The 288,358-nt window shown below is 45.6% G+C and overlaps 1 protein-coding gene, 2 long non-coding RNA genes and 1 other non-coding gene across 4 annotated transcripts; 2 read left to right on the plus strand and 2 right to left on the minus strand.

Moving 5' to 3' along the window:
• Positions 1–6,455: 6,455 nt before the first annotated feature.
• LOC147995991 (uncharacterized) lies at positions 6,456–13,444 on the minus strand. Its single transcript, XR_015673765.1, has 2 exons — positions 13,180–13,444; positions 6,456–7,593 (listed from the first exon to the last, which is right to left on the minus strand). It is a non-coding gene; the product is annotated as an uncharacterized LOC147995991 (long non-coding RNA).
• A 1,130-nt stretch (positions 13,445–14,574) lies between these two features.
• On the plus strand, positions 14,575–173,031 carry Arsb (arylsulfatase B). The gene is given in 8 exon segments (NM_033443.1): positions 14,575–14,966; positions 29,103–29,289; positions 32,859–33,049; positions 39,791–39,998; positions 87,785–88,028; positions 113,311–113,381; positions 171,417–171,539; positions 172,586–173,031. Coding segments are annotated over 8 exon segments (1,587 nt in total). The 5' UTR covers positions 14,575–14,669; the 3' UTR covers positions 172,852–173,031.
• Positions 110,573–110,701, plus strand: LOC120101241 (small nucleolar RNA SNORA24). Its single transcript, XR_015679295.1, has one exon. It is a non-coding gene; the product is annotated as a small nucleolar RNA SNORA24 (small nucleolar RNA).
• On the minus strand, positions 125,422–148,473 carry LOC120100667 (uncharacterized). Its single transcript, XR_015673764.1, has 3 exons — positions 148,339–148,473; positions 127,050–127,253; positions 125,422–126,190 (listed from the first exon to the last, which is right to left on the minus strand). It is a non-coding gene; the product is annotated as an uncharacterized LOC120100667 (long non-coding RNA).
• Positions 173,032–288,358: the final 115,327 nt, after the last annotated feature.

Consider the following 288,358-nt stretch of genomic DNA (forward strand, 5'->3'; position numbering starts at 1 on the left):
GTCTTCCCAAGGAAGCCAGACTTGTAAGTCGCCAGAAATGAAGCTGAAGACTAAATAGATTATGCCAGCACAAACACAGTTTGAATACTGAGTGGCTCCCCTTGAGAAGGAACTAATGGACGCTGACATCACATGGTGCCCTTCTGAAGAGCTTTTCACAAAGCATTTGACAACACAGGTCAAACAGAGGCTTAAGAGCTGACAGCGCTGTGCGAGGCGAGGAAAAAGAAAAAAGGAAAAAGTTGGGAAATAGTCCTTTGATATACTTCTTAAAATCATTAGGGTTTAGTTGACTGAATAAATCAAAAAGGGTCTTAAAGGTAGTTTATCATTTATGATTAATTTGCACATCTTTGCTTCATGGTTTTGAACATTTTCTAGGTGTTAAAGAAAGCTGGACTTGAAGCTTTGTGAGGCTCTAAAGTGAGTCCTTACCCTGTAGGTTTTAAAACAACAGTAATTTTATATTTCATCGGAGTAATCATATATTAAGGTCATCCCTCACCATTTGCTCCTTGGGTGTGTCCCCTTACACAAAGAGGAAATCCTTGGTTACAAATGCTTTCTAATTATCAGGAATATTATGGGGTTTGAGCCCTTGCGTGGGAACTGGAAGGCTGGCTTCCCGTCCTGTCTGTTCCCGATGGCCTCCGGAGACTCACCCTCTGTTCATATCAAGTGGGCTCACATTCCTCTTACTCTGAGGAAGAAGCAATGTTGAAAGCACAATCTTGAGAGCTAGGCACAGTGGCTCATGCCTGTCATGCTAGCCCTCAGAAGGCAAAAGCAGGAGGATTACTTCAAGTTCTAGGCCAGTCAGGGCTACAGAACGAGACTTTGTTTAAAAATAAAAAAAAATCTTCAAACAAAACCAGCAAGACCAATCAACCAAAACCCTTTTCAACAGTGAAGTGCATACACATTAGACTTCAAAAGACATCCTCTTTACAGCATCACGTTGTGGGATCCACATAGGTCCACCACAACTCAAACACCAGCTCAATGCAGGTAACGAAAACGTATTGCAATCAAATCGCAACTGATGGGTCAGGACCATAGAACAGACTCAGGAGCTGAACTGTGACCCCAAGCTGGTGTTTGGCAGAATAAACCTGCAAACCACAAACACCTGTGCCAAGTTATAGTTACATTTTTCCACCAACCAGGATTTAGGGATAAGGGCTTCCGTTATGTGGTTGATCTATGTCAACTGATACCTCAGAATGTAGGTCTTATAGTCCAGCCAATCAAGTCCATTTGTTCTTTTGTAGTTAGGAACAATCATTATGTTTTGGAGAACAAAGGGTCAATGGGAGCTGTGGTTAGCAACAGTCATTATTCCTGGAACAGATGGCGAATAACAGAAGCTGTTTGGCTACTGGGGAGCCCCCAGCTCCTCTAGGGCCTGGGACCTTGAACTTAGTTTCTTCCTGTGATTAAACAAAATGGCAGAACTTAGGACAAGATTCTTTTGATTGTTCCCAGCAGGGTGAGTCCACATCTTGACTTGCCTAGGAACTTCCCCGGGTTTCCTTTTTTTTTTTGTTCGTGTTGTGCTGTTAGAAGCTAGGTCACCCTTGTGCTTCTATCCCCACCAGGTATGGCTCCTGGTATCCACCAGGCATCGTGCTCTAAGCGGCCTATTGCTATAAACAGCCCAGCTTAGCCTTAGAAAGGTGAGTCAAGCAGATTTCTCCCCACGAGGCCACGAGCTGTGGCTCACAGAGAGCAAGCTGGTTAACACGCAGAGTCAAAGCTTTAAAGATAACATAGAAAAAGAAGCCATGGGGCCTTCAGAGGATGCAAGCTCAAGAAGGGAGCCTCTAGAGAAACAGGGAAGGACTGCCAGGTTACTAAGCACTCGGATGGCATGTCAGCCAGCTCTTAGATGAGTACTGTGACCCAAAAGAGCCCACATGAAGTCAGGCCTGGTCGCTCAGGCCCACAATTATCTGGAAGCCTGAGGCAGGAGACTTCCAAGTTCAAAACCAGCTTGGACAACTTAGTGAGAACTTGTCTCAAAAATCAGAATTAAAATAGGTCAGGGCTATAACATAGTGGTAGAGTATTTTCCAACCACCCATGGGGCCCTAGGTTTGAGCCTCAGGACTAGGGGTCAGGGTGAGGATTGGAGGGGAGAGCCCAAGTGTAGTAACCACTTCCAGAAAGTGGGTCATACGCCGTGAGATCCCAGAGAACTGGAGCTAGTGTTGATGTGAGCTCTGAATAGCAAACAGCCAACATTCTTGAAAACACCAGAGTGGGCTGGCAAGGTAGTTCAGCCCATGGAGATCCTGGCAGCCAAGCCTGACCACCTGAGTTCATTCCCTGGGACCTACACAGCACAAGCAAGGAGAGAGCCAACTCCCACGTGCCATCCCCTGACCTCTCTGCCTGCACTCACCGTGGCACAACATGGCCCACCCGCCCAACACATAAATGAACAAGTGAATAAGTGTAATAAACATTTGAAAGTATTAGAGAGGTGTGTGTAAGAGTCATCCAGGAGACTCCCTCTAAAGAACTTACCATGGCTGCACCTGGTGGCGTACATCTACAGTACCAGCACTTTGGGGCTGAGGCAGGAGGATGGGGAGGTCATCCTAGGCTACCAGAGACCTGGGTACAGGGAAGCCATTTATGGGTGTTATGTCGTGGAATGACCGTTCTAAGGTCTCTCTCTCTCTCTCTCTCTCTCTCTCTCTCTCTCTCTCTCTCTCTCTCTCTCCTGTTTTTACTGATAAGGGAGAATGATAGGAGAAAAACGATTTTAAACTTTTTGTGGTACATTGTGGAGGATATTGAGCAGATGGACTACATTCTGGGCTTTTTTCCCCCACCCTCACCCCCTTGTGCATGTTTAAATTGAACCACAGGCAAGCTGAGAAGGATGAGCAAAGTGCTAACTCTAGTTGCTGGGGATCTAATGCCCTCTCTGATGGTCCACATATGTACACGCAGGCAAAATACTCATAACATATAAAATAAACCAAGTAAATCTTTCTAAAACTTCACGTATAAGTCACCATTCCAGATTTACCTCTGCCTTTAATGAGTCATGAAGATAGTTCACAGGTTACAGAAGGTCGGTGAGGAATGGTAAGGGGCCCGCACACCCTCAGTCAATCACCAATATGGGCACGGAGAGACTTTGGAAGAGTTTTGAAGGCCATGAAGCATGGAGCTGTGGATAGTGTGGAGCTTCTGGACTGAGAGACTCTAGACCTGCTCCCAAAGCCTGCCACCAATGAGACACAGCTCACGGTTCCCTCCGCTGAGGCCACGCCCATGTTTCAAATGTGTAATTGACAGCTTAGAGAATGGTGTTGGTTGGTACAGACCAGACCTGGAAAAGCAGATAAGCCCCACCCACCCACCCCATTCCAGAGACTGGTGGGCATTGGGGATGGGTCCCTTTCTCCAGATAGGCTTCAGATCCCACCTCTTTCCTAAAAGGAGTTCCCTCCCCAGAATCTAAATTACAGTATAAAGAGGCGGAGCCCGTCGGTTTTTCCAAGTTCTAACTTTGCCTTTTCCTCCCTTCGGAGAATGGCCAAAAGCCTGCGCATGCGTTCCCTGGACCTCTGTGCTTTCTCACTCTTTGTCTGAAGGCCTCCCACCCCCCCACCCCCTTGCGGGTACTTGCTGACCTCAATTGCAAACGGCACAGCTTTTTCTCTTCCTCTTCTCTATCTCTCTTTCTTCCTGGCGGTGGCCAAGATTTACAGCTTGTCCGCCCTGTTGATTTTCAATCAGACACTAATAAAATCGTTCTTAGGCCCCTTTTTGAGTCCGTTTTTTGTTGTTGTTGTTTTTTGTTTTGTTTTTGTTTTGTTTTTTTTTTAACTTTCTTTCTTAGAGAGAATAAGAGGTTTTCCTGGTAACACTGCTTTCCAGGGCTGTCCAGGTTACAGAAGCCTCGGGCAGGCATTTAGGAAAAGAACAATAACTCTTCAGTTAAAAATGAGGGTGTCGCGGGGTTGGGGATTTAGCTCAGTCCTAGCAAGCGCAAGGCCCTGGGTTCAGTCCCCAGCTCCAAAAAATAAAAAAAAAAATTAAAAAAAAAAAAGAGGGTGTCATGAATGTCAAAGGGACAAAACATTTTGAGAAAGGAGAGGCAGAACATGAAGCGCTGTCAAATAAGAATAAAAGCTGAAAAGTACTCCTTGGGTCTTTGGTGCCGTTAGCACAAACAGTAGTTTTAGGGGTCCAGTAAGGAGAAAAGGCGGACTGCATCACTAAATGAACGAGAGGCAAAGACTTGGAGAATTGGCGCATACTATTAATTTACTCTGGGGAAGGTGACTTTTGAATAAGGTTATTTTTATAAAGAGTGTCAGAAGCAAGCTTAATAGAAGCGAAGGCAATTATCTTGTTAAATCATTTAAGAAGTTTGGCAGGTGTGAGAACATCTGAAGTACTTAGTTCTCTTTTCTTGCTCTGAAAAGTTCCAACTGTACACATCTATACAATTCGTATCAGAAGGAAAGGAGACCTCAAGTAAGCTTAAAGGCTGAAAAATTCCCCTTGTGTTAAGCAGAGTGCTTTTGTCTGTTTGTGTGGTTTTGTTTTGTTTGGTTTGGTTTGGGTTTTGGTTTTTCAAAATTGGGTTTCTCTGTGTAGCCCTCACTATCCTGATACTTTCTATGTAAACCAGGCTGCCTCTGCTTCCTGAGCTGGGATTTAAAAAGGCATGTACCACCACTGCCTGGTCATGCATGACTTTTATGTGAGTGCTGGGACCTATGCTTGTAAGTTTACAACTGACCATCTCCCCAGTCCCCCTGATGTATTTTTGAGACCTGATCTCATTTTATAGCCCACAGTGGTTTTGGCCCATTTCCCAGCATCACAAGTGCTAGAATGACAGGTCTTTACCAGTATGACAAACTCTCTTACATCTTTATGAACAGTGCACTGTTTATGGAGGTGGTTTGGAGAGGTACGGTTTTCTCATGGGTCCCTGATATTCGCAGCTCCACGAAATTAATTTTTAGAGTGAGTTTTTGCTGCCGAACCACTCAAATTTACTCGGGCTGAGTCTATGTCTTCAAACCCTTATCGATCTAGCCGTACTATGTTTAAAGACCAAATTGGAAATATCAGTAACCACAGAGGGTTATAAATACAAAGAGACCGAAGGTGAGCTTTTTTTTTTTTTTTTTTTTTTTGATTCTGTTGTTCTGAAGTTATGTGTACCGTAAAACAGTAGGCAGACTTCAGTGTGTTCAGTAAGAGAAAATGGTAGGGTCAAATGAGAAACATCTCACTGATTTTGAATATATATTTCAAACTCAGTCTCTTTTTCGAATTGTTAAAGATTAATTTATCTTTGTTTACGCGCATGCGTGTGTCTGTGGGAGTGTATAGCACCTGTGTGCAGGTGCCTCTGGAGCCAGAAGAGGGCGCTGGATCACAGGCAAGTGGAGTTACAGGCAGTTGTGAGTCACCGGACGTGGGTGCTGGGAACTGAACTGCTATCCTCTAAAACAGGCTGAGCCCCAGGCTTCCTCTTTGCAGATTTGGAACTGTGTGAAGATCAAAGAGGCCCATGATGAATTTTCTGATGAACGGGGACATTTTCAAGTAACCCAGAATTGTTCCCAAAGAAACAAAGACACAGACTATGGTAGTATGGTTGTGAAAGCAGAGTCACAAAACTTATCATTAGATTCGAGTTTTTCTACTAATTGCCTGTGTGCCTGTTGCTCATATAAAAGAAACGGTGAAACCAAAAACTTAAAAATAAATGGTTTCTCCAGGGCTGGAGAGATGGCTCAGTGGTTAAGAGCACCGACTGCTCCTCTAGAGGTCCTGAGTTCAATTCCCAGCACCCACATGGTGGCTCACAGCCATCTGTGATGGGATCTGATGCACTCTTCTGGTATGTCTGAAGAGAGCGACACATAAATACATCTAAACAAAATAAACCTTTAAAAAACGGTTTTTCAGTAAACGGAAAAATGAAGCCATTGACATGCCTGTAAACCTTGAGGCTTAAAGACAGAAAGGCTGTGGGGCTGGGGGAGATTGCTCAGTGATTAAGAGCTTCTGCGGAGGACCAGGGCTCCATTCCCAGACCCACAGGGCGACTTCTGTAACTCCAGCTCCAGGGAATCTGACGCCCTCTCCTGGCCTCTGTGGGCACTGCATGCATGTGCTGAACATACATAGACACAGGCAGGCAAACACTCACGTGCGTGGAGTTTTAAAAGTAAATAAGTAGGGTTGGGGATTTAGCTCAGTGGTAGAGCGCTTGCCTAGGAAGCACAAGGCCCTGGGTTCAGTCCCCAGCTCCGGGGGAAAAACAAAAAAAACAAAAAATAAAAAAATAAAAATAAAAAAAAGTAAATAAGTAAATTACACACACGGCAAAGCAGCTTATTGCAAAAGTAATCAATATTAATATTGTCCTTTTTCAAAACTGTATTTTAGGAATATCACCTTCTTGCTCCTTTTTGTGGTATAATATTTATTTCATTTTATTTTTATTATTTGTTACTGATATATATGTATATCAACAGAAAACTTTCAATCTTTATATATTTCTCTTCTGGTCACTGTTTCTTATTTTATTTCATGCTAATACTAAAAAATAACTGAGTCATATACAAGAGGTAAGGTTTTAAAAATGAATCTTATCATGTGTTCATCCAAATTTGTCTTCTTTGTCCAGTATTGGGGATTGAACCTAGGGCCTAGCACATGGCAAACAAGCATCCTACGCCTGAACTATTCTCCTTAGAACTTTCAGGACAGAGTCAAAGTTGCTCAGGCTGGTCTTGAACTTCAAACCTCTTCCTCAGCCACCTGAGTGGGGGGCCTCACCAAGGAGGCTTGAACTGCTGGAGCGAACAGGACAGCCATCCCCATGTGGCCTCTCCATGGGCTTAACTTGACAAACAGTTCGAATGCTCAACCTAACAGGCAGAATAAGGACACTCTGGAGGAGCCAGCAAACAGTCCGAGGACCACGTGGACATACAGGAGCAGCTGCTCGAACCATCGAAAAGACACAGCCCCCACTGCCACCACTGTGTCCAAAGAGGCTTCCTTACTTTCCCGTTCCAGACCTGACCAGGGTCACTCATCGACTCAGTCAAGCTGGATGTCGAGGAGGTGAAGAGACCTGGCTCTTGTGGAAGGGTTGGCTCCTTGTGACATAGAGCACCGAAGAGGAAGACTGCGGGGCACAGGCAGTGGTTACCGGTAGGACGGTGAGACATCTGTTGATCCATGGTCAAGGGGAGCAAGTGTGCCTGGGCAGGAGTTAGTTCTGGGAAAGGTAATGCTTCGAAAAGTACTCCCATTATGGCTGCACTAATTACTTTATTGCTATGACCAACTGACTAGAAGCATCTAGAAGGACTGGTTTGGGGGTCATGGTTTGAGGAAACAGTTCATCGTTCGGGGGAAGGCTCGGTGGTGAAATTGGCTTGAGACTGTGGTGACAGGAGGGTCAGGCTGTTTGCTCACACCTCTGGGGTGGGGACAGGAAGCAGGGCTGGGCAATAAACTTCGGGCTCATCCCTGACCCAGGGCCCGTTTCCACCGACTAGGATATCCTTCAGTGTCCTCAGACAGCAGCTTTACCTAGGAACAAAATTTTCAAAGCATAAACCAGCTAAGAACGTTTTACATTTTAACCATAAATTAAATGTTTTTTTTTCCTTTCTCCATGACAAAATGCAATATGCTACTGCCTAGGCTCAGATAGGAAGACATGTGTATGTAAATGTAGACACGATTTCTGAAATGTGGTATTTCTTACTAGAAACTCTAGAAAGGGTTGAAAGGCATAGTGTACATTGTGTGACTTTTTGGACTACTTAATTTAACACAACTATATGCATCTGCTTTTTAAAGACTCTCCATAGACCAGCACATATATTTCACTTTCTTCTCTAGTACTGGGATTGCTTTTCCTAAACGCATGTATTCACATTTGTTTGGGTACTTAGACATGGTTGGAAAAAGTTGTTGTGTAGCTCCCTCATCTCTCTCTCTCTCCCTCCCTCCCTCCCTCCCTCCCTCCCTTCCTCCCTCCTTCCCTTTCTTTTCCTGAGAATCCACTGTCTTAGGCAGACTACCATGCTAGGCTTGCTTTATCAGAGCAGAAGCAGGGTCTCTGAGACTGGAGATGACAAACAGTGGTCAGGATGAAGGGGTCAAGGAAGTTCTGTTCCAAACCAGCTTCAGCCCTTGTTCAAACTTACCAATTTCTAAATTTAGAGGATCTTGGAGCTAAAGGGGATTATTTTTCTTTCTCTTTTCCTCTTACCTTTTTCCTCCCTACACACACACACAGACACACACACACACAGACACACACACAGACACACACCACACACACATGCACACTAAGACACACGCACACACACACACACACACACACACACACACACACACACACACACACACAGACACAGAACAAAACCAACAGGAAGCTGAAGGTTGCTGCTTATGAAGAATTACCCCTGTACTATGCTGTATGGAGGCTCAAGGGTTCCTCCTGCTTCAGTAGTACCAGAGAATGTAACGTGTGCGTGTAAGCCCTAACACATGGAAGGCGTGACCTCAGGACACCCTTGGACACCTGTGTTAGGACTTTATTGGCCTGGAGATCCTTTCCTTAGTTGAAGATGCCTCCCACGTCAATTTCCACAGCTAAGTGCATCGTGAAAACAGTTTAGTATGTGGCATCTAAACAAATAGACTTCAATCCTCTTTGTGGTACTCAAGAAACAAACTGTGCCAGCCAAGAACAGAGCAATATCTCCAGTCCAGCCACAGCTTAACACACGGGTGTGCGGGTGTGCGGGTGTGCGTTCAGTCATCTCGATGAAGAAAGCTCTCCTACCGGTCTTATCTCCAAACTGTGTGGCTTCTTCATCCACACCAACCGTTAGTTGCACTTTCACACAGTAGGTGTTAAGGCTGCTTGGCCTTTGTGGCCAGAACTTAGCATATTTAAAGGTGTTGAAACAAACAGCCGTTGGGGAGAGGCACTGAAACACAGGCCTGTTTCTCAGCTTCTCTGAGCTTCTTCCGAGCTTAGTTTGCTGGTCTGCAGCACAAGCCAACAGCAGCAAGAGGCAAGTGGATGTGAGTGGCTGCGTGTGATTCCTTAGTGCAGGGTGAAGAATCGTGTTCATGGCGTTTTGCAAATTGGGTCGTTACATATAATAATGTCGTCACTAAAGATAACATTAATAGGAACAGGACAAGAAGAATTAGCTGCTCAGATGAAGACATTATTCAAAATTGAAGGTACAGAAGCATATGTGGTAAAATAGTAAGTATGCTCCCATCCCTTTGCCTGATAAACTAGTGACAGCCAGTCTCTCTCTCTCTCTCTCTCTCTCTCTCTCTCTCTCTCTCTCTCTCTCTCTCTCTCTCCGCCCCCCCCCCCACTCCACACTCCCCACACTGGTCTTATATACACCCATACTTTAAGAAAATAAAAGCCTGCTACCCAGCACATAACTTTCTCTAACTTCAAGAAAAGGTGTGTTGGACACCGCTTGACTAAAATTTCAAGGCACATAACTAACAGCGATTTGAAAGATAAAATGATACCGACAACTCCATTTCAGTGGCATCGGACACGATGAAATACTTAGGAATTAATTTAATAAGAAAGACGTAAAAGTGTAGGAGGAAAATCTTAGTGTACTCCTAAAGGTTACCAAAGAGAGGTACCTCTTAGTCTCTGATGTAACTGAGTGTCACAGTCTCTGCAAAGTAACTTAGAAACGTAGTTCCGTTCCCAGAAAGCACCAGCAAACATTGCCCTCTTTCGAAACAGAGTCTTGCTACACTGGCCCTGACCTTATCATCTGTTTGTCTCAGCCTCCTGAACATGGGTAAATGAGGCTGGTGGAAGAGGACATTACATCTAGCCATGGCCCCCAAGTGTCTGTGGAAGTAAAGTATATGGTAATGGTGGTACCTACATCTTCAAGGCACAAATGGGCTTCTTCTACATGGCTGAGTAATGGCTCGTCCTTTGGAAGCATCACAGTGTAGCACCTTGCTTTTTGAGACGGTCTCATTCATAGCCCAGTTAGCCTGGCCCCAGACTCATGTTTCTCCCACAAGAGCCTGTCAAGTTTTGAGATTACAGTTTGTGCTTACACTCCTGGCTGTCGTTGACCTAGGGATGAAGGAGTTTGACATCCAGCAGTCTTTGTTAGAGACAGTCTCCCATCTTCTTGGTTTGCTGTCTTTCCAAAACAATCCTTATTCTTGCTTCAATAATGTGTCCATGAATAACTGGCCTTTTCAGATGGCCCACAATCGAGCCTGCTTGGTAACACTCTGAGCATGCGTGCAGAGTTTTATGTGGACCTACATTTTTAACTCCTTTGGAGTTGGCACTGTTGGCAAGAGTATGGTTAGTTCTGTGAGAATAGGCCTTTAGCATAGCACTTATTAGTTGGTGGCAATAAGGAAACTGTTAAAAACCCACATATGGATGGGGAAGAGAATAGATCTGGTGGTGTTGACAATGAACCCATGGCTTCATACAGACACATGCAGACAAAGGATGTGGGTGTGTATAAGAAGACTATGTATGTGTTGGATGTACATCATGGCTCTCACTCTAAAGTGAATAGAAGCTAGTTTATTCAGAGCCAAGTAGCAATTGTCCATGGCTCAGGAACACAGATTCTATATGTACCACTATAGAAGAGGTCACAGGATGAAGGAAAACCATAAGCCAAGGTGTTTGCCGATTAGATCAGAGGGGACATCAGGTAGGTGGACTACAGTCGGTAGGTTTCACATGTAGCCTCATAGCTTAGGTTAGGGTTGGTAGAAGGTAGTGGTCTGCAAAGTGAATAGGTTTTAGATCCAGAGGTTGGTAATACATGGTTATTACAGCAGCTGAGGTTAGCCCAAGATGATTTTAGAAACACTGCTTCTCTCTATAACTACAAAGTTCTGATCAATTAGTTGCAAGAGCTTCACCAGGAATGTGGTTTCTTCAGAGAACTTCAGTGCAGTGTGTCTGTACATGTCCAGTTGCTATTGACAGTCTACTGAGCACCAAGGGGCAAAGAGTACACAGAGCAGGAAACACAGCTCGGCACCTGCCTTGGTTTCTGAAGGCCGTCTTCCACCCAGACAGGTCAGAATTCCTCAGAGAAATGTGCAGTTCCAAAGCAGAGGAAAGGAAATACTCAGTGGGCCTAGGACACTCATTGTGCCAAAAGTAAAGAAATGACGGCATGAGAAATGAAAAAGGAGAAGCCAAAAGGACAAAGAACCAGACCACGGAGGCTTCTGTGGGCAAGTCGGAGAAAATTCAGGCACAGGAATAACTTCGACTCCTAACTTATGATGTTCTGGATCTTTGCCGTGTGCCTTCCTTGGAGAACACGTAGCTTCTCTACCAAGTCCCAACTTATTTGAGATGGGATCGAAAGACACAGGACTAGATGGAGACAACTGCAAGCCTCCTGCCACATGTGGACCTCAGATTCCCTCCACTCTGGCTTCCCACCCCATCCCCACCCCAGCCTCCCCATCACTCCTTTCCTCTTTATTTCCTAATCTTTTGTGTTCACCTTGTCTTTTAAATGTCTTATTTACTGAACATCTCCCTGTAACCAAACAAAAGGTTCCATGTAAGCCCTCCCAATGGCTCTCACCATGCAATAGCTTCCAGAGCAACAGTGATAGGGGTACAACACAGCCAACTGACCAGTTAGATCAAGGAAGACCTGCCCTCCCTCAAGGAAGCATAGTCACTCTACAAAGCCAAACAGATCCCTTCCTGCAGGGTCCTCCAAACCACAGATGACTAGACTTGATGACCCCTGGAAAGGGAGGCATGGAGGCCTTACTAAGGGAAGGAAGATTCACGCAAACCAATCAGGCCTAGAACAGGAAAATACCAAACAATTATTAGAATTAAAACCGGAGAAAGAGCAGACAATACCTTCTAGAAGTATACCTGACTGCTTGAGGGCTGTGGATCAACCCCTTGGCAGGCCCAATGATCATATTAACCCTAGATCCTTATGATCGCGTGAACCCTACTCTTTGGTCCTTTCCTTTCAGCTGTCTCACCAAATCTCTCCAGCAAAGACTTACAACTTTCACATCCCGCAAAGTGATGGAATTCTTCACTGCAAAAAACTGCCAGTTTTTATCCCAACTGGAAGTTACCTCAACATGCCCCTCCCAGTATTGAGACTACATCCTCCTTTCATCAGGAAGCAACCTCCCTGAAACTACAGTGCTTCCCCTCTTTTTCTTTTCTTACCCTTCTAGGGTTGGGATATGTTGGTGTCATGACAAATTGGACCAGGCTGTACTGGGCAATAGTTCCAAGTCATACAGGGTGGCTTAGCCCCACCTGACCATTCCAGAGCCACCTGCAGAAACGATATGCTGAGATGCTGAAAACAACCCACTCTGCTCCCAATCAAACCACAAAAATTAGCTATAACTTCCTGGTTGTGCTGCGTGTGTGCGTGTGCGTGTGCGTGTGCATGTGCATGTGTGTGTGGATGTATATCTCCCAGCCCCAGTAAATGCACTCAACTTTCATCCCTTTGAAAAGCTAGGGCCACCTCCTTGTTCCAATAAAGCAGTATCACTCAGCATGTTGTGTGTGTGTGTGTGTGTGTGTGTGTGTGTGTGTGTGAGTGTGGTGTGTATGTGTGCATGGTGAGTGTGTGTGTGTGGTGTGAGTATGTGTGTGTGTGTGTCTGTGTGTTTGGGGGTATAATTATGCTAAAAGCTTATGACATGTTGATCAAAATAAGGATCCAAGAGTCCACAATGAACTAAATACCTCAGAAACTCATAGGAAGGAAACTAAAGTCACTATTAGTAGTCATCTTAATTATAATCTTAGTCACGCAAGAAATAAAAGCCAGTAAGCAAAAGTTTGAGGCCTACGTAGTAATTACAAGGGGGAAAATGGTAACTTTGTAGTGGAGACCCAATGCTAGTGACACAGGGATCCCACAGGAGAGCAAATCGACACTGGGCCCCTTTGTCTGAGGTACCAGGGAGCACTCACATCACTCTCCTCTACCCTTGTACGAAGCTGTTGCCTGAGTCAAATCTGAGAGAAACATCAAGCGAACACCAGTGGATAGATTTAAAAAAAAAAAACCAAAACTATGCACAGTATGTATGCCATAGGTGTTCAGTACATACATGAAAATCAGATTCTTTCATCCTCAGGTTTCCAGGGATCCACAAGCAAACACACTCAGTTGAAAATGTCGGGCATGGGGAGTCTTGGTGTGTGTTTAGTTCTAGGAGCAGTAATTACAGGAGGCTGTTCAACGTTTATCAACTGCAGGGAAAGCCTAGGGAAGTTGCAGATGACTGGAATCCCAGCTCCTCTCAGCGGTAGATGAAGAGGCAGGAGGACAGAGAGCTGGAGGAGGCTAGCCTGGGCTACATAGTAAGCACCTGGCTTAGAAACAAAAAGGACAGGGATATAGAAACAATTATGGGGTAGAAGAACATGCAGAGATCACAGCGGGCATTTCTGTCCCCCCCTGTACTATCCTCAACACAATGGGAAACAAACAGCTCTTCTAAGATATTGTCTTTGGGTTTTAAAACACCAAAATTAAAAAAAAATTGGCCATATTTTACTAAAGATAAGTAATTATCTACTTCAAAGAAAACCTTCAAGTATGTTAAGAGAGAAACATATTCGAGGATTTTATTTTAAAAAGGAAAACATTTTTTATGCTCTGCACAAATGCAGAAATGAATCCATCATGAGATTTCATCTAACTTATTAACGAAGAAGCCGATAAGAAATTGAAACCTGTAAGGTACAATACCACAAACGCCCATCAGCCACTGCATGGAAGTCAGTTGAGTACGTCAGCAATAATTACTTCTCAAGGCTATCATCCGTCTGGAGCTTCGAAAGTGGTAAAGTAACTCCCGCGGACTTGGCCTCAGCCAGAGAGGGTGTGTTCTCCTAGCACTGCCGAATTTTTTCCTCCACCTAACAGTTATCACTCAAGCTCTAGACATTGAGTAAGCAGACCGTCTTAGGTGGACATATCCCGAACCTCTTGAAATGAAACTTCACCATTTCATTTCAATTTCTGTGCAGACGGAATGTGTTTGGCTCACTGACGATGGGAAGGAAGTGGCTTCATGGGTACACACTTCATAAATCAATCTGAAACACCAGTTGCACGCCTCGCCTCTATTTTCTCATCTGCCTCAAGAGACGGCCTTGAACTAGACATATCAGACAGACAGACAGACAGACAGAGACACACAGAGAGACAAAGACACAGAGGCAGAGAGAGACTGTGGGGTCAGCAGTCCAGCCTTCTGGGGATGAAGGGGGCGCTAATTATTGGGCTTAGCTGTCAAGGTTGCGGCTAGATTTAATCAGACAAAGATTGTGAAACCGCTTTGGAACTAGTGGCTCTCAAGTTCATGGCTAAGGAAAATAACAGGCCTCTGGGCCTCGGAAGCAGCCGCTGAGTTTGCCCGCGCGCTCAGTGCGGCTCCTCCCCCGGCCCCTCCGGGAGGCGGAGGCCGTGCACGCCGGCCCTCCCCAGCCCGCGGCCCGCCTAGGTGAATGTAGTCTTGCAGGGGGTGCCCGGGCGCTCAGTTCCCGATTCTGCCGGGGGCGCGGGCAGCTCAGGCTCCTCAGGCTGCTAAGGATGGGCGAGCTGAGCGGATGCACCGGCGGGAGCCGAGCTGGAGGTCCGGGGCCGCGGCTGCCACTGTTGCTGCTGCTGCTGCTGTGGCCCGCCCGGGCCTCCGACGCCGCCCCGCCGCCCCATGTGGTCTTCGTGCTGGCGGACGACCTGGGCTGGAACGACTTGGGTTTCCACGGCTCGGTCATCCGCACGCCGCACCTGGATGCGCTGGCGGCCGGCGGCGTGGTCCTGGACAACTACTACGTGCAGCCGCTGTGCACGCCCTCGCGGAGCCAGCTGCTCACCGGCCGCTATCAGGTACCAGGCGGCCTCCCGCCCCGCGTGACCCCGCGAGCCCGCGAGTTGGCACCCGCGGGCTTAGTCGGACAGCGCTCGCCACCCAGGGCTTCCACAGGCGCTGCCTAAGGCAGCCACTGCGCATGCCCGGCTTCCTCCTGGTGGCCGAACGCTGTAGTGGCTTTCATTTTCTCAAGGTCGGAGGAGAGGGGGTTTCTGGGAACTCGAGGTGCTGTGTCTGCGAAGCCCCAAGGAGAAGGCTAGGAGAGGTTCTGAAGAGGAAGGATGGAGAAGAAAAAGGAGGCCCAAAGAGCTCCAGAGGGGCATTAAAGTGAGAGCCCGCACTGGGACGGGCCCCGAGGACTGACATGTGTCATAGGTCCAGAGAATAGGAAGCCGTGTAGATGGGAGGTTTAGAGATTAGTTTAGAAACACTAAAAAGACTTGGGATTGTTGACAAGGGGACCGTCACCAGAAAGCCTTCATTCAGTGAATGAGCCTGGGAGATGTGTGGTGAAAGGTCTTCACCTTTCTCTCAATTCCTGCCGTGCCTGGGAGCCAGGCCACAGGTGAGACAAGGTGCACCCCAGGCTCCCGTATCTCCTTTAATAAGTTACTCCCTTGCCTATAACTACACATATGTCAACAACGTGGAAACTCCAGCACCTGCCCTCCAGATCCTCCGCTGTGCACAGCCAACAGTGGAAGCCATTTCTAGGTTCTCCGTACCCCTATGATGAAAATAGGTGTGCTGCTATTCCTTCCCCATTTGAGGGTGAATCAGGTCCACACGAGTGTCTTCGCTGTCCCTTTCGAAAAGTATCTGCAACTAATGTATTTACCTACAGAGTATGTGTATGTTAAATGACTGGGGACCGTAAGAACATATTTTGTAGTGTTTTTATTGTATTAAAACTTTAAAAAAAAACCCACCCTATGAGGTAGTTATCTTGAATGCCTTTTACAGGTGAGGGGATAGCTTGCCTAAATTGGATGTCAGTGGAGGAGTTGCACAGCTATAAATAAATTCTTAGTTTCCTGCATCCAGACCTATGATTAGACTTCCACCATTCCAAGATTGATAGGTTTTAAAAATCCTGATGTGATTATGACCAAATTAAATTTAATAATTTTTAGTGGTTACTATTGGGTACTGGTATTCTTTCTCTGTGTCATCTATCATCTATCTATCTGTCTATCTATCATCTATCTATCTATCTATCTATCTATCTATCTATCTAATGTCTATCTACACAGACACACACACACATACACACACACAATCTTCTGCCCTTTTTTCATGCAAAGATTTAGACAGCTGGTGTTAGTACGCTTGAGTACAAGTCAGCCAAAGATGTCAGAAAGCAGATGCTCGAGGAAACATGAGTTAGCAGTAAGCGTGAGTGTGATGTCATCCACTGTGTAACGGATTATAAGCACACTGTTCATTCAGTAAACATGTTGAACCTACTGCCTTCCTACATGTGTGTTCACCTAACCTCTCCGGTCAAACCATGTTCTAAGACTGAGATAAAGATTCCAATAGTGGTTCAAAGACTGAAAAGGGAAGATAACACTTTTTCGAGGGACTCAGAACTATCAATAGCCATAGGTTACTATGGGGTTAAATCATGGCTGCTTTCCTGTCAGCAGTAGGGCGTTCCAGGCCTTGCTGCTTAGTTTAGTCAGAAATCCCCAGACCAGAGCAACTATCTCCCAGCACACTGCTCTCCAGAAGTAGTGTGAGGTGGTTCTGCATCTGCTCTGAAGATCAAGAACTGAACTCATGTTGCAAAATAATGGAGGGGCTGTTCCCTTGTGCAACACCTTCCTAACAGACATGGAGAAAAAAGCCAATGTTGCACTTCAAGCCTCACTTACAGGATCGACTGCTTCTACTGATGTGCTACACCCACTGAGTGCTTGAAAATACTTGAGTATTGGGAGAAAACCTGTGGTTAATAAGTAAAGAAAAGGGAGAGGTTGTGTTCTTCAAAACCATCTGAGTCGTCTCAGAGGAGCTGACGCAAACATAATCTGTCACAGACTTCATGAGATCCTGCTAAAGATTAACTGAAGATAAACTTTGGTTTAGTGATAGCCTTTCACTGGAGTCTAAGAGTAATCGTTGCTTTCAAACGCTACATGTTGGTACATGCTCACTATCTCTCTCATATGCTTCAAAAGCTAGTTAAAACAGAATTGTTTTTATACTTAAATAGTTTAAAACTGATGACATTTTTTTCATGTTTAGAATCATTGTAAGAGCTAAAAGAAAAATATTTGGGCCAGGCAGTGGTAGCACTCGGGAGGCAGAGGCAGGTGGATCTCTGTGAGGCCAGTCTGGTCTACAGAGTTCCAAGACAGCCAGGGCTCCACAGAGAAACTCTGTCTTGAAAAATCAAATATACCATATTCTATATCTCCCAAATAATCAATTATTTTCTCACACAGCAACTTCTTTATATTTCTTGGAGTCATAGTGACTTAGTAATAGAGATAGTTCTGAAACATCCAAATATTTTTCTCTGTAATATCAGTGTTGCTCTTTGAAACGGGCTTCTAGGTTTTTTGGTTTTTTTTTAAAGAATTATTTATTTTTTGTATATGAGTACACTGTCACTGTCTTCAGACACACCAAAAGAGGGCATCAGATCCCATTACAGATGGTTGTGAGCCACCATGTGGTTGCTGGGAATTGAACTCAGGACCTCTGGAAGAGCAGTCAGTGCTCTTAACTGCAGAGCCATCTCCCCAGCCCCTGACTTCTGGTTCTCCTGTTATGATGTTTTGTTTATACTACAGAGCAGTGGTCTTTACAGTTTTAAAAGCTATGTTGTATTAGCATTGTTTTATAACAAGGGCTTGTGAGCCAAGGCTGGAAGAAGGTAAGATATGTTGGGGAGAAATAAATTAGGTAGCAAAGGGGGTTGGGGATTTAGCTCAGTGGTAGACCGCTTGCCTAGCAAGCGCAAGGCCCTGGGTTCGGTCCCCAGCTCCGAAGAAAAGAAAAGGAAAAAAAAATAGGTGGCAAAGTACTTGCTCCACCAGCCTGACGACCTCACTTCAGATCCCTAGAACCTACAGTGAAGGTCAGGCTGGTACCACGAGTCTTTAATCACAGCACTGGCTAAATAGGAGGTGGGTCCTTGGAAGCTCATTAGCCAGCTAGACTGCTTTCTCTATGTGGCAGGGTTTCAGACCAATGGGAGACACAGTCTCAAAATTGAAAAAGTGAAAGGTGTCCGAGGGCTGACACCTTAGGTTGTCCTCTGGCCTCCACAATGGGTGCTGTACATGTACACACCTGCACCCACATTTACACACACACACACACACACACACACACACACACACACACACACACACACACGGGAGAAATGTGCCCAAGGCCATAGGACTAAGAAATGGTGGACTTGCTATGAACCAGGCAGTGTGCTCAGAGTCAGTATTTGTAACAACTATATCCTGTTTCCTCCTTAGAGTTCTTAAGAACACCAGCAGTGCTCGTTCATGCTTAACAATATCATCATTTTTAACATCCAAGTTACTCTTAAATATCTCTACCTGAAAAGTGAATCTATCATTTTTTTTTGTCAAAAATTCAAGACTCCTATCTGTGGCCTTGGCAATTGTGGCAGTTGGTTCTCATTGTCAACTTGACACAGTCTGGGAAGACAGTCTCAATGAGAGACAGCCTGTATTAGATTGGCACAGTCTCTTGGAAGACGGTCAGTGGGAGACAGCCTATATTAGATTGGCCTGTGGGCGCTGTCCCGACTGACTGAGCTGAATTGTGTGCATGCATTTATTTCTTTCAGCAATCGATAGATTGCTTATCGTAAGCCTTGACTTCCCTCTTATGATGGGCTATAACTTGGAACTTCAACCTAAAGCGACCCTTTCTCCTCTAAGTTACTTCTTTAAATCAGAGCATTTGTCACCAGGGCAATAGAATTAAAACTAGGATGTCAGTCACACTAATGTAGCTTAGTTGCCTGAAGTAACGTTGTCTCCAAAGCTTACCGTCTGCAATCTCATCTGGGTCTGAAATGTTTTCGGCCTCTCAGAGTTACTGCTGAAAAAGCTCACCCTTTCTTGTTCTTTCTGGATGCCTGATTCAACTCAGTTGTTCTGGTTCAAAGCTCCTGTACACACTGACTTCAACCTGGCTTCCCTCAGCTTCTCCTGAAATGCTCTGCTGGAGCTCAAACTAACTCTAGCCATGTTTTCTAATCTTCTGGCTCCTTCTCCTTCTCTGGCTCATTCTGTCTGTACCGTTTAGCTCGTTCTCCTTTCAATCTCTATATAACAGTCCCTGTAAAACTGCCTCCTTCCCAAGAGATTGTTTATTTTATGTATACGAGTACACCGTAGCTGTCTTCAGACACACCAGAAGTTGCCAGATCTCATTACATATGATTGTAAGCCACCATGTAGTTGCTGGGAATTGAACTCAGGACCTCTGGGAAAGCAGTCAGTGTTCTTAACCTCTGAACCATCTCTCCAGCCCACGTGCAGCTCTCTCTTAAGTAGCTTCCCTTTCCTCTCTCTTCTCGTGAGAGTGGGGCATATCCTATTCTGTCAAATTTTTCTCTGATTCGTCACTTTGTCTGCCACTCAACCAGACATCACTTTCAAACATGGGTGCTTCCTTCCACAAACTGACTTTACCTTTGTTGTTTGGGATTAAAGATGTGTACTAAGTGTGTGCCTGTACTCCAGCTAGAGGGATTAAAGGTGTGTACTAAGTGTGTGCTTGTACTCCAGCTAGAGGGATTAAAGGTGTGTGTTAAGGGCTGAGCCACAACTAGAAACAGTGTTTTTGCAGTAAACAAGACAATCCCAGGATTCACAGTGTGTTCAAATACCCGGAAACAAATCTCTTCCCATTTGAAAAACAATAAAAACCTTAGACTAACTGAACTTTGCTCTTTTGAGCTTTTGCTTTGTTTGTTTCTTTGTTTTGCCTTGTTTTTCTTTTCTTTTCTTTTTTTTTTTTTTAAGATTTATATATTTACTTTATGTATGTGAGTACACTGTCACTGTCTTTAGACAACCAGAAGAGGGCTTTGGATCCCATTACAGATGGTTGTGAGCCACCACGTGGTTGCTGGGAATTGAACTCAGGACCTCTGGAAGAGCAACCATTGCTCTTAACCACTGAGCCGTCTCTCCAGCCCTTGTTTTTCTTTTGAAAGGGATAAGTAAACAGGAATATGAGAGAGAGGTTTCAGTCTTGACTGTGCCAAATTCTGACCTTGCTGGACCCAGTTTCTCACAGATACAGGACCTGGGCTAAACTCTGTGATGCTCTGTCTAGCTTTAATTCTCTTTGACTAGAGTGCTTTTGTATTCTTAGGGAAACCACACATTATTATACCCACTGTCTTAGGGTTTTATTGCTGTGACCAGACACCATGACCCAGACAACTCTTATAAGGACAGCATTTCATCGGGGATGACTTACAGGTTCAGAGGTTCAGTCCATTATCAAGTTGGGAGCATGGCAGCATCCAGGCAGGCATGGTGCAGGATGAACTGGGAGTTCTACATCTTAATCTGAAGGCTGCTAGCAGAATACTGACTTCCAGGCAGCTAAGATGAGGGTCTTAAAGCCCACACCCCCAATGCCACACCTATTCCAACAAGACCACATCTCCTAATAGTGCCACTTCCTGGGCCAACCATATTTAAACCATGACACCCACCAATCCATCTTTGGTAAGAAGACACGACCCTTGCCTAGCTCTGCCTTGCACACTGCACAGACTGTTCTGCTGTTGAGACTTAAATGGAAACATGAACTCAAGTTTTTATATTATTTCATTATTAACCAATTCTTTCATATGAACCTTTCAACCCTCATGTTTTGGTGGAAAATCTGTAGAACCTGAAGCAGGTGGAGGGTGAGTGAGAGACTGGGTAGCAAGTGCTTAATGCAGATGGGGAAGTGCTTATGCAGATGGAGGAGGTGCTTAATGCAGATGGGGAGGTGCTTATGCAGATGGGGGAGGTGCTTAATGTAGATGGGGAGGTGCTTAATGCAGATGGGGGAGGTGCTTAATGCAGATGGGGAGGTGCTTAATGCAGATGGGGAGGTGCTTAATGCAGATGGGGGAGGTGCTTAATGCAGATGGGGGAGGTGCTTAATGCAGATGGGGAGGTGCTTAATGCAGATGGGGGAGGTAGTTAATGATAAATACAAGAATTAGATAGAATTCAGTCTCACTGAGTTCTAGTTTCTCCCTGTGACCTTTATTTATTACCTTTAAAATCCGTCTATAATTTTATTTTTAAGTAGAAAACACATATGGTGTAAAAACCTAAATCTGGTAGGGGGTGTGTTTATTTTCTTCCATAGTGTAGTCCCTGATAAATTTCTCCCTGTTGCAGTAAAATCTTCCCACCCTTCCTTCAGGTAAGAAACTCTCCCCCCCCCCCCCCCCCGGACCTGAGGACCGAACCCAGGGCCTTGCACTTACTAGGCAAGCGCTCTCAGCCGTTCACACACAAAAGGAAGTCAATAGCCAGGAGGGGAACTGGCTGAGAAGGGGTACAGTGGGAGACAGGGTGGTGGGATGGTGAGGCTTGAAAACAGTTAAAACCTGTTCTTTAAATATATGGAACTGTCAAATAAAAAGGTAAAACCTTCAAAGCTTACAAAGGGGCTTACATGGGGGACTCCAGCCCCTCACCCACATGTCTAAGGCATCCACAGAGACGTGTTGAGGCTGGGTTCAGCTTGTCCTGAGACTGAGGAGAAGGTGGTGCTGGGTGGGAACTGAGGGGGAGGAAGGGTCAGGAGCATGCCAGGGGCTAAGTCTCCCTGGCCCAATGCTTCCTGTGCAAGATAAAAACGTTAAATCTTCAACTCTGGTTGTTGATATTTCCATGGTAATGTTACACTTAAGGTATTATATCCTAAAGAATGTATCCAGTTTAACACTGTTTTACACAAGTGTATTCCAAGGAGCTATAATCAGCTTTCCTGTGGCGCCCTTTGTCTCTCTGTGTAGCCTTGGCTGGCCTGGAACTCAGAGATCTGGGGCCTCTGTGTCCAGAGTGCTGGGATCAAAGGCTGTACTGCCATACACAGCTCGGTCGCTGTTCTTATTTTTGAAACTGTGTCTAGGAAGTACATCCAGAAGTTTCCAATGTAAAGACTGTTTTTCCTGTCCCTCCCGTCTTCCGCTAAGCAGCCCCTCTTCATTAGTTTCTTAGTGATGCCCGCAAGGATTATCACTTTGTATTCACTCGTCCTTAGCTCACACTTTTTATTTCTCTTAATAGAATTTCTATACTGTTTTAATCCAAACAAATAACTTGAAAATACTAGATTTTCAAATTCTAACAAGTTGATTTGATCCACTGTGCAATAGTCATTACATATGTCTGCATCCCCAGTAAATTTTCTCAATTTAAATTTAAATTTTATTTTTTTACATGTATGGGAGTTTTGCCTGCAAATATGTTATGTGCCATGTTTATGCCTGGTGCCCGTGGAGGCAGAAGAGGGCTCACATCCCCTGGAACTGTAGTGGCAGACGGTTGTGAGCTGCGGTGTGGATACTGGGAACTGAACCTGGACTCTTTGGATAAACAACTAATGCTCTTAACCACTGAGCCACTCCTCCAGGCTCCAATAAAAAGTTGATTTATCTTATTTTATATGTACAAATGATTTACCTGGGTGTGAGGACACTGCCACTAACTCCAGCTCTTGAGAGGCTGAGGCAGAAGGACCATGAGTTTGAGGCCAGATTCAGGTTCATAGAGAGAACAAGGCCAGCCTGGCCACAAAGCAAGGCTTGTCACATGCAAGCAAGCAAACAAACAAACTAGGACTTGAGATGTAACTCAGTGGTAGAGTAATTGCTTGTTCTTTAATGAAATTTTTGAAAAGGCTGGGTGTGATGGTGCATACCTTTAATCTTTGCAAGTTTGAAGCCGGCCTAGACTACAGTTAGGTCTACATAGGGAGACCATATTTCTCACATACCTTTGCGCACGTGCACGCATGTGTACACACACACACACACACACACACACATACAAAGGACAGAAGAAAGAAGAAAGATGAAAGGGTAATAAAAATGGTAGGTCTTTGTGAAAACTCTCTTTTTAGTCCTCAACTTGCTTGTCCTACGGGGACTGAGGCGGTCACTCCACACCAGAATTCTATAAACCTTGGCAGAGAAGACAGATGATGAAAGATGACACTGGGTTTCTTTCCTTAGGGACCTCAGCCACATTTTTCTTAATCATATTGATAAATAGAACAGACACTTTCAGGGCCTTTCACTCACCCCTGAGGCAGAACCTTGAGCAGAAAATATGGGGAAGAAGCTGGGAAGTTCCGGACAGGGTATTCTTGACTTGTGCTTCAAGTTTACCTCCAGACTGTCAGGAGACATATGCAGAGGAAGAGGGCCTGTGGGCATGCCACTTCTAAATGTGGACTCGCTACCTGCCATTCCTGCTTGTCCTCAGGGTTTGGCCTGGTTCCCATCAGCCTTGGTGGGTTCCAGTCATTGAACTGAGGTAAACAGAGGAGGAGCTGGGAGAAAGTGGGAGAAGAGCTTTGAGTGAGTTGGGTCTTCTCTGTCAGGAGGCAGAGATCAGGGCAGCATGCAGTCAGGAGGCCATCCTGTATTGCCTGTGCTACATCACTGTGCTCACTTAAGGTGGGGACACAGGATGCATCAGGCTGAGAAGAGCAGCAGGAGAGCCAGCAGTCAAGCATGTGTCTCCAATGCAAGGCGCCCAGGGCGACTTGCTCTGATGGTGGAGGTTAATTTACCTCCTGGGAGACGGGAAACAAGAAAAATAAGGAAGTAAGTTTGGAGTTGAATGGATGTGATCGGTTAGCTTGTGCCATTTCTGTGGTTGGTTGACTCATGTGGTTGGTTTTTGGGAATAATCTCTTCGAGGACGGGGAAATGGTTTAGAGGAGCCACCAAGGCTGCTGAGCAGTCCTAAGACTCCACATGGTGGGAGGAGAACACCAACTTCTGCAAGGTATCCTCTGATCTCCACATGTGTGAAATGCACACACGTCCACACACGAACACATGCATACACATACATATACATACATACACTATACATACACACACATAAATAAATAAATACATAAATGATTTCTAATTGAAAAAAATCTGTGCATACATTGTTGCTTTCTGATCATTTTCATCATCATTAATATGAGTCTTTAATCATAATCACTTTACTAAAAATTCTGTTTTCAGATTTCTTTCTATTTTTTTCCTTAATCTCTGTTGGATTCAGAATTTGAATAGAGGAAGAGATGGGAACCATTTCTGCCTTGTTTACTCTTTTTACAGACAGCATCGCTTTGTGGGGTTAGTCAGAGACCCGCACTCTTTACTAATCAACACCAAAATAAATAGGCCCTTAAAACTGTCAGTGGTGTGGGCCAGTTGTGAAGCCCGAACATGGAGGCCAAGCCAGATGGCCAGGCCAGGCTCCTAGGACACAATGTGTGTTCTGTAGCTCTTGGCCGCAGCACCCTGGGCAGCTGAGTGCTTGTCAGAAAGCTTCATGGGGGAGGGGGCAGATTTTCCACTCTCCATTTGTTCTGTGGGCATCTCCAGGAATACACCGTCGGACAGTACAAGGGTTTTCTGACCCTGACTGGAACCCACTGGAGACTGGCAGAAACACAGGCTGGGAGTTCTGAACCCCTGGCTGGTCACGGTCACATCCTGTGACTGTGTTCTATTCTGGAATCTCCCTTTCAGGCTCTGGCGTGTAAGGTCCAGCCGGGTCTGTTCCCTTTTCTGAATTTGCCTGGGCTGTAGCAGATGCTGTGTCACAAACATGGGTTCATGCTGCATGGAGGTTGTGTGTTTACCTTGCATAGGGCTGGTAGACCAGATGGAGTTTCCCTCCTGCTCCACCAGGTGTTATCCCACCACTGCTGAGGGTGGGAGAGAAATGGCATCTGCTGCCAAGTAGGATAGGGTGGTTCACGGAGCCCCTGGTAGAGCCTCTAATGAGAGTGGCTGGAGTGTGGAATCCTGAGCTCATGAGATACTGTCTTAGTCACTGTGATGCGACATCACGACCAAAAGGCAAGATGGGGAGGAAGGGGTTTATTTGGCTTATACCGCCGCATCATAGTCCATCGTTGAAGGGAGTCAGGAAAGGAATTCAAATAGGGCAGGAACCTGGAAGCAGGGGCTGATGCAGAGGTCATGGAGGGGTGCCACTTGCTGACTTGCTCATCATGGCTGCTCAGCCTGCTTTCTTATAGAACCCAGGACCACCAGCCCAGGGATGGTACCACTCACAGTGGGCTGGGCCCTTCCCCCATCGATCACTAATTAAGAAAGCACCTTAAAGGCTTGTCCACAGCCTCATCTTGGGAAGGCATTTTCTCAGTTGAGGCTCCCCCTTCTCAGATTACTTTAGCTTGTGCCAAGTTGACCTAAAACCAGCACAGACACATAGTGACAGCATGCTGCGTGGGCCTGACCTAAGAGCCATCGTCTTCCCCATCACAGGAGGAGGTGGTTGGATTTGGTTTTCTTTTTCCCTTTTAAACTAATGAGACTGTATTGCAACCATCTTCTAGGTCTTTGAAGGAAAGACTAGGGGTTTCTCAGTCACTCATCTCATTGAAGGCAAGACTCTCCCTGGGGTTTGAAGACCTTAGCCATCAGAGGAGCAAATCCTCAGTGGTCAACTGCAAACTTTGAAGGGGGGTGGGCTGTTTTTGCAAGAGGATTTGTTTGAATGAAGAAGAGACAGCCGCACAAACAGATGGAGGGGTAGCCCCAATGGACTTTCATATATCACAGCTATGCCTTTTCTATCTATACCTTCTCTCTGGGTGTTGACGATGAGCTTTGGATGCACTTGTAGATTTTCTTGTGATTAGATGGCTGCCCTTCCTTCATTGATTCTCATTTGTACCCCATGATGGCCCACCCCACACATTGTGGGGTGACCCCAGAGTCCGTGCTGGAGTGGAACAAGCTTGGCACTTGCCTGTTTACTGTGTCTGAACACATTACAGCTTCCTGGCTCCAAATAGTGTTTGAACAGACCAAAAACACATTTTTGGCCGTCATCCAGAGTTTGGCTTCTGCTTCCCAATAAATGCCATAAAAACGTTCTATCAAATAAATTCCCAGGAACTAAAAAAGAACAAATCCCCTGTTTTGTATGATTGCAGAGAATAGAGACAGGTTTCAGCTGACCCCCTGGCTTGCTGCCCGTGGCACAGGAAAACCAAATTGCACAGTATCTCTTGGCAGTGCCTTCTAGCGATCAGAGATAATTCTCTGCACGTGATAGATGAGCTTTCTACATGAGCTTTGTGTGTTTATATCCACTGGTGCCTTTGGGCTTCCATGAAATATTACTTTTATATCCTCAGTTATATATTAGTGCACGTTATGAAGTGTTTGAGCCTTGGCTCAATTTTCTGTTTAGTAAGCTTGGTAGCAATGGAAAGAATTCTTCTCTGTGTGTATGAACATGCTGGTATACAGGTGCCTATGTGTCTATGCATGTGTGTATATGCGAGTGCAGAGGGACAACTACCTTTCCCTAGAAATGATAAAATCCCTACCATTCAGGGGTGTGTCCGGAAAGCGATGGTATATTCAAATTAGAGTACATTAGGGAGGGTTTATTTACCAAAGTGACTATACTTTAGAAGACCTGAATGTGAGCGGGGCAGAAAGCCTAGTGGAGAGGGACAGCAGAGCTCTTACCACCCCTAGACCAGTAGGGAGGGACGGAGGGATGAGATGACAGAAGGCAGAGGCACATGGGATACAGCCTTCAGGGTGGCCATCAGTACAGAGACAGAGGTGGCCAGGCTGAAGCAGCTTCATCCCAGGGTCCCTCGCTCTCTCCTGTCTCTCTTCTCTCTGGCGAGTGATTCCCCGTTGACAGAGCTCAATTCAAGCCAGAGTCAGAGGGTCAACGGGCCCTTTATTGGCTTCCAGAGGCTGAATATGAACTGAGAGGAAGGCACCTAGAAGGCTTCTGGAACATTCCCACTGTGTGTGCCCAGAGAGAGGAATCTCTACGGAAATGGACTTTTATTTTAAGCACCTTCCTTGACATGTTTAACATGGAGTAAACTGCACAGGCTTTAAGCCTGCAACTTGCTACACTCTGATGTTTAAGTCTACCTGTGAAACCACGATAGTGAGTTAATCATGCTTTAACATTTAAGGCAGTCCATGATGTAGTCATCGCATCATGGCCACACACCCCGTGTAGGTATGGTTTAAAAGTAATGAAAATTAAACAAAATTGAACCAAATGCAGGTCTGTGAACCTATATGGTTTGCGTAGTCAGGAATTTAAGTTTGAGAAAAGTCAGTGCTGGCTGTGTAGAGTGGAACTGCAGATTTGAAGTCCCAGTGTGCACTGTATTTGACAGTCGTATGCAAAACACACGCCAGGGAGTGGCTCAAGAGTGTGAGAGATCCCTGTAAAGCTGTGTAGCCTTCGAGGAAGCAGAGCACTGGGAGGTGTGATGGTTGAGCATGGTGGCTGGCTTGGCGTACTGGAGGAGAGGGAACTTCAGTCGACTGATTGCCTCCATTGGCCTGCGGGCATGTCTGAGGAGCTCTTCCAGATTGCTAATTGATGCAGCATTGGCTGTGCTACACGTGGGCAGTGCGGTCCTTAGGCAGGCGGCCCTAGACTCGGTCAGAAGGTAGCTGAACAAGCCTGAGGAAGCAGTGGTGATCGTCTGTGGCCTCCAGCTTCTGCCTCAGCGCCACTCTGTGACAGACTACAGCCAGTCTGTGAGCAAAACAAACTCTCTCTCCAGCATGTTGGTTTGTTGGTGCTTTACCACGTCATCAGAGAAGCACACTGGCGCAGGAGGGGAGTCGTGTTATGGATAGCTGCTCATGGCTGTTACCGGGCGCGTTGTTGAATATTTAATATGTATTTGGCATTCTTTACCGCCTCACTAATCCTGGACAAACCAGAGGAAGGTAACACAGATGAAGAAAACCTTAGAAATAGCGAGACAAAGTAACTCGCGGAAGCTGCCATCTTGGTGTCTAAAGGTCACAAAGCTTGTAGCGGATACAGCCACCGTGGAGTTGGATTCCCGTGTTTATTGTGCAGCACATTTAAGGAATTATCAGCAGTAAGTTGTTTGATCCCTGCCCTCAGTGGACCAGGGTGCTGGAGTCCTTGCTGGGTTGAGAACTGGCACCCACAGCCTTCACTGTTCTCAGAGTCCTGTGTCTCCAAGGCAGTGAGCAGGTCTTGACCTGTGGGTGGTGACCCCTTTGCGTATCAGATATTCTGCATATCAGATATTTACATTATGTTTCATAACAGGAGGAAATTACAGTTATGGAGTAGCAAGAAAAACAGTTGTATGATTGTGGTCACCACACCATGAACTGTACTAAGGGGGTTCCAGCGTGAGGACGGTTGAGGACCAGTGATCTAAGGAAATCAGAATCTCCTATGGCAGGGGAAGAGTGCTTCACAAAATGGGTTTGGTAACATTTTAAAGTTTATCATAATTTCAGTTTGCGGAGGGATTTGTTAGGAGTATATTCCCATTAAAATTCAAGGAACTTGTAAAATTATAGAAACGTTTCACTATTCTAAAACTCACCAAGCCTTTGTCTCCTAATGCCAGACGCATATGGACCCTGTGCCCTAGAAATACTTTTGTGAACCAATCCCAAGCACTAGTCAGGGGAATGCTTTGTAGAAAGATCAGTGTCTTTGCAGATTGTGGTTTATGTGAAGTTGAATGAGAAACTTGAGCCATTAGTTTCATCCTACTGTCAAATAAGTTTTTTTCCAGAAAACTATCAAGTCCTCAAAGAATAGAGATGTTCCTTCTAATCAGACTTCAACTTCTCACATGCAGTGGGTTTGGAATCTTTTCCCTTGGTAGAATAAGTTACAGCTCCTGATGCAATGTTTTGATAATATTTGTTGAAAAATCTTATTTATTGAAATGGTTTTATTCATACATTCAAACCCTATTTGTGTCCCGAGGAATCTGTCTTCCAGAACAAGCCTGAGCGTCTAGACCCACGGATGTGTCCTGTGAGTCAGGCGGTGGCCGTATCTACTCCGTCATGGTGCTTCACCGGCACTAACCCCTAGTTGTGTTTTTATCTCTTTAAGATCCATATGGGCTTACAGCATTACCTCATCATGACCTGTCAGCCCAACTGTGTTCCGCTAGACGAAAAACTCCTGCCCCAGCTTTTAAAGGACGCAGGCTATGCTACGCATATGGTCGGAAAATGGCACCTGGGAATGTACCGGAAGGAATGCCTGCCAACCCGCAGAGGATTCGATACGTACTTCGGTAACGGAAACGCACACGTTTAACAACACAGACATACTGCAGCCAGCTCATAAAATACACCCAAGTATCATGAAGCAAAACGACCGGAAACCTGAACACAGAGTAAATCAGGCAGCACCATAGTGGGGCTGCTTTCTGTGCTTATCCCCATAAGGCGGCTCTGTGCTGAGCGTGCTCTGGGGCGCACCTACAGCAAGGCAGGGGCCTTAGCCGGAGCACTACGGAAGAGCGTTAGGGACATTTATGTCAGAGGCCACTGTACGCTCTAGAATCTTCTTACCTGAAGATGATGGGCAGAGCTATAACTAGAGCCAGATTTTGTATTTAAGAATGGTTCCTTCATTGAAGTTCATATATTTCCCTCTATGGACTGTTTTCTCCAGAAGGAGGAGAACGACTCACCTTTCCTGGGCATCTTCTCCAGCCTGTGAGAATTGCTTCTGAAACTACTAGGTTAGAGAAGATTGATTTAAAAATTAATAAGAATGAAATAAAAATAGTACAAGGAACTAATCAAACAATAACTAGAAACCAGACAGCCCTCTGCAATAAATGTGAAACCCAGAGTTTGTTTTAAAACAAGACACCTTAAGCCCGTTGTAAACTCTGTCTTAGTTAATAACTGTTTGCCACTGTGTATCTTTCTGTCAGGGTCTTTTCTATTGAGCTGTCCTTCCGTCCAGCTGGTTAGTAACCTCCCTCCTTCCTTCTGGCTCTGCCAAACTGAATGCACACTTAACATAAAGCGTCTAAGTAGAATAGGAAATTGGAGGGACCAGTAAGACAAGTTAAAATTTAAATGCACCAAATTGCAAAATAGTGAATGAAAAGGAGATAGGAGACGTAGGAGCACTCCACATCTAAGCTGGGAGACTTCCGATGTCGGAAGGGAGGAGGAAGAGACTGCAGGATGTGTACCCCAAGGGCACAGTGGGTATCGGGAAGAGTGGAGCTTCTTCCGCCTCTCAGCAGTCAGAGAAATTCCCCCTGGGAGAAGGTAAAGTGGGGAACTTCACTCTAATTAAAAAGGTGATGGAGGGGTTGGGGATTTAGCTCAGTGGTAGAGCCCTTGCCTAGGAAGCGCAAGGCCCTGGGTTCGGTCCCCAGCTCCGGAAGAAAAAAAAAAGTGATGGCTTTCTGGTAGATTGATTTTAGGAATCTGCTCCCAAGCAAGGTAAGGCCAAAGCACAAACTCAGCGAAAGGGACCTGCATCTACCTGAACCCACTCGGCCAAGCACTTGGCCCTAAAGCTGGGCTCGAGATGCAAAGATGTCAGACAGGAGAGCACTCGTGTCCCTCTCCCCCAATGGCACTGGGTCACCGCCAGCCAGCCATGACGTTCTTTCCGGCTGAGTCTAAATAACTCTTCAGCGCCCTTGCGTGGCTGTTAGAACTCAGCCTTCAGTGATTGACGCCTTTGAAGTTCTAGTGCCTCGGGGATTTTCTTTTGCCATACAGGATGAGTTGATGTCTGTCCTTGGACAGACTGGATGTTTAGAACCTTTATTAAAACCCGAGTTGTATCTCTAACATCCTAGGGAGTTGGACAGTGGGGAGAGAGTGAAGTGTTTGCATCAGTGAGTTTGATTTGATCCCTAGAACCTGAGGGGGAGGAGGGGGATGCTGGGTGTCATCTAAGCTTTTAGTCCGGGCTCAAGGACTGTGGAGATGGGTGGATCCCTGGGCTCACTGTCCAGGCAGCCTAGCCTAATTGCCAAACCAGGAGAGAACGTGTCTCAAAAACCAGGGGATAGCTCCTGGCATTGACACACTTACACACACACACACACACACACACAGAGAGAGAGAGAGAGAGAGAGAGAGAGAGAGAGAGAGAGAGAGAGAGAGAGAATGATTTCTGCCCTTTATGTGGAGTTTTTAGTGGGGGGGGGGGAAGAGCGGGGGAGAGCTATCGTATGTGGAGGTCAGAGGACAGCTTGTAGGAGTCAGTTTCCTTCTTCGACTGCATGGATCTCAGGGATCAAACCAAGATTTGTGAGGTTTGGCGGTAAGTACCTTTCCTCGCTGAGCCATCTTACCAGCCCTGAAGTCTTTTTGTGTGTGAATACAATTTTTTTCTATTCCACATTAAGTAATAAATATGTTGGATTTATTTCCTATAAATACAGATAAAAATCACAGAGTAAGTTATGTTGAGGTCATATACTAATCATAGTCAGGACCTTGAACTTATTCAATCATGAAAAATAGTTAATCTAAAATGAATTGAACTATTACCTAGGCCGTACAAGGCTCTTAATTGCCACTGTAGACAAAATTCATGAAAAGGAAAAGAGCTAGGCCCATTTTTTCATCATTTTAGGACTAAAAGGGAATATATTTAAGATTATAGCTAAGGGCTCAGCAAAGTTTATTTCTTTTTAATAGCTTTATTAGGGTATAATTCATATACTATACAGTTTATCCAGTTAACATACTGAATTTAGTGATTTTTTAACAATTTGAGGAATTGTGCTGTTATCAACATAATTCAATTGTATGAATACACACACACACACATATATATCACACGTATATATATATATCACACATATATATGTCACACACACACATATATATCACACATATATATATGTCTCACACACACACACACACACACACACACACAAACACACACACAAACAAATCCCATGAGTAGTCATCCCCAGCCTCGACGTTGCCCCAGGCCTGGGCCGTCACTAGCTGCTTGCTGCTGTGTGTTCGATTGACTATTCTGAGCGAGTCTGTAAATGCAATCATAGTGCAGCACAGCTTATTTTCACACTTTCCAAGCGGGAGAACTTGCAGGACGGTGATTATTGGTGATTAGTTGGGTAATTTCCTTTTCTCCTAGGCTTCAGTCTCTGTTGTGGGAGAGGGATCTGGACTACAGAAGCAGGGGCACCGACAGGCCACTCAGCTCAGTAAGCAGTGAGCCTCTCAGCAGCAGGGGTGCTGTATGTACACAGTCGAGACAGAATGCCGTCCTTTGATCTTTGGGGCTGCTCAGCTGTGATGGAGAGCTTGTATTCGGAAAGATGTGTACCTTTCCACCAGTGGGTGTCAGCATTTGACTGAGTATGACTCCTGCAAATGCCTGGTACTTAAATAATGACAGAGCCCCGTCTCCCAGCCTCAGTAGCGACAGGAGCATGATCTGAACCCCGTTTTTAGTGTTTTACAAGTAAAACCCCGTAGCACATTACTGCTGTGTTGTCTTTTTCTATAGACAGTTTCAAAGGATAACATCTGGTTACCTCCCGAACTCAAACTCTGATTTCTAAACACCTATTTCCACGGACCAACCATTTATAAAGCGTTGACAACATAGAACAGGTGCTCTAAAAGACTCAAGTGAGAAAGGGACTTGGGTGTCCACGCAGTAACATTCCAAGGGTGTCTACTAACAAATATAGAGACGTTAAGAGACGGACCCCTGATTATCCCTGTCATTTGATTAGCCCCGTCATGGGCAATCAGTTGCATTACGGAATTAAATGCTGGAACGTTCGTTTGCTTAACAAGCTTGATGCCATGCTGACTGTTCCGTCTCCCGTCCTTCTTGTAGGATACCTCCTAGGCAGTGAAGACTACTACACCCACGAGGCCTGTGCACCGATTGAGTGTCTGAACGGTACCCGCTGTGCGCTTGATCTCCGAGATGGCGAAGAACCTGCAAAAGAGTATACAGATATTTACTCAACAAACATATTTACCAAAAGGGCTACAACCCTCATAGCTAACCACCCCCCCGAGAAAGTAAGGCTTCCTCCTTTAATGTTATCAAAATCTTGTTGCTTCCAAGGGAATATATATATATATATATGTATATATATATACATATATATATATATGTGTGTGTGTGTGTGCATGTCTGTGTCTGTGTCTATGCATGCATATATATATATATACATATATATATATATGTGTGTGCGCATGTCTGTGTCTGTGTCTATGCATGCATATATATACATATATATACATATATATACATATATATATATATATATATATAATTTTAGAGCATATTCCAGTTAGCCAGAAAGGTAAGGTTGTTAAAAGTGAAGAATCTGGATCTGCCCCCTAAAGATTTGATGGGTCAGATCTGGGAGAAAGCCATACAGTATCGAGGAACCGCCAAGAAATGATTCTCACAGGAAGGGACCCTGGGCTGCAGGGGGAGGAATGCGGTCTGTCCTTCAGCGTTTCGGTGGAAACCCTACTCACTCCTGTGATGCTTTATGTGTGTGCATCGTAAGCGCTTAGCAACACCAGGCTCCAGGCTTCCAGGATTCCAAACATGTGTCTGTGTGCGAGGCAGGGCTCCATCGTGGAGACCTGTTGGGATCTCAGGGGTTAGAGAAAAGTCCTCCCATTCCGTATTTTTTCTCTTCGGGATTATTTTAGTTAGTCTTCATCTTTCACATCCCCATGTTAATTTTAGAATCGGTCGACTGATTTTTTACCAAGGAAACAAAAGATAGCGGCTCGGTTCGGTATTCATTGACCAACTTGACGGAAATGGACATCTTTAGTACTACTGGTTTTTTTACAGTTGATGTGCACGGTATACAGGTTTTCACGGACACCGTAAGGGAGCTATCAGGTGTGCCATGGGCAGACTTAGCTGCAGGTAGAAAGAGGAAAAGGTTGTCTGGATTCAGCACATTAGGTGCTTTGGAAACAGACATTTGTGTTGTGAGGCACTAGGCTCAAAGTGTCCTGACGAAGAAGCGTATTAACACACTCACAAAAATTGTCCTTCAGCAGAAGCCCACCTGGCGTGGAGAATTTGAGAAAGTCTATAGCCCCTTCCAGGTCTCTGCACTTTGTCTCTTTGACAGCGCTTGGACCTTCATTAGACAGAGTTCTGGCCTTTGTACCTGTTCAGCCTTAGCGACACACTAATGACTCTGTCTGGTATGGAATCTTCCGAGCTCTGTCTTCGCTACTGTTACTCAGTCTGAGGGATCCCTGGTGACTGGTCTCAGTTTTGCCATCCTTTCGATATTTAAGAGCTGACATAGTTACCTGACATCTCTAGATAACCATGACTTCCATGAAGTGTGGAGAAAGGGGAAACATTCAAGTGTTTAGAAACCTGCCCATTTTAAGTCTAGATTGGAACCAAGATGGTCGGTGAGCTGGGTAAGTGGTTCCACATAACACTAAATGGATAAGAAGATGCAGCTGGGGTAAAATGGCTCTGTAGGTGAATGTTCTAAGCTGGGGGCTGAGGGGAAGACTTGAAACTAAGGAGACCAGGGGACCCAAGAGCCCATAGTGTTAGCCACGGTGTCCCTCCGTGGCTGTATTGTAGCTCTTAATTGTGAGGCGTTTTACAGACATGGCCTAATACCAAGAAAACCAGAGTAAGGTTTTCAGGGAACTGTTCATTATCCTTTAAAGGCCGCACACCGTTTGTTTAAGCAAACAGGCTTGGCATAGTGAAGTGACTTGTTCAAAGCTGTTGAAGGTCAGAGTCAGAATGTGATCTCTCACTTCCGACTCCAGAGCCCCTGCTTTCATTCACCATCTACAGTCACAGCTAGTGTCCAAGCACAGAGATTTTTCCTGACCCAGTTCATATTCAGCCCCACAGTCCCGGTCTTGACATCATGTTAGAACCTCCTGGGAAATTTGCAGGAAGCACTGATGTGTCAGATATCGTGAGGTATTGGTCACAGGTAGGACTGAGGCATTAGTATTCCATCAACTCATCTCGGCGGTTCTGCATGCCGCCATGTGGAGATCCTGTGCGCTTAGGACAGTTCTGTGAGCGTTAGTTTGACTGACGTGCTTACAAGCGCAGAGGCAATGCACATGCCAACTTCCGATTGCAGGCTCGCAGTCTGATCTCGTCACGCGACTGTATTTAGCAGAGATAATCTGGCTACAGTAAAGAGTCATTCTTACTGCCTGGAAGTGCTCAGCACAAGTCTTGATGAGAGTTCTGGCTTGTCTATCTTTTGAGACTGCTAATGACTCCTTGACTGGCGTAGAACTTTTCAGGCACCATCTTTGCTACTTCTACTCAGTATGAAGGATCTTCCCCAGTGATTGTTCTCATCTCCCCTGGTGACTGACTGGTCTCAGCTTTGCCACACGTTGGATTTTTAAGGGCATAATGCTGACATCTCTAGGCAACTATATCTGCAATGAAATGTGAAGAACAATTTCTCAGATATTTAGAAATGTGTACAAAACAGTATTGTCTCCCAGTGCCCTTCAGCACCAAGCAGCTAAGAGGAAGCAGCTGTGGAGAAGTGGTTCCTTGTGGGTGGGCAGCTAAACCGGGCTGGTGGAGAAGGCACCGGAACTGAGGACAGTAACTGGCCTTAAGAGCTCACATCCCGTGGGAGGGGCAGTGTTAACATGACACTACCCGTATGTAGCATTACAAAATCACCAGACGGATGCTTCCTGCCTATGGCTGGGATGCTCTGAAAAAAACTGTTCATCATTCCCGGAGTCCCCACGCACAGACATAAGTGAAAGAAGGAATAGTCAAGTAGCAGCCCAGCCATTTTCACAAGGCAGCTCCTGCACACAGATGCTCCCAGTTTCAGTTCCCGAGGCAGTGGTGTGAGTCCCTGGTTTCAGAAGCTGCATCTGTGCAGCATCTTTCCCCAGGATTTAACGTAATTCTGTGCCAGGCTATCAGGTGCCGGGTATAGACTAACGTGGCCTTTGTTCTAAGATGGAAATCATTGAAGGAATTCACATGAAGTGTTCACAAGCCAACTGAAGATGTCCTTGCTTTTAAGGGGCAGTTGAAGGAGAAAACCGCCAGAGCTGTCCTGTAACAGTTGAGTTACTGATTCTGTGTGTGGGGACGCTGCTAATGGCTTTACATGTGTCAGGAAGGGACATCCTTCCTCTTTGATGTCAGGGTGACTCACATAATAGTAGCACTATAAAAAGAAAGTAATATATTCATATCCATAACACGGCTTTCTGTTAAAAAATAGCACACCAGTACTTTGAATAACTTTAAAAAAAATAATCTCTACATCTAATCTACTAGAAGCTTCCTAAGGAAAACAAACACTAACGCCTAGTGGAAACTTTCTTTGTGTGAGTACAAGCTGGGAAGAAATGTCTTAATTCGGATGTCAGAGATAGAAAAGCAGTTTCAAAGTGTGTTCATGTTTTTCCCATTTATACTTTGAATTAGGAAAAGCTATGAAGACATAAAAATAAGGTTTTCCTCCTTAGTGATATGTGACTTCTTTCCATAGCGAGGGTTTAGAGTTCAGATCTTAGGAGCCATGGGGCATAATAGGAAAGGGGAAAGATCTGTTAGCATCTTCAATATGAGTATGCAGATAATCAAGTCTGGGTTTCAAGTGATACTTAAATGTCTAGTCATGCCTTCCCGACCAGGATTCCAGTTTATAGTCTTAGGATGGTCGATGGCGTCACAGTTAGGGTTGGGGTAAAGTTGGCAGCTCTGACTAAGCTGATCAGTGTAAGAGTTTGGAACCAAGAAAATACCAAAGAAACAGGAACTGGCAGGGGTTAATATGGGGCAGGACTTCAGTGTGAGTCAGGAGTCGGTGAGGTGAGAAGGGGCCTCTCTCCAAGGCTAAGACCTCATGTCCATAGATGCTCACACAATCCCCAGATGTAAGCTATTTGCTCTGGGCAGTGAACTGGGGTTCCACCTGACAGGTGGGGAGAGACTGAAGACAGCTTTCCTCTAGGAGGACCCCAAGAGCTAGTGGCTGCAGGCAAGGTACTGGTGGTGGTTGGAGAACCTTCAAGCCTTAGATAATTGTCCTTTTCATCAGGCTACCAAGAAGTACAAAGGCTACCATTCTCCCCTCCCTCCATAATTTAAAATTAGCACAGTGGGACTGGAGACATGGCTGAATGGTTAAGAACACTGGCTGCTCTTACAGAGGATCTGGTTCAGTTCCCAGTGCCCATAGGGTGGCTCACAACTCCAGTTCCAGGGGAGCTGATGCCCTCTTTTGGCCTCTGTGGGTATTGCATGCACATGGTGCACAGACATATTTGCAGACAAAACACCCATATACATAAAGAACATTAAAAATACTATAGTAAATCTTCCACTTGGCGAAGTTGGAAAGTGGGTTGTCCATGAATAAAGTTCATCTTCTGGGTGCTGAAAACTTGATTTATAGTGGCAATATAAATATGCAAAAAATTTATATACACACTTTTAACCCAAGCACTGGGAAGGCAGAGGTAGGTGGATCTCTCTGAGTTTGGGGCTAGCCTGGTCTACATAGCGAGTTCTAGGCCAGCCAGGCTACATAGAGAGACCCTGTCTCCAACAATAAGACAAAGTGGGCGCGGGGAGTATATAAAGTGTGTTTCATTGGTCCTCTAACCTGGTGAAATGGGCTGTACACAGCTCCTGGTGACCCAGAGCTATAAAAATGTGTGGAGTTGTTCGCCCCACAGCAGACTGCCCTGAACTGCTCAGGATGAGGAAGGAAAGACAGCAGACACCTGACTGGCCAGCTTCACCTCTGTCCAGAGGGACCCCCGAGTGTCAGCATGACCTATCTGGGTGGAGTAGAAAGTGTGTGTGTGGAGGAGAGGCACAGTCAGAGCAAAACGGTGTCAGGAGTGTTGGTGTAGACGTTAAGAGTAGGAATTTGAAATATTTTTTCATGGAAAAAGTGTACATTTAATTTTAACATTTAATTCAAAATATCTGAACTCCAAATAAACGTCAGGGTGTCTGTGGAAGCTCCCAGTAAGGCTAGTCCTCCTTCTCACATGTCTCCACCCCTCACTGATTGGCGCACACTGTGTAATTTACAATGAAAAGTAAAGTGAGTTTCTCCCATCTGCCTTTTCGCCTCCTTCATTCAAAAATGTGCTTATTCTTGGATCAAAGCTACTTATTACTGTCTCTTTGAGGGTTTTAAACATGTTGAAAAGTTCTGTAAAGCACGGTGTGGGAGATATCTGCAGAGAGGCCCCCTAAGGAAAAAGGCTGACTTGGAATACCTCAGATGCTGAGGGTTCCGAGTTGGTGTAGAGAAAAAAACAGAACCTGTGGATCACATTTCTAATTTCCAGTAATTACATTGGCCTTACATTTATTTGGTTCAATCTAACAATCAAAATCTAACAAGACACTGTTTCCTCAAAAATGTGTTAAACAAAACCCTGTAAAGTTCTCTTTATTTTTTAGCTGATTTATCCGTTGGTGCATGGCAACATTGTAACACTGAGGTGACAGGTGGCACCTGGGCATACTGTCTAACCTTTTGGAGCCTCGATTACCTCATCTGTGAAATGGATATAACAGGATGGCTTTGAGTGTTAAATGAGATACAGTAGCCAGATTATTACCTGTGTTTTCTGTATGAAGCATTCATATGTGGTGTGTTGTTGAGATTGTTGTTGATTTGGGTCAGAGCCTTCTGCCCCATTCTAGGACTTTGACCTTCAAAATTTATTCTGGGTCTTGTCATCTTTTGAACCAATTTACTGAGGCATAATTTGCATATGGTAAAATTCACTCACTTAAAAGTATACAATTAGCTAGGAAGCCTAAGAGGCGTTTGATCATCACCATGGTCTAGTTTTAAAACCTCTTATCACTCTCCATAGAAACTTCTACCCCTAGTAGTCCCTCGTCATCCCTCTCCCCAGAATTCCCCATAGCCACAGACATGCACTTTCTGTCTCCACAGACTTGCCTCTTCAGAATATTTAAATCAATGCAATACAAGGCGAGGTCTCTTTTCTCTCCGTGTTTTCAAAGCCCAAATGTATCATCACCGATGGTTTATTGGTATACACTGTGATCAAAGATGTTCTGAATTCTGTTTCCGCACCCTCGGTCTGTGAGCATTGAGTCCCCCGAACGCTTGGCCACTGTGAACAGTGCTGCAGTGAGCGTCCATGCCCAGCTCACATGGCCATGGGCTTCCGTGGGTTTACCGGGATAGCAGGACCACGTGGCTCCGCAGCTTTGTGTGATGCTAAGGAACTTCGTGCTGCCTTTTCAGTGTCTGCGTGCTGTGCCTTGCATTCCTGCTGGCTCCTTTCTCCACAGCAACTTTTTTGCCTTCTATTTTGAAAAGTCCAAGCATCCTAATGGGTATGACGCAGTGGTGTTTTACTGTAGTTTATTAAAGATTACCGTACTGTATTTAAAATAAAGTTCAGAATATTTTTTAATCACAGCTTACACAACTAAACCATCAGTGGTGACACATCTAGGCTTCGAAAACACAGAGTCCCTGGCTCTGGACGTTTGTTTCGTCGTCTTTGGAGAAATGCCCATTTACATTCTCTGTACTTAAGTAAATTATCTTTTATTGCTGAACTGCTTATATACTCTGGGTGTGAGTTCTTATCACACATGCGATTCACAGACGTTTTGGTGTACACTCTGTAGCTTGTCTTAAAATTATTCCTATGAACTGAGAAATCTTGACTGTCTTGTGTTTCGTATTTAAAGCCTCCATTCCTTTTAACTGATGTGCGCTTTACAACTTCTCTCCGCAGCCACTGTTCCTCTACCTTGCTTTCCAGTCTGTCCACGATCCCCTGCAGGTCCCCGAGGAGTACATGGAGCCATATGACTTCATCCAAGACAAGCACAGACGTATTTATGCAGGGATGGTGTCCCTCCTGGACGAAGCAGTGGGGAATGTCACCAAAGCCTTGAAAAGCCGAGGGCTCTGGAACAACACGGTCCTCATCTTCTCCACAGGTCAGTCCCCTTCTCGGGTGTGTCTTTCAGTAGATAGGATGGAGAAAGACCCGAGACATTATTTAGCATTTCCATAGGAAAAGCAATGCCAAGTGCTGTAGTGGAGCCTTGGTCGCAATGTGAACAAGAGAATTGCAAACCTTCCCTCCTTTCGTTTGTATTTTTAACGGGTATTTGGAGATCAGCTCTCACTCGCTAAGGGAATTAGCAGGCACCGTGTGCGGGCCAGGGCACCAAGTGTAGTTACCAAGGCATTTTCTGGCCTCAAGGATGGTAATCTGTTGTTTATTTGAGGTAGGATCTGATTACCCTAGGGCAAGCTGGTCTGAATTCTCTGTCCTCCTGCCTCAGCCTTTGCATCACGTGCCTGGTGAGAGGGTGTTTGAGTTTTCATCTAACTCCTGACACCCCAGGGCTGTGTCCATAGTGGGCTGCAGTGGTGAGCTACTGAGGCTCCAGGCCGGGTGTGTTAGTGGTGTCTCCATGAACAGCCCGTGTCGTTGCCTTAGTGCCATCTAAACACTATAATTCTCTAAGTGTCTCCTGTATTGATAAGGCTCGAATATGAGATAATTGTTTTTACCAAAAAAAAAAAAAAATCCCAAACAAACAAAAAAATAGGACATCTTAGATTAACTCCATACAGAGTCTCATAATTTTGGAGTCAGCCTCAGTTTAATTCCAAAAAAACAAAACAAAACAAAACAAAAAACTAAAAACAAAACAACAATAACCCTTCTATAGTGTTTCTGACCAGTGTTGCCGTTAAAGGCCTATGGGGTCTCTATGAACAATGAGTAAAATAGAGGCCAGGATTCTCAATACCAATTTAGCCGTTATTCCTGATGATGCCCTCATAACTGCAAAAACCAAAAACTTTAAAATTAAAAACCCAAGCCTCTGTCGTAGACATGCTGCTTTCACAGTTTCTGGGCAGTGGCTTCCTGAGTGTGGATTAACGTTTCTCAGGAACTAAAAAGGGCTCATAGTGAAGATATTCACTCTGGAAACCGTTAAGTATCTCACAGTGATTCTCGCAGGAGTAGAGGCGTCAGTGTCAAGAACATCCAGGAAGAGATGGGATAATTTTTTTTTCATGATATGTGAGAATGAAAAAATATTTGAAGGCCGATGTTTCTTTTGTTTCATGATCTCAGATTCATGTGCACATTTCTAAACAGAGCTTAATCACTTTATAAACACCTGTAACACTTTATTCAATTTGGCAAAAATAACATTTGAGGCTTCTCACTGAAAGCCCGGACTGTCATACGTCCTGATACTGCGACGTCGTAGCAGATGCATTAGTCTTAGGTCGCCTTTCTTTGCCGGACTATGACGATGTGCTGTATAATGCCCCTCATCTGACTTAGTGGAGTTTTTGTTAGGACTTTTACACCAGCTCACAAGTGAGAGCGGAGCTGGTTTCCTTTATCACCGGCAGGTTCTGTCGTCTTGGTTAAATTCATGTGGTAAAGTAATTAGGATGGTGTTCCCACCTCGTTCCGTGATTTGAGTCGGTAGGCGGTCCTTAGAACCTTCTTTGGGGGAATTTTAAAAGTTATCTCTCCATGGTTTAAGTCCCCTCCTTACTTGAGTAAGAAAGAGCAGTGATATGCTCGCAATGAAACAGGGAATGTTTGCAAATAGTTGCATTAATATATTAATTAATTAACCAATTAATTAATATGTGTGTGTGTGTATATGTATTTGCTAGAAACCAACCAAGCATAGGGCTCGTCTTCTCCCGGGCAGCTCTCAGTTGAATTACAAATAAGGGCTGGAGGGACGGGTGCGTGGTAAGAGCCTCCTCTTCCAGAGGACTGGGGTTCTGTTCTTATCACCCAGAGGCAGCTCCCAGCCTTCGGCAACTCCAGTTCCGAAGGCTCCGACGCCCCCTTGTGGTTTCCGTTGTCACTGTGCTCACGTGATGTAGACACGCATGTAGGCAAAAGCCCAAACACGTAAGATAAAAGTAAACACACCTTCTCTTAGAAAGAAAAAGTATCCTAGGTTTGTCATCAAAGCTAAGGAGACAAGCGTGAATTTCATCATTCTGTTCCTCACACCCCCACTGATATAAATTACCATTGATCGGTTAACATCATCCCAACATGGATTTAGTTTGTTTCTTTGTTTTCCTGTGCGAGGGTTCAAATCTGGAGTTTTAGACACCATGCAGGCAACTTACCGCTTGGCTACAGCCCCACCTTATCCATTTTTTTTCCTGCAATATGGGATGGATTTTACTGTAGTCAGACATTGCTGGCCTCATGATGAAACGATGAAAAGACCGTTGTGGTTTTTGGTAGCCTGTGGTCAGAGTTTGAGTCGTGCTTTCCCTCTAGTGAGCTTTGTGGATTCTGGCTCAGTTTCACGGTCTGTTAAATGGCCATTTGTTGGCTTACAGTCTGTCTGACACTGGGGAGATGATAGCAGGTGTTCAGCAGGATCGTGTCTTTCCGTTAGCTCGGCGTGTGTGCGAGCACACGAAGTACAGGGCTTCTAGGAGGCTCTAACAGTAAAGCAGCATGAAGAGATGGAGCTTCCAGAAGAGACTTAGGAAACAGGAGAAATTGGGTTGAGAAGCCCTGCTCCAAGCATTCTTATTCCCAGGGATACGGAGAGCCTGCTAACCTGTGGTCTGCAGTGCTCGGGCAATCCTAACAGAGACTGGGGTGCATCTGCAGAGAGCTGCAAAGGGTGCAGATGTGACCAGAGCACACATGTAATCTGTGAGGCAGTAGGTCCACAGGCCGTGGACTCACTGTGGACATGGGTTGTAGACCTGAGGAATTTGGAACGTGTGGGTGACTCTGCAGTTGCCATTCACTGATTGGGCTCTGAGGCTCTCAGACCAGTGCTACACAGTGGAGAAGGGTTTTATCCATGATGTCAGTGATACCTTAAGAGCACCAGAGGGGTTGGGGATTTAGCTCAGTGGTAGAGCGCTTGCCTAGCAGGCACAAGGCCCTGGGTTCGGTCCCCAGCTCCGAAAAAAAGAAAAAAAAAAAAAGAGCACCAGAGCCTGGTCAGCAGCAGACTTATGCTTAGGTGGAGGAAGTAATTGTAGAACATGAAGGTTTAACACTTATCACTTGAGCACCCACAAAATTATGCATAACTGATTATTTCCAGCAGAATTCAGAGGAATTGTATCTAATGCCTCTATTTCCGAAGTTCCCGTCCATCTTTCTGCGGGATTCCCTTCAGAATGGGTAGCTGCTGGCGATAGAACAGAGTCCTGCTCCATAGCTTTAAGTCCGAGGTGCAGTTAGCAGGCTTATGAATTAGCATAGAACTCTGTGCTAGTAACAAGGTGTCTGACTGCCAGCTAGCTCTAGACCTGTAAGTGAATGTCTCACGAAGCTGAGAGCCGTTAACTGAATAAACCAGGTCACAGTGCACACCACTGCTCACCTCTCTCTGGGATCTGCGTCTGACACGTGTCTGTCAAGGAGAGAATCAGCAAGTGGGTTGAACCCATGAGATTGGAGTGACCGGTCTTTGAGCCAGCTATTAACCCATGCTATGTCTTGAGACGTTTCGTGTAAGTGTCCGCACAAAGAACATGTTGGGTCACTTGAAATTTTTACTCATAAGGGGTGTTTAGCTTACTGCTCACTTCACTGAGGGAACATGATAACTGAGGTACTTCAGGGCTCTAGACCAGTCTTGCTTTTAGTGTCTCTGTGACAGCCCACTGAATGCTCTGTCCCTGTCTAAGGAAAGCACGCCTCTCAACTCTAACGTTTATAGATTGTCGGTGTTTTATTATATTACTTGATGCAAGAGTGTCACATTCTTGATATTTTGAGTTTTCAACTTCTGTAACATGAAGTCATGAATATTCTCATGCTTCTGTGGGCAGATAGCACCGTGGCCTTTTCTCTGAGTTCATTATTAATGGAAGAGCAGATTGAACTGTGCGTGTTTATTGACTAAAACTGCAGGAAGCTTTCTAATTGTTTAGAGCCATTTTCTCCTTTCCACGTGTGTTCCATTTTAAAGGTCGTGTCTGTGGTGGCTCCGTTTCTTACAAGCCTCAGGACTTCCCAGAGCTCAGGCTCCCTCTGAGGCAAGAGGGCCGTTTGGTTGCACAAGCTTCATGGGAGGTTGAGTGGGGATGAAGGTAGATTAGAGAGAGAGAATGGAGCACCTAGAAAGCACAGGTATAAGGAAGTAAAGCCACCGCCCATGAGCCCCGCCCTGCCCGTTCGCGGTGTCCGTTCCTATCTGCTGTGCCCTCTGGCAGCAGCCTCAGCGTTTCCAGAGACCACTCCTGTCAACGGGCTAAGCATTAACATACACTTGTCAACTCCGAAAAGCAGTGTTCTTGAATGGGTTGCTTGGACAAGGTAACCTTGTCCTAACATGACTGCAGGACTGTGCCCATGTCAGGATTGTACTTCGGAGGAAACAAATAAAATTAGGAACTGGTTCAAGAAGGTTCTGGTGAACCCCAGTTCCAAGGAACCCTTGGGATGAGTAAGAGCAGCAGCTGCTGTGAAGTGCGCCTTCCTCTCTCTGCCGGTGTGGGACCCAGCCCATGGGTGGTGGTGCCTCTGCTCAGAGTGTCCTCCCTCTCAGCTACCAGAAGGACACTGCTCGATGCTACCCAGAGGTGTGATTCTGAATCCCGTCAGGTGGAGAATGGAAACATCACAACTGTGTCCCTCGTCAGCTCAATCGATCATGTCCCTTTAAATTACAACACAGAAAGAAAGTCACGTGCTAACCTCTGATGTACACATAGAAAAGTTCCGAGTTCTGTCTTCAAGAGCTTAAGACTAGCCATCCACCCAGCCTTCGAGTAGTGCATGACGTCTTAATTTAACGAAGTTCTTTTCTGTGTGTGGCTCTTTTGCCTGCCCGGGTGTCTTGCACCAGGCCTGGAACCTTCAGAGCCAGAATGGAGCATCTGACCTCCTGGAACTGGAATTATAGACACTTATGAGTGTTGTGTGTGTGCTGGGAACCAAACCAGGGTTCTATGGGAATGGAGCCAGTGTTCTTTCTTACACCCCTGTAGTGTAAGACACTGTCCAACCAAGCTCTAAGATGTATGACATTGACGTGTTAGTGTGTACTCTAGAAACCTTTTCCTTTTAAGCAGAGAAGGGAAAATACAAGTTGGACTGGGTTGGGGGTCAACTCTCAGAACAGTGGGGACTGGCTCGGCCTAGTTTTGAAAGTGAGAGGGAGAGGAAAGGGTCTGCTCTGGAGGTCTCATAGAGACAGCAAGGGTGACAAGAGTCATCAGCAGTACTTGGTGACCTCACCCTAACATCACAGACTTTACATGCACCCCCTATCCAGTAGGTGCTGCCAGCATTCCTTTCTAAACTGCAGAGTCATGCTCAGCTCTAAGTGAGGCGAACTCCAGGGCAAGTCTGTTCCACAGCCTCCGTGTCAGTGAGCTGTGAATCGAAGGAGCGCATAGGTCAGCCTCGTGCATAGGAACTACGCAAGGGATGTCTGGACGAATGGAGATCTAGAAAGAGAGGGCTGGATCTAGAAAGAGAGGGTTTAGAGGCATTCCAGTTCACGCTGGTCATTGTAAAAGGGAAACCGACCTAAACAGGCTGAGCGATCGGTGTTGACGTGGACACTGGGCTTTATCTTTGCTCCCAACCCTAGGCTCTGGCTTCCCTGCACGGCAGTTGGTCCATGTGATAATGATGAAGAGAAATTAGTGTTGATCCATGGGTACAGGAGTGCAGCTTCAGACCCGGGGAAATGGATCCACTCTGAGAATGGACCCTGCTGAACTCCAGCTTAAACAGGAGCCGTGGGCTGGCCATTCAGCTTCTGTCTTCGTAATCTGTACGTAGCCACCTTTCTGAAGTGGGTGAGGATCGGTATAGAAAAAAATGTGCATTTACCGTTGGGCTGAAAACAGCAAATTCTTATTATGTATACTTCCGAGGCCTTTGTTCTCTCTGCCAATCGGAGGTGAAACTGAAGAGCTGAGTGTTCTCTCCTCCTTCGCCTCTCTCCCCAATGCCAGTTGTCACCTCCTGATAGAGATGCACAAGAGGAGTCTAGAGGCTGGGGTAGGCAGCCAAAGGAAGAAAGGGATAGAGACAGTAGTTTATTAGTCAGCAGGAAGTGGATGGATGGGTCCAAGGTGCCACAGGTCTGGAGTCTTTAAACAGAGGCATTAATAGTAGGTAAAGGAAACACATTTAAGTCTCAAGGGGGCAGCAAACTGGCATTCAAATGACAAAAGCCTTCATATTACCCACCTTCATCCTTTCCACAGTTTGGAAATGGAGATCTGTTTACTCTATAGTTCTGTGGTGTTTCTTTTTAAAAGGAGAAAACTGAGAGCGACTAAAGCTACTGAAACCTTCAAACGGCTATGTCCTTCCCCATGTGGCTCTGGACGTGCTGGATTCTCCTCGAAGGCAGTGGTCGGGGCTGTATATGTGTGTGTCCTAAAGCATTTGCTCCTAAGACAAGAGAGTTCCAGGGCTAGCTCACGGCGACTGGGTCCCAGACACCTGTCCTCTGTGGGCTTCACAGAGGCCACTGTGGCTGTCCAATAGGCTTTGAGCCTGCTGAGGAAAGTCCACAGTCCCCTCTCTCCCCCAGATCATCAGCCAGCTCTTCCCTATGAGGACCTGGGTGGGAGCCAGTGCTGAGGCTGGGGCATGCCCTGCTGTGTTTTGTTTTTTTTTCCTATTCATTCTCTGCTTTCAGAAGCATCAGATCCCCCCCTCCAAGACTAAAACAACAAGGAATGTATTTGTAAGGATCCCCAGTTGCTTTTCTTGCTGACTTTGGCCGCTGGGTACCTGCAGCAACAAAACTCTGGACACAAAAATGCTGCCTTCTAGGCTTTGCTCCCCCCTACAGAGCAACCCTAACCTCGCAGGGCTCTCGCCTCGAGTTTTCTTGATGAGGAAATCGTTTCGGGATTCTTGGAGCTGCAGGTTTATTTTTTTCTGGTGGTTTTCGCCCTTAATCAGCTTCGGTCTCTGTGATCCTGTTTGTTGTCTTGCTCCAGTATGGCCACATCTACCCAAACAACTCAAGAGTGCGTTGTGGGGAGAGATGACTCAGCAGGTAATGGCTGCTCTCCCCGAGGACCCAGGTTCAGTTCTCAGCACCTGCAAAATGGCTCATCCATTAACTCTGGTTCCAAGAGAGCCAGCGTTTTCCTCTGAGAAGTGTCTCAGAACACCAGGCATGCATGTGACGCACATGCTTGCACACGGGCAAACACTCAGGCAAATAAAGTCAGTCAACCTAAAACAACTTTAAAATTAAAATATTTAAAAGCACAACTTCCTCCCTTTCCTCCCTCCATCCCTCCCGTCGTCCCCCCACCACTTCCTTCCTATCTGTGAAACATTTTCTACCTTTTTTTTTTTTTTCTCGGAGCTGGGGACCGAACCCAGGGCCTTAAGCTTGCTAGGCAAGCGCTCTACCACTGAGCTAAATCCCCAACCCCACTTTCTACCTTCTTTGTGTAAGGTTTTTTTGTTTGTTTGTTGAAAGAATTGTTTTCAAAAGTTAGCAAAGCTTAAAAGTACCATCAGCGCTGTGGAAACTGTTGTCAAACACCTGCGTGCACTGTTGTCTGTTCAGCCTGTGACCTAATGGCAAAGTCAGACGTGAATTTGTCAAATCGTGAATAAGGTGGGGCTGAGGAGAACGGAGTACCGTGTCTGAGAATGGAGGCCACAAGGTGTCACCTAAACGATTTATGTTAAGAGGTCCTCCCTAAGTCCAGAGGTAATGAAGCAGGCTGGATGGTGGCTGGGTGCTCTGTGCACACTGTATTTAAACTCTAATCTCTGTGTCCTTGAAAGGCACGGCCTGACTGGCTTCTGTGGAGGTTGTCATTGGGCTTTTTACCCAAACACCCATCCTGTTCTTTGTTGGTAATAAGAATGTGCAGTTAGCAGGCATGGCTCTGTAATTTTAATTAATACAAGAAACCCGTTCCCTAATCTGTCATTAAATGAGATGGAGTCTCTTTGCCTGTAGAACACCTAGAACAGTGCTGGCCAAGGGATGAGCATCACATCCCTGTCCACAGGAATCTTTCCCCAGGTCGGAGGCCATGGATTCTCTCCAAAAAAAGATCTCAGGGGGTGTGAATGGGAAAGAAGGGACAAAACCATGTTGGCCCCCTTTGCCAGCCTGGTGCTTCCTGAAGAACTCAGGAACGTTAGGCAGGGTATATAGTGTACATATTTGAAATTTAACTTCATAAGTACACGGAACCAATTCCGGGACAAGAGGGAGTTGAGAATGAAGAAGTTTGGGGAAAAGGTTGGCAACGGCCTGGATTAAGGAAAGAAGGTGGGGTCTAAATTAAGCCGCGCTCACAGTCACTAAGATGGGAGGAGACAAATGAAAAAGAGGGCAGGACGTCTGGGGCATGGACGTGTGCATACACAAGGTCACAGGAGGAGGGATGCCAAGTGTTTCTGGGCATGGTGACTGGGACAAGCCAGGCTCCCAGCAGCACACAACTCCACAGTGTAGACAAGACACACCTTCCAGGGTTATTCATCCTGTTTGAATACATAAGAGGGAAAGTAGATGCGTTAACTGTTTAGTACTATCGAACATTTTTAATGTTAAAACAAGGGTAAGTCGTGAAAGAGAAAGCCATTTCATAGATCTCAGATTTCCGTTCTTCCTTTCTTCTCCCTCCCCTCCTCCTCCCTTTCCTCCTTCTCCTCTTCCTCTTCCTCCTTTCTCTCCCCTTTCCCCTCCCTCCTTCGAGGCAACATCTTACAATGCAGCTTTGGCAGGCCTTGAGCATAAGTAGACCATGGTGACCCTGAACCCCTGGAGATCCCCCTCTGCCTCCTGAGTACTGGGATTAAAGGTGCACTACCATGGCAGGCTCCTCCCTCTTCTTTTGCTCTCTTGGTGTAACAGTTTAAAGTTCTTTAAAAGTGATCAATTCCATTCTTTTAAAGTCATCAGGGGAGGGTAGGGGAGCTGGAGAGATGGCTCAGCGGTTAAGGGCACTGACTGTTCTTCCAGAGGGCCTGAGTTCAATTCCCAGTACCCATACATGGTGGCTTGCAGCTGTCTGTAATTCCAAGATCTGACACCCTCACACCAACACACATGCAGGCAAAACACCAAATACACATTTAAATCAAAACAAATGCTTTTAAAGCCCTCAGGGATTAGAATTGCCCAGTCGGCTAGAACTGATCCTTCTGTCGGCTAAGGAGCCATACCTGCGCCTGGTGGATCTGCTTAGGTGTTAGACAGCCCTAGAGTGTGAGAAAGAGGCAGGCTCTTGGGAGCCCCAATGGTGGCAGATCTTCATAGCAGTTAGTGTGTTCCGCAGTGCATTGACTCGTTTCACACAGCAGCTGTGAGTCACCTCTGTCACAGGCCAGGGGTCGTTCTGTACTTTTTTCAATAAAGCAGAGGAAACTGGTGTGGTCACCCAGGATAATGATTTTTGGGGTCCTCAGAGGACTTCTCATTTCTTTCCCACTGGCCCTAAGCATGGCATTCCCTTTACAGTTCCCTCTGGTCAGTCAGGAATTTGTCCCAGCATTAGGTACCTCTGAGAATGCTCTTTTTCTTATCTGCTGCTTTGAAGACAGGAGAAGAAAGGCTGGTATGCAAATGACCTCTGAAGGCAAATGCACAAACAGTTCTGTGCATTGAGAATATCACTCAACAGGTCTCACTGTCCAGCACCCGCTGTTCAATACAGCTCATTTGTTTGCACACATCTCTCTCCAGTTGCAATGTTAAGAAGCCCCAGCTGTAGCTGGCTTTGCACTTGAGTCCACACACACCTCCAGAGAGGATCAGGTGTGAAGATGCCTTTGACTGGGAAACATGCTTGTGCCTACTGTTTGTTTGTTTGTTTTTGAGATTGGGTCTCACTATGCATCCTTGGCTGGCCTGGAACTCTCCACACCAGGCTGGTCTGGTAATCACTGACACCTTGCCTGCCTATGCCTGCCTAGGGCATGCATTAAAGGTCTTCATGGCCAATTTCCTACTGTTATTTAAGCAACGCAGAATGAGAAGTGATGCAGAGGAGGGAAAACTTTCTGCAACTTGTGGAAGGGAAGTAGGAATGGAGGGATGGAGGGAGGAGAAAAGGAGGGCTCTGATCTTGAGAGCACTTCCTCACTATATTGGTGCTAATGATTAGAATGGCAAAGCACATTGTGTGTGTGTGGGCATTGAAGAGCATTGGTTTAGTATTCTGTATTTGTACCATATTAGTTCACTTGCCATAGATTAACTCACAGTATCTGGAAGAACAAAGTAATGGGGGAGATTTGGGGGGTCAGTTTCAGAGTTGCAGTGAATTGTGGTGGGGAAGGCACAGAGGAGTAGTTCATGGAGACAGAAGCACGTGGCTATGCCTTAGTAGTCTAGGAAGCAAAGATCAAGACAAGGATCAGGGATGGGTACCACCTTCAGAGGCCCACCCCCATCTGCAAACTTAGGCCACCCAGGTCCCACCACCTAAATCTGCCACAGCTCCCCAGTAATACTACCAGCTGCAGACCAAGTATCCAAGTATGATTCAATAGCATGCACCTATTATATATTTCAGCATTTTCTTCTCTGGGGTATATTAAGAATAACTATCTCTTCTGTAATTAAAAGTAAAAATTGTGGTGAGGTTATTAAAACCCCCAAGGGTTTTGATAGTCTGAAATTTTAAGCAGCTTCTAGTCTAGCTATTACATATTTGGTTGTCTTAATTCAGGTTTCCATTGGTGTGGTAAAACTCTATGACCAAAACACCTTATAAAAGAAAGTGTTTAATTAGGTTTATGGGTTAGACTCCATGATGGTGGAGCAAAGGCATGGTGGTAGGAACAGCTGAGAGCTCATATCTGGGCCTGCAAACAGAAGTTAGGAGGTAGAGGGAGAAAGAGACAGAGATACAGAGAGACAGAAAAAGAATGAATATATAGATATAGATATAGATATAGATATAGATATAGAGATAGAGATAGAGATAGAGATAGAGATAGAGATAGAGATAGAGATAGAGATATATAGATATAGATATAGATATAGATATAGATATAGATATAGATATAGATATAGATATAGATATAGATATACTGGGACTAGTATGAGTCCTTTGAAACCTTCAACCCTGCCTCTGTCATGGTTTGAATATGCTTGGCCTAGGAACTGGCACTATTAGGAGGTGTGGCCTTGTTGGAGTAGGTGTGTCACTGTGGGCGTCGGCTTAAGACTCTCACCCTAGCTGCCTGGAAACCAGTCTCCTCATAGCAACCTTCAGATGAAGATGTAGAACTCTCAGTTCTGTACCATGTGTACAATGCTGCCATGCTCTCACCTTGATGATCTGGACTGAACTTCTGAACCTGTAAGCCAGTCCCAAATATAGGTTGTTTTTACAAGAGTTGGTCATGGTGTCTGTTCACAGCAGTAAAACCCTAACTAAGGCAGCCTCCAACGTGGCTGCACCTCCTAATCCCTCCCAAATAGTTCCACCAACAGGATCCAAGTATTCAAACATAGGGACCTATGGCGACCGTTTTTATTCAGTCCCACAGGAGTCTGGTGTGCGTTTCCATTTCTCCTGGATAGCCGTCCCTTTGTTGATATTTTAGCAAGGCTTGGAACGTTAATTGGTTGTAAGGCTTCTGCAAGATCACTTGCTACACCTGATGCAGAAACCGTGTTCCCGTGGGTCGGCGCGCAAGCCGCGCGACCATCGGCTGGAGATGGTGGAGAGAGCTATAAATGAGAAGCCAGCATGCATGGGTCATGCTAACCAGTAGTTCCATGGCTGCAGATCCAGGGAGGGGCCGACATAAACAGCCTCTTCTGTACAGACATGCAGCCGGTCTGCCAAGGTGTTTCCTTAAGTGCATAGGACTGAAAACTGGATGGAGCCTGGAGAGGATAATTTACCACATGCAAACTAACCGCCATGGTGAATGCAGCACGTGAGGATAAGAACACTGGAGAAGGGCAGTCATTTTACATACTGGCATTGAGGACAGCGTTTTGCTTTTAGAGCCCCATGGTGTTATCTACCTCAGCCAGGTTCAGTCTTATTCTCTGAAGCCAATCCCTGTGTACCCCCCACCCCGCCCCCTTTTTCTATTCTTGACATTGTATACATTGCTCTTCATGGAGAACATTGTACTAAACCCAGACTTTGTCCTAACACAAGGAAATTCTGTTACATCTTAATCCAAGAAGATGGCCAAAGCCAAATAAATGGTGGAACAATCTAATGTACATGAAAGATTCCAGGCCCAGTCGTATAACGTTCTCTGGAAAATCTTGTTAACAGTAGACTCAATTCCTTGGCATGCTGGGGAGAGAGAGTGGGTGGGCAGCCAGGTCCTAATTAAGTCTGGACACGGGGCTGAGAGACAGTATAGTATGGGGACTGGGGGCAGGAGACAACAGGGATTCCGAACGCAGAGAGACATGAGCTCAAATTCTCATCCTATACCTGCCAGTCGGTGTCTCTGTAGCTGTTCCTTTTCTCTGCATGAGTCTTTTCAAAGCGGAACTCAGACGTACCAGGACTACTGTAAGAATCTAATGAAAGGATTCGTCTAAAACACCGGGAAGAGAACCTGGCCGGTAGGGATTTCACAGGTGTAGCTGGGACTCTGTAGCAGTCGCCTCTGGGTGGGGCATCTTGGTGCGGAACGCTGTGTGTGCACTCTGAAGGTCCAGGTCGAGGGACTCTAGCTGTCCCATGGACAGAGACCAGCAGCCCCTGGGGGAAGTGGTTGATAAGGGCTTCAGAACCTCATTTTCAGGTCAGTGAACAGCTTACTAGAATCAAACGTCGCACCGCGGTAGGGTGAAGGCTTTTCTGTAAGAGAGACAGGAGGGAGGATTTTAGCGTCCACGAGAGTGCTTGTGATTCTCAGAGCCGAGCCTCTGCGTGCGCTGAAGGCCTCAGACTCGGCAGCGGTGCGTGGCTTGGACAGACTGGAGAAGGCCTGATTACCAGCATTATTTTAAAACATTACAGAGACTCCTAAAACTAGTCAATGCTAGCTTTCTGGCTTTAATCCTTCCTCAGAACGTTAAGTCATAGTTCTCCATTTCTCACAGGGAAAAGAAACAGTGGCCTTGGGAGATGGCAACGCCCAACCATAAGCACACCCCACATTTCTCTGTGGTCAAAGAGCAAACTCACACCCAGGACATTCAATTTCCCATTGCCTTTTGAGTATCAAGAAACCTGGTGTTACTGTGCCTCCACAGCCAGACATTGTTATCACTGACTCTTCCGGGTGGTACGGTGGCACCCAGCAGCCCCGGGCTTTCATTTGTAGCTCTGAGTACCAACCACGGAGGCACCAACACTGCAGGTGCCCCTAGGTGTTCGAGTTCCCCTCTTGCTCCAGCTGCTTCTGCCTGCTTCCCCTTGGGCATCCGGGACCTTGCCCCGAGTCCACATGTCCTTGGAGGACATACATGCATCACCTAGACAAGCAGGGACCCAGTCTCCTTAGAGCCACCCTTAACCTATTGGCAACCAGCTGGTTTGTGCTTCTTTCATTGAGAGTTCGGAAAGCTGGTCAGTGGTCTAAAGGTCATGGTAAGACTGCACATCGGTCATCTGTGACAGTGGCCAACTAGGATGACATCACCTCCGTGTGCTGCTTTTTCCTTTTCCTCTGTTTGTCCCCAGCTGCTCACGCCTACTCTCTGGGCTCACTTCCAAAATAAACTACCTGCCTGCCCACTTTCAGCCCAAGCAAAACCATTTACCCAGAGCCATGTTCACACTAACACCCTTCACCTTCGCCAGCCTGAGGAACTTAAGAGGTTAACAGCTTCATTTTACAGATGGAGAAATCGAGCCCCAGAGAGGTTAAGTTACTCTCCAGGTTCCTACAACTTGCTGGAGACAGATGCGAGAGCAAAATTCCACTCTGGCGTTTTGGCTGATTGTCTTCCGAACACACCGATTACTCTTCCACTTCCTGGTCACATGCTGGTTGGCAAGCTGGGCTGTCAGTACCCAGAGAATCAATGACGACAAAATTTGTCCTAAGACATGCTAACGATCCGTGCTTCCCGCTTACCTCAATACGCACGGGAAGCAGAATCGACTGAGGCCGTCGCTCTGCAGAATGAGAGGAATGAAGCAAGGTCATACCCAGAAGATGTGGAGATGGTCGGCTCGGGAACGTGAGCTGGGAAGAAACTGGTGAGGGTCACTAACGTATAGTGAAGAGCTGGTGTGATTGAAGGATTGAATCCCCGCCCAAGGTAGCTGAAGACTTATTAAGATGAAGTCCTGAACCCTTACGGTCTAGTAGAAATGCAATTCAAATCATTAACATGAGCCACAGATGCAATCTTACGTAGCCAAGTTAAAAACAGAGAGCCAGGTGGAATTAAGCTTAGCGATATATTTTTTATTCAGTATATATAAAAAAAAAAAACAAACAAACACCACTCCAACATGAAATCAGCATCAGAAGCTATCGAGAAGAGTTTTTTAAAAGCGTACATTTTATACAGACAGCAGCATACTTCAGTTAAAACTTACATTTCAAGTATACAATAGCCACACACAGTGGCCACTGTTTTGTTCAATTCTGCAGGGAGGGAGCTGGAAAGCTGGTTGGCAGTCATCGGAGAATGTGTTGTAGGGGAAGTTCAGAATTAACTGGCGTGGATTGTTGTGGCAGGGTAGAAGATGAGCTCACCCAAGGAGAAGCCAAGCTCTTTGCAAGATCATCTTCGGACAGATGAGATGCATTGACATTGAACTGAATGATTGGGGTTGGGGGCTGGCAGGATGGATCCAGGTGCTTGCCACCAAACCTGACGATCTGAGTTCAATCCCTGAAACCGCAGGTACTGTGCGTGCACGCTCACACACGTAGCTGTAATGTTTCCTTTTTTTAAGGATCATGACTGGAGTGGCAGTGGAGAAATTCATGGGGTGCCAAGTGTTAAAACTCTATAGCTGAGCAAAACCTCAACAATCAAGTTGCCTAGTCAGCCAGGTGCCATTGCTTCAACCACAGAGGGCCAGGCTGATGAGAAGTGATGAGGTAGGAAAAGGTAAGGATGTGCAGAGATGAGCATCGGAACATGGGAACGCTGAGGGTCCTGGGGGCAAGGACTGCTGCAGTGCGGTGTGTGAGGGGACACAGAGGAGGGATGTGGAAGCAGGGCGGGGGCCAGTGCTTGTGGTCCCACCGCCAGTGTGCAGGGAAGAAGGGCTGAGGGAATTTACCTCCTCAGCCTCATGGGTCTGTGCCTTCTCAGTGTTCTCACAGCCCCACCCAGGCCCTGCCCATAGCTCTGAGACCTGAATTCCCTCTGCCCATGATTCTACCTGTCACTTCCATCTTGCCCAGTTTCTTAACCCAGAGTAATTGACTGCTACCTGCTTCCAGTATTCATCTGGAGAGATGGCATCTATGCCCTCCTCTCCCCTTCTGCCCCATAAGAGTTGGGGAGTGACAGAGCATCTAAGCACTGAGCTTACCAGTAGGCACTCAACAGCCTGAATCAGCCAGCTCTCTGAATGAAGATGCAGGTAGGCTTTGTGTTCATCTTGTTGGAAAAAAAAAAAAAACAAACCTTGATTTCTGGGCTCCAACAGATACACAGAACTCTTTCAGGGGTAAGGGAACTCTTCATGCCTTCCACTAGGACACAATCCGGTTTGACGCCTGCAGAGCATTGAGGCTGTATGTACATTCTGAAGCACCGTCCACCCTGCCTATTATCTGTGGCAGTCTGGCCATGTCCGGGACCAGTGCAAATCACTGACACTGGGACTGGGCAGGCATCTAGTGGGATAAGGACTGTGAGGTCCTACAGCTTGACCTGTCACGAACCCCCTTCCAGTCAGGGATGGCGCAAGGTTACTGGCCCATAGTGGGTGTTGATGGCGTCACACTGACCTGCTGTATAAAATTGCGGTAGACATTCCTGTGAGGGTATTCTGAGGTCTGCCCTCTCTGCCTCACCCCCATCTCTTTCTCCCAGACCAGAGCACAGGGTTTGTTGGTTCTGTCCCAGATGGGTCCTACACCAACTGAAGGAGATCTCACCTATGTGGAGAATCCTGAAACCTGCTTGACTCCGCTCTTTTTCCTCCCTACCTCTGCGGAAGCAAACCAGCTCCTATTGGTGCTATCACGGGAAAGAGAAGGAGTGATTAGCATAACCGCCATCCGGGGACTGAAGCACAACCCCCCCCACCCCCCCACCCCCCCACCCCCCCACCCCCCCACCCCCCCCACCCCCCCCACCCCCCCACCCCCGCTTAAGCGCTTCACACTTCTGTGAAAACCCAATTAGCACTCTTTTACGGTTGTAATTTTTAATTACTGTTTAAGTTGAGAGAAATGTATTCCCTAATTAGATAATTAGTGGGTAGTGACCTTTTGGTTTAAAAAATTGCTTTGAGTCTAAAGTTGTCTCAAGAAGAATTGTTTAATTTAATAAATCACCACTGCTTTGATGTCATGGAAAAATCTAACACTTAGAAAGGTCTGGAATCGCCTGTTAAATTTCCAGAGACCTAACTCACAACCACACGGAACCCCAGCTTCCGGCGCCCTCCTCTGGCCTCTGAGGGAACCCGCACACGTATAGCTCGTGGTTTTGGTTTTTTCTCCCCCCCCCCCAAACACACAAATAAAGGTAAAAAATAAATCTTCATAAAAGCAAAGGCCTTGAGGAGTTTGCTTATAATGCCAGCACTCAGGAGGAAGGAGGCTGCAGTGGGAGGATTGGGTGGGTACACTGGGCCAACCTTTGTTAAGAGGAAGTCTGTTTCAAAAATAAGGTGTGTGTGTGTGTGTGTGTGTGTGTGAGAGAGAGAGAGAGAGAGAGAGAGAGAGAGAGAGAGAGAGAGAGAGACATAGGAAAAGAAAAGGATAGAAGAAAAGGAAGGAGTGGGGATGTGAGTCTATCCGTACGATGTTTGGTTAGCATGCATGATCCCCAACATTGCATATGGCGGCCTATCCCAGCAAATAGGAGGTAAAGAGAGAAGGATCAGAAGTTCAAGGTCAGCCTTGGATTTGTAGCAAGTTTGAGGGTAGCCTGGGCTACATAAGACAGGGTCTCCAAAAAGAAAAAAATAAAATAAAAAGAAAGATTTTCTCCCCTGTGGTTAAAGTTAGTCTACTATACTATAATTTTGTACTATGAGGAGCAGCCTCCAGATACTCAGGCTTTCCCTTGTTCTTTGCTGTAGCTTCCTTACACCCTTGTGTAGTTTTTAGGACTTGACAAATGATATAGATTTATGGGGAACTCCTGGCTTGAGATTTCTTCATACGAAACGTTTATATGTGGTGAATATGTATGTGTGCGCGCGTGTGTGTAATGAAGTTAAGAGGCTTTCCTCTTTAAAGAAAAGACTACAGGACTGATCAATAACATATAGAATGTTTGGTTGCGACATAGAATGTATTAATTCTACTTACTAATAACTCCAGTTTCTCCACTTGACCTTTGAGTCTATTCTACTCAGGGTTAAGAGGCTGTGTCTCAGTGCTGCCGGGCCAGCGTGAGAAAGTGTGGGAAGAGTTTGAGTTGTGTCTTTTGGCTTATGTCCTTGTAGTTTGATTTAAGACTGTCCAGTTTTGACTTTCCTTATCTTTTTTTTTCTTTTTTCTTTTTTTCGGAGCTGGGGACTGAACCCAGGGCCTTGCGCTTGCTAGGGACTTTCCTTATCTTGATGGTTTAATATGCCACCTGTATTTCCAAGGACTTCAGGGGCGTGTCCTAGCACATAAATAAGCACATTCCAGTGAGATCAGGCAAATCGATGGTATACAAATGGAAGGGAAGAATGGCCACCACCGTCTGACCCACGCTGTCCCTGTCCTTTACCATGAGGTGCCATTTAGCTTGAGTTAGAGGTGAGTTATGGGTTTTTTGGTTTTGGTTTTTCGTTTGTTTGTTTTTGTTTTATTCTTTGACAACGGAAAATAATTAGAAGTATAGTTAATACAGTTTTCAAATTAAAAGAAACTTCAGTATAATCCATGTACTATCTGATGCCACCACCTTGAACTCCTTCCTGTCCTCCTGTGCCAAGACTGAATGCTTATTATATGGTGTGTCCCCTCCCTGTCCTGCACGTCTACCACACTACTGTGTTAGGTTTCTATCTCGCACCCAGCACGGGAAGTGGGCCTGACGATTCACGTCCTCCTCTCCTTGTTCAACACCGATTTCTCGCAGCAGAATTAAGCTCGTTGGAAGAGGGACCTTGCCTGTCTTGGTCTCCAAGACATTGTTTAATGACATGGCTCTGAAAGCACGATTTTTCCCATTCTCTTAAAAAAAAAAAGTACTCAATTCTCTCTTCATTATAAATCAATATTAATGAGCAACAGATACTTTCCAATTTTCAAATCACCAGGTTAGGCTTTTTAATAAACCCAATTTATTTTATACTTTTAGATTTATTTTATTACTTGATGTGTCTGAGGTTTTTGCCTGCATGTATACATGTATGCTACAAATGTGTTTGGTGCTCTTGGAGGTTGGAAGATGTCGTTGAGTCCCCTGCGAACGAAGTTACAGATCGTTGTAAACTGCAGTGTGGGTACTGGGGATTGAATCTTGTGTCTCCTGCAAAAGTAACAAGTGCTCTTAATCACCGAGCCAGCTCTCCAGCCTCATTCATTTTAGATTTAATGTCTGCTATCAAAAGAAATCCTATCTCTTAATTAACTTCATTTAAAAGCCATCCCAATAATCTCTCTTGAAAGGATAAAGAGGAAAATATAAATTATGAATTGTGTGTTATTCCTGAGAAGAACGTTTAAACTCGTGAAGAAATTTCCTTCTGACAATTATAGTTCTTTAAAAACAACAGTTTTGGTCTGAGATGTGGCATGGGAGTAGAGTACCGGCTTGGCCATGGGTTCTAGGCCAAGATTAAAAAGAAATAGAAAAGGCCCAGTGGGATGGCAAGGTGGGCCAACCTGCCATGCCACCTCTCCAGAGCCCACGTTGTGGGAGGAGGGACCCGACTCCCCCAAGTTGTCTTCCGACCTCCCCGTTTACATAGGTGATGCCCCTCCCCCAATTTTTAAAAATGTAACACAAGAAAACATCACATTTTAACAATGGCATTTATTTTAATAATCCAAGATTTGGGTGAATCTTTGTTTGTTAAAATGAGAGTTTTTGTTTGTTATTTGCTAAAATCTCAGCTACCTAAATATGACACTTTGGCACAAACAGGTAGTGCGGGAGTAATTGTGATGGATCTGTGCTGTGAGGTCTGTGGAATTCAGTCCTAAAAACATTTGTACTTATTCCGAAATGTGAAGCAAGAGGTCCTGACTCACTGTTGCAGAAATAAACTCACAGAAAGCACACATTTGTGTTTGGCCGTGCTAGGAGAAGCTTGAGAACCAAATGAGGTCATAGCTTGCATTATACAACAGGACAGAAAGCACGGAGCCTACATTTGTTGGCAACTCACCCTTACTGTGAAGCTCATTGCGAATTAAATGCATTTTATATGTGCAGTGAGAAGGCTCAGCAGGTGACAGCATTGGCCTCCAAGCCTGAGTCCCTGAGCTCTATCTCCAGGACCCATGGTAGACGGAGGGAACTGACTCCCGCAAGTTGTCTTTTATCCTTCAGAAGCATGCTGTGCCACACATTTGCCTCACCAGTGATGGAATAAATCAGTACACATCAAAGTTGTCTAAAAGTCCAAAATTTCATTCAAACAAACCTCATTCCCATTGTAGCCTACGGCTGGCTAGGAAAGTATCCGAGAAGGTGACATCACTCTAGTTGACCGGGGGTAGTCAGCAGCTTCTTTTCTTCTTCTTCTTCTTCTTCTTCTTCTTCTTCTTCTTCTTCTTCTTCTTCTTCTTCTTCTTCTTCTTCTTCTTCTTCTTCTTCTTCTTCTTCTTCTTCTTCTTTTCTTCTTCTCCATCTCCTTCTCCTTCTCCTCCTCCTTCTCCTCCTCCTTCTCCTCCTTTTCTCCTCCTCCTCTTCTCCTCCTTCTCCTTCTCCTCCTCCTCTCCTCCTTCTCTTCCTTCTCCTCCTCCTCTTCTTCTTCTGTCTCTGTCTCTCTGTGTGTGTGTGTGTGTGTGTGTGTATGTGTGTCCTGTGAATGCATGTTCACGTGCCCATCCATCTGTTTATGTGATTATTATGCATTTCTTCTTTTTTTAAATTAAAAACTATATTACATGCATGGCTATTTGCCTAAGTGTGTACATATATGCATCACATGTGTTCTGGTGCCCAAGGCTCCTGGAGGAAGCTATCAGGTCCCCTGGCACTGGATTACAGGTGCTTGTGAGCTACCATGTGGGTGCTAAGGATCCAGCTCAAGACATCTGTGAGAGCAGCAAGAACTCTTAACTGCTAAGGCACCTCTCCCACCCCATTCATCTTTTTAATACCTAAAGTTATTTCTTCAGCAATCTGCTTTAAAAATAATTTCTGCAGGTAGGGAGATGGCCCAGTGGATAAAGAACTTGCTGTTTAAGTGTGAGAACTAAGTTTGGATTCTAGCGTGGTACTATGCCCTTTCTGTAATCCCAGCGCTCAGAGGCAGAGACAAACGGATCCCCCGGAGCACACTAGCAATCTAGACCACCCAAATCTGTGAGTTCCAGACTCAATGAGAGAACCCACCTCGGTAAATAAAGTGATTAAAGAAGACACCCAAAGTCAACTGCTGGCCTCTATATGCACTGCACACACATACACACACGCACCCAAACACATACACATGTGTGCACACACAGCATGCACATGAACACATGCAAAAGTAATTTCCGATTGTGTGTTTGTTTCCTGGCCAGCAGATAGAAATGGACAGTATTGTTACAAATTCACGCCAAGAGAAAAGTTTCTGTGCCTCAGTGAACTGGCTCAAGGTCTCCCAGATGTGCTCTACTCCGTCCTGAGAGCTCAGAGCAGCCCTCCTCACTAGCTATATACTGTGTTTGTCCAGCTGCATGAACTCTCACCTTTCCCCTACTTTAGTGTGTGTTGTACTTTTTGACCCACCCGCTGTGCTGGTAAACCTGAAACCAGTGCAGCAAAAACCGCTTATTTGATCTTCCCTGAAATATACTGTCTCTTTTTACCTCCTGTAGAAAAAACCAACAGGTCCTTTTCCTGCTAGCCAAAACCTCTAACGAGAACCAGGTGGAAGATACAGCTTTAAAATGTAGTTTTAATTTGCACTGAGTTTCACATAGTCTGGAAGAAACTATGGGCCTCCCCTGATGACTCCATGGCCGCGCTTTTCCCCTGGCAAGCCCCTGTTAGAGTGGTGTGTGTCACTGCAGGGACACACACAGCCTGCTGGAGAGGGAGCTAGCTGTGGACCTCTAAGGCTGCCAGAAACGCCACTCTCAGTCCTCTTCCTGTTTTCTTCACAGTCACGGTCTCTGGGTACCGTGGTCATGCAGGTCACCACTCACCAGACCCAGATTGTGAAGACCTGGGGACATTGGAGACTTGGTTTTAGAATTAATAGAAAGTACAATGACTCCTTGGGTTCTTAAAATGGATACTTCAAAGGAAACCTCTGGGGTCTCCAAAATGGTAATTGACCTTACTGCTGTGTGCTGAGATTTCTGTTTTAGAACTTCCTCAAATACCCTTTTTTTTTTTTTCATTTTACTGTGACTGTAATTACAGTTAAATATTATGATAGAGATTTGGATGGGCTTCAGGAACCTCACTCTAATTGTGGCTTTGCTGCTAACAGCTGTATAGCTTCTCTTATGCCTTTTAACCAGGCCTTATCATCTTTGTGTTGATCTCTTTGATAATGTTTGTGATTCTGTGGTCCAGGGTTAAGAATTCAAAACTCTATGCTCCCCCACCCAGAGCTGTCTATCCAGGAACCAGAACTTCCTCTTTTCTGCAAGGCAGAGCTCTGTCTAGGCAAGATTACTCTTTAAAATCCTGTGGAAAACCCATCCCAAGAGTCTAACTGCCCACACGAGTCTGCAGTGTAAGCCAGAATGAAAACTGAAGCAGTTCTATGTTAATCTGTTCTAAACTCCCCAGCGGGTGCATGAGCACCACTCACTACCTCACTATTCCTCTCTATGTTTTGAATTTAGAGTGAAAGACACACACACACACACACACACACACACGCACACTCGCACGCACACACACACACACACACACACACACACACACACACACACACGCAGCCTTATTTTTAATATGTCCTAAGCAGCTCGACAGCTGGGCCATTCCCAAACTTCTATATTGATGCCTCCCCTCTGATATTCCTGAATTATTACTTACTGAAATCTATATTTCACCTCTGCTACCCAAGACCCGGTTGGGGAGTAACCTCTGGGGGTGCTGGTCTCCAGCTCTTACATGGCGCTGGTTCTCTGTCTTCTGCAGCTCCCATGCTTGCTTCCTATTCCTTTCCTCACATGGTGATTCTCCCCTCCCCCTTGTTCCTTGCCCAGGAACCTCAAAGTCCTGCGGGTCTCCCTGTCTAGCCATTGGCCACTGGAGACTTTATTTACCAATTAGAACCAGCTGGGGCGGGGACTGTCAGCATCTCACATGCAGATGTGTGAATTCTCATCTAATTTGGGAACAAAACATAAGCAATAAACCAAATCGACAGCATCTCACCCTTCTTATTCATTAGAAAGACCTTTCATCTCAGATATACATTGAACATAGTTATCACAGTTATGTAAACTATAAGGTATGATATACACTAATAACGTCCGGTCCATCAATTTTGTCAGTTTAGGTACATTACTCTAACATCTATCCTAACTTAAAGAGTTTAAAATTCTATACCTGAATTATGTTCTGATTGTAACTTGCATTACCCTCTGAAAAACCATCCTTTCAAATCTACATCACCTTCCTTAGTGCTAGACAACTTCAGTTTGGTTCTGAGGCCGTAACTAGTCTTCAACCCTGTCAGAGATCTGAGAAGAATTACATATTACCTGAATATATAGGAAACACAAAAACATAGCTACCAAAACTTAACCAATTTGCAGAGACAGCTGACTACCTAGATAGTCCCCCATTCCTTGAAACGTTAGAGCATCTGTCTTCAGCCTTCTGGCCCAGAACCACCTGACAAACCGTAAGTGAAGCAGGAATTATTAAGGACTAGCTTACCCTGTCTTGGCAGGGCTAAGCTGTCAACTATCACGCATCTTATGTCCTTTCCTGGACAGTATTTTTTTAGGGGGGGGAGTTCTGGGGATGAATTAGGGCAATTCTTGCCCAGTGGATACCTTGCCACAACGGGAGCAACTCTATATGGAGGTTATGGTGCTCAATATCTTCTTTGAACCATGAAGGGGGAACTGTCAGGAGCTGACAGGCCTCTTAGTAAAAAAATCTACTAATAATAATGAAATGATTATAAACTGACGACTATATAAAATATATCTGAACTGTTAAACCTTGAATACTCCTAGCTATTTCTATTTGAATACTATTGGAAACACTTTATTATAATTAAATCAGAATCTGATGTAACCATAAATGTACTATCTGGCCCTTAAATTGCATTACTTAATCATCTTAAAGAGTTTGTAATAGCAGCTATAGAAGGACTAGGACTAAGCCCTGTAATCTTAAATGAGTCATATAGGCACAATACCTATCTTACAATATTAATTTCCAATTTTGTATCAATATACAAAGATTTATACCAATGAAAACTTTTAGGTCTGTATCAATACATAAATTCTATACCAATGTAAGAAATTATAACTTCAATTCTGCATCAATTATAAAGATTTCTATCAATATAAGATTATGGCTATACAGTGCTTTATTCAAGAATAAATTTAGTAGGGGTTGGGGATTTAGCTCAGTGGTAGAGCGCTTGCCTAGGAAGCGCAAGGCCCTGGGTTCGGTCCCCAGCTCCAAAAAAAAGAACCAAAAAAAAAAAAAAGAATAAATTTAGTAATCCATCCCATCTATTTCCCCCCTGTTCAAAATTATGACTGTTTCCAAATTATCCCTTAAGATGACAACCTGTGTATAATTTATAAAATGACCACAACAAGACACCCAAACCCAAGGGATCAGGATGACAACTCTCCACAACTTCTTTCTGCTGAACAGGGGTGATGAAAAAAATTTTAACGGGGTAAGAAAATTAGAAAAATTGGTTAGACTCTAGAAAGCTAGCTCTAGCATCCGTTATCCAGTCTCTGTATGCTTAGAAGGCTCAGGGCTTGACTGAAGTTCCGACTGGCTCTGTCTGAGGGCTGGATGAACTGAGTCCATCGGGAACCAGCAGCTCCTCCTGACACTGTTTTGGGAGACAGGTAGCTGGAGCACCAGGTCATTTCAGAGTCCTTGTGAGTGAATCTTATCAGAGCTGTACATTCTGTAATACACGAATCTTACAACCAAAATTTCAGATCTATTAAGATATTTGTATGGTGGCTTATGCAAGGTGCACAGATAAGGATGAAATTTTGCTCCTAGTTTGAGTAGGTGAAAGACACCTCTCTATGAGCTAATGTGATCAATAATCAATTGTAGTAGATCTTCAATCATGCCATGTGAAGGATGGCAGCATGATGAATCTTAAGGATTCCACAACCAACAAGAGTTATTGTCTAATTTTAGCTGAAGTTTTAGTAAGAGACATTTTTACGTCTCAGCCAGTTACAGGGCTGTTCCCATGTGTAGGACTCAGCAAATCAAGTTACCTGTCCTGTTTGATTTTTTTCAAATGTTTCTTTCCTGTAGCCAAGATCTTCAGGGGGTCTTCCCCTGATCCATATCACTCTGGAAGAGGTCCAAAGCCTTTTTTTCCCCTATTAACACAAATGCAGAGCCCCTCTCCCACAATAGCATGTCCTTCGTCTAGTAGCCCAAAATCATCAAAGGTTTAGTGATTCAAATTAGCAGCCTCCTTCAGTCCTGCCCTATTTTGACCTCTCTCCCAGAGGACTTTTAATATCATAGCTATCAAACTTATAACCACATGCATTTTAACAATTAAAGCAATTCAAGGCAATTAAAGTAATCTAAGCAAATGTTATTATCTGTTGAAACAGTGCTCCCCCCCCCAGTATCTTCTTGTTCTTATATGATTTTAATAGATCAAGGCCTAAATTTATTAATTCATCTATCTATATTAATTCTCCCTTCTATGGAAATTAATATCTCTGTGATATATACATATACACATGTATATATATATCCCTTTTCTCTTTATATAACTTAAATTAGCATTCTTTCCTATGCATTTACCTTTAATTAAATTCCCTTCTATATTTCTGTATGAGCCTATTTTAGGCTATTTATTTGTCATACCAGGCTAAGCAGTCCAAGAAATTCCATGCAGACCATGTTCGAAAGATCCTGAGTGCTGCCTGGCATAGGCTTTTTCAAATTTCTTGTAATGTGTTTTCCTCATTCATTCCTTTTATCTTCCTGCCTTTGTTTCCTCCATTTGAGATCAAAGGCCTGGATTTCTTTGTTCCATGTGTACGTAAAAACACTTAAACAATTATCATTACACTCCCTTCTGTCCTTAAAAACAATTCATCAAATCTCACTCATCTCCATCCTGTATCTATCTGATCATCTATCAATCAGCCTCCACAGTTGCCTCTCTCTGCCTGAGTAGCCTTTCTGTTTGCACAGCAGGGGGCTCCCAGCTCCTCTGAGTCCAAACTCTCTAAGGCAGTCGGAAGCCTTTGAGAATGTTAATCCCTGCCACCCAGCTTTGTCTGGGTTGACTTGGGGTACTTTGCTGTGTCCCAGAACATGCCATGAGCCACAGAATTATGCACACATTTTGTTGTAGTTCCAAACCTGTGCAGCTTGGGAAGGAGCCACATGCGAGGCTAGGCTGGGCTGAGAAACCAATCCTATCCACCTCGTAATCTCACATCGAGGCACGTGTCTTCCATTTTGTGATCGCTAATTAATTTTTAAAATTGAGTACAAACCTGACACGTTGAGCGCCATCCGAATCAGAGTATGTCAGTCAGCTCCAGACTCCCTAGTGGGTGCACACGGGAGGGGTCCTTGCTACCCACCCAAATGTTTTGGATTCAGAATGAAAGACATTTTTAATATGCCCTCAGCAGCTCAACAGCTGGGCCACTCCCAGACTTCCGTGTTGCTAATGCCTCCCCTCTGATATTCCTGAATTATTACTTACTAAAATCTATATTTCACCTCTGCTACCCCAGACCCGGTTGCAGAGGGGCCCCTGGGGCTGCTGGTCTCCAGCTCTTACATGGCTGGTTCTCTGTCTTCTGCAGCTCCCATGCTTGCTTCCTATTTCTTTCCTCGCGTGGGATTCTCCCCTCCCTCGTGTTCCTTGCCCCGGAACCTCGAAGTCCTGCGGGTCTCCCTGTCTAACCATTGGCCACTGGAGACTTTATTTACCAATTAGAACCAGCTGGGGCGGGGACCGTCAGCGTCTCACACACAGACGTGTGAATTCCCATCTCATTTGGGAACCCAATAAACATAAGCAATAAACCAAATCGACAGCATGTCCCCTGAGGGTCTAGATTCCAGGGACTCACTGCTATTAAATCTTCCCTGTGCCTTACCCTTTTGTTCTTAAGTCGGGACCACTTCATTCTTCAGGAGATGACATGCGTGCGTGCATGCGTGTGTTGACCATCAACTCAGAAACGCAGTAACAAAGGTACGGAGAGCATAAGTGGTAAATGTATTGTGTCGGTTTGGTCTCTCTGAAGTGCTGAGTCTCCAAAGCACAGCCCAGGGGCAGCAACAGCGCCACCTCCTGGAGCTTGTGAGAAACACAATACCCTCAGTTTCTTCCCTGGACCCTAAACTTCCAAAGCTTTCTCCATAATTCTGTATGCTATTGTTTGAGCGTTTTCCTAGAAAAATTTGGGTTTTCAGACAGTTGGGTTTTATTTTTCTTTTTGGCGTGATGACATTATTTTTGAAATAGTCGTTGAACTGATGTGGTTAGGAGGGATCCTACCCCCCTCTCTCTATCTCTCTGTCTCTCTCTCTCTGTCTTGTTCTTTCCTGTAGTCTAGGCTGGCCTCACACTCATTATGTAGTGTAAGATTGCCTTTAAACATATGCTTTTCCTGCTTCCACTTCCCAAGAACTCAGATTGCAGGCTTGTACCATCAGGCTTAGCTGGACACTGCACATCTTTAAAATATGTATTTTAATTATGTGTATGTGTGTATACCGGTTAGGATTCTTATTGCTGTGATAAAGCACAATGACCAAAAGCCAATTGGCTTATACTTCTTCCACATCACTGTTCATCATCGAAGGAAGTCAGGACAGGAACTCACACAGGGGAGGACCTTGGGGTAGGAGCTGATGCAGAGGCCATGGAGGCTTGCTTTCTCACTGGCTTGCTTCTCATGGCTTGCTCCGCCTGCTTTCTTATAGACCCCAGGACCACCAGCCCAGGGATGGCACCACCCACAATGCACTGCCCTCCTCCTCCCCCCAACCCCTCCCTGCTTCCCCCATCAATCACTAAGAAACGCCTTACAGTTGGATCTTAAGAGGCTTTTTAAAAATCGAGGTTCCCTCCTTTCAGATGACTCTAACTTGTGACAAAGTGACAAAAAGCTGGCCAGCACAGTGCATGCTTCTGCGGTTGGGTTTGTACATGAGTACAGCGTCTGCAATGCCAGCGGAAGATGCGGACTCCCCGAGAGTTAGACTTACGGGTGGTTGTGAGCTCCCAGTGTGCAGAGAACTGAGCATGGGTCCTCCGGAAGAGCATTACATGCGCTTAACTGCCCAGTCATCGTTCCGCCCCTGGATGATATATTTTGTTAAAGACGTATTCTCCAGCCTTCCTGTCGTTTCACTTGCTAGAAGTTTTCACATTGGTTTCTGTGTTTGGAAAACTTATTTCTACTCTGAGAATTTAGCCTAAGCGTGTATTATCATGGAGCTAGGAGTGCTTATTTCAGGGATGTACTATGATGTGCGGACATGAGTAAAAATGGAGGATGGTCACGGATAAGACCCTTATTCCTTTTCTTCTTCTGAGCTGGTTTATTTTCTATGAAACCTCCCAGATGCTGTTCTGCTTGCTTTAGGATAGTAAATCTGTGTTATCTTTTAAAAATCTCTTTTAAACAAATGAGGTTTCCCCCTGTAATAGACCCATAATTTACTCTTGTCAGAGGGAAATCTTCATTAAATGGAGCACTTGTTGGAAGGAGAACAAATGAGCTTACGTCAGGAGTTAATGATGGAGAGGGGAAATGTCACCTGGCTTTAGGGGCAGAAACCGGCCCAGAGGCCTTGGCCTAGTGGCAAGAGTTGACAGACAGCCAATGGCTGGTGCTTCTGACCCATGTCTTTGCAGGGACCTCTCTGCTGCCTTAGATTTCAGAGCATCTCTAATTGGTTGGACCTTTGTTGAGAGTTTGGTCTGAGGTGGTTTCTTCCTTCCTTCCTTCCTTCCTTCCTTCCTTCCTTCCTTTCTTTCTTTCTTTTCTTTTCTTTTCTCTCAACGCACTCTCAAGTTCTCTCAAGAACAACACACAGCTTTGTTTAGCTCCTCAAGCCCTTTCACCTCTGTCAAGTTGCACCAGGAAATTTAAGGTCTGGCCAGAGGCCCCCAAAGAGTTAAAAAAAAAACAAAACTCAACCATCCTACAGAGTAGAAGAAATTGATGTCAAAAACAGATGTGCCGCTACGGGCCTTGCTGAATTCATAAGTCAGGATAAAGCTGGTATGCATGCATCAAAAAAAAAAAAAAATCTTGGCCAGTGTTGGAGAGAAACGGAAGGTCTCCTCAGCTATTCCTCTCCAGGCCTCACTGGCCAGGAGCCCTGGTGAAGGGCTCCCGGGAGACAGGTGGCCCTGACACTCCTAACCGTTAAGTCAGAACGCCCTCTAATCCCTCGCTTTCCTTGTTGCAGCCTGCACACAGCCCGCTCGCCCGTTTTCATTGGCTTGGGGGATTGTTATTGGAGTGGCTGACAACTGTCTGCCAGGCTGTCTGAAACTGCCTTCCTGTGCTCTCCGCACCTCTCCACTTCACAGTGCTATTGTTCCTGTTCAGCCTTTTCTTAAAATCTTACCCAGCTGTGTCCCGATATGGTGAACCACTTAAATTGGCTCCAGATTGTTCTGTTTATTTTTATGTTTATTTTTATGTTAGATAAGTGATAGACTATAGTCCCAGCAGCAGGCCGAATGGAGGGTGGAAATAGGGGTGGGAGGGTTGGAGGGGATCAGGAGGAGGGGGTCAGGAGAGGCTAGAGCTTTTACTGCACAAGGAGAGTTCCAGACAAAACTCGGAAGTGGCATAAGTGTGACGGTCGCCAGTCCTGCCATTCATGTGTGACCCAGAATGGTCGGGCAAGCATAAAGTCTAAATTTGAACAGCGGCAAAGAAAAATCAGGACCCTAGCACAAAGCCTCACTAGACGGGAGCAAAACTATCTATTATGGGGAAAATACATCGGATCTGTCAGGTTGGTTTCTATGCCAGCTACCACACTTGATGTTCCTGTCAGCGGAGACCCCTCCCACTTGGCGATGAAAGACTCTGTAGGTCCAAACCTGTCCACATCCTTTAATCTCCCTGTATGCTCGGCATCTGAAAACATTTGCTTCCTGTGCCTGAACTCAAAGCTAGAAACCCACAGCAATCGAATCACCAGTCATAACTGCTTTCCACACAGCTGCAAGTGAAATTCACAATGGACTTGGCCTCCTCTGCTCTTGCTGGCCATCTGTGCAACCACTTAACTGTGGCTGCTCCCCTGTGGGGCCACACTCATAGCAGGACCTCTCCACAAAGACCTTCCAAATGCTTAACAGAAAGTGGGTTTTAGCACTAGATTCTCTCCTAGGGTGAAGGCTTCACGATCTGTAGGAGTAAACCCAGATAGGAGAAATGAATGTCCGAGTGCTTGAACTCATCTAAAGTAATGCCAGCAGCCTGCTGCGTTCCAATGGCCACTGAGTGCTTATCTCTGGTAACTCAAGCCTCCCTAGTGAAGATAACCATGACTCACCTCAGAGCTGAGCCAAAGTCCTTGAAGCCCTTTCTACCATGTGCAAAGACAGAGAGGCGAGAGCAGGGTCAGGAATAATACTAAAAAAAAAAAAAAAAAAAAAAAAAAAAAAAAAAAAAAAAAAGCCCCTAGGAACTGCCTCTCAGTTTCCTTTTAGGAAAATAATCTCACTGTATAATTTTAAAAGATGACAAAACCAACCAGAGAAAAATAATTACCCTGTCAAGGTCTCTTGGCCCCAGTGGAATATGCCTTTGGTCTCCATGAATGGCCAGCATGAAGCTGCCTGGCCTGCATGTTACCCCAGCGCTCAGTGCTCCTCCTCTTCCTGTGTAACCTTGTTAGCTTTTGACTGTGTACAGCTGTGCATTTGCCCCTGGGCCAGGCTTCTCATAGTTATGTTCCTGGAAAGAAGACTGAACCTGTCTCCTCTTACGACCACACTAACAGCCAAAGGCCTAGGAAGCCTTTAATCTGGGCCTCTCAAATCCTTGTTTTCTCTTTAACTCTTACCTCACACCATGCACCTCTGCGCTTTTGTTTTCATTCAGACCCAGGCTTTAATGCAGAGGCAGGCAGCACCTTGGCCTGTTCTCATTCTAACCAGGCACAGCCATCCCCAGCTAGCTGGGGTAAGCCAATCAACCCTTCCTCACTGTGGCAGCTGAAAATGGGAGGCAGGAAGCAGCCTGTCACTGGGAGACAGACTTCATAGGGCAAATGGCAAATGAGGAGTGGACTCTGGGTTTTATTCATTCCTCTGATGGGGTGAGCTCTGCACGGTTGTTTTCTCTCCCCTGTCTCTCAGCTCTGGCACATGAAGCATAAGGTAGGCATCGATGGCATTTTCCTTTAGAGATCCCTACTTCTAATAGTGAGTGAAGAGATCAATAATGATCTGGAAAGCATGAGGCACTTTCGGTTCTCATCTCTGCTCTGCGTTCTGTGTTCTGTGCTCTGTGTTCTGTGCTCTGTATTCTGTGCTCTGTGTTCTGTGCTCTGTGTTCTGTGCTCTGAGTTCTGTGTTCTGTGTGCTGTGTTCTGTGTGTTGTGTTCTGTGCTCTGTGCTCTGTGCTCTGTGTTCTGTGCTCTGAGTTCTGTGTTCTGTGTGCTGTGTTCTGTGCTCTGTATTCTGTGCTCTGTGCTCTGTGTTCTGTGCTCTCTGTTCTGTGCTCTGTGCTCTCTGTTCTGTGTTCTGTGCTCTCTGTTCTGTGTTCTGTGCTCTGTGCTCTGTGTTCTGTGTGCTCTGCTCTGTGTTCTGTGTTCTGAGCTCTGTGTTCTGTGTGCTATGTTCTGTGCTCTGTGTTCTGTGCTCTGTGTTCTGTGTTCTGTGTTCTGTGTTCTGAGCTCTGTGCTCTCTGTTCTGTGCTCTGTGTTCTGTGCTCTGTGCTCTGTGTTCTGTGTTCTCTGCTCTGTGTTCTATGTTCTGTGTTCTGTTTTCTGAGCTCTGTTTTCTTAGCTCTGTGCTCTGTGTTTTGTGTTCTGTGCTCTGAGTTCTGTTTTCTGTGTTCTGTGCTCTGTGCTCTGTGCCATCTGCTCTGCCCCCTGCTCTATCTTCTGCTCTGCTCTGTCCTAAGAGCCTGAGGAATAGGCTTGTGCCCTGTCCCTAACTGACCGAGTGCCTGCAACAAAAAACAAACTCACTCTTCGACATGTTTTTAGGAAAACACATTATTCCAAATGTTCAGGATATAATTCAGAATTACTCATCTCACAAAGAACTTATACTCAGAGCAAAGAATCTATACATAGATGACCATCTTCGAGATGATTTAAATACTGGAATTCAAAGATAAATATTTTTATTTTAATCTCACACACTCATGCTTTGTATACTAATCATACTAATCTCCTACTTCTCTACCCACTCCCATCTACATCTACTCCCTATCTGTCCCCACAAATCTCTCTCACACATTCACATAATCTTGTGACCTACCAAGATTAACCAGAGTCGTGTGTGTGAGCATGAACTTAAAGCTGCCTGGTGGAGCCTGGTGTGTTCATTGAAGTGTAGACAACTAAAGACAGTGGCGCCCTCTTCTCATAGAATCCATTAATAGCCAGTAGTTCGGAGGGAAAGGGTGGGGCCCTGTGAGCCCTGCCTCTTCCTTGACTGAGTACTGATAGGGCCTTGGGCGGGCTCCGCACAGTGAACACAGTTGATGTGAGTTAACGGCTGCAGTACTTGTACTGGTCTAAGGAATGGTGGTCATAGCCCTCCGCCATCTTCTGGCTATCACACACTTCCTGCCTCATTTTCCATAATGTCCCTAGTGCCGTAGGGGGGTTGATGGAAGTGACTTGTTTAAGGTTGGGTTCTTATCCAGCACTAATTCTCTACATCTTAGGCAGCCCTGAGTCTCTACAGTCACCGCTGTTGGGTGTAGGCAGAAGCCGCTCCCTGTCAGACTGAAGCTGTTTCTGTGAGGCAAACAGTTTGTGGAAGTCATTCTCCATGAGATGTCGGCAGCACGATTGAATGAAAAGTGTTAATTCTCAGGAGAGAAATGGAGCTACAACCCAACACTAACAAACAAGCCAATTGAATCAACAAACAGAATCTAACTGAAGACTGCATTATTGAAATCTAGAATGTATTATAGTGGCCCAAAGGAAGATGGCAGTGGAAAAAGAAATCAGTGACGGTCAGGATAGGTCCATGGGGTTACACAGCTTTAAATGTGGGATTAAATTTAAATGAAGGATCTGCATGACAGTAGTTTTCCAGGAGTAAGAAATATCAATGCAGGAAGTATTATGATGGAGAAACGTCCAAAAATACTCCAATTTTAGTGAAAAGTCCATGTGTAGATTAAAGAAAGTCGGAGAAACACCTACTCAACCAATGAACGCCCAAATCATAGACTGCTGAAAACTAAATGAAGGGAAATGTCTCAGAGTAGCAATCATGCTTTTTAAGTAATGTCAGCCCCGAGGCTGAGGGTGGAGCTCATGTGGAGCTGCACGAGCATCATGAAGCCCTGGGTTTGGTCCCCAGCACCACTCAAACAGCTGTGGAGGTCCATGCCTGCAATGCCAGAACTTAGGTGGAGGAGGAGAGTCAGAAGTTCAAGGTCATCCTCTACTACTTGCTTTGGGGTCAAACTAAGATATATGGAACCTTGTTTCAATCAACTTTTTTTTTTAATTTAAAGTTTAAACTTTATGCTCGTAGGATTTTCATTCAGTGCTTAGCGTTGAGCCCAGGGCCCTACACATACTAGGTAAATGCTCTACCACTAAGCTACATGCTAAATCCAACTTCACTGATAGCACATAAAAAACTGTAAGTCACTAGGGGCTTCCCAGTATACAAGGAATGCTTACCACACACACCAGTGTGGAGGGATTGCTAACACATTATGCAGATAGGAAAAGAAGACAGACGAAGAGTATACCATGTGCGTTTGTTTGTTTGACAGTTTGTTTTATTATTATGGTGATGTGACATACAAAAACCAAAACAAAAAAAAAAAACCCCAAAATTGTTTGTTTGTTTATTTTTGGTTGCTCGAGACAGGGTTTCTCTGTGTAACAGCCCAAGCTGCCCTGGAACTCCCTTTGTAGCCAGGCTGGCCTCAAACTCACAGAGATCCACCTGCCTCTGCCTTCCAAGCACTGGGATCAAAGGCGTGTGCCACTCTGAGGCCTGAGGGCTGGGCTTGGGTGTATAGCTGGAGTACTGAAAGGAAGCACAGGAGCCCTCCTGGGGATGGAAATGTATATAGAACAATTAGATTTCTAGCATATGTAATTTTAAAAAGAGAGAGAGTGACCACCAGCACACTATCTCCTGTCTGAGAGGGTTAAGGGTTTTTCACAGCTGTGTGAGCTACAGGAAAGACTTGTGCAATCCCTTATCTATCTTGAAGTCATTTTCCACTTAATTCATATTTAAACGTCTTTCCAAAGAGGCCAACAATGGAATAAACAATGAGGCAGTCTCTCTGGCAACATAAGGAAGCTTTCCAGAACTGAACCCTGTGTTTCCCGTGCTGATGCGTATTTTACAGGGTCAGCTTGCCCAGAAAAGGCTCCACTGAGAAACGGGGTTATCAAAGTATAGTTGGTAAAATTTAGAGAGACTCACGGGCTCCAGGACATAGCCGCTGGTAACACATGTGTGCACATGTGTGTGTGTGTGTGTGTATGTGCTTTATTTATAAGAAGCCAAGTCAATGTGACGGACTAGTGAAAGCATGAAGAGCTGGCCGTGTCTGGAAACCTAGGGGTTTTGGTAGTTAGGATGGCTTTTGAAATACCTGTCCGGAAGACTCCACCCGGTGCCTCAAGATTCATCCTTATGTGTTCTGAACGAGGCAAGGCAGAGTGATGAGCATGGGTGGTTTCCATGAAGCAGGCTGTGTGCATTCCTATGACACTAGGGAGAGCTTTGCTACTTGTGAAATGCCCGCTCTAAGTGGCCTGTCATCGAGACAAGGCTAGCACACTCAGGATGGATGCTCCCTTGCAAAGGGCCCAGCAGTTGGTCAGAACTGCACTCTTTCCTTTTGAAGTCACATCACCTACCCTGCTTCCTCTGAGCCTTTATGGGTCTTACTAGTTCTTATAGACAAGCGTAGTGTCCCAAAAACTTAGCTTGAAGAGACCTTTGACCTATCCCAATGTACAAATTATTTTATGGTTTTTCTGTAAGAGTTTCATAGGGTTTGTTTTACTTTTACATCTTTAATCTGTCTTTCCTTTTTATTTTGTTTATGGGCTGGTTAGTTTTATGTCGACTTGACACAAGCTAAGGTCATTTGGAAAGTGGGAAGCTCAACTGAGAAAACGTCTCCATCAGACTGGCATGTGTGGAAATCTGTAGGGTGTTTTCTTGATTAATGATTGATATAGGGAGGCCCTGCCCACTGGGAACAGTGCCAGCCTTGGGTAGCTGGCCCTGGGCTGTGTAAGAAGTAGGCTGAGAAAGATATGAGGGAGTAGGCCAGTAAGCAGCCCTCCTTCATAGTTCTGTTCCAGTTCCTGCCTCCAGGTTCCTGCCTTGAATCCCTGTCCTGATTTCCCTCAGTAATCAAAGTTTAAGCCAAATGACCTTTTCTCCCAAGGTGCTTTTTATTAGTGTTCTTAAAGATTTGATTTTAGTTGATGTGTATAAGTGTTTGCCTGTATGTGTGTGTATGTATGTATGTATGTATGTCTGTATGTATGTATGTATGTATGTATGTATGTATGTATGTATGTGTAGCTTGCACTCACTGTACCAGTGGAAGCTAGAAGGGACATTGGAGCCCCAGGAACTTCAGTCAGAGGCAGGTGTGAGGCAGCATGCTGGTGGTGAGAAAACCAGGTGCTCTAGGAGAGCATCGAATGCTCTCCTGACCACAGAGCCATCTCTCCAGCCCTCAGTCTGCGTATCCCAGCAACCGAAACCAAACTAGGACATCACACAACATTGCTTATTGAGGTATAATTCACGTACCATGACATTTTAAAAGGGTGCGGTTTCTTCTTTCTTTTTCTTTTCTTTTCTTTTCTTTTCTTTTTTTTTTACTAGTTTCTAGAATTGTCACAAAGCTGTGCATTCACTGTCATTATCTAGTCCCAGGACATTTTTATCTGCTCTAACAGAAATCCAGAAATCCTGTGTCCATTATCAGTCGCTCCCATTCCTGCCCCTCCCAGTCCTGCAGTCACTATGTTCTCTGTGTAGATTTTCCTGCTCCGGACGTCATGTAAGTGAGACAGAAAGTGGTCCCTACTGTCTCACTTCCCCTTAGTGTAATGTTTTACCGTGTTGTAGCACGAGTCTGTACTTTATTGTGTTCTGCGGCGACATAAAGGTAACTAGTGTATCTGGAACCTTTCTGAGGAGCCCCCTAAACGTTTTCCCAAGGAGCCATAGTGATGTGCTAGGTTATAATTGCTGCATATTGAAGCTGTCATGTGTTTAGTGTAGATGTACTCTATAGTATAAGTGTGGTGTCACCGGTGGTCTTGGCTCATGCCTACCTGGTAACCAGTGATGTTGAACCTCTTGTTATATGCTCATTGGCCATTTATAAACTTTCTTTGGAGTGACGTCTCTTTGCACCTTTTGCTCCTGTTTCAACTGAGTTCTTTGTCTCTTTGTTGTTGAACTATAACATAACCGCCGTTCACTTTTTTAGTGTATGTCATGAGGTCAGGATTAGTCAAGGTTTGTTTTGGTTTTGTCCTGATGTTTGGTTTATTTTTTTACTTGCTGCAAAAACTGTTTCTCTCTGTCAAGCTCAACACCTTCGTTAAGATTCGAATGCTCATACTTGTGCAGAGTAACCACAGATTTCAGTGTTCAGACTTAGAAATGCAATGCGTAACTTCTTTTCTCCTCATCGGTGAACTCAGGACTGCCTGGGTTCCTGTTCTGCTGAGGGGGGAGGGGGACCTCATGTTATGGTTTGCGTGTCCCTTCCCAAAGTGAAATTAATGGCCACTGTGTCTGTATTTGAGAGACAGGAATTTAAGAAGTGATGTGGCTATGGATGGATTAAGGCCGAGACTGCAGGGGTAGCTTTTGTTGTAAAATCTCTCTCTTCTGTCTCTTCAGTCCTCGAGTTTCCTGCCATGGGTTTATGTAGCACTGAGAGAGTCCCTCACTGAACACAGGGGCCTTTTCGCAGCCCCTAAAAGCTGATGCCTTTGTAAGTCATTTGGCCAGTGAAAGTCTGTGTTAACAACAACAGCAACAACAAAACAATACCCATTTTCAGTCAGTGCAGGTTATCTCAGGGGGCTCCTCTCCTGGCTCCCCTCCAGCTAACTGGAGCTGAGGGCGGAAGGAGTCCTCCCATTTTACCCATCAGGACCGTCCTGGGCCCTCCCTGTTGCAGAGATTCATTGGACCACCTCCACATGCATCTGTGTGCTTCTCAACAACAGAAAGAACATTCACGAGTGGCCCTGAACTTCCACTGTGCTCTGCTGTGGCCTGCTTTCCTTCTCCCTGTGCACCCGTTAATATCTGATGCTACCACTCCGCACGTGGTACCTGAAACTGCTGCTCCCTCCTCTACCCCCAGTTTCCTCTGAGGCATGAGATAGCCCTTACCACTCTTCAATTTCTATGATCATCATTCTACGTTGGGGTGGGATTTCCAGGACCGGGGGACCTAATATCTTCTTAGGGATGCAGCTGCATTCTCTTGCTTTTTCTGCCATCCCCTTTCCTCCTCTAAGTAGCTCTGAATGACTGCTCCAGTCAGATGTCAGCTCAGTCTTCTGCCGACTCTGTCCCCAGAGGACAAGCATTGACTGCCCTGATTGCTTCCTGGGTTGAGATGACAAGGAATGAGAAGCATCATGGCAGTGGAGATAAAGGCCACCAAGGCATCTTGTCTGGTTGATGGGTAATTCTTTTTTGCTATTCAAGTCTAATATCTCTTGACTCCGGTATGGATGACACATGCATACGAAGACAATTCTGGAAGCGACATCTGTGAAGATTTACCTTCTATTGATACAGATAGAAACTATGATGTGAATATGGAATATAAAATGTTTTCTCTTAGTCTACACTCCCCTTCACTGTGCCCTGAGCCTCTCGCTGTCTAATGATGGAGGGCATTCACGCTAACAGTTTATTCTAATATGTTTCATATAGTAGTCTCCTTAAATACAGGAAGGGGATCACTTGATGTTGGAAACACAGGCACAGTGCAAGGCTTATCTTTAACACTCAGGTCTTTGTCGTTCTTCTGGGAGACAGTTTCCTGCTTTCTGATGCAGATGTCAGCCTGCTCAGAGCCGGGTCACCACCCGAATCGGTAGAATTGTGTGTGAGACATGTCAGGCCATGCACTCTCGTCTCTGCTAGGCTGGACCCCGTGAGCCTGTTGTGACTACTCAGAGACATTTGTTTTGCTTCAGTAGATTGTTTGGTCTTGCTTTCATCCTGGTTTGTGGCTGCTCACAGCCTTGGCTCCCTGCCTTGTTTACCCGCCCTGCTCTTGCTGGGCACAGAATCCAGCCAGATTCTCACCTCCTCTTTTCCAGTCGTCTTCCCTGCAGCGACTCGTGCGCTTGCTTGGGATTTCCAGTGTCACCAAATCTCACCATCACTCCCGGCTGCTCTAGCCCGAGGGCTGCCTCTGGCCACGTGAAAGTCTAGTATTCTGGGGACCCAGAGAGTTCTTCGTTTTTCTTTCTGGCCTTGAAGCAAGTGTCATCTGGAGATCTAAGGGCAATCTTTTTCTTGCACTCAGTATCTCAAATGTTTGATCAGACTCTTCATGTTTGGGCTTATGGAGTTACTTTTGTGTCTACTGTTGAATGTTTCCTCCTCTATTCTTCAGACAGAAGTGCCGGCCAGTTCTTATGTTTGTCTGCCTGCCCTGATGCTGACCACCAACCACCAGTGGGATCCTTTAGCAATCGGCAAAGCTTCAAAGAAGTGCTGGGGGAAAGGGGGGAATGGAAACGCAGGGTCACTCGATTCAGTTCTCACTGACCTTTTGAAGTAAGCCTGAGGAGATTAAAATGCCAGTATTGAGAGGGCTAGTTAGCAGCACTCTGCAGGTTTTGACACGTGTAGTGTAATTTATATTGCTTATTTGGAAATATAGAAGCAAAATAGCTGTTGCTTGCGGAAACGGAATGGTCTAGCTTCCTCTGACTTAGCAAACTCTGAGCCTCACTGGCCCCACCCTTCTTTTTCCCTACCTACTGTGTACATAGGTAATACGTCTATTATTTTGAGCCACAGGTCTCATTTCCTGTCTGTTAATAGCATTTCCGGCGTCTTGCTGCTGTCCTGAGCCTTCTGAACCTTCAAGTGCTTCTGCGGTAACCGGCTTATTGTTTCTCAATTTGGTTATTCCTGAAAACTTAAGCAGCAGTCTAGTGGAGAATCACCTGACCATCAAAAATGGCTTTTAGGTTTGGAAGAAGGGTTAAATGATTGGTCAGTAAACACTAATACTTCTAAGAGACCCTCAAATGTAGTTTGCCTGGAAATTTGTAAAAAGGATAAAAAGAAATAAATAATTTGAAGTTGAGCACTTTCTGTAAGATCAAACTATAGGAAGGGCAGAAGATTTTACGGGTTTTGGTTTTGGTTTTGTTTTTTCTAGAACACACATTTGAGTCTTCTGCTCAGTGATCCTTCTGAACTGCTTCTTAGAGGATCCGGCGTACAAAGATTAAACCTAGCATCATTACAAACCTAGCATTAGTGTGCTTTCCAAGAGCAGGCACCTTTTGTGCTGATCTCACAACTTCATCTGAGGAGTTCCCAAATCTGTGGAAACCCATGATTTAAATTACGAAAACGTTATCGGAGACCAGAGTGTTGTAAATTAGAACACTTTTCCAGTCGCCAATCCCATCATGACTTTCAGAGAACAATTGTTTTCAGTCTTTCAACAGACTTTTGTGTCCTTTTGCCCTTAGTACATTTCAAAGAAGAGATAACAATCTCAGTGGTCTTTCATTATTCCAAGCAGTGACATTCCTACCGTCAGAATGAACAAGTTGCTTTATTTCAGCACTTAACAATCCTTCTCTTGAATCCCACCAGTCCTGGTTTTGGCCTTTCCTCACATCCATCTTCCTTTATCTCAGCTCTCTGGTGGCCAAGTCAGTTATTTGGTGAATGGCTGCCAAATCACCCACCTTCCCAGAATCCTTTTGGAGCCTCTCAGCAGGATCCTCCCTTGCTGGCTGCTGTCAGGGTGGAGAAAGAGTAAATTGCTGGGAGGTCAGGATCTCAGGACTTATCTTCCTTGAGTAAAGAAACCACCGCCAACCCCTAGAGATACCCAGATGAGCATCTGGATAAATATTCAGTTTCTGATGATTCATTTGAATCTCAGGCCGCCATTACTAAATCATAGTTAACCGATGAACTTCATATAAACCTGTGGAAATAGAAAAAAAGTCCTGAGTTTTCCCCAATAACAACAAAACCCACATAATTCATTCCACTCCTCTGCTTTCGAATTGCTCCCAGCATAGCGTGTGATCCAGCAGGGCTCTAAGCACAGTGCCTAAGAAGGTAGCTTCAATCCCTGAGTTTACCCAGCCCTTAATGCCTGGGTAGCGCTTCAGTGTCAGACACCGTGTTAAGGTGGGCTTTGTTATCTTCGCTTCCCAGGCTCAGAGATGGAATACCTTGCCCAGGTTCACAGCCTTGTTTCAGTGAAATTAACAAAGTGGAACTAGGCAGCTACTGTCATAAAACAGCCAGGTGACTCTTGCCCCCACCTAGTCGCCATTCAGCTCTCCATTTCTTACAAATGTAATTCAGTGGGCCGAGGGCATGGTTCAGTGACGGACCATTTGCCTTACATGCACAGGACTCAGTTCCACCACCCCCCAACCCCCATATACAAAAAGGAAAAGGAAGAAAGATGGCTAATTCATTTTAACTAAAAGAGATCTTGACCTTAATGTCAAGAACCCATGTAATTGAAAAAGGACCCTTGCACTGCCCGCTCCCTGCGTCTGGGTTTTCTGTTTGTAATGGTCATGTGACTGCCCTTCTGGTTTCAGCTTTTAAAAAAAAAGTTTTCGATTTGTTTATAGCTGCATGGGTCGTGAGCTGCCTTAGCTGGATACAGAGAATCAAACCCAGGGACCCCGCAGAAGCAGCAAGTGCTGTTAATCACAGAGATATCTGTCCAACTGTCTAGCGTCATCTCTTTTGACCGGCCAGGTTATCACTTACAAAGGAAGAAGAGATCTTGTCTCTTTGTCTTGCTTATACCATGAGAGGAGTTTGTATATCCCATGCGTAGGCTGCCGTGTTCTAGAGCGAGGCTGGCCTCGGCACATGGCAGAACTCAAAACAGGTTTGTTAAGGTGTGGCCTCTCTCAGGCCAGTGGCTTCCAAAGTGCTCTCCCGCAGCCCCCTCAGCACGACCGAGCAGGTACCAGGTGGGACAAGCAATTCTTGTATCTGTAGGTTCCATACTTGCTTTCTTTCACCCTCACCGGGGCCCTGATACCTCACTTGTTAGTTGTCTGTCTATTAGGGTAGCATCCTCTTTCTGTAAGGTCAAGGTCAGGCAACAACTGGTCAGGGACTTAGAGAGCCCCGTGGTGTCCAGGGTTAATTCTCAGTGTCTTCCCTCTATGTTTGGAGCTGGTGGCCTTTTCCTCCTGTATCTGTTCCGTTTCTGTTAGCTGGTCCTCAGTGAGATTTTGCTAACACAAACAACGAACTTCATTCTTAGCCCTGAGGAAAGAGGTATGAGGAAGAAAAAGCCACAAAGAGCCAATAAAGACAAGTAATGCAGAAACGATGGGGGGAAAGGATGTGGTCTAGGAGAGGTTTGGGGTACTAAGTAATAGGTTCACAAAACCTGAGGCCTTAACCTTTGAGTCCAGCAGAAACGAAGGAGGGCGTGCTTATGTGAGTTAGCCTGAAAGGCCATGGAGTGCTCTAACAGTGGGAGAACTTAGTTGTGCGTGATTGAAGCATAAGCACTCAGGCGTGGGTACCCACAAAGCAGGTTAAGACCATGTGTGTAAAGGACTCTGTCAGTGGGGTGGAAGTCTCAACTTTCCCGTGACGGCCAATCACCTGGGTCTTTAACCGTATGAGGCCTGAGGAGAAGATCTTTATAAACACACACACACACACACACACACACACACACACACACACACACACCCGTGGCAATTGAATAAAACCTGTTTACCACAGGAGCCCAGCTGAAGGGCAGGCCTTACCCCAGGCAGTAGGTGATGAACTGGAGAACCAATTTGAATTTATCAGTGGCAGAGTTGAGAGTTCAACGTAGGCAGACATGCTTGAACGTGAGGAGACGAATGTCTATTTGAGCATCCGGTTTGATGGTTACTTTCTCAGACTCTTTTAGCACGAGAGTATTGAATTTCCCTAGACCTTTAGATAATGCTAAGACAAAGGCTAATTCTCCATTTTGCATTTAGTAATGCAGAAAACGAATCCAAAAGAGTTGGCTATCAGCCAGCAGGTACAGCTCTGGGACAAAGAGGCTTCCTCCGCACCTTTGCAGAATGGTGTTTCTCCACATCTACCCACCACACCCACAAGGTCGCCCCTTGTAGAGAAGCCAGGACTCTGTCGAGAGGGTGAGGAAGGACTCTTTGCTTTTTGAATCAGCAGGAGGAAGAGGTCTTGGGGAAGCCCCGGGCCACACCACAAAGCCACTAGACTGTGGGGTGTGGGGGGACGGGGGAGGGGTGTGTGGGGGAGGTCCTAAGAATGTTGTCATGGCTCCGTTTTAATTTTTATCAGCTAGATACAGATGAGCTGTCAGTTTCATAGACTTGATGTTTTTGCTCAGATCTTTGGCTAACTGATGGCTTTTCCATGATTTCTGACAGTTATTTTTATTCGATAATGAATAATAAAGTGAGATTTACAGTCTACATCTGAAAGCATTTGTTTTATTTTGACAGTTCTTTTCTAGACAGCAAAGGTTTTATAATTAGGTTTTGTGTCTGCCAAAATGTTGCTGAAAGGAAAAAAAAAACATTTCTCTGGAAAAAAAAAGTTCATAGTTTCCAGACCGTAAAGCTGGAACCATCTTATTTTGATTTGGAAGCTTTTGCATAAGTCAGTCAGGAAATGAAACCAAATTTTCTCTTGAAAATGAATTCTTAACAAGAGAAAATTAACCCAGGCCATGTAGAGATTTAGGAGGGAGAATTAGAAGAAGTATGCCTGAAATCTGGTATTTCTATAGTCCTTGTAAAAACCGATCGTCTGGATCGGTATAGGAAACTCCCTTTTCCACTGTGGTTTATGAGAGCACATGCATTCTTGCAATGTAGAGGTGCCACGCCCAGGGGGCGCTGAAGCCCCCGCTCTGCACATCTGGAAGAATCAGGTGGAAATCACAGGTGTGGCGATTGACAATACTTTGTTCTTAGAGCAGTCTTGAAAAGCTGACAGAAGAGGCCATGCTGCTAACTGGAACTGGGAAAGCTTATCATTGCTAATGGCAGAAACATGATGGCGAGCTAATCACAAAAACAGCCCTACTCACTGCCTTGGCCCCCTGCCGACTGGTGTGTGGAGCCCTGTTCAGTTCCTGTAGCAGCGGCAGTGGCCGGATTCGATTTACAATGTTTTCCTCTCTGACTCACTCCTTCAGACTAGGATCAGATTCCAGACACAGCCGCCCTTGTCCCCACCACCTCTGATCTCCACCGCTACCACCAGCCAGTATTTTCCATTGAGCACAAGTATGTGGAACCGATAGACACATTAACTAGTACTTCAAAGAACTGGGTCCGCTTAAAAAAGAGACAACAGCCTCATCGTCTATGGCACTGTGGCCTCCCCAGCAACTCATGGCACCAGGTTTTAAGTTTTCCCTTCTTATGCATTTTTAAAAATCATTTTTTTGAGCTTAGAGTATAAGTTCATCTCCCCTACCCCCCCCACATTCCTCACAGCAAACCCTTCTGTATGCCCCTCCTTGCCCTCTTTCAAATTCACAGCCTCCTTTTTTTCATTCTATGCATATATTCCTAAATATATAAATATAGCCTCAGTCTGTGTAGTGTTATTTGTAAGTATGTTTTCGGGACGATCACTTGGTATCGAAGAACCAACTGGTGTCCTCTTCTCTGAAGAAGACTATTTCTCCCGCTCTCAGTATTCCTCAGCTTCCAGTGTATTTTTGAGCGCGTGTAAGTAGGGTTCCTTCTTTAAGTGTTGGTAGATCGGCTCTAGAGTCTGACACCGTGAATATTGAAGGTGGTATGGAATGTGTATTTTTATACACTTGCCTGAGTATTGAACCTTGAATTTGGGGTGGGGAGAAAATGCCATCCGGGACGCATAGAGGTGAATAAGTGGTTCAGAGACCTTCCAGCCCTCGTAGAGGACTGGGTTTGGTTTCAGGAATCCACACAGCAGCTCACTGCTGCTTGTAACTCCAGCTCTGGGAAAGCCAAATGCCACCTTCTGACCTCTGCAGGCACCTGTGCATAAACTCACAGAACGACCCACGTGTACACACTTAAATATAAAAAAGAGAGATCAATGGAGTTTGAAGAAAAGGTTTGATATACCTTTGATATCAAATTGTGAGATCCATTGTCACCAGGCACGTGCTGAAGGGGTGTTACCTTCATCTAGCCTGACCCAAGACCCTTCCACATGCTTCTCTGAGAAGCAAAGAAAGGAACGTGTGTCAGAGACTCCATGAGAAGCTTGTGTGACAATGGGGCCTGAACATCTTCCCTAAGAGCAATAGAAGGGTGGGGGGAGACTCCTCTGTCTCATGGGAGGACTGTCCTCCCTCTTTGCTAGGCTGATATTGCTTGTGGCTTGCTCAGGGAGAGGACGCTGTTTTACAAGCCCACACTACACTAGGAGTGTCAGGCCCTGGCACTATAAGGCAGAGACCTGGAGCTCAGACAGACCTCACTAGAAGCCTAGCTTTTCCATTCTCAACCGTTTTCAGCCCTCCTTCTCCACTTCTCCAAGTCACGAGACCATTATAATCTAGACGTTTGGGATGGCTGTGATATGATAAAAATTATTACTGTTTATTGAACACTCAGGCATTAGAAGCCTTGACAAAAGTAGTCCTAAGTGGTTTAATTTCATTCTAACTTTAAAACAGGAAGGAAGGAGTTATAGTCTTCATGAGGAAGATGGGGAAACTGAGTCACCAAGCTGGTCACCCAGCTAGTGAGCAGCTGCCCTTAGCCGTCAGTTGCATCTCTGTCCCATCTTAGGCTTTGAGATCTTGTGGTACCTGATGTCGAGTTAGTACTTAAACGTTTTGAGTTATTGCTTCCCATAGACGCACCCTGTACTGTATCCTGGAGTCCCCCGGATTCACTGCTTAGGGCTCTACCGTCTCAGTCCACTATGTCCACTTTGGCCTGAAAATAGTAAGTGGAAAAATTACAAAAGAAATGGCTTCCACGTTTTAAACTGCACTTTCTCCCGCATGCTGACTTCTAGTGCAATGTAGACTTCTGTCCTACCGGTGGGTGGAATGTTACTTCATGCAAGTGCACCAGAGAAACCACAGCCACAGTGCTTTTGATTTTGAGGTTGGGTCTTTCTGTATCCTCTAGGCAGGTCTTAAATGCCTAGGCTGAGAAATATCTTCCTTCCTCTGCTGGGACAACAGCCTGTGCCATTGAACACTTTTATAATAACTTTTGTAACAGTATATTATAATTGTTCTATTTCATTGTTATTGTTGTTGACAGCTACTGTGCCTAACTTAGAAACTGAACTTGATGGGGCAGGAAAGATGGCTCAGCTGTTAAGAACACCGGCTGCTCTTCCAGAGAAACTGGGTTCAGTTCCCAATACTCCCTTGGTAGCTCATTGGCATGCAAATGTTGCACAGACATACCTGCAGACAAAACACCATGTACAAAAAAATTAGAAAGTAAAAATGAAAGGGAAATAAATTGAACTTTACTATAGGTGTATGTATAGGAAAAAAACAGAGTGTGGTTACCAAGGTTTAAGGTATCCATGAGATGTCTTAGGCTACCTCCCCTGCCCAGGACAAGAGAGTTCTATGTGGAATGTTCTATGGATCAGATAGTCATTGGATGCCTTAGGCCACCCACCCCCAAGGACCAGAGAGTTCTGTGTGGAACGTTCTATGGAGTAATCAGTCCTACCACCCTCATGTGATTCACTTGAACAATAGTGGTTTTAAAAAGTAATGTTTAAGTATAATATGCATGCACAAAGTTTTGCATGTATCTGCATATTTAAGTATTTGTATAAAGTTACCTTAGCACCTGGGTACTTTGGAAAGAAATATGACTCTACAAATGTGTTATACAAGAAGTATCACTGCTTCTTTTCTGTAGTTCAAACTCAACGCTTAACTCTGAGTCCTCACCGGGCTCATAAAATACTGAAGGTCCTTCTGAGCCCTCACTGGGTTCATATGAGGAGCAAAAGCCTTCACTTCCTGGTATGATGTGAATGAAGGGAGAGATTGGCACCACTTTTCCCTCCCGACTGCACTGTTTGTGGACTCTGAAGAAACCATTGCTTTTCCCAATTAAGAAAGGGCTCAGGTCACCAGAGAGTGGATTGGTAATTCAGATACTAGTTTCAGTGCTGTAAGTTTTCTTCCAGGATGACTTCCCTCTTCCCCCGGCTCTGTCTTCGTGTGTGTGTGTGTATGTGTGTGTGTGTTTGAGCTCTGGCTATCCTGGAACTCACTGTGTAGACTAGGCTGACCTAGAAACCAAAGATTCACCTGCGTCTGTCTCCAGAGTGCTGGGATGAAAGGCACGTGGCACGTGTCACCATGCCCAGTGCTCCAAGACAAATCTGAAAAGGTCTGCTGTCTTCTGAAGGAGCGTTGAGTCACCAAGTGAAGCTCCCCTGAGTTTTCTTTATATGAACTGTGAACCCCAGCTCTCATCTCCTTCCATGTACATGTTGTCCAGTTCACGTACAGTTCATCCATGGCTTTGCCTAGTCCTATCCACACTGGAACTCAGAGGATTAAAGGTCTTTTATCAGTTAAGTGTCATGTTGGAGCCTGGCTATTTCTGGTACTGGAGCACAGTGTCCAGTGGGAGAGGAGTAGAGAGTAGGGGACAGGGAAGAGTTTTCCCCACTGTTCTTCCAGAACCATTTAACAAGAGTTATGTGAAGCCCTTCTATCCTTGAATGTATTCTAAGAGATAACAGCTGGAAATGTACCGGGCCTCACTTTTTAGTGTCTGGCCACCCTTAGGCAAAATCCTTGAAACCCTTACTACCATTTGGAAAGATGGGGAGGCAAGACAGGGTCAGGAGTAATAAAGGAGTTAACATCCAGAAAGATACTTAAGAATGTGTGCTGCTGTGGGAGGAGCATGCTGGAGGGATGGCTCAGAGGTTAAGAGCCTTGAATGCTCTTCCTGGGGACCCAAGTTCAATTCCAGCACCCACATGGCAGTTGGCAACTGTCTGGGACTCCGGTTCTAGGTAATCTAACATCCTTTCGCAGACATACAGGCAAGACACCAATGCACATAAAATAAAAATAAATAAATAATCTTTTTTTAAGATTTATCTATTATATATAAGTACATTGTCACTGTCTTCAGACACACCTGAAGAATGCATCAGAGCCCATTACAGATGGTTGTAAGCCACCATGTGGTTGCTGGGATTTGAACTCAGGACCTGTGGAAGAGCAGTCGGGGCTCTTAACCACTGAGCCATCTCTCCAGCCCATAAATTATCTTTTTTAAAAAAAGAATTTGCACTGCTCTTGCAAAAGGTCTAGTTCCCTTTACACATAGGGTGGCTCACCCACCTGTGTGAGCGTCTAACCTCCACTGGTACCTACAGTCCCACACATGCAGACACACACACTCATATATAATTTTAAAATGTTTTTAAAAGAGCAATAAAGTTGTCATCCCTCCCCCAGCCCCCAATTAACAGAGAGAGCCTCAAAGATCATGAGTTTCCATGAAAGCAGAGAGCACTGCAACGGGAACATGTTCTCTTGGTAACCATGAGCACTTTTGAAGAGGTTGGCACATGGGATATTTTTAGATGAAAACTGGGGAAGATTGCTTAAGTTATCTTGAAGCAATCATCCTTGGCCTCAGAGATGAACAGCAGGAACAGCACTAGGCTAAGACGGACAGTTATTGGATGGATGTCCTTGCTGGATTATTCTTGTATAAGGTACCATGACCTCTCCCACCACTGCCCCCTGAGCTTGTTCTTGTTGTGTGGCATATGTGCACGAGATCCCCCTCTTTCATAACCTTAGCTTCCCCCATTATATTCTCATCTGTTATGGTGTGACGCAAGTGACTCCATTTTGATAGCTTTCGTCCACCCATGCCAAGGCTTATCTGTGTTTCAGACAACGGCGGGCAGACTAGGTCTGGAGGCAACAACTGGCCACTTCGAGGAAGGAAAGGGACCCTGTGGGAAGGTGGCATCCGAGGAGCAGGTTTCGTGGCAAGCCCCTTGCTGAAACAGAAAGGTGTGAAGAGCCGGGAGCTCATGCACATCACCGATTGGCTTCCAACGCTGGTGAATCTGGCTGGGGGAAGCACCCATGGAACCAAACCTCTGGATGGCTTCGACGTGTGGGAAACAATCAGGTATCTGCACATCTTGCCCCATTTGTTGTCAGGACAGAAACTCCAGCATCTTATCATGACGGATGGAGAATGGCCACTTCCCTTTGTAAGATGACAGGCCAGCCAAGCGGCTCCTAAAAAGAAGTGAAGTGTCCTCCAGATACTGCCATTACACGTTTTGAGTCTTACACTTGGGATTTGGGTTCTGTGTTCCGTGAAGCCTGAGATGTCCCTGTAGGTCTGTAAAGTTGAGGGTTTTTCTTGGTGTAGGATAGGGTATGGCTGGTTTTCTGCAGGAGGCGGGGGCATCTGCCCCCATGAGGGCTAGGAAAGTGGAGGCCTGGAGAGAGAAGGAAGCACTCGGGTAGGGTCCTGGAGACACTTCAGTCTCTAGGACTAGGTTTAGTTTCACTCATTAATGAGTATTTTATGAGGACCTCCTATGTGATGCTCTGTCCTAGGTTCTGGGAAATTAGGAATAAATAATTCAGGCAAAACACTGGCCCCCAAGAAGCTCGAGTGGTGACAGGGGTCAGGGAGAAAAGTATTAAACCAGGAAATATAGAAAGAAGCAAGATAATGGAGACTTTGGGTGGAGATTAGTGTGAAGGCGAGGAATAGTGTCCCTTGAGTGCTGGGGACACCGTACAGGATCAGGGCCTGCTCGCAGCTGTAGGAATGGCCCTGCTCATGGTTCACTCCCACAGTGTGGAAATGCGACCTGCGAGGAAGGAGGTGCGTGCCCTGGAGGCTGGAAGATGCTTCACTGGAGCATGGGAAGGAAACTTGAATCTAGCATCTGTGTCATAGTATGTTTTATAGCATACATGTTAGTATAACATACATGTTAACATAACATATATGTCGTGTATGTCTGTGGTCTGGTACCCAGATCCAGTTTATGCATAAGATCACATACGCTGGAGGCACTGCTTTTACTAAAACAACAAATGCTGTTGTTGTGCCTTTCAAGCTCTTTCCTGTGCTGAGCTCTGTTTGGGACTGGCAGGTTGACGGTCCTCCTTGTGGTCTTCTTTGTGTATCTTCCATATTTTTCTTTCTCCACAGCCCTGTCTTTCCCAGTTCAAAATGGTGGAGTTTCATGTTTCTATATGTAGGAAATCCGCAATAGAGGACCTGTAAAGAGTGGTGATATACATGGCTCATAAAATAGTTGTGTGTATGTGTACTTTGTGTTTGGGGTGGATTCAAACCTCCAGTATTAGCAATCTGAGAAGATGGGGCATAGATGTTCTTGTACTATGATTTTTTATAACTTTTTATAGACTTGAAATTACTTTCAGATAAAGTGTTTTTTAAAATAGAAAAGTCTGGCAATATTTGGCCTGTATTTCCGCAAGACTAACCAGTGAATGGAATCAGATAGTGGCAATCTTCTTTAGACGAAATGTTGACCCTTTTAAGTCATCTTTCTCCAGTGCTCCTAGCTGCCCTCTGGCTGGCCGTGGTCGCTGGTGACAACTACCAAGTTCCTAGCCAGTAAGCCATGTTCACAGAGTTATGGTACCAATACTGCACGTGCTCAAACGAGCCAGTCCCCAGCTTCTAGGCATGTTGCTTCTTCTTAATATTCCTATTTTTTTCTGTAATTGTTTTAATGTTTAAAAGATGCTTGCAAGCCTGACAACCTGAGTTTGATCCCCAAGACCCATGTGGAATAGGAGAAAAGCAACTCCTATAAGCTGTCCTCAGACCTACACACACACACACACATACACACACACACACACACACACACACACACACACACATACACATACACACACATACATATACACATACACACACATACATATACACATACACACACACATACACACATATATACATACAGGATTTAGATTATTTCATAAAGAGAATGTTTGACTGCCCTTAATGTGTGAACCATGAAGTTTAAAGTTTAAAGTTTTGGAAAGATGGAAATCTGCTCATCTCAGCCCTCCCACTTCCCAAACAGTATCTCATCTCAGAGGGAAGAGTAGGGGTGATCTCTGCTTTCCAAACCCAAGGAAGAGCTCTTTCTATCAATTTTATGACTTGGTTTAAGTGGTTCTGCTTCGCCGAGTTCCAGGTTTTCCCTGGGGAATGTATAAAAATGTAAGAATCACTATTCAAACAACACACAAGGACTGGCCCACTTTTCAACTTTTTCAACTAGAGATAACCCTTGAACAGCACTGGGTCTCAGGCCACCCCTGCACAGGCAGAAATTCATGTTTAATTTTAAAACTTCTTGGAGCGGCCTGTGTTCTCATGCTAATTAAGTTACTCAGAAACCTGTGTGCAGTGTCTTGCACGTAGGACTAAAGGAAGCCTGCCTCCAGTTGTTTTTTTGTTTGTTTTGTTTTGTTTTGTTTCTTTTCTTTTTTTCGGAGCTGGGGACCGAACCCAGGGCCTTGCGTTTGCTAGGCAAGTGCTCTACCACTGAGCTAAATCCCCAACCCCCCAGTTGGTTTTTGACTGGTCAATAAAGTTACCTACAGCCAAAGGCTGGGCAGGAAGACAGAAGCAGGACTGTTGGAGGATTCCAGGGAAGGGACAGAGGGGAAGAGGGGATTCAGCCATGATGAGGGCTTAGGAGACAGACCCCACTGGAAAGGTGCAGGAAAAATGTGGCCCCAGGAGGGCTTCCCAGCAGGGTCCAGGGCAGCAAAGATGAAATACAGACTTAGTAAGTATTAACTCAGGAGTATTGGAGGGGAGTGTGTGTTAGCCACGTGGAGTTAGGGGGTGGCCCAGTCATTGAGCTGCCTAGGGCATATTAAAAACAAGGCGCTCTCTCTCTCTCTCTCTCTCTCTCTCTCTCCTCTCTCTCTCTCTCTCTCTATGTGTGTGTGTGTGTGTATGTGTGTGTCTGTGTCTGTGTGTGTATGTGTATATGTGTGTATGTGTATGTATATATATGTGTGTATATGTATGTATGAGTTTGTGTATGTATGAGTGTATATGTCTGTATGTGTATGTGTGTGTGTCTGTGTGTGTATATGTGCATGTGTGTGTATATGTATGTGTGTGTATGTGTGTGTGTTTATGTATGTGTGTGTATGTGTATATGTATGTGTGTGTATGAGTGTGTGTATATGTATGTGTGTGCATGTGTATATGTATGTATGTGTATATGTATGTGTGTGTATGAGTGTGTGTGTATGTGTATATGTATGTGTGCGTATGAGTGTGTGTATGTGTATATGTATGTGTGTGTGTATGAGTGTGTGTATATGTATGTGTGTGTATGTGTATATGTATGTGTGTGTGTATGAGTGTGTGTGTGTGTGTGTGTGTGTTTCATTCGGTAATCCAGAATATCTGGTGGGTGGTGAGAAGCATATGCACCCTCCCACACACACACACCTGGGTGTGTAGAGATTAATAATCACCACTTGAACTTCTTATTTAACATCTTTTTTAACAGGTGTTTTAACTAGGCCCTAAAAAAGTTCTAAACTTTCATTATAGATTAAAAATGAATTTCAGTTTTTTTTAGATCTCAATTTGGTCATTTCTAAAACAATATACATTGAGAAAAGCAAGGCCTTGTTGTATTATGTCCAAAAAAGAAACATCTTTAAGTAAAAACAACAATAATGAAAACGCCCCATGGGGCACACACAGAACAGGCGACCCTGGTTTCTGCCAACAGGCCAAAAGCAGGCCTGCCACTGCAGCCTGCTCATTCCTCATTGCAGGGTCACCGCTCTCTTCTCGGTAGCTGGTGGGAGAGATGCTACACTGCTCTCTTCTCTTCCGGCTCTGTTTATCCTTGGGAGCAGACAAGCCCGCAGCTGGTGGGGCAGCTGTCTGCCACATTTGCACCAGGGACTGAAGCCACAGGGAGCTGTGTTCCTGACCTCAGGGTTCATCACCCTGGTTTTGCTTGATCTCTCTAGGCTGCCTGGAGAGGGAAGGGCTGCAGTATTATGGTCTGTAATCCCCAGCCATCACAGCATATCCTGTGGCACTGGCTTACCTGGCTATAATCTCCTACCCTACAGCCTGCACAGGGAGGTTGACACTTGAGTTCTCTGTATGTAGGGGTTCTTCACCTGAGTTAGGGCTGGCATTGCTAGTCTTAGGGTTAGAGGGTACTCTATAAGAGCCACCCCATTCCTTTTGTTTCCTTTGCTCACTCGTGGTAACGCCAGTGGTCTGAAGGACCATGGGTGTGGATAACATGGGACAGCTGTTACCTTACATAGAAACTCTACCCCTGCCTTTCTCTGCCGCCTCCACTCCCTTCTCACCCTCTACTCACCCTACACACCCTCCATCTCCTGCTGTGCACTATTTCCTCATGTAAGGGTCCATGGTTAGCCAAAAAAACAAAACAAAACAACAACAAAACAAAAACACGACACCCATACTCAAATAGTATATAAACACAGAGTGTTTTATTCTGCAGAAGTCCAACATGCTGGGGTCTCCCCATTACCAGAATACAGAGATCATCAAATGGGCTTCCAGGCCTGATTTAAAGCACATTAGGGAATTCCAGGGTAGGCGACTTCTATGTTAGTCTGTTGGGTCCATTTCTATGGTCATTCCATTACTAGGATGTGGGGGCCGGAAACTTGCTGAGGAGTTCTGGAAACTGTTGCTGGGGAAGTCTGGAAACTGCTGCTGAGGAGTTCTAGAAACTGTTGCTGGGGAGGTCTGGAAACTGTTGCTGGGGAAGTCTGGAAACTGCTGCTGGGGAGTTCTGGAAACTGTTGCTGGGGAGGTCTGGAAACTGCTGCTGAGGAGTTCTAGAAACTGTTGCTGGGGAGGTCTGGAAACTGTTGCTGGGGAGGTCTGGAAACTGCTGCTGGGGAGTTCTGGAAACTGTTGCTGGGGAGGTCTGGAAACTGCTGCTGGGGAGTTCTGGAAACTGCTGCTGGGGAAGTCTGGAAACTGCTGCTGAGGAGTTCTGGAAACTTGCTGGGGAAGTCTGGAAACTGCTGCTGGGGAGTTCTGGAAACTGTTGCTGGGGAGGTCTGGAAACTGCTGCTGGGGAGTTCTGGAAACTGCTGCTGAGGAGTTCTGGAAACTGTTGCTGGGGAAGTCTGGAAACTGCTGCTGACCTGTCGTCCTTGCCTCAGACCAGGTGTCGGGACAGCTTCCAAGGCCTGGACTTGCCTGGAATTGCCCAGTTATTGGAAACCGAGATTTAGGCCTAGTCTCCTTGCCTGGCAACTTGCAGTCTGTCATGGAATCAGCCTGGCCTTCTCACTTGGTTGGTTTTTGTTGGGCTGAAGAATAATCCTTCTTCCTCAGTACCTCTCCTGTTGCTGAAAAGTCATTTCTCATACTGAAGCATCTTACTGCTCCCCAAACCTTTGTCCCAGCATCAAGTACACCCACACGAGGCTCCTGCACCCCTGTCTGGTGCACAGCTCAGTGACTACTGTGCTGAAGGTGGGGGTGACAGACAAGCCTGTCTGTCATGTGATGAGGTGACTACCGCTCACCTCTCCTAGTCATTGCCATGGTGGTACTGCACTACTCAGGCTCTCTGGGCTCTCTTCTCCACAGCCTTACAAATAGTTTGCTGCCAACCAGAAGTCTTACCAATGACTTAGCAATCACATAACACATTTTGTGCTTTATGTATTAAATGCCATAAAGATATACCAAAGAACCACAAGAGAACACGTTTTACTGCCATTGTGACAATATGAAAACAAACAAACAAAAAAAAAAACTTGCAAGTGAACTGTAGATCCTAGAAATATTGAAACTTCTTTTTTAAACCCAAACATTTGCCTTTTAAAAGGTTCGTTGTGGGGTAGTGATTATTTAGTATGCGTAGGCCCCAAGTCCGATCGTTGGTGGCGCGTGCACACCCACGAATGCATTTTTTCACTGTTTTTCTGCACCCTTTTTCTCATTTAAGAGATACAAAGTCAATCATGCTAAAGAAAAAAAATAATCATTTTTATAGTCAATCGCTACATATAAAGCCAGCTCCTTCTTATGTCATCCTGCTAATTCTAGCAAATACTATTGTGATGAAGACTCATTGCTACATTAACCATTGCCTGAACTTTGAAAATAGATTTATCATTTATTTTCATTTCATGTGTGTATATGTATATAAATACCACATTGCAGTATCCATGGAGACCAGAAGAGGGCATCAGATCCCCTGAAACTAGAGTTACAGTTGTGAAGTACCAGGCCAGTGCTGAGAATCAAACCCAGGTACTCTCCAAAAACAGAGAGTGCTCTTAACCACTGAGCTACTTTTCCAGTCCCAGCCTCCTGATGTTTTAATCAATAACACTGAAATGAACTAAGCCTGCAAAAAAATCTTTGCCTACATTTAGCATATGAATGTATGTATATATGTATGTATATATACATATACATACTCATACACATACATTTATATATATTTATATATAAAATTTAAGTAAGTGTGCTAAAGAAAAATGGCCACTTATAGACATGGTTTTTATATATGGAAATATATATAACCATATTGTTCTCTAGGTGGGCTATAACACTTTTATTCCTTCATGATTAGAAATGTTCATTTTCAACACAGCCTTTCTTATATGGTCTTTGAAAAAAATCTTAAACGTTTTTCCATTTGTATTTTCCTTTTGAAAGTATATACTTTTACTTATCTAAAAAAGCCATTTCTAAAAAAATATTTATGTTTATGGATTTTGCCCACATGAATGTGTATGCACATGCCCGCTTCACATGGAGGGTAGAAGAGGGTGTCAGATCCCCTGAAACTGGAGTCTGGATGGTTGTGAGCCACCTTCTGGGTGCTGAGACCTGAACCCAGGTCCTCTGCAAGAACTCCAAGTGTTCTTACCTCCTGAGCTGCCACCTCACAATGCAGGAATTACATGGAAGAAAATCAAACCACAACACTCAGAAGAAAATCTCGCTTCCTGAACAAAAAAAAAAAAAAAAAAAGAGGAGAAGCTGATCTCACTGAGAGACATAGCATATAAGAATGTCCAAATAAATTATCCTATGCCAGTGCATATAGGAAAATATAAAACAGTTCTGGACAAGCCTATGTCTCCCTTGCTTCTCTAGTGCAAAAACAAAACATTTCACAATGAAAAGGAAATAAACATCTAAGCACAGGGCTGGAGAGATGGCTCAGTGGTTAAGAGCACTGACTGCTCTTCCAGAGGTCCTGAGTTCAATTCCCAGCAATCACACCATGTGGCTCAGAACCATCTGTAATGGGATTTGATGCCCTCTTCTGGTGTGTCTGAAGACAGATAGCTACAGTGTATTCATAAACATAAAATAGATAAATAAATCTTCAAAAAAGTAATATCTGAGCACACAGTGCTGAACTAATGTCCATCAGCCACTTTAAATGTGACAGTCACTGAAGGCTGACAAAGAAGGAAGAAAAGCTGGGTGCACAATACATGGGATCCTGAGGTAGCTAGATGGCAAATTTCAGGCTAGCCTGGGCTACAGAGTAAGTCTCAAAAAAAAAGTTAGATGATTCAGTGGGCAGAGTGCTTGCAGCACAAACATGAACTGAGTTCAGACCCTCATGGACATGTGCCAGGGTACACAGTGGTCTGCTTATAACCCTAGCACACGGGAGCTGGTGACACAGGGCATCTCTGGAACAAACTGAATCAGCTGGCCAAGGGTTCAGTGAGAGACTCTGATTCATTGTCTAAGCTGGTATGGTAGTTTGAATATGCTTGACCCAGAAAATGACACTATGAGGAGGTATGACCTTGTTGGAGGAAGTGTGTCACTGTGGGGGTGGACTTTGAGAGAGCTTCCTCCTAGCTTCCTGAGGATGCTGGTCTTCTGTTTGCCTTCGGAAGAAGATGTAGAACTCTCAGCTCCTCCTGCATCATGCCTCCCTGGATGCTGTTATGTTCCTCCTTGATGATAATGGACCGAACCTCTGACCTGTGAGCCAGCCCCAACTAAATGTTGTCCTTGGCCATGGTATCTCTTCCCACCATCCAGGGGATGTTAACTTTGGCTTTCACACACATGGGCAATGTATGCATTCACACACATTTAAATATGCACATACACACACACTCATGCACTCCACACACGAATACAAAATCAGAACAAGGCAAATGTACTTGGTTCTGATGTGGTCACACTGTGGTGTGCTAGGAGCTCAGTCAGTTTTTATTTTTGTTTTGTTTCATATCAGAAATGTACACTTGTTCTGTGGTATGTTTTGATCATTCTGAAAAAAAAATTCCCTTGTTCCTGAACCGTGGACTATTATTTTTGGCACTGTCCAGATCTGTATCACCAGATTTCAGGTTGTAAACCCACATTTCACTAAGATGATCTCAATCAGGAGTGACCTTTAGAGTCTGGCTTCTATGTGCGGAGAAATCGGCACCGTATGTGGTCACCATTTAATTCGAAGTTGCTGTCCTTCTTTAGCCCTAGAGTGTTCTCTTGGTGATAAACTCCTTAGGGAACCGAAGCTCTGGGTCCTTCAGGACTGTTTCCAAAAACATAGGCCCAAGTACGGCATATCATAAGTGGGCCTCCTTTTCTGTTATTTTTTTTAAGTCCGATTTGTGCCTATGGTTTAATCTGTAGACACATTTCCAGGCTCGTTCTGTTGAAAATCCAGCAAATTCCTATCCCTAAAGTGAAGGATGACTTTCAACTTTATCATTCCAGAAAGAAAAAAAAAACAACCCCTCCCCCCCTGCTTCTGCCCCTGGCTCCATGCAGGTTTTTCCACATCAGTGGCAGGGCATCTTGTACCCAGCAGCAGGTACCAAGAAAGCGGCCAGTCACCTTCCCAACCAGCAAAAAAACAAGCGGCCAGCCAAGTGTCAGAGTCACTTGATCTATGCCCAGAGGATGGGAGTTTTTTTTTTCCCAGAAATGGAAAAACCATTTTTTAAGACGATGTTGGTTTTTTTCAGCGTTCAGCAGAGGCGCCTGAGTTGGGCATGGCAGTAATGGATGGAGGCCAGCGATGGCCAGTGCTGCAGAGGTCTCCGTCAGTGTGCAGACATCAATTCTTCTTAATCTTGCTTCAAACTGTTAAACTGCTATGAGAAATATCAGAGTTCCAGGGCTGTCCTAGATTGTTTTCTATTGCTGTGATATACCACTGTGACCTAAAGAACCTCAGGGAGGACAGGATTTATTTGGTCTATACGCCCAGATCACAATCCATCACTGAGGGAATTCAGGGCAGGAATGTGGAGCTAAAGCCATGCTTGTTGCTTACTAGGTGCTCTGTGGATGATACTTCGCAAGCTTTCCTATACAACCCAGCACCATCTTCCTAGGGATGGTGCTGCCCACAATGGGCCTGGCCCTTCTGCATCAATTATCAATCGAGACAATACCCCAGATATGCCAGGAGGCCAATTCTGTAGTGGAAGCTTTCCTCTCAGATGACTCTAGGTATCAGGTTCACAGTTAAAACTAAGTGGGACAGGGATGTTGTTTTCAAAAAGGTAGTTTCTCTTCCTTCCAAGAACACTCATCACTTGGACCCGCCGTGTTCAGCAGAGGAGACTGGATACCATGTTGGCAAGGGTGTGTGAAAGAGGCAGCCGTTCATTTCGTAGCAGCCAGTAGCAAGAAGAGGGCAAGACCAAGATATAGTCTCGAATGTACTTACTCAGAGATGCTCATCTGCAGCTGAGGCCCTACCCTCCAGGCGAGCCTCAGTCCCCAGTAGTCTCATCAGACTTTGGATGGTCAGTGGATTAAACCATTTGCTTAGGTCAGAAGCCTCATGATTAAATCTTCCCTGAAAATACTGAGAAGTGTGTGTGTTCCTAATCTTCTAGATATTTTTTATAAACCCAATCAAGTTTACAACTAAGGCTAATTATTACGACCTTCGAGTGTGTCATCTCTCAATATCCAATCACCAGTTAAGTACAGCTGGACTGTTTTCCATTTCACGCTTTGGTGCTTTTACTTCTAAGAGTTAAACGCTGGTCTTTTAACTTTAACTCCTTGAACACCTACGGTGTCATGGCTGCAGTGCAGCAACTGTGAATTAGCAAACAATTAGCAGCATGCGTGTCTCCTCTGGGTGGTTGTGACTAGTTGGTCAGCCTCTTTGCGGGTCCTCTTCGCATGCTGGTTGATCTTTGATTCAATGTCAAGCATCACAGATTTACCTTGGTGGCTGCCAGCCTTTCTGTATTCCTCTGAATCTCGCTTTGGTCAAAGACGCTGTCATCAGTACATTTATTTGAGTGATGCGTTTTTGGAAAATACATTTTAAAGTTTACTCTTTTGAGAATTTCATACATGTACACAATGTATTTTGATCGTGTCTACCCCTCAGTCCCCCAGACTTCCAAATCCCCACCAGCACATCCTATCCTCTCAATACTTCATGGCCTTCCTCCTTTTATATAATCCACTGAGCATGTTTAGTTTTGTCTACACGCTCAGGGGTGTAGGGCCGTCCATTGGAGCATGGTCAGCCTACCAGGGGCTGATGCGACTGACTCTTCCCCCTCCAGCACTCATCAGTTGCCAAAAGCTCCCCAGATAGAGATGGGTTCTTGTGGGTCCCTCCCTGACCCATGCTGGAATTTCGACTGGCTTGATTTTTGTCCATATCTTAGGCAGGTAGCCACACCTGCCATGAATTCATAAAAGCAAAACTAGTTATGCCCAGAAAACACTGTTATGGCAAGTTATGTCTCAGGCCTTCCCAATCCCTGTTCTTCCAGTCTTTCTGCCCTCTCTTCTGTAACGTTCCCTGAGCCTTGACGGGAAGGGTGAAATATAGACATTTGAGATAAGCCTGTTGCGTGATTCTTGCATGAACATTGTGGAGGTAACCAACTGCCTTCTGACTGGGTTTAACCCTGTCTTCCACATTTCATTGTCTTCTTCACAAGCCTCCGCTGTAGATATTTGGATCTACCCGCAGTTTTCTCTGAGCTTTTTAAAAATTATCTTCTCTTTTCAGTTCTCTTTGCTCTCTGCCTTTTAGTTATATTTCATGGCCCTAGTTTCTGAGAGTTTTTTTTTTCTGCTTCTGCTGCTGTTTCTCCCCCTTCCCCCCTTCCTTTTTGAAAAAGTTACAAATACATTTTTAAAGATTTATTTATTTATTTAATGTATGTGAGTACACTGTAGCTGTCTTCAGACACAACCAGAAGAGGGCATCTGATCCCATTACAGATGGTTGTGAGCCACCATGTGGTTGCTGGGAATTGAAGTCAGGACCTCTGGAAGAGCAGCCAGTGCTCTTAAGCGCTGAGCCATCTCTCCAGCCCCTTCTCTTTTCTTTAGATAGTGCATACACTGTGGTCCTGCTAGCCTGGGACCTACTGTGTAGTTGATGCTGGGCTCAAGCAGGCTGCAGTCCTGATGCTTCAGCACTGGGTTACAGGAATAGGCCACCATGCTGGGCTTACTTGTTTATTCCATTTTCTTCCCTTAGGTCAGTACCTAAGGTCAGTACCTGGGGATTTAGAATTTCCAATGCCTGGTGGTTTTGGGCTTAATTCTGCTCAGAAGGTTGGGAAGCGATACTACAGCTTTTATATATTGACAGGTACTGTGTTGATTATATTTGCATAATGCCGAAATATCGTGTGACAGTTTTGCTGGGCTTGTGACTTTCTCTCCATAGTGGGAAAATAGTTTTCATTTGCCAAAGGTTTGAATTATCCTTTGCTGAGTCTTTTTAAATTTCCCTAGAAACTCGGGACTCGTGGCAGATTCTTTTTGTTTTCCAAATTAATTTCTTTAAATCAAGGACCCAGCAATACCAGCTTGTTAGTCAGTGTAAACGTTCCACACAGGGTTTTCTCAAGAAAGCTGAAAGCACCTGATTCTCTTGCCAAGTCATCAGATCCAGTAATGTACAGGCTTAAATCTGCATTTTTAAAAATTGCCATTACACTACTGCATAATTTATCAAATTGTAAAAACAATTCTGCCTGACTTAAGGGAATTTAATATTTAGTACATCAGCTGAAAGACTTAGGTACTTGGTTATATTTTTAATTAATTACTTCAACAAGTAGCCCGTGTATAAATATTAACAAAGCAGAAACTATTCTTGAAAAATGGAAAATTAAAAAATTAAATGCTACAGCTAAAAGCACAGCACTGCTATTATATAACCCTGTAAAAAACCCCATGGTAAGAATATCTAACCCCACTCTTAAAAATGTAAACAAAAAGAAAGAAAAGAAAAGAAAAAGAAAATCCATGCAAAGTCCAATGGAAAAGATAAGGAAAGCAGCTGTAATGAGATGGAAACGTCTCTCGGTGAAACATTACGTAGAAATAAGTCAGTCAATTACCTCTGCTTTCCCTAGATGTATCATCGTCGGATCCTGCTAGTTTAATAACTGACTTGTTAATTTACCGTCGAAGCCATTTCAAATGGGAAATGGCTCCGTTACTGCACCGGATTGCTACAAGCTCATAAAAAGCTGCTTGAAGCTTAAGTTAAATGTTGTCCAAATTTCAATAATTTCTGGAAAGTGAGCATTACCCTGGTAAAGTAAGTTTTCTCTTTTTTTTTTTTTTTTTCATAATGCTAAGGCAAGAGGGCTTGAAGTATCAAAGAGTCCACAGAAAATGGATGCCCCAGTAATATCTTTTTTAAAATATAAACACTGTATAATATATATTATATACATAAAAAGCTAGTGTAAATCCTTCCATGGTGTGGGAACAGATTTGAAAGATGCCTCCTTTCAGCTGTTAACCATCTTCCCGTTTGCAATAGGTTTAAAAAAGTCGGTTTTCTTTTCAGACATAACGTGAGTTTTCAGAATGACGTTGCCAACACTGACTGATGTGGTGATGGGGAGGCAGCTTACACTTCTAATAGGCACAGGGCGTGGCTGGCTGAAGCAAGATGTTACCGGCAGAACTGGTTTATGCTCCTCCAGAATCACATGGTCTTCACCTTAACTCTGTCTCTTCTGCTTTACGGGGTCCTTCGGTTGCTGCTGGACTGATGACCATTTCCCACTGCTGTTCCTTTCAGCAACTGATCATTCTGAGAACTGACACTGAGTTGTTTGTCCGGAATGTCCTCAGTTTCTTCACTTCAGCCATCAGGTTCATCGGTATCAGGGCCGAAAGCTCTAACTCAGTATCTCTTTCAGGCTTAGCATCCACAGTGTCTTCTGCGCAATCATCCTCTCTAGGTCTCAGCTCAGTTTCCCTGCTTAAAGTAAGGTGGCAGCCCTCATCCAGGGAATCCCACTTTTGTAGCACGGCCAGAGCGTTAGCTTCCCTCTGAAGAAGTAATGAGTCACTCTAGACTGCTGAAGCTCGATGCTCTGCTGCTGTGATGCTTTCTACGAGCAGAAAAATCAGTAACAAAGACTCTGCCCGCTCAACATAGCGTGCTGCTGGTGTGGCTCGGTACCGTATGAGCTTGCACCTAATGACAGCATTAACGTAAGGGAGATAATCTGATACACCGATGGGCTTAGTCGGCCCTCCTTGGGGAGCAGTTGCCTGGACAAGATCGGTTGTATGGCAACCTGTTCGGGAGGATCGGGAAATTGCACCCTATTTTGAGATAATGGGTCAGTCACTAAAGGGAATAATTGGGTCTTCTTTTGTCCTTCTCTGACCTTCAAATAAATGCACTCTTCCGTTTCCATCCCCACTGTCCAGGTTCATCAGCATCGCAATTGAATTAGCTATTGCGTCTCTGGGTTCTGAACCAATGGCATTTATACAAGAGCGTCTGGTGTCGTGGCAGATCCTTATCTATCGTCTTACCCATATTCATGTGTGTTTGCTTTTTCCTCAGACCTGCAATAGCAGGCTGTCTTCTGGGGTGGGATCCGGTACTTTAACATCTTCTTCAATTCAGAAGAAACCCCAGAGTGAAGTGTGGAGACCCATGCCTGTAATCTCAGCACTGTGACAGAGGTTCACTGACCAGTTGAAGGCAGACCGGGTTACGGTTTTAGGATAGCCTCAACCGTAGAGTGAGAGCCCACTTGAAAACTTCAAGGAGAAAAAGAACATCGCCTTACAGTGGCAGAACCACGTGGTTTCTGTGAGGATGTTGCCTCCTTGCTGACGGTCTGATGCATAGCAGAACCTGCTCCAGCCACTTCCTACTTTCCCTTTCCCATCTGTTCTTCTCTCTTCTGTCACGGTGGCATTGGTCCATCACCGAGATCTTTTCCTACACTCTCCAACTACCCAATATCCAGACTCCCTGAGATTCACGATCTGTTAGATCTGTGTTACCATTTTGTCCCTTGAAGTGTGACTTTCCTTTTCCTATACGCTGCCATTTTCCTGGCTTATCTCTACCCCTGCGTGGGTTCGGTCTTTCTCTTCAGTTTCTGGGGTATGTCCTTACTTCCAGCTGGGGGTGGAAGGGTACCCAGTTTCCTGGTGTGCTGGGGGCTGACATTTGGTGCTCTGTTTTTACCAATGAGGCTTCCGAAGGGACCGTGTGAAAATATTTAAATTTAGATGGTCATTGTTGTTCCGCGTTCCTGGATTCTTTCACCACCCTCAGATAAAACAGCCCCAGGAATCTTAGACTAAATGTCACTCGCAGGATCCAAAGACTACCAAGTATATATTTCATGAAAAGAAAATGTTCGAGAAATTATTTGTTATGTTACTCCTTTAAGTTTTTTTTTTGATTGAAATATAATTTCATGGCTTCCCCTTCCTCCCCTCCACACCTATCCCTGTGCTGCGCTCTCTGCTCCATCTCTGCACCCTTCCGATTTTAGCGTGTGTGCTGCCGAAGCGAGCACTCTGCTGTTTCTAGTCCGTGGCCTCCTTTTCCTCTGTTCTTACGTGCATATGTATGTGAGTGTGTACTTATTCCTAAATACATACACCCACCTTCTCAGCCTGTATAACGGTACTTGACTGTATGGCTTTTCAGGGCTGACCATTTAGTGTTGGAGAACCATTTGCTAGCTCTTCTCTGGGGAAGACTATTCCTTCTGCTCTCAACATTCCTTGTTTGCCTATAGTCTTTTTAAAAAACTTTTTATTGATTCTTTGTGAGTTCGACATCATGTACTCCAGCCTGCTCATCTCCCTGTCCCATCACACTCACACACACACACACACCATAGAAAACATCTCAGCATGGAAACTGTGGTGTGTCAACAGTGTGTCTCATAGGACACCCCTCTGCCCACACATCCTTATGTGCACATGTTCATTCCAACGAGTCTGGTCTGCTTCAAGATCCCCTGACTTCTGTGACACGAATCACTAGAGCTCCTCCTAGTTATCCTGTTGGTGCTTTGCATCATGGAGATCCGAAGTTTTGGATCAGCAAGAACTGGCCCTTTCACACATCCCAACGGTTCACAGATGATACAGATTTGGGGATAGGCCAACTCAGAGCCCTGGATCTGGTCCTGCGCGGTAGTTGAGCTGGTTGGTCAGCACACTGGCTCTCCCTGATCCTCACCATCACTGCTCTCTCCAGCACTGCTCTGGCTAGGCCACCCAACGCTGTCACCAGCAGGAGGCAGGGCCAGCTCTCCTGCTCTCCTGCCCTCAGGGTGTACTCACCCACACCCATGCCTCCAGGGCCAGGTTCACTGGGTTACCTAGACAAGGGGCAGGGCCTGCTACTGACAGTGAGGGGGCAGGGCTAGCTCTCCACTCTCAAACCTTTGGAGCCAGCTCTCCTGATTACCAATGGTGGCAAGAGGGGAGGGCATCAGCCCCACACCACACCATCAAGCAGACAAGTAGCAGGACCAGCTTACTCTCAGCCTTGGGGCTGAATCACTAGCGTCCCCTTGACCAGGGCCAGCTTTACTGTGCTGTCTAGGTGAGGCACAAGGTGTCTTCCAAGTGTAGACACCCACCACCCACCCCCATGACCGTGAGCAGAGGTACCAGCTATCCTGAATGCCACAACCAGTGAGAGATGGGACCAGTTCTGCACAGTCCCTGACCATCCATGTGGCTCCTGGCGATGGCCCCAACAAGGGGCATCCCAGTGTTCTCTAGTGGTAGCATGACCCATGGACATCAGCACTGACCCTGCCATGGACCCAGATATGGCTCTCAGTGGCAGCTCAGGGCTGGGACCTCACCATGGCCACTCACAACAGGCTCCTCCTCTCCACCCGCGAGTCTTCAGTTCCACCTCCCTTCATAATTCCCAAGCGGTTCCACTTCTCTTTCCCTCCCATCTGACCACCACATCCTCGAACACTGGTGGCTCCCACTGTAGGCTGACTATGCAGCTGGTGGGCCACTGGGTGACATCCTCCATCCATGGTGCACGGTGTGACAGCAGGCAAGTGTCTATGGCCCTGCTTGTGCTGTGCACCAGAGGCCATGCCTGTGGATGGCATGATGATCCCCAGGTCTGTCTGTCACTCTTCTTCCTCCCATGCTTTTAGGTGTGGTGGCATGTAGGGCTCTGTGTGTCTATGGCCCCACCTAGCCATGGGGTGTGGCACAAGGCAGGTTTGTGGATGCACGGCAGAAGGCAGGTCTCTGTCTCTCTGTCATCCTCCTCCCAGGCTGCACTGCCTGAATTTGATTTGACTTGGTTTTTGTGAGTCCTAGGCATAAGACAGCTTTGGCCCCCCCAAGCCAGGCATCAAGCTAGGGTGAACAAAGGACCGCCATCCTCTCTGCCCCTGACTGACATAAGAACAACACTGACAGCAACAAGGTGTCTCTTTGCCCATTGTCAGGGTTGGGGGGGTGGGTTGCTTATAGTATGTTGTTTTGTTTGTTGCTGCTGCTGCTGCTGCTGCTGCTGCTGCTGCTGCTGCTGCTGCTGCTGCTGCTGCTGTTGTAGAATGGAGGCCTTGTGAGATTTTCCCTGTCCAGGTCGCTGTGTCTATTGGTGGTGGTGTTCAGCTCATGTTTGGCAGCTAAGCTGGTGAGACTTTACGTGTGTAGCTTCTGTCATTCCTAGGAGACTCGGTCTCACAGAAAACTCCCTGTTCTTCTGTCACGTGACATCTTCCCACCCTCCCGTCCACTGTCATCCTGGAGCCTTAGGTGCAGGAGTTGTACGTGGGGCGGCGGACTGCGCCACCAGGCAGAAGAACTGGTAAGGGAGTAGCAAGTTCAGGACCCCAGTAAATCTCATAATTGAGAACAGCAGGAGTTCAAACTAACTCCCAACCAGGTTCCTGTCCTGCAGTACATGACCACGACACCCCACTGAGAGGACCGAGACAACTGGTCCTGTGACGTGAAAACCTAGAGTTCTCCATGCTAATGAGGTAGCTAGGTAGGCCCCGAGCGTGTAGCCAATGAGTGTCCCTTCCCGGGCATCCCTTCCTGCAAAAGGTATTTAATCTCTGGTTCACCCAGAGTAAGATGTGTTCATCCTTATCTGCCGAGAATAAAACAGTTTGGACAAGGCAAGGACTGTCTCCTTCTTCAAGGATCTAGGTTGAGGAGGGCGTTGAGAGTTTGAGAACCATGCCCCATCCTCTGTCTCAGCCCCTGCCATTTCTCACCCAGAGAGACACAGGCTGACAACTCTATCTTAGACCGCATTCTGCCTCCCCTGAGGGGTGTCGGCAGCCCACGGTGGCAAGGAAGAAACAATGCCAAGCACCCCTGCGTTTTGGCATGTTGGTATTCCCGGCATCCTCAGCAGTGAGGGAGAGACGCAGAATGACAATGGCGTTGATTGGCTATTTTGATTCCCTTCTACAGTACGGTGCCTGGTAAACGTCCCCAGTCTGTGCCTGCAGCATGCTGTACTTTAAGGGGCTTTCCTTATAGTGCAGTCTGTATCACATTCTTGGAAGCTATACTGCCTGCCATTCCCTTCCTTGTTCCTTTGCCATTTGCTGTCTGTGTCAGTATAAACAAGGGAGCCACCAAGAGTGGATACAGAGCTACCATCTCTGAGAACAGTCTGTGGGCAATCACTGCCCATTTTTGTCTTGTGTAGCTCCTACTTGGTGAGGTCGGAGAAAGACAAAACGGATGCCTTTTTAAAAAAAAAAATCTCTTTGGATCGGGTTTCGATCCTTATTGTAAAACCAAAATCTATGCTGTTAGTCTCGCCAGCATTGGCGTTACTGAAGTCCCCTCAGGACCCTGGCAGCTGGTCTTCTGCCTACTTGCCAACACTGCTGCTGGTTCTCATCTTCTGAAAATTCTTCATGAGTATTAAAATGGAAATTGGAAGAAGGGGTCCTTATCCCCTATGGCTTGTCCTACTACCAACCCAAGAGTCTGGCCCGTTGCTTTTTTTAGTAAGCAATAGGAAAAGATTGTATTAAGAGTACGATGTTTTGATAATTACTTTTTTCTTGAGTATTCTACTTTAAAAACTTAATAAGTTCCTTAATGAAAACAAGCAGTAATCCAAAAGGATCTCCCCATCCTCTAGCAATAAAGTCAACTTACATTTCCTTACCAGATTTTGTCTAAATTTTATAATCCCCATGCCTAACCTCTTTTTTCATGGTAATGTTTGCACGTTACAGGGATTTTCAAGGAACATGGGTCTTGCATAGAGCCAATACTCACCCACCCGCCCCACATGCGGTGAATAGAATAAGTCCTGGTAGTGATTTCCCCAGAGTAATGTTTTCAAAAGTGTGCTTTGTGGTCAGCTCTGGTTCAAATCTCATCTCCTGTGTTTATTATTCATATGCTTACTAAAATCTCCAGGCATCAATGTCATCATGTGCAAGACAGGACAGGGTCTGGGAAGGATGCTCAATAGTACAGCAGCTTCCCAGCACGCAGGAGGGCTCCGGGTTCAATCCACAGCTCTGCAAAAACCCTGTCAGTTAAAATAATATGTGAGCACAGTGTTTCCCATCTTGTTAGCGCTTACATGAGAATCTGGGAGGAACGTTTGAGAGCCTGAGTGCGGGAAGAGCTCAGCAGCTGGGAGTGGAACTGGTGAGGAAGCCATCCACACTCACACATGCATGGGAACCACCCCTGCAGGACTCCCCATGTTTTTAGCAGAAACTGGTGTGGGTTTATTTGTTTCGTTCAAAATTTCTCCTCAGAAATTCTTGCCATTGCTGTTTCCTTTTCTAGGGTGTGTTTTTGTGACAGATGGCAAGCATCTGTGGATAAGAGGAGGGGTCATATAATCACACCTCGGTTTTATGCGGGAAGGGTTTGCCCCCTTCAACATGGAGCACCATGAAAATCAAAAGCTAGGAACTTAGCAAATGGATATCATGTGACCACGAGGTGTGAAAGGGTGGAGTCCTGTTAAGACAGGTCATCGCTGGGCAGCGCCTCTTATGTCAAAGAAAGCGAATATAGAAAATGTGAACTTTAAGGTGAGTTTAAATGAAATATTGAAAAGTCACCAACGACGGCAGCATTTTATTTTGTCAGTCGCATGAGAAAAAAATGAGGAAAATAATCGATGCGTTTGTTGATTTGCAGTTAGAGGTGAGGGTTTCTGATGCTGTGATAAACACCATGACCAGAAAGAAGCAAGTTGGGGAGAAAAGGGGTTTATTTCATCCTATACTTCCACTTCATAGCCCACGATTGAAGGAGTTTAGGGCAGGAAGCTGAAGGCAGGAAGCTGAAGGCAGGACCTCTGATGCAGAGGCCATGGGGGGATATTGCTTTCTGGCGTGTTCTCCGTGGCTTGCTCAGCCTGCTTTCTTAGAACACCCAGGACCAAGAACCTATGAGTGGCCCCACTCGCAGTGAGCTGGGCCCACATTAATCATTAGTCAAGACTATGCCTCTCAGGCTTTCTACAGACAAACTGGTAGGGCAATTTCTCAACTGAGGTTCCCTTATCCCAAATGACTCTAGCTTCTGTCAAGTTGTCATAAAGGTAGCCTGCGTAAAGGTATTTGTTCATGGAATCATAAAAATAAACTAAATGGATGGCATAACACGTTCAAAAGATCCTGGAGCTATAGGTAAACGTTTCACTGTGGGATATAGTATAGCATAGAGGTTAGGAGTGGAGATTAGGAAGTCCATCAGCCTGACTTTCAGACCCAGTTCCAACATCTGCTCAAACAGGGGTCTTGTTAATAACTGTCTTAATTAAGCTTTCCATTGCTGTGAGCAGACACCATGACCATGGCAACTCTTACGAAGGACAGCATTTAATCGAGACAGGCTTACGGTTCTGAAGTTTAGTCCATTATCATCACAGAGGGAAGCATGGTGGTGTACAGGCAGCCATGGTGCAAGAGAAGTTGCTAAGAGTTCTATGTCATGTTCCACAGGCAGCAATATTCTACACTGGGCATAGTTTGAACATAGGATACCTCAAAGCCTGACAGGCAGTGACACTCTATCCCCAACAAGGCCACGCCTACTTCAACAAGACCACATCTCCTAATAGTGCCACTCCCCATGGGCCAAGCATTCAAATACATGAGTCTTTGGGGGCCATACCTATTCAAACCACCCACAGTACCCTAACCAACTACCCTAGCCAAGGTTGGGTCTGTGTTGTTGAGGATTAAATGAAATTAATACATGTCAAGTATGTTAAACATTTATAAATTTGATTGTATTATTAATATTATTGGTGGGTTTTGGTGTGTGTGTGTGTGTGTGTGTGTGTGTGTGTGTGTGTGTGTGTGTGTATTCACATATGTATGTAAAGGCCAGAAGAGGGCATTCAATACCATGGAACTGGAGTTACAGGTGGTTGAGAGCTACCCAAGATGGGTGAAAGGAACCAAACGAGTCTCTACAATATTAGTAAGCATTCTTAACTGTTGAGCAATCTCCCCTGGGACAAGTCTTTTAATGTCTGTATCGGTCCTAGTTTCTAGTATTCAAAGCAAGCCTTGACAAATAATCAAGAGCCTCAACTAGCCCTAGTCTGCTAGTCCAGGGCATGGAGGAAACATCCCCTGCTTGGTTGAGGGGCAGTCCTCAGGAATTAGAGGTGAACAAAGTGTCCTTTCTCTTTGTCACCTCCCTGCTGTGGCCATCCTCACAGGCCCAGCAGGGGTGAGCACAACACAGTCCTGTTCTCTGAGCTCCACTGTAATAAAAGCAAACATTGCTTGGAGTCACAGATTGGGTATATGATTTAAAAAAAAAATTCCCACAAACATCAGCAGCCGTGACTGAAGGATGGAATTTCCCAGATGGATTCCTAGCCTGTTGAGGACAATATTACTTAAGCAGCTTCACTACCTGTTCGAATGCTTCCAAATAAGGGAGATTCATAGGTAGCAGATCACATCTCCTCTTTTTATCTGTGTAGTTTGTAACGAGTAGGCTGCATTAACACTGATGTCTTCCTCCAAAATGGGAGGCGCTCCCTCATCTGAGGGAGGGCATCCCGTGTCTTAAAACTAAAGTTAGCAGCTGTCTGGCTGTTTTACATAAAGGGGCAGAGAAGGTACAACCCAGCTTTATACCGTGTTAGATCTACGACTCAGAATATGGTCTTGGGTCGTAGGTCATTTTCTCTTACACCCACCATTATCTCCTAGGGAAAATGTATAAGGCTTGCAGGAGTCTTTGAGATTTCACCAGCCTTCCATCCCAGGCCCCCCACCCACCCACAGATCCATGCCCATGTTCTAGAACATGTGTGTTCTTGGCCTCTAGTCTCTACGGAAGTCAGTCAGATGGATTTTAGATTGTGTTTTACTTTTATGCACTGAGGTTTTGTGATGTAGCTCAGGCTAGCCTTAAACTCATGGCCTTTCAGCCTCAGCCTTTTGAGCTGCTTGGATTATAGGAACATATTCTACCACACCCAACTGTGGCCTTCCTGAAAGGACACTGTTTAAAGAGAGTTCCTTCAATGCATCTGTGCCGATAATTTACTTTGTAATTACGGATGGAAACTACACCGCCCCACCCACCACCACCTCTCCTCTGCCCTGTTTTCTCTCCGCCTCCCTTGGAATTGCTTCCTATCCTGTTCCTCTTAACTCCTCCCAGCCCTAAGCACTGAGACCCTGAGTCCTTTACTGAAGGCAAAAGAAGTGAATTCAGCAATGGAGCTTGAGATCATGTGGCCCTAAAGCCATTGCTATTTCTAACTACCGATAAAGACAATGTCTTTCAAACACCCGCAAGGAGATTTCAAGACTCCTGAGAGGGAAAGCGCACTTAATAGATTATAAATAGGTAGAATACAACTGAATTCCAATATTAACGAGCGCATTCTGACACCACCCATACGTAATTGTCCTGCCTTTGACCTCTTAGAACACCCGGGCACCTGAGTTTTCACCTTGTTACCGTTTCAAGTGCTGTATCTGTGCCGTCGCGGGCATTTCCACGGACAATGCGTTTATTGCGGTTATCGCTGCTGCTGCTGATGTGGGGGGGGGGGGTTGATGTATGGCTCAGGTTGACCTCCAGCTCACATTTCTCTTTCCCAGCCTCCCAAGTGCTCAGTATACTTATTCTTGATGGCACCTGCATTTGCTAACTGTTTAAAAGCACAGTGGAAAGTGGAAGTCCTCTATAGTTTGTACTCATTCTTCATCGTAGTTAACAGTCTGGTGTATATTTTTCCATATTTCTGCAATTACTGTCCCCCCCCCCCCTCCCGACCCTCCCCCGTGCATGGCAGCATTGCCTTTGTGTGATGCTGGGGACAGAACCTAGGGTCCAGTGCATGCCTGACAACTGCTCTGTCACTAAGCTTCACCCCACCACCTCTCTGTGTATCCTTGGACCTATCTGCCGTGGCAGCCTCACTTCCTGGCCACGGGGGAGCAGATCCTTGCTACTGGTAAAGCAGTCGTCCTTGGGCTGGTATTAGAGTCTGGTGTGCACAAATAACCGTCTTGTTAAGAAGCCCTGGGGTGCCAGGGCCTCGGGCATACCTTCCTAAACTATTGTTGAAATGTTTCTGAACATTTTTAAGTAATCATCTGTAGGTCTCTAAACCCTGTCCCTTTCCAAAGGGTTATTAGCACATCCGAGTTATCGTACGGTGAAACATACATGACATATTTTATGTCTTGAGGTATTACATGGTTTTAAGATGAAGCAACCCAAGATATATATTTTACTCAGTTCTCATAAATGTCGATTTTCAAAGACAGCCTGGAGTCCCTCAGTGTGTTTGGCATTGTTTCCAGCATTTGTCTCATATTGCATCTTCTTGGCGTGTCTTCTAACCACATCCTCACTAGAGTATCTTGATTAGCATATTTTAAAAGTGGAATCATAACACCCTGTGACAGTCGGGGATTTGGAGGTCCCGTTGGCAGCATGAGAATTCTGTGTGTGAAGAGATTTCCCAAGGAATAGTCAACAAGGGTTGTCCTCCACCTCCAGGGCTCAGAAAGTCACAACATCTTATTCCGTTGATAAGATTCATCTACTACATAATTAATTAGAAAAGTCTCCTTGACTTACTAGTGCCTAGTATTTTGGAATAGTCAGGGAAGCTCCAGTTTTGAAGATGAGAGGTCACATAGGAATAGAGAACCCAAGGTTTAGAGGGATTTTTTCATCATTCCTGCCTTCTTTTGAATTGAATGAACCGTTCACATTTTCTATACCCAGAAAACACACTTTTTTTCCTAAAAATATAACATATAAATTCTACTCAGTTCTATCTAAATTTAGCCAACAGTCCTTTTCCCAAACCAATGCAGGCGCACTGCCTTCTTTCTGCCCCGCACTCCTCTCCCAACTTTCTAGCTATTGTTATTCTGGAATTTCACTCAAATTGCTTGTTTTATGCCCAAGACACCAGCACCATCATTCTGTTCATTCTCAAAGGTTTATTATTATTATCATATAAGTATGTGCACTTGAGTGTAAGTTCTCACAGAGGCTCTGCCTTGAAGCTAGAGATCTGACATTGCTGGGAATTGAACCCAGGTCCCCTGGAGGAGCAGGGCATGCTAGTACTTGCTGGGCCTCCTTTCCAGGCCCCTGTTCACAGTTTCTTTGCCCACCTTCCCTTCCTTGTATTCAGAGCCAGTAGGGACTAGCTATCAGCTTCCCATCTATAGGTAGGCAGTTAAGTGTTTGGGGAGAAAATGGAAAGGGAGTGGGGTCCTAGGAGATAAACCTTGCTCTTAACACCAACCCATCTGCAACGTGGACCCTAGAAACTGAGGACTGGGGACATCCTACAAGAGTACTGTCCCTAAAGCCTAGAGATGTCTCCAAGTTATTTACCTTCTACTCTCTAGAGGGGCTGTGCTATGGGAGTGAAGAAGAACAATGAACTCTTGTAAAATGCTCTCATTAAATATATGTGGGTTGTATCCACCTCCTTTTGGATGAGTGTGCCTGTGTGTGTGTGTGTGTGTGTGTGTGTGTGTGTCCATGTATGGGGTGGGTGTGTAAAATTAACATTATTTAGGAAACAAAGGCAATGATAGTCGAAGTTCTTTTGATTTGGTTTTAAATTTATTAATTACATTTTAACATTTTCTTGCTCAAAAAATACCAAGTTGCACATTGACAGATCACACCTTTTGAAGTTCTGTTGTCCTTGAACTCTAAATTAACTATTATAAATAACTGGTTGTGTGTTTGGGTGTAGACACTGGGCCATCTGGAAAATGTGTCTTCTTGGTTATTTAAAAGCTTTATCGTTTACTGTGATGGTGACAGTGTTTTTCCGCCAGCCATGTATAGCATGGGTCTTGGATCAGCAAGTATCCTCATCTGTCTGCTGGTGGTCAGCAGTGATTTGCAGTTCCGTGAGGCTGAGACGATCTGCCAGGATGTTTATGTTCCTTGTTTTTAGAAAACCCTGCTTTCAAAATTACACAGTCCAATATTTTCCCAGTAACTCACAATACAATTTCTCTCCCGTCCAAATGATATCAATTTGTTCTTTATTCAATAGAGGTTGTGGCTATGGTTACATGCCATTTCAAGAAGGGTTTTAAAGGCATTCATTTAACACATGCTTCTATTAAATCTGTGATCCATGTGTGGCGGCATAAACATACAACCCTAGAACTTCTGCAGGAAGAGCAGGAGTCAGAGACCAGCCTTTGCTATACAGCAAGTTCCAAGTCCGCCTGGACCACAGGAGACCCTGGCTTAATTAATTAATTAAGTCCCATTGGCTGTGAGCAAGATGTGAAGATCGTGACAAGACTAATTTTGAAGAAGCCACGACATCTGCACTGTTGGCGTCACCATCCTGGAAATCATTCTTTCTTCATTTCTTCATGCAGTCACTCCAGATGACTTAAGTCCTACACCTCTTCCATAAGGAATGGTCGCATTTAAATACAGCCACAGTGTCACCATACGTCTGACACTGGCATTCTTATGTGGAGTTTTCAGTGATTATTATAACATAGACAAATGCCACAGTGGCAGATTCGGTTTTGTCTATAGACACAAGGAAAGGGAGTCATAAAATAACGCATATCCATTTGAGAAGAATTAACGCCTCCTGAAAATTCTTTTCCAGTGAAGGAAGCCCATCCCCAAGAGTGGAGCTGCTACTTAACATCGATCCAGACTTTTTCGATGGCTTACCATGTGAGTACGCAGCCATTGCTGCCACGTTAATTGTTGGTGGTTGTTTTAATAGATACTGTAACTCTAGCTGGTAATCTCATAATGGCATCAGCCTGCGACATTAGTAAACTCCGACTCTGCCATTTGCTGGCTGTATGTAGCAGGAGCCTACAAGACCCTCCCGAGGCCCTTTTCCACTGCCAATCTCATGTCATTGCCTATGTCACCTGAAAGTTCCAGAACCTTTCCCCAGAGAATTCACCATCAAACAAGCCACCGTCCAGCTCAGGGGTCATGTGAGCCACCATAGCATTGGAACGGCAAGACGCTACACAGCTCTGGCCGAAGCTCACATGTGTGAGCCTCCCAACTGCCCCGCCATCATTCAGCTTCATTCTGCCCACTACCTGCCGGAGCTTTGTCCTTTCCTTGGGGGGTACAGTGCCATTCTTAGCACTCACATGGGGTCCATACCAGCTCCCTCCAGATACTGCCCTGCCTTGGTAAACTCTACTTCTTTGTCCTTTCCAAAATATGTAGCAAGTGACACAAGACTCCACCCCTTAGACAGGCCTGACTGTGTCACGTGACACCTAGCTCCTTCTCACCTCTCCTTGTCATATTCTTACCCAACACTGCTGTCCTCCTTGCCATCTCAAAGCACATGGTTGGTTATACCCTCCCTAAACTCTAAATACCTGTTTCCTGCCTCTCTGCAGTTTCCAGAGCATCCCAGAAGCCAGGAAAAGCAGCTGTCCCTTCCTTAGTATCCCTTTGTGTCTCTGAATAGCACCAGCCACAGAGTCTAGCTGGGCGTGTGTTTCCCACTGACATGAAGGGCCTGGGTGACCCTCATCAGTTAACAGAAATGCATAGCACTTGATAAGCACTGGTCATTATTTGATCCCAGAGTAGACATTTGGATGAGAGCTTAGATACAATTAACAATAGGAAATTTCCAGGAAAATGGGAGACTCTGGAAATTATTATGTTAAGCAAGGTAACCCAGAGTTGCCGGATGACATGTTCTCTTTCATGTGCAGATCCTAGCTTGTAATGTCTAAATCTATGAATATATGTCAGTGTGGGTTTAGGGTATAAAACTGGAAAGAGGACCGTGAAAGGGAAAGAAGGGTTGTGAAAGGGGGGGAGAGGACCATGAAAGGTGTTAGGAGATGGGGAAGAGAGGAATGGACAGAAAAAACAAATGATGTTTGACAATGACATATGAAACCTAATACCCAGTATGCTAATTTTAAAAAGCTAAGCACCATCACCACCAAACCCCACTGGATAGATTAAACGTAGAAAAGGAAAATACCCTGCTAACAGCAGGAAATGTTTCTTCTATTGGAGTAAACGTATACTAGGAGTGTTAGACATGGGAGAGCGCCAGAGTGGGCTAGGTTTGTGCTGTCCGTGGTGGTAGCCACTGGCTACATGTGGCTACTGAGCGCTTGAAATGTAGCTAATCATGGGTTGAGATGCCAGACCTGAGTATAAAATACATATCCAACTTTGAAGACTAGCTACATACGTGATGCATACGTGTTGGAATGGCGGCCCTTTGACTGTGTCAAATTGAACATAACAGTTTATATGTTTCTTCTTCCTTTCTTAAAGCATGACTGATGGAAATATTTTAATTATATACGTGGCTTGCATTATAGCTGTTGGTCTTGAAGTTCTTTCTAGAAGGTTCTGGGGAATAACCTGCACAGAGACTGATTAGTTTCTGTGAGGCTACAGTGCTTCATATTACCCTACTCCAGGATGTCCAGAATGTGCTTCTCATGGACTGGCTGTGGACTTCCGTCTGCTAAATCCTTGCACAAAAACAAACAAACAAAAACCCTTTTCTCTGTACACTCACAGTGTAGTTTGGCCTTAGAAGTGACAACCTGGAACCAGGTCCTTACATGGCCCTTGCAGCCCTGTTTAGAGCAGGGTTCTTATGATTGCCTTTCATTCCAACCCTTTGGCTGTCCTCCCTGAAATACTCCTATCAAAATAACAATATGGGCAAGAGGTTCCTGTAGCATGCAGATTTGTAAGGGTGTGGAGATCAGGACAGAGAACTCTACTCCTCCATTGTAAGGATGTTTATGATGTGTTGTTTAGTGGATGTGCCAAGCCCCATCATGGTGGTCATTAACCCAGGGACACTTTTGTCCTCTGTTGTCCTTTGTACCTCACATAGAGAAACCTACTTGATGTTGGGACCTAGCAACAACATAGAGCCCACTGGTTCACAGGGCTGAGTGGCCTCTGTTTTCTGTGTCTACAGGGAGCTTCATGCCCACCTCCTTCTCACACAGAGCAACAGGACAGATTGGTTTCTGCTAAGTCTGACTCACTTCAGGCTTCTGTGAGACAAAAATCAGAAAAAAAGAAAGAGAAAAATACTGTCTTTAGTGACTGCTGCTTTGTACCATGAAAATCCAAACCTACTTTCTCTCCTACGTAGTAGGGGAAAAGTCAATCCAGTCAAAAGAAAATATTAGCTTAGAGCCCCACACAGTTGGCTCCCGAGTCTGGTGTCCCCCAGACTGATCCTCAGTCGTTGGCGAGAACAGTCAGGGGTTAGCTTAGTTAACCCTGCTTGGGCACGCCTGTTAATGAGCAGCAATAATGCCACAGGCAGAGTCACAAGCGAGTGAACAGAAAAGAGACCCTTAGAAGCTTTGTAAACAACAGGCTAGTTTGTACTACCAACGTCACTTCACATGATGATATGACCAGGTACCGAGTGTTACCCAGAGAGCCTGGCCTTCTATAGACCCCACATTCCCTCAGAACCTGGCTCTTAGATCTATCAGTTACTCCTTCCACCCCATCTTCAGAGTAGGGGTAATATCCAGGGTCCCTTTGTTACCAGGAAAACTGGGGTCCCCCACGTAGGCGCTTAGTCTCATTAATAAAAACAGACTCGGACGGAAGTTCAGGGGCCGTTCTACTCGAATTTGAAAGAAAAACAACATAGCATTTTAGCTGTGAATTTCCGAGGCTGCTGAATGGGGGTAGATGGAGAAAAGGGAGAGGGCAAGTCGTGGCCTCTGAGTTAGGGTCTGTGAAAGCTGGTGTGTTGGCAAACATCTGCAGGACAGACGAGTGGGGTGTAGGGCCTCAGAGAATGGGTAAGAAAGCAGAATGCCAGGAAAGCATGCTTACTCAGGGAAAACATGCCTGGACTTTAAAAAAAAAAGGCACAGAAAAAGAAGGGAAAATTATACTTTTTGAGTTTAGAACTCAAAAAGCTGGCAAGCTTAGCAGTGAAGGTGTGCTAGCAACTGTGTCAGGGGAGGGACTCTGGGGATATAAGTAAGTGCGTCATCTCATTAAGGGGGTAATTACTCCCCCATCTCCTCAGTATGTTATTAGGTGTATCAGCTTTCCTGGGGTGTAGACACTGGCTATGTGATTGACAGGCCCAACTGGATTAACTCTTAAGGGAAGAAACGACATAGAACATAATATTCTGATCTTTGGGGGGAATCAGAATGTTAGGTCTCCACTCAGGACGGGATGTATTCCGTCCTTCCAGAGACCTAAGGAGAGGTAGTTATGTTTCCCTTTCTAGTGAGAGCAGGAGACCAGATGGGGTCTGTCTTTGTTAGCGTTTTATTGTTGTGAACAGACACCATGACTGATGTAAGTTTTATAAAGGACAACATTTAATTGGGGCTGGCTTACAGGTTCAGAGGTTCAGTCCATTATCATCAAGGCAGGAGCAGGGCAGCATCCAGGCAGGCCTGGTGCAGGAGGAGCTGAGAGTTCTACATCTTCACCCGAAGGAAGCCAGGAACAGACTGAGCATCCTCAGGCAGCTAGGAGGAGGGTCTCCAAGCCCACCCCGCAGTGACACACTTCCTCCAACAAGGCCACACCTTCTAATAGTGCCACTCTCTGGGCCAATCATACGCAAACCACCACATTCCACTCCCTGGTCTCCATAGGCTTGTTCAAACACACGAGTCTAGGGAGTCCATACCTAAACATACTATAATAAATACTATAATATACATGTATGTTATAGTATAATAAAAAAGTACATTTAGTCCAACTTTCAAAGTCTCCATAGTCAGTATCAACAATGTTAAAAATCCAAAGTTCAAAATCTCTTCCAAGATCCATCTAATCACTTAACTATAATCCCAAATTAAGACCAGCAGCCAGCTGGGCAAACTTCACACTCTGCCGTCTCCATGTCTGATGTCAAACTGGTCTTCAGACCTTCACCTCCTTTTTCATCCTTGTTGACTACATCAAATTTCTTTCTCCTGAGCTGGTTCCACTCCGTGATAGCAGTTTTCCTCGGCAGATAGCCCGTGACCCTAGCGTCTTTAACATCTTTGGGTCTCCAGGCAGCTTCAATGTTACAGCTTGTTTCAATGTCTGGGATCCACACATGATCCTCCAAAGGGCTGGCCTCACTTCTCCAGCCCTGTCCTCCATAGCAGTTTAACTTCAGGTTGATCCACACTACACTGCTGATGTTGTTCTTGGTGATCATCCCATGGTACTGGCGTCTCCAATACACTCGGGTCTTCCACTGCAGCTAGGCTTCACCAATAGCCTCTCCTAGGCACTTCTTCATGGTGCCAAGCCTCAGCTCCTTTGCATGACCCCTTCAGTCCTGGGCCAACTGAGGGTGCACCTTCACCAATGGCCTTCCGTGGCCTCTCACAGTGTCCAGCCTCAGCTGCTCTTCATGACCCCTTCATGCCTTCAGAACCAGTACCACCTGGGTGACTCTTATATACTACCAAGTCCAGCCACAGCATGAGGTACAACCTTGACATCTCTGGAACACAGCTCTCAAAAAGCACTTCCTGGAAGATTTCACCTCAGTAATGCTGATCTCTTTCTTAGCACCAGCTAACCAGCATCAATTGTCTCCTTCTCCTCTTGAATATAAAGCCAGAGACACATGGCTGAAGCTGCTGAGTTCTGCTGCTTGCAGGAGCTGGAACATGGCCCCCTTGTTCTATTACATTATCACCAGCTTCCTCTTTTCTAATTCCTTTACTGCTTAAACTAGACTGTCCTGGACCTTGCTCTGTAGATTGACCTTGAATTTAGAGATCTGTGTCCCTGTCTTCTGGGATTAAAGGTTTGTACTAAGTTGCCTGGAGCTAATTTAGCTGGGTGGGATCTTGCCTTGAGGTCATAACTCCCTTAATTCAATTTAATATCCTTGAACACAGGTTTCTGCTCCATTTCACTTCCGGGTGCCCCTTTAAAACTCGAACCATATATTTTGTATTTTTCCTTTCTCAACTTGCCTTTTTTCATTAAAATGTTCTTCATGAGACTTAACCAGATAACAAAGTCTATGATGGGCGTTTCTGAGACTTCCTTGGTCGATGTAATTAGTCTGAGTCCTTAGCCTCAGGCAGACTCTTCAAATAAGGGCAAAAAGCAACCACATTCATCACCAAAATACCACAAAAGCAGTCTTTACAACACACACTGAAATTCTTCTCTGAAACCTCCTGGGCCAGTCCTACACAATTCAAATCACTCTCAGTAACAAAGACTTCCGCATTCCTACTAAGATAGCCCATTACACCCCATTTAAAGCATTCCACTGCTTTCCAAATCCAAAGTCCCAAAATCCACATTCTTCCAAACAAAACATGGTCAGGACTATCACAGCAATACCCCAGTCCCTGGTACCAACTTCTGTCTTAGTTAGGGTTTTATTGTTGTGAACAGACACCATGACCAATGTAAGTTTTATAAAGGACAACATTTAATTGGGGCTGGCTTACAGGTTCAGAGGTTCAGTCCATTATCATCAAGGCGGGAGCATGACAGCACCCAGGCAGGCATGGTGCAGGAGGAGCTGAGTTCTACAGCTTCACCCAAAGGAAGCCAGGAACAGACTGAGCATCCTAGGAGGAGCTAGGAGGAGGGTCTCCAAGCCCACCCCGCAGTGACACACTTCCTCCAACAAGGCCACACCTTCTAATAGTGCCACTCCCTGGGTCAAGCATACGCAAACCATCACAGGGTCCGAAGCCAACCATGAGGAAAAGGTCTTTCTTCAGTGGTCTCCAGTCACTAATCTCTGCCTGCTTGACACTCCTCACTCATTCATCATTTTGAAGGTGGGCTTAAATGGGGGGATAAATGTGACCACATGCTTATCCAGGGCACATGCACACCCAGGGATCTGATTCTGAAGCAGTCTGTCAGGAGGGATGAATGTCTCCCTGGAACTTCCGTTACACTCACATACGGCTTCCAGACAGAGTGCTCACTGAGGAGCAGAGAAGCATCCAGCACAGTGGTCCTTCCATGATCTGAATGGTGCTGGGAAATATGGAGTCTGCTCGGGAGAGCTCTCAGATGCATGAAAGCTAAATTCAGATCCAGCATCGTAGCTGTTTCCCCAACTCGTCTGACACCTCCAGACTTTCCCACAACTCGTTCTGAACAGTGCCATCACCTCTCTAAAGCCTCTCACTGGTTACTTCTACTGACTGCACTTAGGGAAAGATACCAGTTTTGGTCGCCTCACTAGAAAGAGAGGCATACAGGTGTGAGATGCTAAGCTTTGCATGCGGTCTGCCCTCCGTGGGGATGACCTTGGTCCTCTCCCGAGCTGAGGCACAGAAAGCAGGGGTGCTTGACACTTCTCAGAGCTATTGAACTATGGAGCTAGAAGTCAGGACTCCTCTGCTCACACATTTCCAGCCATATCGATTCCAGGCTTCTCTGGTTTCCTGTCCTTCACTGGTTTGATGGGAAAAGGGCAACAGTCCCCTACCTCAATGACAGCATGTTGGGATGTGCTATGCTTATGTACACACAGGGTGTGCTATGTTTATGTCCGTGTGGGGTGTGGTATGTTTAAGTGAGTCCGGGAGAACAGCTGTCATGATGACAGCAGCCTTGCTGGCCTCATATGCAACCTAACTCTGGATGGTGATGGCTTCTGACTGCAGAGCTGACCCTGAACACACTGCTGGTGCCTTGTATCCCATTACACTGAACGTATAATAGGAAGAGTGTTGGGCTGGGCTGTACCAGCTCATGCGAGGTGTAGCAACTTATTTCTTGAGAGCCTGGAGCCTGCGACGAGTTCTTCCAGTATTTATCTTCTGCAGTTCCTGGCACCCCTCTTGCTGGGGGTTGCCCTCAGCGCCCTACCCCACGGAGCCCAGGAATATGTTATTTTTCGCCATTTAAATTTCCAGCACTTTGTAGGCTTCCTCCCCCATTCTGGGGATCTCTGCTGTTTGTTTGGAAGAGTGCCTTTCTCGATGCTCTGAACAGCCCCACGGCCACTTGTCCCGTCTTACTTATTCCATACGGCACATCTCAAGTGACATCCATCAAACCTGTAGCTAACTCTCCATCGTGGCCTGGCTTTCCTCCCGAGAAAACACAGGAACCAAACCAAAACCACGGCACTTTAAAAAACACTAATTAATCCTCACCATGGCTCTTGGCTGCACATGGCTAACAAATCCCATGGCCCCATTTTTATGTTTGGAGAAATCAGGGTAATTGGCATCTAAGGACAGAGGCTGAGGGAAAGGTTGAGGCTAGCCCTGCCTCTGGGAGTTAGGCCATTTGACCAAGGGCCAGATGCTGTACCAAATTCTCTTCTGAACAACACTATAGGATTACTCTTCTTTAACCCCATTGCTTCCATTGCTATAGCAAAATACCCGGGTCTTTAGGATAATGAGGACAGCTGTGGTTAAGAGAGGTAGGAACACTAGGCTTATAGTTGTGGAGATTTAAGCATGGCGCTGACATTTGCTCAGCTCTGGTGAAGTCCCCATTGGCTGTGTCATGTGGTGGGTGTGGCATCTATGAGTGCATATGTGAGGGTGACCAGTTAGTGAAAGAGGAGGGAAGGACCAAGCAGGTGTTTACTGACAGTCAAGAGGGATATTAGTCTCAAAGAGGACCATGCTGGCTAACATGGCTGAATGGCCCTTTCCCCACTCACCTCTTAATGGTTGCATGGCCTCCCAACTTCACCTCACTGAGAATCAAAGGTTCAGCCTGTGAACCCTTGGGAGCAGACTCAAATTGGGCAGTCCACTCATTTACACTCAGCTGCCCCCACCTCAGAGCGACAATGGTGGCAGACCTTCCCATCTCCAACTCATTGTTTTGATTTCTTTTCTTTAATTCTGGCAGAACAAGACATTTAAACCATGGCTTTAAGCTTTTCCTGTGGCTGAGAAAAAACACCCAGTTGAAAGGAAGGGTAGGGAAGATAGGCTTATGGTGGCTTACAGTTCCAGAGGGGATACAGCCCATCATGGCGGGGGAAGGCATTGCAGTAAAGAAGCGCACTGCACACATTTCTTCCAGAGGCAGGAAACAGAACAGGAAAAGAACCATCAGATGAGACGCTTAGAGTGACTTCTTATTGACAGGAACAGTGGTTGGACAGAACTTAGAAGTGCTCTGACAATGCTTAACTTCTGCCTCAGTGGTCCAAGGGGAGGTATGTCCCTCTAATCTGTCTCTGGGCATTGAGCTTTTCTCATGTACATGGCTTCAACCCTGATCCCAGTCTCACGGACTTCCTCTGCCATGTCCCTCTTGTCATGACTCTCAGGATAGCATGAGGCCCGCCTGGAGAGCCAGCCTGCCTCCCTATTTGGGGGCTCATTGCCCAGCAGTCTATTCTGTCTTCACCTTGGATTCCTCTTTGCCCTGTAGGCAAACATATTCACAGGCACTGGAAAAATTAGGAGAAGGAAGTCTTTGGTGCCCAGGGATGAGAGACATTATTCTGTCACTTACTCTGCTGCTCTAGATTTATGAAAGACGTGGAGTAACCTAGAAGCTAGCCGGAGGAAATAAGAAAAAACGTGCGACAAGCTTAAATAAATTCAAGTAACGGACAAAGGCAACTGCGGTGAGATATTATGAGCTCTGTTTGACTAATTGCCAGTTGGTTTCCATGGAGTCTGACAGAGTTGCTGGGAATGCAGGAGGGCCTACTCCCAAAGGCTGCCTGCTGAGAGAGTGGCCTGCTCTTCACCTAGGGAGGTTGTTGGATGAGAAGGGATCACCACAGGAAGTGTAGGCACACTCAAGCCTGCTCAGGGCAGAGAGAAAGGCATAAGGGTTGTGCCAGCCTCAGCAGGTGGGAGTTACCTTGATTGATCTTCGCAGGACATGAATGAAAGTGGGGGGAAAGTTCGAAGTTAGCAGTAAAAATCCTATTAGAACACTCTCTGGCCACCATAAAATAAACCGTGTCTTTAATAATCTTTCCTTTCTCTTGATTTTATTCATTAGCAGACACATACAATAAACACGTTCTTGCAGGATTCAGATCATAAATTTGAAATTAATCTTTAATACAAGCTTCTATAGACATTAATTTCAAAATTCTTTTATAACAATTTTATGAATGACTGCATAGGGTTGTATCATATGAAATGAGTCTACCCCGCCAATGTAATAAATGTTTTCCCTCCGTGCCCCAATCCTGCAGTTTTAGGGTGTCGTCTCACAGAGTAATGCTCACCGGTGCCCTGATGATTAGCACTGCAGTTTGTCAGCTTCAAACACTGAATTCCAGAAACACTGAGGAGACATGTCTCTTCCTAAATCTGGAAGGGATTCTCTAGAAGTTAATAGAGGTGGAGGGCTCACCCTGCCCTTCCCAGTGTGGGGTGTGTCCTTTTTTATGGGCTGGAATCCTGAACTGAATGAAAAGGAGAAAGTGATCCGAGTTTCATCAGCTGTATGCATGGGACCCCTGGGGTCCTCATAGTGGGGAGAAAGCACTGAGCCCTCAGGTTATGGATGGCACTCACACTGTGGTACACACACACACACTCACACAATAATAGTCAATAAATAAATGGCCTTTTAAAAGTTGTATTTTTAAATGTAAAATTTTTAATTTTCGTTTTTTAGAATTCTTCACATTCAAGCATTCACCAGTATTCTAGTTTGACAAAGGTTTAACCATCTGTACTTGGCTGTTCACAACACTGTTTATAAGTGTTTAATCATTTACTCTTGGCTCTTAGGTATAGAGAATGAAATCAAAGTAGATTTGCAGATAGAAAACAGCAGGAGCGAGACCAGGGCCTTCCAGCACCGGCAGATTGTCCTCTCGATGAACGAAGTGTTTATCCACCATTCCCCAATCTGAGGGTCACCCCCAAGTGCAGCTGTCTTCACGGTGTTAGTTATTTTTTAGGTGTCTTGTGTTTTATTACTGGTGTCGGGGCTTCCTTTCAATTCTGAATTCTGTTAGATGGCTGACAGTACACAATGAACTTGATTCTTTTTTTTCTAGAGGTAGGGGTTGCAAGTCGATGCACTCCTGACCTAACCCCAGCCTTCCTAGGTTTTAGACATTTAGAAGACACTTGATTTTATATCTGGTCAGTGTCTCGTTAAGCCAGTTTGATCATTTGTGTGCCCGTGAGAGAACTGTCTTTGGTGGTGTGACTGTTTCTGTCTTTCCATCCTTACGCCTTTCTCCGTGTTTCCTTTGTCTCATTGTACAGTTAGCACTGATAATGGTGATGTCGGGTATGCTCGCCTCTGCCCCAGGCTCAGGAAGAAAATGTTCAGACTGCACACCGTTACCTAGGAGGTCTGTGGTGGGCTTTTGCTGTTTCCAGGCAGGGTTTCTCTGTGAAGTCCTGGGTCCTGGGTTCAAATCACAGCACCATATAAACCAGGCATAGTGAGGCATACCTGTCATTCCAGCAACAGAGGCAACAGGCGTGAGTTCCCAGTAGCCCTGGGTTTCATAGTAAAGACCTACTCTTAAAAACAACACAACAACAACAATACCTTTGAAAAACTATTATTTTTTTCAAAGGGTAGGGCTGAGCGTGCAGCTCAGTTGGTAGAATACAAATGAATGAATGAAGGCGGGCACGAAGCTCTCAGCTTGATCTCCAGCACTGTGTAAGCCTGGTGTGGAGGGGTACACCTATTATCCCAGTACTTAGGAGGTGGGGGCAGGAGGATCAAAAGCTCAGGGTCTTTCCTCAACTCCAGCGCAAGTTTGAGGGCTGCCTGGACACAGTAAGAAAGTGTCTCGAAATGAATTTAAGGTCCTAAGAGGTGGGAAAACTGCTGGCTCCGATTTCTGCAGACGCGTTTCATTCGGCCTTGAGTAGCCGTCAGATATAGTGATTTCACACAGGTCATCCCCAGTGCTGCACCTGCTACCGCCCGCTTTTATGATGTCATGTTTGTGCCTCTCCTTCCCACGAGTATGCTTCAAGACTGGCCTGTTTTCCAGTTTGTTCAGAGGAAATTGTTCAGGCTTTGCTGGTCCACTACACTGTCTCGGTTCTCTATTAACTTCTGCTCTTTATTATTTACTTCCCCCTAAACGTTTCCAGTTATAGCAAGAACACTCAAGGTCTGCTCCCTGACCAGATAAGTAAACACTCAGTTCAGCCTTGTGAGCTCTGGGCAGGGCACTATGGCTGCCCAGAACCTGTTTGCCCTGTGTGACCGGCCACACTGGAGCAGTGTACATACCCTTCGCTAGCCCACAGCCACTATTATTCTTGGGAAAAATGTCTTTTCAAGTCTCTCACCTACTTTTTAATGGGGCTGATTAGTTATGGTTTTTTCTGGTGAGTTATATGGGGTTTCTTAATTTGTTTCCTTTTATTTTATGTACATTGGTATTTGGCCTATATTGTCAGATTACCTGGAACTGGAGTTCTGGATAGTCATGAGCTACCATGTACATGCTGGGAATTGAACCCAGGTCCTCTAGAAGAGCAGCCTGTAGTCTTAACCAATGAGCCATCTCTTCGGCCCCTTATGTGGGTTTCTAATGCTATAGTTTTTGAAGTTCCTTTAACCTTTAACTGTTTACCACCTATATGATTTGCAAGAAGTTTTTCTTGTTCTGTAAGTGGCTTCTCCCCTCTTGTGTGTCATTTACACAGACACCCACGTACACATTCTGACCCCCCACACTCCATATCCACAAACATACACAGTACCTTATTCTCAGTTTTGTGCACTGAGGAAGATTTACTAGGATGGCAATCCTTTTTTTTTTTTTTTTTTTTTTTTTTTTTTTTTTACTGTACGGCTTCCTCATGAAGATGTTTTATGGAAACTGTGGAAACTGTTGGCTGTAGGTGGCTCACCACGAGGGCACAAAGAGCATGCTCTCCTGGAAGTAGAGCTGACTTGAGCATTCAGAGCCAAGCAGACAAGCTTGGTTGCAAGCAAACCAGGCCAGGAGGTGGGCGCCAGAAGTATCCTATCCCACCCAAACATATGCAGACACCTTACCCACACTCGGGCCCATCCTCCCCGTAACTTTATCTATCTGGTAATACTTGAAGTTCAAGTACAGAATAAGCAAAATTGTGCCGAGGATCCTGTTGCTATCCTCTGTAGAGAAGATCTGAATGATGGAGTTGCTTCCGCTGCAGATTGAAATCTCCTGAGCACACAGGGAGTGACAAAGCAGTTATTCAGCACTTCCGGTCTGACTGAAAACCCAGTGCTGTAGAAACGTGTAGAAGTTACCATCTGCATCTTTAGAGGTGGACTGCCTTGCTCTGCAGTCAGCGCCCCCTGAACCCCTTGAAGTCAGGCAGCCCCTCTGCTAGTCAAACACTCATAGAAGTGTTCCAGAAGCACACAGATAGAAAGGCTGAAGTTCTTCAGTTCCTCAACAAGGGGGATGCCTTAGCTGGGCCTCCCTCAATCAGGAGGAGCAGAGGTATGACACAGAGATTCCAAGCTATGGTTGAGCTCACAGCCGCAACTCCAGAACAAGTTATCTGCTCCTTTGCTTTACAAAGGAAACGATCAGCACTCGAAGGAAGCCAAGGATGTACCTACGGGCATGGAGAAAGTGATGGGTTGAGACTGTCTCATTGAACATTAGGGTCAATGCCAAGCCATTACTCCCAGCGTGATGCTACCCTTTATCTCTGTATCAAGCTGTGCGCTAACCATCCCCTTGCCCTGCACTGGTCTGTCGGGCGGCTCCACAGCAGACATGGGAAAGTGGTTGCATCAGAAGGACAAGGTGCATGCCACACTGCTAATGTGCAATCAAGGAGCGGTTGTCTCACAATTGAACGTTTGCTACACATCCTTTGGCCTCTCTGCAGCCCGTCTCCTTCCGGGAGCCAGCAGCTTTGATGAGCTGAGATGCTTCCTAAGGCTCCGGGTGAGCACTGAGACCAAGCTGCCTTTTGTTGCTTGTGGGAAGAGACTACACAACAGAAAGTTTTCATATATTTCATCCAGGCCATCTTTGAATACGAATGATCCCAAGACCAGTTGTCCAAGGCGTGGTTAGCATAAGACGTGTGCATTGCCTATCTGTGTGGAAAAGGTTCCACATCAGCCAAAAGGAACGGCAAATAGGGTCTTGGACTCATCACTCTTCCACTTCTGCACCAAATATCCCCACTGCCTGACCTGAAAACATATTCCACCATGGAGCACAGGGCCACCTGGAGCCTCCAGGCTGAGGAGTATGGAGCAGAGGAGGAGAGGGTGTGGAAGGTGCAGAACAACCAGGAAGGTCCCAGAGAGCTGAGCCAGTAGGCCATGGGTACAGGTTCCAGAGCATTGTAGGAGCTCCAGATCCAGAGCCTCTATGTCCCCTTCCTTCTGAAGCCTTACTGAAGGGTTGCCTGCCCAAGGAGAAATGGCAGAGGTGAAAGAGTATGAGGGGCTGCTCACATTTCTGGAAGAGGCCTGGAAGCTGTCGTTTCCACCATTCAGGCCCAACCTTGCAATCCTGCTTGAGGCCCCAGAGCCACAGAAGAGATAGAGGAAGACTCGGAGATGCAGAGAGATGGGCGCTCACTGTGCAGTAGGTTCTGGCTGTGGATCCTAGCCAGAGTGTAGGAGAGATGGCCGCACTGTTCAGGTACCTGGCTGTTGCTGTAAAATTATAAAAAAATGACTTTCTTTTACCCCAACTACAATCCGGCACTGTAGTGCCCCAAAATACCTGGGTAGATATTCTCATCTCAGACAGCAAAGCCTCTCACCCGCTTTACTCTATCCCATATCACACTGCCGATGGCTTCTCTCTGAGCCTGGCAGCAATCTCTCTACCCACCTAGTTCCTAAGGCAGGCTTCACCATGCCAGAAACACACATCCCAACTCCATGCAGCCCAGTGTCTCCAGCCACCACATACTCTCTTGAACTTAATTTGCTACAAGAAAGAACACACAACACAATAACCTCTGATCCAATTGCTAAGATATAATTGCCCACCTAAACATACAAAGCCCTGTACACATCCATCCCTTAAGAACATTCATAACAACCTGTAAATGTGCAGAGTAGAATCTTAACATCCGCCTCCATGTTCTCTCAGCTGCCTCCTCTCCTCTCCTCTCCTCTCTTCTCTAAAACTCTTCTCCCACCCATCCTTCATTCTTGTCCAGTGACAGGCCTCATTCTATCCTGTACCTGCCTTCACCTGCATAATGACATCATCCCACACCTGGCAGGTAGCTGACCCTGCACCTCAGACTTCAGGACCTTGTCCCTGACGTGTATTTACACAGATACAAGTTGGATATAAAGATTGAAAATGTTGCAGACATTTGCCAATCAAGAATCTTGGATGAACTTACTCTCCAAAATTCACAAGAACACCTCCATAGCAAGAAATCAGCCTGTGGTTTTTTTTTTTTTTAAAGGGTGTGGGGGGGGGCAAAGATCCTGAACAGAAATTGCTCCTTCAAGGTATACACACAGATAGCCAGAGGAAGAGCATGGCCACTGCTAAGAACCACTTGGCACCTGAAATCCTAAGGGAAGTGCAAATCAGAACCACAAGGAAGCCATTGCCTCACCACTGTAGGATAGCTACTCTCTGAAGGGTATTAATGTATTTTATAATTCAATCACCAGCATTTTTATTATCCTTTTAAATATTTTTACTTCTTGTCAGACCTGTAAGTTCTTTTAAAATGTGTATTCAAACTTGCAAATGAAGCCAAGCATGGTGGCCCATGCCTGTTCTCCTAGAAGGAAGCTGATGCTGTGTTATCAAGAGTTTAAGGTTGGATGGGGGTACACAGCAAGTGCCTAGGCAGCCAGGCATGTGAAGGGAGACACAACAGAGTTGATGCTGTCTGCTTACGCCCTCTGTAGTGAATAATGTGCGTATGCTGTTCCTCTATCTCTAAGTCACAGGTCCGTCTTCTTTCATTGGGAGTGTTTTCAGATTCTGGCACATTTCCATATGCTCCATGCTATTATCTAATCAGTGAGTAGAGCTGAGTGGTTTTTACTTTAAAACACTATGGATACCTTATCTCTGTAAACTTGGGGACTGCCTTACCGGTCAGCTGTTTTGTCCCTGTGACAGAGGGCTTGCCATGAACAACTTGAAGAGAGAAATAGATCTTAGCTCACAATGGCTTCATTTCATGGTCCTCTGTATACTCCCACAGATATTTAAACCATGTTTCCTAAGGACAGACATTCTCATCAGTCATACTCACATATATAACCAAGTATCTAGACACAACAAAAAGCTCTGGTAGACCTTAAAAATGAGAGACAGAGAGAGATATCCAGACTAGAGAGATGGCTCAGTGATTAAAAGTGCATACAGCTCTTGCAGAGGATCCTAGTTAAGATCCCAGCAGCTCACAACCATCTGTAATTCCAGTCTTGACACCCTGTTCTGGCATCTTGGGGTACCTGTGTTCATATGCATGTTCTACACACAAACACACAAATATATACATGAAAAGTATATACTTTAAAAGTACGTGATTGAAAAGAGCTAAGAAATACCAGTCAAGTGAGACACAAGAAGGCATGGGTAGGACTCTATTGATCGTATATTTACTTGAGACTAACACTTATCTGAACTTAGAGTGATTTAAATAGGCAGTTAAAACTACTTGTACTACTTAAATTCAACTCAAGTCTTTGGGTTTATATTGTTTTATAAAAACTTCCAAAAATAACTCAGTACTTACCAAACAAACCTGGCCTCATACTCAAAAGAAAAATGAATAATAAAAGAGGGAAGCCAGCTCAAGCCCCATCTTCCTTTATGATCTTCTGACTGAATAAAGATTTACTTATAATACACATATATTTCACTTTCAGAAATTGAGGACTACATCTGAGTTGCTTCTTGAACAAGTTAGAATATAGTACTTACTTCTGTGAATAACTGTTTTAAAATGTTAGAGATTGAAAATGAATCTAGACTCTTCCCTTTATCTAATGTCAGCCATATCTTCAAATTTATGAGGTAATTTTTTCCACATATCTCCACAAATAATAAAAAGCAGCATTTGTCCTGCATTCGAGCTCAAATAAATGCACATTCTTTTGAAATGAAAATATTGACAATGAGCACAAAATTAGAAAAGAAAGAAAAACAATGCATATAAATCACCAGACTCTTGGGAGGGAGTATAAGCAAATCTAAGAATTGTACTTTTCATGATTGTACGTTTTCCCTTGAAAACAAATCACTTTTCCAACTGTGGATGGTTTGACAGATCCAAGGATGACATCAGCTCCTCCACTATGCAGTATCTGCTTTCCTTCAGATAGCTCAACAGCACTTCATCAAGTTTTAATGATTGAGATGAATTAGAAACCAATGGGGGTTGAGTTTAAACTCCCTTAACTGCTATGCATAATGTATTCCTGGCCTTAGACCATTTTTGAACACCCCTGAGAATTTATATTGCCCATGGTTTGCTTGGTTTCTAGAAATAGAAGTGAGCAAGTAAAGGAACACACACTCCTTAAAGTTCTAATAATGTCTGTCAGAATGTACTAAATTATGTCAGTGTGCTTCAGGAATCCACACCAACCATCCTCTTAGCCCAATAAATGTAATAACCTTGGCACTGTTGTTCCAAGTCAGGAAAATCACATACAGTATCTGTGGTGTAGTGCTTTTCAGTAATGGACAGATGCTGACTCAGTAAGGTGACAGTGCAAAGGTCATGTAAGAAATTAGACTATTGTTCAGAAAAAGAAAAGAGCAAGCTGTGAACTGCACTTGCAGCTCCTAAGAACATTCCTGTAACTGTCAGGTAGTTAGTCCTGCATTCAAGACATCTGGTCTACCACTCAGCTCTTCTACAAATACTGCCCATTTTTGAATGTACTTGTAGATTTTCTGGCTCAGAATTCAGCATTTCTTTTTCTTTTCTTTAAAGATTATGTATGTGGTCGTGGTGGGGGAGGGTAGAGTATACATGAGTCTAAGGAGGCCAGAGACACCAACCAGATCCCCAAGAAGTTGGAGATTTTAGGTGTGTGTGAGCAACCTGATGTGGGTGCTGGGAATAGAACTTGGGTTCTCTGGCACAGGTACCCAGGACAAGTAGAGCATGCCCATAACTTCTGAGCCATCTCTCCAGCCTGTAATTCAGCATTTCTGATGAATTTCTAAGTAGTGCCCACCTGAGTGGCTAGTTTTCTGACCACAATGTGAGTAGGACAAATCCCAGATTTGAACAAATCCCTTAATTTAAAGATTAAGCTTATAATTGATATACATAATCTATTTAAGACATAAAACTTTAAATTTCAGTGCTGGCTAAGGATCTGGCTCAGTAGTAGAGCACTGGCCTAACATGTTCAGTACCCCTAAATTTCAATCCCTAGCACCACACACAAGACCTTAAGTCTCATACCTGATTTTTGAAGGGTTTATAAATGCTTCCCCAAAATTCTTAAGTTGGCTCTGATTATCCAAATGCCATAACGTTTTTCAGTGTAATGAGGTGTGTCTGGCCAAAACACAATTCAAATCAGCGGGCAGGACAATTTTGGAGCTTGACTTAGATGCATAGTTCTTTGTCCTGTTTTCCTGGTGTCTGTGCTAGCTAGCCTTATATCAACCTGACACACAACAGAGTTATCAGAAAGGAGGGAAACTCAATTGAGAAAATACCCCCACAAGAACCTGCTGTAAGGAATTTTCTTTATTAATGATTGATGGGGGAGGGTCCACCTCATTGTGGGTATTGCCATCCCTGGGCAGGTGGTCCTGGGTTCTGTAAGAAAGTAGGTTGAGCAAGCCAGGAGGAGCAAGTCAGTAAGCAGCACCCCTCTGTGGTCTCTGTATCAGTTCCTCCCTCCAGGTTTCTGCCCTGTTTGAGTTCTTGTCCTGACTTCCTTCAGTGATGAACGGCAATATGAAAATGTAAGCCAAGCAAACCCTTTCCTCCCCATCTTGCTTTTGATCATGGTGTTTTACCACAGCAATAGAAACCCTGACTAAGACAATGTCCTATGATAGCAACATGCAGAAAGAAAATTTAGGGTCTCAATAAATGGCAGTGAGCTGAGTATCTACCTGGAAGAGGTTCCTGAATTGAAAGTAAGGTGGCTGTAGGCTTCTTCCCAGAGTCTCCCTGAGACTCTGACTTCTTCACAGAGACTCCTGTGGTCTTATAGAAATGCTGAGGCTGGGTAAAGACAAGCCTTCCCGGTCTCCCAGAAAGATTTCCTAGAAAAAGCAAGCTCTGCTTCTGTGTGCCCATGAGGCTGCTCCCCTGCCTTTGCCTCTGTCAAAGGGATGGCAGGTCACTCTGGCCCATCCTTTGACACCTGTGCATTCGTGTGACCATCAGAGCAGTATCTGAGACCCCTGCTGGTCTGACATTATATCTCAGAAGACAAAGAACAGCTTCACCCAATGCCATCACAAGAGCCCAGGCTGTCTCTCTGGGCCCAGTCTCGGTACCTCTTGAAAATAGCAGGAATTTCCTGGAATGTAAGAAGCAGGTCTCATCAGTTAACCACAATCAGAGGGAAACTGGGAGAATTTATTGTTCCTGTGTTTCCTACTCAGAGTGTTTAAAGATTAGTGGCAAACACTCTGGTCCAATAAAAAGTAAAAGTGTTTTCTATTCCATGTCAGTTTATAAAAAATTAATAGAGGCATCAAATAGGATTAGAGAGAATATACAGAAATATTATAATGGTCCCTTCGCATGGGCGAGTGCAAGGGTAGATAATTTTCATTATCCTTTTGACCTAATTCACTGTATGTATTTCATTTGCAATTAAACTCTTTTAAAAAGGGATAAAGGAGAAGAGAAACAAAGCAACACTGTGCTCAGGTTGGACACCACTCCCCTCCCCCACCCCCACACATGTGGGAACTCTGCTCAGGGCCTTGGGGCTGGAGTTAATCATTTGATTTCTCTAAACGGTATAGGTCTGTATGCGACAGTAATAAATTAGGTGTCTTGATAAAGTCCAAACTCATCAATTCTTCCAAAATCTGTACTTGATTAGTTCTACAAAGGTCTAAGTCAGAGTTATTCCTCAAAGCTTATTATTTTAACAAAGAAACCCAAGGTTTCCAGGTTTGTCAGAAAATTCATTATCGCCACACAATGGCAAAAGGTCACAAAATGCCTCCTTCCACAAGACAAATCTCTTTTGCTCAACAGCCCATTCCCCTAGCAGAACCAAGAAAAACCTCTGACATTTCAGATCCTTTTGCTTCAGGGAAAATAAATGTTCCCTAGATAGTGGGGGGAAATGAGAAACAAATTAATGAAAAGCAGATACATTCCTGCAGCAAGCGTGCTAGGCCACATGCGCTCAAAGTCAAGCTTTCACTCTCGGGTCCTGCCACCTCTGCAGAGTGACAGTTTTCACAGTGGCATCAGTACTGTCCTCACAGAAAGCTATACACACACCACAGCACTGCAAATTAAAGAAACGTGCGTCAGAAAAACAGAAAGAGAAACTCCAGTGTTTAACTGCGGCTGGAACTGTGACCTTCGAAGTACAAGCATTTTGGAAGTGACTCAGCCCCTTCTCAGTGCACACTCAGAGCTTGACTGAATTTAGCAGTGCTAGGTTTTCCCACATCCTGAAAGTTCCTTCTTTTAATTCTGCATCATTTGTACCTCTAAACACATGCTTTCCCCATATCTTCAATTTCCACTGATTAGCTAATTTTAACCTCAAGGACATGCCTTCCTCCCTTCCTCCTTCCCTCCCTTCCTCTTTTCCTCCTTCCCTCCCTCCCTTCCTGCTTCCCTCCCTTCCTTCCTTCCCTCCTTCTCCCTTCCCTCCCTCCCTCCCTTCCTTCCTTCTGTCCTTCCTTCCTTCCTTTCATTTTGCTTTTGACCCAAGCAGTATGGACAAAGCCAGAGTTCCCCATGACCCCAGCTGGGTGCCACTGTTAACAAATTTAATTTGCCCTTTCAGAATCCTCAGTTACTCATTTAAACAATACAGACATGTGAAATTGTATACATCCATACTGCTTCCACCCCCCCACATACATGGTTTCATAGAAAATGCTTTGTCTGTTCTATTTTTGTTTGCCTTACGCCTTAGTGCCCCTCGGTTTAGTAAGCAGAGATCAGTGACTTTGTATGGGGGCTGTTTTGACATGGTGACTTATAGAAAGCTTTTTGGTAGTCACTAATGGGCAGAGACCAAGGATGCGGACAGTCACAATGTACACATCAGCCCCATAACAGAGAGTCATCTACATATGTCAAGGATGCCAAGGAAGCCCGTTAGGATCTGCGTCCTCCAACCAGCACCATAGCCAGTGGTTCATTCAGCCAATCATGCCACAGTGTGCCTTCAGCTGAACCCTTAAACATGTCTGCCTATTCCTTTTCACCACAGCCAGACCTCTTCCCTGCATACCTCTGTCTTAATCCTTTCCTGCTGCTATAACAAAACACCACAGGTCACACACCTCATAAATATCAGGCATTTATTGTTCACAGTTCTGGAGGCCAAGAAGCCCAAGATCAAGGTATCTGCAGATGCGGTGTCTATAAAGGGCTTAATCTCCAAGTCCAAGATGGTTCCCTGTGGCTGTGACCTCTGTAAGGCAATGGGGCCAGAAGGGCAGAGGTAAAAAAGGGGAAGTGTCTCTCTCTCTCTTCCTCGGGTCCTTTTGTGAGGACACTGACTAACCCCATCCGTCCTATTCATGGTGGAGAAGCCAAATCACGCCACCTTTTGAACCTACCTCTCACTACCTTGGGGTCACGTTTCAGGAGACCGTGCATTCTAACCGTAGCAAGCCCTATAGGCTACCGAGGTCTCTGAATGCCCTGGTTCCTTCTCCGTGACTACTTTGTACATTTTCCAAAGCTAGCCACCCGGTCACTCATCCCCCACTTAGCTTTGCTCCTGACTGTCCATTCCTTCTCTGTGGTACCAGGCTGGCTTCCCAGAACCATGCTCTGTTACTATGGAGATGGACTGTGGATGGGTCCTGCTCTGCAGACTCTCTGGGCTAACATCAGGGATTGTGCCAGGTTTGCTGAGTGACTAACTGACAGATATATATATATATATATATATATATATATATATATATATATATATATATACATATTATAGAGGCCAACGAGGAATGCTTTTTATTCACAGTTCAGAATTTATTACACATTTTATCTTGGTGACTATTTCTCCTGAAACATATGTTTTGAACAATAAATCGACAGGAAAGCTCCCCTCACTCTGCTTACAGCCCCTGCATTGTGTCCCACTCTCACTGCTCAGAGAACACACTTGGCCTCTGCCCAAGGCTGAGAGCTCCCTTTGAAGAAGGAGTCCAGCTTATAGGCGGCTGAGAGGAGGGACGGGTGTTCCTTCTACAGCTATTCCCCTGCTCTGACATCCAGCCTCCTCTGGATGGTAGAGCCTTGGGCTCCTGTGGCCTCTTGCTCCTTCAAGGAGACGCCAGGAACAGACTGAGACAAAGGTCATCTCCCTGGATCAAGAAACCTTAACCAAAAACCCAACAGCAAAGGAAAGCTCAGCTGTCAATCCAATCCAAGCAGCCCCTTCCGCTTGTACTTAGTGTCCACTGTGCAGTGTTGTGGGGAGATGGAGATAGAAAGACAAATGAGATGTCACTCACAAGAAGCTGGAACCCACCAGGATGGGGACATATGGGGACAACCACAAGAACGCAAAGCAGAATGAAGTCACCACTCAGAAGAGGCCGAGGAGAGTGGCTGAAGGAGGAGGCAGCTTAGTTATGAAGCAGGGACCCAGCAGCACGCCCGAAAACCACTTCTCACCTGAAAACAAGAGGCACTTTATTTGATGGATTTTCTTCGGTTTAAACACAAGGAAAGTGGGATTTCTGAAAGGAGAAATAAGACAGGAACACATAGGTCCTCGAGAGTCGCCCTGCCAAGCTTCATCACATGGTTAGCTAGCCTGAGCAGAAATGGGGGCCAAGCCTCTGAGTTCCCATCTCACATGTGGGATATCCACCTCAGATCTTAGGAAGGCATCCAGTGTTGTACCAGCCCAGCTCAGTCTCCACTGCTGAGGCCAAGCAGCCTGTGTTGTCTATCAAAGATTTTCTTGACTCATTTCCATCGAAGCGTATAGACAGGGCCCTTGATCATACCAGGTCTCACTGCGCGGAGCTCTTCAAGGTCTCAGTCTAGACCTGTCTGCATTTCTCTCCCTAACGCCCACGGGATCCTGGAGTCAGGCAGGATGGAGCACAACACAGAGACTTTACTAGAGAGTTCCAAAGCTCCCTTGGATGAGGAAGCAGATTGGCGTAGGTATGGATACAGACAGGAGACAGGTGTGTGCAATAGGTGGGTGAATAAATACACTAGTCACAAGCTTTCTTTCCTCACTCACTTTTGCTCTATTAGTGACCTTTCCTCCCCCTCTCTTTTTTTTTCTGTGTTAGAGGCAGAGCCTAGGACCCTATACATATTAGGCAAAGACTCAACCTCCGAATACCATATCACCAGCGCACACACACGCGCACACACACACACACACACAGAGAGAGAGAGAGAGAGAGAGAGAGAGAGAGTGCCATACAGCCAAATGATTATATATAATTCCTCTAGGTAGACTTCTAATTGACTGAACGAGATCTGGAAAGCACATAGAATGTAATTTTAGGAGTTCCAGAGGTCCCTGCATGCATGCCACACTTCTGTGTGGCGTATTTCTGGGAATTCATCTTAAAATGAAGCCTAGTACCTACCTCATGGTCTCTCGGGCAACAGACCGGACAAACTCAGGGTCTCCCCGGACTAACAGCAAGTTGCTGATCTGGCTGGGTTCCACGGGGAAGCTCTGGGAAGCTCTGCTTCTGAAGCTGTGCAGGTCACTGGCAAAAAGCAGTGGCTGAAGCTATAGGATTGAAACCCCACCCTCTACTTAGGGACAGTCAAGACCTTGCTTCCTGTCCTCTCTGGCCCCACTCTGCATTAGAAAACCTTCCTGCTATGGATTCTCCAGTATAAAGGCTTTCTCCCTTCCTTGATAGCTCTCAGCCAGAGAAAACACTGTTCTCAAAGGCTCCTGGGTAAAATTAGGTTAGGCCCTCCAAGTGGTCTCCCTTCTAAGGTCACGGACTAGTCACTGTACTGAAAAACACCCTTTGCCCCTAATATAACACACCAGCGCAGCGACACTAGAGGCCAGATGCCATGGGAACTGTCTTGGAACCTGGCCACCCACTGTCCCGGATGTGACTCTGTCTGACCTTGAAATGATACCTGGAGATCGAAGGCCAGACTGCTGAGGCTGCAGATGGGGTGGGAGAGACAGGGATGTGAGATGCCTCTGGGAGCCAGAGGAAAGCTTTTGCTGGCTACATCAGATTACTGAGCTGAGAACGGAAAGAAAAGACTTTTTCATTGGTGAGCATTACAGTTGAGCAGACTATCGAAGCCGACGGGTCCCTTGCCTCTTTAACTGTTCCTAGAGGCTGAGGCATCTTGACTGGAAATGCTATCCCGATACAGAAATGTACGTATCTCTAGGAAATAACTTTACATGAGGCCCAAGTGCCTGAAGCAGGGACTGCAGATAGAAAGAAGGGCTCAGAGGCTGTGTGGCTCAGATCTCAGCCTCCTGCCACCTCAGAAGTTCTCCAGAGATAATAGCTCTTCGAAGGCTTCTCCATTTCCCCAGGTGTCTTGCCTTTATTCAAAACACAGTGTCACACGCTTACACTTTGGGTGCTCAGTGACGTTGGGACTCTTCCTTATTGCCCCTATTGTCTGGTCTGGACCTGATGAAGGGCTGAAATCAGATAAAAACTTCTGCAAGAGCTGTCCTTGGGGAAATGTGTGGGGTGGGGGTGGGGAGTCAGAGGTGCAAAGGCTTGTTTCCAGCTTTTCCACAGGCTACCCCACTGGCTGCTAATTTCTGAGCACTGCCTCCCTCCACCTCACTGGTGCAGAGGAGTGTCTGGCTCTGTTTTAAACAAGACGCTGAAAACTTGGGCGTCCTTGCTCTTCCAGATCTGGTCCTCACAGTGAGGAGAGTAGAAAAGATTCTCCTGAAGAAAAAGTGGGTGGTGTGCAGTAATGAGGAGGGGGAGGGAGGGGGAGGGAGGGGGAAGAAGGGAGAGGAGGTGCCTAGGGAGGGTGTTAGGGCTCAGTTCGGCTGGAAAGCACTTCCTAATAATATCCACCACTCAAAAAGGAGAAAGAGAAAGGTTGGGGGAGACATTTTACCTTTTCAGCAGCCATGGGACCAGAAAAAAAGAAATTCCTTTTAAAATATCACTTTATATGCAAAAGAATTCCTGAAAATTTAATTGGGTTGTGATACAAAACTGAATCACCCTAGCTCTTAATTTTGTACATTATTTTGTATCATTGATTGATGGATTTTATTATTTTGTTGCTTGAGTTCCGTCTTCGGGGGAAGGGCGGGGGTTGGTTTTTGTTGTTGTTTTGTTTTCTTGTTTTTATGCCGTTTCATGATCAACAAATACTTCCTGCTCCCTTGTGTCTGGTACCTGGCATACCACATACCGTGGTACACACTCTTTACCGTACACAAAAATCTCCAGGGCAACCTGTTAAAAGTGCAGCTTCCTTAGAGCCTCCCTCTAAATAGCTCAGGATCCCTGAGTGTGTTGATCACCACACACACACACACACACACACACACACACACACACACACACACACCACTCTGAAGTGTATATGACTCTCAGGGTCTGTCCTTTGAGGAAGGTTGTCATAAAAAGAGTCTAAGCCATAGATTCCTGTCCAAAGAACACTGCATCCGGGGCTGGACCATCAACATGTGTAAGATGAGTTATTAACGTCCATGGTGGACGCCAAAGAACCAAACAAGAAGCAGAGAAACCAAAGGTGAGAAAGATGGTAGGCGTCAAGAGAACTAGACAGAGAGGTCCTCAGAAGATCGAAACAAAGGACCAATCAGGTTCTAACTGAGCCTTAAAGAACGAAGGGAAGGATGTATGTGGGAGGAGTTGGGAGACAAGTGAAAGAGTAAGATCAGAGTGGGCAATTCTAGCAGAACGTGGAGAGGGCATTGGGTGGGAGTGTGTGCAGAGGCTGGTAGCCTTACACAGTCGAGACAGCTGAAGGCAGCTCAGACTGAGTCGAATGGCTTCCCTACTGTGATGAACTTTGAGCTACAGCCTTGTTCTTCTCTCTTATTGGGCTGCTTTACAGAACATTTCATAAAGTATTGCACATGCACATGTGAAAAAGATCATTCACCTTTGAAATACTTGCAGTGCCAATGTGTTATATGAGCCTTGTTTGTTTACATGCCTGCTCTGTTGGGAAATTCTGGAGACCCCAATAGCATCTGATTATAAAGTTGGAGTGCAAAGGCCTTCATTAGAAGCATGTTCTTTTGCCTTGCATATTTCCCTTCAGAAGTGGCAGCCTTCACAGTGAAGACATCACGACAAATCAGTGCAGCCAAGGGAAACAGTCTTAAAACAAAATGTGGGAACAGTTGGTCAGCCTCTGCATTGCGTCGCCCCGTCTACCCACATACTCCGTAGACACAACTCTCTCTTCCTACAGGCGTCATTAAATTGTTATTATTAAAGGGTGCTTGATGGACACACCACCTCTCCTCAGAACTGGTTCTTCCTCAATTCAAATATGAATATTGGAGTACAATTCCTAAAAATATGTTATGCCTTATTAAAACCATAAGAAGCTGAGAGATCCCTTTCTTGCTACTATTCATCGTAAAAGGAAGAAGCAGAAAGTTTGTAGTGCCACAGGATTCTGTCATTCGAAGATGAATCAGTGCTGTGGACTTTTACTTGGCGAGTTCTGTGTGGCTTCAGGTAAAGAAAGCCCAGGGTTTGATTTGCATTGTGTAGAAAAACTGTTAGTGAAAATATCTATATTTCTATATATTATCTGTATAATCAGTCTATAAACTTTTTATTGTCAGTGATTATTATACTCCTATGTGCCCAGACAATTTAAGCACTGAACTCTCCCACTTGTATTTTATGTATCTAATAGTGTGTGTGTGTGTGTGTGTGTGTGTGTTTCTGTGTGTATCCATGTCTATGTGTGTCAGTGCGTGGTTTTTGTGTGTGCTTGGGTTTCTGTGTCTCTGAGTGTATCTCTGTGTGTGTTCATGTGTGTGTGTGCCTGTGTATATGTGTGTGCCTTTATGTATGTGTGCCTGTGTGTATGTGTGTGTATGTGTGTGTGTGTGTGTGTGTGTGAGAGAGAGAGAGAGAGAGAGAGAGAGAGAGAGAGAGAGAGAGAGAGAGAGAGAGAGAGAGAATAGGCTGTCCCTGTGAGTTTCTGTATTGTGACGAGCATTTGAGGTGATTTGAATCATCTGAGCTAAACCCCTCTTCATTACTGTGTGGCTGTTCCTGATCTATTATATAGATTCACCTCACACATGGATAGGTCTGAAATCTTTCCCCGCCTCGATTCAGATGGTCACTCACTGAAGAGTCCATCCCTTCTCCCTCCTATCTACCTCACTGTAAAAATTCTTCTTCTGTGGGGCCTGCTCTGTGGGGCCCACCTTTCTCCCTGTGTGGTGCCTGTGTGGTGCCTGTGTGGTTCCTCTGTGGTGCCTGTGTGGAGCCTCTGTGGTGCCTGTGTGGAGCCCCTGTGGAGCCTGTGTGGAGCCTCTGTGGAGCTTCTGTGGTGCCTGTGTGGAGCTTCTGTGGTGCCTGTGTGGAGCCTCTGTGGAGCCTCTGTGGTGCCTCTGTGGAGCCTCTGTGGTGCCTCTGTGGTGCCTGAGTGGTTCCTCTGTGGTGCCTGTGTGGTTCCTCTGTGGTGCCTGTGTGGAGCCTCTGTGGTGCCTGTGTGGAGCCTCTGTGGAGCCTCTGTGGAGCCTCTGTGGTGCCTCTGTGATGCCTCTGTGGAGCCTCTGTGGAGCCTCTGTGGAGCCTGTGTGGAGCCTCTGTGGTGCCTGTGTGGTTCCTCTGTGGTGCCTGTGTGGTGCCTGTGTGGAGCCTCTGTGGTGCCTGTGTGGTGCCTCTGTGGAGCCTCTGTGGAGCCTCTGTGGTGCCTCTATGGAGCCTCTGTGGAGCCTCTGTGGTGCCTGTGTGGAGCCTCTGTGGTGCCTGTGTGGAGCCTGTGTGGTGCCTGTGTGGAGCCTCTGTGGTGCCTGTGTGGAGCCTCTGTGGAGCTTCTGTGGTGCCTGTGTGGAGCCTCTGTGGTGCCTGTGTGGAGCCTCTGTGGAGCTTCTGTGGTGCCTGTGTGGTTCCTCTGTGGTGCCTGTGTGGAGCCTCTGTGGAGCTTCTGTGGTGTCTGTGTGGTTCCTAAGTGGTGCCTGTGTGGAGCCTCTGTGGTGCCTCTGTGGAGCCTCTGTGGAGCCTCTGTGGTGCCTCTGTGATGCCTCTGTGGAGCCTGTGTGGAGCCTGTGTGGAGCCTCTGTGGTGCCTGTGTGGTGCCTGTGTGGTTCCTCTGTGGTGCCTGTGTGGAGCCTCTGTGGAGCTTCTGTGGTGCCTGTGTGGTGCCTGTGTGGTTCCTAAGTGGTGCCTGTGTGGAGCCTCTGTGGTGCCTGTGTGGAGCCTCTGTGGAGCCTGTGTGGAGCCTCTGTGGAGCCTGTGTGGAGCCTCTGTGGAGCTTCTGTGGTGCCTGTGTGGAGCTTCTGTGGTGCCTGTGTGGTGCCTGTGTGGTGCCTGTGTGGAGCCTCTGTGGTGCCTGTGTGGAGCCTCTGTGGAGCTTCTGTGGTGCTTGTGTGGATCCTCTGTGGAGCCCCTGTGGTGCCTGTGTGGAGCCCCTGTGGTGCCTCTGTGGTGCCTGTGTGCAGTGTACATTGTCATGCCTTTTGGGGAACTTGCAGACTGCCAGGCACCTGCTTATTGTTGCCTAAACTCTGACATACACTTCAGATGAGATGGCCTGTGTGCATGCTCCTGTTTCCATGGCGACCTGCCTATGGATCACAGGTGCAGGTGACCCTGCCATTGTCTCTCCTCATTAGAAGCACATACAGGGATATGATGCTTTATAACTGCCTGAACAGTCAAATGGATCTGAACACACATCTTTGGCAGAGCATATGGCAAAGACTCAGAATAGTGAAACCAGCATGGGGTCAGTTCACTTGGCACAGAGTTCATTGACACCATGGATGGATAATGGGTTTTCATCTACACTAATAATTTGCCTTTTTCCAATATTAAGTTTCTGCTTTCAATGTTTGGAGGGATAAAATGTGGTCAGAATTCTGTGCTCATTGCTTCACAGAATATATAGTTCCCGAGGTCCTCTGTAATTCTGATGTTGATACACCCCTAGGAGAATTGGCATGTCCCACTCACACATCTGGTTTGCTTTAGGCGAGGGAACTTTCTCATGCCAGAATGGCGTTTGGTGGATATAGGAAATCTGCTTCATGTTGAGCCTCTGCAACTCACAGATGCAAATGTTTAAAAACATGGCTATTTCTCCATCTGAGACGTCCCCAGTCACTACTTTTGTCAAAAAGAAAAAAAAAGAAAGAAAGAAAGAAAGAGAAAAGAAAACCCACAAAAGAAACCCAAAACCCTGACTGTGTTATAAATCCACTGTGTACAATCCTTATTCACTCATCTCATAGCTGATATCAGAGTAGAATTAACTGTTTGGTGGCGTCCTACAGTAAAGGCCCCATCTCTGTCCAGAACAGCCCTTCCTCCACAAAGCCTCAGCCTGTGAATGTGCCTGTAAGCATGAGCAGCTATTGTTCTCCCTGAGGGGAAGGACCTCAGACACTGTAACCCTGAGGTGGTGCTTTCTGGTGGGTGCATATGAGGTGACAGGCCTCTTGCCCTCCACCTGCCTCTCCAGTCTGGTGTGCCTACAGCTTAAATCGTTTTTCACTCCAAATTTGAAGTTTAACCTAATGCTTTAGGTCCTGTATTTTCTATAAGAAACTTAACTTTTCTTGTATTGCTAATTGTTATGTTGAATTTTTTCTTAAAGACTTTCTGTGTAGGAAAAAGTTTAACTATGTTAACAGCACTAGGTCAAAGACTCAAGATCTTTGAGAGCTTGGGAGGAATCCAACCTCAGTCACGTTATAAAACAACTGAACACAGGGCTTTGTGGCTGAAGTCGCTGGACGGCCCCAAAGCACAGGAAGGCTGACTGTAGTGGATTCCAGTAAAGACGTTCAACTCACACGTTCCCAGGCGGCTCTCACTGTTTGCAGAAGGAAGGCTTTGCGTTATATTTTCTTAAAATGCATACAAAATAAAAACTCAAAAGCCATTCAGTTAGAATTAAAGTCCTGTGGCTGCAGGTACAGCCTTGATGGCATCTTGAACAAGAACTGGGTGCTGTGTCGTCTCCCCCCCCCCAAGAAAATGAGCTCACATGGCAAAAACAGACAAAACCCACCCCCTGCCAAACTCCCTGTCAGCAGAAATCTGGTCTGCTTTTCCAAATGGAATGTGGATTTCCAAACTTGAGACAGCCTCTTTCCAAAGCAAACGAGAAAAAATACGTCCTGGGCACGGGGTCTGCTTGCCTTCCAGGGCACAGATTTCCCACCGGCTTGTTCTAGTTGCCATTTCCCAACCAGTGAGCAGTCCTGGGACCTAACCAGGGTCAAAAAGCCCATGCTGGATACAGATTAAGTCTCTCTGGCCCTCATTCGCCTTACGGCTCAGACTCACTGCTCAGCAGGCTCAGCGTCTGTCCCCTGAAAACAAATGACAGAGGATTCCTGGAAGGGACTGAGCCGGGTCCTGCTTACATAGCTGACACACTAGCCTCTGTCCACACCAACAGCCACTGAGTCCTAAGGCCAGCCAGGATCACAGGGCCAGGAAAGAAGTGTATCAACAGGTAGAGGGCCGTGCTAGACCTGCAGGCACAGAAGTCCTGTCTCCTGGGCTTATAGCCAGGGCACTGTGATCACAGCAGGACCTGGAGTGAGACGGCAAGTGTCCCAAGCCACACAGTTGGGGCTCCATTCTAGTGTTAGGCCAGGCCCTGACTCTGGCAACCTGAACAGGATGATACTCACGAGAGGTGAGAACTAGTGGAAAGGCAGTCACCTCATGCCTCCACCTCCAGCCAGGCCTGGCCTTTCCTCCATGTTTGTCACGTTGCCTATGGAAAGCCCCTCAGTGAGCCCTTGATATTGACCCAAGGCAAAGCTGACACCAGTCCTTACTGCAGAGCCTCTACGCAGGTGGGGCTGTGCTTGGCACTGTCCCCTCCCCTCCCTGAGCCATGTGCCCTCGGCTTCCGTTAGTGTTCATGCTCATCTTTGGCCCGTCCTGTATTATTCTGCATCTCTGTGTGGTGAAACTGCACTCACTCTTTGAGACCCATTTCGGTGGACCGTCCATGTTGGGCCTTCCTGCCCACCATCACACTACCTTTCTCGGTAGAGTTTCACCTCAGCATTTTCTACACATTTAGCTCATCACAATAGGGTCATTTGTCCCCCAGAGACGTGGAGGCCTGTTCATACCTCTCGGTGTTTCTCACAGTCTACTCCTGGGCACGAAGCTTATCTCTCACAAGCATCTGTTTTTCCGGTTCATACCAAGGTGGAAGCCTTTGATTCATTAACATTTTGGCTCTGATTAATTGAGGAAATAAAAGCAGGTCCAGTGGGACATCCGGTTGACATTTATTGGTGACTTGCCCACCCAGTACAGGTCTGGCAAAAAAGTCATGCCAGTTCCTTGAAGCATAGCACTGAGGCCCATTCTGAGGCAGGAAGATCCCCTGTACTGAGGGCTCACTCTGAAATTGACCCCTTGAGGCCTTCCAGAGCATTGGAAGCGCCTGTGGCTCCAGAGGTCAGTGGACTGCCCTGCTGGATGCTCCCTGTCCCAGAGGCATAAACGCAACACAGACAGAACCTCACTCCACCCAGTGCAGGATGCCCCTGCCAGCACGCTGGGCTCGGCCTGACACGCGCCTACCAGCTACCCACAGACTTCATCGAAAAAGTGACCGGGATCTGGGGAGATGGCTCAGTCTGCATTTGCCGTGCGAGCGGGAGGCCCTGGGTTCAGATCTCCAGCACTCATATAAAACGAGTTACAGAATGTGTCTGTGGTTCCTGAGCTAAAAGTGGAACTGGGTGGGTCCCTGGAGCTCACTGGCCAGAGCTTAGCTAAAGAGGGGAATTGCAGGTCCAGTGAGAGACTGGGATAAAACCAAAACTATAACAAAACAAAAATAAGTGGAGATCCAGTGAATTAGAACAACAACAACAAAACCAACAATATTGACCTCTGCCCTATGTACATACATACATACAGATATACATACATACATACATACATACATACATACATAAGCACACACACACACACATGTACACACACACATTTATTGCTCTTCTCCTCTCCTCCCCCATCCCAACGCAGATTGAAAATCTTGCAGAGCTTGACTTTCAAAGGTCAACTGTAAGTTTAAGAGCTGCCAGAGACCTGTCTACTCTTCTTTCCATATTGACCCAGTTTCAGTGTGACAATCTTACTGGGATTATACGTGTGCTTGTTTTAAAAATTCGTTGTCTTTTAGGCACATACTGAAACAGTTACAGAGGAAATGACATTTGACAGTGGGTTTGAAATAATGTGGGAAGGAGAGACTGAGGAGTCAAGAGGAAAACATGGTCGCAGGAAGCTGTTTGTTAAGAGTTGGGGTCAGGATAATACTCAGCTTTTTCAGTATGTCTGATATTTTTCATAACAAGATGGTTTTAGCGAAAAGGCTGCTTTGTTCTTGGGTCCTCCTGTCTTAGATTTTCTCTTATTGTGTCTCTTTGCTTTGTTGAAGGTCACTCATGACAACCCTTAGTTAGGAGAGGCCAATTACTGGCTCCCGTTGAAAGACCGTCCCTTAAGTTCTGTCAAATAGGTCTCACGGTCTTTGAAATTTGGTTCCTTTCTCCCTTCACATGGAGCTAAAGGACAGCGTGGAGGTCTAGACAGAGGACTGTGCTCTGAACTGTGGGCAAGGTGCCCTGTGAGCAGTGGTTTTTAACCTATGGGTCATGACCCCTTTGGGGAGAGTTGAACAACCCCATCACAGTGGTCACCTAGACCATCAGAAAGCACAGATATTTACATTATGATTCATAACAGCAGAAAATTACAGTTATGAAGTAGCAACAAAAATAATTCTATGGTTGGGGTCACCACAACATGAGTAATAGAGTTAAAAGATTGCAGCATCAGGAAGGTTGAGCCTTTGAGGCTCATCCCTTGCCTGTCTCCTGTGACAATCACCTGTACCCTGACTGCAGCTGATAGGGAAGGGCGCCATTTACAATGTGCCTGGGATCCCAGGGGAACTGGCAAAGGAGCATTGGAAAGAAAGACAATAGAACTGAGGCCAGTCAGAAGCTCCCCTGTGAGGATGGACTTTCTGACAGAGCCAGACCTCTGGCCAGCCAGGAACATGAACCGTGGAAGGCAGGCTCCATGCTGAATTATTTAACCTCCCAAACATTTCCATTGTGTCTCCCTCTAGAGCAGAGGCTCTCCAGTCCATTAGCATAGTGTTTTCCAGGGTGGGGTTTCTCCTGCCCTCTCCTTAACAACCCATGTCCCCCACCAGCACACCCTAGCATGATAGGGATGGATGTTCTCTGCTTCCCTGTTGCCTTTGGCCATCCTCACCTTCCTGGCCCTGCACACAATGGCGTGCTTGTGAGAGAGCAGAGGGAGACTCGGTGGACTTGTAAGCATGGTGACAGTGTAGTGGTTAAGGACAGAGGTAGCTACCTATTTCAGTTGCCATCTCTGCTGACTTCCTGCATACCGTGGCTGCAATGACTACCAAGTGTAGACATCACATTCCAGAGGCCACCAGGCAGTTAGGGCACAAGAAAGACAGACAATTGAAAGTTCACAGGAGGCTGGGATGCACGGGGGCAGGTGGCAAACCAAGAAAAGGGTAAGAAGAACGACTAACTGGGAACTTAGAAGTAGGGTTGAGTGGGGCGTGGCTACAGGGTTTTGAAATCCGAAGACATAAAAGGGGCTAAATGAGTCACTGCTGTAACAGGCTCAGGATAGGAGACCAAATCCAGACACTGTGTCCTGTGCCTGGGAAGTTTCCGAGGACTCCATCTGAGGCAGTTGATGTGACCATGAGGTTCAGCATGGTGGCTTATACCATAATGCCAGCCCTTGGAAAGCCAAAGCAGAAGGGTCACTATAAGATTAAGGCCAGCCTGAGCTACCCACTGAGTCTGATGTTAGCCTTTTCTGCTATAGAGCAAAATCAAAGCAGGTATGAGACTGTGATGTCCGTCAGAGGACCCTGGACAATGGCGCTTGCTTATTCTTGCTAGTCTGCTTAATACTACCAAACCACAAGGTAAGGGCCAGGGGAGACTCGCCCAGAGGGATCTTTTCAACAATAATGGCAATGCTAGTCTTTCCTCTCTGTTTTATGTCAGATACTCACTTCCTTATTGTGGCGATATAATTAAAAAAATCTCACGACTTGTTCCCATGAGTTCCCACTCGACGAGGATCCACGCACTCTTGCTGTTTCTGTGTCAGCCTTCACACACTGTCCCTTAGGTGACTTGTTACCCCAGCGCGTTCCATGGGCCATGTTAGCCCCAAGCCTTCTATAGCCTAGCATGACTTCCTGTCATGGACTTGCTCACACTCCCAACAACCTGGTGAAGTCATGACTCAACAAACCAGAACCCGACAACCAGATTTGTATGTTAATTACTCAATGTATAATACATCCACACCATAAACTTACAACCAATTGATAAGGATGGAAACCACCCCCTAGATAAGATATATTTTGTTCATCTAGACATACAAAGTCCTGTACACATCATCCCTTAAGAATAGTCCTAACAACCTGTAGATGTGCAGAGAGAAAGCTTAACATCTGCCGCCATGTTCTCTCAGCTGCTCTCTCTCTTCTCTGGTCTCCTCCTCTCTAAAACTTTTCTCCTGCCCATCCTTCCTCCTCATCCAATGACAGGCATCATTCTATCCTGTACCTACATTCACCTGCATAATGACATCAACCTACCCCGTACCCCTTGATAACTGTCAGCCCATTCAGTGCTCATAGCAACCCATGGAAGTCGGTGTTGGCATTCCCAGTTTTCAGAGAGGAAAGTGAACCTTAGGCAGGTTAAGCTGTTTCTGCTCCCAGGCAACCCAGCTAGAGAGTAGCAGGATTCACGAGGTCCACCGCAGCGTTACCGTCCTGCAGTGTTAAGAACTCTGCTGTCTCAGGCCTGGAGAGATGGCTCAGGACATAAGAGCAGAGGACCTGAGTTGAATGCCCAGCACCATAGGGTGGTTCATTCTAGGCCCTCTTCTGACCTCTGCGTGTAGTAGGCACATACATGGTGTTCACACACACACACACACACACACACACGCACACGCACACGCACACGCACACGCAGGCAAAACACTCGCACACATAGAATGTTAAAGTCTAAAACAAAACAATAACAACTGTTTGGGGTGTCCCATTCCTGAGGTCACTCTGCAACCTCTGTCCAGGTACTGTCTCAGGCCTGCCCATGGACGTCCCAGCTCACCTGGGCAATTCCCTTATCAGGTGACAGACATGACAGGCTGACCACGAGTGTAGTGTATCCCCACAGCACCCTCTCTCGTTCTCACTTCTCCTCGTCAGCCACAGACAACAGAAAAACCCAGCTCTGACAAGAGTGAACTTTGCGCTCTCTCTCTCTCTCTCTCTCTCTCTCTCTCTCTCTCTCTCTCTCTCTCTCAGCAGCACCTCCTACTACCATGGAATGGTACCTTGAGAGGCAGAAGATCGGTGGGAGGGGAAGAACTAGGAATAAGAGTACCCAAGAGCAGCGAAGTCGGTCTTCCTACCAGCTTTGTGGTGTTCTCTCTCTGTGCTTGCACAGCCTTTCTCACAGGCCTGCTGTCAAATCACAAAGCAGGGGCCGGAGGACAGCAACCGGAAGCTGCCTGTGGGTCTTACTGGCATGCTGATTCTCGCCACAGATAAGTGGGAAATGGGAAAGTAGATCAGTGTCAGATAAACCTGATGTGATTATAGGATTAGGCTCTTTGCTTGTTAATGCCGTTCAGCAAATGTGAGAGAAGGCCCTGGCGTTCCCAACAGCCTTGTGGAGATGTGCGTTCTAAAGCTATACTACTGTCCTAGGAATCTACCTAGCACACCCTCCCCCCCCCTTTCTCTCTCTCTCTCTCTCTCTCTCTCTCTCTCTCTCTCTCTCTCTTATGTAAAACATATTTTATTGTTGTTTGAAAGGATTCAGGGTTTGTTTTTAAATCAGTCTGCACGTCTTTCCTCAGTCCACCATCTCTCTCACATATCAACTGGCTTCAGCCAGCAATACGATATCAAATTCATTCAATCCAAAAGGAAGAAGAGTTTCATTTTTTAGGAGGAAAAAGTCCAATTCTGAGAACAATTAACATTAGCTTTATTTAAAACAAAATGGGGGTGGTTGTGTGTCACTCTACCTACCCCTCTCCTCACACAGAACTGGGAATATAATTCTGTCTCTGGCAGTCACTGATTCTCTTAGACGCCCGCAGGGACATACCCTCACAGGAGCACACATGTATTCTTTTGAGGAAGCCTGTGAGGAACTTTGTTCCTTTAAGGGGCACTGGATGAATTCTCATAGGACCCTCCAAGCCAATGCTAACTGTCTCTGGTTGGCAAATATTTACAAGGTCTGAGCTGAGCACTAGGTAAGGATCCTGCCTGAGACAGCTGTTGTCCTCAGCTGGCCCTGACTCTAGGACTCATCAGTGGACCTCCGAAGACACACACGGGACCCCCAACAGCACCTACCCATTCCCTAGGAGTGCGCAGCTGTAGGAACTGCTATCCTAGGCAGAGACAGTTGTGGGCGAAACTGGGAGGACAGTTGTGGGTGAGCAGGCAGAAGGGCCAATCCCTACCAGCCACCAGGCACCATTAAAGTAAGACCCGCCCATTTTTGTCTCCTCTCTGGGATCGCTCTTTGAAAGCATTTGGGTAATTAGAGCCTCCTCTGCTGCCTTTGGTTGTTAGTTTTAGTGGATTAATTATCTGCCATGTCAAGAGATTTCCCCCGATCCCTTTGAGATTCTTTCCCTGCTGTGGCTGTTCTGTGTCCTGTGAAAGCGAGCCGGTTCCGAAGCTTCTGTGCTAAGTGTAACAAACCTCCAGAAAGATACCTCCCAGGGAGAAAGGGTGGAGGTGGGGCTGGGGCCCAGGAACTCTGCGACTCAAAAGAACCCTGCTGTGTAAACAAAGACAAGACTTTGGGCCTTTGATCTTTCTTTACCTTAGCTCGGGCCTTGGGGGCTCATTTACATATTACAGCCCTCCTTCACATACTTTGTTACATGTAGTTCTTCTTGCTGCTTCATGCATTGTGTGTCTCATTAGCATCTCCAGTCTCCATCCACAGGTGTGTGTGTTTTTGGAATATAAGGATTCAGCCATGTTTGGTACTGGAGTTATCTGGGCCTGCAGATAACTTTCTGTGAGGGCTTGTCGACCTCTCCCCTGACTCTCCTCAGTGGGTCATGTAGAATGTATAGTGAATGGCTGAGCAAAACAGGCATGAGCCCAGCTGTGGTCGGATCTTTCAGAGAAAGACGCATAAAATGCTCGTCATAAAAGATTAGCAGGGGCTAATATCTTAGTCAGGGTCTCTATTCCTGTACAAACATCATAACTAAGAAGCAGGTTGGGGAGGAAAGGGTTTATTCAGCTTACACTTCCACATTGCTGTTCATCACCAAAGGAAGTCAGGACTGGAACTCAAGCAGGTCAGGAAGCAGGAGCTGATGCGGAGGCCATGGAGGGATGTTTCTTACTGGCTTACTTCCCCTGGCTTGCTCAGCTTGCTCTCTTATAGAACCCAAGACCACCAGCCCGGGGATGGCATCACCCACAAGGAGCCCTCCCTGCTTGATCACTAGTTGAGAAAATGCCTTACAGCTGGGTCTCATGGAAGCATTTCCTCAACGAAGGCCCCTTTCTCTGTGATAACTCCAGCTTATGTCAAGTTGACACACAAAACCAGCCAGTACAGCTAGGTTGACTTGGAAGGCCAAGGATGCACCGGTGCCAGCGTGATTTGATCAGAGGCCTAGAGAGGGAGTTATCCAGGCAAAGTGTTGTATAGTAAGTTCCCTAGGTGGATGGATGGAAAGATGTAAAGACACCAGCATTGAAGAAAGCCCAGGCTGGGCCAGCAGAGCTCAGAACAGCCAGAGTATGTCAAGCACTAAAATAAATAAATAAACAAACAAACAAATAAATAAATAACCAACCAACCCTGAGCAGCTGTGTCAGAACACAGGCCAAGAGTGGAGTTGTGTGAGAATCGTGTGCTTGTGAGAAAACTCCAGGAAAACAAGTCTTGTGGCCTCTGTGCTTGTGAGAAAACTCCAGGAAAACAAGTCTTGTGGCCTCAGATTCTTCAAATCACGTGTGGGAGTATGTCTTTGCACTTCTCCCAGGTGTAGCAGGCAGGAGTGAGCTTACTTTCGCTGTTGTCATTCATGTGCCTCTATGGAAACATGTTTTTGCCATGTGTGGTCTGTCCTTGTGATTGAACACCTTAGTCACGTGACTCTCAACCCTCGGAGTATAAATTGTCTGACGCTCTGAATAAAGTTGGCTTTTGCGTGAGACTTTAGGCCACTTCATTTTAAGGCTCCGCTCCCCCAGTTCACACTCCCAACCAGATCAGTAAGTGGAACTGAAGTTTCCCAGCAGAGGCAGTAGTGAGATGGCCCGGGACAGGTGGACACGTTAAGACGATGCTGCAGACCGAGCAGGGCCCAGTGTGTAAGCTAAGACATTTGTTTCCCATTCTTGGACAGTGTGAATGGGGCCTCTTCCAAGCAGTGGTTTGGAGACCACAGTTCTCTCCTCCGTGTATCTTTGCCAGTTCGACAAGCTGCCAAGACTGAGTGTTGGTCTATATGGAGGATACAGGAGCATATTCTGACCTACAGGGTGCTCCCGTTTTATACTCCCCAACGTGCAGAGAACAGAAGTGCCATTGATGTAATCCATTGGAGGAGATGGGGCAGGTGCCACAGGCCTGATGGGCCATGTAAAGTTCTGGCTCACTCATAGCACACCAGGTGAGGCTGCATGTGTGGTAAACTTATTATTGGTGAACCCACCTGGTAATATGGCCCCCATCACAAGGTTCCCACACACTCTGCTTCAGACCTCTTACTTAGTTCCTGTACAGGCTCTGTTGGCCGTCTACACTGCCTTCCTGTTAGGACAGAAAAAGCCTTCTGACCACCAGAATAGAATCACTGGCCTGAGTGGAAACACAGCGTTCCAGTCTGGCTGATAGAGAGAGGTTTGAATGAGGACACCCGTATAGTCTTGTGTATCAGCATGCTTAGTCCCCAGAGGGTGACTGTTTGAAAGGATTAGGAGGTGTTTTGTGGCCTTGCTGGAGGAGGTGGACTCTGGGGTTTCAGAAGCCCACACCAGGTCCAGTGTCACTCCCTCTCCCTGCTGTCTACAGATCAGGATAAAAAGTTCTTAGCTCTGTTCCAGCACAGTGCCTGGCTGCGTGCCGCCATGCTCCCTGCCGCCATGCTCCCTGCCATGATGGTCATAGACTCACCCTCTGAAACCGTAAGCAGGCTCCCAATTAAATGCTTTCTTTCCTAAGAGTTGCCTTGGCCATGGTGTCCCTTCACAGCAATAGAACAGTGACTAAGATAGCTGGGCTCCATCACTGGGCTGAGGACCCCCTCCTGGGAAGGTGGACTTAGCATAAGCAATGCCAGAAGACATTGAGTAGCTCCCTCTTCTAAGACCTCTCTTCCAGCTCTGTGTCTGATCTCCATGCCAGGTCCAGTGGCCTTTCCCCTTCTCCCTCCATCTGCCCCCGCCAAGCAGCTGTGAGGCTCAGGGTTTGCCTGTCCCCAAGGTCTTTCTTTTAAATTCTAATACGGTTGCCCTTGTGTTTTCATTTGAGTCCATTCTTCAATTCTTTTATTAGAGAGACTGAGGACCCCACAGTGTGGCCTGGGACACCCTGTGTCACTCCCACCCTCAGGCCTAGACTACCTCAGCACTTATCTCAAGGCTCTGAGCTGATGTAGAATGGCCATTCACACAGATGTGATGTAAACCATCCCTTCTGGAGCACTGAGTCCTGGCTGCCATCTGTGGCCACATTGTCACAGTATCAAGCCATCTTTGCAGTTTAGTCAATGAACAGGGGACACAGAGAGAGTCTCTGAACATGCCTGTCATCCCTGCTCAAAAAAGGGAAAAAGTCACTGGCTTCCTCTCTCTCTCTCTCTCTCTCTCTCTCTCTCTCTCTCTCTCTCTCTCCTCTCTCGTTGGGAGAATCAACATTGACCCAACCCATCTGTTTTCTGTTTCTTTTTTTTGTTGTTCTTTTCATTCTTTTCTTTTCTTTCTTTCCATCCTTCCTACCTTCCTTCCTTCCTTTCTTTCCTTCTTTTGAGGCAGGGTTTCTCTGAGCTCTGGCTGTCTGTCCTGGCACTCACTCTAGCTTTGAACTCAGAGATCCACCAGCCTCTGCCTCCTGAGTGCTGGGATCCGTCAGGCATCACCGTGCCTAGCAACTGTTCTTTCCAGGCTCCTCCTGTTCTGTCCCTCTCCAGCCAGCCAAGTGCCCAACCTCCCTCCCGCCCAGATGTCCTTCCTGCCACACGACCACCTCTTCCCAACCACTGTTCAAATCCCCTGCCCTTCAGTGGGAGCCCTCATCCAAGTCTCACCTTCTCCGGTAGAAATAAGCTTGCTGTCCTGGGGGTTCAGGAGGACTTACTACGCAAAGATTTAGATAATGCAGACATTATAAATCACGCCAATATGATAAATCCCTTTTTATAGTTAATAAATATCTGCCCCCACATCACCAGTCCTTTGACATCTATCTTTCCAATTCACTGTAGGCTTCTTGAATAAATAAGGTCTCCCTGTTATACCTAGCACAACCTCAGATCAAAAAGAAGAAAGGGGTGGTAAAGGAGACAGAGAATTATTATTAATGGTTTTCTGTCATTCCTGCCGTTGAACAAGAGAGATGCTAAAAACAATTTTTTATTTGCTATTTTAACATGCAATCCCTTAATTTAATTGACATAATTAACCATATTTATGGGGTAGGGCTATTATAATTTGATACATTATATAATATATCATGGTCAAAATAGAACAGTCTTGGGCAGTTCGGGGAGGGTTGCCTTTTCAACCCCACAGGGAGGCTGTCGGGAGGGAAGCAGAGATCTATGCACAGCTTCCTGCCTGTCTGTGGGCTTTTGCCAATTCAGGAAGTGAGTCTGAGGGTTTCATGGAGTGTTCAGTGATAAATATTCTGACCTTCATATTCACGATCCTTTTCTCTGGCAAACAAGAAGTCGCAAGATCTCAGCTCGTCCCAGAGAATCTACATCCTGGATTTTCTGTTATCAAAATCTATTTTGCTTTGTTTGGGGTGTTGTTGTTTTGAAATAAGGTCCTTTGGGGGGTTATAGGCATGAGCCATAGCTTAAAATTTTGTTGTTTTTGTTTGTTCGTTTATCTGTTTCTTGAGACAGTCTTACTACGTAGTTCTGGCTGTCACTCTGTAGACCAGGTAGGCCTTGAACTCACAGAGAACCTCACTTGCCTCTGCCTCCTGAGTACTGGGATTAAATATATGCATCACCATGCTGGGGGTTAAGAGTTTTTAATTGACATATGGCTGGGGATTTAGCTCAGTGGTAGAGCGCTTACCTAGGAAGCGCAAGGCCCTGGGTTCGGTCCCCAGCTCCGAAAAAAAGAACCAAAAAAAAAAAATTGACATAATTGACCATATCTTTGGGGTGGGCTATTATAATTTGATACATGTATATAATATATCATGGTCAAAACAGGACAGTTAGCATTTCTCTCTCTCTCTCTCTCTCTCTCTCTCTCTCTCTCTCTCTCTCTCTCTTTTTCCTTTTCTGGAGCTGAGAAACGAACTCAGAGCCTTGCGCTTGCTAGGCAAGCGCTCTACCACTGAGCTAAATCCCCAACCCTAACCGTTAGCATTTCTGTACCTTGAACATTATCATTTGTCCGTATTGGGAACCCTTAGACCTCTCTCTGGTCATTAGAATTGAAGAGTGGATTGCTAGAGACCATAGTTGATCTCTGCGGCATCTCCCTGTATCTGATTGTATTTTGGGAACCAATAGCCACCAGCCTATGGCTGTCATGTGACACACTACACCAGAGGCAAGAGAGGACATCAGACCAACAGCCCATATTTCAGAGTCATCAGATTGGTGGGTTTTGCTCCTCATAGACTCTGCACCATCCTCTGGCAAAAAAGGGTCCCCAATACGGTGTGGCCCTCCACACTGTTTGCAAACCTGCCTGACTCTGTCAGAGGGAAAGCTCAGCTCTACTCAGTTTGTCTCCCTCTCTCAATGGGTTTTCCAAATGCAGTTTGGAAGTAGGCATTCTGAATGCAGGTGGTTCCCACTGGGACAAGGGGAAGGTAGTGGGGGTGGCAAGACTCTCCTACCCGCTTTGATAATGTGATTATTCAAGAGAGGGAAGGAAGATATCTCTCTCTCTCTTTCTCTTTCTCTCTCTCTCTCTCTCTCTCTCTCTCTCTCTCTCTCTCACACACACACACACACACACACACATACACGCACACACACTACAGAATGACTCAGCCAGCACAGTCTCAGAGTCTGCCCTTTGGTGAGTCCTGTCATAAGTACGTGTGTAATGTAGTTTAGGTAAGTCAGAATTGGTTGCGTAAGAAAGAAGCCAGTGCAAGTTCGGGCTATCAGGAAGAACCAAGTCTTTGGAAACCTTAGGAGAACTGTCTGTGGGAATTTGTGGTCAAAGGTGACAATTCGAAGGGGACCTACACTTCAGGGACCTTCCAGGCAGCTGTCCCCTGAGACTGAGCTTTCCAACGCGGACATGAAGACTTGGCGGCGAGCCTTTAATATGTCCTTCTTTTGACTCAGCTGCAGAGCAGTGTAGTGGTCTTTGCCTACTCTCCCAAGCGTGCTTTCAGATGTCCTTGGAGAAAGATCCTCTTCTGGACCTTGGTTCATATGAGAAAGCCTGAGAGCTTCTCCGAATATAAAACTTCCTTCATTTCTACTGGGTTACTGCCAAGAGCCAGGAAAGGCAAGAACGAGCCGCCTTGCTATTGGTGCTCAGACCTTTGGCAAGCAGAACCTCATGGGCCTCCCGGCAGTGATTATAGGGTTTGGGTAACACCGGGGTTTGGGCAGTGGACAGCAATAGTGTGGGGGGCTGTTCTTGGAAAAATGCCACCCTGCTTCAGTTTTCTGCACCGTAACTGTCACTGCTACAGCTGGAGTGTGGGTTCCTGGGATCGCGATGGATATGCCCGGACCCCAGCAGCACAGAGAGGCCAGACCCGCCTGACAGCCATCACGGCTAAACCACAAGCAAAGCCCCCTTTCCAAATTAACTATTAAATTAGTATCATTTCATCCTTGTCCAAAAATGTGCTCAGAGCCCAGACACGTCTTTCCTGCTTGCTGGGATATAAATTGTGCCACGCAAGAAAAAAATCTCAGTTCTCAGAGCGGCCTTTGGGTCCTCTCTACGGATCTGTGGCTAGGATTTCACCAAATGCCATGGCGGGGGTCAGGAAGCATTTTCTTCTTTCATCCTAAGCCAGAAAACAGACGGCCCAGCCTATGCCGCACTCGCCTTAATCCTAGGCTGAGGGTGAGTATTTTTGGTTAGTCTCCCCTTTTTTATACACACAGTGTCTATTTATAGCCATTCGTTGTTAGACTCCACCAATTACTTGAAAACCGTGTATTTAGAGAGAGACAGACTGAGATGGCGAGCTGGATGAGTAGCCAGCACGCTGCATTGGATTGGCTCATGTGCGGCAGGATCAGAGTGGAGCTGTGGTTGGCACACAGATGCTGGGCCAGGACAGACCATCTGCTAGCACTTTAACTAGAAGACGACAAGACAAAATGCACGCCTGCCTTATCTAAGCTCACTGGCCCCCAAGTTCATGTCTCTAAAGTCGTTCTGTGCAAGAAGCCCAGTACCGACTGGGACCATGGCAGCTAACCTTCCTTGTCTTGTTCGGCCATCAGAGAAGCTTCCTCCTGCAGCAGATGGGAACGAACACAGAGCCCACAGCCGGGCACTGCACAGAGAGTGAGAGGCCTGGGAACACTAGCCCTAAATGGGGTGTCTCCATCAAATCCCCTCAGGGCTCAGGGAACTCGGTGGAAGAGGAGGCAGAAAGAATGGAGGAGCCATTACACTAAGAGAATAAGGCCCTCTAAAGCAGCGGGATCCATGCATGGAGAAATTTAGAGACTGAAGCAGTGGCCTGCAGGGGTCTGAACCAGGAGAAGTGGGCACACCCCGCCCCTAACCCAGAAGCAATCTTCTGTTGATGACCACTTACAAATGAACATCTAGTTTCTCTGGGGGAGTCTCACTGCACAAACAAACAACTCTTAAGGTAGACTGAGTGCCCTGCAGGAGATGCGGACAGAAGTGAGCTGGAGGGCAGCTTTGGAGGCCCCTTGTCTTGGAATGTCATGCCTGGCTTCCCTTTTTTTTTTCAATTGTATGCTTTAGTTAGTGTGTGTGTGTGTGGGTGTGTGTGTGTGTGTGTGTGTGTGTGTAAAGTCTTTTACTTCTCTATTTTTCCCTTTGCACATATATTATGACTTCCGATGTGGTGTTTATGGGATTCCCAATTATGGGAATAACTAGGCCTCTGCATCTATAGATGTTTCTTGTGCCTTTCTAGGATTATTTTTCTGTTTGTTTGTTTTGTCCTATTCCAATGCATTGGTTTTTGTTTTATCTTATTGTATCTTACTCTATTTTACTTATTTTTATTTAATATTAATGTATTCCATAATGTTATTATTTTTTATTGCTTGTTTTCTAAAGAGAGACAAAAAGGGGGGTGGCTTCAGATGGGAAGGGAGGGGAGGGGACCCTGGGAGGAGTAGAGGGGGCAAACTGGAGAAGTAGAGGGGGAAACTAGAGGAGTAAAGGGGAGAACTGGAGGAGTAGAGGGGAAACTGGAGATGTAGAGGGGGAAAACTGGAGGTGTAGAGGGGGGAACTGGAGGTGTATAGAGGGGGGAACTGGAGGAGTAGAGGGGAAACTGGAGGTGTAGAGAGGGGGGAACTGGAGGAGTAGAGAGGGGAAACTGGAGGAGTAGAGAGGGAAACTGGAGGAGTAGAGGGGGAACTGGAGGAGTAGAGAGGGAAACTGGAGTAGAAGGGGGAACTGGAGGAGTAGAGGGGGAGCTGGAGGTGTAGAGGGGGAACTGGAGGAGTAGAGGGGGAACTGGAGGAGTAGAGGGGGGAACTGGAGGAGTAGATGGGGGAACTGGAGGAGTAGAGGGGGGAACTGGAGGAGTAGAGGGGGGAACTGGAGGAGTAGATGGGGGAACTGGAGGTGTAGAGGGGGAACTGGAGGTGTAGAGGGGGAACTGGAGGAGTAGAGGGGGGAACTGGAGGAGTAGATGGGGGAACTGGAGGAGTAGAGGGGGGAACTGGAGGAGTAGAGGGGGAACTGGAGGAGTAGAGGGGGAACTGGAGGAGTAGAGTGGGGAACTGGAGGTGTAGAGGGGGAAACTGGGAAAAGTAGGGGGAAACTGGAAGAGTAGAGAGAAGAAACCATAAAGGGGATATATTATGTGGGAAAAATCTAATTTTAAATCGTAGAAAGAAAACATAAATAGAAGCCCAATGTAATCCCTGTTTTCATCCTGTCCTGCCAGCCAAATTCCGAGGCTCCTTTCCTGCCTCCTCCTCGCATCCTCTCTGTGACCACTCTCCCATGCCTCAGTCCCCTCAGATCCTCTCTGTGACCGCTTTCCTGTGCCTCAGTCGAGTTCCCAGCTCTCGTTCCTCTGCATCTTTCTGCACTGGCTTTCTGCAGCACCCACCCTTTGCCCGTTTCTCTGCCCAGCCTGTATAATTCTTCCACTTTAGTTATAGCAGGCAGAGTTGGGCTAAGGCACCTGGATAAGGAATCTGGAACACCAGAGAGGGGATGCTCATTAGAGCTTCCTGATGCACTGTCTAGTGCAAAGGATTTCTCTGACTTTTACTTCCCTTGGGCCACAAGGCTAACAAAAGGCCTGCGGCATGCGGCACAAAATAAAGGTTAGGGAGCCAGAAAAACCGTAGAGAGCAGGAGGGGCTCAAGAGGTTGAACCTTAGTTCATAGCCAAGGCCAAAATTAAGAGATAAATGGTAAATTCCTTTTCTGAAAATGCAGGGCTGGATGGAAGGGGCGGTGAGTGAGTGAAACAAGAAGGCCGGATGCTGGCCATGTGGTACCTGGGTCAGTCCTGGGGTTAGAGCCATGAAGGATTCCACAGAGAGAGGAATGTGAGTAGGTGGTGAGATCATGAAGTCCTGGTGAGACGTTGAGTTCCAATCTGGAGAATAAAAACAGTGAAAAGATGAACAGAGAAAGCTGTAAAAGAGAAAGAGGAATCCGGGGTGTCTTAGTTAGGGTTTCCTTTGCTAGGAAGAGACACCAGGACCAAGACGACTCTTATAAGACAACACTTAATCGGGGCTGGCTTACAGGTTCAGAAGTTCAGTCCATTATCATCAAGGCGGGAACACGGCAGCGTCCAGGCAGGCACGGTGCAGGAGGAGCTGAGAGTTCTACATCTTTATCTCAAGGCTACTAGGCGAAGACTGGCTCCCATGTGCTTAGGAGGAGGGTCTTAAAACCCATGCCCACAGTGCTACACCTTCTCCAACAAGGCCACGCCTCCCAATAGTGCCACTCCCTGGGCCAAGCGTATTCAAACCACCACATGAGGGGATGGTTAAATGGATGAAGCCCTTACACGGAGTGAGGGCCAGAGTCCCCATCCTCAGCATCTAGTTAGAGGTGTTTGGGCATCCCCACTGCCTAAATACCAGCACTCGGGACACAGGCTCCGAGGACAATGTGTCTGGTTACTGCTAGCTGAGCAGAATGGTACACTCCAGGTTCAGAGAAGTTTGCTTACTATCTCAGTAAGTAAATTAGAGAACACCGGAAGGAGACACTTGATATCAATTTCAGGCTTCTGTATGTACATGTGTGCGCTATGCAGGTACATGCATGTGCACACAAGTGTACACATACACAGGCACACATGCAGATGCAGAAAAAGGAAAAAGTACAGGATGGGGTTGGGGATTTAGCTCAGTGGTAGAGCACTTGCCTAGCAAGCGTAAGGCCCTGGGTTCGGTCCCCAGCTCCGAAAAAAAGAAAAAAGAAAAAAAAAAAGTACAGGAAGCTGCAAAAGAATGTCGGCATGAGTTCCGGTTGATGGGGTCTTCTTTTCTGGGACATGCTCTGACAGCCCTGCCTTTGTATGCATCTTCCTTACTTAGAGATGGAAAAGGGGACTCTAAAGGGACAAGACCTTTGCAAAAAGAGAGCTGGTCTTTCTGCTAGGATCCCAACCCACCTCTCCCCCATCCCCAGGGCCTTTCTATGTAAGCCCAGGTTATGCTTAAACTCTCAATCCTCTACCCTCGGCATCCAGCGTGCTGGGATTACAGGCATGTGCCATCGTGCTTCATCTTCAGGCTTGCATAACCTGACATACCCATCTTGTTCAGAGCCCAGCCCGCCCCATGAACCCTCCCAGGGAAGACATATTCTCCTTCGGACACTCCCTAACAACACGTGTTTGTTGCATATTTAACAATGTGGGGCGTTTGAACCAAATCATCTTTTCCTAACTGGTCACACCCTGGCTTCTTTTATTCTGAGGATTTGGTAGGTAGCAGCTACAGTGATCGAGATAGGTATCTGCTTTATAGAAAAATGAACGCATCAGATTAGTCATTCAGGACTTAGGACAAACTAAACATGCCAGTCTCCTTCAGATACCAATGGTGCCGGCTTCATTGTTCAGTGTTGTCCCCAACTGACAGTTCAGGGAGTACTTGCTTTCTGTTCCTTGCCTGACACTGTTCGATTGACACTCCTGGCTAGTGTCAGACATGACCCAACTGCTGAGATTCCCCATAAACAGGCTCCTTCCTGAGTAGTCGCTATGCACAGCCCAGCAGTGATTAACACTGAGCTCGGTCTAGGTTGAGTGTCTTTTCACAGGGACTTTTAAAATATCAACTTCGGACCGACTGAGAGGGAGTCAGAGAAACTGACTTTGTAAACTGAAAATTATGGACTTAGATTCATTTGAAACACATCATGCGAACTGCATATATAAAAATAATGGCCATTTTGATTTTCCCCCGTAGGTAATAAATAACATCTGTAATATCCTTTCCCACCTTTTTCTGATTAGCTTCGTGTCTGGCATATTTTTCCCGACACTCCTGTTTCAAGTTGTAAGGATTTCGCCAAGGACAGACAGGATTCTCAGTAAGTGGTGTGGGTGTATCAGAAAACTTGCACTAATCTGGTGAAAGTCCAGGAAGGAACAGGCTGTCTAATGGCTGGCAGGCGGTGACTGCTAAGTGTTTTTACAGTCAGAGCTTGATCTCCGGACCCTGAGCTTCACTCTCTCCTTGTGTCCTCACCTGGATGGGGGTCGAGGAAGGAAAGGCAGAACTGTTGCTAAGCCCTCTGTGTCTCCCCCACTGCTTCCTCCTTTGGGGGCACCCTCCTCTTGTCTCCCCAGCACCAATATTTCTTTCCTGTTCCCTCTCCTCTCTTCCTTCTAGTCCAGTCTTCGACCTTCCAGCATAACACTGGACAGGCCACATGTCACATATGCACCCATAGCCTGTGCACGCCAAGTTCTTAGCCCTTGGCACTGACTATGTCGTAACTGGTGTGGCAGAGAACATTCTAAAAGGACAGATATCGAAACAATAGATCCCCAAGAAATGGGAATTTCGCTAGGAATCTCATGCTGGAAGGAGGAAAGGGGACCGGACAGAAGGGAACTGGGGACTTGTCTCCCTGAAAGGGATTTCATGGTTTTATCAACTTGTCAGACCACCTTACAGGATGAGATTAATCCCAGATCCTGATGGGTCAGCAGTGGGTGGGATCACACTTTGCCTGGGGCTGCTTAGATGTGGGTGTTCTTGGCTCTCAGTCTGAACTCGATCTCTCTTCAGAACCATGAAGAGTTGCTGTCCCCCCACCTTGTCCTTCTTCATAATCCAGCCACGCCAGATGGATCTTTTTCTGGTTCCTGATTTTGACTTAGTTCCTTTAATTGGCTTATTGAAGACAAGTGTCTAGCCCTGAATTTCGTTCACAGACTAGGACTCCCAAGTTCGAAAACAGTGTGGCCTGGCTAAGCACCTGACCCTCTCACTTGACTTCAAGCAAAAACAAAGATGATTCTTGAGCCTGTTCAACTCTGAATTTATACAGGAATGAGAGTCGTCTTTCTGAGGCGCTCCCTGGTGTCATTGTGACAGTCTGTGAGGCTGAGTTTGAAAAACCAGTACTCAGAAAAACAGCGTGCCCTCGTGAAGTGAGCCAGAGCAGCCAGCGCCCACAGTGAGACACAGTCCGGTCGGTCACAGGTCTAGGTGTTTCAAGGAAGTCTTGCTGAAGCCATTCAAGTTTCAGTGGGAACTGTAAAATGACAGTTTCCGATGTCTGAGTGTACAGATATGATGGGGTCTGCCACAGTTCAGTATACATACCGCATTCCTATCCCACACCTCAACCCACACAAGATAATAAAATAAAAACCTTAGCAGTGCCTGCCTGGTCCCCAGCTCCAGCCACTGTTTCAGGGGGACCTTCTCTTCCCACCTGCACTAGTCAAGACTAGTGCCACTTTGGCGTCCCTGGAGTCACTGCTGCCCACACTCCTGGCAACACTCACCACTGTTGCTTACATACAATTGCCTTTCTCTACCTGGCTGTGCCCAGCGGCATCACTAGTCAGTCAGTCTGTCTGTCTGTCTGTCTGTCTGTCTCTCTCTCTCTCTCTCTCTCTCTCTCTCTCTCTGTTTCTCTCTCCCTCCCTCCTTCTCTCCCTCTCTCTCTCAATCTCTCTTTCCCTCCCTCCTTCTCTCTCTCTCTTTCTCTCTTTTCTCTCTCCCTCCCTCCTCTCCCTTTCTCTCTGTCTCTCTCTCTCATTCTCTCTCTCTCCTTCCCTACTTCACTCCCTCCCTCTCCTTCTCTCCCTCTCCCTCTCCCTGTCTCCCCTGTCCCTCTCCTTGTCCCTGTCTCCCCTGTCCCTATCTCCCTTGTCCCTCTCCCTGTCCCTCTCCCCCTCTTCCTCCTCCTCCCCACTCCTCTCTTTCCTCTCTCTCTCTCCCTCCCTCTCTCTCTCCCTCTCTCTCTCTCTCTCTCTCTCTCTCTCTCTCTCTCTCTCTCACACACACACACACACACACACACACACACACACACACGAGTCGACTGTGAAAATGAGTCTGTGTTTGCGGGAACCATGGCTGAATGTAGTTCTCTGCTCTCTTCGCTCTGTTCTCTTCCTTTCCTGTGTGATTCCTAAGCAGTCAGGAAGACGTCTCTCCCTGGGGATGCGCAAATAGTTAACGAGCCCACTTGGGATAATGTTTTGCAACAGGGTAAAGAAGAACTCCCCAAGATGGTGACTGCTTGGTTCTGAGGACAGTCACTCATAACAATGATAAGGGTAGATATAGTAAAAAGAGATTTGTATTTGCGGAATGGAAAATAAGTGTCCCCAAGGTCCCCACAGAAGGCAGGAAGGAAACAACGGACTGGGTAATTAAAGGAAGCGTGTGTAGGAATTAAAGGTCTGGCGTGCAGCCAGACCTCCAAGGAACTGCCAGGTTGAACACCAAGTCCTCTGTGGGACTGCCCTACATCAGTACAACAGATGCTGATGACGATGGTACCATCAGATCTCTGGGGCAGGAAGAGGGCCAGGAGCCTAGGTTGGCCCAGAGTGGGCCAGATGATAGGCTATGACTGAGCTAGCTGGGCTCAGAGAGCCAGAGTTGGGTGTCAGGGTGACTGCAGGCCCCAGCTGGTCCCAGTCTACATGAAGAATGAAAGACCTCCATTCTGCTTTACTCTGCTTTCATTTAGGGCCTTACCTGTGATATCGAATATAAAATGTGAGTCATGTGCTCCTTGTATAACTTTCTAACCCTGTTCCCATGGCAACTGGTTCAGACCACACAGTTCCCACCCCAGGGCCGGACAGTTGGAAGCACCGATGACTTCTTTTAGTGTACTGGTTCTGTCCATGGTCCTTTTCTAATGGCAATTGCATGGTGACTCCAAAGCCATGCAAGCTGCGTCTTCACACTCCTGGGGCTGGAGGCTGACCACCCGTAGACTCTGGCTCTGCCTCATATTCATCCTCTTAGCTGGGCAGTCATTTTATACTTGTTCTACCTAGAGAGAAGCAGAGACAGAACAGTGCAATGACTTACTATGTCAACGAAAGCAGTTGTTGTAAAAGTGCACCTCGGTGTCTGGGTTCTCTCTTAGAACTACAGGGTGGTGGCATGGGGCCTGCTTCCACTAAAGTCTTCACAGCTCTCCTCATCCTTGAAGCTAGTGAAGAGGCCACTGTGGCTTTTTCCATGGTTATAAGCTAACCAGAGCACCCCAGCAAAGCATCAGAGTGGGCCAGCAAAGTATCAGCTCAGGGCAGGTTGGAGGGGGGCTTGTTCTAGCCAGCTTAATATTTAAGAAACTATTCTTGTGGGGAAACGTCTATGTTTAGACTTGTGGTGATTTTTTTAAAGATTTATTTATTTATTTATTCATTTATTACATATGAGTACACTGTAGCTGTCTTTAGACACACCAGAAGAGGGCATCAGATCTCATTACAGATGGTTGTGAGCCACCATGTGGTTGCTGGGATTTGAATCAGGACCTCTGGAAGAGCAGTCAGTGCTCTTAACCGCTGAGCCATCTCTCCAGCCCATGGTGATTTTTTAAAACAAACAAGGCAACAGTGTTCACACTCACATCTGGACATGTAAGGCCAAGCCCACCATGATTGGGACACAACTATGAGCGCCCTGAAGACTTGATCCACATATGCAGGGAGTCTCTGTCCAGCTGCAGCCAATGTGGGGTCAGGGCTGTGAGAGATGCCATCTCCCAGAAGGAGACCTCGCACCATCCAGCACAAGAAGGTGCTAGAACTTCACCTAGAGTTTAAACTTTGACTCGGAGGAAACGATTACCCTCTCCAATGGGTAACATAAGTTAAACTTCAGTATAAATTGTAAGCGATATTTACAGGGCTGGAGAGATACTACTCTAAGCCTAGGGGATCTGATGCCCACATGTACAGATATACACATGGACAAAACACTCACATACATAAAATAAAAATAACTTTTAAAAGGAGATGTTTGACCCATGTAACTAGTAACTGGCCTCCTCCTAGCAAGCAAACAGACCTGACGGAATTTCAAATCAGAAAACACTTGGACAGACAGATTTCCGAAAGAGCTAATGTTGCTGAACATCGTCAGGGAGAACATTGCACTGCTAGCAAATGCACACACATCCTTTGGATTGAAGATGGCTCCAGCATTCGGGGGGCAGAGGCATTCTATGAGTTTGTGGCTTGGTCTACACAGTGAGTTCCAGGATACTACCAAGACTCTGTCTCTAAAACAGAAAAGGGAGGGGGGAGCAAAGATGGGGAAACGGTAAGGCAAATGGGCCAGTCAGAGAATGAAAATTTAAACTGCTCTTTGTAAACCTTAAAATAATTGAAAGCAAAGAGATTCACGGAGGTGGGCGACAGGCCAGACAACAGCACAGAAAAGAGGCCAAACCTCAAAATGCCAAGCTAAAGTTTCTATCCATAAATATTTTTCTTCAACGTTGTCCTGTTTCTGGACCAGGATAAAGCGTTCACAGGCTTTCTCCAGACCCGAGTCAAGGGGAAACCTTTGATACTTCTGCTTCGTTTTCCTGAGGTAATAATCACTTTGCCTACTTTTCTTTTCCTACTTTTCTCTACCTAAGCATAAGAAGATTAAATAATACATACATACATACATACATACATACATGCATGCATACATACATACACACATGCATGCATACATACATGCGTACATACACACATACATACAAAAATGCGTGCCTATATTACATGGATGTTGACATTCACTGAAGGCAATTGCCAAATATTGCTGCCCAACTTACAGAGCCACTGTAGGAATTAAGTAGGAATTAACAAACAGAAAACACTTAAAATGGTGTACTGTGTTCCCAAGTAGATGGTAAGAACATGTCTCAGCTGCTTTTCGTGTCTTTACTGTTAATAATAGTCTTGCAACATACAAATGTTGTGCTAAGCACTGTATAACGTCTTACCTCACTTGTAGTTAAATCAGTTTTACCCACAGCAAACTGAAATAAATATTGGGAGTTCAGAGAGTTGCCCAAGATGGACTAGCATTTACTGTACAGGTCCCACGGAATGGACTTCCTAGCATGCATTTGGAGTATATCGTCTTACCTGGGCCACACGGACGTACTGCAAAGCAGATTCTAGCACCTACACTCTGCAGCCGTGGGTACCGAGGCCGGGAAGGTCACTGAGCACCAAGATCACACACCAGTGAGTGGAGGAGCTCATACGTGAACCCAAGCCGTGACTCCCGTGTAGCATGAGGGAGCTGCTGTGGTAGCTCCTGCCTGCATCCTCATTAGCAACCACTCTGACAGATAAACGTTTGACATTTGTTCTTCTGAGAAATCTGCGCCTCTGTCTTACAACCCAACACTCTGTATGTACATCTATGTCAACTTATAAATACACCACTTTAACAATTAGTTATCTCTTATGAATCAGGACATAAAACACTCAATAAAATACTAACAGATAGAATCCAGAAATATATAAAGAAAGATTAAATATTGTGGCCATGTAGATCAGCTTAATGTCTGAAAAATCAAGTAATGAAAGATACCGTGTCAATAGACCAAAGACAGAAAAGATAACCTAATGACCAGGAAAGCTGTTAGATAAGATGCAGCACTTCTTCATTGATAGGAGCACTCAAACGAGCAGTGTGTGAGTCTTACTTGATTCCATAAGAGGTCTATTCTGGAAGTCCTACAATTATCATCAGGGATCAGGAGTGACAAGGACTGTATTCTCCCTCTCTTTGTGTCAGCATTATAAGGAGAATTAGGCAACGCGATGAAACATGAGACAGGGGAGAGGGGGAAAAGACACCTAAATGGTCAAGGAAGTAAATCTGTCATGATCTTAAATATTAAGAATTCTGAGCCTCTCATTACCATTCCTGGTGACCTGACTTTATCACCAGGACTACATGTTGGAAGGCCTGAGAGAACCAATGCCCTCAAATTATCCTGATACTTCATGCATACACACATGCATGCACACACACACGTGCATACAACACTAAATAGTTGGATAGATAGATAGATAGATAGATAGATAGATAGATAGATAATAGATAGATAGATGTTTGATAGATATAGTTTTTAAAGTCATGAATTAAAATTTAAAAGCTGTAAGAACAAATAAAAATAGCTTCAACAAGTTTGCAATAAAAGAATAGCACACAGTTATACAGTTATTTGTACCTCATACAGTAGATGTGAACTAAACAAACAAGAAAATTTAGAAACGTATTTTAATAGCATCAAGGAAGAGTACAATACTTAACAAATTCATACTGCTGAGGGTAGAGCTCGGTGGTAGAACATGTATTGGGTTAAAAACATGCGTTAGGTAACTAGCCGGGCATGGTGCCTTTAATCCCAGCACTCAGGGAGTCAGAATATGGTAGATTTCTGAGTTCAAGGCCAGCCTGGTCTACACAGTGAGATCCTGTCTCAAAAAAAATGTAATATATAAAGTCAGCTCCTTGGCTGTAGCAGTAACATTTCGGATGCTCGCCAGCCACACGCGGCTGGTGCCGAAGCCCAGCCCAGCACACAGTGCCTGCATCATGGAGAGCCCCCCGGGGAACTGGAGCTTTAGGGACAGACTCAGCCCATGAGGCAGGTGGCAAGGGCGCCACTGCAGATGAGTGCAGAGAGGACAGCTTTCGCACTAAATGATGTTTAGAGAGTTAAGATCCAGATCTGAAAGAGGAAAAAAGAAGAACATTCTTTATTCCTACCTTCCTTCATAGACAAAAATCAGCTCCATGTGGGCTGCAAAATCAAACCTAAGAGAAGGGTGTTGGGTTTTCACCAGTGATGCCAGTGGAGGAGGCACCCAAGCCAGGCTGACCCCCATCGCTACACGGGATTTCATGGTAACAGTTTCGTGGGCATGTCTTATCAGAGCAGACATTTTGGGATTAAAAGGAGCCAGAAGCAAGGGTAACATACCGCATGCTCTCTCTTCATATTGAGTTCGAAAGCAGGCAGAAGGCATGTTTGCTGCCTATAGATAAGTCACAGGTACCTTGGAGCAAGGAGGGAGCATCTGGAAGCCCTGCCCTGGGTCCTGGTGCCCTGTGATGCTCAACCTCCTGTCTGTCAAGCCACGTACCTGTGATCCGCACTATTTTCTCTACAGGGCTGTAGAAGGGTGATTATCAGAACTCCTTTCCTTGACACTGAAAACAATGGTTCTCGTTGAATAAATTCTCCACAAAGATGAAGTTCTTTCAAGAATTTTTAGGCGGCACAGGACTCAGAGGAATTTCTGAGGGGATATTTCTGATGGCGGGGCTATGCTATGTTGGAAAAGCATGGACCTTCAAGTAGCCAGTTCTGACACAGACCCCAGGGAAGAACCATCCCTCGTGTGTAGGAAGTAGGCAGCCATGCTCACTGTGGGGTAATCAGTACCAGACACTAAATAAAGTGGACTGAGAACATCGGCAGAGAAACAGATTAACATGCCAAGATATTTCGTTGAATGAATTTAAGCAGTGAAGAGTAATACTTGCACATACATAATTTCAGGACTCCAAACAGGGAATGACAGTTAAAGCATGTGTACAATAACACACGTGTGTAAGGTATGACACCATGCTGTGCCTACTCCTCGGCACACACACGTGGGCCTGTGCTTTGAAATGGCCCAGGATGCCGAGAAGCCATAGGAGAAACAGCACGTGGAACAGACAACTAATGAGGACACAGGAGATGTCAACTTGATCTTGCTGTCCAGTTTCTTCTGTTAAAAAAGCAAATGTGGGGCTGGGGGTGGCTCGCTGGGCAAAGGCGCCTGCCACCAAGGCAGACAACCTAAGTTCAATCTCCCGGATCCACACGATGGAGGGAGAGAAATAACTCTTTCAAGTTGTTCTCTGATGTCCACATACCACAGTGACACTTGCTCGCACACGCGCACGCGCGCGCGCGCGCACACACACACACACACACACACACTTAACAAATTCATGTAAAATAAATAAGATGTAATAGAAATTTTTTAAGGAAATGGGGCGAAATATTAACATCCGTTCACGTGGCGAAGATTCTAGGGAGTTAGTATCCTTTGACGTGTTCTCCGTGTTCTGTCACTCAAAAGGAGAAAAATAAAGTTGAGATAACAGAATCATTCATCATTTAAGTCCTAGACTTGTTGTTTAGGTCTTTTCTGTCCCTGTTTGTTTTAAGGAAAAGAAATGTATATAAATGTAAGTAGTTCTGAGATAGCAGTTCCCTTCCTTCTGTTTATGTTCATGAAATCATGCTTGTTTTATTTAATACCTGAAATGTTTGATATCAAAATGGGCCCTTCATACAAATGCATGAGGGAAACGAGAGGATTCGTGGCTTTAGCACAGCCTGTGTGCCAGGAACCCTCTTCCTGTGGTGCACATCCCTGCCCGTCTCCATCGCTGGAAGCGTCTGTTTGTGTTACAGCCAAAATATTTGCAAGCAAAGAAGCAAGGAATCAGACAGGTTTTCCTTGTGGGTGTCTATTAAGGCTGAGACCGCTGATGTGTGCTGGAGCGGTGCCCAGACTTGGAAAGACGGACAAGGGATAGGACTTTCACCTTCTCCACAGCCTGTAGAGCCTGTGCCAAACCCTGCATCGAACCTGGGAGCCCTGAAGCTCTGTAGGGTGTGGCACAACACACAGGGTCGGTTGTCTTTTTGTCCTTTGACTGGCCTGGTCTTGAACTCCCACCTATCTTTCATCTCCGTGGTGGAGCGCAGGCTTCCTTGTTTTGGTTTGCGTTCTGACGGGTGCAGGAGCCTTGAACATGTTAGCCAGGGGCTCTGCAACTAAGCTACACCTCCAGCCCCATTTCGTTCCGTCGCCTTTTGAGTCTGTACTTTCACAGGCATAACCACACCGTGTAGCAATTACTTACTAGGCTGTCTACTTGTTCAGTAAAACAAGGGGACCCTCTGAGGTATCCCCGGGACAACTGCCTTGACTGTATTTGAAAAGTTAAGGAAGAAACATGAACTTAAAACAGACTAAGTAGTATTCAGTGAGGTCCAAAAGTTGAAGCTCATAGATATGTAAATATGAGCTCACGGTCATGAGTACATCCATCCCCTCGTGGGTCAAACGATGTCCTCAGCTGAAGGGACTTCACTTAGGCAGATGAGAGAAGACGTTAGCCAAAAATAACAGACTGAGTGTGCCCAGACTCTTTCCTGGGCCTAAGTGAGAGCCAGCACCTCCTGGATGTTTGCAAGCAGTCTGAGCTTCACCGTGTGCTCTGAAGGAGCCCCGAGACTGTCCGTAAGCTCAGTCTCTGTGGCGAAGCGAAAGCCAAGGGCCAATTACTAGCAATTCTTCCTACTGTGACCCAAAGCCATGTTCTCCCGAGGCAAACTCATCAGCAGAAAGGAGATAATTTAGCTCAGTCTTTCTGGCTCTGGCTCTAAATTTGTTCTAAACTCAAGGGGAGGATGAGTATTAATAACTGCTCCCTCGGGAAACTTGATCAACTGCTGTAAGACCTTAAAATGATAAATTACTATAATCCAAGTGTCTTAGTTAGGCTTTCCTTTGCTGTGAAGAGACACCATGACGAAGGCAACTCTTACATAGGAAAACATTTCATTGGGCCTGGCTTACAGTTTAGAGGCTCGGTCCATTTTCATCATGGCAGGAAGCACGGCAGCATGCGGGCAGACATGACGCTGGAGGAGCTGAGAGTTCTGAACCTTGATCTAAAAGCTGCAGGAAACTGTCTTCCTCAGGCAGCCAGGAAGAGGCTCTCTAATTCCACTCTTGAGGAAGAGGGGTGGGAGCTTGAGCACAGGAGACCTCAAAGTCCACCCCCACGGTGACACACTTCCTCCAACAAGGCCAAACATTCAAACTCATAAGTCTATGGATTTATTCAAACTTCCACTACTTTATATGCTCACATTGTTCGTATACCCATAGTTATTCTGTTGAATAGTTAAAAACATTGCTCACTAATGTTTAAATTAGTGAATGGTTTAAAAAGAAATGTATCTGTGGCTCTTTGTACTATGCTTAACCTCTCCTATCTTGAGAAAGACTTCGATAAAATGTGCATTTTATAATTTTATATACTTTCTCAAAGATACAAGCATTTGCAGAAAATATTTCACTTACATGATTCAGAGGGAAAGGAACACACATGTGCACACATGCACGCACGAGCACACACATGCACACACTCGGGCTTGTGCACACAACCACTGCCCAGCTCATTTGCTGTAACAGACACTCTGCGTGTTGGCGGGAGGCAGTGATTTTAAGGATGGATTAGTCTTCTAATCTCCTTGGGATTTCCTTTATATTTGTGGTGGTTTATGACTGACATCTAATGTAACCATGCTTTCTGTTTGTATTTAATAAAAGATCCGTTTCTGTGGCAAGACTCGCATTTGGACTCTGGTGTTGAACAAAAGCTACTGTTCTGCAAGAAGGGTATAAAATGTTGATTTATAATGACACAGGCCAATAACAGCAATCTAATTCTCCCAAACCATTTCTTCCCAGGTCCTGGCAAGAACACGACTCCAGAAAAGAACGATTCTTTTCCTTTAGAACATTCTGCCTTTAACACATCTATCCATGCTGGGATCAGATACAAAAACTGGAAACTCCTCACGGGCTACCCAGGTAGAATGCTGAGCTCCCTTCCCGAGGCTGCCAGAGGAGGGCTGTGTCCTGTCAGTTCTCTGGGACTTCATTCCCTGGTCTGCCTCCATAGGAAGGGAAGTCCTTATCTCCATGCTCTGAGCCCTCCTCCTCCTCCTCCTCTTCCCTGCCTAGATGGCTCCTCAAGGCTCCCTGCTGGCGTCTCAGTCTGCTCAGACATCTGAAATGTCAACTAGTCCTTCAGATCTTTTACAGTCCCTGCAGATCTTAAGAAAGCAGCTATCTGCTTGTGGTCTCATGGCCTTCTTTTTTAAGCCTCTGTCTGGGCCATATTGCACAACTTCTGTTGTTGGCCTAAGTAGACTTCCCACCAAACAGAATGGTGAGGGAAAGCTGCAGGGTGGAGGCTTCAGCTGCTCTTTCTGACCCTCCTGAATTGCTGTTGTTGTTATCTGTGGTGGGGAGAAGAGAAAATCCCACTTCATAAACGCCTATGGATTTTTAGACACATGTGACTGTCAGACCTAGCACACCCAGCCAGCTGTAGATAGTCACCGGTGCTCTGGCTGCGGCAAGCCTGCTTCCCTTCGCCCTTCCTTAGAAAGGGACAGCTCCAGTGTGGTGTGAATACGCCATATTTGCACAGGCTCTGCTGCGGTTTAGCAATGCTAGCTTGTGAGCATTCTCCGTGTTCACAACGACAGTCCATTGTTTGGGGTTGTCACATGTACTGCAAGAGATCTTAGAACTGCTGTACTGTTTGCTTGATACCAGGAGTGCCCTCATTGCCCCCCCCCAGCCATCGTGACCGCCAAGACCCCCAGCCTGCTGCCACCCCACACATAGTTTTTAATGTCCCTTCTCATAAAGCTACCGGATCTATATCTCTATGGCATGGAAATCGTGTTCTGAGACAAATCTAGACTCAACACCAAGAGGCACTGGCCTTTTGTTTGTATCCTTACATATGGCCATACCCACAAGCCAGGGAAGCCTTGTCCCTAGACTCCTGAGATTAGAACCCACAACAGTGTTTCTCCCCCACTAACATTCACTTTCTTTGCCAGGCTGTGGTTACTGGTTCCCGCCACCGTCTCAGTCCAACATCTCTGAGGTACCTTCAGTGGACTCACCAACCAAGACTCTCTGGCTCTTTGACATCAATCGGGACCCTGAAGAAAGACATGACGTGTCCCGGGAACATCCCCACATCGTCCAGAACCTTCTTTCCCGCCTACAGTACTACCATGAACATTCTGTGCCTTCTTACTTCCCACCTTTGGACCCCCGCTGTGATCCCAAGGGTACCGGTGTATGGAGCCCCTGGATGTAGGGCTCAGGGGAGGTGGGGCTGGAGTACATTTCTGTGCAGGCTAGCCCTCAGGCCCATACTCTCCTGGCTTCTCCATCATCCCCCACCCTGTCACCTGGCCCTCACGCTGTATAACCCACTGAGGGAGTCCAATTTCAACCCACAGTACATTTTTAAAGCCAGTAAAATCTGGAAGGATCCTGTTGTTGGCTGGAGTTAGTGTCTGGGGGCCAGGGTGGCTGGGTTCATCCTGCTTCCTATGCTGCAGATGCTGGGAACTTGACATAGGAAGTTATCCCTGAGTCCTGGAGGCCAGGGCAGCCGGCTCTTTTTACTTCACGAGTCGGCTGTTAGAACTCCCTCTGCTAATAACCACTTTTATGGATGAGGCACATTTCTCGTAACAGAGGCATGATTGCTAGTGGTTCTGCTGGCTGTGAGGGCTCCCTGTCTGTGAGATCTTGTTCGGGCTTTCCACATCCAGGATCCATCCATTCACCCCTCACCCACTCACCCTGTGGAGCATAAAACCTTTGCAGTCAGCCAGCATGGCAGAATGTCTATGCCTTGCTTCAGTTTCCAGGGTAACTAAGCATGTTTTAATCCCACTGCCCCACCCACTATTGCTCATTCTGTCTAGTCTTCTGCTACCCAGCTTGTGTGGCTCCGTTCCTGTCACGCCTTCAGACGTCACTGTTCTGTGACAGCGGTCTCTTTCCCCTCTGCTCCACCCATTCTGAGCTCTGGGATAGTCCTAAGCCCTGCCCAGAGTAGGTGGACTGGTCGTTCCATGTCCGTGCTTGTGGGAGTTGTGGGGGTCTGTGGCATCTGCTAAGGAGGTTTATCCTCACGTCACGGAATCCGGCAAGATGCGCCATGGTCTACACTGCTTTCTCGAGCAGCGGCGAGAAAGGCCAGGATAACACACGCCTCTCTGCCCTGAGATAACAAACTGTCTGAGAAAGGAAGTGGCCCGTGTCTGGAACATTGGCCCCAGTAAAGCAGAGGAGACACTGCCATGTTTCCGTCATTCTGTTTCACTGCCTTGCTCTGGGGCTCAGGGGTTGAAGAATGAGGATACACCATTCGACCTTCAGGCCTTCCTCAGACCCTCTTACAAAGCCTGTTGTTGTGAGTCCAGCTCATCAGCATGGCCGCCTTGTTCACAGTTTAGCACCAGTGTCTGCAACCGTGTCTGAAACGTAGCAGATGTCCAGTACTTTTTGTAAATGAAAAAATGAACAGAGTGAAGAGAAAGAGTCACCATGAAATTTACTAGTCCAGTGAGCTGACCGTAGGGGCAGTATAAACATCCCCCAGCTCTTAATGTTCTGTCCTCAAGCTGTCCCCTCCCACCTCTCCGCTGGCAGGAGAGTGCTCTGTATATGTGGACAGTCGTTGAATGGCAGGTCCAGGATGTCCTCTGCAGGTGGACAAAAGAGAATTCTGCTTCCCGGAAGTCTCCTTTGCTGGTGATCTCCATGTCCATCCTCACTGAGCACTAGAATTAAAACCACTCAATAATGTGATATGTGTGGTCACCTTCAGTTCAGTAGCAGTATTTCCTGGTCATTAATATTCTGCATTTTATTATGGTAAGATAGTATAAGAAAATGGTGGGCTGGTATATAGCCAGCCATGAGACCACTCCTTACGTCAAGGACTGGCAGAGTCTGAGGGACCTGAGTCTGGGTCCTCCTCCTGTCCCCTCCTCCTGTAGCTATGGTGGCCTTCAGTATTCTGAGACTGAAGGCTACTACTTCAGGACACCTACTTGATCTTAGTACTCTCAGAACAGCTCTCCTCAGTTCTAGCTGTGATCGCGGGCTGCGTTTGGAACGTTAACGTACTAATGGGTTTAAGACTTTCAGAAAGTGATTTTAAAACAAAATGACTGGAAGTTTTGTCTGATAAAGCAAGTAGAATGGAATGTCTCAGACTGTCTCGTCACATTTTCATGTTTCATACGAAAAGAAAAGATTGATAACCTATCTTTAGAAATAGTAATGTTAGTTCTTTCCTATTTTGTTTAAACCTTGAAGAAGGTTTTATTTAACTCGTGAACTTGTTCCTTTGTTATGACATGATTGTTCCAGATTTGAGGGACAAAATAAAATTAACCTTTCTAAAACTATGTCAGCCTTGGACATGGGGCCTCTACAAGTTTAGGAGCTTGGAGCAATGGTAGTTGAATGCCACAGATGTACCCAGTGTGGTGTTATGCTGTAAGGCACGGGGAAAGGCCAGGTTTGTGTGACAGAAGCACTGCCATGTTTTTTCTGACTTGCCAATTTTATATTATGTGAATTATATCTCAACACATATGTTACATGCATATAGTAAAAATATTAAAGTTTTTTTTACTATGTCAGGGCCACTGAGATTGCTCAGTGGATAGGCAGCTTACCCTACAAGGTGGACTCCTGACCTTGGACTGCAGAACCATAGAAGGGTGGAGAGAGAAAGGACTGACTCCAGAGATGGGTGTCCAACATTTGTGCTATGTCAACACCCCTGCGTCATACACACATGCACCATGTGAGACTCCCCAAGTCATACACACATGCACCATGTGAGACCCCCCCACGTCATACACACATGCACAATGTGAGAACCCCCCAACGTCATACACACATGCACAATGTGAGACAGGCATGTGTATGAATGCCCATGAGTGCCCAAGAGGCCATGTGAGACTCCCAAACTGGACTTATAGACAGTTGTGAGTTTTCTGCCTTAAGTGTAGGAGCTGAACCTGCGTTCTCTGGAAGCTTAGTAAGTGCTCTTAACAGACTCACCATCTCCCTACACCCATTTTATGTCCTTTTTACAAGATTTATTAGAGGACTCGCTCAAATATCCACTGACACATAAGTGGATAACAAAATATCGTGTATACAAAACAGAGTGTTTCCCAGTCACAAAAAGAAATGGGGTTTTCATGCATTCTATAATTTGAATTAACTTTTACCTTAGTTAGGGTTTCATTGCTGTGAAGAGACACTATGACAGCAACTCTTACAAAGGACAACATTTAACTGGGGCTGGCTTACAGGTTCAGAGGTTCAGTCCATTATCACCAGGGCAGGAAGCATGGCAGCGTGCAGGCAGACATGGTGCTGGAGAAGGAGCTAAGAGTTCTCCATCTGGATCTGTGTACCACACTGGGTGTAGCTTTGAGACCTCAAAGCCCGCCTCCACAGGTGACACATTGCCTCCAGTAAGGCCACACCTCCTAATAGTGCCACCCCCTCGGGGCCACACATTCAAACAGGAGTCTATGAGGGCCGTTCCTATAGGTTCGAACCTACGGGCTCCTATTCAACCCACCGCAACTCTGAAAACATTATGATAGGTGGAAGACATTGGACACGAAGGACAAATGCTCGCATAATCCCACTGGTGTGAATTAAGGACAGGAAAATGCAGGGCTGATGAGTGGGTAAAGGTGCTTGCTGCTGAGGCCGGGGACCTAAGTTCAGGCCTCGGGACCAACATCGTGGAAGGAGAAAGCTGACCCCACGACTTGTCCTCTGTCCTCCCTGTGCCACTGAAGGGACTCTGGACAGCTCGAGGGTGGTGAGGACGGCTCTGACCAGCCTCGCGCTTCTCCCCATTCCCTCTGCCTTCCTAAGAACAGTTGGATCACATTCCTCAGGCTAGCCCCCAAGGGCTATGCTCTTATTCACCCACTTCCTCCTCCTGAAGCTGATTAACAAGGTCCAGCTATCAAAGTCCTGGAGTCCAGCAATCAAAGCTCCCTTTGGCTCATCTAATTAACATGTCAATTAAAATTAAACACCTCATCCTAACACAGGTTTCCCTTTTTCCCTTTATAAACCGCCATTTTCCTATGGTTCACTTCTGTCTCCTCTCTGTCCCAAGGCAGTTCTTGTTCTCACTCCAGGACGGATACCCCTCCCTCTCCCATGTCCCTTCCCTGTCTCCCTCCTCTCTCTCCTGTCCTTGTCTCTTATTCTGCCGCTCTGTCCTTTTGGGGCAAATTAACCTCTTTTGGCCCGGGAACTTGGTCTTGGGGGTCCTGAGCCAACACTGGTCACTTCAGCCACAGCACACGTGTGGTGACTCCTGGTCCCAACACATACTAAATAAATAAATGTATAAAAAGGAAAACGTTTTAAACAAGAGGCAGATTTGAAATCATTGAGATATTGGGGGAGTTAAACATGGGAGGATGCTGTCCACTGGGTACAGGATTTCTGAAGAAAGTTCAGAAGGAGGTATTGACTTCAGTCACCTAACACTGTGAATATGACCAACACCATTGAAGTAGTTTCCATCATGGCTGATCTTGTGATCTTGATTAGATTGAGAGGAGATTGGCCAGGGGAAGCCACAAAGTATCTACTTACAAGGCCTTGTGTACGTGGCTGGGTCCCAGAGGCTGCGGATCTCAATCGAGGAAAAAGGAGGAAGAACACATCCTGCTAGCCCAGGTGTTCCCATCACTCTGTGCTGTCACCATGAGGTGACAGCCTCTGTCACATTCTCCCACCACCACGATGCTCTGCCTCACCGGTGGCAAAGGAGCAAAGAGCCATCGACTGAAACCTTAGAGTCAAAATAAGTTACTCTGCCTTCAAGCTGCCCTTGGCTACTTGTTACAGGGGCAGGGGAAGTGCCATGGGCACAGTGAAAAGCTTTGTTTGTGAGGGGGCTGGGGGTGCATTTTATTACAACGTAAATAAGTGGGAAAGGGGAGTATACCAGGGTTCAGAACTGGGCGGGGGAGAGAGGCCCATATCAGCAGAACAGAGGGACCAGGGGCCGCTGGACCTGCAGCCCCCTGGACCTGGGGCCTGAATTCTCCTTTCTTGAAAGCAACTGCACCCCTATCTCTAATGCAGGCGCATATCTAAGGGATTAATTAGCTGGTGGTGATGGAAGTCGCCAGAGTGGTTCTTTTGGGGGTGGGAAACATTTGGGGTTCTGATGCTAGCCTCAGTCTCTTTATAGGTATATGCAGATGTAAACACCAAGACAGTCTGATACTGTATACTTACGGGCTATATCTTATACCCACTTACAAAGCTCTTCTAAACAAAACCGGGATACTTGGACCAGAACAAGGACTGCCGATTTCTCTTTTTAATAAACAAAGTGGGATCGTACATATACAGACACATAAATACAGCATTTTCAGTGTTGAAGGGAAACGCATTGTGTTTAATTATTTCATTTTTAATCATGTCTTTGATGGGGGAGGTGTGTGCCCAGGAATGCAAACGCCTGCAGAGGCCAGAAGAGGGTGACAGATTTCCCTGGAGTTAGAATTGCAGGCGGAGGGAGCTGTTCAGTGTGGGCGCTGGGATCCTACCTCAGCTTTGTAGAGCGGCAACCACTGCTAACCACTGAGCCGTCTTTCCAGCCTGGAAACTAACTTTAATTTTTTTTTAATTTTATTTTGTGTTGGGGGTTTCAGGGCGCGTGGGTGTTCACACCATGATGGGAGTGTGAAAGTCGAGGGAAACTTTCAGGAATCAATGCTCACTTTCCACTAGGTGGGAACTCGGAGGCTGAACTCGGGTCCTCACAGTTGGCGGCACGCCCCTTTAGGCACTGAGCCATCTTGCTGGCCTTGAAATTCACTTTTGAAGAGATCTTTTTTTTTCTTTCGTTTCGTTTTTTTTTAAAACACAGATAAAACACGGATTTACGTTTTCAAAGCTGAGATGCTGTTGCCTAGGTTACCCTGAAGAGTTTACCACCTTTCGGAAATTAGACCAAGGAATGATACAAAGACTCCAACACCGTGCCTGGCCCCTGGGAGACTGAATTCTGACTATGCTACACTGGGTTCTCTAGTTTGACTCTTTTTAACAACATCCCAGCGAGTATGTCGGCTAAATATGGTAACTAGCCACTGCCCTTTAGAGAGACTTTACATGAGCTATATGAAACCAGATGGCAGCAAACATGTTATTTTCACCTCTGTCCGGTTGCCATGACAATCACCCCTAGGATGGCACAAACACTGGAGGAACAAACACTGAGCCTCCCCCTCCAGTTTCAGGATGTGAGACCACCAGGAAATCAGAGGGGGTTTTCATTCTCAAAGTAATTTGCGTAAAGAACTATGCTGACTAGCTTTTATGTCAACATGATACAAACTAGGGTCATCTGAGAGGAGGGAGCCTCAAGAGAGAAAATTCCTCCGTAAGATCTGGCTGTAGGCAAGCCCGTAGTGCATTTTCCAAATCACTGATTGATGGAGGAGGGGCCCAGCCGACTATGGGTGGAAACATTCTGGGCTGGTGGTCCTCGGTTCTACGAGAAAGCAAGCTGAGCATGCCACGAGGAGCAAGCCAGTAATCAGCCCGTACCCCCACACCCTCACATAAGCACACCCATGGCCTCTGCATCAGCTCCTGTCTCCAGAGTCCTGCCCTGACTTTAGCGGTAAACATCGATGCAACAGTAACCAAGCAACCCCTTTCCTCTGCAAGCTGCTCTTGGTGATGGCGCCTTGTATCCTTAACTCGGACAGAAATCAGTCACTGAACTCCAGAGGCTTCACTTAATAACTTATTTCTACCGGTGGTCTTAATACAATACTGCTGGGCAAATTTCAAACATCTAAAACAGAACCTCCAGCAAGCCATCTGGGAGTACTTAAAGACACCCGGTGAAGCTTCTCTGACACTTGTTAAGAGCATGATCAAGTGGCCGCTTCCCAGGTTGGTTCTCTGTCCAGCTGTGCCTCTGTGGAGATGGTTGGCAAGTAAAATGTTACCACATCAGGTAATCTTTATTTTAATTTCCTTGAAGGAGTACAGGCATTCTGAGACTACTTACTCCAAAGGAGTGGGACTTAATATCTGTGCGCCCACCCACCTGCTTATCTCTGCCATGGGCTTTAAGAATGGCTTGGATAACAGGAGGGAGGCTGGTGTGTCATCAGTGAAGCCTGCAAGCCTAGGGGATGGCCCCGCCATTGGAGCCCTGAAAAGCCAGGCAAAGGAGACAAGCACATTTCTTTTTTTTTTTTTTTTCTTTTTTTTCGGAGCTGGGGACCGAACCCAGGGCCTTGCGCTCGCTAGGCAAGCGCTCTACCGCTGAGCTAAATCCCCAACCCCCACATTTCACTCAGGTAAACAGGACTAACCAACTCTTGTTTACACTCAATGAATGGAATCTTAGGTGCCTAGGGGTGGAATCATACAAGTCTGTGTTGTGACATGCTTTGGGACAGAAGATAGATCTAGTCACCAAGGCTGCTGCCTGCCCCCAATAGAGTAAGAGAATGCATCCGCAGATACCCCAGCTCTCACGAGTGAGAGAAGGTTCCAGAATGGAGCCTGTTGGAGGAGGGGGTGTTAGGTGTCACTCGTCCACTGAATGTTGCTTGCAGGTCCTGAAGGGAGTTCAGTTTATGGTAATACTTGCTATTCCGTTTTCACCTTGATGAGAGCATGGGTTCTTTCTGTAAGGACTGCTGCTAAGACAGACTTTGACTAGCTCACACTTGAACTCTGACAGAGACAGCTGGCTTGATATGAGAAGGTTACAGGGATTACAAGGATACCTGTGTATTTTTGACAAGCAGCTGGTGGGACTATATGCCACCCCATCCAGGACTGCAGGGTAAGGAGAAGGGTCCTCTATCACCTATCCTTAAGGCTACCCAGCAACTCTGAAACTCCCCAAGGTGCCTAGCCCACCCCTACCGCTCACACCTTCCTCTGCTAGAAGACAATAGAACTTCTTCCTAAATTCACATTCTTCACCCAGAAAATACCTTCAAGTAATGGTTTTTAAAATCATCACAAGAAAGGGGAAGTAATCACAGAAATCCAATGAGTACAAATTACTCCTAAATGTTAGCTCAGAATTATTCTGAGCCTGGAAGAAGGGGGAATTGAAGTGTGAGTAACCTTTCACCCAGTGACTTGCTGTTACTAATGCCAAGTCTGTGACTTGTCAACACTGACGACTGAGGCTAAGAGTCAATCACCAAGGTACAGAGGCAGCCAAGAGAGTGGGGAGAGAGATCTCATACCAACTACCAGAGATGGGGTTACTATCTAGACAATGAAAAGAACTTCAAAAGATATTAAAGTAAGTCATCCCATCGATAAACGTGCTGAGCAGTTTGGGGGCTAGGAAGCTGACGTGGTGGCTAAGAGCACTTGCCGTGCAAGCAACAGGACCTGATTTCAAGTCTTCAGCACCCACCTGGAGCTGCCACCTTCCTGCAGCCTCAGTTCTGTGGCAAGTAGAGACAGGAGGATTGCCAGTAACTGGCTGCCAGCCTCACTTTCAGTGAGAGCCTGTATGGAGGCAGAGTGTGAGTGATGGAGTAGGACACCTGATAGCTTCTTCCGGATTGTGCACACATGCACACACACGAGCATGCACATGCACTCACTCACACTCACATGCACACACACACATACACATACACTTGCATGCACACACATACACACACACTTGCACAACATATACACACACTCACACACATACACTTGCACACATATGCACACACACATGCACAAACACGAGCATGCACATGCACACACACACTCACACTCACATGCACACACACATACACATACACTTGCATGCACACACATACACACACACTTGCACACACATATACACACACTCACACACATACACTTGCACACATATGCACACACACATGCACACACACATACACACACACTTGCACATACACACACGCATGCACGCAGAGCATACAAACTAACCGGCGAATATTTTTTAAAGCCATCAGAGTGCACTGAGATCCTGTCTGGCACAGTAGCACATTCCTTTAATCCTAGCACCCAAGAGACAGAGACTGGCAGACTTCTGTGGGTTCTAGGTTAGGCTAGCCAAGGCTGCATGGCACGACCCCAAATGCCTAAGTGTCTCATGTCTAGCTTATTTGATGAAATACTTGTTGGCCTCAAACAATACAGTGGAAGTGTTCCATTTGTTGACTGTTTGTGACCTGGCTACTTTCTAATCCAGGGAGACATTTTAGTCCCAGATCTAGTGTGGCCCTTGCCCCTCACTCTCCATACCTGCAGGCTCTTTACTCAGCCCCTTTGCCTAGCTCCATGCCACACCCTGCTCCAGGACTTAGGCCTCTTAGGGTTATCAGAGAAAGCCTTGTTTTTCGGAATGGGAAGGGCCCAGAGCCTTCATCAGAGCAGAGCAAACGTTTACACTCTCCAGACCTCTCAGACCAGTATTTATCCCGGGATCTCCTCCAACAGGTCAGCTCATGACTTTAGACTCTTTTATGGTCCCCAGATTGGTTGCATTTAGATTTTCCTTCTTTATCTTCCAGTCTTTCCCTCGGAGGATTCCAAATGCTTTCCCCATGTGTGACTTTCCCTACAGTTTTTGCCAAGTCAGGGGCAAGCCATGCAGAGCAGGCAGTGCATTTCCAACGTCTTTTAGGCATCAACCCCTATCCTCAGAGACTGCTTCTGCCACAAGGTAGTGGGTAGTTTGGAAGGCTAGAAAAAGCTGATGAACAAGCAGCTCCTTAAGGAAGGCGGACTTTGGGGAAAAGCAAAGGCAGGCATCTCGGTGGAAAGCACAAGATGGTGATATGCTCATCAAGACCATCAAGATTCCGAAATTTTCTTCCCAGCTATCCTCAGAAATCAATAGCCCCTTTAATACTTCACCATATAAATTATCTACTGCTATGGGATAATATACCACAATATTGTGTCTAGAAACAAAAAGCACATTGTCTCCCCTGTTTCTGAGGGCCAAGAACTGAGATGTAGTTTGAACTCTCATGAAGCAGGCATTTGGACTAGAGGTGTGGCTTGGATGAACGGGGTCCTGAGGATATGGGTTCCCGAGGTGGAACTGCATGCACTTGAATCTTAACCTCTTAGAAATGACATCCTCTTATGGCTTGAATATGAAATCTACCCCCCCAGAAGTCTCAGCTGTTGATGCCTTGTCTCCTAGCTGGTAGATTGATAGATTCATAATTTGTCAACATTTTGGGAGGGCAGTGGACATTGTTTAGAGGGCAGTCGGCCTGCTTTTAGGAAGCAAGTTACTAAGGATAAAAGTTTAAAGGGCATCTTGTCCAAGGCGTGTGTATATCCCTCCGGCCCTCCCTTCCCCCCCCCCTCCCTCTCTCTTTACCTCTTCTCACGCCCCCCATCTTCTTCCCAGTTTCTGTGAGGCCAGCCACCTTGCACCCTCACACACAGCTGCAATGAATTTCTGTCTCGCCGTAGACCCAGAAGCAATGGAGTCAGCCAGACATGGAGTAAAACCTCTGAAATTACATCTTCCTTCCTTGAAACTGTTTCTGTCAGGCACTGTCAGAGCAATGAGGTGGTTGGCTGGTGCATGGCCCCCTCAAAGGGGTGAGCATCAGAAGGTAGCAATCCAGAGGACTCACTTGGGGGACTGTGCCCCGCTCCCATCAAATCTCCAGTCTGTCTTTGTACTTTCCCTCTCTCTCCTGGTTCAGTTTGCACCTACGGAAAGAACAAACCCCTGCACCCACCCATCTTTGCCTTGTGTCACTAAGAAAATGGCCTTCAATTGTAACATGACACTGGAGGCATTGCTTTTAGAAGAACTAGAGAGACTTGACAGTGTGAGCAAAGACTTCTAAAGCAGCCAAGACAATGCTAAAGTGCCAGACGGACAGCAGCAAGGGTCGAAAAGAGGTCACGTCCCGAAGTCTGGGTTGCTGAGGAACACTTCTGCAAAAACAGGACTTGAAACAGGGAGCTGTACCCCTGAGGAGCCTTCCCCAGAGCTAAAAAATGGGGTCCCAAAGTACTGTGCCTCGGTGTGCTCATTGCTTTGGCTGACATGAAAGGGCCCCAAAGCAGGCCGTCTCTGACCCCTTTCTTTGCTGGCTTTCTGTCTTCCACCTCTTCGAGACCCGATTCCTTTTGTCTTATTGAATCTGCATGCAGCTATCCAGCCTCCATCAACCCTAACCATAAGAACGAACAACTTCCTGTGAGTCTGGGGGTTTTGTTTCTGAAGACCTGAGAAACTGCATCTAAACCACCCTGCTGGTCTTTTCTCTTGCTCCTCTCCCTCTTGCTATTGTTGTGATACATGTCCCTTGAAGACTCGGGGTTGAATGGACATCTTGTCACTGAATTGAGCCTGGCCCAGATGGTCAAACTAGTGTCAGTAAGTACCCCTCGGACTCCCCTGTAGAACCTTCCAATGTTTTTCTGGCTCTATAATTCAACACACTCCCCTCTGCAGAACTCCTGTGAACTCCCTGCTGGCTCTAGTCAGTCCTAATCTCCATCTTGCCTGGGACACACGGAAGGCATACCTCCTCTCTTTGGGATAGCAGAGGCGTCTGTCTTTTCTAGCGTTAGACATCTAAGCTCCAAAGTAAGTGCTTGGGAACGTAAAAGTTGTCGTAACTTAGTGTTGACTAATGAACTCACCACCTCCCCCCCCCCAGTTTTATAGAAGATAACCCTATACAGATACTCTGCCCTTCTTAGACCAGTTCTTTCCTAGGCACCGCCCCATCTTCCCTCTGGTCCTGCTGGTTTTCCAACACTGTGAGTAATACAGAGAGATAAAGTAAAACAGGTACTTGGATGAGGCAGGCAGAGATATTCAAGAGCTGTTACCTCTCTCTCTCTCTCTCTCTCTCTCTCTCTCTCTCTCTCTCTCTCTCTCTGTGTGTGTGTGTGTGTGTGTGTGTGTGTGTGTGTGTGTGTATGTGTGTCTGTCTGTCTGTCTCTCTGTCTGTCCACCTGTCTGTCTGAGTAAAAGTATTCACTAAGAAGAAACCCGGGCAGTCTCTAGCAAAGGAGGGAGAACTGACAGGACACAAAGCAAGGTGCTCTTTAAAGGAAGGTGATTTGAATATCATAGGTAGAAGAAAGGCTCTCAGGAAACTGATAAAACACTTGGATGTCTTTGGCAAACATCCTGTCTTTGAATGCGAAATGAAGGAAGAAGTATTGTATCATACAATAGCATCAAACAACCAAAGCCAAAAGAACCGACTCGACTCGTTTTCAAGGCCAAGAATGAATACACCATTATGAATCTCACACCCGTTTAATAAAGTAGATAAGATTTATTTTTTTTGAATCCTAGCTCTGTTTGAAGAGGAAGTTTCCCTGTGATTCACTGGCATTTCAGATGGCCATGGATGGAGAGGTAAATGGGGTGCCAGACAGAAGGCAGATCCAAGGAAGGAGAAGAAAAATGTTAGGGGGTACCAGCCGCCAACAGGAAGAGGCCTGGAGCTCATCCTGTTGTCTCAGGTGTCTGCTGCAGCTTCAAAGTGGACAGCGCATGGAGAGCATTCTGAGGAGAAGGACTAAAGGAAGCCCACCTGCAGGCTAAGGAGGGGCAGGAAGTGGAGGGCTGCAGAGCGTGAGCAATGGGGTGGAAACTTATAAAGGGAACGAGCTCATTGTTTTTGATAGCTGACCAAAATGTGAACACTTCACTCCTTCTTTAAAAGGGGAACAAGAGTACCCTTGAAAGGGAATTAGGGAGGCAAAGTTTAGAACAGAGGCAGAAGGAACACCCATTCAGAGCCTGCCCCACATGTGGCCCATACATATACAGCCACCCAATTAGACAAGATGGATGAAGCAAAGAAGTGCAGACCGACAGGAGCCGGATGTAGATCGCTCCTGAGAGACACAGCCAGAATACAGCAAATACAGAGGCGAATGCCAGCAGCAAACCACTGAACTGAGAATAGGACCCCCGTTGAAGGAATCAGAGAAAGAACTGGAAGAGCTTGAAGGGGCTCGAGACCCCATATGAACAACAATGCCAAGCAACCAGAGCTTCCAGGGACTAAGCCACTACCTAAAGACTATACATGGACTGACCCTGGACTGTGACCTCATAGGTAGCAATGAATATCCTAGTAAGAGCACCAGTGGAAGGGGAAGCCCTGGGTCCTGCCAAGACTGAACCCCCAGTGAACGTGATTGTTGGGGGGAGGGTGGTAATCGGGGGAGGATGGGGAGGGGAACACTCATAAAGAAGGGGAGGGGGAGGGGTTAGGGGGATGTTGGCCCGGAAACCGGGAAAGGGAATAACATTCGAAATGTAAATAAGAAATGCCCAAGTTAATAAAGATGGAGAAAAAAAAGAACAAGCTGAGCTTATCACATCTTTATTAAAAAGGGGGATCCCTCACACAAAACAACCAAAGAGTAGGGCGTGAGAGCCCTGCACTTGGGGGATTAGTCCAGGAAGGACTAACTGGCATCATACTTCGTAGGCAGGAAATTGTGGAGATGTACAAACGTGGGCCTGGATGGACATGGTGGAGAAGTGAATGGGGAAAGTGAAGCTTGGTAACTGGATCTCAGGGGTCTCTGGAAGTGGGAGGTTAGATGGAACCTTATGGCAAGGTAAGGGGTGATTGGGAAGTGGGGTAGCAGATTGTTTACCAGCCATTAGCCAAATATGAATAAGTCTTTCATATTCTTTACATGGTTGGGATGCTCATGTCCTCCCACGGTGTGCAATGAATTAAGAGCCAGGACCTTAGGAGGCTCCATGCTTCCAGGGCTAGCTGAGGGAAGAAGTTAGAACTCTTTGTCCTTCTGTACCTCAGCCATATGAAGACATTTGTCCCCTCCCAAGGAGACAGCGTCTCCTTAGATGCAGGACCCAGCCTTCACCAGACACTGACCTGCCTGCCTGACTCTTGGACTTCTACCCTCCAGAAGCGTCTGTTCTTTGTGATTTATTCAAGCTCCAATATTTCGTCCTACCAAGAAGAGACAAAACACAGTTGGCTGCCTTGTAGGAATTCAAACATCAATTCGTTCTTTTCTATCTTAGCAATTCAAACTCCCTGCCCATTAGCAATAGTCAGCTTTCAATTTGGCTGACCAATGTTCAGTTATCAATCATTCACAGATCTGTTGCCAAAAATGATGTTGACCAACTCTAAGTCTATATTATAGGTAAGTAGTGCCAGCTCTCGGACAGATCCAACTACAATTCCCTAGTGGGAATCAACCTGTCATCGCTTAGGATGCTGACTCTTGACTGTAAATCCGTTTACATTTCTGATATTCAGATCATCACTCACCTCCCAAAGGAATTGGGATGAGAAGCAAGAAGCATTGTCGTGCCAGTCCTGTGCAGGTGACTCCATGGTTGCTTGGTGGTGGTAGTTTTCTGGACTTTCCAGGAGAAAAAAGGTAGTACTATTGACTTTTACCAAGGGGTCTGGGTCTCTTGGGTATCTGTTCATGATATAAGAGAGAATGTTGGCTCTGCACCCAAATCCCGTGGGAGGGAGAGCTAAACCTTCAGAGAGGCAGACACTCCTGGGAAACCAGAAGAGACTGCATGCTGCACACATTACTGATTCCAGAGGAAAACACCAAACACCATCTGGAACCCTGGTGCACTGAAGCTCCCGGAAACGGCGGCGCAGATCTTCCTGGTTGCTGCCGCCGCAGAGAGCTCGTGGGCAGCACCCCGCGAGCAAACTTGAGCCTTGGGAACACAGGTAAGACCAACTTTTCTTCTGCAAGTGACCTGCCTGGTGAACTCAAGACACAGGCCCACAGGAACAACTGAAGAACTGTAGAGAGGAAAAACTACACGCCCGAAAACAGAACACTCTGTCCCCATAACAGGCTGAAAGAAAACAGGAAAACAGGTCTACAGCACTCCTGACACACAGGCTTATAGGACAGTCTAGCCACTGTCAGAAATAGTAGAACAAAGCAACACTAGAGATAATCTGATGGCGAGAGGCAAGCGCAGGAACCCAAGCAACAGAAACCAAGACTACATGGCACCATCGGAGCCCAATTCTCCCATCAAAACAAACATGGAATATCCAAACACACCAGAAAAGCAAGATCTAGTTTCAAAATCATATTTGATCATGATGCTGGAGGACTTCAAGAAAGACGTAAAGAACTCCCTTAGAGAACAAGTAGAAGCCTACAGAGAGGAATCGCAAAAATCCCTGAAAGAATTCCAGGAAATCATAAATAAACAAGTAGAAGCCCATAGAGAGGAGTCACAAAAATCCCTGAAAGAATTCCAGGAAAACACAATCAAACAGTTGAAGGAATTAAAAATGGAAATAGAAGCAATCAAGAAAGAACACATGGAAACAACCCTGGATATAGAAAACCAAAAGAAGAGACAAGGAGCTGTAGATACAAGCTTCACCAACAGAATACAAGAGATGGAAGAGAGAATCTCAGGAGCAGAAGATTCCATAGAAATCATTGACTCAACTGTCAAAGATAATGTAAAGCAGAAAAAGCTACTGGTCCAAAACATACAGGAAATCCAGGACTCAATGAGAAGATCAAACCTAAGGATAATAGGTATAGAAGAGAGTGAAGACTCCCAGCTCAAAGGACCAGTAAATATCTTCAACAAAATCATAGAAGAAAACTTCCCTAACCTAAAAAAAGAGATACCCATAGGCATACAAGAAGCCTACAGAACTCCAAATAGATTGGACCAGAAAAGAAACACCTCCCGTCACATAATAGTCAAAACACCAAACACACAAAATAAAGAAAGAATATTAAAAGCAGTAAGGGAAAAAGGTCAAGTAACATATAAAGGCAGACCTATCAGAATCACACCAGACTTTTCTCCAGAAACTATGAAGGCCAGAAGATCCTGGACTGATGTCATACAGACCCTAAGAGAACACAAATGCCAGCCCAGGTTACTGTATCCTGCAAAACTCTCAATTAACATAGATGGAGAAACCAAGATATTCCATGACAAAACCAAATTTACACAATATCTTTCTACAAATCCAGCACTACAAAGGATAATAAATGGTAAAGCCCAACATAAGGAGGCAAGCTATACCCTAGAAGAAGCAAGAAACTAATCGTCTTGGCAACAAAACAAAGAGAAGAAAAGCACACAAACATAACCTCATATCAAATATGAATATAACAGGAAGCAATAATCAGTATTATTTAATATCTCTCAACATCAATGGCCTCAACTCCCCAATAAAAAGACATAGATTAACAAACTGGATATGCAACGAGGACCCTGCATTCTGCTGCCTACAGGAAACACACCTCAGAGACAAAGACAGACACTACCTCAGAGTGAAAGGCTGGAAAACAACTTTCCAAGCAAATGGTCAGAAGAAGTAAGCTGGAGTAGCCATTCTAATATCAAATAAAATCAATTTTCAACTAAAAGTCATCAAAAAAGATAAGAAAGGACACTTCATATTCATCAAAGGAAAAATCCACCAAGATGAACTCTCAATCCTAAATATCTATGCCCCAAATACAAGGGCACCTACATATGTAAAAGAAACCTTACTAAAGGTCAAAACACACATTGCACCTCACACAATAATAGTAGGAGATTTCAACACCCCACTCTCATCAATGGACAGATCATGGAAACAGAAATTAAACAGAGACGTAGACAGACTAAGAGAAGTCCTGAGCCAAATGGACTTAACAGATATTTATAGAACATTCTATCCTAAAGCAAAAGGATATACCTTCTTCTCAGCTCCTCATGATACTTTCTCCAAAATTGACCATATAATTGGTCAAAAAATAGGCCTCAACAGGTACAGAAAGATAGAAATAATCCCATGCGTGCTATCGGACCACCACGGCCTAAAACTGGTCTTCAATAACAATAAGGGAAGAATGCCCACATATACGTGGAAATTGAACAATGCTCTACTCAATGATAACCTGGTCAAGGAAGAAATAAAGAAAGAAATTAAAAACTTTTTAGAATTTAATGAAAATGAAGGTACAACATACCCAAACTTATGGGACACAATGAAAGCTGTGCTAAGAGGAAAACTCATAGCGCTGAGTGCCTGCAGAAAGAAACAGGAAAGAGCATATGTCAGCAGCTTGACAACACACCTAAAAGCTCTAGAACAAAAAGAAGCAAATACACCCAGGAGGAGTAGAAGGCAGGAAATAATCAAACTCAGAGCTGAAATCAACCAAGTAGAAACAAAAAGGAACATAGAGGGGGCTGGGGATTTATTTAGCTCAGTGGTAGAGCGCTTACCTAGGAAGCGCAAGGCCCTGGGTTCGGTCCCCAGCTCCGAAAAAAAGAACCAAAAAAAAAAAAAAAAAAAAAAAAAAGGACCATAGAAAGAATCAACAGAACCAAAAGTTGGTTCTTTGAGAAAATCAACAAGATAGATAAACCCTTGGCCAGACTAACGAGAGGACACAGAGAGTGTGTCCAAATTAACAAAATCAGAAATGAAACAGGAGACATAACTACAGATTCAGAGGAAATTCAAAAAATCATCAGATCTTACTATAAAAACCTATATTCAACAAAACTTGAAAATCTGCAGGAAATGGACAATTTCCTAGACAGATACCAGGTACCGAAGTTAAATCAGGAACAGATAAACCAGTTAAACAACCCCATAACTCCTAAGGAAATAGAAGCAGTCATTGAAGGTCTCCCAACCAAAAAGAGCCCAGGTCCAGACGGGTTTAGTGCAGAATTCTATCAAACCTTCATAGAAGACCTCATACCAATATTATCCAAACTGTTCCACATAGCTGAAACAGATGGAGCCCTACCGAATTCCTTCTATGAAGCCACAATTACTCTTATACCTAAACCACACAAAGACCCAACAAAGAAAGAGAACTTCAGACCAATTTCCCTTATGAATATCGACGCAAAAATACTCAATAAAATTCTGGCAAACCGAATCCAAGAGCACATCAAAACAATCATCCACCATGATCAAGTAGGCTTCATCCCAGGCATGCAGGGATGGTTTAATATACGGAAAACCATCAACGTGATCCATTATATAAACAAACTGAAAGAACAAAACCACATGATCATTTCATTAGATGCTGAGAAAGCATTTGACAAAATTCAACACCCCTTCATGATAAAAGTCCTGGAAAGAATAGGAATTCAAGGCCCATACCTAAACATAGTAAAAGCCATATACAGCAAACCAGTTGCTAACATTAAACTAAATGGAGAGAAACTCGAAGCAATCCCACTAAAATCAGCGACTAGACAAGGCTGCCCACTCTCTCCCTACTTATTCAATATAGTTCTTGAAGTTCTAGCCAGAGCAATCAGACAACAAAAGGAGATCAAGGGGATACAGATCGGAAAAGAAGAAGTCAAAATATCATTATTTGCAGATGATATGATAGTATATTTAAGTGATCCCAAAAGTTCCACCAGAGAACTACTAAAGCTGATAAACAACTTCAACAAAGTGGCTGGGTATAAAATTAACTCAAATAAATCAGTAGCCTTCCCTTACACAAAAGAGAAAGAAGCCGAGAAAGAAATTAGGGAAACGACACCCTTCATAATAGACCCAAATAATATAAAATAGCTCGGTGTGACTTTAACCAAGCAAGTAAAAGATTTGTACAATAAGAACTTCAAGACACTGAAGAAAGAAATTGAAGAAGACCTCAGAAGATGGAAAGATCTCCCATGCTCATGGATTGGCAGGATTAATATAGTAAAAATGGCCATTCTACCAAAAGCAATCTACAGATTCAATGCAATCCCCATCAAAATACCAATCCAATTCTTCAAAGAGTTAGACAGAACAATTTGCAAATTCATCTGGAATAACAAAAAACCCAGGATAGCTAAAACTATCCTCAACAATAAAAGGACTTCAGGGGGAATCACTATCCCTGAACTCAAGTAGTATTACAGAGCAATAGTGATTAAAAACTGCATGGTATTGGTACAGAGACAGACAGATAGACCAATGGAATAGAATTGAAGACCCAGAAATGAACCCACACACCTATGGGCACTTGATTTTTGACAAAGGAGCCAAAACCATCTAATGGAAAAAAGATAGCATTTTCAGCAAATGGTGCTGGTTCAACTGGAGGTCAACATGTAGAAGAATGCAGATCGATCCATGCTTATCACCCTGTACAAAGCTTAAGTCCAAGTGGATCAAGGACCTCCACATCAAACCAGACACACTCAAACTAATAGAAGAAAAACTAGGGAAGCATCTGGAACACATGGGCACTGGAAAAAATTTCCTGAACAAAACACCAATGGCTTATGCTCTAAGATCAAGAATCGACAAATGGGATCTCATAAAACTGCAAAGCTTCTGTAAGGCAAAGGACACTGTGGTTAGGACAAAACGGCAACCAACAGATTGGGAAAAGATCTTTACCAATCCTACAACAGATAGAGGCCTTATATCCAAAATATACAAAGAACTCAAGAAGTTAGACTGCAGGGAGACAAATAACCCTATTAAAAAATGGGGTTCAGAGCTAAACAAACAATTCACAGCTGAGGAATGCCAAATGGCTGAGAAACACCTAAAGAAATGTTCAACATCTTTAGTCATAAGGGAAATGCAAATCAAAACAACCCTGAGATTTCACCTCACTCCAGTGAGAATGGCTAAGATCAAAAACTCAGGTGACAGCAGATGCTGGCGAGGATGCGGAGAAAGAGGAACACTCCTCCATTGTTGGTGGGGTTGCAGACTGGTACAACCATTCTGGAAATCAGTCTGGAGGTTCCTCAGAAAATTGGACATTGAACTGCCTGAGGATCCAGCTATACCTCTCTTGGGCATATACCCAAAAGATGCCCCAACATATAAAAAAGACATGTGCTCCACTATGTTCATCGCAGCCTTATTTATAATAGCCAGAAGCTGGAAAGAACCCAGATGCCCTTCAACAGAGGAATGGATACAGAAAATATGGTACATCTACACAATGGAATATTACTCAGCTATCAAAAACAACGACTTTATGAAATTCGTAGGCAAATGGTTGGACCTGGAAAATATCATCCTGAGTGAGCTAACCCAATCACAGAAAGACATACATGGTATGCACTCATTGATAAGTGGCTATTAGCCGAAATGCTTGAATTACCCTAGATGCCTAGAACAAATGAAACTCAAGACAGATGATCAAAATGTGAATGCTTCACTCCTTCTTTAAAAAGGGAACAAGAATACCCTTGGCAGGGAAGAGAGAGGCAAAGATTAAAACAGAGACTGAAGGAACACCCATTCAGAGCCTGCCCCACATGTGGCCCATACATATTCAGCCACCCAATTAGACAAGATGGATGAAGCAAAGAAATGCAGGCCGACAGGAGCCGGATGTAGATCGCTCCTGAGAGACACAGCCAGAATACAGCAAATACAGAGGCGAATGCCAGCAGCAAACCACTGAACTGAGAATAGGACCCCCGTTGATGGAATCAGAGAAAGAACTGGAAGAGCTTGAAGGGGCTCGAGACCCCATATGAACAACAATGCCAAGCAACCAGAGCTTCCAGGGACTAAGCCACTACCTAAAGACTATACATGGACTGACCCTGGACTCTGACCTCATAGGTAGCAATGAATAGCCTAGTAAGAGCACCAGTGGAAGGGGAAGCCCTGGGTCCTGCTAAGACTGAACCCCCAGTGAACTAGACTGTTGGGGGGAGGGCGGCAATGGGGGGAGAGTTGGGAGGGGAACACCCATCAGGAAGGGGAGGGGGGAGGGGGATGTTTGCCCGGAAACCGGGAAAGGGAATAACACTCGAAATGTATATAAGAAATACTTCAAGTTAATAAAGAGAGAGAGAGAGAGAGAGAGAGAGAGAGAGAGAGAGAGAGAGAGAGAGAGAGAGAGAGAGAGAGAGAGAGAGACAGAGAATGTTGGGGTTAAAGACAGAAAATTTCCCTGGGTCAAGAAAGCATACCATGACTACCAAGCCAGGTGACATTTTCTGCTCTTATCTGAGTCATCTTAAAGACTACTCTGGAAAGACTTTAAACATGCCATCAATAAAGCTGACTCCATTTGAATAAAAGATGCTCTCCAGACCAACATTTCTTTGGGTTACATATTCGTTCTAATGTCACTATTTAAATGTTCGTTATCCCTGGGTGTGGGAACAACCCCTGTAATCCCTACACTCAAGAGGTCGAAGCAAGAGGATCCTGAACTCGAAGCCAGCATAAACTAGATTATGAAATCATGCCTCGAAAAGAAGCAAAAGGAGGCTTATCATTTTACGGCCATAACCTATACAGACTTTCGTGAGGGGCTTTGGAAGAAGTACAACGCTTCTAGCTGAGATGATCAGATACATCAATCTGACAGGGATCTGAGATGATCGAGTGCATCAGTCTGAACAGGGATCTTGCTGTTAAACTGGCCAATCCAGACAAAGGGGGGATTTTTTTTAACCATGTGAAGCAGCACAATGTAAGTTAAAAGTCATAGGTTTTAAAACCCCCAAACAGAGGTTTGACTTCCATTCAAGAGCTAGATCTTGAAGCTGGAGAAATGGCTCAGCAGTTAAGAGTACAAACTTCTCTTGCGGAGGACCTGATTCAGTCCCCAGTGCCCACACTGGGTGGCTCACAACCACCTGTCACTTCTGCTCCAAAGGATCCAGTGCCCCTTCTCTCCTCCATGGGCTCTACACTCACGTCTACATACACATACAGGTATACATGACTAAAAATAAGTGACCTCAACTTGACAGTGCATACTAAAATTGAATGATACAGAGGTAAGTTACCAGGACCCCAGCTCAAAGATAGCATACAAAATGTTGAAGCATTCCATATTTTAATAAGTAAATAAGTAAATAGGGGCTGATTAATGATTAAGAGCATTGGTTGCTCTTCCAGAGAACTGGGATTTGGTTCCTAGCACCCACACAGCAGCTTATAATCATCTGTGACTCCAGTCACAGGGGATCCACCACCTTCTTGTGTCCTCTAGAGGCAACCAACACAGGCAATGCATGTCTACGTAAGCAAAATATGCACACACATAAAAATAAATTTAATGGGGATTTAGCTCAGTGGTAGAGCGCTTGCCTAGGAAGCGCAAGGTCCTGGGTTCGGTCCCCAGTCCCGAAAAAAAAAAGAAAAAAGAAAAAAATTAAATTTAATAAACAAAATAAAAAACAACTAATTCTTTCTTTTAATGTTGGATCTTCTTGAACCCAGGGGTGGCTGAGGCACGTGAAGCAGCTGTGTGTCCGGATACAGAACGTTAACCTGAGTCAGAGTCATCGTGTAGTAAGCAATCAGTCAACTGCAAACCTGGACACCGGTCATACTCAGAGACGCTGTCCTGACCGCATCGGACATTTAATCCAGGAAACTGTCCTGCACGCTCCTACCCTTTCTTTCACATTCCACTCATGTTAGCATGTTAGATCCTTCTGTTTGCCATTGGCTTCATGATATGAGGACTGGACCTAGAGCTAGGCTTCCCCTGGTGCACCCACAGTATTAATGTTAGATGGCCTCTTGCCTTCATGCTCTTGGCTGCTTCTGGAAGCACTTTGAAGCACTTACACCAGGCCGGGCCAGCATTCCTAGAGAACCAGAAAGTATAGCAATCCGGGACTCCCGTGCTGACCTCAGAATCAATAGGTCAAATAGATCAGCTGTGAGAAGAAGCAAACAGAACACTTGCTACATTAATGTTGAGATGCTAATCTGTTCCTTTCTTCCCAGAAGATATCCTTCCAAAGAAGCTGGTCACAGCACATTTTCTGTTGCTATAACAAAATACATGAGACCAGGCACTTTGCAAAAAAAAAATGTTGCTTAGCTTACAATTTAGGAAATCCAATACTAGGGAAAGTAGAATCTGGGTAAGGTACTTGGTGCCAGGGCCGATGACTGGAGTTCAATCCCTGAACCTACACAGGAGAAGGAGAGAATGGACCCAGGCTGATTTTCCATTTTTTAATGCACACACACACACACACACACACACACACACATACACACACACATACACACACACACATACACACATACACACAGAGAGAGAGAGAGAGAGAGAGAGAGAGAGAGAGAGAGAGAGAGAGATTTTATTTGTTTATTGAAGAATGTTCAACCTTAGGCATCCTCATCTGTTTTGCCTCAAGTGGCTACATGGGAGAGGGTGAGTCTACTTGCCAGGAGAGGTTACAGAGAAGCTGCGAAGCCAGATGGTGGACAGGGGCCACTCTTACTCTTTAGACATCTCTGTCCCTAGAACTAACCAGCAACCTACCAAAACTAATCCCTCCCAAGGCTTAGTATTCCCAATGGCCTCACCTCTTTCCACTAGGCTCCACCTTTTAAAGGCTCTCTCACTCCAACTTTGCTATCCTGGAGTCCAGAATTCCAGCTCACAAACCTTCTGGCTACAGTCTCTAACAACAGCAGAGTCCCTCCCAATGCCACAGTGACCAGAGACATACATGCCTTTGTCTCATGGCTTCTGTGATAAAGAACAACACAGGTGTGTTTTATATTTCCTAAGTTTCCAGTGAAACCTGAGTCACTGTGACTCGATACAGAAGTCCTTATTTCTGCTGCCTGAGAACACTGCCCTGCTCCTGGGTGGAGCCGATGCCTCCCAGTCCCCATCTGGATGCTGTCCGCAGCTCTTTTTCCCTCATGAAAACCGCACATGAATATACACTTGGGTTTTTCCACCTCTGAAATTTGGAAGCAAAGCAAAGCAGGCAGGGTGAGGGCCCAGTGAATTTGCCGGGCTGATTATCTGGCTTCTGCCTAACTCTTGGTCTCCAGGGAAGCAGAGAAAAGTATCCTTGGTAAAAATTAGATCAGACATTTTCCTTTCTATAAACACAACCTGAAAGAAAGAACGAAAACCAGCTGAGCTAGCAGGGCTTCGCCTGCCCAAATGCAAGCATTTATGCTATCAAAGTTTACTTAGGAACATTTTAACTTGGGGTTCTGTGGTGGTTTGAATATGCTTGGCCCAGGGAGTGGCACTAATAGGAGGTGTGGCCTCGGTGAAGTGGGTGTGGCCTTGTTGGAGGAAATGTGTCACTGCGAGGGTAGGCTTATAGACCCTCTTCTTAGATGCCTAGAAAACAGTCTTCTCCTAGTTGCCTTCAGAACAAGGTGTAGAACTCTCAGCTCCTCCTGTACCATGCCTGCCTGGACGCTGCCATGTTCCCAACTTGATGATAATGGACTGAACTTCTGAACCTGTAAACCAGCCCCAACTAAATGTTGTTTTATAAGAGTTGCCTTGGTCATGGTGTCTCTGCATAGCAATGGAAACCCTAACTAAGTTTCCTTTGGATCAGTGGGGAAGAGAGGGACAGGATAAGATCATACGGCCCAGTGGTCTCTGTAGAAAACAGGGGCTTTGAATGGAAGATTAGGGGAAACCTCACACCACAGAGCTCTGGATTTGTCCCAAATTAAAATATGGCTCCCCTAGCCCTGGGCTCTTGGACAAATGTTCCACCTCGCTTGATATTTCAGAGAACCTCTCGAACAACAAAGTATTCTTTTCAAAACTTCCAATACTAATAGTCTGAAGTATGCAGTCATGATGACACAAGCAGCTTTCTTCAAGAACAAGAATTAGCTAGTCAGTCGGCAGAATACTGCATTATTTGTGACTGTAAACAGTCAAAGCTCTTCGGTCAGATGCTATATATTCTGTAACTGTTCGCAGTACAGAGAGCGTCCACTGAGTAAAGCATACACTTTCTGTGGCGTACAACCTACGCTGTTTGATAAAGCTGCTTGGAGATCTATTGCTTTTCTCTCGAGCCCCCAGAATGCTGCTTTTCTTCACACAAGACAGTTGGCACACCATTAGGAAAGCTGTACCTTTCAGGCTGGCCTTGGATGCCTTCTCTGGTCCACTTCATTAAGGAGTCAACAAAAGGTACAATTGGAGGCAGGAAATGAGGAAGGAGGGAAAAGTCTGGGAGAATGTAGAAGACTGAAGGAGAAACAAGGTTTGCCTTTTCTGTGAAGACCCTAGAGCTGTCTCCAGTGGGAAGAGCTTGGAAATAACAGGAGGGAGGATTTGGGCTCATCATCAGAAAGAACTTCCAAGTGAAGGATGCAGAACATTGAAGTCGCCTGAAGCATGCACACTAGCAGCGTGAGAATGGCCTAGAGCTGTCCCAGAGGGGCTGCCTTGGCCCCCCAGGCCTCCTCTGTGCTCCCAGCCACTGTCACCCAGTACCTGTTCCCTGGGAGAGCCCAACCAATAGCAGAGATGTCTCTATGGCAACAGAAGCCACCATACTTCTAAGGAGCCAAGATGGATGTGTCCATGGTATGATTGAAGCTGTTATATTTCCCTGAATGTAAGTCTTAGCTTACAAAGAATCCAAATAATATTACTTCTTGGGCTTTTGGCTAAAACAAAAAGGTGAGGGGGGAAGTTCTAGATAAGGATATAGATATGAAAAATACGTATATCTGCAACTTAAAGCATTGGAGAATAAAGGATGAGGGTCAATTTGAGCAACACAGTTATGAACACAAGGAGGGCATGCCAATTTGTCACATGTATTCCATAGTATAAACAAAAGAAAAGTAAAAATATAAGGGATTTGTGGTGGCTAAGACAGAAGTATACAAGAAAACATGCCTAGCAAAATGCAGTTTTTAGCTGTTTTATATGTTAGAAATTCTTATGATAAGATACCTGGGAGGAAAGCCATGTACTTGACTGTTGAGTGGGGTAGATGGCTCTCAGCTTGCTCAGACTTGGAGCACCGCAGAGTATAAGAACACAAGTCAACCAGATTCTCACCGACTGCTGGAGACCTTGCTATCTCATTTGCTCTCACAACCATGTAGAAGTACCAGAACCTTTGCTCTGGAGAGAGTAAGCTGAGACATGGACCGCTTAAGGCGTTTCTCAGGGTCAGGTGCCTGGTCAATGTCAGAATCAGGATGTGCACGGCACTGACTAACTCTGGGACCCAAGGCCATGATCCCCACATCATACTTGGGAAGCAAACGTGTTTGCCATGGCTTGGGCATGGCTCTTGCAATATGGGGGAGAGTAGAGAGGGTGCCAAGCGGGGCTACGTGAGGACCTTTCATTATCTATAAACGGTCTCACCTAGAACTGCCCCTTTAGTTGGTCTTAATTGTGGAGGGTTATCCAGACCACCTGGGAGTTTCACCTCACTTTTCTTTCTTGTTTTAAACAAATTTATGTACATAACTTTTCAACATGAAGGAAAGGCTACGTAATATTTTTCGAGAGTGACTTGTCCCTACCCAAAGACGAATTGTTCTCCATGTAACTCGTACATAAAAGCTATAAAATTGTCCTTGCTTTTACAATGATAAATGTTAACCATCAAAATTCTCCAGTGAAACAGGATCTGCAAGGGCTTCTTTATGGTTGCCTTTTTTTTTCAAGTAAGAAAGATATAATTTACTGGGCTTCAAAGACTGAATGAACATCCCCCCTGCAGAAGAGCAGCATTTTCACAAAACCAGCAGTTTTCTTCATCCCATATCCTGATATTCATAAAAACACACCAGGAGTCATTAAATGTGATAGGCTTGCCTGATGTACCCATGAGTCTATGAACCATAAGGGCATGGGGGGAAGGGGGGAAGAAGAAAAGAATGAAAGAATTGTTTTATAATAGGATGTGGTGCCCTGAATGGTGGTGGCTGTATTAAAACCATATTCTTGCTGGGTGGTGGCAGTGCACACCTTTAATCCCAGCACTCTGAGTTTGAGGTCAGCCTGGTTACAGAGCAAGCTGAGTTCTAAGACATCTGGAGTTACGAAGAGAAACTCTGTCTTGAAACAACAAACATAACAAAGACCATGTTCTCATTTGTAGGAGCAGCATCGGGAATGGCATGGCAGGCTTGGGATTTAGGAGGCAGGTACAAGACAGAACGAGTCCTGTCATTGGATGAGAAGGAAGGATGGCTGGGAGAAAAGTTTTAGGAAGAGGAGGAGACTGGAACGGGAGGCAGGAGGAAGCTGCAGAGAGAACATGAGGCTGATGTTAAGATCCTCTCTGCATGTTTACAGGAGGTTATGGATATTCTTAAAGGATGGATGTGTACAGGGCTTTGTACATCTAGGTGGGCAATTATATCTTATCAATTGGATCAGAGGTTATTGTATTGTGTGTTCTTTCATGTAGCGATTTAAGTTTAAAAGAGTATGCAGCGGCTGGAGACACTGGGCCACCACAGAGTTGGGATGGTTGTTTCTGGCATGGTGGCAACCTGCCTTGGGAACTGAATGGGTAGAGAGATTAGAGAGAAGTCATCTGCAGTGTGATATGGGATGGAGCGGAACAGGTGAGAGGCTTTGCTGACTGAGATGAGGATATCTACCAGGTATCTTATCAGATGTAGTGTGGGGTAAAAAAAATTATTTTTTTATAATTTTACAGCAACAGACAGGTCTTTTCTGAGGCTGCAACACATCACCAGCCTCATTACACAGCTTTCTCTGTCGTCAGCCTATCACCCTGGAGTCTGATCTCCATCACTAAGAAGCCCTGTTCACAGAAGGCTTTTGTGGCTTTTTGACTAAGTGGCGTGTAGCTGTTCACCTGTGCCACAGACCCATGCTTCCCAGACACCTTCAAACCAAAGAGGTTCTTGTCCTGGGATTCTATTTGTCTGCTCTGGTGGGTGCCCTCTGGAACCTCGTCAGTTGCTACTGCCTTACAGTAGAGGTCTGAGATACCCTCCAAGTGTCCCTTGGTGTCACTTTCAGTGGCAGAACTGGGAAATATGAGCAGCACACGCTAATGAGCTCCTTGACACAGTTTTTAGTTCCCCCCAGCTTCTGAAAAAAAATATATATGTAAAATACCTCTATTGTTTTATTTCCAAATACCTCCTACTTAAGGCTTGCACTCTTTTGCAGAGCTCCTGAGGAGCCAACAGTCACCATGGGTATCTTACTTGAAGGACTGAGAAGCCGGGTCAGGTGTGGACCTGACAACACACCGAGCAGCTTTGTGACAGCAGAAAGCAACCTGTCCCCAAATTCAGTCTACTGGGGGGCTTTTTTACCCACTTCCCTTCTGTTCTACCTTTCAAAAGGAAGGGAAGAGACTGCTCCTAAATTTAGAGAAAAAGAATTAAATCCAATCCAACCTTAAGATCCGTCAGTCCTGGAATACAGGCCAGGAAGAATGTGAAAGGAATTCCCATTCCCAGCACAGAGAAATGATAAATGTTTAAGGAGATGGGAATGATAATTATCTTGATCTGACTGGTATGTTATATATGTTATGGTTTAGATATGACGTGTACCCCAACAAAAGGCTTCTATGTTAAAGGCTTGGTCCCCAGCTGATGGTACAGTTGAAAGAGGCTGGACCACGAGGGACTTAGGAACACAGACCTGGGAGTATCCAATGTAACCATTTTCCTTACAAAATATATTCTATCACTTTAAACATTTTTAAATATACCACATTTACAATATTGTACAAGTGTCTCCATTACTCCGAAGAATGCACTTAGCAACTCAGACTGACCCCATACCTGTGGTGGCTGGTTTCATGTCAACTTGACACGAAGCTAAAGTCCCCTGAGAGGAAGGAAGTTCCATTAAGAAAATGCTCCCATAAAGTCAATCTATATGCAAGCCCGTAGGGCATTTTTTTTTTTCGGAGCTGGGGACCGAACCCAGGCCTTGCGCTTGCTAGGCAAGCGCTCTACTGCTGAGCTAAATCCCCAACCCCGGCATTTTTTTAAATATCTTTTTTTTTAAGATTTATTTATTTATTATATATATATAAGTACACTGCAGCTGTCTTCCGATACACCAGAAGAGGGCATCGGATCTCTTTACAGATGGTTGTGAGCCACCATGTGGTTGCTGGGAATTGAACTCATGACCTCTGGAAGAGCAGTCGGGTGCTCTTAACCGCTGAGCCATCTCTCCAGCCTGTAGGGCATTTTTTTTTAAATTAGTGATTGATGGGGGAGGGTGTGATGAATGGGAGAGGCCCACCCCATCATGGGTGGTGCTGCCCTTGGGCTGATAGTCCTCAGTGCTACAGGAAATCAGCTGAGCAAGCCATGGGGAGCAAGCAAGGAAGCAGCACCCCTCCATGGCCTCTGCATCAGCTCCTGCTTCCAGGTTCCTGCCCTGACTCCCTTCACTGATGGACTACAATTTAAGTGTTAGCCACATAAACCCTTCTCTCCCTAATCTACTTTTTGGCCACTGCATTTCATTGCAGCAATAGGAACCCTGACTAAGACAATATCCATTAAACAATACAACCTCCTTTTATACCAGAGGTGAAATCCAGGCTTACTCTGTGGCATAGCTAGGACAAGGGTTCTATCCCTTACACAATCTGCTCCTTAAAATGAGAGAGAGAGTTTAGAGAAAGCACAAAACATTCGTCTCTCTGGGTCTGGTTACTTCATTCAGAATGAATGTCTCCAGCTTTACCCGTTCATCTGTGAACATGATAATTTCGTTTTTCTTAGCAGCTGGATAACATTGTAGAAATGTGCTCTATTTTTGTTATCCATGTTGATGAGCATCTAGGCCGTTTCTAACTTCTAGCTATTGTGAAGAGAGCTGCAGTCAATACAGATGAGCAAGAGTCTCTGAAGAGGATGCAGAGTCCTTTGAGTATGTGTCTGGTATTGGTATAGCTGGAGCTTATAGATCAGTTTTGGGCTCTTTGTGGAAACTTCACACCAGTTTCTGTAGTGGCGACACCAGTTTTCACTCACACCAGCAGTAACTGAGTCTTCCCCTTTTCCCACCACCATGGCAGAATATACTGTCAATTGTTTTTTAGATCCTAATCATTAGGATTTTGGGACGATGGAGTCTCAAAGTAGTTTTAATTTACGTTTCACTGGTGGCTAAGGATGTTGAACTGTTTTTTTGTTAATATTTCTTGCCAATTTTTATATCATCTTTTGAGAATTCTCTGTTTAGTTCCCTCCCCCTTTTTGAAAATTGGGTTATTATCTTACTATAGAATTTTTTATGGAATTTTTTTATTTATTTACATTTCAAATGTTATCCCCTTTCCAGGTTTCCCGTCCATGAACCCCCATCCCATCCCCCTGCCCCCTTCTTCTATGAGGTGTTCCCCCACCCATCCACCCACCCCTTCCCACTTACATTCCCTTACAATGGTGGGTCGAGCTTCGGCAGGACCAAAGGCTTCTCCTCCCATTGATGCCCAACAAGGCCATCCTCTGCAGCTGGAGCCATGGGTCTGTCCATGTGTGCTCTTCGGATGGTGGTTTAGTCCCTGGGCTCTCTGATTGGTTTGTATTGTTGTTCTTAGGGGGTTGCAAACCCCTTCAGCTCTTTCAACCCTTTCTCTAACTCCTCCAATGGGAACCCTGTTCTCAATTCAATGGCTGACTGCAAGTGTTCACCTCTGTATTTGTCATGCTCTGGCAGAGTCTCTCAGGAGACAGCTATATCAGGCTCCTGTCAGCATGTACTTCTTGGCATCAGCAATATTGTCTGGGTTTGGTAGCTGTGTGTATATGGGATGGATCCCCAGATGGGGCAGGCTCTGGATGGCGATTCCTTCAGTCTCTGCTCCAAACTTGGTCTCCATATCTCTTCCTATGGATATTTGTGTTCCCCTTCTAAGAAGGACTGAAGCATTTGCACTTTGATCGTCCTTCTTTCTGAGCTTCATGTGGTCTGTGGATTGTATCTTGGGTAATCCGAGCTTTTGGACTAATATCCACTTATCAGTGAGTGCATAGCATGTATGGGGTTTTTTGTTTTGTTTTGTTTTGTTTTTGTTTTTTGTGATTGTGAGTGAGGACTCAGGATGATATTTTCTAGTTCCATCCATTTGCCTATGAATTTCATAAAGTCATTGTTTTTGATAGCTGAGTAATATTCCATTGTGTAGATGTACCACATTTTCTGAATCCATTCCTCTGTTGAAGGGCATGTGGGTTCTTTCCAGCTTCTGGTTATTATAAATAAGGCTGCTATGAACATAGTGGAGCATGTGTTCTTGTTATATGTTAAAGCATCTTTTGGGTATATGCCCAGGAGTGGTATAGGGACAAGGGACTAAGTTGCATATTGTACATATCAAAGCAGATCTGGCTTCTACCAGCATTCCTTAGTCCCCTCCTGGCATACCCTGCCCTTAACCCAGGAGCTGGGCTGCCCTTCCTCCCAAAGCTCTTCCAAGACGTTTTGGTCTCTTCTTCCTCCTCCCCCTCCCCCTCCCTCTCTCCCCCCTCCTCTTCCTCCTTGTGCATGCTCTTTCTCTCTCCCCACTCCCCTCTCTCTCCCTTCCCATGGTGACTTCCCTGGCCAGTGATCAGTCCTTGGGTCCAGTGATCAGTCCTTGGGTCCAGTGATCAGTCCTTGGGTTCAGTGAACTCATCTGAGAGCAGCTTCCCAATAAACCTGCAATTTTATATTTTTCTAACCTGGCTTGAATTGGCTTGTTTCACCAGTGGAGAAATAACTTACCAGCACCTACCTCACGATCACAACCTGCTAGTCTCTAGTGGCAGCTCTGAGCACGTATTTCTCAGTCCCATTTTCCTCTGCCTCCAGGAACTTCCAGAATATTCTCTAGAGTGACAGTCTAGAGAGACAAGCCCTGGAGAAAGGCCAGATTCATCTCCGATGAATGTTTCCCTTACTCGTGGGATGAGCTGAGGATAGAAGACAAAAGGTTAATCCTGAGCCTGCCTGGGGATGACATAGCCCCACCTCAAAGTGCTTGCCTAGCATGCATGAAGCTCTTTATGCACCACCACATATGCCAAGCGTGGTGGGTGCTACAAATCCCAGTACTCAGGAGGTAGACACAGGAGAGTCCAAAGTTCAAGGTCATCCTCAGCTACACAGCAAGTTCCAGGTCAGTCTAGGTTACAGAGAGACCCTGTCTCAAGAAAGACGGTAAAGACGATGTGTGGATGGGCACCAAATTCCCCTGGTGTAGCTTTGGCCATACCATAGATTCCTGTAAACTTGGCATCGATCTCTCTTATCCTGTTGGCAGACTGGGGGGAGGCTGTGTGTTGTGTAGCCAAGATTGATGGATAACAACCCATCCAATGCTTAACGCAGGCATGAGTCCCATTAGCCACAGAAATTTGCAGCAAAAAACAAATGAAGTCTTTAATTATAAGTCCTACCAATTTAGTACTGGTGTGGCTGGCGGAACAAGCCTGAGAGACCACCCACCGGACAGCCAGAATGTGGCTTGCTCGTGACCTTAGCAGATGGGTTGCCAAGGAAACAGAATTTTCTTCACTGCCCCTTAACCCACCCACCCTCTGGACTGACCAGATGTGTTCAAGGAATCAAGTCCTGGCCAGGGATAGTCTACCTGGTCTTGGCTCATCCACAACTTCTAAGCATCTCCATGAATAATTGATTCACAGGTTCACTCAGTAGGTCTTAAGTAGAACAAGATTTCTTTCCCCCTCTTGGTGAGTCTCCAGCCACGACCAAAGCAAGACTTGCCTGGAAAAGAAAAAAAAAAGTAGGAATAATTATACTCCTATATGGAACATGAGGGAAACCGGGAGAACCTAGAAGCTTTTCTTACAAAAGTATACTCAGGGCAGGTGTGTCCGATTTAACTGGGAGAGGGCTCCCTCGGCTGGGCCTGCACCAAGTGTGGCGGGGGCCATTCGGGGATCCTAGGGTAGGATTCTCACTCAAAGATGCACAAAGTTGAAGCTTTTGTTTTGTTTTTCTTTTCTCTCATTCTAATACGAGTGTCTACACTGCCTGAAAGTCATTTTTTTCTGATAGCAACTAATTTCCTCTTAATTTCCTTCCTCAATTCACTGCCCAGTCAACTTAGAGGGGGCTCAATTATCTTCCTTTTCTCTAGCAAGGTTCAAGTTCAAGTTGCCTGGCACCCAGAGTATCCTAGCTACTGGCCCACCTGAAGGCCGCCCTCCCAATGGCAGAAGGGATCTGGGCCATACGGGAGGGAAGACAGTTGAGCAAATGTCACGTGATCTGCAAACTAAAAGCCAGACAAACCCAGACCCAGATTTCCAAGGGACATACCCAAAGAGAAGAGACCTACCCTGGAATGTTTAACACACTGCTGTGGTATCCATGGACACTGGAGGAAACAGATAACCTGCCAGCCTTACTTCAGGCTGTGGCGCAGAGCCAGGGTGAAGCTGAGTTCAGCTGTGCCAGTGATGTCCCTGCAGTTTGTGGAGACACAGACAAGGCCTGGAGCATTTTGTCTTTGGCATGAAACCCCAGGGTCTTTGGAGAGATCCTGAGAAACAGATCAGTCATGGAAAGTGGTTTGTATCAGTGAGGTCATGACATTTTAATCAAAAGCTGGACTGGGCTAGTTAGCGTTTGAAGAAGTTCTAAACATTCCCCAGCTTCCCTGACCATGAACTCTCCTTGAATTCCCATGTAAAGTTTTGGAATTTCACTACTTGAAAGGCTACCGAGGGCAGATCAAAGCAACCCAGCGGACTGGGATCTTTTAAGGGTGACTTGAAAATCAAAGCAACAGGAAAGACTTTAGGTTTAAGGCAATGGAGGAGGGGAGGTTCCATTAGTGCTAGGAACGCTAGCTTAGTTGGTAGGCCTAGCATGCACACGGCCTTGTATTCAATTCCTAGGGCCTGACTGATAGCACACACCAGTAACCAGAGCACTCAGGGAAATAAAGGCAGGAGAATTAGAAATGCAAGACCATCCTTAGCTTTAGAGAGAACAAAGCTAGCTAGCCTAAGGTATTTGAGGTGGGGTCTAGCATACAAGCAATCTTCAATTGGTAAGAACAAATTTAAGGTCACACATTTTCCTAGAGTTTCAACACAAGTCTTCACAATTTAGGTGACAATTTTCCTCAAAGCTTTTTGTCCATTGGCTCTTAAGCCTGCCTCTCTTGGCACACTATGCCACAAAATTACACCCAATGTAGCCTTACGCTATTGCTTTCTTATATTATGTATATTTTATTTGTATGTAAATGTATATGTTATTATTCTAGTGTAAGACTAGAAGTTCATCTTGAATTTTCCAGCCTTAGACCAGTCTCGGGACTTGAGAGTAGTCTATAAATACCTATCGAATGAATGCAGTGAGGGGTGCTTAAGATTTCAGCTCTTGCATAGGAATCTAACATTTCCACAGGAGACAATGAAATGGTTGTTTTGGTCTTTCCTTTCTCTCATCCTAATACGAAGGTCTGTTCTGCATGTGTCAGAGCCTAAGTTAAGATCCACACTGTTCTTGAAGTCCTGTGGTACAGTACATTTTGGTCTTCAGTTGGGAACTCAGAGAACTTGTCATTTGCTTCATGGTCTTCGATGAAGGCAGTTGCCTCTGCGCCCCCTACCCCAAGCTCTTGGCTCTGACAAAGCCTTTCCTCCTCTCCGCTTCCCTCCCCTCCCCTGCCCTCTTCTCCTCTCCCTTCTTGTCCCCCTCCCCTTTACCTCTCCCTTCCACTCTTTCCCCTTCCTCTTTTCTCTTCTCTTTCCTCCCCTCCCCTTCTCTCCACTGCCCTCCCCATCTTCTCTCTCTTACCTCTTTTCCCCTCCTCTTTTCTTCTCTCCTCTCTTCTCCCCTTTCCCTCCTCCTCTCTCCTTCCCCTCTTCTCTCTTCCACACTTTCCCCTTCTTTTCTTTTCCATCCTCTCCTTTTCCCTCCCCTGCCCTCTTTCTCCCTCCCTTCCTGTCCTCTCCCGTCCCCCTCACCTCTCCCTTTCACTCTTTTCCCTTTCTCTTTCCTCTTCTCTCCTCTGTCCTCCTCCCCTTCCCATTTTCTTTTCCATCACTTTAGCATTCAGGAAATAGAGGGGTCTGCTAGGGCCACAACAGAAAGGGCTGTACAATCATATTCATAAGGACAGCACTTATATCCTAAGGAGGGGGTGACATTCACTGAGTGGTGGTTCTCTGTCCCTCCTCAGCTAGTGGTAGACCCCCATCAGCTGAGAATAAGCAACTGGGACTGCTCAGTCACAGATGGGACATCTCTATAATCACCCCCCACAAAGGCTCGAGGAACACTGAGAAAGACAGGATGGAAGGACTACAACATGTTCTCAGGGCCTGACATGGCTGTCACACATGTGAACACATAGCTGCTGCGGATACATGCGCAGGACCAGCAGAAGACCAAGCCAGTTAAAGGTTTCTGCGTGGCAAGGCTGTCTACAAGGCTGTCTCAACACACAGCTTATTGCTGTTGCCCCCGGTTACCCAGACAGGAGTTAAGTTCCTATTGCCAAAGACATCATGCATTTCAGAAACAGATCCCAGAAAGCCCTGATCTGGAAATGACCTGACTGCCATCTCCCTGAAGACTGTCTATCATGGCACTAGATGGCACCATGCAAGCTTACAAACGAGGGAGGCAACCAACAGGCCTACCCAGCTAGGACACCTATAAACTACAATGTCCAGTGTGGCACAATGACCCTAAGGGTGCATCAAGTGGCACGCATGTCTTAGCAGTAACCAACGGCTCTCTGATTGTACTTAGGACCCACTCGACAACAGACAAATGATGCCTTGTATTAGAAACTTAGCCAACTACCACAGCTAGTGAAGTCATGGTTATGGGAGAAGAATCAACAGTCACCAATTTACTAAACCAGCACAATCTCTAACAGCAACCTATTACATAAACATCTGTTTTTATATGCATAGGTAGGCAACTGTCGCCCTTACCCTGCACCAAGAAAACACCTTTGCCACAGACACTGACTCTTACAGAAAGCTACAACCAATCAAAACACACAGTCGTGGAGCCCAATCCCAATAGATAGATCTATTAAACAGTCCTATGCCTAAGGCTCAGGGAACGTTGGAAACAAGGTGGCAGAAAAGTTGCAAGAGCGAGAGGATCAGGGAGTTTGCCGAGCGATTGTGTCTCAAAGGAACATGTCATTGCTGAGCAGGGCAGGTCCTCAGGACATCAGCCCCCTGCCCTGCCATCACCTGCTGTGCCTGTGCTACAGCTTGGCCCAGGCATCGTGAGTAATGACAGGGCATTCAGGCAACCATGGCAGCCAGAACTGAGGACAAGGTGGTGTACAGCAACTGCTGAGCTCTCACAGGTCCTGCTCCTGGACACGGTACCCAAGAGCAAGCTCATCCTGACCCTGAGCAACAGTGTATCTGAGGTGAAGTCTGGTTCATTTTCTAGGTTAACTCTCCTCAGAAGGCTTTGGTGGTCTGTATGGCCAGAAAACATGTAGATGTCCATGATCCACACTGCCACCAGCTGCTGAGGCTTCTTTTGCAGTGCAGTCAATGACTATAGACTCACAACGGAGACTGAGAGAAACTGGAGGCCTCTGTGCCAACCTCTTCCCCCAACCCACAAAAAACAAAACAGTCCTGACGAGAAACCATCGAAGAGAGTCCTTAAAAACTATGATAAAGGGTTGGGGATTTAGCTCAGTGGTAGAGCGCTTGCCTAGGAAGCGCAAGGCCCTGGGTTCGGTCCCCAGCTCAGAAAAAAAGAACCAAAAAAAAAAAAAAAAAAAAACTATGATAAAGATGCTGAAGGGTAGCTCTTCAGAGTTGACGGCTTCTGGCCCTGGGGTGGAGAAGGACTCGGTTTTCTGCACAGGGCTGGCCCCTGGAAGTTTGACCATGCTCCAGTGAGTATACAGGCAACACAAATTGGACTTGGTGTTTATTTTTCTTTTCTTTAGGTGGAAGGGTGGTTCGGGGACAGTGGCACACACCTTTAATCCCAGTGCTCAGGAGGCAGAGGCAGGTGGATGTCTGAGTTTGAGGCCAGCCTGGTCTATAGAGCAGGTTCCAGGACAGCAGGGGCTACATAGAGAAACCTGCCTCTAAAAACAAGTGAACAGAGTGGGCGAGTGGAACTGGGGGGAATGAAAAGCAACTGGGATAGGGGTGCGTTGTATGCAACACCAAATAACTAATAAAAATATGATGCTGTGGAGAAGAAAAGAAAAATCTACTCCCATTACATTTTGAGGAAAACAGCTACATAACCAGAATAGCATAACTAACAAACTTGACCCAAGTGTGGTCTGGTTAGTAAGATGTGGAGTGGAGAGAAGGGAAGGGATGTGGTTTCTTTGGTGGTTCAGGGGGGTGGAAAGCTTTGCCAAGTCACACTTAGCGCATGTGTAACAGAGAGCTGATAGGTAGCAGCTAGCACTTCAGGACTGAGAAGCTTCTCTGGGATAATTTCTCTTTGGTATGGATCACTGAAACATTCCACACTGTCCAAACTGTTTTCTGACCTTTGGTGTAAATTCATTTTTTTATTCAGGAATCATTGAGAGCATATTCCTTAAGTGTGAGTCTTTGTAATATTCTTTGTTATTGATTTCTTTTTATCTGCAGTAAAGTTAAAAAGCCTATAGACTCTGTAACTTTAGTGCTTGGGAATTTGTAGAAATTTGTATCACCTATGATCATTCATACAATCAGTGTGAATTAATCCTGGCCTGGTGACTCAGGTCTGTAATCGCAGATATTGGGAAGCTGGGGTAGGTGATTTAGCAAGGTCAAAGCCAACCTGTGCAACTTAGCAAAACCCTGTCATAAAACAATGAATACAAGAAAGGACTCAGGATGGAGATTATGTAATATGATTCTGGGTCCGAACCCCATCTCATAAATAAATATACACTCATTTCCACTGGAAAGTATTCTAATTTAAGTCTACCAGGGACAAATTCTACCAGCTGTTGTTTATAAACATGTGTCTCATTCATTCATAATACATTTGCAGTCATTCTTTCAGTCCTGTTGAGATAATATTCCATGCGTTCTATATTCCTTCTGTTGGAGAAAGGGAGTGTGATCTAGGCATCCTATTTAGAGTTGAGAACTCTGCACTCCCTTATTCTCTGTATTGAGGGTCTCTGCAGTCATGAGTCTTTGTATTAATCACCATCAATTGCAGAAAAAGAAATCTCAGGTGAAGGTTGAGAGATGTAATAATTTCCAATATAAAAATGAGTACTTAGGAGTCAGCAGAACACTGGGCCCATTTAGCAAAATACTAGTAGTAAGTTCCCTAGGGCCTATGACCCATCCAGCCATGGGCTCTTGACCCAGCAAACAGTACCAAGCATGAGGCCTTAAATGCAATCAGAAAATCATTGGTTGTGGGATGATGTCATTACGCAGGTGAAGGCAGGTACAAGATAGAACGAAGCCTGTCACTGGACTAGAAGGAAGGATGGGCAGGAGAAAGGTTTTAGACAGAGGAGGAGACTGGAGCAAGGAGGGAGGAGAACATGGAGACCGATGTTAAGATTCCTCTCTGCACATTTACAGGTTGTTATGAGTATTCTTAAGGGATGGGTGCGTACAGGACTTTGTATGTCTAGGTGGGCAATTATATCTTATCAATTGGATCAGAGGTTATTGTGTTGCATGTTCTTTCATATGGCCACTTAAGTTCAAGAGAGTATGTGGTGGTTGGAGACACTAGGCCACCATGGAGTTGGGATGTATATTTCTGGCATGGTGGCAACCTGCCTTGGGAATTAGATGGGTAGAGAGATTGTTGCCAGGCTCAGAGAGACACCATTGGCAGTGTGATATGGGATAGAGCAAAGCAGATGGGAGACTTTGCTGACTGAGATGAAGGTATCTACCAGATATCTTGGGGCACTGTGGTGCCGGATCTAGTGCAGGGTGAAAGACAGCCTTTTATTTAATTTTACAGCAATGATTGGTTATTTATATAACATTCATGCCACCGTTGCACAATGGGCATACCTGGCTAGGCCAGTGATCATTGCAACTCCCAGAGTCTGTAGCTGTAGAAGACTGATGACTACTGTTCTTTCCTAGAAATACTCATAGAACTTTCCAGTTAACCAGTAGGAATAAACATCCTTCCAGGTCAGTACAAATTTGATTTCTCCCCGTTTTATGACTCCAAATACTTTGTAATTTACATTATTGTTATGGTTTTGTTCAATTTATGTCTGGGAGAAGAGTTTGTGTTGTTGTCGTTTTGTTTTGTTTTTTAAATTGGACAAAAAAAGGTGAGATGTAGGGGTGGTTCTGATGCTAAGGTCCTGTTCCCAGTTGGTTCTTGATACATCAGTAAAAATGCTAGCGGCAAATTGCTGGGTGGACTAGGTGGGACTTCCAGGTCCCCATAGGCCAGCTAGGAGACATGGGGAGAGGAAAGGAGTTTTTCACCGTGCTTTGGAGGGAGAAAAGTTAACCAACAATGTGAGATCTCTGGTAGAGTGGCCGGGGACTGCTTCTCCCGGTGGGAGGTTGGAATTTGAGCTGGGACTAAAAGAAACTGAGCAGCTGAAGCTAGAGCAGGTTGAGAGGTGATGAGCTAAGAGTATCAGGAAGGGCACACTACCTGTGGGAGATAGCAGTGCCCAGCAATTGAGTCAATAAGTCAGGTTCAAATTGGGCAATGTGTGTGCGTTTGTGTTTTTCAGGGAATCTGGGTGGGGGCTGGTAGCATGGACCACCCAGAGCTTAATGAGGCAGCAAAAGCTGCATGCTGCATCTTCCTTCCTTCTTTCCTTCCTGTTTCCTTTCTTTCCCTTCCTTAGTTTAGAAATATTTTTACAGAACAAAAATATATTGCCATAGAGTTGAGTTCTGTTTTGAGGATTGACCGTTATCGCTTTAAGAAAACTCTGAAAATAGTTTCACTGTTGAAAACTTCAAGTTCCTTTTCTACTCTATGCATCTATACGATGTCTCCTCTATCTTCCTAGGGTGCTTCTTGCTCATTTCCTTTGACCATCATCTTGTAGTAAAATGCCCAGGAATTCCTACTTTAAAGGCGCCAACATTGTGTCAGAAGACAGAGATAAAAATGGGTCATCCCTGGGATTGGCACTTAGTGGAGTCTCTGAAGTCTCTAGAGACTGAGCAGTTGGTGAACTCAGCATCTCGCCAGATGCTTTCTGCTTGGCATATTATCGAACTATATACTGTGCTTCTTCACAACTGTACCGTTGGAGTTGGGTTAAAGCACGTGAGGTTTTCTCTTGAGGAAGTCAAGCACCACATTTCTGGTATAGTTCAGAGGATGTGGGTCTGAGCAGTTTACCCAGTACAGACTATATTCCCCATGAGCTTAAGGGTAAGAATCAGAATCTCCTTCCAAGTGGATGGTGGTCCTTTTTCCTTATATAGGATACATCCAGCTAGGCAAATGAGTGATTGGGTAACTACAATTTCTAGAATAAAGTCTTGGAATCAAAGCATAACAATTGTGCTTGTTAGGGTTACTAGTACTCTGGGTCACTATTCATCACTGAAGGAAGTTAAGATAGGAACTCAAACAGGACAGGACCTGGAGACAGGAGCTGAGGCAAATGCCTTGAAGGGGTGCTGCTTACTGGCTTGCTCCTCACAACGTGCTCAGCCTGCTTTCTTTTAGAACCCAGAGCTACCAGCCCAGAAATGGCTTCACGCACAACTGGCTGGGCCCTCCCACACCAGTCACCAAGGAAATGTCTTACATCTGGATCTTAACGAGACATTTTCTCAATTGAGGTTCCCTCCTTTCATATAACTCTAGCTTATGTCCTACTGAGATGGAACCAGCCAGCACAATAATTTTATAAGCACAGAATAGAAAGGGAATTGAAGATTGACTTCTTCAGCGGCAAAACTATTTTTAGTGTTCCCTAGCTAGATGGCCACAGTCACAGACCAAGCATTCCCAGTAAGAGTCCCTTACCCATTGCAGTCATTAGAGCAACATTTGCTCAGTACTTCTGATGCTTCACACATTCGAGCAGGGACAGTGAAAAGGTAGAACTGGCACTTGGGATTACATCATAGCAAAGTAGGCATGATTATAGAGTAAAAAGTACAGTAAGTATGTAAAATTATATGCAAGTATATGAAAGTATATCATGAACAAGATGATTACAGGTTGTGCTGTGTTACCCAAGAAATAAGCAGAATGCTGTGCTGTAGAGAAATAGGTCTGACCACTTTACATGGGGAGCAAAGCAGAGTCCCCACAGACATTACTCTTGGCCTGAGAGATGAGAATAAGCCAATGATTCAAGGGAAAGGACGTCCAGTCAAAGGGAGCCACTGATGGGAAAGGGCTTGGCATTGTATTAATATATTAGTAGAATTATTATACTAGATACATTGAATTACAATATAGGACAATGTATTAATAGAATATTAATAAGAATTTTTTTAAACACACAGATTAGGTCATGTTAGTATCTAGAACAGGAAGGAATGGGAGAAGAGGCTGGTGAAGTGTAAATGGAGACTTTGGTAAAGGTTCTAAGTAAATCTTGGAATGGGATATTTTCCTGGTACATGTGACCAGAACAATGCAATACTTCTCCCCGTGGAACTGAGGGAATTGTGGGATTGGTCTCTTATAAACTATACAGACTTCCGTAGCCTGGTCAGGATGCTCAGGGCATGGGGCTTGTGTTTATGGGAAATGGGTCATGTCTACCAGTCCATTTGCCAGACTCTGAGCAGACGTGGATGAAACGGTGTGTGCAAAGGGCCTGGTCTACACAAGACCAGAGGGCAGAGTTATCCTTCTCATCTCTGGTTCTGCCTATGTCCTGTAATGACCACCCTCCCTCCTCCAACCCCTTCTTTTCTTCCTGCGCTGGGGATTGAACCCACAACCTCTTTCGTGCTAAGTACATCCCTAGCTGCATCCCTAGCCCTGTAATATCCTTTCAAAGATATTTCAACTAATGAGAAAGGAGGCCATAAATTTGAAAGAGAGCAAGGCACAGAGGGTGTATGAGAGGGCTTACAGGGAGTAAAGGGATGGAGGAAACGGTGTAAATAAAAAGACAATTCAGGGGGTTGGGGATTGAGCTCAGTGGTAGAGCGCTTGCCTAGCAAGTGCAAGGCCCTGGGTTCGGTCCCCAGCTCCGGAAAAAAAAAAAAAAAGACAATTCAGACAGACAACCAGCCATCAGGACGTTGTTTCAGGCTGGGTAAAGCACAAGAAGTCAGCCACGTGGTTTGGGGGAAAGGCGAAAGGGAGTGCACGTGGGGATGTTCCGCACAGACTGGCCGGCCTCGCAGTGGTGGCCCTCATCTCAGCAAACCTGGCCCAGCACTGTCTGCTTAGAATATTTTCCTACGCCATCTCTGGTCCCTACTTCAGAGGTACCTGTCCTGTGACCTGTGTTCTCGGGTTTCTTGGAAAAGAAAAAGAAGATGGATGTATTATGTCCCCGCCAAGCCCGTCTATCCACCTGGAGTTTTCTGCACTCCCTTTTCACGTTAGATCAGTAGCTCCTCTTCTACCACAGCAGCGTTTGTGGGCTCCACAGCGTCAGACAAAAGCAACACAACAGCCATCCATTCTCAGTGCACAGCCCTCTCGTTTGGGTCTCGTGGTGACAAGGACCATTTTCAGACCAGGTCTCCCAGGGCTGATGGTGTCTGGAGACATAGTCCTACATATATATCCCAGGATGGCTTGGAACTCGCTCTGAAGCTGAGGGCAACCTGGAACTTCTGGTTCTCTTGTCACACTCCCTTCCGTAGGTGTGATCCTTGGGTTCCGCAGCACTGGGGATTAATCACACTCAGGGCTTCACGCATGCAAGGCGAGCACTTCTACCAACTGGGCCCAGATCTCTAGGGTTCGATTGCTGCTCTGACATGGCCCTTCCCAGAAATCTAATGTTTTGAGCTGTTTTCTTCTTCCTTCCTTCTTAATGGTAAGCCTGAGGCTTGGATGACCCTAAGCTCCAGGGAAGTCCTGGTTTCCCTGGTCGGTCAGATGTAGCAGTAATAACATCCCCCTGACTCAAACGTGTACCAACCGAGAAAATGGATTTTGGGGTAACCCCATCTGGGGCTGAATGTGTCTCCACAATGCTAGGAAGCAGGGGTAGCACATGAAATAGGGCTCCACAGCCATAGGGGCAAAGGAAAGAAACACCGCTGGACCTTTATAGAGGGGCAGGCTCCTGTTCCAACCCTGAGCAGTGCTTGCAGAGGACTAGGCCAGTTCTCAAGAGACCGTCAGATGAGCATTTGAAAGCAGGAGGTTTGCAGGAATTCAAGGTGGAAAGGCAGAGGGAGGGGTCAGAAGGCTGCACAACCCAAGAGGACGTGGCAGGGAGTGTTTCATGGTCCAGGGGTTTCCCCTGCATTCCTGAGAGGCCCGGCTGTGTTCTTTATTGTTCCACTGTCCCTGCCAAGGTCCATTGTGACTCCCTCCCTCCAGGCAGCCTGCCCAGATTGGACCTGCCTACCTAGACCAAGAAGGCAGAAACAGGGCTTCCTTGCGGCTCTCTGTCTCCCTGTCATTGTGCTCACACCTTGGTGGATGAGGTTTTCACCTGCTAAGATTTCTGGTCAGCTCTTCCAGAGGGCAACAGTTCAAGCTACTTAATTGCTGTGTCCTCCAAAGAACTGGAAATCAGCCCTCTCTCTTTGCAGCTATAAAAGCTATAAGTTACTTTAACAAAATGTATAATTTCCGGCATGTAATAAGTAGACATGTTTAAAGCTCCTCACATCATTTTAATGTTCTCCTTATATCATTAAAATGTACTCGAATGGCCTCAGACTGCACCAACAAGGCACTAGGCAACTATACATTTGTTACGTGTAGAACCCATTCCCTGCCCCCCCTCAGGAATATTATGTATGCCTGGTGTAATAAATCCGAATGCTTGAACACCTTTTTTATTTCTAAATCACTTTGTAACAAAGCTATGTAAACAAATTGTAATTTCCTGTGACTGAGAAGCTCAATGACATAAATAATTCAGACGGAGCTGCCAGCACAATTGGTTTGACCAACTGTTGTCATTAAATGTAAGGGGGTCGGGGTGGGTGGGCCGGCTCCACAGTTAAGAGCACTGGCTGCCCTTGCAGAATCCAGGTTAGGTTCACAGCACCTACATATGGCAGCTCACCTCTATAACTCCAGCCAGGGGTCTGACCCCCCTCTTCTGGCCTTCAGGGGCACAGGCATGCAGATGCATACACGCACGCACGCACACCCATGCAGGTAAGTGGTAATGCGCATACTACTGGAAATAAGTGGATTTTTAAAAAAAGATTTGAACATAGCAGTGAAAATTTCTCAGGAATGTGTCTTTCGGGAAGATGCGTGCTTGCTTCTGCCTTTAAGAGCTACAGCGGGGCATTTTCTACAACTGACCACATCCAGTTCATTCCCTCTTGTTTTTAATCTGGGCAACAGGAATTGAGCAAGCAGAAATTGAAAGATTTCCTTAAGATGTCCTAAGAAGTCCTATTTCACATTAAAAAAAAAAAACCCAGTCCCAGGGCTCTATTATCATAACCAGCTTGTCTGGGAAGAATTAATGCAGTCTAAAATGACACCAGTTTGACTATCAGACTACTGAGACAGTAGACGTCACAAATCCCCTCAAGGCTCTCCCCGGAGAAGAAAAGTCTAAAGTGCTGGGGCTTCTGAAAGAGGACCTTGTCTGCTAGAGGGTGAACTTGGTTTTTGGAGAAAATTCACAACTCATCCGTTGACCTTGGAGGCGATCCTTAGAGGTTAGACAGTGGTGGACAGGGCCGCACAGTGGACAGACTGCCTAAATATTTGTATGTTTTGTCTTCTTTTTTGAACCTTACCCTCATGTTAGGACCCTGAAGATGGACTTGAGGGTGACTTGGGGGTGTCACTGGACCTCTTGGCCTCTCGGTGTGACCACCCTTTCCCGCTTCCCACTGTTCAGTCGGTTCTACCGTTGGCTTACTGACGACAGGTGGCTGCGCCTGGCTTGTTGGGGCACGAACTGTGGCTGCAAGTCCAGCAGCATTTTTAAAAATGAAAACCCTGTAAGTTCTCTTCTCCTTTTGGATGCCGACGCTTGGGAATTACATCTGCAAGCTTTGATTAGACTCACAAGGTTCACTTCCCCACCTCTAATGTTGCTGACTTTCTCAAGACCAATGCCAATATTGTCCATTGTTCCTTTGTTCTTCCGCCCCTGGGGCAGCACACCAGAATAAAAGGCAAGTCCAGCGGCTTTCTCACTGGCCTGCGCTGGTGAGATACTGGGAATGAGTGGGACCACAGTCTACACTCTATCAAGAAGGTTACATGAGGTGCAAGGAAAGGTGGTGCCCTCAGCAGTCGGTCTTGTTGTATGAAATATCATTGGTGCCCTCGGGTTATCTTACCTCTCTAATCCCATGATGCTTTAATGGTTTCAAAACTGAGCTTCTTTTAGAAGTGTAATGGAATTGTGCTTTTGAAGATTGCATTTCTCTGAGCATTTGGTGAGTGTCCCTTGTGTGTCTGCTCCTCTGTGAGTAGTTGTGTCCTCAACTTCTGCCTATTTTTCTACTGATTCGTAGCTTCATTTCTATAAGGACTGTGTGTGTATGTGTGTATGTGTGTGTATGTGTGTGTATGTGTGTGTGTGTGTGTGTGACAGAGAGGGGGAGGGCAAAATTAATTTTCTGCCTTAATGTGAGTTGCATTTTTTCCAGTTTATTATTATCCTTTCGAATTTACTAATGATAATTTCTTCATGAAAAAATATTTGGGGACAGATTAATTAATTTTCTCATGATATTTTTAGGCGTGAGTGTGCACCTGTGTGTCTGTGTTTGCTTTGATTTAATTGGTTTTTTTAATTTTATTTTTAATGTGCTCAGTATTAACTTAATCCCAAAGTGTGAGGTAGGGATTCAAGGGTCCTGTTCTCCGATGGCTAGCCAGGTGATTAGAGCTCTGGGACTTCTCAGATGAAATCTCAGAGTCGGCGTTTGTATCCAGTGTGCTTATGTGCTCTGGGTGCGAAGGTGGCACAGAACTGCAGCCTTGTGACATATCACCTGGTAGGTGACTTCCTGTATATGTTTGCATGACTTTGTGGCTATTCTTCCACATTTTTCCATGAGCACACACTCATGGCGTGGTGGTAGCACTGGTCCTGAGATGCCTCTGTGGTAAATGAGCTTCACTGCACTGTTTGGAGTTTCCTGAACATAAAGGAAGGAAATGGGAGGTGACCTGGCACCCTAACCTGGCACCCTAAAAGAAGCCTGCCACTGGGAGAGCAATGTCGGTCTCAGGCAATCTGCTGACTGCTCCACCAAATACTTGAAGGGGAATGATCAAGCCTGGCAAAGAGTATGCAAGGTCTTGACTCCTTCTCCATCACAGAAAACAAAATCTAATGCCAAGTATCCCAGGGTAGCTTTAGTGATTAGGAGTCCTATGTTCTATTGTCTGTTTGACCCACGTTTTTATTTCTATATAATTAACCATGCCTCTCCCCACTCCCCGTCCCCTCCCAAACCATGAGAGAAGGTTGAGTGAGATTCGTTCATTATAGACTTTATTCACCAATATTGTTAGATTTCTTTTTTCAAAATTTTCAACAAACCATTGGATCTGATGCAAAGCTTCCAGCGCCACATTTCTGTTTCAATTCCACTTCCGTTTCCAGTCGGCAAGCACATTTCTGTTCTGTGACTAAGGGGCAAAGGATACTGAGCGGACAGGACCTGCCCTCACTGCAGCTTTGAGGCTGAGAGATCAAAGGCATTTGCTTTTGTTCCTTTCCCATTCTCTGGGGATGCTCACCAGTTCTACTGCCTCCTGTGCTACATTCTTGTAGAATTCCTCAGAATAGCAGAGGATTTGCTACTATGCTTTAATAATGAGCTTCAAGACTTGAGGAATTCTGTCAAGGGGAAACCCCTGACTCAAAAGCTCAAGGTCAGTAAGACTGAAAGTCAAACAATAATTGAACATGTGAGGACCTGGAATGGATTGATCTGTGACACCAAAATGATGTTCTTCTAGGTTTCAGCCCCCAGTACCTTGTTTATAGTAGTCAGGGTTCTCTGCAGAACAGAAGCAACTAAAGTAAGTATGTATATGTGTGCATGTGTGTGTTTTATTGGATCAAGTTTTATGCATATATATAACCATAGGCAGTTATATAGTTCAACAGTAGTTTATTACATGCTAGAGATTCTGAGAACCCAGTAACTTCTTAGTCCAAGAAACTAGAGGCCTCAGAACAAGGAAGACAGATGATGTAATGTCAGTCCAAAGCTACAAACCCAGAGGCTCCCTGGAGAATGACTGATGTGAGTCTACACTGGAAGACGGAGTGACTTTGGAGTCTATGGTGGTGGTGGTGGTGGTGGTGGTGGTGGTGGTGGTGGTGGTGGTATGTGTGTGTGTGTGTGTGTGTGTGTGTGTGTGTGTGTGTGTGTAAGTGTACACACTGGGGTTGTGCATGTGTGTACCTGCATTTGTAGGTTAGTAGGTCAGATGACAATCTGGGATGCCCTTCCTCATCACTGTCCACCTTGTTAATCTTTCATTTTTTTCAAGACAGAGTTCCTCTGGTGATTGAACTCAGGTCCACAAGATTGTAAGCCACCTATCTGAGCCATCTCCCCAGCCTGTGGGCTTCCTCTTTCACTCTTGTATTCTATTTGGGCTCTCAGCTAATTGACTGGTGCCACACACATTCAGGGCAGGGTTCCCTCCCTCTGCTGCTGTCCCACATGCCAATCCTGTCAGATACAATGTACTTTACTACCTGCTAGGCATGTCTCATGCTCAAGTCAATAATATAGAGCAGGCATCACAGTTGTCACTAGGTTCCAGAGCTGAGACCAATCTCACACTTAGAGTGATCCATCAATCCAGTGAACCAGGTCTGTATAAGGAGAGGAAGACATCACTTACAGAGATGTCAGAGCTGCAGAGACTGAAGTGACATGTCTACAGGCCAAGGGGCATTAAAAGTTGCCAGAAAACTACCACCAGATAAAGACAGGCATGGAATGTGTCTTTCTTAGGGGCTTTCAGAAGGGACCAAGCCTGTGACATGGTGTATATTTCAGATGGCCAGCCTACAGAGATGTCAGGACAAAGTTCTATTGTTTGGGGGTCACTCAGCTTGTGGTCATTTGCTATGGTCATCAGAGGAAATGAATACAAACCTACCACAGAGAGACAGCCAGCTTTTGTCCTCTGAGTCCAGGGAAACTGTGAAGCCAAAGAAAAGCTTCCTCAGCAGCCCCCTGCCTCAGCTCCCTGCTATTCCGACTGCCCTATTTATAAATCCAGTTTAATTATATATGTTAAATATACAAAGTATATAAAAATAATCTTAAACTACTCTTCCAGAAGCTTCTCTCCTTCAAGACCCATTTCTCTCATTGCTTCACATGTTCTCCTGGGCCAAGGACTCTGCTATTGAACGCCCTGCAGCAGCTCATGAATTTGTTCACAGCATGAGAGAAACCAGTAATATGAGTGTTTCCCTGCTCAGGAATCTTCTTATTTTTAAAGTAGCGGGAAAGGACTTCTGGCAGAAGGAATTCTCTCTGTGGCATCTTTGGAATTGGCATAAGTGGAGGATGACTTGCAAGGGCTCTTCTTCCACACTCCCATCTCTAGGACTTTTCTTCCTCCGCCTCTCCCTCAGAGGCACTGGGCTCTGGGAGTTTGTCGGAGCAAAAGTCTCACCAGCAAACAGGGACAGAGTAAACCATAAGTTACAGATGAAGAACAACCATGGGAATGGGATTTGGAGAAAGAAAGATGTGTGAGGCAGGGTCTCCAGAGAAACAGAACTGTTAAAATGTAATTATATCATATGAGGAGAATTCCATGGTGGCCTGAAACCTACCTGGACTGGGTAGGCCAACAATGACTGCCTAGGTGCTCAACCCAGAGGATTGGATACTTCAATAATCCTGATCTGTTATTGAAGGCCTAGAAATATCTTGGGGAGTCTCTGGTCTTCAGATTACAGACTACGACTAAGAAGTTGGAGGCCGATGTAAGAATATATCAAGTCAACTGAACAGGGCCTCTGAGCACAGTAAGATAGGGGCAGTCAAGCTGTAGGAGCCCTGTGGTCCAGACTGCACCCAGATCTAAACGGACCCAGTCAAACAGCTCCCTGCACCCAAATCCCATGGGAGGGAAAGCTAGACCTGCAGAGGGGCAGACACGCCTGGGAAACCAGAGGAGACTACTCTCTGCCCACATTTCTGACTCTAGAGGAAAAGGCCTAACACCATCTGGACCCCCTGCACACAGGGACCCAGGAGGAGTAGGGGCAGGCCCTTCTAGTTTCTGCCCACAGGGCCATCTGAAAGCCAGTGGACAGGAATGACTACATGCCTGAAAGCAGAACACTCTGTCCCCATAACTGGCTGAAAGAAAACAGGAAAACAGGTCTACAGCACTCCTGACACACAGGCCTATAGAACGGTCAAGCTACTGTCAGAAATAGCAAAACAAGGTAACACCAGAGACAACCTAATGGCGAGAGGCAAGCGCAGGAACCCAAGCAACAGAAACCAAGACTACATGGCATCATCGGAGCCCAATTCTCCCACCAAAGCAAACACTGAATATCCAAACACACCAGAAAAGCAAGATCTAGATTTAAAATCACATTTGATCATGATGATGGAGGACTTCAAGAAAGACATAAAGAACTCCCTTAGAGAAATGGAGGAAAACACAAGGAAACAAGTAGAAGCCCTTAGAGAGGAAACACAAAAATCCCTGAAAGAATTACAGGAAAACTCAATCAAACAGGTGAAGGAATTGAAAATGGAAATAGAAACAATAAAGAAAGCACAAAGGGAGACAGCCCTGGATATAGAAAACCAAAGGAAGAGACAAGGAGCTGTAGATACAAGCATCACCAACAGAATACAAGAGCTAGAAGAGAGAATCTCAGGAGCAGAAGATTCTATAGAAATCATCGACACAACTATCAAAGATAATGTAAAATGGAAAAAGCTACTGGCCCAAAACATACAGGAAATCCAGGACACAATGAGAAGATCAAACCTAAGGATAAAAGGTATAGAAGAGAGTGAAGACTCCCAGCTCAAAGGACCAATAAATATCTTCAACAAAATCACAGAAAACTTCCCTAACCTAAAGAAAGAGATGCCCATAAACACACAAGAAGCCTACAGAACTCCAAATAGATTGGGCCAGAAAAGAATCTCCTCCTGTCTCATAATAGTCAAAACACCAAATGCACAAAACAAAGAATATTAAAAGCATTAAGGGAAAAAGGCCAAGTAACATAAAAAGGCAGACCTATCAGAATTACACCAAACTTCTCACCAGAGACTATGAAAGCCAGAATATCCTGGACAGATGTCATACAGACCCTAAGAGAACACAAATGCCAGCCCAGTTACTGTATCCAGCAAAACTCTCAATGACCATAGATGGAGAAAACAAAATATTCCATGACAAAACCAAATTTACACAATATCTTTCTACAAATCCAGCACTACAAAGGATAATAAATGGTAAAGCCCAACACAAGGAGGCAAGCTAGAGCCTAGAAAAAGCAAGAAACTAATCGTTCTGCAACAAAACAAAGAGAAGACAAGCACACAAACATAATCTCACCTCCAAATATGAAGATAACCGGAAGCAACAATCACTATTCCTTAATATCTCTCAACATCAATGGACTCAATTCCCCCAATAAAAAGACACAGATTAACAAACTGGATATGTAATGAGGACCCAGCATTTTGCTGCCTACAGGAAACACACTTCAGAGGCAAAGACAGACACTACCTCAGAGTGAAAGGCTGGAAAACAACCTTCCAAGCAAATGGTCTGAAGAAGCAAGCTGGAGTAGCCATTCTAATATCGAATAAAATCAGAAGGGGTTTTGCCCAGCGTGTACGAGATGCTGGATTCAACTCCAAGTGCCACCCATTCAAATAAAGCATACTTGAATTTAGATCTATAAATATCAGTTATGTGTGTCATGTGATGCCTCAACGTTCTATTTAAAATAATTGCCTATTTTCTCATTTTATGCCTAGTATCTCCCTACTCCACCCTCTCTTATTCTATTCCTCTCTTACCCACCCCTGCATACAGAGGCCAAGAGAAAGGCGGAGGGAGTCTAGGGCCCTCGCTCTACTGTTCAAGCAGTATTCTGTCCACCAAATCAAATATGAGTTTGGGTTTGTTTGGTAGAAGAAAAAGCCCAAACTAACCGTCCTTCAGTCCATTTCCACATACCAGCTCTCCCAAAAAATAACAGAAACCAGATAATTCTTCAAGCTAAGAGGCCAGGAGTTCTCAGCACTTCCCACTAAAGCGGAATCAACCTCCAGCTTCTGTCTGGTCCACGGTCTTCAGATACTGAGCCATCACAGTGGGACAGCCACAGCAGCTAGCTTTGTTCATCCCAACAAACGTCTACTGAGCATCTACCTTGTGCCTGGCACTAATCTGGGCCCCTTGACTCCAGCTACAACCAAGACTGTGTATGTGGAATCAATAGAAAGACCACAATACCCAGTACTCAAAGAGGCATGAGGATGGTCTCTGAGAAAATTCAGCACCTTGGGGTGACAAGATTGTCACTAACTCTGCTGGCCTTCTCTGCTCCCTCTTGCAACTCTCTTGACAAGAAAATAGTATCAAAATAGGCAATGGTGGCACCTGCTTTTAATCCCAGCACTCAGGAGGCAGAGGCAGAGGCAGGAGGATCTCTGTGAGTTCAAGACCAGCCTAGTCTACAGAGTGAGTTTCAGGATATCCAGAGCTACATAGAGAAACCCTGTCTTGAAAAACAAGAAACAAAAACAAACAAACAAAAAGGAAATAGTACCAATCAGAAGTTACAACTTCTCCAGTAAGGCAGTGTCATGTGTCCCCCACACCCTCACCGCCACAAGGTGGGGACCCTTATTCCCAGAGCTATCCAGGACCATGATGTCACTTCCCCTCCATGATGTCACTTCTTTTCCATGATGTCACTTCTTCTCCATGATGTCACTTCCCCTCTATGACCACTTTTCTAACGGCAGAAAGCCTCTGCCATATTTTTGTTATATTTCTTCTCAGGAATGTGGTGACATAGAAGGATGGCCCAAGGGCACCTTCAGAAGTGCTTGGCCTTTCCTGGAGTGGCTGCAGGTCGCTCATTAGAAGTCTGTTTACTGAGGGCTCACATTCAGCGAGAAGCAAATGTGAACTCAGCCAGTTATTTTTGTGACATTGGGATCCAGATCCTTGAGGAAAACAGCTTGCAGGAGAAAAGATTAATTTTGGCTCAAGGTTTCAGAGGGTTTGCTTGGGCCCAGGTGCCTGGACAGACCATCCCGGCGTCAGGAGTGTGTGACAAGGAGTGTGTGACAAGGAGTGTGTGGCAAAGGAGATGATTCAGTTCCTGGTGCACAAGAAGTAGAGAGAGACTAGAAGGGGGAGCACAGTCTTCAAAGGCAGGTCCCCCATATCCTACTTCCCCCAGGAGGCCGGCCCCTCGGTCTAGTTTCCACGGCTTCCCCAAATAGTGCCACTTTCTCTCAGTCCTGGGGTCACAGTCTGTACACTGAGAAGCCAAGTTTGGCTACCTATCCTGGAGAAGCCAAACTGAAAGAGACTAATAGTAAAACGTGTAAGGGGTTAGGGGGAGATTCCTTCAATGTGGCCACATTCGAGAGGGACAAGAAACCCAGCCACTCCCTCCACTCCATCTTCAGGTTCCCAAAGTGACATTACTAAGCATTCCTGGTCAAGGTGTGGCCCCACCCACCACTGACTCATCCATCATCCTCTGGCTTACCCGGCAGGGTGGTCTGGCGAGTTGTTGGATCTGCATGAAATCTCTTTTCTGGGAGGCACATTTCTCCTCTAGCAGGCACCAGGCTTCAGCCTTTTCTTTCCCAACATGAGCTCCCTAGGGGAACTCCAGCTTCTCGGGGTCCATTGTTTAAAACTCTGAGAGTCAGATTAAAGGACAGAGGTGTCTCCTTAAAATACACTCATTTCTGCCAGGCCAATTGCAACACCTCAATTATGTAAACCCGTGAGGGACGTTTCTGATTCAAACTGGAAGAGTTAGGATAAGGCAGCACTGTGACAGGGGTTTAACCTCGATCCTTGGAGAAAAACACAGGTTCATGCTTTCTAGAAAAGCAGCAGCCTCGCACAACGTGACACCTGTGTATATAGCACGGGGAGGGGCAATAATAGCACTTTCCTGGGAAGTAAGCTTATAACTGTGGTGTTTCTGTATTTTGAGTATTTTTGACAAGTAACTCATGGATGGAATTGCTAATAGAGAAATCGGAGCCTGTTCCAGGGATTCTTGGTCTTGCTTATAGAAGAATTTGAAGAACTGACTCAAAAGGAGGCTGGAAGACAGTTCTGTTAAAATTTAAAGTAAAATCCCAGAGCATGCTAGCCATAAATCTTGGCGGCTGCCTGGAGGAGGAAGATGGGATGAGAAAGAGAAGTCTGTGTTGTTCAAGCTAAGGCAACATGGAGGTCAGCCAGATGACACGTAAGCAGAGAGGGGAGCTTTAAACAAAGATGAAAAAAGTCCAAAGAACCAGAGGCAGCAGCAGCCTTAGCCGGCATCCATAAGAAAAAGATGTGGGGAGGGAGAACAGGTGGGACAGGGAGTTCAGAGAAGCAGCAGACCCAACAGAAACTTACGGAAGCTCCTAGACCGCACTGGGTACCACTGGGGGTTCTGGGAGACTAAAGGGATAATTATTCCTCTTCTCTCTTTAGTATAGCTTATGGTGAACCTGCCTCCCTGAGGGTTGCTCCTATGGCTAGGTGACTGGCCTAACTGGATTATTAACCCTTAAGGGACAGCTGAGCGCCTTGTCTGTACAGGGAGCTAGATCCTATTCTTCTGGTTAGCAGGCAGCAGTTTTTCTCTTAATGGACCTCCCTGGTATCGTGAAAGAATGAAACTTTATTTTAAAACAACACTTAGAAACTGCGCCCCAGCACGATCAACCCATCGGCTCTCCCATTTCACCTGCAGAACAGAGGTTCTTCAGGTGGCCTAACAAACATCAGGAAAACGTGGCGGACAAACGTGCAGTAGAGAAATGCTCTCTGCAATATCTCATGGAGTCTATGCCCTCCCCGAAAAAGAAAACATCCATCACCGCCCCACATGATACTTTTAAAATTGTTTATTGGGTTAAAACAAAAGAAACAAACAGCAACAAAACAAGTATCCACAAACTGTCATTAACATCTTGGGTATCCAAAAGAACCGAAAGGAACCGCAGCAGAAGCCTATTCCCCTCAGGACTGTGCAAGGTCCCTCAGGAGAGCCCAAGCCCAGAGAATGGGAGTTCCTAGAGACTTAAAGACTGCTTCTCAGCACATAATCACACTCAACTACGATGGCTTTTCAGGTGTTCGAGAGCTCTTGAGAACTGATCAAAGCCATCCACAAATGTGAAATTGCCACCTAGAGAGCTCAGGTTATAGTTATAGGATTTAGAGAAATAAGGAGTCTGAATTATATTTGGAACCAACGGTTATTTCCCAGTAAGCATCTTGGTGCTCTGAATACTATAAATCCTATTTCCCACACCTCTGAAGGTGAGGTGGTCATGAGAAATGGTTTCTTCCTGATGTGACAGGGATGGTACAGTCATCCAATCCCACTGCTGGCTTTCTGATTGTCCGATGGAGAGGTTCGTATGACACTGCTTTTAAGGTGGTTGCTTGGGATTTGTGCTTCCAGTTGGATGGTTGAAGGGGGAGGCACCTCCTGGGAGATGGAGGCACTGACAAGGTCAAAGGGCAAAGCCATGAACAAACATGACCCTAGCAAGACCACCTTTGGCTAGGACATGTTCTTTGAATATCTTAAAACTGAATTAAGGAGAAGATCACAGAGATTATTGCCTGTGATTTGCAATTTAAGGAGTCAGACTTTTTCTATCCCAAACTCTGACTTAGCTTTCTGTAATGGAAATGAATAGATTTTTCTCCACCAAAACAATGAGCCATAGCAAACCAAATTGAGAGGGAAAAGGGCAGGTCTGTTTGGGGGCTCTGGGGTGGGTTCACTGGCCCCAAGGAAGGAGGCCAGGGAAATCACCATGTAGAGAGCCCAGAATGTTTGGATTATATAGGGGAGAGCCTCTGGGGAAGTGTCCCCGCCAGCGGGGACCCAGTTATTCAGGGTCCCGAAGGGGCGCTACCCTTGGGCCTAAATGGGGGGCGAGAGAAGAAGGAGACCAAGCAAGATTCTGTTGTCAAGGTCTTGTTTATTGGGATGAACGTTACAGCTTTTAAGGCTTTCAGGTAGGGGGAGTGACCTTTGTGAAACATGAAGGAGGGGGAGATAAGGGTATAGGCAGTGATAGCTGGAGGCAAAGAAGTCAGGCGATGAGGTCAGGTGGTGGAGACACTGGGTGTAGACTGAGGAGATAACTGGTATCTGCTCGAGCTGAGGCATCCCTTGAATGTTATCTTCCTGTGCTGTAAATTCATGGGAGAGGCTTTGTCCAACAATCTTAAGACTTATGGCAGTCATCTTAGGGGTGAGTCTCTGTGGCCAAACAGCCCAGAGTCACCTAGTCACTTTGAGCCATGCAGTCAAAAAGCGGCTAGGCCCAAATCCAATATGGCTCCGTGCAGGGAAGGGAAAGCCCAGTCCCTGGTCTGGAAAGTTCAGGACAGAGGGTTGGTGTGCCAGCCACACCTTGTAACTGGTAGGGACTGAGGGATGCTGGGAGAAGCAGATGCCAGACATCTCAGGCACTTCTCTGGTTTAAAACCCAACCATAACGACTCCATGGTTCCCATAAAATACGCGTGTTAAAATAACAGATTATCTGTCGCTAGGTACAGTCCCTTCTGTGTAATCTGACGTGTTCTTGTTAGCCGTGTAATTTACTGTTCAGAAGTCTGGACTGCACAGACTCCACGGATCGAATCCTGACCATATCACTCACTAGTTGTGTGTCGTTGAACTTCACCCATGTGCCTTGGTTTTCCATATCTAAAGAGGACATAGCAAGAATGACAATGGCTACCGTATACCATTGGTGTGATTGAGTTAAAACATAAGCCACTGAGGATAAGCTTGGCATAGTCAAACGCCAGGAAAGAGTTCCTTCCCAACTAGGTGGCGTTTGCCTGTTATCCCAGCACTCGAGAGGCCGAGGCAGGAGGATCAAAAGATCCAGGCTAGCTTGGATTAAGAAATGAAATCATGTCTCAGGGAAAAAAAAAACATTAATTAGGTGTCCAATTCTTCAGAGTGTTTAAAGAAAGTGAGAGTAACGTGTTTTAGGGCTGGGAATATGACAGCACAAAGGGCTGGCCTGGCATGCATGAGGGCCTGGGTTCCATCCTGCAAAACCGAAAGTGTCTCATTGTTCGTGCAGTTTCAGGTACTGTGGGCTGAAAGAGTAAGCGCCCGCCACCCTTGCAAGGTGTCCAGCTTATTGTTAAAGCCAGAGTCTGAGAGAGTGAAACTCGGGTGGTGGTGGCACATGCCTTAATCCCAGCACTCACTTGAGGCAGAGGCAGAGGGGCGGGGGAGCAGGGGGGCAGAGAGGGGAGAGGGGGAGAGGGGGAGAGGGGGAGAGGGGCAGAGGTGCAGAGGGGCAGAGGGGCAGAGGGGCAGAGGGGTAGAGGCAGGGGCAGGGGAGCAGAGGGCAGAGGGGCAGAGGGACAGAGGCAGAGGCAGAGGCAGAGACAGGGACAGAGGCAGAGGCAGAGGCAGAGGCAGGGGCAGGGGCAGGGGCAGGGGCAGGGGCAGGGGCAGGGGCAGGGGCAGAGACAGAGGCAGGGACAGAGGCAGGGGCAGGGGTAGAGGGGCAGAGAGTAGGGGCAGAGCCAGAGCCAGAGCCAGAGGCAGGTGGATCTCTGAATTCACAGCCAGCCTGGTCTGATCTATGAGCAAGTTCCAGAGCAACCAAGACTACACAGAGAAACCCTGTCTCATAAATAAATGAATAAATAAATAAATACATACATAAATAAATAAATAAGAAAAAACAAAAGAAAGAAAAAAATGAAACCACGTTTCAGATTTTTTAAAAATGTGGGTTTTTCTTTCAAATATGATATACTTGACTATTTTAAGGGAGAGGCATGTGTGTACATGTGTATGTGTTCCTGTGTACATGTGTATATGCATGGGGGGATGGATATGCTTGTGTGGTGAGTGTGTGTGTGTGTGTGAGAGAGAGAGAGAGAGAGAGAGAAGTGTGTGTATGTGAGACAGAGAGAAAAGTGTGTATGTGTGTGAGAGAGAGAGACAGAAAGTGTGTATGTGTGTGAGAGAGAGAGAGAGAAAGAGAAAGAGGAGAGAGAGAAAGAGAGAGGAGAGAGAGGGGAGAGAGAGAGACAGAGAGAGACAGAGAGAGGCAGAGAGAGACAGAGAGAGAGGAGAATGTGTTTGTGTCACTGCTAGGGATCCAGCCAGACCTTCATGCACGCTAGACAAGTGCTCTTAGCTACTTCCAATCTCCTGTTTGCTTCACATGGGAGTAAAGCAGAACATTTATCAGTTTTTTTTCCCAAGCCAACAAAGTAAGGGACCTAGGTGAGGTTTCCAGAGATGCCAGCTTGAGAAAATAAGGCGTGTCCTATCGCCCGTGTTATCTTCCAGCTCCGTCCAGCGCCCCTGTTCTTTTCCTGCAGAGCTTGTTGTCGGTTGGGCCCTGGGAAATCCCCTACTAACAATAGCCCCTCTGCCCTTCCTGAATGGAGATGGTGACTGCTGGGGAGGATGGATGTTTGCACATTTGTAAATAACTACAAGTGTGCCCGTGCACAAGAGTGCACTCGAGCACATGCACTCGCACACGTACAACCACACACACACCTTCTTAACTGCGGTGTTCTCTTCTAACTCCTTGAGTTTTCACACCATACTCTCCACTTCCCTTCCCCCCTCAGTAATGGCTTGGTGCAGCTCTTCAGAAGCCTGTCATCTGAGTTAGAGGCTGAGTCCTATTGACAGGCGACCCCACTAATGCAGCCCCCCATCCCCTGGGGACGTTTACTGTTCTGGTTCCGTGTGCTTAACTTCAGGCTTGTTAAGAGTCTTTCCTGTGAGAAGGTGGGCCTCAGAGCTTTGAAGGGTTCCTGTGTACCCAGAGAGAAGCACCAGCCCAGCCCTGTGCTCAAGGAGAGAGTTCAGTGTGGGGCTAAGAGAAAGCACCTTGGGAATTTAAGAGCAGGTCTCAGCTCACCTGCCCTGGCTCTGTGAGAAGTCACCACCCAGTCATGCCTATAGCATGCACCACAATGGCTGCCCCAGCAGAGCCACAGTGACTCTGAAGGTACCCTTGTGCTAGAAAGAGAAAAGACAAGCCCTATTCTGAGTGGATTTAAAATAAAAGAATCTAAGGCTATGTCCCCATCGTGGTGACAATCAGACAGATTTGGTTTTTTACAGGAAATTTTACTGACCAGGATCTCTTCTAAGTCGAAGATCTAGGGAGGGGTCATGACCTCATTGTGCCAGACACTGACACCAATTAGAGGTCCACGAAGACCAAGAAAGTTCTAGCCCTGGGCAGCTTCCTAGCTCTGGCCCTTGCCACATGGTCCCTCTGTAGAGCAGCCCTGGAATCTGCGGTTCAGGACCGACTATAATCAAAGGATCTCCTTCCCTGCTGGAGGTGAGGTGGGTGGGGTACTGAGCCTAAATTCCTCACAGCATGGGTGTGCAAGCAAAGAGCCCTGGAGGGCCAGAGCAGACATGGCAGGTGCTCTGACACAGGACGGAACCCAAGGGTGGGGAGTTTCTAGATCACAAAGAACCAGATGTTCGTGTGGCCAGGAGTAAACCTAAGGAAGAATGTATTTCTCACCCCAAGGAAAGAAGGAAGCCCTGGGGCTCCCACCAGCCCAGAAACAACCGCCACCACCTGCCCCAAGAAGCTTGCCTACTCCTGAAGAGGCCAATTCCTCCCACCCTCCCAACAGGCCAGGTTCTCCCGAATCATCATATAGCTCTCCACAGTATGGGGCTCCACACCTGCTCTCCATACAGCCCTTTCTCAGAGGACAGGTCAGACCTCAGCTCTTGATGCATCCGAAAAGCTCAGAAATCAAAAGCAGTTGGCCCCGAGCCTGGTTTGGGTCACACAAATTGATGTTCTGCCTCTGTTTCGGTCTGACTCGATGGGTGACTCCAAGCTCTAGGAGGCTACTCAGATCCCAGGAGGTCTCCCACTCCTGAGAAGAGGTCCTAGCATTCATGGCCAACGGTCAATCTGTCTCTGGCTTGCTACACTGGACTTTGTCTATGAAGGTTGGAGTTGGTGGATGAGGAGGGGAATGGTGGATGGACGGCCTGTGGAAGTTTCCAATAGAGTAAGTAGTCAAAGAAGCAGGGCTCTGGCAGGGCCCAAAAATCAAGTGGGAGTTTGAGCGTACAGTTCCAGTGAGGGCAGACAGACTCCTCCAGGCTTGGGTCTCCCCTTCCCTTCTGAGCAAGGCTTGCATGATGATGCCCCTATCAGCTGTGGAATTCCACATCCTCAGGGACCATCCACCCTCTCTCCTCCACTGCAGAGCCAGGTAACACCCCCTGGCCCTGTCCATGCTTGGCTTTTGTGACCGTCTACTGTCAACTCCACCTCAGAATTCCTTTCTCACCCCTGCACGCTCTTCACCTCATCCCACAGGTGTGAGGCAGCCGCTGTCACCCTTGCTTTACAAAGGAGGAAACTGAGGCACGGGCAGGGGACAGAGCTTTCCCACCGGCTCAGAGCTAGTGACTGGCACCCTGGGGACACACATGTGTATCATCAGTCTCCAAGGTCAACATTGAACCCACACTTGAGTAACCGTCAGGAGGCAGAGCCAGCCAGGGCAGGAACTCTGCTCAGTCTTCCTTTGAAGCAGGTTTCCTCCTCCCTCAGCAGGGCAGCAAGTGTCATGGATCTTAAAGAAAGGTTTACCAATCTGAGACTCTGGGCCCTTCCTCTCTAACTGTGGGAGGGACCATGAGGAACAGAACTCACGAAGCAGGAGGCCCAGCAGGCTGCTGCTGTGATGGTGAGACTCTCCCCTGGACTGCTCCCAAGTTAGTGAATAACTTGGTGTGGGCTGCTCTAGAGCTAGTGAATAAAAGAGGTCTCCGTTGGGGGGTTGGGGTAGAGCACTTGCCTAGCAAGCACAAGGCCCTGGGTTCGGTCCCCAGCTCCGAAGAAAAAAAAAAGAGGTCTCCGTTGGGAACATGTTTACCTCAAAAGCAGGATGACCTGATTCAATTCCCAAAATTCACCTAAGAACGTCAGGCCCATGGTACACGTCTGTAATCCCAGCTCAGGGAGGCGGAGACAGGATCCCAGGGATTAACCCAACCTAATTGGTGAGCTCCAAGTCATTGAGAAACTGCAAATAGTTAACACTGTGCACGATTATGCGACAGTAGTCGATTCACCTTTCTCTGCTGCTAAAGTGTTAGATATTAGAAGCCATTCCTGAGAAGTGTTTGCCATGATTTGAATCTAAGATGTCTCTCACAGACGTGCATTTGAAAGCTTGGTTCCTGGCTGATGGCACAGTTTGGGAAGGTTTGAGGGAACTTTAAGAGACTTGGGGATATGCATTGACGGTTTCACTTGGATCCCAGTTTCTGTCTTTCTCTGTTCTGTTTCTCTCAGTTCCTGTCCACCATGAAGTGAAATCCCCCTAACACCTCCACTCTCCCTCTCTCTTGCTGCCAAGATGGCCTGTCTAAGCACTGGACCCAGAGACCATGCATTGAACCCTCCAAAACCGTGAACCAAAATGAATCCTTCTTCCTTCAAGGTGCAGTTCTCAAGTGTTTGGTCACAGTGATACAACAGTCACTACTGTAAAACTCTGTATAATACAGAGCTTAACGCACATGTGTGCCAGTTTACACTATCTCATCTGCTTCATTTCCACAGTCTTGTTAAATTATTATGTATATTATATATAATGTTAAATTATATATATATTCCATTGTGTCACTTTCATCCTTAAATCTTTGCCTTACACTTTGCCCCTCTCATCCCACGAACTCTACATAATATGTAACCACAGAACAGAAGGCCATTGGCTTATGGGTCAGTAGTTGGACTGGGCCTCTGAGTCAGCTGGCTGTGGGCTGGATGACTGGGCTCAGCAGCCTGCAACTTGCCTGGGCCTGTTTCTTATAAGGGTAGACAGAGTGAGTGAAATCATGCCAGACACCATTTGATCCATCCTGGTGCTATGGTAACACTCCACTAGCAGAAGTTTGGAGTCACATAGCCGAGGCCAGATTCAAGGATCAGGAAGGTGGACCTCTTCTTCACGAGAGAAACTGGGCGCCATGGCCAAGACTATTAGATGCAGGGGCAGTGTAATGCCAGCCAGTGCTGACAGCAACTTCGGCATCGTGACAGCCTACCACCCACAAAGCTAGATCGTCACCCCCATAAAAGGTCACCAGAAAGACCTCTGTTGAGTGTTTATAACAAAGCATATGGACTCCAACTTGGTTTTTGTTTGTTTGGCTTTATGGGACCAGGGCTAGGAGATAATTGTCCCCATGCCTTCATGTCTTATGAGGCATTAACTGTCATGCGTTCCTAAATATAATTTCAAGTGTTTGTATCATTCCTGTTGACACTGAGGAACTTTTTCCAAAACAGTGTCCTCTGCCAAGGGCAGCTATCATCAAACTTCTAACAATGTCAGTGTCTCCCTTGTACGGAGAACTTCCCTCTGCCTGCCAAGGGATGTAGCACTCCAGTGGCACCTCTCGTCCTGGATAAGATACTTGTTCAATCACCCCTGCACATCTGAGCATTCTGACATGTTGTCTAAACTAAGCCAATGTGATTCTAGTGCTTCAGCCTTACTCGAGATTACTTAATGTACTCTCAACTTGCATCCCAATTATATAAGTTTTGACAAAAAAAAACATACAATAGACATATAGACATTAGATTAGTGGCAGGGAGTGGACAGGAACGCTGTGTGTGTTGAGGGATGGTAGAGGAGAGGGTGGGAGTGAGTGCAGTCACAAGGGGCAGAAGACAGGAGTCCTGCAGGGGTGACTGGGCAGCTCTCCACCTGGTAAGGATTACACAGGTCTGTTGTGGGACTGAACTAGCACAGAATGAAACTTAGGTCCACATAACTCGTCCTGTGAATAGTCCATAGTATCGACAAATAGATCATAGATGTTGATAACAGCTTTACTGATAATTACCAAAACTTGGGAATGACCAACGTAACGTTCAGCAGGTGAACATTTCCCATGTCGCAATAAGTAATGAGGGTTTCAACATGACATAACATGGGGGAAACTTAAACATATTATTAAGTAAAAGTGGGGTATCTGAAAAGCTACGCACCTTACAGTTCTGTTACAGGTTATCTTCTGTCCAAAATAGATGAGAGCAGAAGTGCTGTGGGCTTTGGATGCTTCAAATGTTGGAATATCTGTGTATTCTCTCCATAAAATACCTTGGGGAAGAGACCTCAGTCTAGAGGCTAATTCAGCTGTGTTTTATTTACATAATAAAAATGTGATAGGACAAAACGCTCTTCCATTCCTGTGTTTTAACTGACAAAGGTTTGTGAGGTCCAGTGTGTATTTTCCTCTTGTCGTATCAGTGGTGTATTTAAAAGGTCTGAAATTTGGAGCCCTTGGACTTCAGATTAAGGGTGCTCAACCTGAGTTTGGTGTCAGGCTCAGAGAGTTCAGGTACTCACTCAAAATCTCCAACCGATGAGTGTCAGAGCTGGGCACACCATCCTAGAGGGTGACAGTGTTTGCTCTTTCCCTTTAAAACTACTGTAATATCTTGTGTTGTCTTTCAAAAGGAAGGGAGGACATCTAACTTTTCTATTTACTTTCTAGTCCAGTTTTAGAAAACCATTCAATCTTGCCCCATATAGAAAACAAACATTTAATAATTTGGTTGGATATGTTTACATTTATTAATTAATATTGAAACGCTGTCTGGAAGGATTTCTAGGAAGTTGCTCTCTGCCTCGTGGATTGCTTTGTAATGCTGTGGATCGAGCCTGGGCTTGCATACACACTAAGCTAGCACTTTGCCACCAAGCTGTTTCCCTAGCCTGTCATTTAATTGGTTGCAAGACTTTTCTCTCTGCTCTCCACACTGGACAGCGGTTAGTCTTTTCCTCAGCCTGAAGAACCGTGAGCATCACTAATTCCAAAGTCCCATGAGACCTTTCAAGTGGTAACTCCATGCAACAAACAAACAAACAAACAAACAAACAAATAATAAATAATCAGTCCTTGGATTAGGGATGCTTAATTGATCAAAGCTGTGAAAATATCCACAAAATTGTTTTTGGAAAGGCAGAAATATGAAACACTTTCTCTGTCTCAAGAATTTGAAATAGAAGATCTACGATTATAAATAACGTCACAAAGAGCTTTCTCACACACATACACACACACACACACACACACACACACACACACCTCACTTCACAATTGCATAACAGGATCTGTGTATCACATTCCCAGAGCGAGCTTCCTGGACAAAATATTCATGATGTGATTAAAATCCAAACAGATCTTTTCCAAGACATTTTTCAGAAAATTAAAGGAATCACGCTACCATTGCCAGCCAACAGGACAGTCGCCATTTCCCCAGGGGCTCCACCCTCTCCACCCACTCCAGGACCTATCTATTAAGTGAAAGCAAAATAGTTTTCGTCATAGTTCTCATGGATAAAGCTGATCATGAACTACTGGTCTTTTGTTTTGGTGGTTTTAATTGTAAACTTGACACAACTGAGAATCACCTGGGAAGGGAGTCTGGAGGGATGGTCTGGAATAAGTTGGCTTGTGGGCATATCTATGGGGGATAATCGCAGTGGGAAGATTCGCCCACTGCTCCTATGCAGGGCAAAGCTGGATGATTGGGTAACTGCAGAAAGGGGAGGGGGAGCTCTTGCAAATGCCTTCACTCCTTGCTCTCTGCTCTTGACTATGGAAGGAATAGGACCAGCTGCTCTAATGTTGCTTTGGTTCCCTCAAAAGGGAGGGCTGTAACCTGAGTCCTAAGACGAATCCACCCTTTTCCCTTAACTTGCCTCTTACCACAGTTGCAGGAGCAAAAGTGAAGACTCGGTCTTAGTACATTAAAGGATTGCTTCTTCTGCATCACGTGAGCACTGGCCCCTTAGGCCCCTCCCTTGCTGTGACATATTTCTTTAGACTTTGTGCGAAGGGCTCCTGTGCAGAAATACTTTTGCTTTCCTAGAGTCAAGGTTGTCGGTCTTGAGCCTTATGCAAAATACTCATATTACTATTACTACAAAAAAATTAGCCTTCAAAACCCCCTGTCTTTAGTGACTATGTAGTTCTTTCCAGGTTTTCTACTATCTAGAATTAATCCTTGTTTGGATGACTGTCCAACCGTCCCAATATCGTTTTTTTTAAATGAGCCATGTACCCTCGTGCTTTGAAATACCCACTGGTTCTATTTGTATACATATCTGGATGAAGAGCCTTTGGGTCTGTTTCCTTAAACGTTATGGCTGCCCTATGACCGCCCATTAGATTCTGATAATGTATTTTATCATGTGAGACTGCTGCTTCCTCATCTCTCTCGTTTTTGAAGGCGTTAGGTGTATTTGTTGTTTCTTACTCCCCTATGATGCTGGGGTTAGGTCTCCCATAGGGTCTCCAATGTTACTCAAGACTTCTCCCCGGCCCATTCCTCCTGGTCAGATTCTCTAAGCCCTGGCCTAACAGTTAACAAGCAAGTTAAGCAAGATGTGAGGCCTCCTTCCCCATCTCCCCGGACCACTGTCCTCCTGCAGCTTTTGCTAACAGGATTCCTGACCCTCCTGGGCCAAGCAAGGAGTTCAAACTACCTTCTCCCATTCACATTCTCCACATGAGGGCTGAGGTTTGGTGGTGTATCCAACTAATGTCAAATGGCAAGCCTGTGATTTTCCTAAATTTAAGAGTATTTTCCCCCGGCTTCCTGGCTGGCCCAGACTTGTGAAAATATTCTCAATTTCAACTTCACTTCCTCTGACATTGTGCAAGACAGCTAGTGGCACAGCCTCAGGCCGTTAAGTGTTTCTGACAGTCTCACTTGGACTTGCCAATTTCTCCTTCGATTCCTTCTCCCTTTTATAAAGACAAATTAGAAAGCAATTGCTCCGTGACCTTTGGCTCTGTTATTTCTTTTGCTCTGTGCTACCCAGACTTATTCCCCCCATCTATCACTCTTCTGTATTGATTTTGGATGGTTACGGTGTTCGCCTCTGCCCTTTGCAGAGAGTCATTGGTTTCGAAACGATCTGGAAACGTCAGGAACATTTGGACACATACCCAGCCTCGGTGTGGCTCCCGAAGGCGTGAGACCAGCCCTGAGACAGGCTTGCCGTCTCAGTCTGTAACTGTGAAAATAAAGACTGCTGACAGCTGTTGGCAAAGACCTTCAGAGTTGTCATCTGTCTACTAATGACAATGAGAGCCAGGAGTGACCGGTCAAACGTCCTGCCGAACCCCTGAGCACATGCGTTCCGCTTCCTGGTCACCAAACGCTAGGGTATGGTGTCGTGGGAAGAGAAGCTTGTGGGAGAGCTAGAAGGACCAAATGCACGTCAGTGGGGATGGGCAGAATTCCTCCTGGGTGTCTGGAGAGACACACGAATAACCGTGAAGAGGAAATGATAGAACGCAGACCGTTCTAGACGGTTCCCGAGTGACAAGGGCTAATGTGGACAGTGACGATCATCTCATTCTTTTCCTCTCTCAGTTATCCCATTTTTTCCCCCAGAGTAAACCTACAAGAAATTAGGTGGTCAAAGGACAAACAGTGGAAAAGAATGACGGGAAACACGTAAGCTATCTGCCGGCTGGATGAGTAGACACTGAACAGTTGAAGGTTGCCTAAGAATATTCAGAAAGGATCACAAGGAGAGGCGAGCTAAGCAGATTCAATCCCAGGGATTGCGTCTTGAAGGCTTCCACAGGGAAGCCTTTGTCTAGGTGTCCCAGGTGCTAGCCGAAGACTCACCTGGAGCCTTCCATGTTTGTGGGTTCAGCCAGGTGTCTCCCTTTCTCAGGCCACAGCGTCCAGCAGCAATTCTTTGAGAAGAATAGGGAGGAGGTGTTCCTCCCTGGGGAGCACTCACAAACTTATGAGCAGTAGCTCGTGGGGTTCCCAGTAAAGAGAGCACACTAAACTGAGAAGTATAACTGGGCTGGGGAGGTAGCTCACTCGGTGAAGTGGCAGCCGTGCAAGGTGAGGAGCCAAGTTCAAATCTCCAGACTAGAGCATGCATTTGTAACCCCCTACTAGGGGTCAGGAGGCAGAGGTAGGCAAATCACTTCACCAGTGAGGTATGGGTTTAGTGAGAGGCTTTGTCTCAAAAAATAAAGTAGAGTGTGATCAAGGAAGAAATCTGATACTGACTTCTGGTCTGCACACACACACACACACACACACACACACACACACACACACACACACACAGAGGAAGTGACTGCCCTTTGACTCAACAGTCACCAGAGAGAGAATTCATGTGGAAAATGTGGTTTCATTTTCTTGGGGGAGCACAAGGACATCCGCTTCTGCATCTGTGCATCCAACAAGGGTGTGTTTGGCAAAATGGACGGCTGTAATAAAACGGTTGGTTAACTAGTGAGGGCCAGAGTGCTGAGTCACAGGTCTGTGAACTGACTCACCTGCAACTGGGCCAGACTGGCCAGGACAAGCCCTCCTGGGATGAGGGGACAACGTCTCATCAATACCCACTCGTTCTATGCCAGGCTGAACCATCCAGGGTGAATTTCAAGGTATCCAGGGCTGGTATTTAACACCAGTCAACATTTTAAGACTTTTTTTTTTTAAGATTTATTTATTTATTTTGTATATGAGTACACTGTTGCTGTCTTCAGACACACCAGAAGAAGGCATCGGATCCCCTTACAGATGGTTGTGAGCCACCATGTGGTTGCTGGGATTTGAACTCAGGACCTCTGGAAGAGCAGTCAGTGCTCCTAACCACTGAGCCATCTCTCCAGCCCACCAGTCAACATTTTAAAGTCACCTTACACTTAATGTTTAGCTCCTGTGCTATGCCACACTGGTGGGTCACTGTGTCCTGGGATAGCCCTCTAGACTCGTCTGGTGCTGTGGTCCTGTCTCCTTCTGCTCCTGGGAGATAGGGGTTGAAGACCAAGCCCTCTGCTGAGGTTGAATACACCAGGCTGCCTATACCACACTCCCTGACACTCTCCCCTCTGTCTCCCTTATAGGGAGTAACTCATGGTCATTCTTGGCCGAGTGTTTGGAATCCCGTTTGTGGGATTTTTTTTCTTTTTTTTGGAGCTGGGGACCAAACCCAGGGCCTTGCACTTGCTAGGCAAGTGTTCTACCACTGAGCTAAATCCCCAACCCCAGTTTGTGGGATTTTTATCTCATCTACTTCAAGTGAAAGAGCACAGAAATGTGGTGTCCTTGGGTTAGGAAAAAAACCACTCTTCTCTAATTTAATGAAGAGCAGCTATGAAAATCTTACTGAGGATGGATAACCACGGTGGAGTAGGTTTTAGCAACAAAAATGAATGACGGTTACAGGAAACAAAACGGAAAGCCTTAGGCATACATTAAGTGAAAAGATCAATCCTAGAATCCATACCTGTTTAACTATTTGGGAAAGATTAGGTCCAATAAATGAACTACATAGATAAATATTTTAGTAATGTGTATGTAATGCTGTGTCTATCTCAGTCTCCTGTGTAACTCCTACAGCAGATGATCACAAACCTGTCAGATTAAAGCAGAAGGTGACTACTTTCTCTCAGTTCGAGAGGCCAGCAGATATACATTAGATTGACCAGGTGGACGCCATGGTGTCCTGCTCTCTCTGAAGGCCTCGAGTATTTCATGCCTCTTCTTGGCCTCCACCCTCTGCAGTCCCCCTGTCTTCCTTCCATATCACAAATCCCTCCATGTCACTTTACTAAGGCACTTGTAGTTTCACTTGGGGCCCAAACAGATAAATGAGGCTGGTTTTCTCAATGCAACACCTTCACCTCAGTCCGACCTGCCATGTTTGTTATACGAGGTCACATCCGCATGGTCTAGCTGATCTGTATCACCCTCACAATCCCCGCCTCCTGACGTGAGGGGCTTGTTTCTTCTGAGAATCCCCACCCAAGAGGCCTTGCACTTTTTATTGGGAATTCTCTCCCAATCTGTCTTCATGGAACTTTCTGGATCGTTCACTGTGCCTTACCTGGAGTACCGGCCTCTAATGTTTCTACCTACCACACTCTGTTCCTCCACACATGAGTGAAGCCTGCTTCTCCTCAGATTGTGACCTGCCGGCACTTTGCTCTGTGTCTTGCATCTAAATCTCTGTCCAAGCTTGCCAGGTTGCCTGCTGTTACCAAGTCCAACCCTGGGCGACAATCTAACTTGCTGTGTGAGGAAAGCTGAGCAGGAGAGGGTTGTGGGAGGGAAGGGGAACAGAGGGAAGAGGAGGGGAAAGAAAGGGAGGGACTTTCCACTGGGATGTGCTTCTTCTTTCTCTTTTATTATTATATTTAGACCCTTTCAGTTCACTCTGTTCCTCTCCTCTCTTTTCCTCTCCTTCTCTCTCCCATTCCCTCCCATTCTTCCTTTCCTCCCCTCTTCTTTCTTTTCGATAAATGAGTTCTTGTCCAAATCAATAGCATTTCTTGGGGGGTGGGGGGCATCACTAATTCACTTTTATTCACTTTACATCCTGGTGGCAGCCCCACCTCCCTCATCTCCTCAAAGTCCCTTACAAATCCCTCCCATGTTACCACCTCCCCTTCTCCTCAGAAAAGGGGAAGCCCCCCTTGGTACCAACCTGCCCTGGAACATCCAGTCACAGTAGGGCTAGGCACTTCCTCTCCCACTGAGGCCCACCAAGGCAGTCCAGCTAAGGGAAGGGGATCCAATGAGAGGCAACCAAGTCAGCCCCAGCCCCAGCCCCAGCCCCAGCCCCAGTTCTTAGAGGAGCCACATGAAGACCAAGCTGCACATCTGCTACACATGTGGAGGAGGCCCAGGTCCAGCCCTGAAGGTTCTTTGGTTGGTGGTTCATTCTCGGTGAGCCTAATAGCATTTCTTGAGGTGACCAGGAAATCCCAGTCTTGATAAAACATTCGGTAAAGGACGTTCCAGCCAGAGACTCCAGTGGCAGAGCGGGCACGAATCCTGGCTTTGGGTAGAGGAAGCTTACAGCCTTGAATCCTCTTAGGGCGCGGCACCTGTGGGACTAAGGCCATTTCAGACTCTGACCACTCGTTCCTCCCACCGTTCGCCTACAGAATTTCTTCCTACTGAGAGCCCACATCTGCTGATGGGGTTTTTACTTCCTCCACATTCTTCTTCTCTCTGTAAACTGTATCTCCCTGGCTGGGGACAGCATTCTGCCACCTGACACCTCCATCATGCATACCAGAAACGAGAGTGGAGCCCCTTCAGGTCTCTGCTGCTCATTAAACTTTTATTTCTGTGGCACATGTACGAGTTTTGGACATTCCCTTGTGACTTTCTAGCTTATCATGGAATGGGAATTTAGGTTTTACTGCCTCCCCAAATCCAGGAACTTTTTGAAAAAAAAATTAATTTGATGTTTATTTATACAATTTTGTATTAGGCCAGCCAAGAGGTATGATATGACTATATTTCTATTTTTTTTTACAACTTTCTGTTTTGTCTGCAGTTATTACTTGCCCTTCTGTTTTCTTAGCTTTGTCTCTACTCACTCCTGTGTTTTTCTAGACAGTCCCCCAGCCTTGTATAATTTACCTTGGAGCCGTCCCTCACATGCTGGAGCCTACCAGATTATCTCCTTGGTTTTGTTTTTAAGCCTGGTTGCCTTCTGGCTTCTCTTAGGGTTGAGGGGTCCTTACTTGGGGGTTTTTCTTTCCGTCAACCCTGTTACACGGTGGGCAGTTGCATTTCTAGAGAAAGCTTAAGGCAGAAAAGTAAGAGTCTCAAGACTTACGTATCTATGAAATACAAAGGGTAGCGTGGAATCGTGCTCAGAGAACTGAGCTACCCAGTGTTGCAAACCTGACAAAGAATCTGATGACCCAGTGGGGAATTTCAGACCAAACGTTATCCCTTTGAGGACCCAGGATGGGGAGAAAGGAACTACATCTTGCTCAATGTTTGACTAGGGACCACTCCAAGAAACTACAAAGGAGGGCCAGCTTGAGGAAATCAGCTGATGCCACTGTTTTCAGTGGGCCCATGGTTATTTAAAGGAAGCTGAGCAGTGTCTTATTTTCAAATGGATGGGTCTGAGTTTCTGAACTGGATGTCTTTGTTTTTGTTGTAGGGACACACTTTGGCAACACAGATTCTTGGAAAAGACATGTGGGATATGCATTCTTGAGGCCTTAAATCTCCAAAACTGCCTTTTACTCCAGCTTCCTCCTGACCAGTTGAGTTGGGTATAAAACTCCAGCTCCCTCCAACATGGTCTCTTGCCTTCTAGATCCTCACGCTGCCATTGGTCAGTCTAAGGTCATTCTGTCCCCACTCCTCATATTCTCACTTTCTTCTTTGTTGGTCCCTTTCCCTTCACTTTCTGGAAACTTAAAACCTATTCTCTTTCTTGCTAGTGACACACCCACTGTAATAGAATTGATGTGACCACATGATCGTCCCTTTTATTTACTAGCTCAGGCTCATGACAGTGCTGCTCATTCTGATGGACAAGGCCATTATATACTGAGAAACACCTTATTTGTTGTATGATTATCTTCCCTTAGGATTTCATGATCGCTCGTCCTTGAACATAATTCAGATGTAGATGTAGATCCCGTGTCTTACAATTTTTATCTTTTATCTATTCATTGCTTATCTTTTTCATCAAATCTGAGAGATGTTTTATCTTTGTCAACCTGATTCTTTAATTGGAGCCGTTTATATTTTATGCCTGTCATGAAACACAAGCGTGAGCTGTCGTAACTTATTTTCAAGGAGATTATTTTCTTTAATTTTTTTTTCTTTTCTTTTTTTCGGAGCTGGGGACCGAACCCAGGGCCTTGCGCTTTGTAGGCAAGCGCTCTACCACTGAGCTAAATCCCCAGCCCCATTTCCTTTCATTTCTAATGATGCCCATGCCATCCTGTTCCTTTCGGTTAGGCATCCAACAGCCTCTCACTTCTTCAAGGTCATTAGAGGGTTGTCATTGCCCCTGTTCTGAGTTATCTCTACTTTCTCCATGTTCTTTAAGATTTTTTTTCCTTGTATGACCCGTTTTATGCACAAAAACAAATGGTTATTTGCTTTGCATTTTGTTTGCGTTCTTTGTGAGTTCATTTTGTGATTCGTATTCTAAGCTCTGATATTATACGGTGAGCATTGTGTAATGTCATGACTTCCCAGGAGAAAGCCGGATCCTAAGCTCTCAAGATTTTACACTCTTGAGGCTGAGGGTTGACTGCCTAGAGAGAGAAAATGTTTTCGCTGAGAACAAATGAACAGTCTTTCGTACAGGTGGGGGGCTGCTGTCTCCTGGGTACAGCAAGATGCCTGGAGAGGAAGGACCTCCCATGTCCATCTACCCATCCACAGGGCACACCCCACCCCCACCATCCGGCACAGAGGGTGAACTGTGCTTGCTCACCCTTGGGAATAAGAGCCCACGTTCCCCTTGTCCTGTCTGTAGCTTATTGAATACTGACAATTACTAGCTCTCTGCTAAAAGCCTTAGAGCCATGGTGACCTATCCTCAGCACAACCCTGGAAGTCTTGTACATCTGCAGTGGAGAAGCCCAGAGAGCTCCATTTCTTGCCGAAGCCATCTGGTCAGTGATGTGCAGGGCCAGCAAGTAGGCGTTATTTGCTCTGGGTGGGACTCCTCCTTCTTCCTCTTTGTTAACCTTCTTGGCCATCCCATCATCCCCCACCTTCCTTCTATAATCCCCACCCATTCTGTCCTTTGGGAACATGGAGGAAAAAATCAAACCTCTTTTCCACATGATCACTCTTCAACTATTTCAAGATATTTATCTGATGTTTATTCTAGCTTAGGCTAAAGCTTTCATGGAGGAGGAAAAATACTGAATACGGACACCAGCTTCGGGAGTGTTGGGCGTACACCTCCTCTGCTTTCTAAGCTCACCTACCATTCAAAACTCAGACAACCTTCTAGAAGGGCATGAGGGAAGCTGAGGCAGGAACTTGCTATGGGGATTTACAGTGACCCTGCCCTCAACCTAACACTGCTTCTCTTTGAACTTCACCAAGCATAGCCTGTACATCACCCAATTGCTAATGGGATTCCATCAGGAGGAGGCCTAGCTGCATGTCAAGGCCACAGTAATTGCTGAGAGAAATCGTTTTGCAGGGTTGTTGTTTTGTTTTGTTTTGTTTTGTTTTGTTTTATGACAAGGTCTCACTCAGAAGCTCAGACTGGCTCTAGATCATCCACCCTTCCCCTCTCTACTCTCTAGTGCTGAACTTACAGGTGGATACCATCACCTGTGCTAAGGAAAAGAGATTTAAATAGATTTTGTTGAAGCAACTTCATATCACAGATTGACTTTAAAATGTCACATACATCTTACCAGATAGCCAGCTCCTCAGTTACAAGGAGCTCTGATTTTCTGTACCATTGAATCTTCCTGGATGTGACTCCCAGGGGAGTTTACGTAAACCACAGAGTCCTAGACCCCATAAAGGCCTTTCCTACTAAGTCAGAATATCCAAGGAGGGAGAGAGGTTCTCCATGAGCCTATATCATCAGCTGTTCGGCAAGCACCACTTTGAGAAGCCCTTGCTTAAAGTCCCAGTCTCTAACAGGTGTTACTTTAGAGGTTTGGTTTGTTTTTTTTTTTTTGTTTTTTTTTTTTTTTTGACAAGTTTCTTATGATGATGTTCAGGCTACCCCTAGATTACCCAGTCCTGCTCTCTCTACCCTCTAGTATTGAACTTACAGGTGTATACCACCACCACCACCACCACCACCACCACCACCACCACCACCACCCCACACCGGGACTCCTCCAACCACCTACACCCTAGGAAAGGGAAGAGGAAGAGGGCCTAGTGAGAATCACAGTGGCTGTGTTTATGAGTCCTGCTGTCCAGGTACCCAGTCAAAGACTGTTCTGGGGCTTTCTGTGGGGGTGTTTAAAAGGAGACTAAGCCATCTAAGGCAGAAAGCCCTTAGTAATTCAGGGGTGGAGCCTTATCAGTCAGTCAGAAGCCAGAGAAGAATAAAACTATTAGCCTCCGCTCTGCAAGACTGAGTTTTGCCTCCGGCCTTTGACCTTTGAGTCTGCTGGCCAGGGTACAGGTCTTACCTTTCTTACTCTAGGTAGCAAAGAGATTCTCTACACCAGCAGTTCTCAGCCGGATTGAGATTCTTTTGAGGGTCAAATAATCTTTTCACAGGGGTCACCTAAGACCATCAGAAAACACAGATGTTCACCTTATGATTCAAAATAGTAGCAGAATTACAGTTATGAAGTAGCAACAAAACTAATTTTATCGTTGGGGATCACCACAACACAAGGAACGGAATTAAAGTTCAGTAAAGCAACATTAGAAAGATTAAGAAGCGCCGTCTTGGGGCTGGGGATTTAGCTCAGTGGTAGAGCGCTTGCCTAGGAAGCGCAAGGCCCTGGGTTCGGTCCCCAGCTCCGAAAAAAGAAGCGCCCTCTTGAGGCTACTTTGTCTTTCTGGTGTCTGTCCGGTGTTTGGAGATCTGGATCTAAAACAGCAGCCTCCAGAGGCGAGTGGATAGAACACCTGTGAAGAGACATGAAGAGTAGGTCAGTAGTCACCTCCTGAGGGGAAAGAGAAGTGGAAGGGTTAATGTTGCTTCATGAATCAACGAAAGGACAGAGACAACTCGGTCCTTTTTCTTGGTGTCAGCAGCCCATAAGGAAACGCTCCCGCTCCCGGGCTAGAGAGATGGCTCAGCCATTAAAGGCTAGGCTCACAACCAAAAGTACAGGAAGTGCTCCTGACAAGCAGGAGGGGCAAGGACTGAGAGCTCTCTCCTCTGCTCCCTTCCTCTGTCCTTCCTCCCCTTCTCTTCCTTTTCCCTTCCCTTCCCTTTCCTTTTTCTGATAGAAATTGAACTTGGGTCCTTGTTCAAGCAGAACAGGCATTCCACTCCAATGCTATCAGTGGCCTCCCGGGGCCTGTTTATAAGAAATAATTTACACATGATAGGTCTCCGTTTTTGTCTTCGGTTTCTTGAGATAGGATCTCACGCTTGTAACCCAGGCTGCTCTCAGACTTGTGGCAATCCTGCCGCAGCCTCCTGAGGGTTTTGATTATGGTCAGGAGCCACTGCGCCTGGCTGATCATTTGTCCTTTAAAGTCACATGTATGGGGTCGGAGAGATGGTTCAACAGGTGAGAGTAATGAGTGTATGTCACTGTCACAGAGAACCTGAGTTCAGTTCCCAGCCCCTACCTGTAACTCCAGCTCCAGGGGGGGCTGCTGCTCTCATCTGTTACCTGAGTCTCGAATACATATGGTCCACTTATAAACATACACATCACACGATTTCTAAATTTTTTTTTTTTGGTTCTTTTTTTCGGAGCTGGGGACCGAACCCAGGGCCTTGCGCTTCCTAGGCAATCGCTCTACCACTGAGCTAAATCCCCAACCCCAATTTCTAAATATTTTTAAGAATTTTTAATAGACAAATCAAATGTGTACGTTTCAGTAAATGTATATTCTTGCAAAGCCACTCCAATAACTAGGAAGAAGAAGGTCTCCATCGCCTGAAGCTCCTGCTTTTAGTCAATTCCCTCTTTACCTAACTGCTCTAGCCTCAGGCCTGCTGTCTGATGGTACCGTGAAGTTTTCAATTCTCTGGTGTTCCATTAACTAGAATCACAGCGAGTGTAGCTTTTTGTATGTGATATCTTTTCCTCAGTGCAGCAGTTTTGAGGTTCACCGATCCTGGTTTGTCCGGATTGGTGGTTTCCCTCTGCGTTACTGAACATCAGCGTATGGTATGAATGGATCAGCCAATCTGGTCACCAGTTAGACAGTCGGGCTGTCCCCCCCCCCCAGGAGGTATTATGAATAAAGGGGCTGCACATAACCTGCTCAGGATTTGGATGGACACATGCTTCTCTTGTGTAGATATGCAGGAGGGGACTGTTACGGCATGCCATCAGCATGTAGGGGCCACCATTACCTTTTATAATCACAATGGTTGTTTTTCTCAGTGACCAGGCCATTTTCCACTTGAACCAGCAGCACATCACTGATGGTTTCTTTCAGGAAAAAAATAATCCATTGTAGACAGATTCTACAAATGCTCTATTTTGTGCCACTGGCACAAACATAGGATTCCTTTTGTGCAAAGCACTACTTTTAAGTGCTGGGAGCTGGATGGTGGTCAATGTCTGCAATTCTAGCACTTAGAGTTCTGAGGCAGGAGGATCACGAGTTTAAGACCTCCATGGGCTCCATAGAAGGTCCCTTTCTCACAAGAGAGATGGCATGAGGAGAGGAGACAAGGGGGAGAAATGGAGAAAAAGAAAAAGAATGAGTCTTTGGAACCAGCAGTCAGGTTGAGCTGAGTCCATTACTGGACTCAGCAAAATGGCTCCCTCAGCTTTGGACAGGTTATATATTTTGCCAAGCCCATCTGTACCTGTCTCATATATAAAATATAGGTGATGACAGAACCTCTCTTTCTAGGATCCAGTGAGACCAAACACAAGAAGCATTTAAAATAGCAGCTCACACATAACTGATGGTCAGCGTGAGTCAGTCCTGCTACTTCCTTTCATTAGAACAGCATTCCTGGGACATCAGAGTTTGTATAAGAATATAAACCACGGGCTCTACATTCTAGGTATAGTTTTAGCGTGTGTGTGTATGTGTGTGTGTGTGTGTGTGTGTGTGTGTGTGTGTGTGTGTGTGTGTGTGTGTATGTATGTGACTTGAGTACAGACACCCAGAGAAGCCAGGAGAAGACAATAGGTCTTTTGGTGCTGGAGTTACAGGTGACTGTGAACCACCTGGGTGCAGTGACCCAAACTCCAGTTCTCAGGCAGAGCAGCAAGCAATTGAATGATTGAGCTAAATCTCCAAATATCGGGGTTGGGGATTTAGCTCAAAGGTAGAGCACTTGCCTAGCAAGCACAAGGCCCTGGGTTCGGTCCTCAGCTCTGAAAAAATAAAAAAAATCTCCAAAGATCACCGGAACTTGCTCTGTAGACCAGGCCAGTCTCAAGCTTAGAGCAATCCTCCTGCCTCTGCTTCTCAAGTCCTGGGATTACATATGTACACCCTCGCACCGGCTGGACTTTGCTTTGTAAGGATGATGATTTGAAAATCGGGAATGTCCAGGTAAAGGATGGCTATCATAGCAGGAAGGTATCTGCCATTATTTAAATGAACAAGAGTAAAGCTGTTGTATCGTAACTTGTAAAACATAACTGCATCCTGTCTCACCTTCAAAAGTCAAAACCGAGCACAGAAGTGTGCAACGCTACATAAATGCTCATCACCAGTGAAACGTTTTTTTTTTGTTTGTTTGTTTTTGTTTTTGTTTTTGTTTTTGTTTTTTTTCTGTGGCTGGGGACCGAAAAACATTCCGGTTTTTTGTTTTTTGGTTTTTTTTTTTTTTTTTTTTTTTGACCAGTGAAACGTTTTAACACGATTTCCCTTACCTATGAGTCGGTTGGAAGTTATACGAGCTGGCTCCCTGAAATGATGGCTGGAAACAATAATCTGATAGCAGGAGCAAGTTACAGTTTTTCTATGAAAATAAAAGCTGTAAGAAATGGCTTCTGCTTGCATGTGGTTTGTCTTGTCCGAAACGGATGATTAAACCATTAAGTTTCCTCTCACCCCATTATGTGATAGTGAGAAGAAACACTTCTAAGAGATTAGGGCCCTGCCCTCCCAGATAGACTGACTGATCCATCCTTGAGATTAATGAACTCATGAGCTGATAGCTTATCTTCCGCGAGGATCTACCCTAAAAGCCTATTTGGCTAGGTCTCTCCCACACTTCTGGTCTCATCATATGATTCCCTGCTCTGCCTCAGGACTCCGCAGCAGGAAGGCCGGTGCAGTCTTCTCACCTGGGTCCAGAACTACGAGCTTCCTCCCTCCTCTTCCCCTCCTGTTCATCCAGTCTTATCCTAATGTGTTCTTACCAATAGGAAACATATGACAGACACTGGGAAGACTGAGCTACACATGGATCTCACCCAACGCAAAGGCGATACACATAGCACTTCCACATGTGACAGAGCCTCACATAAGGAGTCTGACACAGTGGGTTAGTGGCTCAGAAGACTGGCTCACCCAAACATCTGTGTTCAGTTGCCTAGATGACACAGTTTCAACATACCACTGGAACTCCTCTGTTCTCTCTCTCCTCCCCTCCCCTCCTCTTCTCTCTTCTCATTCCCTTACCCCCCCCCCCCCCCGCCTTCCCCTCAGACTGCTGGGAATCAAATCCAGGGTCTTGAGCACAGGTTCTGTCCACAGACCTACTGTCTCAACCCTTGAAATTCTTTTCGAGACCCTAATAATTGCATTTTAAGATGTTTTGACCATACCAGGAAAGGCTTAATAGGAATGTGAATTATTTAACCTCTCCTGGAGTCATGTAGGAGAAGAGAATATAAAACCCAAAGTTCCATTTTGGAACAGAGAGAGTCTGTGTACTCAGAATGGAAAAGATTGAATTGTGCCATCCATAATGTATGAGCAATGCCAGGCAGCCAGCCTAAGCATCTAAGTCATTCCTACTTCTAGAGACCCGGCATGTCCAACTCAAGTTTACTTCATCCACCAAGGAAGGTGGAGGCAAGAAAAGGGCCTTTGACACAGCTGTCCCCCAACTTACACAATGGATGTAGATTTCCAAGTAGATAGTTAGCATGTCTCAGTTGAGAAGTCACTTTTCCCCTGGACAGAGACTAAGCATTTGTTATAAATTGTTTCTAAGACCTAGAAACAAAGGGGTCAAGTCACGTTTTTCATCTGTTGATGGATCCGTGCACTCATCTGTTTTCCCCATGTATTTTTAGCCTAGATGTCTTGATAATTACTGTGTGATCTGAAATCACCACATAAGGACGCAAATACAGAGCTCACACCTCAATAGGACCTTGCCCAGGATGACACCATGCAGAACGTTCTTGGTGTGCCACTCCAGGACGTCCACTTTTACGAGCGCAGCAGGGTGTCACGTTCATTGTCATGTAGAACCTGGAGTTTATAGATTATAAGCCAGAAGCATATAGAATGTAATTAAAATAACAGGTGTATAAAAGAGTAGAACCTAGATGATCAAGCTGTGACATAGAACCCAGCAAGGACTCACGTAACCACAGTGTAAAAATGTTGTTAAGAACTGGGCTGCATCTCGGTCAAGCCTGTGCCTAGAAAGAGCAAGAGGCTAGGACAGATCACCAGGACCACAGACAAAACAAAACAGAGATCAAACTCCCCACACAGTTCTTTTCACATGCTGTGCTAGATCAAGAGGCCAAAGCCACTACAATAATTTAATAGCTTCAAGGGAATAACGCATCCTTCTCTTGGTAATGACAGGTATACATTACATATTTAAACTTAAATATACATATGATGTATATATCATAAATACACATACAGTTCATACACATATGCCCAAATAGGCACATATACATATCCTGTATATGTTATATATAGGGTAAATGTGTCTATAATGGATACATATATACTATGTGATATACGTGTGTATATGTACATAGACATGCATACATATATCCATGTATAAATATGGATGAAGAAAACAAATCCCAGAATGATAAAATACCTTATCCAACCAGTGTCTTTCACATGAATGGAACAGGGGAAAAATAATTGATATTCAGGTCCTACAGCAGCCCAGGGTTGCTGACGCACAGCTATATACATCAAGGAACTTAGACTTGGTAATTCTCGAGTAGGACATTTGGATCTCTGAACTCCAGGAAAATGGCTGGAATAATCTGTTATCCTCCTAGGAAGTCTAGCTCCTGAGATGCATGTGCCCTAGATGTCACCACTTTCTTAACAACTAAACAGGTCTGTGACATTTAGATTTCCTAATGTCTTGACTTCAAAAGAAGGCTTTCGGGAAGTTTGCGACTATTCAGTAATTGCTATGTTCTCCACATACCTAAAACATCTTTCAAACGTCAGTGTTTCCGAATGTCAGCAGTAGTCTCCCCCTCCCACAGCTGCAGGTTTTATAATATGTTGTATCAGCACCTTCCTTAATTGGAGGTGCTTGATTTCTGGGTCTGTCGTGCTCTGTCCTCATCAGCCAGCCTTCAGATTGCAGGAGCTGACCCTGCGCAGCCTTCAGCCTTCAGAAAGGCTCAACCATGTTCTCCTGCGCTCTTACATGGGCTGCCCTGTGCTGGGCGGATCTCCACATTGTGTGTGAACCTACTACCCAGCCTGAAAGACAACCTCAGCCACCACATTCCTCTCTCAATCTCTCTCTCTCTCTCTCTCTCTCTCTCTCTCTCTCTGTCTCTCTCTCTAGAGAGACTCCATGTCCTATAGACTCCAGGTTCCTTCTGGAACTTCAGTATCTCCTAGAGGAGAGGCCATAACTCCTCCTACTTTCTGTTGAGGTATAACTATAACGCTTGTAGTGCAGGGAACCATTCTGTTAAGGAGACAGAATCGATTTTAAGCACAATCAACCTACAGTTGAACGGAATGAGGAACTCTGACCAAACGCCCACAGACGGAAAGTAGGGAGGGCACAGAAAACCCAAAGATTCCTCACCTAACCACAGACCAAAGGCCAAGGCTAACAGGAGTATGGTTGAAATATCCACAATTGATTGGTTTTCCTGGGGACATTCCCATGCAAGTGATCCAGAGACACCAACAAGCCCGCCCCTTCTAGAAAGCCTCGTGTTATCCCCGTGTTCTCCCTGTGGCAGAGACTGTGACTGACCCTGAGGACTATTAATGGCCAGCCTGAAAGGAGAGTGATACCTACTGAACTTCCTGGCCACCATTTGGAGAGAGAATTGCAAGCTCTTTTCTGGAACTTGGCAGGAAAGAGTGATATGATCACATATTCATGGCTGTGCCTCTAGGGAGCAAACAGAAAACTATTTGGCCCAATAGAGATGTGCATAACTGTCCCCATGCACAATCAGATAATCCCCCCCAAATGCCTTTCCCCTGCTCTAACTCAATTCGGATAACTGCATTTGTCTGTGAGAAACCCTCAGAGACGACATCCAGGCCAAATGATCTCATGCCTGGATTTTGCAAAAACAATATGTGTATAGGAGCAGAATTTATATCGTCCAGTATGTCCCATTCCCACACCCAGCCCCGGGATGTTCGTCCACGGTGTGGTTTCTTTGCCACAACTGAGTCATTTCCTAGGCCTAGATCCAGGGCAGCCTGCAGACCCCTGGCCACACTCGGTCCACACAAGAAAGCAGTTCTGTTCTATTTCTAGGAACAGAGTTTTAAGTTTATTTTACACAGATCTCAGTCATTTTGCTACCCCAGATGGTTTTTTTTAGAAGAAACTGCGAGCAGTTTTCTTCCCTCAAAATAATGTAAAATTTCTACTGTGCTCAACTGAGAGCAAACGAAATCAAAGGGGAAAATAACTGAAACCCTCTTGGAGACACTGGACTAGTCTTGGGGGAAATTCTGGAGCTCGGTGTACTGCCCTGGGGAATTAACTGCTTTGGCATTTCTGGTGTACTAATCGGGGTTCTCTAGAGGCACAGAACTTATGGAACACACACATGCACGCACACGCACACACACACACACACACACACACGCTTGCACACACGCACACACGTGCATTTACAGGGTTGAAGGATTTATTAGAACGGCTTACAGGCTATGGTCCAGCTAGTCCAACAATGACTGTCTACAAATCAAAGGTCCAAAAATGCAGTGGTTGTTCAGTCCCTGAGACTGGATGTCTCAGTCGATCTTCAGTATCTGCCAGATCCCAGAGGAGACTCTAAGGCCAGTGAACGCTTATAGCCAGAATGAGGGCATGTTGCCAGCAGATGAGGTGGCCCAGGTTAAAAGTGGATGTCCCCACCTCAAAAAATCTGGATTAAGGGTAGATCTTCACCCCTCAAAGATCTAGATTAGAAGTGGGCCTTCCTACATCAAACGATTTCATTAAGGAAAAAAAAAACTGGGGTACCCAGCCATTTAGGTTTCAGTTAAAACCCGACATAGTCCAACTGACAACCCGAGAATAGCCAGTCGTCATGTTTAGATTCCATCTGTCCCACCCCAGGGGTAGAAGAGGCAGAAAACAAACAAAAAACAAAACAAAACAAAACAAAGCCTCCAAATAAAACTTGACTGGGAGGTCAGAATGTCTTTCCTGTAGCTGTCATTATCTGCAAAGCCCATCCTGTAAAAATCAGACACCGCCTCCCGCAGAGAGCTCTCCCTCAGTCCCCATTGACTTTTTATGAGGTCTTTAAAGCTTGTGCTGTGTATACTGTGCTTCCTGGTCTCCTTCCTGAAGACAGATCACCAATGTGACGTCTTCGCACCTGGTACCTAGTCCCAACTCCATAACTATTCGTTGAAAAAGCCCCAGTGATTTCAACTGGGCAAAGCTTTCCTCGAGGTGCTTGTCCGTTCATGTCAAAACGCAGTTAAACTGTAAGGCAGTGTGCAAGCGGAAGTCATGACACCTTACCAGGAGGTGCAGGCAGGGTCCGAGAAGGGCCACGCAGACCTTATCTGCTACGTTTTGCTCTGTAACTGCCCAGAGAACATAGCTGCAAGGACTTAGTGTGGTTTTTATGTTAAGGTCCTGGGCTCTGTGTTACCTGGAAAGAATTTATGATCTGTCCCCAGAGCAGGTTACTTTATAGAATGAATCCAACTAGAGTCTGGAAAAAGTTAGCCACTAATGCTCAGAGAATCAACTCAACAGTCTACTAGACATCCATTCACTAATTATTAATTATTGTGATTAGAATCTGAGGAGGCAAGAAGCAAGGATCTGCCCATCGCCTGTGTAGATTCCTACAGACAGAAGCTTCATGAGGAATTGTAGGACGAAGGCCAGTTCCTTCCTCCCTACCCACAAGCCTCCTTTCTTGGCTATCTACTCACAGCTGTGTGGACAAAGGTGGAAACTGTGGTTCAGGCTTCTGGCTTCAGAGAAGCAAAGGCCTGGCAGACTGGCCGTGGGATTGCCAGAAATCTGGACAGACACTGAGAAATGTCTTGGAAGCATGAGCTAGGAGGCCACACTGAACCACACCTCAAGAACCCATGTCCAAGATGAAGATCCTCGGGACCTTGAAGGGCTTGGAGAGGAGGTCATGATGTTACTGGGCTCCATCTGTGTGCCGTGACCAACTCTCAAGATGGGTATTTCATGTAAAGTATGGATGAGGCATAACAGGGATAATTGGACACTGTTGGAAATTAGTGCCCTTGTATTTGGTTAACAGCACAAACGCAAACGGAAAAGATAACCATGTATCCAGCAAATGCTAGGGCAGTGAACCAACTGCCATCCTGTGGCTCCCTGGAGGAACTCTCTGGGCAGCGCCCATTCTTCAGGTGAATGATGCAGGTGTCTTAGGAGCTCTCCTAAGGTCACGTGGAAAGAAGTCGCTGAAGATGCTTTTCAGTGTCCTGTACGTGGTAGAAAGTGAATGTGGCAAAAGTCCCGTGTGCAAGATGGGATGGAAGAGGTGACAGCCATGGGGTTTAGATGGAATCGGGTGACAGACTTGGCTGTGGCCAACAGTTCACCTATACAACAGCTTTCTGTGGCACAGATGGGTGGTAGGCAATTAGAGATAGTATTTCCCCAAAGAAGGAAAGACTCACAGGGAAGCCAGATCTTTGTGACAATATAAACTGGATGTCACCCTGTCCTTCTAAGGTGTGGGTAAGAGAGAGCTTTACATTTGTTTGTCTGTCTGTTTGTTTGAAACAGAGTTTCACTGTACAGTCCCACCTAGCCTGCAACTTATTATAGCAACCAGTCTGGCTTCAGACTCTGAAACCTGCCTCTCTCTCTCTCTCTCTCTCTCTCTCTCTCTCTCTCTCTCTGCCTACACACACACACACACACACACACACACACACACACACACACACACACACACACACACACACTTACTTCAAAAACGAGACTACAGAGACTCACGTATTTCTGAAGATTTTAGAGCAAATGTCTGGGCTCCAGGAGCCCCTTCAGGGCAGGCCCTGTCACCTGCCCCATATTCTGTTTAAGGAAATGAGTGAATGGTGAGAAGCAGAGATATATTCAGTGTGGCCACAGTGGGAAGGAGGAGCCCAGTTGGATGAGATTCAGGTTGACTGAGAGAAAGAACTAAGCCATGGCAAGAGGTTGGAGTGACTCAGCATCCTGGTCATGATGTGGTCTGGTCAGACATCTTGCTTCTGGTTCTGCTAGAGGCCATGATCAATGCAATCACTTGAGGGGATCAATCTCAGAGGATGATTGCTTCTGCTCCCCGGTATAGCCTTACCCTCACGTGATGGTGGGGGAGGGGCTTATTTTCAAGGTTCTGCAGTTCCAGGAATCCAAGGGGACTGAGGGTCTTAGACCAGAGTTATCCCAGTGCCTGCAGCCTTTGAGTGGGGATAAAATAGATTAGACAGGCACTTCCTGAGCCATCAAGCGCACCTACGTGCTAAAGTGAGCAGGTGGTCCACTCTACAGGAGACAGACAGATACACAAGGCACAGACAGATTCCAGGCTTTTATCCTGCATTCAGTTACCTTGTTGGCTCAAGAAGGGAGTGGATGCTTCTAATCCACTGATTCTCACCATTCTGATTGCTGTGACCCTTTAGTACGGTTTCTCGTGTTGTGGTGACCCCTAACCACACAATTATTTTTGTTGCTGCCTCATAACTGTAATTTTGCTACTGTTATGAATCGTGATGTAAATATTTTTGGAGAGAGAGAGGTTTGCCAAAGGGGTCTCGACCTGTCACAGCTTGAGAACAGCTGTTCTAATTAACCAGAGCATCTGGGCCAGAGGATGGCTCAGTGGAGAAAGCTCTTTCCTTGCAAACCTGGAGACCTGAGTCCAATTACCAGAACATATGTTAGGGTAGAAGGAGGATACGGACTCTGCAAAGTTGTCCTCTGACCCCCCCACACGCACACACATGTACACACATGTACACACATGTATACACAAACACAGAAATACCTGCATACACATGCATGCATGCATACATACACTTACATACCACACACACACACACACATGTACACACAAACACAGAAATACCTGCATACACATGCATGCATGCATACATACACTTACATACCACACACACACACATGTACACACAAACACAGAAATACCTGCATACACATGCATGCATGCATACATACACTTACATACCACACACACACACACATGTACACACAAACACAGAAATACCTGCATACACATGCATGCATGCATACATACACTTACATACCACACACACACACACATGTACACACAAACACAGAAATACCTGCATACACATGCATGCATGCATACATACACTTACATACCACACACACACACATGTACACACAAACACAGAAATACCTGCATACACATGCATGCATGCATACATACACTTACATACCACACACACACACACATGTACACACAAACACAGAAATACCTGCATACACATGCATGCATACATACACTTACATACCACACACACACACACACACATGTACACACAAACACAGAAATACCTGCATACACATGCATGCATGCATACATACACTTACATACCACACACACACATGTACACACAAACACAGAAATACCTGCATACACATGCATGCATGCATACATACACTTACATACCACACACACACACACATGTACACACAAACACAGAAATACCTGCATACACATGCATGCATGCATACATACACTTACATACCACACACACACACACATGTACACACAAACACAGAAATACCTGCATACACATGCATGCATGCATACATACACTTACATACCACACACACACACACATGTACACACAAACACAGAAATACCTGCATACACATGCATGCATGCATACATACACTTACATACCACACACACACACACGCGCACGCGCGCAGCATCTGCTTGACTTTTGGATATGCTTCCTTCACACCATCACAAAAACTCAAGCCATCATATCTTAGAGTGATGGTGCTAAAAGCTTGAAGACCCCATAACCCTGAGGCCATTTGCAGAGGATTTCTCATGGAAATGTAAAGTTTACGTGAATCTGAACGTCCACTTATTGCAGATTCCCATATGCAACTCATTTAAGTGTGACCTGGAACCTAAACTCAATGTCTGGCTCCAATCTTCTACAGACTGAGCTTAGGATCTGCCTGGACATTTCCGGCCCATTTCCAAGTCTACATGTTTGATTTCTAGTGATCAGTCCACATAACTCTTCATTGTTATCCAAGATTCTTTATCCCTCAAGCTGTAGGCTGTGTGGGGAGCCTGACAGTGCTGGTGGTCTTTCTTTCTGGCTACTTCACTTTCATAAATAAGAAATCAACTATGTAATACTCTCAGGCCGTGGGTAATGGAAGCCATCTATCTTCCCTTTAATCAAAGGCTGGATGGATGCCTACAACAAAGCAGGCATTGGACTTGATCCTAGACATTCGATAATGACCACCACCAGAGTCCTAATTGTCTAACAGATGTCTCCTCAAGACATCTAACTAACTACTACTAACTATGGAGGCATGGCGACACCCGCAATGCCAGGATTTTGGAGGCAGAGGCAGGATAACGAGAATTCGAGATCAGTCACAGCTATATAGTAAGACTCTGTCTCAAAAAACAAAACAAAACAAAACAACAGTGTGCTGATTGTAGAATGTGATGATTGACTTGATTGTTGACTTAGCAGAAATTAAAATCACCATGGAAACAAATCACTAGACATGTCTCTAAGGGATCTATATTAAACATAATTGGGAAGACCTATCATGAATGTAGGCAATGTCAGTCATTGGCTTAGGTCCTGGATTGGATCAGAAGGTAAAAAGAAGCTGTGATGGTTAGAATAAGAATGGCCTCCATAGATTCTTGTGTTTGACTATGTGGCCCATAGGGAGTGGAATTATTAGGAGGTGTGGCCTTGCTGGAGTAGGTGTGGCCTTGTTGGAGGAAGTGTGTCACTGTGGAGGTGGGTTTTAAGGTCTCATACCCTCAAGCTATGCCCAGTGTGGCTCTCAGTCTCCTCCTTGCTGCCCGTGGATCAATATGTAGAACTCTCAGCTCCTCCAGCATTATGTCTGCCTGCACACTGTTATGCTTCCTGCCATGATGATAATGGACAAAATCTCTGAAACTGTAAGCGAGTCTCAATTAAATGTTTTCCTTTATAAGAGTTGCCACGGTCATGGTGTTTCTTCACAGCAGTGGAAACCCAAACAGGAGCTGAGCCCGGACATCCCCCCCTTCTCCCTCCCCTTCCCCTCCTCCTATTGCTATGGATACAACGTGACCACCTGTCTCCCTTCTCCTCCTCTCCCTCTCCCTCCTGGCCCAGGCCCTGCTGCTACAGATACAATGTGACCAGATGCCTCAAACTTTTGCTGCCATGACTTCCCACCAGGATGGATAGCATCCTTCAACTCTTGACTCTGAGTCAGAACAAAACTTTCCTTCCTTAAGCTGCTTCTGTCAAGTAGTTTGTCTGAGTAACAGGGCACATAACTAATGCATAGCATAAATCCAGTTGGGTATAATCTTCAAGAAGAGGTTTACATTATCCTCAGACTTACATAGAAAACATTCTATCCATCTTCTCAGGGGACATTCTTGTTAAACATGAAATGGTTTCCTCTTATCCTCAGCAATGAAAGGGCCTTCTGCTTAGCATTTTCCTGATGAGAACTCTACATGTATCTTAGTGGACAGATATCTACTTGAGCTATCCTATTTTTCCCATTAAGTCATTTATACCCTGCAGGGTTTGTGCTTCAGGAACGCTTGTGGGTCTTCTGGAAACAACTAACCATCTCCAGGAGATTTCCTTACTGAATGAAGCATATACCCAAAATAACAAGGGAAAGGACCTGAAGGGTGATTTTCAGTTTCCAATATTCAATATTGGAATAAAAATTATACTCTGTACACAAGACATTTATGTATCTTGGGGAAACATATTGGGACTGCTAGGTTGAAGAAGGTCAGTCTTCAGCAACTTCAGAATCTGACCTTATGCAAATGAAAGGTGTCATCGCTTGGGTTGTGCTGCTGTTGTGTTGTTTGTTGATGATAACTCAGGCAAGGCTCGACTCCGCTTACTGGGGTTCCTCCCACATTGTGACTCCGCCTCCGTGACCTGCCTGAATACCCATCTCCCCTCACTTCTTGAGGAAGAATACCAATATGGGCTGGTGGTTTTACCTTTGGGTCTTTGAAAGCACCTGTTCCACCCATTTGTAGATCAAAACCCAAGGACTGGAGATAGAGTAGACAGGAGAGGGTAGTGTGGAAGGAGAATATATAGGAACAAGTTATAATAATGTGTATGTATGAAGTGCCATAGTTAAGTTTATCGTTCAAAAGTTAATTTTAAATGATGAAGCTTAGGAAAATCAAGGATCCCTTACATGCTTCTTGGATGATTAATTCTCAATCTAAGTGAGCAAAACTTCCTACATTTTCTCCTCTGCTATATCTCCCTTCTTTCTGCTGCTAAAGCATGCAAACCTATGAAAACATCCTTCTCTATTGATATAATCAAGTGGTCAAAATCTTGAGATAGAAGATACCAGACTAATTCTGTAATGTCTCTTGAGGGTTTGGGGCTCAGCACTGGGGTAGTCATGGCCAGCCATTCTGGGTCAGGATTCTAAAATGAGTGACCTAAACTTTGAATTTCGCCAGCAATTTAGACAGGAAAGCAATGTCCCTTCCTCCAGTCACAAGAGAGCTAGCTAGCATCTGCTATGGAAAAGTGTTTATATCTCACGGGACTTCTGCCCTCCTCAAAAGACCATCAGTGGCTCCTCCCTGTAGCGAGTACATGTGTAAGCTGTGGGGCTGCCTTTCAAGTGGGGCTGCACATGACAGAAAACTACAGTTTCCTCACTGTCCTCACAGTAAAGCTCTTTGCCTCCTTACTTTTCTTCTATGGTTGTAGCTGCCTCTCCTTCTGAAATACCTTTCTTCTCTCTGCCCAGCCCAACTCAGAATACCTCATCATATTACTCAACTCAGTCACCCATGATACCTAAAAAAGGAGGAAGAGAAAAGGGGGGGACGTTCTGTAACTACTCCCCATCCTAGGCTAGGTAGCATGTATTTCTTCCTACTGAGTTGTTAGCTGCTGGCCTGCCTTTACTGTTTGACTCAAGCCCCACCTCTTCAAGGAGGGCTTACCTGACTATGTCAGTACAGAACAACCTTCCTGGATGCCATTATGGTCCTCTTAGTGCTATATCGTACGACCTGCTAGGCTCTGTTCTAGCTTAGGGGCTCATGGGAGATGAAGCCAGACTCAGAGCCCTCCATTCTTAGGTCACCAGTGCAGCAGCATCTTGCCCACAATAATCATCATAAACATTCATCAACTGGCAATTCCAGGCTGGAGAGGCAAGTCTGACCCAAGGTGGGTGTGAGGCACGCGGCTGACGAAAGAAAGCCACTGATAGTCCAAGGCAGGATCCGAGGGCAATGGTGACTTCTGTGACACGGTTGCCCCACCAGCAAAGGGGAGCTGCATGGGGCAGAGCCAACGTTAAAGGTCTATGTCTTCCCAACTCAGCTAACCCAGTCTCAAAAGTCCCTCACAGACATGCTCAGGGGCCTAGGTCTACATCCTGTCAAGTTGACGATATTATGATGTGTGTGTGTGTGTGTAATCATATTTATAGAATATATGATCTCCCCCAATCCCTGAAAAGTAAAAATCTTTTTTGAGTCATCTAGGACTTTACATGCTCACACACTTACTGGGACCACAACCCCCAACTGTACTGCCAGAGGTTTTGACGGCCTTGCTTTGACCACAGAGAAGCTGCTGCCCCTTTCTCCAGGCAGTAAGTCTAGTCTCTAGGGACTGAGAATACTCAAGAAGAGTCTCCAGGCATAGATGCTGTGCCAGAAGTGGCCAAAAATAAAGGGATAGCATTGGATGAGGGATTGGGAGGATTGAGAGGAAGAAGACAGGCCCGCCTCCGAGACTGATGGATGTCTGGGATGATTTTTCAATCATTCATGAGTTATCTGAGTACTGGGTTTGCATATTAATTGATTACCTCTAGTCCCTTACTGCATTCCCAGGGCACTAGGCACGTCACAAGGACCCAGTTACGTGCTTCTATGGTGCTGTACAAGGAAAAGGGCAAGAGCAGAGCTGACTGCCAGCTCCTCTGTTCTCCTCTGTTCTCCAAGTCCACACTTTCAGGACTGAGCTGGGGCTGGCCAGGCGGGAATCACCAAAGAAAACTTTACAAAGGAGCCACCTGGGGTGCCTGTTCCATCAGTAGCTCTCAGGTTTCTGTGGTAAATATTTTGCAAACGGAGGAACCAGATCTCTCTGATACAACATTCACCGAAGCATTCCCACCCTACCGCAGCAGGAAGAATCCTCCAGGCAGAACACTTGATTAGAAACAAATGAAGAAACTGAGCATTCTAACATCCTGCTGGCTGGGGAGGTCCCTTTCTTCCTGTTGGGTCTCAGGGTGCTGGATGCGTTCTGGAAGCTGCTGTACTCAGTGGATCCAGAACCCTGAGAAAGAAGCCATATAGATCCAACACCTGGTCCTCCTCCTTCCCTGTAGACCCTCAATCTCCGCTCGTCCCTCTTAATTAACTGGACAGTTCCTCTGTGAGGCCAAGCCCGGGGGCTGTAAGAGGCTCTGAGACGCAGCGCCTGTGTACCAGTCGTACGAAAGCACTAAAGTTACTCTCCTCAGAGCCCATCCCAAAGCAATCTTTGTAGGGCATGGTAACCTGTGACCATCATCAGCACTTGGGGAGCTGAAGCAGGAGGATCACAGATTTGAACCCAACTGGTGCTACATAGCAAGACTGTCTCAAAAAACAGAAAAAAGGAGCCCTTCAATGTTGGTGCCCACTTTTAATCCCAGCACTGAGGAGGCAGATGCAGCCAGATCTGAGTTCAAGGCCAGCCTGGTCTACAGAGTAAGTTCCAGGACAGCCATGGTTACACAGAGAAACGCTGTCTCAAAAAAACCAAAGACAAAACAAAAACAAACAAACAAATAAACAAACAAAAACCAAAAATAAAACTCAGCTGGGAACACGGCACAATGGTAAATCTCTAGCCGGGCATGTTCATGCCCTGAGTTCAACACAGGATAAAGAAAAAAACCAATCCTTACAGCAACCTTGTGAGACAGACACCATGACCATCTGAAACGGAACAGACTAAAGCAGGATGAGCAAACGAGTGTCCACTAACACTCAGGGACAAATAGAAAGTTAGGGCTTTCGATCCAGGGGTGTTTGACTTTAATCAATAACAGGCACAGATGCTGAGCATTTGCTGTGAGCCAAGCATTGTCAGAGACTCTGCGTGTATTCACCACAATCAGCCCTACAGGGCGAGACGCATTTGCTGGTGAGAAGAGTGAAGATCACAGCTCTCTCTGAGATCACAGTTCAATGTGACATGGATGGACTGGGAGTGCATGTGGGGACGTGCATGTGGACATGTGTGCATGTGTCTCTGGAAGCCAGAGGTCAACTTCAAGGGTCATTCCTCAGGCTGTTTTTTCTGAGACTCAGTTTCTCAGTGGCCTGGAGCTCACGTGGTGGGCTAGGCTGCCCAGTCAGAAATTTCCATGGCTCCTCTGCCCGCCCCTCCCTGGTTCAGGGATTACAGGTGTGTGTCGCTGTGCTTGGCTATTCCACCTGTACTCTGGGGATGAGCTCAGGTCCTTAGCCTCCCTCGAAAGCTCGTCACTGACTGAGCCATCTTCTCTGGCCCTCAGTATTTTTCAGACTTGACTGATATTTTGACTTTAAAATGGCCAACCTTGACAAATCCACTTCTCAGAAGAATATAGGACAAAAACAACAAAAGTATGTTTAGGGCCCATTCAGAAAACGATGTAAATTCTACCCTAATCCCAAGCCAAAATCCATTGCAAGTTTTTTCATGGAACTCAGTTCAACAGTTCAAACAGTAATTTTAAAAATCGAACATTCAAACACAGTGCACTCCAAAGTTAATTGGTCCATAGTAAAAAACCGTGGCAGGAGAAGACTGGCTTTGCTTTCTTAATTAAACCATTATGTTTCTGTGAGAGCAGAAAACTTCATGTGTGGAACGAAAGCTCTGTGATTCAGAACATGTTGCGGTCTGGAATCTGACTCGGTGTTGCAGGGCTTCCTCCTCAGTGTTGTGAGGCATTCTCCATGATGGCTGTGGAGCTGGGGTCACTAATCCGCAGGTCTCTCTACTCTCTACTCAGTGTGTCTGGCTTTTCCCAGCATGGTGGCAAAGAAAGTGCCTGATTGCAAGATGGGACCGGTGGCAAGGTGCAAACTGAAATATTTAAGCATCCTCGTAGGATCACTGGACTTTTGACATGCACGGACAGCAAGGGTCTTCGTGGGAACCGTGCCCTGTGATCCTCACTATCAGGTAAAGGTGTGGATTGTGGAGCAGACAGACTTACCAACAGGAGGAAATGCTTCAAGGTAAAGTGGATAAAGTGGATAAGCTTGCACCACTCCGTGCACACAAGCTCACTGATAGAAAAGGATGCAGAAAAGATGAGAGAAATGAAATTGTGGGCTTTAAAAAGGGCTTTTAATTTTTTCAACATTATCGTGTCTGTGTGTGTGTGTGTGTGTGTGTGTGTGTGTGTGTGTGTTCATGTTCTGTAGGGTGTGCATGTGTGGAGGCAGGAGGTCATCCTTGGGTATTGTTTCTCGGTAGCTCTCTACCTTTGTTTCTTTTGGTTTTGTTATTTTTAGGCTCTCATTGACTTGGAGGCCACTGATGGCTCTAGACCAGCAGTTCTTAGCCTATGGGTTGTGACCCCTTTGGGGGGGTCACACGATCCTTTTACAGGGGTCACCAAGATCATTGCAAAAACATGAATACTTACCTTATGACTCACAACATTAGCAAATCACAGTTATGAACTAGCGATGAAATAATTTTTCGTTGGGGGTCACCACAACACAGGGAGCTAACTGTGGGAAAGTGTCGCAGCGTCAGGGAGGTTAAGAACTGCTGAGCCAGGCGGTCTCCACAGTGAGTCCCAAGGATCCCCTGTCTCTGCCTCCCCCACAACGGAATTACAAGTGTGTGCCTGCCTGCCACACCTTTTTTTTTTTTCCTGAGGATCCTGGGCACTGAACTTCGATCTCGCTTCTTGGGAAGCAGCTCTTTCCTGACTGAACCATCTCCACTGCTCTCTCTTAAAAGACTTAAGTCAGGTAACAAAGAAAAATCCTCACACTTAGTTAGTATTTTCCCAGGTTAGCACAGTTTAAAGTTTGATTTTGCAGTTGTTTTGAGACAATCTTTAGCTCAGGCCACTTAAAACTTCTTCGTAGCACAAACTGACCTTGACTCTCCAATCCTCCTGCTTCCACCTCCTAACACCACACAGACTGAGCAGAGCAACTGCCTGCCACCGCGCCCAGTTTACAGGATGCTGGGGGATCAGACCAAGGCTCGTGCTGAGCGACATTCTACATTCTCGGCCTCCAACGACAGCTTTCAGGCATCTCCCATGCTGGGAATTCAGTGACATCAGAGTCCTAGCATTGTCCTTAAAGTCTTTATTGTGCTGGTGGCTGCTGTGATGTCTCCTCTCTTCCAACCACAAGGTCCAGGAAAAGCCACCCAAACATAGCCCTGGCTGGCAAAAGCTTGAAGCAGTCTGAGGGCTGTGCTAGGTACACCCCATGGTCTCCTTGTGGCACTGTATACCTTCCTCTGGCCAAATTGCACCCTGTGTAAGGAAGTTCAGTGCGTTTGAGCTAAAGCAATCTCTGCGCCACTCCTTAAACTGAACGATTCGATTGCTACCCATGCGCTAATGCTGGAACACCTGGCCTTCCTGTGTCTAGCACTGTGTGCACACAAAAAACTTGGTTCCCTCTCAGTCTCACTTTGCCATGATTGACTTGGATTCTTAGTCTACATGCAACTGACCTCTGAAAACTACCACGTACAGTGTCTGTGTTTGTCTAGAGAGAGCATTAAATCCATTCCTCTCCCCAAGTACAAAACTGTGTGCTACAACACTCAAACAGCAAACCTGAGCACACTGCTCTCCTCTACTTAGTCACACATGAAGGCAGGTTCCAAAGTTATACAGCAAACCAGATATGGTGGTGTTTGGTCCCAGCACTCAGAAGGCTGGCGCAGGAAGACAAGAGTGAGAGGCCAGCTGGGGTACACAGTCAGTCAAAGACTTTCGTGTATGTGTGTGTGTGTGTGTGTGTGTGTGTGTGTGTGCATATGTATGTATGTGTATCTGTGTCTGTGTGTGTGTATGTGTGTATGTGTGTATGTGTATGTGTGTGTCTGTGTGTGTATGTGTGTGTGTGCATATGTGTGTATATGTGTGTGTCTGTGTGTGTATGTGTGTGATTGTGTATGTGTGTGTGTCTGTGTGTGTATGTATGTGTGTGTGCATATGTGTGTATATGTGTGTGTCTGTGTCTGTGTGTATATATATGTGTATGTGTGTGTACGTGTGTGTATAAATATATGTATGTATACATCTACTCTTCTCATATGTGTTTTTCTATTTTTAGAATTTTATTATTTCATTGCTTTTGTTTTTTGAGATTATAATATAAATTATTACATTTCTCCCTTTATTTTTCTCTCTCTAAGCCCCCCTATATACCCCTCCTTGCTCTCTTTCAAATTTGTGGCCCTCTTTTTTCATTAGTTGTTACATAAACACACACAGACACACAGACACACAGACGCACACACACACGCGCGCACACACACACGCGCGCGCGCACACACACACACACACATACACACAGTCCTAAATATAACTTGCTCAGACTGTAGAGTGTTTCTGCATTGCTCTGTCTGTAGTGTTATTTGCATGTGTGTTTTCATTTGGTATTAGATAACCAACTGGTGTGCTGTTCCCTAGAGACATCTCCTGCTCTCAGCATTGCTTGGCTGCCAGCAGCTCCTTGTGTAGGCTTCGGGCCCTGTGGCCTTTCCTCCTTCCTCACTAGCGTGTCCATTGCTGTCTTCCTCTTTAGGCTCATGTTTATGCAGTCAGGTCGTGAGACTTGTGGGTATACTTCTCCATTACCAGGAGACAAGATCTCCCAGCAAACTCCCAGATCCTCTGGCTCTTAAAATCTTGCTGCCACCCCTTCCCCAACATTCCCCAAGCTTAGGGGCAGGAGTTGTGTTGTAGATATAGCCATTGGGACTGGGTTCCCCAGCTCTGCCTTATGATTGGTTGTGGTTTTCTGTAACGATCTCCATCTGTTGCAAAGAGAAATTTTCCTGATGAGGGGCCAGGGCTACACGTATCTGTGGGCGTATGGACAAATATTTGGAATGTGGTTAGGGATTGTGCTGGTTTAGTAAAGTTATGGTTGTAGGCTGTCCTACAAGATGCATGACTTCAGTAGGCCCGGGTGGTTGGCTAGGTTCCCAGTAACTCATAGGATTTCCCCCTCGTTCAGTGGGTCTTAAGTCTAATCAGAGAGCCATTGGTTACTGCCGAAGTATGTGTACCACTGCTGCCCTCCGTGCTATCATGCCACACTGGTCGTTGCTTTGGTTCATAGGTGTAGCTGGGTAGGATTGCCCATTGCTCCCATCATCTGGGAGTGTGCCTGACACCTTCTGGTCCTCGGGGGGGAGATGATCAGGTCAGTTCCAGCTCGAGGAACCATGCACGCGTCTGAAGTGCATGGCGTCTTAAGCAGTAGGCACTTACCTTTCCATTCCTCTGGGGACCAAGGTCATAGTTTGTAATGTTTTGGGAGTCTCACGGACAACCGTAACCAACAGCTCAAAAGAGAGCTAGCTCCTCATGTGTAACGTTGAGGTTGGTCTTAGATAATCTTTGGCCCTTGAAGGGAGAATTGTTAGCCTGAGTGAGAAATTTTTATTTAAACCATTTATGCATATTTATACACAGACTTATGTATATATATTTTTAGGGAGTGTACTGCCTGGTTTTGTGTGTCAACTTGACACGAGCTGGAGTTATTACAGGAAAAGGAGCCTCAGTTGAGGAAATGTTTCCATGAGACCCAGCTGTAGGGCATTTTCTCAATTAGTGATCAAGAGGGGAGGGCCCAGTCCATTTTTGGTGGTGAGGTCCCTGGGGTGATGGTCTTGGGTTCTATAAGAAAGCAAGCTGAGCAAGCCAGTAAGTAACATCCCTCCATGGCCTCTGCCTCAGCTCCTGCCTCCAAGTTCCTACCCTGTGTGAGTTCCAGTCCTGACTTCCTTTGGGGATGAACAGCAATGTGGAAGTGTAAGCTGAATAAACCCTTTCCTCTCCAACTTGCTTCTTGGTCGTGATGTTTGTGCAGGAATAGGAACCCTGACTAAGACAGGTAGTTAAGAATAATGACTCTTCCAGACAGTCTACCTGTGATTTCACCCTCCTCTTTCCTGTGTGTCTCCCTCCCTCTCCTACCTCGAGTCCTCCCCCCATTTCCCCATCAGCTCCCCTCTCTATCGATCCCCATTCCTTTTCCCTAGCAACGCTCTCTTTTTACTTTCTTATTCTGCAGTTACTCCGGAACATGTGCTCACATCTGAAGATCTGAAGCTTGGAGCCTCTGATGAGAGGGAACATGTGGCATTTGTCTTGCTGGGTCCGGGTCACCTGGCTCACTAAACTACGTTCTAGCTCCATCTGGTTGCCTATAAAGTTCCTGATTTCCCTACATGTGAATATCCCACAGTGCAAATGTACATTTGGATTGACCATGCGTTGGTCGAAGGTCATTGGGTAGGTTTTACTTCGTGGCTACAGAGCAGCAATGACCATGGCTGAGCAAGAATGGTGGAGTATGACGTTGAGTCCCTTGGGCATATATATGCCAAGGAGTAGTATAGCTGGATCACATGGTAGGCTTATTTTTAGCTTTTTGAGAACAATCTACAATGATTTTCATATTGGCTAGAGCGTTTATATTCCCACCAACAGTGAATGAGGGTTCCCCTTTTCTAACAACCCCCTCCATGATTTGTAGTTGGTTGTTCCAAGTCATTTATTTTCCTTCTTTTAAGAATTCTCAAAAAATGGCCCTGGCCCCATTTTTTAAGTGGGTTGTGCATGTGTGTACGCACGTGTGTTTCTTCTTTAGTTTTCTAGTTCTTTATATACTCTGGCTATTAATCCTCTGTCAGATGTTGTCTTAGTTAGGGTTTTTACTGCTGTGACAAAATACAATGACCAAAAGCAAATTGGAGAAGGAAGGGAGGAAGGGTTTATATCACACTTCTGTGTAACAGTTCATCATCTAAAGCGATTAAGGCAGGAGGGGAGGCAGGACCTCAAAGAGTGCTGCTTACTGGTTTGCTCTTCATGGTTGCGTGGTCTGCTTTCTTGTAGAACTCAAGACCACGAGCTCAGGGATATCCTTACTCACAACAGGCCAGGCCTTTTCCCAGAAATCACTAAGAATGCCACAGAGGTTTGCCTACCTACAGTTGGATCTAATGGAGGCATTTTCTTATTTAGAGTTCCCTCCTTTCAGAAGTCTCTAGCTTGTGTCAAGCTGATACAAAACTCGCCAGGACAGACGTATAGCTAGAAAAGATTCTCTCTCATTCTCTAGGCTTTCTTTTTCCCTGGCTAATTGTTTACAAAGCTGTCTAGAAGCACGTCAGTTTTTGAAGTCCCTGTCCCATGCCACCATGCGTGATTTGCTAAGTAGGTGATGGGGGTCAAAACCCAGAGGAAGGAAGACCAACAACTTGTCGGTTGTTGATCTTAATTTGTGGGCAAGTGGAGTCCTGTTCAAAAAGTCCTTTTATGTACCTTTTCTTTCTTTTTCTAAATTTTTATTAGATATATTTCTTTCTTTTCTTTTCTTTTCTTTTCTTTTTTTCTTTTTTTCTTTTTTTTTTTTTTTTTTTTTTTTTTTTTTTTTTTTTGTTCTTTTTTTCAGAGCTGGAGACCGAATCCAGGGCCTTGTGCTTCCTAGGCAAGCGCTCTACCACTGAGCTAAATCCCCAACCCCTAGATATATTTCTTTACTTACATTTCAAACGTTATTCCCCTTCCCGGTTTTCTGTCCATAAACACCCATTCCCTCCCCTCCCCCTCCCCCATACGGGTATTCCCCTATACATCCCCCTTATTGCCCCCCATATTCTCCTGCTCTGGGGATCCAACCTTGGCAGGACCAAGGGCTTCCCCTTCCACTGGTGTGCCAACAAGGCTATTCTCTGCTACATATGCAGTTGGAGCCCTGGGTCAGTCCATCTATAGTCTTTCGGTAGTGTACCTTTTCTATAGGAAATGAACGAATGAATAATGAATGAATGTTTCTTCCAGCAATTTCAATGTTTCAGGTTTCATGTTTGTGTCATTTGAAATTAGTCTTTGTGCAAGGATCTAATTTCATTCTTCTGCATGTGGACATCCAGTTTTCCAAGGACCATTTGTTGAAGATGCTTTCTTTCCTCCAACTTTTGGGGATGAAGTACTGTGTACTCACATTTGGGTCATTCATATATATATATATATACATATATATATATATGTATGTATATATATATATAATTCAGTGGTAGAATATTGTGTATGAGGTCTTTGTTTTCATCCCTAGTTCAGCCAAAACAGAATACCATCTTCATGAATGTGTGTGTGTGTGTGTCTGTGTGTGTCTGTGTGTGTCTGTGTGTGTGTGTCTGTGTGTATGTCTGTGTGTGTCTGTGTGTGTCTGTGTGTGTGTTTGTGTGTGTCTGTGTGTGTGTGTCTGTGTGTGTGTCTGTGTATGTCTGTGTATGCATGTCTGTGTGTGTATGTCTGTGTATGTATGTCTGTGTGTGTATCTGTGTGTGTGTGTGTGTGTGTGTGTGTGTGTGTGTGTGTGTGTGTGAAGTACAAGACAGGGTCTCACTCTGTAGCCCAGACTGGCCTCAAATTTGCTATATAATGAATGAATGTTCCTTACTTAGCCTTCAGAGTGCCAAATTAATAGCCTATACAGCCAGGGCTGAAAAATGCTTTTTCTTTTTTCTTTTTTTTTTTTTAATTTTTTTTTTCTTTTTCTTTTTTTTTTCGGAGGTGGGGACCGAACCCAGGGCCTTGCGCTTGCTAGGCAAGCGCTCTACCACTGAGCCAAATCCCCAACCCCAATGCTTTTTCTTGAGATTAAAATTCACACAATATGGGGCTGGGGATTTAGCTCAGTGGTAGAGCGCTTACCTAGGAAGCGCAAGGCCCTGGGTTCTGTCCCCAGCTCCGAAAAAAAGAACCAAAAAAAAAAAATTCACACAATATAAAATTCACCATTTAATCCTATGTTAAATGATTGATTAATTTATTTATTTATTATATTTCTCAGGATTAAAGATTGACTCTAGAGCCTTGCCCCTGTTAGGCAAGTTCTCTACTATTGAATTACATTCCTAATTTTTTTTTATTGGTTATTTTATTTATTTACATTTGAAATGTTATCCCCCTTCCCAGTCCCCCCCACACACAAATCCCCCATCCCCTCCTCCCTCCCCCTGTCTCTATGAGGGTGCTCGATCACCCACCCACCCATTCCTGCCTCAGTGGCCTAGCGTTCCCCTACACTGGGTCATCAAGCTTCCACAGGACCAAGGGGTTCCCCTCCCAGTGATGCCAGATAAGGCCATCATCTGCTACATAGGCAGCTGGAGCCATGGGTACCCCCTGTTTACTCTTCGGTTGTTGGTTTAGTCCCTGGGAGCATTGGGGGTCTGGTTGGTTGATGTTGTTCTTCCTATGAAGTTTCAAGCCCGTTCAGCTCCTTCAGTCCTTGCCCTAACTTCCCCATAGGGCTTCCTGTGTTCAGTCCAATGTTTAGCTGTAAGCATCTGTATCAGTAAGGCTCTGGCAGAGCCTCTCAGGGGACAGCTATACCAGGCTCCTGTCAGTAAGCACTTCTTGGCATCAGCAATAGTGTCTGGGTTTGGTGTCAGCAGATGGGAAGGATCCCCCTATTTCTAATTTCTTCTGAATTTGTTATTTACTTTGCTCTTTATTCTGAGACACAAGTTCCTGCTAATTCTCCCAGGCTACCCATGAACCCACTATAGTTTAGGCTGGCTTTGAATTTACAAGTCTCCTGTCTCAGCCTCCCTAATAGCTAGAATTATACGTCTGTACCACCAGTCCTGGCCTGCCCATATTTTAATTTATAATCCTGTGGCTTCTGGGACTTTCACAGGGCTATGTCATCATCACCACTCTCTACGTTCAGACTCTTTTAGTATCCAAATAAAAACCTCATGCCCATTCAGCCCCAGCCCTGCTAACCAATACTTTGCTTTCTGTCTCTATAGAGCTGCTCGTTCTAGTTATGCCGTGTAAAACTGACACAGGCCATGCACGCAAGTATATACTTGTAGTCCCAGAACTATGGAGATTGAGGCAGAGGAATAGCACAAATTCAAGCCAGTCTGGGCTACATCATAAGTTCCATGCTAGCCAGGGCTATATAGCAAGATGCTACCTCAAAACACAAAATAAACCAAAACAACTCTCATACAGTTGTGGCCACAAGTAACCAGTTCTTTAGTTGCATTTCTGTTACTGTGAGAAAACGACACGACCAAGGCACCTTGGGACAGAAAGAGCTTATTGGGGCTCATATTGCACAGGGTCAGAGTCCATGATCATCGTGGTATTGGTGCCAGCAGGCAGGCAGGCATGGTATTGGCACAGTAGCTAAATGCAGCGGGCCTTTGGAACCTCAAAGCTCCCGAACAGTGACATCTCCTGCAACAAGGCCACGCTTCCCAATCCCAAACAGTTCTACCAGCTAGGACCAAACATGCAAACACGTAAGCCCGTGGGGGCACCACACCAGACACTCCTGAAGTTTGCTATGTTGTCTACGAAGGCCTTGAACTCACAGAGACCCACCTGATTCTGCCTCCAGAATGCAGGCATCCACCACCACACCTGGCTTTAGTTCTTTTTTTTTTTTTTTTAACACAGACCTAATTTACTCATCATCTTTAGAGACTTTTTAAAGTTTAATCATGAGATATTGACTATCAATATCAACACTGATATTGAACCATACTTGGTTCAGATCCCTTAGTCTCTGCTGGAACTTCTTACTCAGCAAATCTATTTCATAATCATGTTTCCTCAAGATATAAATAAACTTTATTCATAAATAAGGAAAACAAAATGAATCTCTCTCCCTCTCTCTCTCTCTCTCTGTGTATGTGTGTGTGTATGCATGTATGTATGTGTGTATTGTGTGTGTATGTTTGTGTGTGTGTGTATGCATGTATGTATGTGTGTATGTGTGTCTGTGTGTTTGTGTGTGTGTGTGTATGTGTGTGTGTGTGTGTGTTCAGGCATGTGATGGTTAAAGATCAATCTTGGATACCGTATTTTGAGAGAAGGCCTTTCATTGGTGGAGCTGGCTAGAGTGGCTGGCCAGCAAGTCCTGGTGTCTGCCTTCCCTGCACAGGGATTACCAGGAAGTCCCCTCACACCTGACTCTTTATGAAAAACAGTCTGAGCTTCTGCAGTTCAAACTCAGATCTCTCCACATGCAGGACAGCACGCTATCCACCGAGCTACTTTCTTACCATCTTAAAACAGACCCTTTAAAAACACTTTCTTGACATACTTGGCACAAGGACTACTTGGTACAGTTACCTTCTCAGAACAATGGCCTACCATTAGGTCGTGGTCCTAGTCAGTGCAGGAACAATAACCTATGAGGTAAGAAATCTGCTTTTCCCTCTGTCCCACGATCTCATAGCTCAAGGTCATAACAGAACCCCTGCTTGTACGTTCCCAAATGCTAGAAACCATGGCTAGTTTCGCAAAGACTGTGAGATATAATACAGCTGAGTTAATTAAATTCATACGCATAAAATGAGTATGCACAACATTGAATTAATTAGCCTTCACAAGCACTGTTGCATGGCTCTATTTTGTTCTACAGGGAAATGAAGAAAATGGATACATTCTCTCCAAGTCACTTCAAGAGCCTGTTTCTTGAAAACTACAGCAATGTTAGCTATGCTTCACAATGTTAGCTAGCCGGAAGCTGCCATTGTTACCAAAAAGCAGAGGCAAACTTCCTCCTTTGGCAGTTCTGTGAGCCCCGAGGGGTGTGGGGGGAGGGGGTGGTTGGAAAGTGTTCTGGTCTGAGAGAAAGAAGCTACACTTCTGGGTCACTGCCACAGTCAAACAAAGAACAAAAAAGATTGAACAAATTGTTTTCCGAGTTTGCAGTATTTCCCCTGAATTCCTCTTGTGTTATCAGCAAGCACCAAGATGCCTTTTCTTGTGAGGTCTCTGGGGTAGAAAGGCACTTTGGAGACCTGTTTATTTTTGAGCAGCCTATCTCATATTGTTTTTTCCTCCCAGGCCGAAGTGCCTGCTTTCTATCAGGTCAAAGAAAGTTCAGGTTTCTAAGGGAGCTCTGAACACAGAGTCCTCCTGCATTAGAAGTCGGAGATGCTTTCTGGGATGACTTTATTTTTAGGGTATGTGTATTGATTATTTTTTTACCTTAATTTTATCTCATCAGCAATTTATAAATACATTACAACTTTAAGCTGGCACAGAAACCAGTACTTCTGTTAGGGTTTGACCTTTTGTTTGTTTGTTTGTTTGTCTCTCATTTATAAAGCTACAGAGGTTTCTGAAGTACCTTGAGGCCAATGAGAGAGGGATCATTAGGTAAAGGTAACTATGGCCAAGCCCGGCGACCTGATTTCCATCGTCTAGGCACAGGCAGTGGACGGAGAAAGCCAACTCCCCTCAGTTGTCTTCCTACACACACACACACACACACACACACACACACACACATACACACACACATACACACACATACACACATACACATACACACATACACATACACATACACACATACACACACACACATACACACTCATACACACATATACACACATACACACACATATACACACACCCATACACACACATACACACACACATACACACTCACATACACACATGCACACACTTACACCTCATACAAGTGCCTGTGTATACACATACAAATGAGTAAATAATTATAAATTAAAAATGTAAAGTGGTGTTTTGCATAGCTTTAAAAGACTAATTCAAGCCAGACATGGCGGTGTATGTATGCCATTAACCCCAGCACTCAGGAGACAGAGGCAGGTGGATCTCTGTGAGTTTGAGACCAACCTGTACTTCATAGTAGCCAGAGCTACATGGCAAGACAATAGACAAAGAGTCCACTCAGGAGCCTGGAGCTATGTCGAGAGCAGAAGACTAGGGTTCCACTTCTAGCACCCACACAGCAGCTCACAACCATTTGTTACTCCAGTTCTAGGAGCACCAAAGCCCACTTCAGAACTCCAAAGGCACCAGGCAGATACATACATGCAGGCAAGTGATACACAGACACGATAAACACATCTTTAAAAAGAATAATTTAAAAGGAGAAGGGCAGGGTTTCTTCCTTCCTTCCCTCCCTCTCTCCTCCCTCTCCCTCTCTCCCTCCCTCCTCCTCTCTCTCTCTCCCTCTCTCCCCTCTCTCTTTCTCTCTCTTCTCTCTCTCTCTCTCTCTCTCTCTCTCTCTCTCTCTCCCCCTCTCTCTTTCTCTCTCTCTCCTCTCTCTCTCTCTCTCTCTCTCTCTCTCTCTCTCTCTCTCTCTCTGATTCTAGAACTGGTTGAGGTGGTGTGCACCAGGAAGGCACCTGTGCTTCTGTGTCCTCATAACACTTGACCGTGAGTCAGCCCAACCTGAGTGATTTCTGAAGTCTCCTAGCTTCTGTCAGAGCCTGGATTTTGATGTCCCATGAGAGAACATCTCCCTTCTTTTGATCACCTGACATTCTTCACTTGACCAGAAAACATTCAGTAAGATACATCAGTACCACATGACTGACATCACTGCAGGCTGGGATTCTGAGGCAGCGATTGGTTTCCTCCAGTACTAAAGGCTTGCCCTAGGCAAGGAGGGCAAGGAGAGCAAAAAACTGGGCCCAGTTCTCCACTCTAGTACCCAACGCTGGAATTCCAGGAGGGGAGCTTCAGTTCCGAATATCCCAGGGCCTATAACCTGTTCTGATGTCCACTTAGGGGACAGCTAGGTACCATCGCCAAGACTCCACAAGAACTGGGCCATTCTCCATGTTTGCTGTTCGCATAGCTGACACAGCCTACCATGTATGTATTGCTTGGTCTGAAAACCTGAGGCTATCACCCTGGACATTTATTGACACTACACTGTCACCCAGATAGTATTGTCACTACTGGTCAATTTGGCCTCACCCCATGCTTCAGGAAGAAGGCCTCCACTCCTAGTCTTTCTCTCTGTCTCTCTCATAGCAGTCAGGGCATAAGCACACAAGCCAAATCATTCCTGAAGAAGGACCCACATATTATGGGGTGCTCCCCTCTGGACCCAGATTAGGCAGAGACCACACCCAGACATCAATTTCAAACCACACACCAAATACAAAAAGAACGGTTATTAAGCCAGGCAAAGAGACAAGGCAGCTGAAATTGAAGTGGGCAGAGACAGCAGTGGGAGGGCTGTGTTAAAATGAGCTAGTTCTTGTTGGTAAGTTCTTATTGGGCATTTTAATTAGGTTAGTCAAAATAATGAATTTCCATGCCGGGCCTTGATGTTTTGATAGTTGGACCTTGGTGATCAGTCTCAGGAGGAGGGATTGGCTAAATAAGGGAAGAGACCTTGGGGGCTAGCGTTTGGAATGCAAGGCAGAGCAGATTGGGGAGAAGGGCAAGACCCTCAAGCTGGCCGGAGTCCCTTCATTTCCAGCTTTCTGTTTTATTATTGGGTCCCTGGGTGTTGGGTAAATGGGTATTTCTTCTGTGGTTGATTCCTGTTGACAGCAGGGTGTTGTCATTAGGGAACCCAAGAAAGCTGGTTAGTCGGACAAGGTTGGGAAGAACAGGCTGTGTCAGTTGATGTCTAGGTTCTGCAGGACCATCTGAGACTAGGGAAGTGCAGTCTATGAGACTGGATCAGGGTGGGGATTCCAAGGACACATGGGGCTGGCACTGGAGTCGCTGAAGCAGTCTATGGCAGATCTGAAATCTGTTGAAACAGATACACTAGGGCGAAGAGTATTTGTTCCCCATTCCCTCTGCCTTGCTAAAAAAAAGTTAGATTACATTTCTAAAGCCAGCCCCTGAGGTCTATTCCATTATTTGACTACTTCCTCCTCTGAAGCTGACTACCAAGGTCTAGCTATTAAAGTGTTGAAGCCCAGCAATCAAAAGCCCACTTTGGCTCACCTAATTAACATGCCAGTTAAAATGAGTTATTTCATCCTAACACGAGGGCTTCCCTTTTCCCTTTATAAACCGCCATTTTCCTACGGTTCACTTCTGTCTCCTCTCTGTCCAGAGGCAGCCCTTTGTCCCATTCCCTCTGAGACAAATATCTCTTACCCCCCTCACTACCCCTTTCTCCCCTCTCTTCTGTTCCCTTCCCCTTCTCCCTCATCCTTTATCTTCTGTCCTTGTCTCCTATCCATGCACTCTGTTCCTCTGGGGCAAATAAATGTCCTCTGTGGTCTTGGGGTCCTGAGCCAATGCTTTCCTAATAATTCCTGCAACTTAACATTTTTGGCTGTTCCCCTTCAAATGTCTTCTGGTAGTCTGGCTTCTGAGTTCATGCCTAGAATCCTTGAAGCCAGTGCACTCTTCCAAATGAGTTCTGGGTGAACCTGGGCTATGAAGTAAAATCCTTCTCAGAAAAACAAAAGAAAGATAAGCAGCCAGAGCAACGAAACCTCCACCAAACCTCATGCTACTCGCTGGCTTCAGTTTACCTACATCCTCACCAACACTTGTTGTTATCAGTCTTCTTTATTTTAACCACTCTCCTCCTGGTGGTATGCTATGCCTTTGCACGCTTAGTTTGCATTTCTTTGACAGTAAGATTCACTTTTATATGTTCTTATTGATCGTTTCCATATTTTGCAGCAATATCTATTCCTGTCCTTTACATGTATTTAACTGACTTTTCTTTTTAGCATTGATTTGTAAGAGTATTTTCTCTATTCTAGTTTCAAGTCCTTTGCCAGAGAAATAGTGGGAAAAAAATATTGACACTCAACCAGTAGGTTCTTTTCAATTTCTTGATGACGTGATACAAAATCTTCTGTTTTGAATAGACTTGGTTTCTGAGTTTTCAGTTTTGAGTAGGTTTGAATAGGCTTCTGTCTCGGTTTTTTCCCCCTTGGGGCATTTATTCTTCCGGCCATATATCCAAGAAATTAAAGCTTAATCCAAGGCAGAGATATTTGTTTTCATATGTCCTTCTGTGACTTTTGTAGTAGTTTCAGGGCTGAGATGCATTTGAGTTAACTGGGTATGGAATAAGAAGTGGGTTCTTTGTTTGGCACTGTAGTGGCCATTCCTGGTTGTCAACTTGACTAAATCTGGAATAAACTACAATCCAAGATTGGACGGCTCACCTGTGATCCAGATCTTGAGACTGGAAGACACAAGTTTCTGACCTGAATCATAACATGGAGATCTTTTTTTTTTTTTTGTCATGGTGGAAAATAGATGAGATAGCAAGGAGATCAGGCTAGGCAAGGTAGTACACACTTTTAATCCCAGGAGAGTGAGGCAAGGAGATTTCTGAGCTCAAGGTCAGCCTGGGACAAAGCAAGTCCCAGATCCAGGCATGGTGGCACACACCTTTAATCTGGGCCACAACTTCTACTGGAGACCTACATAAGGACATTAGAAGAAGGAAGACTCTCTCTCCTTTGCCTGCTTGCACTCCATTGCCAGCACATCTGTTGGAACCCACATCTACAGAAGACCAGCTAGACCACCCAGCCTCATGGGACTGAACAACTACTAGATTCTTGGTCTTCAAATTCACAGCTGCCCATTGTTGGGTTAGTTGGACTACAGATTTTAAGTCATCACAATAAAGTCCCTTAATATATAGAGACATTCCATAAGTTCTGGGACTCTAGAGAACCCTGACTGATACAGAAGTTAGTACGAGGAGTAGTTCCAAAGGAGCAAAAGTATAAGGATGGATCTTTTAAGAATCTGGAATTGGCCTAATAATTTGCCAGTACCTTCTAATTCACCAGCACTTTCAACCACTGAGACCTCCCCAGATAGTCTCTTTCCTAGAGCTCGGAGAATATTGAAGGCCCGTGGTGGAAACAATATTTCAAACTTAAAGAAGCTAATGCCTTTGATTATCTTGATCCATCAATTGTAACTGTCGATGAATTAGGTAACCTGATATACAAAATTTTCTACAATTTGGGGGGAAAAAAGGAAAATGATTTTGTTGGCTTGTTGCTCTTGATATCTCTGGACAAATTGATAAGGAAAAGAATGAGCTGAATGATAAAATCGAACAGCTCCAGAAGCAAGTAAACAATCTAAAGGTTCCTAAGTATGCCCTTGAAGAGAATCTTCTCTCCAGCAGCCATGGAGCTCGAGTTGCAGAAAATCAAACTGAAGCCCTCATTATAAGGTTGGCTGAATTACAGCGAAAATTCAAGTCTCAGCCTCAAAAGGTGGCAGCAGTTAAAGTAAGGGCATAATTGACCAAGAATGGAAAGCTATGACTTGGGATGGGGATGTGTGGGAGGACCCTACTGAAGCTGAACCTTGAATCTTCAGATTCTCAAGGGTTTACCCGACCTGAGGAAGTGGTACCCTCCATCCCACCCCTTGAAGTAATGCCTCTTTTCACATGAGGAAATTAATCCTTCAGAGACTAATAAACTAGCAGTGACTTTCTCTGAAGAAAATGCCAGGCAAGACAATACTGATGTTCCCCAAGGCCCACAAATAGTTTCTTCCATACCTAGAACTGGAATCAAGGCAAAGCAGGCCCCTAGAGGAGAGGTAGGAAGTGTAGTCCACTAAGGAGCTTAATGAGTTTGCTAATTCATTCAAGCAGAAACCTGGGGAATATGTGTGAGGATGAATTTTAAGGGTGTGGGATAATGGTGGAAGGAACATAAAACTAGATCAGAGTGAGTTTCTTGACATGGACCCTCTGAGTGGAGATTCTAGGTTTACTATGGAAGCTCGCACAGTTAAAATAGGTGTCAGAAGTTTTATCGAATGGTTGAAGCATTTATCAAAAGATGGCCTACTGAAAAGGAGTTGGCGATGCCTGATATCACTTGGCTTAGTGTTGAAGAAGGGATTTTTGAGACAATTAAATTAAGGGAAATTGCAATGCTAGAGTGGATACGTTGTGTAAAACCTAATCCTCTACAATGGAAAGGCCCAGAAGATACGCCCTTCACAAATCCTATAGGATGCAAACTGGTGAGAGGGGCACCAGCACATTTGAAGGGTTTTGTTCTTACCCTTTTTCTTGCACAAGACCTTAGAGTTGGAGGTGAAGTTGCTCAATTGTATGAATTAAATGCAGTGGACTTAATTGGGCCCCGAAGGAGCAAAGGCCAGGTGGCAGCATTGAATCACCAAGACAATTATAATGGGACAACACTATTGGGCAACATAGACAACACAATGTTCATAATGACCTAGCCCATAATGGTCAGCACAAGAGAGGTGAAATTTATAATGGCATGACTCGTTCAGACCATGAATAGGCTAATCAGCCATGGTGTTTCCAGGAATGAAATAGATAGGAAGCCTATTGCTTATCTGTTTGATCTGTAGAAGCAGAAAAATTCTCAAACAAATGAGAGAAAGGATACATTGGATCGTGGCAAAAGGCAATCTCAGCCAGTGAATCAGTTTCCAGACTTGAGCCAGTTTGCAGACCCAGAACCCTTTGAATGAAGGGGTGGCCAGGTTCCCTTGAGGAAGGATCTTGATAAAACACTTAAAAATTTTGTTGTTAGCCTTCCTCCAGTTCTTCCCCAGAGGGCCTTTTACAAGGGTAACTGTACACTTTGGGAAAGAATATAATCAGACTTTCCAGGGTCTATTGGATATTGACTCCAAATTGACACTGATCCCAGGAGATCCCAAAGAAGTGTTGTGGCCCTCCAGTTGAAGTAGGGGCTTATGGAGGACAGGTGATTAATAGAGTTTTGGCTGATGTCCGACTCACGATCAGTGCAGTAGGTCCCCAAACACAGTCTGTGGTCATTCCCCCAGTCCCAGAATGTATAATTGGGATAGATATACTTAGAAGTTGGCAGAATTCTCACATTGGTTTCCTGACCTGTGGAGTGAGGGTTATTATGGTTGGAAAGGCTAAATGGAAGCCTTTAGAGTTGTCTTTGCCAAAGAAAATAGTGAATCAAAAACAGCATCGTATTCCTGGAGGAATTACTGCCACCATCAAGGACTTGAAAGATGCAGGGGCGGTGGTTCCCACCACATCTCCCTTTAACTGTCCTATCTGGCCAGTGCAGAAGACAGACGGATCATGGAGAATGACAGTTGACTGTGGAAAACTAAATCAGGTAGTAACTCCTATTATAGCTGCTGTACCAGATGTAGTTTTGTTACTTGAGCAAATTAACACTTCTCCTGGTATGCAACTATGTAGCCTTCTTCTCAGTACCGGTCCCTAAGGACCACCAGAAGCAACTGCTTTCGGTTGGCAAGGCCAGCAGTATACCTCTACAATTTTGCCTCAAGGATATATTAACTCTCCTGCCCTGTGTCATAACTTAGTTAGAAGAGATCACGATCATTTGTCTCTTCCACAAAATATCATGTTGTTGTACTGTATTGATGACATTATGCTGATGGACCAAGTGAGCAGGGAGTGGTAGCAACACTTTGGGCTCATTGGTAACACATATACGTATCAGAGGATGGGAAATAAATCCAACCAAAATTCAAGGATCATCTACCTCAGATTCTCGGGAGTCCGGTGTTGTGGGGCGTGCAGAGATATTCCTTCTAAGGTGAAAGATTGCTACTGCACCTGGCCCCTCCCACCACCAAGCAAAACTCACAACATTTAGGGTCTATTTGGATTCAGGAGACAGCACATCCCTCACCTGGGTGTGTTACTCAGCCCCATTTACCGAGTGACTGGGAAAGCCGCTAGCTTTGTGTGGGGCCTGGAACAGGAGAAGGCTCTTCATCAGGTCCAGGCTGCTGTGCAGGCTGTCTACCACTAGGACCACATGACCCAGCCGACCCGATGGTCCTTGAGGTGTCAGTGGCAGATAGAGATGCTGTTGGGAGCCTCTGGAGGCCCCTGTAGGTGAATCACAGAAGAGACCTTTGGGATTTGGAGCAAAGCTCTACCATCCTCTGCAGACAACTATTCTCCCTTTGAAAAACAGCTCTTGACCTGCTGTTGGGCCTTAGTGGAAACTGAATGTTTGACAATAGGACACCAAGTTACCATGTGACCTGATCTGCCCCTCATGAGCTGGGTGTTTTCAGACCCTCCAAGTCACAAAGTAGGATGTGCACAGCAGCAGGTTATTATCAAATGGAAGTGGTATATACATGATCGGGCACAGGCAGGTCCTGAAGGCGCAGGCAGGTTACATGAAGATGCTCAAATGCCCATGGTCTCTACTCCTGTAACAATGCCATCTGCGGCCAAGCATGCGCCTACAGCCTATGGGGTGTTCCCTATGATCAGCTGACTGAAGAAGAGGAGACTAGGACCCGGTTTACTGAGATGGAGGTTATGCTTGGGCTCAACACCCTGACGTCCACTCACCAAGGCTGACCTGGCTACAGCTGCTGCTGAGTGCCAGATTTGACAACAGCAGAGACCAACACTGAGCCCCAGATATAGCACCATTCCTCAAGGCGACCAGCCAGCATCCTGGTGGCAGGTTGACTACATTGGACCACTTCTTCTATGGAAAGAACAACATTTTGTTCTTACTGGAGTAGATATAGTCTGGTTATGATTTCCCTTTCCTGAATGTAATACTTCTGACAAAACCACCATCCGTGGACTTACAGAATGCCTTATCCACCATCATGGTATTCCACACAGTACTGCTTCTGACCAAGGAACTCATTTCGCAGCCAGAGAAGTGTGAGAGTGGGACCACGATCATGGAATCCACTGGTCTTACCATGTTCCCCACCATCCTGAAGCAGCTGGTCTGATAGAAAGATGAAATGGCCTTTTGAAGACACACAGCACCAATTAGGTGGCAGCAGCATGGGCTGGGGCAGAGTTCTTCAGAAGGCAGTATATGCTTTGGATCAGCTCCTGATTTCTGGTAGAGTTTCTCCCATAGCCAGGATCCATGGGTCCAGGAATCAAGTGGGGATGGAGAAGGGAATAATTCCACTCACTATCACTCCTAGTGATCCTCTAGGAAAGTTTTTTGCTTCCTGTCTCCACAACCCTAGGTTCTGTAGGCTTAGAAGTTTTGGTACCAGAGGGGGAGTGCTCTTTCTGGGAGCCACAACAAATATTCCATTGAACTGGAAGCTCAGACTTCCTCCTGGTCATTTTGGGCTTCTAATGTCCATAAACCAACAGGCTAATTAAGAAAGAATGACAGTGTGAGGAGGGGTGATAGATCCAGATTACCATGGGGAAGTTGGATTGCCTCTCCACAATGGAGGTAAGAAGGATTATGCCTGGAGTGCAGGAGATCCCTTAGGGCATCTCATAGTACATAGTACTATCCCGTCCTGTGATTAAAGACAATGGGGAACTACAATAGCCTTATCCAAGCAGGATGACAAAGGACACAGACCATTAGGAATGAAGGTATGGGCCACTCCTCCAGGAAAAGAGCTAAGATCTGCTGAAGTGATTGCAGAGGGTGAAGGAAATACAGAATGGGCAGTAGAAGAAAGTAGTTACAAATACCATCTAAGGCCACATGACCAGTTGCAGAAATGGGGATTATAAAGTAATATGAATGCTTCTGTTTTATTTTGTTAGGGACACATTTGTATGAATTTTTGTTCTTTCTTCCAATTTCTTTATCATCAATCCGTATTTAATCGAGATACTAAAAGAATGTTCCCAAGGGACATTGACCGATACTAAATTTACAAATGCCTTTGCAATTGTACGAGGAATAGTTATATCATGTTAGGCGTATTTATGACCTGGTTATTGTTTCATTTGGACAACCTGGATATTGTCTTAGTCAGGGTTTCTATTCCTGTACAAACATCATGACCAAGAAGCAAGTTGGGGAGGAAAGGGTTTATTCAGCTTACACATTCACGTGTAATCACCAAAGGGAGTCAGGACTGGAACTCAAGCAGGTCAGGAAGCAGGAGCTGATGCAGAGGCCATGGAGGGATGTTACTTACTGGCTTGCTCCTCTGGTTTGCTCAGCTTGCTCTCTTATAGAACCCAAGACTACCAGCCCAGGACAGCACCACCCACAAAGGGCTGGGTCCTGCCCCCTTGAACACTAGTTGAGAAAATGCCTTCCACCTGGGTCTCATGGAGGCATTTCCTCAACTGAAGCTCCTTTCTCTGTGATAACTCCAGCTTGTGTCAAGCTGACACATAAAACCGGCCAGTACAGATATGATTTGTGTCAAGTTGACAAGGGGTAGATTGTAATGGCTATTCCTAGTTGTCAACTTGACTATATATGGAATGAACTACAATCCCAGAATTGGAGTGATGACCTTTGATCCAGATCTTGAGGCTGGAAGACACAAGTTTCTGACCTGAATCATAGCATGGAGATCTTGAGGCATAGTGGCTATGAAAAGCTTAGACCCAGGCAAGGTAGTACACACCTTTAATCCAGGAGACTGAAGCAAGCAGATCTTCGAGTTCAAGGCCAGTCTGGGACAGAGCAAGTCCCAGATCCAGGCATGGTGGTACACATCTTTAATCTGGGCTACACCTTTTGCTGGAGGCCTACATAAGGACACTGGAAGAGGAAGATTCACTCTTCTTTGACTGCTTGCACTCCCTTGTGGGCACATCTGTTGGAACCCATGTCTACAGAAGAGCAGCCTAAACACCCAGCCTCGTGGGACTGAGCAACTACTAGATTCTTGGTGTTTCCATTCACAACTGCCCATTGTTGGGTTAGTTGGACTACAGATTTCAAGTCATCATAATAAATTCTCTTAATACATAGAGACATTCCATAAGTTTTGTGACTCTAGAATACTGTCTGTTCAGTGTATGAGTTCCACTTGTGGATAAGTTGTCCCTTCCCCTCCAAATGCCTCAATTCCCTTCTTAAAAACCATTGACCATAAATGTGAGGGTCTATTTCTGGACTCTCATTCTCTTACTGGCTTGAGTGTCTCTTTGTATTATCAATGGCATAGAGTCTATGCCTTCAGTATTGCTTCCTTTTAAGAGCCCTATCATAAAGTCATGAGACTGCAGACAGGAAGGATGACTGCATGGACCCAGCATAGGGAGAGAGTTGGGGTGTCAAAGGGAGAGCACATACCAGCTAGCTGCCCTAGCCGTCCTCTAAAGAAAATGGCCCCCTTCTCATGATTGGCTGCACTTCCTAGTGAGTTGCTATTATGCTTGTGGACACCTGATATTCCCTCACAGACAAAAGGATTGGAGGAGGGTTCTAGGACCCTCGCCTGAATATCCACTTCTTTTGGCCCTTTGTATGATTGACGGGGATTGTCCCTGGGAGGGCTGGAATTTAGGGCTCTGTCTGGTCTGTGCAGCCCCGACGAAGCTGTCACCTATGCCAGGCATAGACCCTGCAGTGAGGCTGCTTAAGGGTCACCCGATTCCTGTCCATACCCCTCACTAATTCATTATAAGTAAGCCTAATAAACTCTTCAATTTCCCAGGGCGAACTTTGGTGGACTGTATGGGTGAGGCAGTCATTAATTATGTCTCCCAGGAGAGGAAAAAAAATCTTCTAAAGTGTGTTAGGCTTCATAATAGGTACCTCCACATATATTGGAATAAGAACAAGAAAATAATGCCATGCAGAAAGTAATATATCATTATTTAAAAGTGAGGAAACTGCTAGGCATGTGACACATGCCTTTAATCTCAATATTCAGAGACAGAGGCAGGCAGGTCTCTGTGAGTTCAAGGGCAGCTTAGTCTACATAGTGAGACCCTATCTCAAAACAACTCAAGGGAAGTGAGGATTGGAGAGGTTAATTAATGAATTTGAAATCTTTTGGTAACTGGCAGAGGAAGTGACATTTTTATATTCATCCCCAGGACTCCTAAGCCCATGCTTTTTTTTTCTTTCATCCATGACGTTTTCCTTCTGTCCATTTAGAAAACACATCTATAAAGCATCCGTGATTGGAACTCCTGACACTCTAGAAAACGGAGAAGGCATTTGTAACTTTCTCCTTCAGTTGGCCAAACAGATTTCACATGACATTTAAAGGAAACATCCCAACAATAAAACTCAGTTTTGTTTGCGTCATGTTACCCAACTGTCATTGGTTTTCTAGATCTTAACTCCATGGTTTCATTTAGAGGACCTCAAAAGAGACTGAACCTTATCTGGATTAATTCCCTTAACACGTGCTGTTCTGTTGGGCAAAAGACTAGAACTAGTCCCAGCGCCCACCTTAGTTCTTGCTTTGATTGCACCTCCCAAGGTTGTCCTGAAGGTCATGCTTTGGGGATTGAGTTCCTGGAGTAACTGTAGATTTAAACCTAAACTTCGTTTGTGAAGTAAATAAGTATTAGCACCATTTTGTGTAATGGCACAACTCAAGGCTTGATCATCATCACTGTTTTCTTCTCTACGGACACCAGAGTCTGCATAGAAGTTAAGTTTAGAAGACGTAATTTCACCCAGGTCAGATGGGTAGTCTAGACCGTTCTGTCATCCTGGTTAATTTCTACTTTCACTTCTAGGAGGAGGAGTCTGTTGCTTCGCCTGACTAAAGGTTCTGCATCTATGTGTTTAGACAGTCCATTTCTCTGACGTGAGGATTTCCGTGATTCAACTTCTTTTAGAAAGCAGTGCTAAGAAAAGTTTGTCTGGCCTGTGGAACAACCAGCACTGTTCACAGGACCCCGAGAACTACCTACTTGTGTTAACTCTGTAAAACCTAGCCCGACATCTGATGTTTGGTTATGGAAAACCAGGACCATAACAGGAGGACCCTTATGCTCTTCTGCTATTTCCAGGAAGAGAGAGATTACTTGGTCCAGTTGGAAACATGCAAAATACACCCAATGATCTGCGATACGCAGTACATTTCTCATTAACAGAAAGTGATATATTACCTAACTCTAGCACTGATTAAACTAAGATGCTTAAACCAGTAATTGCTACAAGTGTATCAGTCTATTTTACAAACATATCAGCTGGCTTTTGTTGCTATAACAAAATACCCAAGACTGGATACTTTAAAAAAAAAAAGACTCATTACAACGAACCTTTGAAAGTAAAGCTGTTTCTGCAAAAGGGTGTACTGTGTGGCATACTGTGCACGCTGTAGCTTCCATGGTGAGGTGGGCTTTTTCTTTTCTTTTTTTTTTAATTTCAATTTTTTTCTATTGGGGGGGAATGTTGCAAGAGTGGAGAGCAGATATGAAGGGACAGGGAGATGAGTGGGATTGGGGTGCATGATATAAAAGTCACAATCAATAAAACATTTTCAAAAATATTTATTTCGCTCACAGGTTTAGGAGTCCAGAAGCCTAATGTCATTAGGCCTTTATTCCCTCTACTGTGGAGACCGAGGCCTGGGGTCACAAGGTCAAGGCTTGTCTGGCTATAGAATGACTTCAAGGTCAGTCTTAGCAGTGTCTCAGAGTAAAAAGTAAAATTAGCCCTGGGGGTATAGTTTAAAGGTAGAACAGTTCCTTAGCGTGGGCATATAGGCCCAACAGGACCCCAGTGAACCATACTTGACTTCTGCTCACCTCTGTGGTGGACTCCCGTGGCTGAGTCACCTGGAAGATGGCAACACAGTCCTAGAGAATTGAAAGATAACTTGTTAAGGTAGTAAGTTAGAGCAGGGAGAAAGATACTTTGTAGATTTCTCATTTGTAACATGGTAGAGGTTGTGGCTGGATGAAAGCGCCCAACAGCCTTCATTTCTTACAAGTGCATACATGCATGTATGGAGTGTCTTAGTTAGGGTTTTATTGCAGTGAACAGACACCATGACCAAGGCAACTCTTATAAAAGGCAACAGTTAATTGGGGCTGGCTTACAGGTTCAGAGGTTCAGTCCATTATCATCAAGGCAGGAACTTGGCAACGTCCACCCAGGCACGGTGCAGGAGGAGCTGAGAGTTCTGCATCTTCATCTGAAGGCTGCTAGCAGAATACTGGCTTCCAAGCAGCTAGGATAAGCGTCTTAAAGCCCATACCCACAGTGACACACCCACTCCAACAAGGCCACACCTATTCCAACAGGGCCACACCTTCTAAAAGTGGCACTCCCAGGGTCTAGCATATACAAACCATCACATAGAGGGCATATAGCATACATATGCATATATGCATATATACAAGTGTATGTGGCTAAGCTCCAATTTGAAAATCTTATGTACAGAGAGCATTTCTTTTACTCTCCTTTTGATTTTTTTCCCCTAGAGACAGGAACCACATGAATGTACCTCTGGGGCTCTGATTTGGAGATGGCTTAAATATGTACCCTAAAGATTTGTTTGTTGGGAGCTTGGAGCCCAGTGTGGCAGTATGAGAGATGATGGAACCTGGTAGGAGGTAACCAAGTCATTGGAGAGATTGGCCTCTGAAGGAATTAATGCAGTCACCATGCAATCCTTATTAGCTCTCACAAAAGGTGACATACACAAACACAACACATACATTATTGTATATGTGTGTATGTGTGTATATATTATATAGATATACATTTGTATTTATATTCGATCTGGGTCAAATTAAGGACACATATCCTTTTTTGCATTGCAAAAATAAACAGCATTGTTTTTTTTTTTTTAACCAATGTCTCATTTTTCGCCTTGCTACTGAATCATGCTAA

Source organism: Rattus norvegicus, chromosome 2 (assembly GCF_021556685.1).
Source record: "Rattus norvegicus strain SHRSP/BbbUtx chromosome 2, alternate assembly SHRSP_T2T, whole genome shotgun sequence".
In the NCBI taxonomy this organism is placed as follows: domain Eukaryota; kingdom Metazoa; phylum Chordata; class Mammalia; order Rodentia; family Muridae; genus Rattus; species Rattus norvegicus.